Genomic DNA, 288358 nt, shown 5'->3' on the forward strand with positions numbered 1-288358 from the left:
TCCGAAATCCAGGAATAAACTCCCTGACTATTTTCAGACAAAGATAGAGGTAGGAGTCTGTAAGAAATGAGCTAGGAAGGAGTTTAAAATACCTCACATTCCAGAAACACCCTCCCTTCCCCCCAGGAGATGGCTTTATTCCCACTCCTTTCTCAGCAGAGTTGGACGAGGAGGAGCTAAAGCTTGGAGACAGCCGGCTGGCACTAGCAGGTGTGGGCTTAGACAAATGATTTCAGTTTGCTCATCTGCGAAATGGGACCGATGCCACCCGGTTCTCTAGGTTATCATGAGAATTAAGATACGTAAAACAATTAACACCAGTACCCCTACCTAGGAGTCCCTACTATTTTACCGAGGGCCTAGGGATTCATCCCAGGCTAGGAAAGGGAGAGAAGTCCTACATGTTCATCTCTTGATAAATGGCTGGGGATGGGGATGACTTTATTGCTCTGGAAGGTGATAGGAGGGAGTGAGAAAGAAGAAGGAGGAGTATCCTGGGTGCAGAGTGACCAGCACTAGAAGAGGGAATTGGGAGTTTTCAGATTCCCAGCAATGCACGTCTCTACACTAGGTTTGGTGACTGAGAGAGGTAGTGGGGATGGAGTGGAAAGCTTACCTGCCGGGAGACTGGGTTTGGGACTCTGATTTTGTTCTGGGACCTTGAGCAAAAATCTGCTCTGGTCCCCTGTGGCAGAGGTGGTGTACTTACACAGTGTGATGAGGCTCCCTCTGCCAACGTGAGGGCTTTAGGGTAGCTTTTGGACTCTACTCAGGCTCCCCGATGACAGAGGGAGAACAGGCAGGCGATACCAACCAGGTCTGAGCTGTAAGGAAGGATTGGCTGAGGCAAAGTGGCCTCCCTCCACCATGATGCTCATGGCCTTTCCCAACAGCAACTGTTGGCCTGTCCCAGTCCCGGAGGGGCCTCTCTGGCCTAACCAGGACTGACCCACCCAGCCCACAGACATGGCCCAGTGACTGGTCACGGAACATTGGCTCCACTTCATCCCAATAAGTGGCCGGCACCATGGTCCCGAGGAGGGACGATTGTAACAGGCAGTTAAGTGCTGGAATTCCATGCTTACCTCCTCCACACACCCCATGCTAACAAAACAGGCTGGCATTACTAGGCCGTGATGAAGACCTGTGGCTGTGGAGATAGGCAAAAGGGGGTTTCAATCCCAACTCATTTACTAGTGGAGTAACTTTGGGCTGTTTTGTCTTCACTCTTAGAATCTCAGTCTCGGGGCACCTGGATGGTTCAGCATCTGCCTTCGGCTCAGGGCATGATCCTGGGGTCCTGTGATGAAGCCCCATGTCAAGGTCCCTGCTCAGTAGGGAGTCTGCTTCTCCCTCTCCCCTTACCCCTCCTCACTGCTATGCTCACACTCTTTCTCTCTCTCAAATAAAGAAATAAATAAATAAAATCTAAAAAAAAAAAAAAAAAAAAAGAGGTCTACTACTTCATTAATACCTGCCAACCTCCTGTGTAGTAGTGTTTATCCCCATTTTATGACAAGGGGTCAGAGAGGTAAAGCTAAAAGGCACAGAAGAAGTTAAGTAGTGGAACTGGGATTTCAAACCTTCTGAAGTACAAATTCAGCACTCTGTGCAATTCACAAAAGAATTTCATGTTCACCAAGTACACAACCTACATTGTTTAGACATGTCTGAAATGGCATTTCAGGAACCCAAAGTGGAATGACCTGGTTGGCAACATGATTAGAAAAATGTAACCCTCTGGATCACTGGTGGTTACACTGAAATAGTTTTCCTTGGCTTAGGGGGACTTGGCATACGGTGCCCCCACTCTGACATGTTTGAGGAATCTTTTATTAGAAGTCCCAGAAGGCAACATTTTAAAATCAGGCAATTGATGATCACAACAAATTCAAAATTTCAGGTAAACTTGCCTTTCAAAATAAATCAGACTCTTGCGACACGAGAATTGCCCAAGAGTTTTTTTCTTGTACAAAAACAACACCACTTTGCAAAAGGCATACAAAAATACAGTATTAAAAAAAAAAACCCCACAAATAAAACAAACCACTGCCCCCAATCTAAGACCCAACAGCAGCTTATAAAACACAAGCTATTCGGGTGATACATCAGTAACCTACATCCCACCTGTTCTCCAAAGACAGTTCCAGAAGTCAGTTGGCTTCCAAAAACCATACTCCAGAAGGTAGAGAGGTTTTTTCCAAACTTCCGCTGGGGTTCTCTGAGGCGAGGAAGCAACCTCAGAAACAGACCATTGTGCCTAAGTTTGGAAGTAGCAGCTGGCTCTCCAGAACCCCCAAGAGTGCTCCACCATCCTCCCCTCCCCCACTTATAAAACCACAGCCAGTAGGCACCTGCTGCCCTGGGCAGAGTTCTGGAGGGGCTGATCTTTCTTCCAGGCCAGGCTTAGGGGCTGCTGAGCTTGGCCCATAGGACACCTGTTGGGTTGGATGCCTTTCCAGACTGGAGGCGGCACCTGGAATCCACTTGGAGGTACCAGGTTCACCTGGGGCAAAATCCATGGTCAGCTAAGCAGAGCTTCTGGAAGCTCCTTTAAAACCCACCAGGAAACAAGTCCACCTTCTGGAGCCCTGGACGAGTCCTAGCAACTCTCCTAGCAAGAACTCCAGTAAGGCCCAGACTCTGGGAAAGCGATCTGACTCATGTCAGGCTGGCAAGGGGCCAGAGAGTGGCTGCAAAGCCAGCAAGCAAGCTCCTTGGAGTTGCCCTAGAAGGACAGCCTGCATGGTTCTAGTAGAACTTCAAACTTACCAGTCAGGGTCTGAGATGAGAGGGAAGTGGGAAAGAGGAAGTGGTATAGTTCTCCCTTTGAGGTGCCTGACATCTGCCTGGAGAAAAGATTCCAAACTGGAAAAACACCTGGGCAGATAACAAGTTCACGGCCAGGACTCCAAGCCTTCCCCAGGCCGCAGGCTAGTAGGACCCATTTCCCAGTGTCTTGGGGAAATATTTCTGACCTTGGGAAAGGGGTGCTGGAGAGCCCATTGCATAACAAAGGCAGAAGGAAACAAAAAAGTCCCTTGTGAGGACAGAATGCTTTCTCCCTCAGAGGAAAGGGCCCAGAGGGCTTCACGAGACAAAGAATTTAGAGGTCAAGCTCTTTTAAATGTTCTCAAGGTCGCAGCATTGAGAGTGGGAGGAGGGGTGTTGGCTAACATCATTATATATATATTAAAGGTTTCCAACTCCTCAGCTACTGTAAAGTGTCTGTCAGTGAGGTAACGGTCCATGTTGATCAAGTCTGTGAGCTTGTCTTCACCCCAGATAGCTCGTGTGTCTCCTGGAAAGAAGAGCCTCAGGGAGGGCGTCCGGGCCCAGCTGTCCTAGCGTCACCCCAGAGACACCAGCGGGAGCATCCTTTCCCAGCCTCAAGCTCATCCGGAGTGTGAGATTTCATGCAGGCTGGAGCCCCCCAACAACGTCCACCACCTGTTGCATAGCATCTGTCAGGCTTTTCTTCCGAGCTAGTGAGCTAGGCCGACCCCAAGTCTCCTCGGTCAGCTGCCTGCCTGAGAAGCCAAAGGCGCCAGAGAAGACCCAGTGCTCCTGGGAGTCAGGGAGGAGGGAGAGCTGGGTTTCAGGGTTCCCAAGAACGTGAGCCCTGCCTTGGAGGGCATGCCCTGCCCCCTAAGGCCGCACCACCTTCTGGAATGTACAGTTCTGACTGTCCCTCCATAATCCAAATGTGCAAATTACTAAGGGGGAGAAGGAAGGTTAGAAAATAAACTCAGGTCTCTGTAAGACAGAGCAGTCAGGCTTTTTGGTCACCTAGTAGCCACTGAGGTAGGCAATTCTCTTCTGCAGTTGCTGCTGCCGGCATCGGAGCTGCCTTTTTTCCGTGGCCATCCTCTTCTCGGCCCCCACCAGGGCTTGCAAGTACTCCAAGGCCTTGCTCAGGATCACCACCTTGGGGGCCTTGGAGCAGCTGGCCAGCGTGGGGACCTGGTCCCTCAGGGCCAGGAACCTAGAACGGAGGTCATTCCGCCTTTTGCGCTCCAGGAAGTTGTGGTTCTTCCTCTTGGTCACATCCTCGGTGTCAGAACTGCCAGGTTTGGGGTGGCAGGACTGGGGAGCCTCACTTTCTATGGGGGGGCGACTCACAGTCTCTTCATCTGCTTCTTCTTCCTTTTCCTCTGGGGTGTCTCTCTCCAGAGCCTCTTCTTGGGGACCTCTCTCTGGAGCCTCCCCTTGAGAACAGCTTTCTGGAGGAAAGCGGGCAGCGTAGTTGTGCTGTTGCTGGTGGATGGAGATGTGGAAGTGCTTCATGCAGGGGTCCAAAGGGTCCGCCCGCACCGTGATGGTGACCGGCTTCCGTACACCCAGGGTCTGTCTCTTCTCCACTGTCACGACATCTATTTCTTCACCCTCTGTCCAAGAAGAGAGATCCAGAGAAGAAACACACCCCATGAGAAACACACACCCGCACAGGCACACGCACACACACACACCCTATGCTGGGGCTTGGGAAAGGAGATGACATTCTGCTCATTTAGATATAAACGGATCCAAGTGAGGAGCAAGACAACGGATTCATTTGTAACGGGGTAAGGGCAGCGGGAAGGAAAGAAGGGGGAAGAAGCAAGAAGGAAAATATTCTCCAATTTCCTTTTGCACAGCAAGGCTTAGATAAGAACAAAAGGCAGACCCAAGCCAACAGCCCCCAGTCCGCCCAGGCGCTCCCCTCCCCCACGGAGGGGATGGAGAGAAAGAGCTACCGGCCTGGGACAAAGTTTAGCTGTAAAGATCTTCCCCCGTCGGGCTCTTTCATGCCCCATCAGAATTGTAAATGAGGGGTCTGTGGGCAGAGCTGCCCTTTGTTCCGGCCCAGCACAGTCTGCACTTGGGGAATTGTTACTTTTCACAAGTTATAAATCCTATTATTCCCCTACCTCTCTATATTCTGCTATCCTTTCAGCTGAGGACTCCGAGAAGGGAGGGCTACAAGCCATCCCTCCTCACCCACGGGGGTGGGGGACGGGTCTCCGTCAGGAGCATTTTGCTCCTGGTTTCAATGGGTTTCTAGTCATCCATCATTTATAGGTCGCCTGCCCCACCCCCTTCCCTGGACCAGAAGGGGATTGGATTTTGCAATCGCCTGTCTGCAAAAGCTGCTGGAACTTCACAAAGATACAAGCGACCATTTCCTAGCGACCTGTGCCGGGGGAGGGGGGGGGGGCAGGGAACTGAGCAGCAACAGAACGTCCTGGTGCGAGGGCCAAGACACCAGGGGCCTGGGGACGCCTGGAAATGCCCCCCCCGTCATCCCCTGGCTCAAAGGTGTCTCAGGCTACTCAACCCCGGAGAGGGGCGGTTAGGGGAAAGCCTTCCTGCTTCGCACATATTGCAGCCCCCACATAGAAGGAGGCCACCCGAATGCATCGCGGCCTGACCACAGAAGCGCCCAGTTCTGGGCCTCTTTTGCATATCAGGATGGTTGAGCCCCTTTGTCAGGAAGGCTTCCATTGTGTGGACAATCGCATTATTTCTCCATTAATAAAACCTGACCATTCAGCCCTCCTGGCCACGAGGCCCGGGATTGGCTGGCTGAGCTGTGTTTGGAATGCTGTCTCACCCGGCCCCTGGCCCCCATTGGCTGAGCCCCGCCGTCAGTCACTCTCCCCGCCCCCCCCCTCATTGTTTGCAATCTGTTGCATTTTGTTCTGGGCCATGTGGCCTGTGAGTGAACCAGGAGCTTGCGAACAGGTTCAGGTTAAAGGGCAAGTCAGAAAATGATTCAGGAGGCTTCCCCACATCCCAAACCTTTTAATAGTTCAGTGTTAAAACCTCATAGCCCGTAAGGTTCTGCCTAAGGAAGCAATAACGGAAGATACCATTCTTTTCAGAGATGGTCTAACTCTACCCAGACAAGGAAATGGCCTCAGCTGGATAATCAAGTTCAACCCTCCCGTGTGCAGAAGGGGAAACTGAGATCCAGAACAGCCATGTCCGCATATCACCTTTGTAATGTTCTGGATCTCAAACTAAAGATCTCCAAACTCCCCCAAACAATGCTCTTTGCACTCTACCACTCCACCAAGCTTTTGTAGAGATACATCTTTATTGGTTTCTTGATCTCAAAACTCCCGTTGCAGCCATTAAACAAACACAAGCTCTTGGTGTTGAAAGCAGGCAGGTTAAAAATGACCTTAACACAGTGGACCGAAAAAATTGACTTTTAATTTCTTGTTGTCCTTATTTTTCCCCTCAAGTGTATGACAACTTCCATACCCACTCCGCAGTTCCCTCTCAAACGGTCACATAAAAGTGATTCTTAAAAGCTACGGTGAGTTTTCTAGGTCCTGATTTACCTGATGCTAGTAAGTGGCACTCTATTAAAGCACCCTCTCCGGTCTCTCTCATGGGTAGAGATTTAAGAGGCTAGGCTAAGAACGACATAGTTTGGTGGCACAGGATGCTCAAAGTCCGCCCTTAGGTTTAAATTTGCATCCAAGGGTGGAGGAGGAGGCTGGAGTTTCAGATCTGGGACCCCAGCACCTGGCTCAGAGCTTGGTACCAAGCAGGGGCCAGTGAACATTTGTTGAATGCAAGGAAGCAGCTACACAGAACCACAGGTCAAATTAGGAAGGTACTAGAGGTTGCTCTTCCTACTCGGGCCAAAGCAACAAAGCAAGATGTAGCCCTTTTCGGATAAGCTACCATGAAGACCCTGGAAACATCGAGGAAATGCCTGGTTGCAAATGGACCCTTGGGCCAAAGAAGATGGGGCTCACTTCTGGTGATTTCCTGTTTCTAAGCCTCAGTTTTTCCAGCTGTTAATGGGGAGCGTTCGTTGCTCTGCTGCCTGTCTGGTGGGTGATTGTGTGAGGCACTAGTGGTAAAGGGTGGGAGGTGCAAGTGTGTGTGTGTGGGGGGCATTATTGTCATTTTAAAGTAAAGCAGACAGGAAACTAGATTTTTCAGAGGGCGAAGGCTCTGGTTTTGCACAAAAGGCTCCTCAGCTTCCTCTCTCCCTGGGGGAGTGTGAGCTTCCCCAGAGAAAGTGGCAGCAACAAAAAACTTCAAGCTTGGAGTGACCCTTAAGGGACCCCTTCCAGCCTCCGAAGGCCAGAAATCCCCTACAGTCCAATCCTAGGATCGTCCTCTCTAAGCGCTAAGCCTCACCCCGTCTCCCTTGTCCCCTGGGGCTCCGATCATCATCCAAAGGACGCTGGCTCCCACGCCACTTCTTCAAACTGTTTACTAACACACCCACGTGCCAGACAGACACCGCTGGGGGCTACACCGGCAGCTTCAGCCAGAGAAAGGGGGAGGTGGCCGAAGGGCTTGCGAAGACCCAATGCCACACCTCAGACAGCGGCAGAGTTTTGGCCACCCTTGGGGTGCCCCCCTCTTGGATGGCCCGGGGCGGTCCTTACCCGAGTCGCTTGGGCTCTCGGACCCCGAGCAGGCCTGGGTCTTGGGCTCGCCCAGCGGGCAGGGGGCAGCGGGAGCCGGGTTGCCGGCTTCGAGGCTGGGAGCGCAGTCCGGGGCGGCGGGCGCCTTGGGCGGGTTCCCCCGGGGGGCGCCGGCGGCGAGCCGGTCGCTCACCGCTCTCTCCAGCCGCTCCCGGGCGGAGAAGCCGCTCCACATGCAGTCACGACGGATGATGGAGGCGTAGTTCCTGCCCCAAGCTTTCGAATGGCCCCGGGACTCCGCCTCTTCCCCGGCGCCCCCTCCGGGCCACGGCTCCGGGGGACCAACGCCAGGGGCTGCGTCCCCGGCGCCTGGACCCGAGCCCCAGGGCGGCGACGTGGGGGGCGACGGCACCAGCTCGAATTTCTTCCAGATGTCCTCACTGGGCGCCGTGGAGCGGTAGAAATCCTCCCCGCAGTCATAGTCGTAGAAATAGTGCTGGTACGAGTCGAAGTCCATGTCCGCTCCCTGCGGGAGGGAAGGGGGACCGGCTGACGGGGGTGCGGGCCGGCCGGGGAGGCGCCCCCGGGTACCCCGGCACGGCCAGCCGCGCTCTCGTCCCTCCCCGACCTCCCGGCGGGCAGCCCGCGCCCTTCCCTCGCGTCCGGGGCGGCGTGCCCGGGGCAGCGGCTCGCGGCGCGCGGACGGGGCTGCGGGGAGCGAGTTCAAAGCAAACTTTGCCAGCGCCGCCCGGAGCGCAGCTCCCAGGGCCCGGCCGGGCCGGGCGGGGGCGCTCGGAGCCCGGGACGCAGCCCGCAGCCCGCCCCGGGGCCGCCCGTCGCCTCACCTCGCTCCCGCCGCCCGCCACCTGGAGCGGACCGGCTCCCCGCCGGCTCGGGGTAGCCCGGCAGCCCGCACACAGGCACATGCGCGCCCCCGAGCGCGCGGCCCGCACCCAAGAGCGCGCACCCCCCGCGCGCGCCCCCGCCCTCGCCCGCGCACCGCGGCCCGGACGCTCCCGGGATCGGCGCGGGAGCGCGAGATGCAGGCGCATTGTTTCCGGCCGCCTTATATCTGGTCGTGCGCCGCGGGCTCGGGAGCGGGGGCGGGGCCTACGCGACAGGCCACGCCCCCGACACGCCCCCCGCCAGACCCGCGCCCGACAGGTGGGGGCGGTCGAGGGTCCGTCCCGCCGGCTGCTCGGTTCCCTGGACCCCCAGCCCAGAGGGGGTGCACGCTGGGTGGCGCGGGGCAGGCCGCGAGCTGACACAGTTCAGGGACGTCTAGAGAAGGCGTGACTCTTAGCTGGGCCGGGGCGGTCCCAGCATGCAACCTAAAACCGCACCCTTTGCCCACCCCGGGCTGGGGAATGGGGCTACTCCCTGCCCCGCCCCTCGAGCCCGTGGGCGGGCTTATTTCAGGTGCTCCTGAAGGGCGGTCTGCGTGAAGGTGGGGGAGCCCGGTGCACCTCCACCGCGCCACCTGGCGGCCCGCCGCCCTGAACTGGCGCTGGTCCCGGGTATCCATCCTCTTTATCACCTGTTGGCCCGTTTCTTCACTGCGGTTGGTGCAAACCCTGACCTCGGAGAAGCGAGGTAGGAAGATGCTGGACTTCGGAGCGTCAGATTTAACCTTCCTGAACTTCAGTTTCATCTATAAAATAAAGGGATGGTAATACTTACCTTATTAGGGTTGTTGTGAGCATTTCTTTAACAAGATAGCGAAGGTACTAGGCCAAGAAGAGAGGCAAGTAAAACAAACTTAGCCCCTGGTGTGCTGGTGGTAAGGAGAATTTTTCCCCGGAATCTACGTGTGGGCTACTCTCCCTTCCCTCACACCACACACACACAAAATAGCTCTGTAGGAACTGTAGTACTAGAGGAAAGAAAATGGGGTTTGGAGTCAAGAAACTTCATTGCAGCCTTCGTTTTGCTATTTGCTAGCTATAGGGCCAAGTCGCCCGAAGCCTCTGTTTGCTTATCTGTAAAATGGGACCATTGCTTGCAGTTGCATGTGTGGCCAACATAATGGACATAGAAGCCCTTTGTGTCATCCATCTTCTATGTCTTCAGTGGGAGAAGAAAAGCCAAACTATATGGTCATTCTGTTTAGGCCAAGTAAAGCAATTCGGGATAGCAGCCAATACATATAGAATGTTCTACATGGCATTGAAAGTCTGGTCGCTGTCTACAGTCAGCAACCAGATTGCCTGCTCTCTTTTCCTCCCACTCCTGTGGTCTAAGAACACCCAAGTACTCACTGTTGGCATCCAGGCATAGGGAAATGAGAAGTGCAAGCGGTTCATTGTGGTTGGAGCATCCAAAAGTGTGAGTTGAGAGAAAAGGCAGGGAGGATGACACCATCAGTCTTGAATATATTGGGTCTAAAATGCATGTGGGACATCTTTGAAGGCAGCAAGTCGTTCTCACTAGCTTGGGAACCTCAGTGCCTAGAACAGCTTCTGGCAGATATTTGTGGACTCAGTGAGTGATTCAGCCAACCAGAGTTTACTGAGACAGGCTGTGTGCTCTGCTTTGTGCTGAATGAAGGTGCAGGTCAGAAAGGTTCTAGGTTTGGTTGCAGTCCTAAAGCAGAAGGCTTGGAACTGCCTTTTGGTAACTTGCTCTCTGGTCCACAGATGTCTGAGATGGTTGCAGTACCAGTCAGGATGCTTGGTTATACATGACAGAAACCAACCCTAGATAAATTTAAGCATGAAATAACATTATTGGAAGGATTTAGGATATAGAAACCACAGGGGGCTGGGATTCTATGCTTGGAAAATGGATCTTTTTTCTCTTTTTAGATGAAAGTTCTTACTCAACAGCCCTTCCCCATGGTTCATTTTTTTTAAACTTTAAGACTTTTATTTTTTTCTAAGATGTTATCTATTTATTCATGAGAGACACAGAAGAGAGAGAGAGAGAGAGAGAGAGAGAGAGAAGCAGACACAGGCAGAGGGAGAAGCAGGCTCCATGCAAGGAGCCTGATATGGGACTCGATCCTAGATCCTGGGATCATGTCCTGAGCCAAAGGCAGATGCTCACCCACTGAGCGTCCCTCCATGATTCACTGTAGTTGGTGATATCTAGGGGCACCCACGAGGTGACCCCACCTCAAGAACTAAGATAAAGGAAATTGTCTCTGAGAGTTGGGTTGCTCCTTCACTTTGCACACTTCTTTTGTGGGGGGAGGAATCAAACCATTTTATTGAGGGGCTTTGGGGAAACGTCGAAGGGAAGGAGGACAAGGAGATCCGATGTCCCCAACCCAGCTGAGATCTTACCTTTCCAGCTTCATGGTGGCTGAAAGATGTACACTTTGGTTAATGTCTGTCTTCCTTACTAGACTTTAAGCTTAATGAGGGCAGGGACAAATGTCAGTCTTATTGGCCACTGTAACTCCAGGGCTTAGAGCCTAGCACATCATGGGTGCTTTATAAAGGTGTTGCCTGTTTGGATATAAGCTTCTAATGCTGTGAGGTAGAGATGTGCCAACCTACCTGATGGAGAGAGAGTAACTGTCAGGCCCAGTCTAGACTGTAACCTGAATAAAAGGTACTGTTTTTTAAAGATTTTATTTATTTATTTGACAGAGAGAGGGAGAGCAAGCACAAGCAGATGGAGTGGCAGACAGAGAGGGAGAAGCAGACTCCCTGCTGAGCAGGGAGCCCAACATGGGGCTTGATCCCAGGACCCTGGGATCATTGACCTGAGCCAAAGGCAGACACTTAACCGACTGAGCCACCCAGGCACCTCGAAGGTGTTTTTAAAAATATTTTATTTATTTGAAAGAGAGAGAGAGCGAGCAAGCCGGAGTGGGGGCATTGACAGAGGGAGAGGGAGAAACAGACTTTCCGCTGAGCATAGAGCCCAATATGGGGCTTGATACAGGGGGTTTCCATCCAGAACCCCAAGATCATGACGTGGGCTGAAGGCAGACTCTTAATCGATTGAGCCACCCAGGCGCCTCCTGAGTAAAGGTATTAAAGCAGCTGAAGAAAGAAGGTGCCAGTGAGGAGCAGTCTGGATAGCCAATGAAGCAGAGAGCAATTAGTTGTCAAGGCAATCACCAGAGTGTCTATCTGGGGACAAAGATGCTGGTCCAGGAACAAGGAAGATGGAGGCCTCATTCTTTGAAATCTTACCCAGTTCACCCCCCCGCCCCCCACCTCACTTGTGCTTTGGATCACCAAGCAATCTGCTAAAAATCACTTTATTCCCTATGTAGATCCGCCCACTGGGAGAGAATGCACTCACCAGTGAACAAGAAGATCTATCTAGTTGGCTTCGAAGCCCTGCTTCCCCTTATAAATTAATGAATTGGCATCTGATTTGAAATATTGGTCTCATGAGCCTGGTTAATGTGTGTCTGTTCCATAGAGATGCTGCTGCTTTTAGGACTAACAGCTTTGTTTTCTGAGGTGATATCCGGACCCGGGCTGGTGATATGAATTCTCCAAGATAACAAATGCTACCCTAGGGACATTCAGTTTTTTACTTTATTTTTCTTAAAACATTTTAAATCAGGGATCCCTGGGTGGTGCAGTGGTTTGGCGCCTGCCTTTGGCCCAGGGCGCGATCCTGGAGACCCGGGATCGAATCCCATGTCGGGCTCTCGGTGCATGGAGCCTGCTTCTCCCTCTGCCTGTGTCTCTGCCTCTCTCTCTTTCTCTGTGTGGCTATCACAAGTAAATAAAAAAAATTTTTTTTAAGTTTTAAAAAAAATTTAAATCAAACTAGTACGTGTACACGGTCTTAAAAAAATCAAATAGGTGGGTGATAAGGTTAAAAAAAAAGGCAGTCTTCTGCCCTGCCCTCACCACCCCTGATTCGCAGTCTCCAAAGGCAACTACTCTTTTAGCTGTTTTTTATTCCTAATATTTACTTCCATATTTCGACCAATATGATCTATTTTTTCCTGATTTTTAAATTCCTATTGACATTCTACAACAGAAGATGTAGCTCTTGTATTTCCCTTCCCACCTCCACATACTTGGCCTTCCCTTATTCTCCAGTTAGATTTTTAAATATTAAATATTTACAGTATTTTGACTATGTGACTATGGAGCACCTATGACTACATTTCCTTTCTTGCACATTTTTTTTCAGAGTTAAATTGTTTCATTTTTTTCTTTTGTGCAGATTTCTCTTTACATATTATGAATTCAACCCTACACATTTTTTACTTGAGCTACAAAGATCACTTCATGTGGTCAAACCCATCCAGTAATCAATCTATCAGTTCCATTTTTTTCTTGGAAACTTACCTCTTAGAACCCTTTAGCTTCCTGTTCTAATCTGAATTTACTGGTTGAGTCTAGGCCTACTTCACAATTTTTATTCAGCAACTTCCCTTCACCATTACCCTGGAAATCCCCTTTGCTTCTCTCCTGTGTTGGCTCCCCTGTTTTCTCGTACTCATTGCTTTTTCTTTTTCTTTTTTTTTTAAATTTTTATTTATTTATGATAGTCACACACACACACACACACACAGAGAGAGAGAGAGAGAGAGATGCAGAGACATAGGCAGAGGGAGAAGCAGGCTCCATGCACTGGAAGCCTGACATGGGATTCGATCCCGGGTCTCCAGGATTGTGCCCTGGGCCAAAGGCAGGTGCCAAACTGCTGCGCCACCCAGGGATCCCTGCTTTTTCTTTCTTGATTTACTTCCTCACATTGTTGGAACACACCCTACTGAAGCTGCCTGAGAAAAGGTCCTTGGGAAGTAAAATTTTTGAGACTTTGCATTTCTGAAATTGTCTTCACTATACCTTCGTCTTTGGTTTTGATAGTATGGTTGGGTATAGAATACCAAACTAGAAATAATTTTCCCTCAAAAATTTAAATGTACTGCTTTCCTGTTTCTTAGCAACCAGTGTTGCCATTGAGGTTGAGATCATTCGAAATTTATTTATTTTTACGTAATTTCTACACGCAATGTGGGGCTCGAACTCACAAACCCAAGATCAAGAATCACATACATGCTCTTCTGATTGAGCCACTAGGCACCCAAGGTTGATATCATTTGAAATGTAAACCTTTACAGATGGCTTGTTTCTCTCTCTGGAGGCTTTTAGGGTACACTCTTCGTCTCTGACAGTCTAAATTTTTTCACTGATATGCCTTGGTGTGGGTCTGTCGTATAATAAACCAGTTGATTGGCCCTTGTCTCCAGTCCCTGGAAAGTAGCCTTTAAATCCTTGGAATTTGCCAAGCAATAGGACTTTGTTTATTATTCATAATGGGCCCTGATAGTTTTTGCTAATGGAATACCCATGGTGGGCCTCCAGATAGTTTAAGATATGTTAAATTAGATAAGTTGGATAGCCAGATAGTTAAGAGACCCAAGATAGTAATTGACAAGCAAGAAAGGCCAACCATGTAATTAAAGGGTTGGGGCTTTGGGTCAAGTGATATCAGTCTGACCTCTGGGAAGGGGAAAGGGGGCTGGAGACCAAGTTCAATCACATTCAACCAGTCTTATTTACCTAATGGAAGCCCAATAAAAACTAGACACTGAAGTTCAGGTGAACTTTCCTGGTTAACAATGCTTTGTATATGTTATTACACACACATGCATTGGGAGGGTGATTCATTCTGACTCCACAGGAAGACGACATTGGAAGTTTCACGTTTGGGACCCTCCAAGACCTGTCTCTTCTTTTTGCTAGTCTTGATTTGTATCCTGTTGCTACAATAAATCTATAACCATTAGTATACCATTTTCCTAAGATCTATGAGTTGTTCTAGTGAGTTATCAAACCTGAAACGGTAGTGGGAACCCATAAATTTGTAGCCAGTTGCTCACAAGGGTTGGTGGCCTGGGAAACCCCGAGCTTGCAGCTGCTGTCTCAAATGAGGGCAGTCTTATGGAGAACCGTGCCTGTGAAGTTTGGCCTAACTCTGAAAGTTAGTGTCAGAATTGCATTGCAGGATCTTTTTGCATTTTTTGCCATAAGCTTTTTAATCTGAAAACCCATTTGCTCTGTAATTACATATATTTTTTCTATAATTATATATAACATATATAATTATATATAATTTATAGTATATATTTATATATTTTATTACATATAATATATATTTAATTATATATAGATTTAGATTTATTTATTTATTTATTTATTTATTTTTTTTTTTAAATTTTATTTATTTATGATAGTCATACAGAGAGAAAGAGAGAGAGGCAGAGACACAGGCAGAGGGAGAAGCAGGCTCCATGCGCCGGGAGCCTGATGTGGGATTCGATCCCGGGCCTCCAGGATCGCGCCCTGGGCCAAAGGCAGGCGCCAAACCGCTGCGCCACCCAGGGATCCCTATAGATTTAGATTTAGATTTCATTTATTTATTTGACAGAAAGACAGAGAGCACAAGCAGGGTGAGCAGCAGACAGAGGGAGAGGAAGAAGCAGGCTCCCTGCAGAACAGGAAGCCCTATGCAGGGCTTGATTCCAGGGCACCAGGATTAAGAACTGAGCCAAAGGCAGATGCTCAACCGACTGAGCCACCCAGGCACCTCTTTAATTATATTTTTGAAAAATTTCCCCCTTCCACTTTTTCCTTCTCTTTCTGAAACTCCTGCTAGCGTTTTTTTTTATCTTGTCTCTCATTTCTATCTCTGTGTGTTCCATTTCACCTTTTGGGAGATTTCCTAAACTTCCAATCCTTCTATTGATTAAAAAAAAAAAAAAACTTGATGTCATGCCTGGGTGGCTCAGTGGTTGAGCGTCTGCCTTTAGATCAGGGTGTGATCCTAGAGTTCCAGGATCTAGTCCCACATCGGGCTCCCTGCATGGAGCCTGCTTCTCCCTCTGCCTGTGTCTCTGCCTCTCTCTCCCTCTCTCTCTCTCTGCCTCTCATGAATAAATAAATTAAAACTTAAATAAATAAATAAAATCTTTTTAAAAATCTAAAAAAAATTTGACTATTACATATTTTTAAAATTTTTTGTTAAAGATTTATTTATTTATTTATTTATTTATTTATTTAGAGGGGCAGAGGGTGAGAATCCCAAGCAGACTCCCCTGAGCATAGAGCCCAATGCAGGGCTCCATCCCATGACCCTAAGATCATGACCTGAGCCAAAATCAAGAGTTGGACACAACCAACTGAGCCACCCAGGTGCCCCTCTTGGGCATATTCCAGTAGCAGAATTGCTGGGTCATATGGCAACTTTATGTTTAACTTTTTGAGGAATTGCCAAACTTTTCCACAGTGGCTGCACCATTTTACATTCTTATCTGGTAAAGTATAAGGTGACAATTTTTCCTCATTCTTACCAACACTTGTTATTTTCAGTTATTATTATTATAGCCATCTTCATGGGTGTGAAGTAGTATTTCATTATGGTTTTGATTTACATCCTCTAACAACTAATAATATTGAGCATCTTTTTCATGTGTTTATTGGCCATTAGTATATCTTCTTTCCAGAATGTCTATTCAAATTCTTTACCTATTTTTTCTTTTCTTTTTTTCTTTAAGATTTTATTTATTTATTCATGAGATACACACACACACACACACACAGAGAGAGAGAGAGAGAGAGAGAGAGAGAGAGAGGCACAGACACAGGCAGAGGGAGAAGCAGGCTTCACGCAGGGAGCCCGACATGGGACTTGACCCCAGGTGTCTAGGATCACATCCTGGGCTGAAGGCAGCGCTAAACCGCTGAGCCACCCGGGCTGCCCCCATTTTTTTCTTTTAAAGAGAGAGAGAGAGAGAGGATGAGGGATGGGGGACAGAGAGAATTTCAAGCAGGTTCCACACCCAAGCACAGAGCCCAACAAAGGGCTTCATCTCATGACCCTGAGATCATGACCTGAACTGAAATCAAAAGCTGGATACTTAATCAATTAAGCCACCCAGGAGCCCCCCACCCTTGGCCCATTTTTAAAATCAGGTTATCTTTTTTGTCATTCAGTGTAAGAGGTCCTTAGATAGTCTTAGATTCTAGACCATTATCAGATACATGATTTGCAAATATTTTCTCCCATTCTGTGAATTGTTTTCACTGTCTTCACAATGTCCTTTAAAGCACAAGTTTTTAATTTGATGAAATTAATCTATTTTCTCTTTTGCTGCTGTACTTTTTGGCATCATACCTAAGAATCCATTGCTAAATCCAAGGTTATGTAGATTTACTCCTGTTTTCTCCCAAGAGTTTTATAGTTTTAGCTCTTACATTTAGGTCTGTGATCCATTTGAGTTCATTTTGTTTATGGTGTGAGGCAGGGGTCCAGATTCTCCCATTTCTTTATTTCTTTTCTTTTATGTGCAACCATCACCATTAATTGTAGAACATTTTCATCATCCCCAAAGGAAACCCTGTGATCATTAAAATACAGTCATTCCCTTCCTTGGTGAGTTTATACTCCCCCCCCCCCCCCCGCCCCATCCACTTACTACCGCATTTTAATGAAGTTTCAGGACTGAGTCGAGATAAACACGTGTGATCAATCCTCATGTTTAGCCAGAAATCTCTTCCTTACAAGCTGCAACAACTCTCACTTTCATTAGGCAGATTCCTGAGCCAGATGCTCTGAGAGAGTTTTCTGGAGAAAGGAAATTGGATCTGAACCTTAGAGATGTCTAGAATTCCAGGTGAAGTTAAGGAGATAAAGGTGAGAGAGGATGAGAAGGGAGAGTTGGGGAGAAGGTAGGGGAAGGAAGGAGAGGAAAGACCTTGGCACCAGCACGAGAAGAATTTAATCAGATAAAAATCTGGTTTCTTATCCCTTGTCTGTGGCTCTATTACCTCTGCTTGAGTTTCAATGAAAAGCAGTCCTTTTCTTAGAACCCTAAGGAATGTGGCCTTATTTTGAGTGTGGTGAGAAAATGGTTCCGGAGATTTGGGACCTCACTCTGCAAGCCATCCTGGGGAGGGGGTCAGGCCTAAAATGACAAGAGCAGCTTTCAAGAAGAAAGAGAAGTAGGCTGAATATAAAATTTCTCTGTTTGCAAGCTGTGTCACACCAAGTCAGCTGGTACTGACACTCAGTTTTCTCATCCGTAAAATGCCCTATCTAGCAGCATTACTGGAGAAATAAGATACTACAAGGTATCCCTCACTTTTTGAAAGTATATTTGTATTTGTTTTTGCTAACAGAAAGAAATCAGAAGAGGATTTAGTTTTTTTTTAAGTCTCTACTGTACTAATATAAATTTTTGATAAAAGCAAAGAGTATAATGGGAACTTTCAGAACATGGGGATTATTTTCACTTTATGCTAGTTGGGCTTATGAAGGATTTCATAGCTACCCTCAACTTTCAGATAGCAGGAGAAACCTGTATTTACAGTGTTTAGCAAAGTGCATGGCCCAGAGGAGAATTTTTAGAAGATCAGCTTTCTTCTCTTTCCTTCTTTGGCAATTTAAGGTAAACAACACAGATGAGGTCTCAACCAAGGGCTTGAGTGCCTGAGCTTGGGCTGAAGATATGAGCAATGAAAATTATAGGAGATTTGTGAGTGGAAAAGTGATAGATACAGCTATGCTTTGGAAAGATCACTTCGGGAAGAAGAGAGACCAAGCATAATGCAAGAGAGGGAGTCCTGAGCCCCAGCTCTACATCTAAGTGACTCTATTTTCTCATGTGCCCAACACATATGTTTCCCTGTCGGCTATGAGTTATGTGAAAGCTTACTTCCTCATGCAAACAGAAAAAGCAGTTCGTCTCCTTAGAGATAGACCTGATGGAGGGTGTTCTCCAAACTTGAATTAAGCGCTAGTGTACTAGCTGCCACCTGGGGGATGAGCTGGGACTTCTGAAAAACTCTAGAGACTGTGATAATGGCTGAAGCCCAAAGGGCCTCCCTGTTGCTACCTCTCAGAGAAGAGGGATGCCAAGTGTCTAGTGCTTGAGGACAATTTTGAAACCATATGGACCCCCATTAGGAAACTTTTCCCATGAGGGACGATCAGCCTCATCCACACCCTCTGGGCCATGAACTCTGGATACAGGTAGGAGAGAATCACCTGGAATGACTCTTCTGTCCACTAGAGGGAAACCCAGGCTAGAGATGGGGAATCCTGTGTGTAGGAGCCCTGAGGCTGGAGGAAGGCCTGGAGCTGCTGGCGTGGGGACCTGGGTGACCTTGGCTGATGTTGCACTGGAGTCAGCAAGTATCTGCTCTTGAGATCCAATTGTTGCACTTATGGGAATCCTGTGAGCTGGTTGTTAAACACGGTCATTAAATTAAATTCTGGGCAGCCTGGGTGGCTCAGCGGTTTGGCGCCACCTTCAGCCCAGGGCGTGACCCTGGAGTCCAGGGATGGAGTCCCATGTGGGGCTTCCTGCGTGGAGCCTGCTTCTCCCTCTCCCTGTGTCTCTCATGAATAAATAAAATCTTTAAAAAAAAAAAGAATTAAAGTCTATAAATTGACACTTATATTAAAAACAAAAGTAGTAAAGACTCCAAACTCATCATTGCTTACTGGTTTTCCTATCATCTCTCTATCAGATCTGTTATGGTGTGTTACTGTCCAGTTTCAACTGCAGTAGCTTGATATTGACCATGGTGGAATATTTGCTCCATGGAAACTCGCAAATGCTACAAATTGGGGTCCCCCCCCCACCATCGTGTGCCCGTTGCTAAATATTTGCCAGGACATCACTGCCTCAGCCTCCCACACTTGTGGGGAGGAGATGGGGTTTTCCGGTGGGCTTGCCAACACAGATACACTCAGAGGTGTCCCCATGAATGAAACACCCGATTTCAGCAGGCAGAGGAAGGGGTACAGTGGCAGAAAGTTGTGTTGTGGTGGCAGCTGGGCCCGGAGCTCCTCACCCAGTCTCAGCCCAGTCTTTGTGCAGGGATCCCCCTCCACCTAAAACCTGTTTATGCTTTAGTGCTCAGGCTGGCCTTTCTGTCTGCAGAGAAACGAAGTGAGTTTCTTTCTTCTTTTTATTTTTTTTTTAAAGATTTTATTTATTTATTCACGATAGAGAGAGAGGCAGAGACACAGGTAGAGGGAGAAGCAGGCTCCATGCAGGGAGCCCGAGGTCACCTCGATCCTGGGTCTCCAGGATCATGCCCTGGGCCTGAAGGCAGGGGCTCAACGGCTGAGCCACCCAGGGATCCCAACGAAGTGAGTTTCTAGATCATCCAGCACTAGAAAGCATTCCCCATCAGATGGGAGCTGCCTGAGGGCCAGGGAAACACCCACCCTGGTTGGTGTCCCCAGGACAGGTGCAGGTCCCTGGGCCAGAACCTTGGAGCGGTTTCGCGCAGCCCCTCAGCAGCACCAAGTCTAGACCCGCTGGAGTCCAACAGATCCGGGCTCCGCTACCCCGTCGCCAGGCGGCCTGAGGACAGAGGCCTTTGACCAACCTGGTCTGCAGGCTCCTCACCTGTGAAATAGGGATGAGAGCAATCATCCCGCTGGGCTCCCGTGAAGATCGCATGAGACTATCCATGCAAAGGCCTCCGCCCCTGACTCAGTCACCTGGAAGGTGCTCCGCGGCGCAGGAGCTATTGTTCCCACCGGACTTGCAGAGGGACGGCGTGGGGGCAGGATTTAAATTGGCTCCGAGCGTGTCAAGGAGGGAGGGCGGGCCAAGGCCGGGCCAGGAGGCACCAAACCCGTGGTGGCGCCGGGGGTGGACTGGGGGCCTGCAAACCGGCCCTGCGGCCTTGGACGCCAAGCCCTGGCTGCGGGGCAAGTGGGGCAAGGGCGCCTCCTCCGTGCCCCCATCCCCCCGGCTCCCGGGCTGGGGCTTCGGGGGCGGGAGGGCCGGCAGCCGGACGGACGTCGAAGGCCGGGGCTGTGCGCAGGAAGCCGCGGCCCGGCTGTCCCGGAGCCTCAAAGCGGCGGAAGGGAGGGGGCGGCGGCACCTGCATTGTGCGAGCCCCGCTCCCCGCTGGCCCGCCCGGCCCCCCGGCGCGCGGTCCCGGTGTGGGCGCAGAGCCAGGGAGTAACCGGGCACACACGAGAGCTGCGCTTGCCTTCATGTCTCTATGCATCCTCGGTTATTAAGCTGGGGCAGCAGCTGGGGCGCAAAAACAGGCCAGGGTCCCAAGCAGCCGGAGGACTGGGCTGGAATCCTGGCTCCTTCCCTCACTAGCTGTGTAACTGGGGCAAATTACTCGACCCAGCACGGGCCTCAGCATGCAGACGGTGGCATTAAGTGAGTTGCACGTGATGCATTTGGTGCATTAAGTGTAGGATTTTTTTTTTTTTAAGATTTTACTTTTAAGTAATCTCTCTGCCCAGTGTGGGGCTTGAACTGAGCTCAAGAGTCGCATCATCTTCCTATGAAGCCAGCCAGGTGCCCCCAAGTGTAGGATTTTTTTTTTTTAAAGTTAATTTTTATTATTGCAAAAGATCATTTCAAGAGCAGTGTGGAGGACACACTTGGAGGGGCCCAGAGTTGCATGCTGGAGGCTGAACGCTGGTTTCAAAATTTTTAAAAAACTGATTGCTAACATTTAAACTTGTGAGATTTTTATCTGAAACTCAGATTTTTGGCTTCTTTAAAAAAGACTGAAGGTCTGGAGAGCTTGTGTTTCCTTCTTTCTTTTCTTTTTTTGAAACTTGTGTTTCATAAGCTGTTATTGTATTATGCTAGAGGCAGTCTCGTTTTTTTTATAGTGTATTTTTATATGCCTTTTGCAAAGTGGTGTTAATTATTGCACCAGAAGGGGGAAAAAAAAAAACCTCTTGGGCAATCCCCCTGTTGCAAAGGTCTGCAAGACAAATTTATTTTGAAAGGCAGATATTGTATTTAAGCTGTGATTATTGATTTTCAGATTTTAAAATGCTGCCTCCCGGAACATGTTCTTCTCAAAGAGTTCTCAGGGACACCTGGGTGGCTCATCGGTTGAGGGTCTGCCTTTGGCTTAGGGTGTGATCTTGGGGGTCTGGGATTGAGTCCCACATCGGGCTCCTTGTGGAGAGCCTGCTTCTCCCTCTGCCTATGTCTCTGCCTCTCTCTCTCTCTCTCTCTCTCTCTCTCACTGTGTCTCTCATGAGTAAATAAATAAATCAATCTTTAAAAAAAAATTCTCAAACATATCGGAATGAGGCAGTTTATGCCTTTGGAGTCCCCTGAAGCAAGGAAAAGATCTGACTTTCCCCAGCTGGGCTAGAGGCCAGAAGTGATGGGGTGCAAGATGTGGAGACCTCAGCAGGAAGTAGGGTATAGATGGAGAGGAGGTGCAGAAATGATGGGATGTAGGGTGCAGAGGAGAAAAAGGAGACAAAGCCTGGGCGAATGGGTAGGAGGAAGACCCATTCATTGACCTGAGGGTCCAGAGGAGGAGAATGAGCTCCTTTTAGCCATGTGGGTCTGAGAGTCTGGGTCAGTGATGAGAGTGGGATATAGGGGGTCTGGTGCTCAGGAGAAAGAGTTGCCTTCGGAGGCACAGTTGGTGACACAAGAGGCCTGTAGGTATGTATGTGGAGAGAGTGAGAGGCCCAGGATGGCCCCTGAGGACCTGTTAACATAAGGGATTCAGGATGCTTAAGGGACTAGAAGGATGTTAAAGGAAAAGGAGAGGAGCCTGGAAGACTCTGCAAATGCCTCCCCAGGTGGCCTTGGCCTCTGTCCTGCAGGACTGGCCCCCTCCTCAAGACCTCCTTGCACAGGTAGACTGAGGAATAGGTGGGGAGGGGGCTTCTGACTGGAGCCTGCGATAGGCCCCCATAGTGGGCAAGGGCGGGGGGGCAGACTCCAGTCTGGTTCAGGACATCTAAGCATCCCTCAGAAGTTCCCTCCTTCCCCCAGGGTCACTTGATGGGCCTCTGGGGCACTATTGGGAAGATTTGCTCAGAGGAGGAGGGCACCTGGGCCTCACTGGCCAGAGAATAAGCAAACAGGGCACCCAGAACATTCTCCTCAGCTACAGGGCAATTGGAAGGCAGGAGGTACCTGGAGCTGCCTGCCACATGGTAGGATACTTGCAGGTCACGCTAGGTCACCCCTTGTGACCAGCAGGTATTGTGATGGTCACTGATAGAGGCCAGCAATCTTTCTTGGGAGCCTGAGGTCTAGGCTGGGGCACATGGCTGAACTTGGAACAATGAACAGACTCTTAACATGTGCCAGATACCATCATACACATTTTGTCTAGTTTTCATAAAGACTCCATGAAGGAAATAAACATTTCCCCATTCTGCAGAAGGAAAAAAACCCGAGGCTCAGAAGGCCTCATAAATAACATGCCAGGGACACACTGCTGGTGAGAGGCCAAGTTGGGAGGACAGGCTGGAGCACGGGCTCTGTCCCTGTAGTTTCTCCGGGGGTGACCCCACCTCTGCAATGGCCTCTCAACCTCCCTGGTGTTCGAGCTCTGCCCTGGGTGTCCTCCTAGGCTTTACCCTCGCCCTCACACTCAAACAAAAAGTGATCACCAAACTCTGTCGATCATACCCCCTCTAAAGATCTGGCATCCGTCCCCTTCCCTCCAGTCCTGGGTGACTGCCCAGCATCAGCCTCACAATCTCCCGCCCTATGACATCAGCCTCCTCCTAGGTCCCCCTGACTTCCAGCTCCCCTTCCCACCCCGAGCCCCTCACCCACACCAGCAGCCCAAGGGCTTTTGTCATTGTCCTTCTTAAAACTTGCCAATGATGTCCTGTTGCCCTCTAGATAAAGTCCAAATTCCCAAGCAGGACATCAAGTCCTGTGGGCTCTGGTCACCAACCTTGCGAGCCTGATGCTTACTGTTCCCTGGTCTGTTCCAGTGAAATAAGATGCTAGCTCACTTGCCTCCAGGCCTCTGTTCCCAGTGCCAACCTGGCCTACCCCAATCTCCCTCATCTATCTCTGGATCCTGGTGCTTGAAGCCCTGGCCACCCTTGAAGGCCTAGATGCATGGAGAGTCTGTTAGCAAAGTCTAGTGTGCCTTGGATTAAAGTTCTTTGTGTCCCTGTCTCTCTTTCCTGAGCGGTGTGAGCTTCTGTGCATCCCATCTCAGGGCCCAGCAATTACCTGAGCCAGTGGGGGAGATTCTGTAAGCATGAAGTGGGAGCACCTCAGCCTCCATCTCCCGTCCCTCTGTTCTGGCTCAGGGCTGACCTGGATCCACTCCAGTGACACTAGCAGCTCCAGGTCCAGCCTCCTGGCTCAGACTCATATCTGATTCTCGTTCTGACCTGCTTCAAGCTGTAGCTCCGGCTCATGTCTAACACCAGCTTTGGCTCAATATCCAGGACTAATATGGGCTTAGTCTATGGCATTGGGTCCAAACTCACAACCCATTCATCTGTTTCCTCCCCCATCCCCTTTAAAATTTTGTTTCTTTCTTTTAAAAAAAAAAAACTATTATTTTTTAAAAAATTTTAAGTAAACTCTATCCCCAATATGGGGCTCAAACTCATGACCCTGAGATCAAGAGCTGCATGCTCTACCAACTGAGCCAGGCAGGTGCCCCATGTTTCCTATCTTCCCAATCCCCAGCTCCACTTTTCTGGGCTGAGGTCTCCTACCTCAGTTACAGGTTTGCCCTGCATTCCTATGAAACCTCTCATAAGCTGAAATGGCATAAAGAAGCAAGTGCCATTAATTTATATGGAAAAAAATATTCAGCATTCCCAGACCCTGAAAGTAGCCTCTGTTAGGTTTTTCTGATATGCTTTTCGATACTTTATGACACGTCTTGCTAATGGGTGTGCAAGATAAATCGAGAGAAAGCACAGATGCCTACAGACATAGTTCAGATCTCTGGTGGCTTGATGCTGGGATGCTGAGCGCGGTTTCCAGGGAAGGAGTTTGGCAATGCCACTCTCACTGTCAGGGGTGCGTACTCCTTCTATGACAGCTTGACGCAAAACAAGCACTGGGTGCTCTTTTTGCCATTTGCTATCTTTTTTAAAAAAGCGAACATCCTCTTCAGATTTCTTCAGTTAGCAAAATGGTACTAATATAGGTCTTTTGTAAAAGCAAAAATGGTGTTTAATGCAAACTTTTGAAAAGCAAGGGGTATCTGTACCTCCAGTGAGAAGGGAGAGAGACGGCAAAAAGACCAGAATAGAGCCCCAAGTGGCCTATCTGCTGCTGGGATCACTCCTGCGCTGGAGCTGCCTCGCTGTGGCACCCCAACCTAAGCTCGGGGCCCTGGTGCTGTAGGGACAGAGTCCCAGGTTCAAGGCAAGACCTTACCACTTACTGGCTGTGAGGCTTTGAGCACCAATGTGGGCCCCAATTCTCTTTATCTATAAACTGGGATGACAGATGATGTGCAGATGATAGGAAACAATGCTGTGGAGGTCTAGACATGGCACCTGGCACCGAGTAGATGTCAATAACCGCCAGGGCCTTTCCTCTCCACTGGTTCCCCAGGTCCACTGGATCAGCTCCCACAGGCACACTGAACATTCCACGGTGCCCATTGCATAAGGGCTGTCCTGCCACTATGACATTCGTGGGCCTGGCACAGCCTTGCTTCCAGGATTCTGGCTAGGGCTGTTGTCCCTAGGGCATCTTGGACAGTGGGGGCAGAGCCAGGGCACCATACTGGATCCCCTGCCCAGAACTCCATGTCCCTGACGTCAGGGGCAAACATGGGTCCATAGGGTACTGGGGGAAAGGCTAGTCTTCCTTCTTTGCTGTGGACTGAATATATGTATTTGGGTTGGGGAGGTAGGGGCGCTCCCTTCTCCTCTCTGATTGCCTCCTGAGCTCTGTCCATCAAAGCTCAGAAGGCAAGGGTTCCTATGGATGAAGGAACCTGGGTGGTCCTATACCTCAAACACAGGAACCAACATCAAAGGGGGTCTGGGTATGATGTGTAAATAGGTAAGTGAATGTGTAGGGATGGATGTATTTGTGGCATGCTGTATGGTAAGAATAGGTGTGTTAGCGTATCATACGTATATGTCTGTGTGTGATATGTGCAGGTCTGTAAGTGATGTGGGTAGTTGGAGGGCTGTATCTACACGTAGCACGTGTGTTGTGTGTGCATGTGACTTTTGTGTGTGAATTCCTGTATGCGGGGCAATAGATGTAGATCTGGGTACCTGGTGTGAGCAACGTGTGTTGGTGGGTCTATTTGACACGTGTGTCTTGTTTGAATGGGAACAGGAGGAGTGTGAACTGGAGAGCTCTGTTAGGGAGTGGGGGGGGTGCTGGTGCATTTAGGATTCCCTGCTGAACTCTCTGAGGTGGCCCGACCAAGGTCACTTGTCTACTTGCTGCAAGAGCAGAGAAGGGCAACAAGGTCAGCGTCAACGGGGTTGGGTCTATTCTCTAGAGAGCCAGACACTCCTCTCTCAGCTGATTATCTTGCCCTGATGTCTGCAAAAAAAAAAAAAAAGAAAAAAGCCAGAGAAATAAACACAACCTTTGGAAGTCCTGGTGATGTGTCTGGGGAGGATGCTACAGCTGGTAGTTCATGTGGCAATATCCTGCCTTTGACCAGCAGTGGAGGCTCGTGAGGCCAATGGCCTTGTGGCCACTGCCGGCTCCTAAATGATTACTTCAGTACTGCAGCCCCACTCCAGAACTTCCGGAGTCTTCCTGCCAAATCTCTGTCCATCGAAGCTTACAAGGCACAGGTTCCTAAGGCTAAGACAACCCTGCCCTCCAAACACAGGAACCACACAACCTGGGTGTGATGTGCAGGTGAGTGACCGTGTGTATCTGTGGCATGGTGTGCCACAGTTGCAAATTGGCATCTCTTGGAACTCCAGGCCTGGGAAGGAAAGTCAAAGGACTTCTAAAGCCAAGCCACACCTAGGCTGTTAATCTCTGGAGAAAACTAATTTTAACACAGGTTGGCTCCTCCCCACCACACCTCCAGGTGTGTCTCTTTCCTCAGAATGAGCCACGACTCCCCCCACCCCCCAAAAATGACTTAGATGATGTGATCTTGTCTGTATTTTTCCATTACTCCCCAAGGTGCACTCCATGCTGGAGACACCTTGAACTGCTTGCATTTCCAAGAATACACTCTGCAGCCTGGCTAACTCTGATTCATCCCCCAAAATTCAAGTGAAGTGTTGGGTCCTTTGGGTACTTTCTGAGGTTGAAACGACTAGTGGTCCCCTAATATCCATTATTCTGCTTGCCCTCAGTCATACAACCCTGATTTTCAGCTGGGCCCATGGGCTGGCTCAGAGCAAAAACCGTACTTGTCAGAATTCCTTATGGCTAGGTGTGACTCTGTGACGAAGTGCTTGGTCAATAGCTTCTGGGCAGAAGTATTTTGTGCAATTTCCAGGAACTATTTATAAAGGGAGAGTGTGCTCTTTTTCACATCTTCCTGCTTCCAACTGACTGGAACGCAAATGTGATGACCAGAGCTTCAGCAGCTATGCAGGCCAATGAGAAGCAAGCACCATGTTCAGGATGACAGGACAATGGAACGGAAAGCACCGGGCTCTGGTCTGATGATCACGGAGCTACCACACCAGCTCTGGACTGAGTATTTCCAGGTGATGTGGTCGTGATTTGTGGATTTTGTACCAACAGCCAAACCCAGACCTAACTGATCCACTTTCCTGGTATCAGCTCTCTCTGCCAACACACTCCATTCCACTCGCCTAGCTCTATCTGCTCGCCTGACTGTGAGCTCACGAGGGCAGGGTCCACATCATCTATCAAGCCCGGTGCCGAACAAACTAGAAAATATCGGTTGTGTTAAGGACTGTGTGAAATACACAGGCAGGTATTCAGACTGGGTGAAGCTGCATACCGGGAAGTTGTTGGTACAGAGTCACTGATAGGGTGGGAGAAGATGGGGTAAGGAGAACAGAAGGTCAAGGGAAGAGGTCCTCAGAGCTCTGACATCTAAGGTCATACCAAGGAGGAGAAGCCCTGGGACAAGGCTGAGAAGAGCTGACCTGGGTTGGTACCAGATGACCTGGGTCACCTCCGCCCAAAGTTAAGGGCGCTGGTGTTGTAGGGAAAGCAGTGATCAAGGGCTCAGGGTTCCAGAGTCCAGGACGTACAGGTTTCCGCCCTGGCTCTGCCATTCTCTCTGCCCTTGAGCAAGTCAACTAACTTTTCCTGGGCCTCAGTTTCCTTATCTGCAGACAGCAGGATAATAAAGAACTTCCCTCATGGGGCTGTTGTAAAGTTAAAATTAGAGAATTCACATAAACCACCCCGCACAGTGCTTGGGGTAGAGTGAGTAGCTAACAAATGTGGGTGATTATGATTTTTGTTATTATAGTCTTTCTTGCATTCATTAACTCACTTTAACAAACAAGCTTTAGGCATTCCTCCACATGTGCCCAGAGCTTCAGCCAAAATGTATTTCCTGCTATTTCCTAACACTTCGCATGTTCCCTCACCCCCTTTGGCTTCACACATGCTGTTTGCTCTGCCTCAAGTGCCCTTCACTCCTCATCTGCCTGGTAAACTTGCCCTTCGGGCCTCTGCTAATAGCTCATATCCTTAAGGGACTTGTTGAGACCGCCAACGCCGGGTTAGATGCCTCCTCTGGGCTTGCACATGACCAGGGCCATCTCGTTGCATTATCTCTAGCGAGCGACCAGTTATGACTGGCAGGCCCCTGGCGTTGTGCAACGTGGCAGCTGTGCCCGTATCACTCCTCTGTTTACCTTTAGCATAAATTTTTTTTTATCAGACTTCTACTGTAATGATTTATTTACCTGTTGATCTCTCCCTCTAGACTCTGAACTCCTCGAGGACTGCCTGACACCGAGTCAGGGCTCAGAGAATGGTCATCCTGTATCCTGGGGTTCCCAATCTGATGGGGAGACAGAATGAACAAACATGAAATGTGTCAAGAACTGAGCATGCCCCTGTGTGTTTCAGATAGAGGCTTTCCCGGGGTGGGCGAACAGAGCCCTGAGAATGCAGTGGTCAGAGTGGGGGACAGGAGCTCAGATGGAAAGCATGAGTATATACTGGGAAACCCAATGCCCCACACTTCTGGATTGTTCTTCTCGGGCATGGGAAGAATTCTAGGGCTCCCCCTCCCATGATTTGGGAGGAAAAATGTAATGTCTTACAAGGACATTATATATCCAAGAGAGACTAGGATAGGCTGATACTCTTTGCCAGGCCCTTTGTTATGCTGGGTCACAGCCCGAAGCAAGATGAGGTACCCAGAGGGTCTGACATTGCCCCAAAACACAATATGAGCTACCTCCACCATGCACAGGGACCAGATTATGGGGCTTTTAGGAAAGTGTTTCTCCTCCTCAACATGGATTTAGACTAAGTTGCTGCTGAGAAGAAACATTTGTGTTTTGTAGGAGTGTGTATGTGTTTGATCTGCATTTAACCACTCTCCTGCCGTTCCCACTCACCTCAAAAGGCCAAATCTGAACAATGAGGAGGAGGCATAGCTCGCCACTTCTCACCGGTGGCAAGATTTTAAAGAGATGGGAGACTGAGGGTCAAAATTTCCAAGCCCATCCTGGGCTGTTTGGTGAAGGCTATTTGCTTGAGCCCTTCCATGTTTCTGCTGAAATATTTTTATTTTTTTTAAAGATTTTATTTATTTGACAGAGAGAAAGAGAGTGAGAGAGAGAGAGAGAGAGAGAGAGCACAAGCAGGGGGAGCTGCAGGCAGAGGCAGAAGCAGGCTCCTAGCCGAGCAAGCTCTATACTTTATTCCCCTTCAGGGAAGGTCCTCTTCCTCCCATGACTGCTCCGGAGCCTCCCACCCTGCAGGACTCCTCCCTAGCCCCTGGGATCATGAGCAGAGCCAAAGGCAGATGCTTAACCAACTGAGCCACCCAGGTGCCCCTGTAATATTCTTTTAGACTGAATAACTCAGACTTTGGGAAGTGTTCTTGCTAAGTGTTTCTTATCCTGTTGATCCTGTCCCATGTGGCTTAGGGGGTGAGGTTTCCTGAACAGAGCCTGATGGAGATTTTGTCCAGGGGAGAATTGAAAAGGTGGTCTCTTTCAGTGGGTGTAAGGGAAGGAAGATCTGAGACAAGAGAATAAAGTTAGGAACTCAGTGTACTCACGAGGGGACATCCTGTTAACAGGTTTTGGTTGTTTTTCCCTTGGGAAGTCATGTGACATGCAGAATTTAAAATGGTATCTTCTAGTTGTATTTCCCCACAGGAATTCCTGCCCCTTCAGTGAAGTCTGTCACATGTATGTGGACCTTGCCTTCATGGCAGCCCTTGGAGTGAGCATATCCAGCAGGGGGCTAGGGAGGAGTCCTGCAGGGTGGGAGGCTCCATCATAAAGGACAAGGCAGTCAGGGTACAGGTCAGGGCTTTGAGTAAAGGCTTAGGGTGAACCCTTGGAATGACTTCTGGGGACTGAGGGAGCTTCAAGCCCAACTCCTGGCCAGGGCAGAGGGTGGGGTGAAGTCTCGGGAGTGAGGTGGGGAAAGGTGAGGGTGGAAGCCCCTCAGTCAGTCCCAGCCCCTGTCGTGGCCGGTTTTCCCACAAGGTGCTGGGAAAACAAGGTGCCTGTGTGTTGTCACTGCTCTCTGCTCCCTGGGAACGTCCTTGAGAGTGAGCAGGATGGTTTGTGGCCAGGTGAGGACACTTCCACATACCTCAGCCCCATCCTTCACCTCTCATTTCTTACTGATGGGGACAGAAGTCCTTAGAAAGCTCAGGGAAAGCCATTACCACCTTCACTTTGGCCCTATTAGAAGGAGGGAGCAAAGCTGAAAGTCTCCAGAAAGGAATGGGGTGAGGAGAGAGGCTTAAGAACTTGCTACTTTCCCTTCTAAGGTCTCTTGCTCCCACCCAACATAAACCCCAGCGCCTGGAGTTCAGAGGAGAAATCAGTTTCCTGCCTGGGGTTTAGAATACAGTCTAGGGGCACCTGGGTGGGTCAGTGGTTGAGCATCTGCCTTTGGCTCAGGGCATGATCCTGAAGTCCTGGGATTGAGTTCCGCATTGGGCTCCCCGCGGGGAGCCTGCTTCTCCCTCTGCCTGTGTCTCTGCTTCTCTCTGTATCTCTCATGAATAAATAAATAAAATCTGAAAAAAAAAAAAAAAAAAGATTACAGTCCAGCCCAGCCCCAAAGTCCAGCTCAAAGCCTAGAACCCAGAGCCCAAACAAGCCCAGCCCAGTTCCAAAGTCCCACACTAAAGCCCAGAATCCAGAACTCAGACCACAGAGATCAGAACTCCCTCGGTTCAGGACCAAAGTCTAGCCAGAGCTATAAAGACCAGAGCTCAGAACTTAGAACCAAGTCTTGGACCAGGAACCCAGTTCACAGCCTAGAACCCAGAGCCAGAGGGCTGGAAGCCCAGAGCCTAGAATTCAGACTAAAGCTAGGTCCAAAGTCTGGAGCACAGAGCAGCCCGGAGCCCAGTGAGAAGCTACCCAAAGGGGCACCTGGGTGGCTCAGTCGGTTGAGTGTCTACCTTTGACTCAGATCATGATCCCAGGATCCTGGGATGGAGCCCTGCATGGAGCTCCCTGCTCAGTGGGGGCCTTCTTCTCCCTCTCCCTAGCCCGCTCCCCCTGCTTATACTCTGTCAAATAAATTTTATTTTATTTTATTTATTTATTTTTTTTTGGTCAAATAAATTTTAAAAAAATTTAAAGAAGTAGGACACCTGGTGGCTCAGCAGTTGAGCGTCTGCCTTTGGGTCAGGGTGTGATCCCAGGATCCAGGATCGAGTCCCTCATTGGGCTCCCTGCATGGAGCCTGCTTCTCCCTCTGCCTGTGTCTCTGCCTCTCTCTCTCTCTCTCCCTCTCTCTGTGTCTCTCATGAATAAATAAATAAAATCTTAAAAAAAAAAAAAAAAAAAGGAAGCAGCAGCAGCTACCCAAAAGCCTAGAACCCAACACAGACCCATCTTAGCTCCAGGACACAGACCCCAGCCTAACGGGGGGCTTAGAACCCCACACCCAGCCCAGATCCCAGCAGACCCTGATGTTCTTCCTAGCGGCAGCACCAAAGGGAGAGATCAAGATTGCAAGGTGAGAAGGAGGAATTCTGGATTTCAGCCCTATTCCTGGCAGGAGAGGATGAGGAGCTGGTGTTGCGTGGTGACAGGTGGAGTGTTCTGTGGGCTAAGAGGCCCTGCGCTGGGAGGTCCATCCTGGGGACTCAGATACCAGGCAAAACAGGGCCCGGGGCTTTCTCGGCAAGGATAACCCCTCAGAATCCCAATGGGATAGGAAGCAGAGCCACTGCTGCTGACTTGCTGTGTGACTTTGAGCAAGTCCCTTCCCTTCTCTGATCTTACTGTCCCAGAAAGTCAGGTAGTGTTTAACTTAGACCCACAGACCCAGAAACATAGAAGAAGGGCCACTACAGATACCCTTTTCATTCATTTCATCTTTCATTCATCAAATATTTATTGAACACGTATAAAAAGTTGATGTTAAACAGGGGGATGAAATGGTCAGACTTGTTTTTATCTGTCATTGAATATTGGATTAGAGAGTGCCCATTAGGGCATTGTTGCGACAGTCCAGGAGTTGGCAAGTGACAATGCCATCCTTATAAAGTACAGACCTGGTCGTTTTACTCCTCTGCTCAGAATCCTTGTAATGGTTCCCCACTGTCTTCAGGATGAGGATCCAAGGCCTCTTCCCATCTTCTCAGTTTCAGGCCTTATCAATTTCCCATCCAGCAAATGCCCAGCCCCGGCTCATTTCTTCTACAAAGACCATCCTCCATCACTCTTCCATCTGTGGTGTTCCCTTTGCCTGGCATGCCCTTTCCTATCTCAGGAACTCTTATTTATCCTTCAGGGTTTGGCTCCATCATCACCTCCTCTGTGAAGCCTTCCCGGACTTTCATCCCTCAATCTGGTATTTTCAAGTCTGTGCCTTCTGACAGATGTCCATTAGGCCCTTGGCCCATTTTGTAACTTAGTCTGCTTATGTTTGTCCCCATGACTAGATGTGACTCCCTCAAATGACAAGATCATCCATGCCTCATCCACCTCTGTGTTGCTGGGGGTGGGGGGGCCCAGAATAGGCTCAGTGAACCACTGACAAGCCTACTCTAATACTACCTCCAAGTAGCTTTCATTTAAAAAAAAAAAAAAAAGAAAAAATTTTTTAAAAATTTTAAGTAAACTCTACACTACACATGGGGCTCTAACTCATGACCCTGAGACCAAGAGTTGCCATTCTACCAACTAACCCAGCCAGGCATCCCTAAATAATTTTTAAAATTTAAGGCCCTGGGGTGCCTGGGTGGCTCAACTGGTTGAGTGACCACTCTTGATTTTGGCTTGGACCATGATCTCAGGGTTGTGGGATAGAGCCCTGTGTTGGGCTCCATGCTCAGCATGGAGTCTTCTGGAGATTCTCTTTTTCTCCCTCTCTCTCTCTGCTCCTCTCCCTGTGCTTTCTCTCTCTCTCTCTCAAATAAATAAAGTCTTTTTAAAAAATTAAGGCCCTCGTGCTTTAAGTATTTTTATTTATTTATTTATTTATTTATTTATTTATTTATTTACATTTATATATTTATTTATTTTTTATTCATGATTGAGGGAAGGAGCAGAGGGAGAGTGATAAGTAGACTCTCTCCAATGAGTGGGGAGTCCTACCTGACTGAGGGCTCGATCCCAGGACCCTGGGATCACTACTCGAGCCGAAGTCAGTCAGACAGGTTACCATGAGTCTGAAGGTAGCCACCAAAAGCCAGTTCTCCATATGCCATAGTGAAAGCAGAAACAGCCATTACTTGGTGTTAGGTTGTCCAATCTGCTTTTTTGTGCAGATGGTAAAAGAAGGCCTAGAGGTGGGGCAGGACCTAGGGCTTCCCAAGGCAGGCTCTGCTTCTGCCGTGCTGGCCTTAGTCCGGCAAGTTACTTACTCTGAAAATCTGACTGAGAGAGTCAAAGCCAGCAAACCAAAGCAGGGCCTCCACGCAGGAACGTGGTATGAGCATAAGGAGAGCCAGAGCAGAGTCCCAACCAGCCAGGAAGGGCAAGGTATTGCTCTGACTTCAGCCCCCACCCCATCTTTGGAGGCCAGACTCTAAGCTCCTGCTCAGAGAGCACTTTGCTTGATTTGCAAATCCTGAGGTTATCTGGTAGGTGGGTCCAACCACTGGGGCCATCTCAGCACTATGCCATGGCCTCAGATGGTATAGCCCTCAGCTCAAAAAGGCTCTCTGGCCTACTCAGCTTCTTCTACTCCTTCATACCTCTCCTTGCCAGAGTCCTCTTGAAGAGTAGGGATGTCTCTCTCTTCTGGGAAGAATCTTCAACTGAGGGGAGTCCAGGATGAGAAGATCCAGGGATGCTGGCTGGTTGGTTGGGGGAGGCACTGGGGGTCCCAGGGAATCTCTGGGCCCTCTCCAGTGCCCCTCACCTTCTGACACCTGAGGCTCAGAAGTCAGACCCATCATCTAGCCTGGTCTGAAAGTGCAGGATAGGGGGCCTCCCCATGGAGTAGTCTGGAGCCTCTTGTGGTCAGATGGATTGGTCTTGGGGCCTCTCTTCTCCTACAATTGCCCAAACAACATCCAGGCAGGAACTAGCAGCCTCCCTGGTGACTTCAAGGGCCCTCAGACACTTCCTACCCAAAGGACTCTCCTGGGACTATCAAGAGTCCCTCCTTCCTACTCTCTGCCCTGTCTCCTCCCCACAAGACAAACAATAGGGGCTACATGGAGAGCGGCCTGGGACATCCCCATCAGCTGCTGTTTTAGGGAACACTTGCTCCAGGGCCCGCTCAGTCCTTACCTCTAGCTATTCCCTGGCCTCAGAGCACCACCCCCGAGAATGTAAACTTACTAGTGGCTCTTGAGCTAAGTATATTTTAAAGTCCGGGCTGATCTCTTTTTTCCAGAAGTCAGGGTGGTGAGTCTGCCGAGTAGGCACAGAAGAGATCTTCCATTGTAGAAGTAGAAGCTATCATACTTGATAACTCCTTCCCTTGGCACCACAACCTCAACAGCTCCACCTGGCAATCATGGCCTGATAGCATCCAGTAGTGGTGGAAACACCACCTTGTATAACCAGACAGAAACCTAGCCTTTAGCTACGAACGGCAAAATCTCTTCCTCTGACTGAAGTGGTCTTGCTTGGTGAGGTTTCGCCAAGGGTACTAATAAGGGTAATCACCACCACCACCACCATCACCATCCTTTTAAAAGTGCTCGCTCTGTGCCAAGCACTATTTTAAACACCCCACTTAATCCTCATTCCAACCATATAAGATAGGTACGATTATTATTCCTATTTGACAGTTGGGGAAGGTGAGGTCTAGAGATTTGGTAATTTGCCCAAGAGTAAACTGTCATGGTAGAGATACGAAGCCAGGTAACCTGTCCCTGGGATCTCTGCACTTAACTCTGCTGCTCTGCCTTCCAAGAAGCTCTGGGGACCTGCTGGCCTCCCCCAAACATTCTCAGGGGATTATGCTAGGGCATACAAGAAGCCGACTGGGCTGGACATGATGCCCATGAGGGCACAGACAGGTGGAGAGCCACAAGGAGGGGGATGCACTGAAATTCAGTTGCCCTAGCCTGTGAGGTCGGGCTAGACTCAGAAGTGGTCAAGGGCAGCTGGGAGGGTAGTCCTACCAGAATGGGGAGCTGTCTGTCTGCCCTTTAGGGAGAAGCGCTTGTCCTCACTGCTGTCCTAGATGGAAAGAATGTTGCTATGATCAATGGGCCCAGGCCTCTGCTCCAGGCTCCTGAGGCTAGTAAAGCCCTCTGCTCATCATGGACAAGAGCCTCAGCACAGCCCCTTGGACTCCAGGCCTGGTGGTGTGGGGGCAGAGGGGAAAGGAGAGTGGCCAAGAGGGCCAATGGAGACACGTGGTCAAGATTGGAGGACATCTCTAAGTGACAAGTCTATAACCACACTCCTCACCATCAGAAAGGGGCCTCACTCTGGGTTTATAAAACTAGTCCCTACTTCCCCTCTCTTGGCCTCAGGTTCATCATCTATAAAATGGGGAGGGATAAGAACTACCCCAACTACCCCCCCACCCAGTGGTGTTGTGAGGAGTAAATGAGATGGTGTTACACAAAGCACTTAGCATGGTGCTTGCCTGGCATACAGTGGGTGCTCAATAATTGGTAGCTTTTGTATTAGGGGTGCTCTGCTTCTATTGCTGGTGAATGTCTCCGGAGGAATGTTGTGGGGCTCTGTTCCCATCGACAGTATGGATGGTGGAGTTGAAGTTGCAAGGAGCAGCCTGGATCTAAACTTAGACAGGGAGAGAAAGCAGCGAGCAACAGAAACAGCATTCAAAATAATTTCTACAGGCTGGAATGAGCAAGATGACATTGTCCTTCTGGGAGCTTCAAGACATTCACACAAAGCCGAGGATGGGAGAGACCTGACTTGACCCCAGCTCTGGTGAAAAGGGTCTGAATGATTTAGTTGATCACAACCTGATGGGAACTAATCATGGGAGAGAAAGGCTCTGGAGCCCTGCAGTCTTAGGCTGCATTAACAGTGTGTCACGTCCAGACTGGGGGAAATAATAGGCCTATTGTGCTGGCGTGGTCAGGCCATATCTGGAATCTTGCATTGCTACACTGACAGGCTGGAATCAGGCCAGGAGGGGGACCAGCCCAGCTTTGGCTCCCAGGTACTAGTCCTAAGCACTTCCTGTGCATTTTTTTTGGTTTCATACCCCAAGCAACCCTACTAGGTAGTCACCATTAATATCTCCACTTTACATATGGGGAGGGCAACTGAGCTGCTCAGGATCAGCCACACAACTAGTAAATGAAGGAGCCTGGGGCTTTTCCAAATGGGCTCCTCTTGTGCTTGTACCGGAGGAAGACGGAGCATGCATCACTGAACACATATTTCTTAGGTTCCTACTAGGAGTCAGGTCCCAGCTAGTCTGTGGGGACAGCAGTGAAATAGATGTGGTTCCTGTCTTCCTGGAGTTCATGGTGGTAGGGGAGAGAGGGGGAGATGGAAATCACTGGCGTGGTGATATGGGAGTAAAGGATTTAGGGCTGGAGGGATCACAGACTAATACAGCCGACTCAAGCCCAGAGAAGGGAAGAGACAGAAGGGCAACACACCGCTTGCATGGAGCCATGGGGGCCAGTCCATACCTTTTCCACCGTATGCAGCTGCCGCACCCTGGCCTTCTCTGCTCAGCAGTGACCAAGAGCTGTGTGCCAAGATGGGAGCAGCTAGGGCACGTGAGGAGGCTTGGTGTGGCCATCCTGGGGTAGCCAGATCTCATCTCTCCTCCCTGAGATCGGAAATCTTAAGAAAGAAAAAAGGAGCTGGAAGCTGAGCAATCACAGGAACAGGGCTGAGTGGCGTTTGAGAATCCCAGCAGCCCCTTCGCTAATTAGAACAAAAGGGCCCCCACCTGGCCTCTTGAGTGTCTGGGAAGCCTGGGGTGATGCTGGCATGAGGGACTCCCGGGGTGGTAGAAAAGCATATTTTAAGGATCTGGGTCTGGCGTCTGTTCCAGACTAATGCCCACCTTCTTTCAAGGGTTAGATTGCTCAGTCCTCTCTTTTTCAAATCTTTCCTTGATTGTTGCAAACCAGAGGGCCCCCGCAGCTCTGGGTCTCCCTGGGCTTTTAGTTGGGGAGACACATATAACCCCATTTAGCCTTCTGGTCTTTTTTTTTTTTTTTTTTCTGAGAGGGGCAGAGCAGGGCTGTTAAGAGAAAGAAGGCTCTGGAAACGGGCAAAACCTGCCAGGCCTGGCTCTGCTGCATAGCAGCTGGTTCACTTCTCTTAAGTTTGCATTTCCTCAGCTATAAAATGGGGATGATGGTCCCACACTCAGGTCGTTGCCCGGAGGACCGAATGAGATCACGTCAAGCATGGAGGAAAGCATAAAGCCCCCCCATAACAGGCCACTGTGATTACCACGGTGTACAGTGGCTGTGGCCCCGTCTCCTCCCCACACCTGGGAGCCCCCCTGCCAGCAGGGGCAGCCTGCCGCGTCGGTCCCCCCATCGCCCAGAGGAGCCAGTGTTGGAAAGGGGGACAGGGGTCTCAGGGGACAACAGAGGGCTAGGGGCACTGGGAGTGCCGGCCTGTATCCTCCCTGCAGGTCTGGAGGCCAGGGGGGCTCCCGCTCCCCAAGGGGGCGTGTGGAGGGGTGGAGGGGGCGGTCAGGGCCTGGGCTGCAGGCCAGCCTCGGGGAGAACTCACTCCGGGGGACCTCGGGCAGCTCCCCTCCAGCCTTAGGCCTGAGTTTCCTCGCGCGCGTCAGATGAGCGTCCGGGTCTCCTCCCGGGGCCGCGGGGAGCAAGCTTTGCCGGATGCGGCTTTTGAGAACGTGGCCCTAGCGGCGGAGCTGCCGGGAGCTCGGCGGGCGGAGGGCAGCGCGGGGCTCAGAGATTGGCTGCGGGCGGGGCGGCGCGGGATTGGCCTGAGAGGCCCGGGCGAGCCTTTAAGAGGCGCGAGGGGGCGCGCCGGGGAGCGTGCGCCTCGCCCGCCCGCCGGGGTAGCAGCGCGCGGCCGAGCGGCGGCCACGACGGGAGCCCGGGCGGCGCGGAGGCCGGCGGAGCGGAGGAGCGACCCGGCGTCCCGGTCCCGGGCGGCGGGGCCCGCGGGTCATGGCCAAGGGAGAGGGCGCCGAGAGCGGCTCCGCGGCCGGGCTGCTGCCCACCGGCATCCTCCCAGCCGCCGAACGGCCGGCGCAGGTCAAGGTGAGCCCCCCGCGACCCCCGGGCGGAGGGCTGGGGGTGAGGGCGAGCCGAGGCGGGGACGTCTGGGGTACAGGCTCGGTTACGGGACGCCGGGGGCGGGCGGGGTGGGGGGCGGTGTCCTGGGGACGGGGGCTGATGCTGATGGAGGTTTGGGGGCCCCGCGCCCCCTTTTGCGCACCCCCTACCCGCCCCTCCGCCGGGCGGCCCAGCCAGAAGCTTCACGTGGTGTCCGGCTCTTTGAATCGTTTTTGCGTTCTTCCGTGATGAGTGGCTTAGGTTTGCTGCCCTGGAAGCCAGAAAGACCTCCGAGCCCCGGGGAAATCCCGTTAGTTCCCCAACTCGCAGCCCCTGCCTCCCCACCCCCACAGGCCCACGCTTGCGGCTCGGCTCTGCGGTGAGCCGTGAGCGCCGCTCAAGTTCATTCATAAGAACCGGAGCCACTTCCGAGGCGTTCCGAGGTGGGAGTGTGGGTGTTGGCGCTTGCGCGGGTACTTTGTGCCTCCTGACCTTAGACCCCGTCCCCAGCTCCCTTGGAACTCATGAAGGACCACACGAAGCCTGGCGGCTCCAGGGGGTGTGGGTCTCAGGCAGGAGAGAACTGCCTTTTCCTTTTGGTTTTATTAACTGATCCTTGCAAAGAGCCAGGGTGAGCAGTTAGGCTCCTACCTCATCTGAGTAATCTCCACTTTCCCTGGGCAACCTCAGTCTTCCTAGTGCCCCACTCAGATAGGGACCGGGCACCCAGAGGCCGCTCCTCCCCTCTCCAAGTTTCCCTAGGAGCTGGAGATGGGGGACAGCAAGAGGGAGGGTAGGACAGCTCCTGGGTTTGCCTGAAGCTCTGGCTGTCTACAGGGGCCACGGTGGCTCAGGGACAGATGAAGGAACAGCTGTGCCCGCAGCCAGCTGGGCTGGGCCCCTACAGCTCTCTAGAGTCCTCACCCAGTAGGCAGGTGGGTCCCGGCCTCTGAACTAGGGCGGGAGCAAGGGCTGGGCTTACGCCGCTCTTGGCAAGAGGATTTTCAGGTTGTGGCGGTTGGTGCTGGGTGGGGACTAGTCCACTGCTGGCGCATGCTCCCCCCTGCAACTTGACAGGAGCATGGCTGAGACCCTGGGGGGAGTCTTTTAGGGATGGTGGGCTGCTAAATTAACTCAGAATCTGGGAGTGGGGTGGCTTAGGGGCAACTTCCTCAGTATGGAAGTTTCCTAAGACAGAGAATACCTTTCTTTTCTTGTGGGAAGTGAGATCTCTGGGTGGGAACAGGGCAAGGCAGTCTTGTTCCTCCTGGCAGAGTTGGCTGGAGGGATGGTCCTGCCTTTAGAACATTCTAGGTTGGAAGCCAGGATCTTGGGTCTTTTTTCATCCTTTCCTCTTCTTCCCAGAAGGAACCGAAGAAGAAACAACAGTTGTCCATTTGTAACAAGCTTTGCTATGCAGTTGGAGGGGCCCCCTACCAGGTGACAGGCTGTGCCCTGGGGTTCTTCCTGCAGATCTACCTGTTGGATGTGGCTCAGGTAAGTTGGCTGAGCCTGCCAGGACTCCTCCACCATCCTGAGGTGGGAAGGACTAGGGACTTGGGGTAGGTTCATTCAGTTTTCCTCATCTGTGAAATGGGACTGGAACCCTTACTTTGCTGCCTCTCAGAGTCAGTAGTGGGTGAGAAATAAGAAGGCTTTGGAAAGTATCCAGCAGAGGAATCTGTCTGCCCCAGGAATCTTAGGTGGTGAGGTCAGGCAACTTCTCCTTGCCTGGCAGGAGCAACAGAGCCTGGAGGGGTAGGTGGTGGCGTGAGGGAGAATGGAGCCTGCTGGTGACACTGTTCTAAGAAGAGACTGGTACACCATGTCCCCATTTGGACAACAGTCAGATGGCCCAACTCAGGGGTTGCTAGATGTCACCAGGCTTAACTCACCTTCACCTAAGAAGCAGAAGCATAGCAGGGGGCAGAGGGGCCCCCCAGGGCTGGGCTCAGGCAAGGTGCACAGTACACGGGGTCTTTGACTAGGAGAGGTACTTAGGGTGAAGCAGGGCTCCTCTGTGTTTTGAGAAGCTTTGGCCAGAAGTCTAGCATCCTGAGAATTCATCTTGCTTGGATGGGAGAGAGGGAAGCTCCCCAGCCATGGATCTTAGGGCCACACGCCGCACTGGCTGGCTTTTCTGTGTAGCATCTGACTCTGCAAGCAAAGCACCTTAGTTGTATCCATTTCCAGGTGGGGAACGCTGAGCCGCAGCAACGGCAAGTAGCCTCATTCAAGCAGCTTGCTTTTGAGCAGATCCCACGGGCTGGGGTCCTAAATGGGGTACAAACACGAGGAAGCTGCAATCAAAGTGTAGAGCTGTTGTCAGGAGTGGGAGGGTAGGGAAAGTCAGATGGGGAAGCTACGGTGTGGGGAGGCCGCTAGCTTCCTGGCTTCCTGGGGCAAAAGCAGTAAGAGCTGTGATGGATATAAGGAAGAGTGTTCTCTTCCAGAGAAGCTGTCTCTTTGGGCCTAAAAGGTTTGTGGAGAAGGGGACAGTTTGAGTGGATAGTGACCGACCACTTTTTAAAAGCATCTAAAGATTCCTCTTTGCACAGCCAAGACAGACCTTAACCCGTAAGACAGGGATTTGAACTCCAGTCCTATAAGCTAGAGATCCTAACTCCCATTGTACAGATGGGGAAATTGAGGCCCACTGTGGTCACCCAGCATATGCCCATTCTGACAGCAGGTGGCTGGAGCTTGGGGCTGTGAGAGCGAAGCATGGAAAGGATTCTGGATTCATTCTAATGGGTGGGAGTGTTTTCAAGGGCAGTGGAAGGGAGGACATATGGGAGCAGATCTGGGAAAACTTCTGAGGCACACAGTGCTACTGACTGCTATCAGAGAACTGTTATTATCACTATTAACAGGCAAATGAGGATGCTTAAGGCCTGGGTGAGGGCAGCGCAGAGGCCCAAGGGCCTGGCTGAGACAGGGAGGGGGCCCCCTGCTTTTGCCTACCTTTGAGGGTTGAGATGAGTAGAAGGATGAAAGGGTCATCTTGTACCTGTTCCCCATTACAGGTGGAGCCTTTCTTTGCCTCCATCATCCTATTTGTGGGCCGAGCGTGGGATGCCTTCACGGACCCCCTGGTGGGCTTCTGCATTAGCAAATCTTCCTGGACCCGCCTGGGCCGCCTCATGCCCTGGTGAGTAGAAGAGACGCCTTCCAGATGGCAGAAGGCAGGGCTTCCAGCACGTCTACTAATTCTCGATTCTTCCATCTGGCTTGTCACGGACTGGGGGGTGAGAAGAAATGATGCAAAAACCAGTGTTGAAACCCTGGCTGAGGCCTCAGTTGCGCCAGGCCTGGGCACTGGGATGCCCTGCCAATTCATTCCCGGGCTGGCCAAACCACTCGCCCGAGCAGCCTCCCCTCCACCAGGCCCCATTGCTCCCCGAGGTCTGTTCCCTTCGGTGAAGCTGGCATTCTAACTTCTCCCGTTCAGTCATTTCCCATGGTGGCAGAGACAGTGCTGCATAGTGGTGGAGGGGTTGCCCTCTGCAGCCAGCCTGCCTCAGTCTCACCAGCCGCAGCTGTGCAACCTTGGGCAAGTCACTTAACATCTCTGAGCCTCAAGTTTCTTCATCTGCGAAATGGAGCTAATAATTATGCCTATCACATGGGTTTAAGGTGAGGATTACATTTTTTTTTTTGACACATAAAGGACTTAGAACAGTGCTTAGCATGTAGTAAGTAGTATGTAATCGGACGCTGTTTCAGAGTGGCTCCCGGTAGGACAGGGGCGGAGGGCAATGCCCAGAATGGGACAGCAGACCATAACCTCTGGCCCATCGGATGATGTAAACTACCCTTTCCCTTGATGCGGAGCCTCCGCTCCCTCTGCAGCCTCAGGCTATAGGGCAAGGTGGGGGGAGGTCGCACCACAGAAGAGACAGCCAAGGGAGACGCAGGAGCAGGCTGACAGGCTGGAACTCTGGTTCCCTCCAGGACATCCTGCTTGCTGGGGGGAGGGGGTGGACATGCCCCTTTCATCTCCAGCCCATCCAGGCTCAAGTGGGCGCCTTCCTGCCCCAGGGGTGCCCATACCTGGTCTCCGGCCTTCAAAGCTCTTCCCACAGCCCCCCTCTACCCCCACAACTTCCTTTCCCACGAGGCCCCCCTCCCACCACAATCCCGCCAGCTTCTGGCTAAGGCCCAAAGTGGGGCCTTTGATCCAGGCTTCACTGCAGGGGGGGCGGTGGGAAGGTGGCGGGCGGGGCATGGGGGGGTGTGGTGACAGGAAGGCAGGGAAGCCTGCCTTACCTGGCCAGGCTGCCCAGGTAGGAGCCAGCGGCAAGTCTCTGGCCAGGGCCTGAGGCCCTGGCAGCCGGTGGGAGGTGGGGCCAGGCTGCCACATCTCCTCATGAGGCCCAGCCAATGGGAGGCGGCTACCCTAGACAGCCCCTTGCGGTGGCGGCCGCCGCCGGGTTACTTCCAGTCACATTCAGTTTCTCAGCCCAGAGGAGAGAAGGAGTGACGAAGGCTGAGGCTGAAGGCTGACGGAAGGAGCCCTTGTTCTCTGAGGAGACACGTGGAGTCAAGAGGGAGGAGGAGGGCGGGGAGGGAGAGCGGAGGCCCTCCCCGTGGAAAGTAGGGTCTGAGGGCCTCATGCTAGGCAGGTGTGGCAGCCAGCTTGGTGCAGCTGCTGGGGGCCCTCCAGGCTGGTTTTGGACTTTGCAACAATGTCTGTGTGCATGTCCTCACCTGTCTGGGTGGTAAGTCCCACTGGTACCTCCTGACTGGTACCTCTACCCCGGTGTCTGAGTGCACGCTGGGTCTCCCGTGGATGGAGGGGCTGCCGTGTAGGGTGTGGGGCCTCCTGCCTGCACATGCCACAATAAGGGCCTAGGTCCCTCAGGCCTGGGACCCGGCACCTTCTTTGAGCATAGGAAGAGGCTGGGCCTCTCAGGGTTTATCAGCCCCCATGGCCCGCTCTCCTTCCAGGCCTCAAAGCAGCCTCTGCCCCCAGCGAGCATTTAAATCTACGCTTCAGACCAGGAAGACTTTGACAGACACTTTCCCTGGAGTTCCCAAAGCCACCTGGCGAGAGGCAGGGTGTCCCCAGGCTCCCGTGGGCAGGCAGGCGGGGATGGCGCAGGGCTGGGCCTGAGGTCTGATTCCCTGGCTGTGGACCTGTGCTCTCTTGCTGAGCTTTCCTGGCGCGATCATCACAGCAAGTACTTACTGTGTCCCAAGCACTGTTCTACACTTTAATATCAACTCAAAAGTATTTCCACTCTAGGAAATAGAACCAGAGTCCTTCCAGCGGCCAGTAAGGCCTTCCATGACCTGGTACCCTGTGTCCTCCAACCCCGGGCCCTAATCCCATCTCCTATGCTCACTCCACTCCAGCCCCAGTGGCCTCCCTGCTACTCCTCAGACCTGCCTGAGCACCTCTGTGCTGACTCTTCTTGCGCGGCACACTTCGGCTTCAGACAACTGCAAGGCCAACTGTCTCCTCTCAGTCAAGTCTTGGCACAGATGTCGGCTCCTCAGTGAGAGCTCCCCCGTCTACCCTGTTATCAATTGTAGCCTCATACTCCTAATCCCCTTGAGCCTGCTTTCTTTTCTCTGCAGCCCTTAATCACCTTCTAATGTGTTCAAGAACTTTAAAAAAAAATTGTGGTAAAACATACATAACATAAATTTTGCCATTTCAACCATTTTTTTAAAAAAGATGCTTTTGTTTATTTGAGAGAGAGTGCAGGGGAGGGACAGAGGGAGAGGCTGAGCACAGAGCCTGTTGCAGGGGCTCCATCCCAGGATCCTGAGATCATGACCTGAACCGAAATCAAGAATCGGCCACTTAACCAACTGAGCCACCCAGGCACCCTGCCATTTTTTGTAACCTTTTTTTTTAAGATTTTATTTTTATTTATGTGTGTGAGAGAGAGAGAGTACGAGTGAGGCAAGTGAGAGGTAGAGAGAGAGGGAGACCAACGCAGGGCTCCATCCCAGGATGGACAGAGATCTTGACCTGAGCCAAAGGCAGACACTCAACCGACTGAGCCACCCAGGCGCTCCGATCATTTTTAACTTACTATTTAGTCATTGAGTATATTCTCATTGTTGTGCAGCCATCACCACCATCCATCTCCACACCTTCTTCATCTTCCCAAACTGAAACTCTGTACCTGGAAAAAATACCTCCCCACACCTCCTTCCACACAGTGCCTGGAAACCACCATTCTACTCTCGGTTTCTGAATTCAACTGCTGTAGGTATCCTGTAGGTGGGATCATGTAACACTGGTCCCTCCATGACTGGCTTATTTCACTTAGCGTAATGCCTCAAGGTTCATCTGTGTTGTAAAATGTGTCAGCCTTTCATTCCTTTTTAAGGCTGAACCATTTATAGATAAATTTTTAGTTATGTCTATTTTTCATTTGCCAACTAGAATATGAGTTCCACTGGAGCGATAACTTCTGTCTGTTTCATTCACTGATCCATCCTGAGTCATAAGAATATCTTAAGAATAGTGCTTAGCACATAGTCAGCACTTGAATATTTCTTGAGTACATATTGAATATAATTAGGTGCTATTACTATTCTCTCACTCTGTTTTAAGAATCTTATTTATTTATTTGGGAGAAAGAGAAAGGGAGAGGGAGAGCACAGAGGGAGAAGCCGGCTCCCCATTGAGCAGGGAGCCCAATGTAGGGCTCGATCCCAGGACCAATCACAACCTGAGCTGAAGACAGATACCTAGGTGACTGAGCCACCCAGGCACCCCTACTATTACCCCCCCCTTTTAAGTTGTATTTATTTATTCATGAGAGATACACAGAGAGAGGCAGAGACAAGGGAAGAGGGAGAAGCAGGCTCCCTGAGGGAAGCCTGATGCAGGACTTGATCCCAGGACCCCGGGACCAAGCCCTGAGCCAAAGGCAGACGCTCAACCACGGAGCCACCCAGGTGTCCCCCTACTATTCTCTATTTATAGATGAGAAAATGAGCCTCAGAGAAGTTAAATAACTTGCTCAAGACCAAGTTATCTATAGTTATTGGTAGAGCCAGAATTGGATTCCTGAAGTATGGCTCCAAAGGCCTTTCTTTTAGCCACTACTCTCTGCTGCCTTTTTATGCTGATGACCTGAAGTCAGTCCAACCTGACGTCTAACCATGTTTGCAATGGTGTGAGATGCACCAGTGGGAAGGCAGACATTCACCCTCCCTTATGTGATTTCATTAGGCCTGGTCCTTCACCTGGAGTTGGCCTCTGCTACCCATGTGTGTGCCCACGGTGTGTGTGTGTGTGTGTGTGTGTGTGTGTGTGTACGCACATATAAGAATACCAGTGTTGGGGTTGCTCCTGCTTCCTGCCTCCCTGCCCTGCCACCTGAGGTTTAGCTGTCATCCTCCAGTCCCCCAGCCCATAGGAAGCTCCTGCCCATGGAGCCCTCTCCATGGGGGCAGACATAGGCAAGACTCAGCATCTGACCTCATGCTCCATGCTCAGGATTTCGGTCCAGGGGCCCTGTTTCTGTCTGGGCTCCAGGCTTGGCCATCAGCCTCCACCCAGAGACCCTGGGGTGGGTGTATTGGAGTGGAGGGTGGGGGGAGGAATCTCCTTCCTTGGCAGGCACCCTGTGGGAATACAGAGCAGTCCAGGCTGACCCCAGATCCTGGGGTTTGGCCTCCAGCCCCCACTCAGACCCTCCCTTTCCCCAGGATCATCTTCTCCACACCCCTGGCCATCATTGCTTACTTCCTCATCTGGTTCGTGCCTGATTTCCCACGGGGCCAGGCGCTGTGGTACCTGCTTTTCTACTGCCTGTTTGAAACACTAGTCACGGTGAGTGTGGGCCCCTCCCCTGGGTGCCAGTGGGGAGGCATGAGGGTGGTCCCAGGGCCTATAGGGTTGGTGTAGGAAGCCACATGGGCTTGTCCATCATCTGACTGGCTGAGGGCCTCTCTTCCATGCCAGTGTTTCCACGTTCCCTACTCAGCTCTCACGATGTTCATCAGCACAGAGCAGAGTGAGCGGGATTCCGCTACTGCATATCGTAAGTCTCCCTCCAGTCCCGCTGGCCCCTCCGCCAGGGACCCTGACCTTCCTGCCACATTTCTTCCCTTGCTGGGAGTGGGTTTGAAGCCATCTCAAATATAACTTGACCCCTTTATCACTCTGGTGAGAACAGGGAGGCGCAGGGATGCCAGAGGTCAGGCCAAGGTGCTGGGTGCCCCACCATGTACCACCACCATGTACCTACCCTCCTGGAGTGGCTCCCATCACCGGGGGCCACACCTGGGTATCTGTCCACCCGACCTTCCTCCCTGGAGGCCTACAAGCCACGAAGCCCCTCCAAAGGACCTCTTTACTGTTCAGGGATGACTGTGGAGGTGCTGGGCACAGTGTTGGGCACAGCGATCCAGGGGCAAATCGTGGGCCAAGCAGACACGCCTTGCCTCCAGGACCCCAGTGACTCTGCACTGGCCATGGAAGGTGCCAATCACACACAGAGCACCACATCACTCAAAGAAACGGTGAGGCCCTTGGTTGTGTGGGGATTTGGGGAGATGAGGCACAGAGGGATGGTTTGTCATCATCCTCAACCTCGTAAATGTTTATTTAATGTTGGGCAGTTGATCTACAAACTATTAATACACCCACTTTCCAGATGAGGAACCTGTAGCATAGAAAGTCTAAATAATTTGGCCAGGGTCATAAAACTAGTTATTTACAGAACCCAGATTTGGGGGAATTTGAGTGGTGGCCTCTCACACTCCACAGCCTGGCTTCTTAACATTCTGTTCCTCTGGACTTTGCCGTCGGAACAGCAGCCAGCCCAGGATGATTCTCCCGTTTCATGGGTGGAGACAGTGAGGCTCCAGAGAAGGGACTGGCCTGTGGAACTGCTGAGAGCTGGGATGAGATCACGCTGACTGTCTGTCACCTTTATCCTCTTTGTAGCAAAATGCATACCTGCTGGCGGCAGGGGTCATTGCCTCCATCTATGTCATCTGTGCTGTCATCCTAACCCTGGGTGTGCGGGAGCAGAGAGGTGAGGGGCCCCTGGGGAGTGGTGTAGGCCCTAGCACCGCATGCCTTTTCCCTCTGCCTGGGCCTCAGGCTTTGAGAGGGGCCTCTGCTCCTTCCTCACTGTCCCCTCTGGCCTCTAGAACCCTATGAGACTCAGCAGGCTGAGCCGATGTCCTTTTTTCGGGGCCTGCGGCTGGTCATGAGCCATGGCCCATACGTCAAGCTTATTGCTGGCTTCCTCTTCACCTCCCTGGCTTTTATGGTGAGTGGGGGGGGGGGGGGGGCTCCGACATGCTCAGCCTGAGAGTAGGGCGGGTACAAGAGGGGTGGGCTAAAACATGGACTCAGGATGTGACAACACCTGAGGGACAGATGGAACGGGGTTGGGGTGAGCAGAGGTCCCAGGAGCATGGGGAAACATGGGCACTGACATCACGTCTTTCCTTGCATTTCCTTCCCCCCTACCCTGCCCGTCTCCCAGCTGGTGGAGGGGAACTTCGCCTTGTTTTGCACCTACACCTTGGGCTTCCGAAATGAATTCCAGAATCTGCTCCTGGCCATCATGGTGTGTGTGGGGCCCTGAGGGTGGGTAGGCAGCCTGGGCTTCCAGATGGTTCTTTGGATAGTCAGAGGATGCTTCCCAGACTGGCTAAGGTGAGGAGGGAGGAGTCTCAGAATCACTGGTTGGATCTGACCTCCAATTGCTTAGGCAAGACTGAAAGATATTCCAGTAGGAAACATAGCAAAAGCTAAGGCATGGAGGCCAGGAACTTAGAGATTTTGTGCTCGGTCGTGCTCAGAGAAAGTAGGAGAAGCAACTGGAACTAGCTCTCAGCTCCTCTGGGGAGCCATCAAAGGTGACACTGCCTAGATGGTGTCATCTGGCGGCTCTCAGGCAAGGCTAGGGGTTTCTTTGAGGGCCTGGGAAGGGCAGCAGTGGTTCATGACTAATCCCGTTCCCTCACCCCACTGTGTATCCACAGCTCTCAGCCACATTCACCATTCCCATCTGGCAGTGGTTTCTAACCCGATTTGGCAAGAAGACGGCTGTATACGTTGGGATCTCAGTGAGTGGGGCTGAAGGGGTACGGCCCCGGCTGGGTTGCCTATCGCTGGTGGGCGTCTCCAGGCTGACTCATCTCCCGTACCCACCCCTTCCACTAGTCAGCAGTGCCATTTCTCATCTTGGTGGCCTTCATGGAGAGTAACCTGATTGTCACCTATGTGGTAGCTGTGGCAGCTGGCATCAGTGTAGCAGCGGCCTTCTTACTACCCTGGTGAGTATATAGGCCCACCTGGCTGTGTTCCCCAGCCCGCTCCCTCCTCCCTACTTCTGAAGCTCCTTGCAGGGAATTCTGCACAGGCTTCTCCTGCAGACCATTCTGTGGGTCCGTGTTGGGGGCAGGATAGGTCTTTCCTGTACGGTTCTACAGGTTGTGAACTGTGCAAAAAGACCTGATTAATCAAGGTTTGACATGGGGGGCTTAAGTCTGGTCTGTGCTCTGTTCACCAAGCTGCAAACCTAGAGTGGGGCTCCACCTCGGAGGAAGCGGCCTTCTTATTACCATGAAGTTGCCATGTCTTCACAGAGCTGTGCACCCTGGGGCTACAGAGTCCCAGAGGGCTACCTCTTCTAACTGACACAGAGATGCCACACAGGCTAGAGGGGGCCCCGGGGTGGGGGTGGGGGGTCCTCATGGCTGCCACCACTCTGCAGGTCCATGCTGCCTGATGTCATTGACGACTTCCACTTGAAGCAGCCCCAGTCTCACGGCACTGAGCCCATCTTCTTCTCCTTCTATGTCTTCTTCACCAAGTTTGCCTCTGGAGTCTCACTGGGCATCTCCACCCTGAGTCTTGAGTGAGTGGGGCAGGGGGTCCTGGGGCAGTGCGGGGCAGGGCAAGCCCCGGTTGCCCTGCCCTCACCACTCCCCTGACCACTGGGTCCCACAGCTTCGCCGGGTACCAGACCCGTGGCTGCTCACAGCCGGCACGTGTCAAGTTCACCCTGAAGTTGCTGGTGACCATAGCTCCCATAGTCCTCATCCTGCTAGGCCTGCTGCTCTTCAAGCTGTACCCCATTGACGAGGAGAAGCGGCGGCAGAACAAGAAGGCCCTGCAGGCTCTGAGGTGAGAGCGGGGAGACAGAGGAGGGGGCTCGCTCTGTCCAGCCTAAGCCCTCCACTCCTGCCTCTTGGGGCCAAGTCCTGGCTTACCTCCTGCACACCTTCCCTCGAGGGCCCCTCCTCACTCCCCTGCCCACTGCTGATCCATGGTAATGGCAGCTGACCTCTCTCAGATACTCAGCTGCATGCCAGGCAGTGTGCTGGGTGGTCTTACATTTATTCATTCAACAAACACTTACTGGAAACCTACTATGTGCCAGGCACTGCTCCAGTGAGACCAACAGAATCCCTGCCCTCATGGAATTTACATTTTGGGGAATGTGCACTCACGTTCTCTTACAGTCCTTCCACAACCCGAGGTGTCAGGAGGGTCCTACAATTCCCACTCTGCAGATAAAGAAATCGAGCCTTAGCCCGGAAGAGTGACTGGCCCAGCTGATAGGGAGGAGAACTGGGCTTTGAGCCCTGGCATTGTCACTCCAGAGCCTGTACTCTTCACAGCTCTCTTGGCATGCAGGACCTCAGGTGTGGCCTGAGTCTGCCTTTCTGGAGAACGGGAGGTACGGTGAAGTGAATCATGCCAGACCATCAGCCAGCCCAGGTCAAAGCGTAGTCTTGGGGCTTGTGGTGCAGACAGACCAACTGGCAGTTTCTGAGTTGAGAGAGGGAGTGAGCAAACTGAATACATCCTATAGGTTAGACTCCCCTGACAGCCGGCTAAGACTGTTGGGCCAGGGTCCTGTGAGGAACAAGGCAGCAGGAGACAGGGGAGGGGTAAGGATGCTTTTTCCAACCCATCTCCTCTGGTTCTTGCAGGGAAGAGGCCAGCAGCTCCGGCTGCTCTGACACAGACTCTACAGAGCTGGCCAGCATCCTCTAGGGCCTGCTGTGTTGCCCGAAGCCACCACCCACAGGGTCTGTACCAGACCACAGGAGAAATCAGGGCCTGCTTGCCTGTTTGCTGAATAGCTGGTCTTCAGGTGCCAGAAAGGGAGCCAAAGACTCCAGAGTAAGTGGCCCAGGATACCTCCTGTGCCTACCATGGGGAGGGCTGTTCATACAGCCACCTGCCTCATGTCTGCCTGCCCACGTGGCCAAGCCCAGGGGCTGCTACTGTGAATATGCCAATGACTGATGGGGCCTAGCCCAGAACACTAATGTAGAAACGTTTTATACAGAGACTAATTAATAACTTAATGACCATGTACATAGCAATGTGTGTGTATGTATGTGTCTGTGAGCTATTAATGTTATTAATTTTCATAAAAGCTGAAAACCAGAGGTGCTTGCTTCTGTCTTTGCCCTGAGAACCCTGTGTGCCAAGACAGGAACAGTAAGCGGCAGGTGCCCTGGGGAGCAAGAGTGTGTCTGGAGGCGTGATAAGAGCATCAGCTAACATTTACTAAACACCTATCTGTATCAGGCACAGTGCGGAGGCTTTATAGTTCCCTCTGCTAGTGTTCAAATTTAATCATTGAAACCATCTTGGTCTGTCAGGACTACTCCACTTTTTTTTTTTTTTTTAATTCTTCTTATTTTTTTAAGGAGGCTCCACACCTAGCACAGGGCTTGAACTCATGACCCTGAGATCAAGACCTGAGCTGAAATCATGAGTTGGGTGATCAACCCACTGAGCCCCTCCCCTCCACCCCAGGCGCCCCAGGACTATTCCACTTTAAAGTTGAGGAAACCGAGCTCCAGTGTAGAGGGGGACCTGGCTAAGGTCGCACGGCTAAGAGCTGCCGAACTGGAATCCCCACCCCAGGTCTGTGACACTCCACCCTTCTGCTCCCCTGAATCTGAGTGACCCACTGACTGGCAGATGGCCGCTCTGCCCAGGCCTGCGTGCTGTGTTTCCTGGCCCGTGCATGCTCGAGCGTGTGGAGCTGGCACATCCTCTATGTGACTGGGGCTGGGTGAGGTCCTAGAGACCTGTGATTCTTTGCCCACAGCTGTTAATGATGGTGTTGGAAGCTGAGAATGTACCTGGCTGGGTGGGTGGGTGTGGGTTGAGGAGGGAGTCTTGCCACTGGTGTGCTGGTGAAAACCCACCGCTGGTGGGGAGGAGGTTGCTGGGGAAGACCTTTGTGTATAGCACTTGTCCATCTGCATGGTGTAATTGCTTCCACTATAGCCAATTTCAAGTTACCAGTGGTTGTACTCGGGCCAAATTCCTGAAAATTTGACAGTTGGCTCTCACAAGCTGGTAGGAGCTTACCCCGGCACATTACTGGGTCTCACACACTTAGGCCAAGCTCCAAATATTGGGAAAGCAAAGCTGGCAGGATCAGGGGCTATGGGTCCAACTTCCCTATTTTACCTGGATAAATGGAGGGCAGAGAAGTGCATAGACTATTCAGGCGTGGTTTTTACTCTGGGTATAGGGCTCCATTTTCGCTCTAAAGTTCTACCAAAGTACTTTCATAAATTTATCAAGTGTCACTAACAGGCACTAGGTTATAGGCATAATTCCCCTATGAGGTAAGTACATCATCATATCTGTTTCACAGATAAAGAAACTGAGGCACAGAAAAGGAACTTGTCCAAGGTCATCAGGCAGTAAGCGGAGGAGCTGATGTTTGAACCTGAGCTGTCTGGCTACAGGACCGGTGGTCTTACCCACTACTTTAGGCCATTATGTGAACCAGTAGTCTGTCACCACCAAGCCAGGTTCTGTTGCCTTTACGGCTGCCATCTCAGGGTCAGGCTGCCTGGGCTGGGCAGGAGCCCTGGACTCTGGGCTGGCCTTTGTAGCTGGAACACTCAGGAGCTCAGATAATGTTTGCAGAGGCCCACTCTTACCTCCCCCTCCCTCTACTCCAATAACCATGCAATCCTGTCTTTAAAAAATAAAAATTTTAAATTTCCTAAGCCACTCAGTCTTGCTTCTTTCCCATCCCTATAGTCACTTACTAGGTCTCTCACCGGATGATCATACCAGCATCCTTGCTGGTCTCTATCTCTGATTTGATCTCCTGACATTCCTCTGCAAACTCTCCAAGATAACCAAAGTAGCCCTATTTAGAAACCCTTCGATGAGTCCCCATTACCTTCAGGAGGAAGTCTCAGACCCCTGCCAATCTCCCTATTCCCACAGGTCACCTGCCCAGCCCTGGAATATACCTCTGGCCCCTGGTCCATCTGGCAGACACTGCTCCAATATGCCTTGTTTCCAGAATGCCTCTCTAAAGCCATTCCTGCCTCTGTGTTCTTTGGGGATAGCTCTTGAGAGGCCATGCTTCCTCCACTGTAGTTTCCTATACTGAGCCCAGGGCCAGGCACAGTGGGCTGAGATAGGGTGGGGCTCATGCTGTGGAGTTTTTAAACATGAGCTAGAACAAGAAGGCTTTGTGAGCCACTCCCAACTGGCACTAACCCACCATGAAGCTTCTCTCTCCTCAGTTTCCCCCAACTGTACAATGGGGATTTGTAATGGAACACCCTCTCTTCAGTTTCATACTCACAGAAAATTGTTCTCCTCAAAGATCCCCTGCCTATTTCTGGGGGGAAGATATGGTAGGGGATGGGATGGGTAGGAAAACAACCTGGGATCCCAGAAACTCCTTGGGTTGCTGGTGACTCCATGTGCCTTCTGGGCAGCTCATACCTATTCCTCCTTTGGGAGAAGAGCCATCCTGACCTCCTCTATGCTTGAATCCAGCATTACTACAAAAACCCCGCCTCCCTCTTGATTCTGACCTGCTGTCCCCAGCCGCCAATCGCACCCTCCACCGGGACTCCTGCTAAGGAACAGGTGTGGCTTTGGCTCCACCTGCTGGAAGAAGGGAGCAATACCTTTCAACGTTGCAAAGAAGGAACTCCCGACCTGTCATTGACTCTAGGAGGTTGGCTATCCACTTGGGAAACAAATATTTTTTTTTTTTAATTTTTATTTATTTATGATAGTCACAGAGAGAGAGAGAGGCAGAGACACAGGCAGAGGGAGAAGCAGGCTCCATGCTCCGGGAGCCCGATGTGGGATTCGATCCCCGGTCTCCAGGATCACGCCCTGGGCCAAAGGCAGGCGCCAAACCGCTGCGCCACCCAGGGATCCCGGGAAACAAATATTTGTATTGGGCCTTCTCTATGTCATGTACTAGCTAGGCTCTGAGGATAGAGGGGTGGATAAAATAGAACTTACATGCTCAGTGAGGACCAACGACAAATATATGGGCAAATAAATAAGATAGTTTGGGATTGTAATAAGCACCATGAAAGAAGCAGGGTGATAATGTGGAGAATTGGTGTGGAGACTATTTTTTTAAAAAGATTTTAATTTATCATTTTTTAAAGATTGTATTTATTTATTTATTCGAGAGAGAAGAATGAGAGAGGGAGAGCACGAAAGGGAGGAGTCTCAGAGGGAGAAGGGCTCCATCCTGGAACTCCCGGATCATGACCTGAGTTGAAGGCAGACACTCAACTGACTGAGCTACCCAGATGCCCCTAAAGATTTTTTTTTATTTCGTTTATTTATTTTTAAAGATTTTATTTATTTATTCATGAGAGGCACAGAGAGAGAGGCAGAGACACAAGCAGAGGGAGAAGCAGGTTCCATGCAGGGAGCCGGATGTGGGACTCCATCCCAGGACTCCGGGATCACACTCAACCGCTGAGCCACCCAGGGACATTCAACCACTCCTTGTGTGGAGCCTGCTTCTCCCTCTGCCTGTGTCTCTGCCTCTCTCTCTCTCTGTCTGTCATGAATAAATAAATAAAATCTTTAAAATAAATAAATAAATAAACAAACAAACTCTGTACCCAACATAGGGCTTGAATTTATAATCCCAAGATCCAGAGTCACATGCTCTACCAACTGAGCCAGGCACCCCTGTGGAAACTATTTTAAATTGAGTGCTCAGGAAATAATATTCTGAAAAAATGCCTTTTGACTTGAATCACAAAGGAGGAGAATTAGCAGATTCAAAGAGCTTGGGGGGAAATACTGTAGATAGAGGAATCAGCTAGTACAAAGACTCCAGGTTAGGAAAGAGCTTCATGTATTTGGAATATTGAAAGGAACAATGTGTAGCGAATGAGCGGGCAGGTGGTATGGGGTGAGTTTGGAGAGGTCTACAGGAACTAAACCATCCAGGGCCCTGTAGTAGCCCACAGTAAAAGTTTGAGTTTTATTTTGAGAAAAGCCAAAAAGCCAATTGACAAGTTTTAAGTAGGGAAGCCATATGATAGATCAAGAGTTTAGAAAGACCATATCATCTGCTTTGTGGAGAAAAGACTGAAGAAAGTGAAAGTGGAAACAGGGTGACTAACATAGTGGGTGTTCTCAAAACATTTCTTTCTTTCTCCTTCCTTACTACCTTCCTACCCTCCCTCCCTCCCTTCATTTTCTTTTTCTTTCTCTTTCTTTCTTTTTTCCTTTCTTCATTTCTTTCTTTCTCTTGAGAGAGAACACATGCATGTGTGTGCATGTGTGTGCATGTGTGCACGCAGGGGAGGGACAGAGGGAGAGGGAGAAGAGAAGCAGACTTCCTGCCGACCACAGAGCCTGATCCAGTGACCCTGAGATCACGATCTGAGCTGAAATCAAGAGTCTAACACTCAACTGACTGAGCCACCCAGGCACCTCTCTTCTAATGTTTCTAGGCAATGAAAAGTACCAGATGGGTAAGTGGCAGTGGAAATGGAAAGAATATGGATTTGACAGCTGGCTGGCCTGGATAATAGAGAGAAGGAAGGAGGGAGAAGGAGAGAAAAAGGGAAGGGAGAGGAGGAGACGGAAATGAAAGTGATGCCGAGATTTCTAACTTAGAAAACAGTGGTACCTCAACTCAGTAGCACAGGGAGCAGGGGAGGAGGAGCAAGCTAGAGGGAAAGAACAATTCATTTGTTACCTGTTGGTATCATTTTTACATATATAAAGCACTTAGAAATTCCATTAAGTCAAGAACAAGAATACACACTTTCTCCAATATCATTATATAACCTTTATTTGGAGGTATTAGCTGATGGAATTAGATAAGAAAAAGAAATAAGGGGCAGCCCGGGTGGCTCAGTGGTTTAGCTCCTGCCTTTGGCCCAGGGCGTGATCCTGGAGACCCAGGATTGAGTCCCACATTGGGCTCCCTGTGCGGAGCCTGCTTCTCCCTCTGCCTGTGTCTCTGCCCCTCTCTCTCTTTCTGTGTCTCTCATGAATAAATAAATAAAATCTTTTAAAAATAATAAAAATAAAATAGCTAAAAGTATGTAAAATTTAAAATTCTCTTTCTTAATCATACTAGTCACACTTAAGTCCTTAATAGCTACATCTGATTAGTGGCTACTGTATTAGTGTTGTTATAGAACAAGTAGATCATTACAGAAAGTTCTATTGTTCAGTACTGAGTTAGAAGGTATGGTGAAAGAGAAGACCACATTTACAAGAGCAACAAAATACCTATGAATGAAGAGGAAAGAAATAATTCTTTGTCAAACCACATGAATTAGTTTGTGGTCATGAGCCCCCTGTCTGGACCTCTCGGTATTACAGGAATAGCCAAAGTAACATCTCTGCAAATCTTCCCCGACTCTTCTGAGTCAGAGTTTCCTCCAGTCTCCCGGGGGGAAAAATATAGTTGATCTTCACTATTTGAAGATTCTGTATCTGCAAATTTTCCTACTTGCTAAAATTTATTTTTAACTCCAGGGAGGGAGGCAGGACAGGGAGGGGGGAAGAAAGAAGTAGTATGCCAGAGGAGGCAGAGAGTGAGGGAAAGTTTAGGTCTGGGTGTTTTGAATTAGATTCAGACCTTCCCCTTTTCCTTCAGGGCAGATGGGCAGAGCTGAGTGTGCCTCACATCTCCAGGGCAATCAAGGAAGTCCCTGATTGCTGTGGCCTAAGGCCCTTTCCGGGGTGAGGCCCAAGCCCTAAAGAGGCCAAGCCCAGAATGAACTCTGATTGCTCATCATCCATGAAATTGCCTTCTGTCTGGCAGAGATCCTGCTGAAACTGGCCTAGAGGGGGTAGACTGGGCACCCACCTCTGGGTGATCTAACAGTGGGCTGGATGGCTTGTGGGGGAGGCTGGAATGTCCTGCAGGTGACCTAGGGCCAATGAAGCAGGGAGGGGGCAGGACTATCTGCTTTAACAGTAGTTTAAGAGATGGGGAATGAGACCTAGAATCTCTCTGACTCTTGTTTCCCACTATAGTCACAGCAGTCTCTCACGAGTACCTTCCCCTTTAGGACTCCCATGTAGCCTCAAATGAGGTCTATACTGGGGATGGGAGGGGAATTGCCTAGCCTGGCCCCCAGGCTCAGAGATGGCAAAGGAGTTGCACAAGGTCACATAGCCAGCCAGAAGCAGAAGCAAGATGGACTTATTAGAAGGGGTGGAAATTTTACTCTATCCTTTGGGGTTCTTCTGGCTGGTCTAAGAATTAAATTGACATGAGAGATTAACAGGAGAAAAACAAATATAATTCATACTTATGGGATCTCATAGAAATATGAATCTCAGAGAATTGACCAAAGCAGGCAGCTTTTATACCTTTTAGACAAAGAAACATAAACCTGTGAAGAATTGGCAAGACAAAGAAAACTTATGTTTGGGAGCTTCAGTTAGTAAGGAATTCTAAACAGAATTTGGGCTGGGTAGTAAAATAGTAAAAGTAACAAGGTGTGTTTATATAGGCTGTGGCCCTGAATTCCCATGTCTGGTGATAAGAATGTTTCTTTACTTCCTGGTAATCTTTCACATAAGAGATTTATTTCCTGCCCTTATGAGTACAAAGGAGGGTCAGAGTGTCCTTTTTGCACTGACTGTTTCTTAAATAAATTTAATTCAAAATAATCAGTATGCCAAAGTAGCATATTTTGGGGCAGGCCTGCTCAGAGTTATTTTTGTTTTCCCACCAAATTGTCAGTTTCTTGAGGACCAACACTTAAAAAAAAAAAAGATTTAATTTATTTGAGAGAGAGAGAGAAAGCGTGCTTGCAAGTGGAAGGAAGGGCAAAGGGAGAGGGAAAAGAATTTCGAACAGACCCCACTGAGCATGGAATCCTCAGTTGTGTTCAATCTCACAACCCTGAGACCATGACCTGAGCTGAAACTAAGAGCTGGGCACTTAACTGACTGTACCACCAAGGTGCCCTAACAACCAATATTCTTGCTCTGTGTCCTTGCCTGCCGTTCCATTTCCAACAGGGCCCAGACTCCAGAGCTAGTTCCCCAGCAGTCTAGGGCTGCCAGCAAACAGGCTAGGTCATCTCTAATAACAGTAGGGGCAATTCAGTGTGTGGGAGGAGCTGTTCCACTCATTGCTATTTCTTAAAGGGGCCCAGCAACAGAGGCCACAAGAGACCTAGGTTGTCTAATCCAACCCCCACCTGTTGGATGCCCTCTACAATATCCCTGCCTTGTGGCTGGCTGGCAGCCTTCTGTTTCCACACATTACCATTGGCTTACTGTTTCGAATCTGCCTGTTTCATTTCTGGAGTAAGTTGTAAAAAAGATCTTCATCTCCAATGGAAACTATGTCCCTGTGGCTTGCCCCCACAGATTCTGGATCTGCCCTTTGTCATTTGCACAAAACATGCCCTCCCTCTATTTCAACTTAGACCTGCAGGGAGTTGAAGATAGACTAGTGTCCCCAGAAATGGATTCAAGTCTTGGTTTCATTCTAGTTATATTTGATTTAATTTCCTGTAAAAAGTGTGTGTCCATTTTGTTTTTCTTTTTTTTTTTTCTATTTTGCTTTTCTAATTAAAAAAGAAACTCCTTAAATTAAAGCTTTGTATTAAAGTATAATTTCATATAGGAAAATGGACAAATTCTAATTGTATTGCTCAATTTTCCCATACACTCATATAACCTCTACCCCGTTCAAGATATAAAACATTTCTATCTCCCTGGAAGGTTCCCTCTGCCCTGTTCAATCAAAATCCAATCCCTCAGAAGTAACTGCTATTTTTATTTCTATCATCATAGATTAGTTTTGCTTATTCTTAAACTTCTTATGAAGGGAATCATATAGTATGTATTCTTTTGTTTCTGGATTCTTTGTCTTAGCACAATGTTTTTGAGATTCATCTGGGTTGTTCTGTGTATTACCTTTTTTTTTTTCATTTTGACTATTGCTGGTAAAATTCCATTTTATGAATATATCACAAATTGTTGTATTCTCTTTTTGTATATTTGGATTTTGCCCAATTGTTGGCTATTATGAATAAAGTTGCTTGTACAAGTATTCTGACCACCACTTGAACTAATCTTTCTTGGGTACATGTCTGGATTCTGGATGTAGAATTGGTAGATCACAGTATAGGTTTATATTTGAAACTGCCAAATAGCAACATGTGAGAGTTCCAATTACTCCACATCTTCAGCAATCCTTGATAATGACAGTATTTTAAAAAGTCATTCTGCTGAATATATTAACTATATTCTGGTTTTAGTTTGCATATTTTGGATGAGATACTATTTTAGGCACTCTTTCATATATTTATTGGCCACTTGAATGTGTTCTTTTGTGAAATACTTGTTTATATCTTTTGTTCATTTTTTAATTGAATGGGGTTTTTTGGTATTGGTTTGTGGGAGATCTTTGTATGTTCTGGATACTTAGTCTATACCTTTCCTAGTTGTTTTCTTTTTCTTTCTTAACATTTTATTTATTCATGAGAGACACACAGAGAGAAGCAGAGACACAGGCAGAGGGAGAAGCAGGCTCCCCGCAAGGAGCCTGATGTGGGACTTGATCCCAGGACCCCGGGATAACAACCCAAGCCAAAGGCAGCCACACAGGGATCCCCCTCCTAGTGCTTTCTTAGTGAAAGCTTTTGATGATCAGATATTTTAAATTTTTAATTAAGTAAAATTTATGAGTTTTTTAATGGTTTCATGCATTTTTGTGGTCTGATTAAGAAATCTTATCTACCCTAATTTATTTATTTATTTATTTATTTATTTACTTACTTACTTATTTATTTTAAAGATTTTATTTATTTATTCATGAGAGACACACAGAGAGAGGCAGAGACACAGGCAGAGGGAGAATCAGGCTCCACTCAGGGAGCCCGATGCAGGACTCGATCCCGGGTCTGCAGGGTCATGCCCTGGGCCAAAGGCAGGCGCTAAACTGCTGAGCCACCCAGGGATCCCCTTATCTACCCTAATTTAAAAGAAATTCTCCTATGTTTTTATTTCGAAGTTTGTTGAAGTTTTAATGTTTCAGTCTATGATCCACCTAAAATTAATTTTTGTTATAGTTTTTTTTTAGGATTTATTTATTTATTTATTCAGAGAGAGCGAAGAGAGAGGCAGAGACACAGGCAGAGGGAGAAGCAGGCTCCATGCAGGAAGCCCAATGTGGGACTCGATCCTGGGTCTCCAGGATCACACCCCTGGCTGCAGGCGGTGCTAAACCGCTGCGCCACCGGGGCTGCCCAATTTTTGTTATAGTTTTAAGTCAGGGCCCAAGTTCTTTTCTCTCCACAAAATCTAATTGTTCCAGCATTGTTTATTAAAGGATCATTCTAAAAAAAACAAAAGATCATTCTTCCCCTATTTAATTAGAGTGACACTTCTGATATATATCAAAGAGAGTATATATACTCTCTTTGTCTATTGTTGATCCCAAAATGCCTTATATTAATTAATTACTATAGCTTTATAGTAAATCTTGAAATCTGATAATGTAAGTCCTCCAACTTTCTTCATCAAGAACTGTGGATACTCTAGATCCTTTGATTATCATGTAAATCTTAGAATTAACTTACATGCACACACACACACACACACACACACACAGGCACACACACATACAGCTTGTTGGAATTTTGATTGGATTGCATTGAACCCATAGTCCAATTTTGAAAAAATTGACATCTTAACAGTACTGAGTCTTTCAATTCATGAACACGGAATATCTATTTACTGAGGTCACCTTTAATTTCTCTCAAGAAATGTTTTGTAGTGAGCAGCCCCGGTGGCCCAGTGGTTTAACACTGCCTTCAGTCCAGGGCCTGATCCTGGGGACCCAGGATCCAGTCCTGCATTGGGCTCCCTGCATGGAGCCTGCTTCTCCCTCTGCCTGTGTCTCTGCCTCTGTGTGTGTGTGTGTCTGTCATGAATAAATAAATAAAATCTTAAAAAAAAAGAATATTTTGTAGTTTTCAGTGTCTAGATCTTAAGCATCTTTCAATAGATTTATCCCTAGGTATTTGATATTTTCCATGCAGTTATACATGGTATCATTTTGTAACAATTGTCCAATTGTATCTTGCCAGTATATAGAAATACCTTTTTAAAAATATTTTATTTATTTATTCATAAGAGACACACAGAGAGAGAGGCAGAGGCACAGGCAGAGGGAGAAGCAGGCTCCACTCGGGAAGCCTGATGGGGGACTCCATCCTGGGACTCCAGGACCACGCCCTGGGCGGAAGGTAGGCACTAAACCGCTGCGCCACTCAGGGATCCCTAGAACTACATTTTTAAAAACATTTTATTTATTCATTTGAGAGAGAGAGAGGGAGAGACTGCACACATGAGCACGAGTAGGGGGAGGGGCAGAGGGAGAAGGAGAAGCAGACTCCCTGCTGAGCGGGGAGCCTGATTAGCAGCTGGATCCCAGGACCCTGACACTTAACCAACTAAGCCACCCAGGCGTCCCTAGAAATACATTTGTTTGTATGTTGACCTTGTATCCAGTAGTCTCATCAAATTCACTAATTCTATGAAACTTCTACATATGTATTTTTTTAAACCTTTTTAAAAAAAGATTTTACTAATTTATTTGAAAGAGAGAGAGAGCACGAGCAGGAGGAGGGGCAGAAAAAAAATAAAATAAAATAAAATAAAATAAAATAAAATAAAATAAAATAAAATAAAGGAGGAGGGACAGAGGGAGAAGACTCCTGCTGAGCAGAGAGCCTGATTTGGGGTTTGATCCCAGGGCTCTGAGATCATGACCTGAGCAGAAGGCAGATGCTCAAATGCCTGAGCCACCCAGGCACCCTGAAATTTCTACATATTTAACTTAAAAAACATTTTCATTGATCTTAAAGTTAAAGCTAGTATTTTGGGGCACCTGGGTGGCTCAATCAGTTAATAAGCTCTCCCATCCCCTACCCTCCCCCCCTCAAGATCTCTCTCTCTCTCAAGAAAAAGTTAAAGCTAGTATTTTGATTATTAGTAATTTTTTTTTGTAGACAGGAATGGGGAAGTGAGGTTTTATTTTTATTTATTTTTTTAAGTGGGGGAGAGGGAGAGAGAGAATGTTAAACAGGCTCCACACCCAGCACAGAGCCAGACATGAGGCTTGAGCGCACAATCCTGAGATCATAATCTGAGCCAAAATCAAAAGTCAGATGCTTAACTGACTGAGCCACCCAGGAGCCCCAGTATTTTTATTATTTTTAAGTATTCCATTCTTTGACCATTACCACTTTTCTTTGTGGCTCACTCTATTTGGTATTCTGAATCCAGTAACTTTTCAACTTCTTCAGGATCCAGCCCATTGACCCTACTACCTTTTTGTTACCCTTCACCTTGTCTATTTATCTACCTTAGGGTCCATGGTCTCATTATTATCATTTTCCTGCCCCTTTCTACTGTATAGATCTTGCCTGGATATATTCCTATTTCAATCCAAATCTCTTCTTGTCTTTACTTTCTGCTTTGGTTGATGCTCCCTATTAGACAAAATGTCCCTTTTTTAAAAATTTATTTTTAAAGATTTTATTTATTTATTTGAGAGAAAGAGAGAGCACAAGAGGAGTGAGGAGCAGAAAGAGAAGCAGACACCCAGCTGAACAGGGAGCCTGAGGTCGGGCCCAATCATGACCTGAGCTGAAGGCAGGCGTTTAACTGACTGAACCACCCAGGTGTCCCAAAATGTCCCTTTTCAATTTAATCTAATTTAGTTTTGAAATGGTTTACCATAAAGAATGTCAAACATACAAACAAATAGAGAAAACAGTACAATGCATCCCCATATATCTATTACCTGGATTCAGCATTTAATAATATTGAATTTGGTTTATCTATCCCCTTTCCCCCCAGGTGCTTTATCCCTCTTTCTCTTTTTCATTTTTCCTTGCAGGAGTATTTTATTTATCTTTTTTAAAGATCTTATTTATTTATTAAAGACAGAGAGAGAGAGAGAGAGAGACAGAGACATAGGTAGAGAGAGAAGCAGGCTCTATGCAGGGAGCCCGATATGGGACTCGATCCCAGGTCTCCAGGATCACACCCGGGGCTGAAGGCAGCGCTAAACCGCTAAGCCACCGGGGCTGCCCTCAAAAGTATTTTAAAACAAATCACAGGGGCAACCCCGGTGGCTTAGCGGTTTAGCGCCGCCTTAACCCTGGGGTGTGATCCTGGAGACCTGGAATGCTGGAATGGAGTCCCACATCGGGCTCCCTGCATGGAGCCTGCTTCTCCCTCTGCCACTCTCTCTCTCTCTCATTCTCAATCTCTGTGTCTCTAAAAAAAAAAATATATATATATATATATATATATATATATATATATATATATATTTAAAAAGAATAATCAACTGTTTAAAAATAAATAAATAAATAAAACAAATCACAGATACCGTGTCATTTCACTCCTACATACTTCAGTGCATCTCTTAAAGACATGGGCCATTTTCTCACATAATCATGATGCCGTGACCATACTTAACAAAATTTAAAATCATTGTTTGGTGTCATTTAAAATCCAGTCCATAATTAAACTTTCTCTCATGTCTCCAATATGCCTTATTACACTGGGTTGGTCCAAATTTGGATCCACACAAGGTCTACACATTACATTTTGTTGTCGTGCCCTTTCAATCTTTTTAATCTCTAGCAATCCTCCCCCTCCCTTTATTTTTCATTCTGCTGACTTATTCCAGAAACCAGCTCAATTGTCCTCAAGAATGTTTCACATTCTGGATTTACTCTCTTTTATAACAAATCTTTTGTAATTTGCCCTTTACTGTCCTGAAATGAAATTCAGAAATAATGTAACTAGTGTATTAGTTAGGGCCTGGCAGGAAACAGATGGCACACTCAAGCTGAGTCCAATTGAAGCCAGTTTAATGAAGGGATTATTGGAAAAGATGTGGACAAAGTTAAGGGAACCAACAAGGAATGAGGGGGCACTGGAGAGATCTGTCTGTTATCCATAGGTCTGAAGGGCTAAGACGAGGGAGTAGTATTTCCCTTTGGCTGAACTCAACAGGAAGCCACTGGGCAACAGAGCTGATTGATACCATTCATTAAAGTCTGCCTCCGGGATCCCTGGGTGGCGCAGCGGTTTGGCGCCTGTCTTTGGCCCAGGGCGCGATCCTGGAGACCCGGGATCGAATCCCACATCGGGCTCCCGGTGCATGGAGCCTGCTTCTCCCTCTGCCTGTGTCTCTGCCTCTCTCTCTCTCTCTCTCTCTCTCTCTGTGACTATCATAAATAAATAAAAAAAAAATAAAAAAAAAATAAAAAAAATAAAGTCTGCCTCCTGGGGCAGGATTGCTTGCTTCCAGAAGAGCAGAGAGTGGATCGGGTCTGGAGTGGCAAATGGAGAATATCCTTCACACCAATCTATACACATCATTTCAAAATAATGAATTTAATTCCCTATATTATAGGGAGAAATAATAGGAAACTGGTGCAAAAAAGTGTTATATATTTGAACATGTACAAATTATGCACAACTTCACCAGAAGCCCTAATGTAATCATCAGATGCTTGCAGCCATTCCTAGAATCACTATGCCTGCCAAAGCTGCAAATGCAGACGGATCCAAGAGAACTGGACTGGAATCTGGAATACAGAGAGCAGCTGTGTGGTTGATTTTTTTGAACAAGACAAAGCACCCTCTTCCATCAATTAATTACATGGAGGTGGTGTTCCTGGGGAACTCAGTATATATTAAAACCATACAAAAAATACTCTGGGTTTACATGGACAATAGAGTTAGGCTCTAGGTTGAGATAAATAATAAATATATTTTCCATTTGATAACTGTGTTGAATGTGGGACAATTTCTGATGTGCGGGATTGTCTTGTGCATTGCAGGATGCGTAGGGGCCCTGGTCCCATACACTAAAGCCTTGTAGTGGTTCCCACCCTAACCATCATGCCACCGGCAATTTTCCAAATTATTCTCTACTGGGTGGATCATCCCAGTGGAAAATCATTGGCTTATGTAATCTGCTCTGGTCCCTCAGATTTAAATATACTGATACCTTCCAAACTATTCATTCAGCCTCATCCTCTCGCCTGAATGCACACTTGTAAATTCAATTTCTCTTTGATGTCTCTATTTACATCAGTAACTGATATCTCAAAATTTACATGTTGAAACCAAAATCTTGAATCTACTCCCCAATACAGGTACCCCCACCTTCTTCCTCTCCCAGATTTACTTCAGTTTTGTAAGTGACAATTTAATTCTCCTAGTTGTTCGGACCCAAAATATTCAAATCATCCCTGACACTTCTTTTTTTCTCATGCTCCATCCACCAGTCAAGTCAGTTGGCTCTGCCCTCAAATTATATTCCAATCTGATCACTTTTTACCACTGCTACCAGCACCATCAACACCACCTTGGTCCAAGCCATCATCATCTCTCTGAACCATTACAACAGCCTCCAAAATGGTCTCCCTGCTTCCACCCTACTATTTTCTATCTGTAACATGGCAGCCAGTGGGATCGTTTTAAAAATATGAGTTAGATTGTCTCATGCCTCTACTCAAAACCCCGCAATATTGTTAGGGAAATTGGGATATCCAGTGTCTCTGTGTGTCCAAATTTCCTTTTATAAGGACACCAGTCACATTGGATGAAGGTCCACACTTTCCACTCATTTTAACTTAATCATCTCTTTTTTTCTCCAAATACAGTCACATTCTGAGGTACTGGGAGTTGGGCTTCAATATATGAATTTTGGAGGAATACAATTCAGCTCATAACAACATCTTTATATGAGAGATATTTGTATCATGTTAAGGGGAACAGTAATGTTATTTGAAAGTTAAATATGTGTAGAAGAATGTATATGAATTGCAAAAAGGTGGCCACTACCAGATTGTCAGCTCAGCACCATTCTCACTACCTTCTATGATTTCCTCTATATTTTGGGAACTAGAAGCCTCAAAACTACATTTCCCAGTTTCCCTTCATGGCAGGGTTCTAGGTTATGTCCTGAAAATAAAAAGTGCTCATGTGAGTTTGGAAGGCAAAAGGAAAGGAGAAGCCATTATTATCCTATCAGTGGTGAACAGTCCCAGGGCTTTGGCAGACAGAAGACAGGTTTGGGGTGCAGCTTTAGGAATCAACCACTTTGGTGTCTCTGGTAGTTGAGATCATTGATGTTGCTTCCTTGTGATTCTACATTTCCTGATTTCCTAAATATTAGCAGACATTTTCGGCTCCAGGATTCTTTGGAAAATATGTCTCAAAGTCTTACATTATCATAACTAAACTCTCCTTCTCTCCCTCAGGCACGGAGGCCCACCTGGGCAGGCCAAGTTGGAGTAGACTTGCTCCCCAACCAGAAGCAGAGGCAGGGAGCTCCTTCCTCATTAGATTTCATAATATCAAAAAAAAAAAAATTTCATAATATCCTCAGGGCTTTGGTTCTAACACATTCTCCAAGGAAACTCTGTAATAGGTGGTTGGTTGCGGGACGTTTAGGGTGATGGACCAAACATTGAACTTAGGATCAGAAGACATTAGCTCTAGGCCCAGCCTTACTGTGTAATTGCAACACGGCCTTGGGCAATACCCTTGACTTCTTGGATCTTCGTTTCCCCACATATAAAATAGGAGAAAGGAGAAGAAAACAAAGATGAATAATAGGTAATATTTACATACTGCTTTCTATGTTCCGGTCATTATTGCTGAGGATTTTTCTTAAAATCACTTGTTTAATCATCACAAAAATCATACGAGAAAGGTACTATTTCTATCTTACAATTGGGAAAACGGATATGAATAAACTTGCCCCGGTCACCCAGGAAGTCTGTGTCCTTGTTGGGGTTTTGGCCATTAAACTATTGGCCTCTTGTTACATGGAAATATGTGATAAATCATAATTGATTTATAGTTTTTGTTGTTTGAAAATGCCTGGTTTGGGATGTGGGGCCCTCTCTCCAAAGTTCTTTGGACGCCTTAAATAAAGTAGGAATTTGCTGGATCCAGGAACTAAAGACTTCAGCAATCTCTATTTCTTCTTCACATATGTCATTCGTCCTCTCTCTCAACATCATTGCTCAGCTTTCTGTTCCACATAGCAGGTAGAAGAAGGCCAGGACGCAACTCAAGCACACTTCTCCTCTGTTCAAGAGATCTTCCCGGACTGAATAGAATACCTCCTGATTCTAATTACAGATTTCCCTGAGAAAGGAGAGAGAGAGAGAGAGAGAGAGAGAGAGAGAGAGAGAGAGACCCTACTAGCCCAGCTACAATCAGGATGTGACTGTAGCACAAACTTGGTATATCGGGCTGCCCACTCAGGGGCAGGTGGCAGCACCGCAGGGGGTGGTACTTCAGCTCTCTTGACCACAGAGATATTTACATCCTATATCATATTTTTCACTGGCTGAGAGACAGTAATGTGTCTCTCTCCTATGAGAAAACCTCTTCCTACTCCAGGCTTGGCAGCCAGCCTCAACCTTCCAGGGACAGCTTGGCTGTGGTGGAAAGAGCCCTATATGCAATCGGAAGTCCTGGGACAGGATTGACTTCCAGGCCACCATTACTAGCTGTGTGACTTCAGGCAAGTTATATAACCTCCCTGAGCCTCTGTGTATTCATTTCAGAAAAATCAGAAAATGCAAACAATTGTTAACTAGAAAAAGAAAACCACACTCTTTGTCCCTTCTTTCTTTCACCAGACTCCTTTTTATGTAATGGGCACAAGCACAGACTGGAGAAGTCTAAGGGTTTAGTTTCAAAGCTTTGGCAGGGCCTTTGTGTTTTTGTGTAGAAAAGGGAGAAGCTATTAAGAGGTACCTGACTCTTCAATAGGCCTGCTCATTATTCCTAGCAGGCTTAAGAGAACACAGTTTGGAAGGCAAGGATCAAAGAAAGAAACAAAACTGTTCTGCATTGCAAATAGAAGTCCTCACTTCATTGTGAGAGAGGCAGTTTCACAAATTATGGGAGTAGAGGGAGTGAGGTAGCCAAGGCAGGAACGATTAGTGAAACCCAAGAGTGGAGAATTGTATAAACCCTCCAGGGGAAGGTAGGTGAGGAAATGTTATATAGGGCAGGTACAAGAAGGGTGGATTTCTCCTTCCTGTTCTGACACAGCTAGTGGCAGCAGGGTTGTCTCTATCCCACAGGGCCTCTTAGGGGAAGTTAAGAAATGGTGTGCCTCTCTGAGTTGATGTAGCCCTGTGCCAGTGTGCAGCGTTAGGTGAGTGGGTCATGGGCTGGGTCCCTTATGTCCTAAATGATCTCTAAGTCTACGTACGCTCAGTGGCCCTGAGTGCCAGCCCTCATTGTAGACCTGGCTGTGAGGAATAGCTACTGAGAGCAACAGACCCAAACAGAGACAGAACAAAGGTGAGTCACACCTGGTATAGGATGAGAGGAGGAAAGGCCAAGCACACAGGTTTTATATGTAGCCCAGATCCCTACCTTCTGAAATTACTTAGAATTGCCTCTAACCTCCAATTCCAAACCCTCTGGACGAAATCCACAGACTCCTTGATTTACTCCTGTGAATTCCCAGGGATTATGTTCTCATGTTATCCCTCTGTGTTCCAAGCTTCACCAAAACTACTCATACCAAGCATTTGTTTGAGTAGTAGGTGTTACAGAAGATTAGGGTGCTGGGGAGTGAGGAGAAGATGAAGGAAGTGTTTACACTGAAGTGACATACACTTAACTTTGCATAAGGAAAATTCCAATGTTGATTTTCTTTTCAGTCATTTCTTAGTGTTAAAAAGAAATCAATTTAATGACTAAAGAGGTTTCTTTCATTTACAGATTTATTTATTTATTTATTTATTTATTTATTTATTTATTTATTTATTTATGAAAGAGAGAGAGAGAGCAGGGGAGGGGCAGAGGGAGAAGGAGAGAGGATCTGAAGCTGACTCCTCTTTGAGTGAAGAGCCAGACTCAAGGCTCCATCTCAGGACCTTGAGTCTGAGATGAGATCATGAACTGAGCCAAAACCAAGAGACCAATGCTCACTAACTGAGCCACCCAGGCACCCCCAGCTTCCAAGTTTTTCATTGTTTCTGTTTAAGATATTATCTCACACAATGCTGGAATCTCTGAGACCCAATCCAGATTCCTGAGGGAGGGACCGTGTCCCAGTTCAGGTCAGATCTCCATCATTGGCTGCGGCCAGAAAAGTGAGACCACACGGTACCAACCATACCAGCCGTTCTGTAATCAGAAGGGGGGCCAAGGAAGGGTGCAGTTCTCAGACAAGGGAGAGTTAATTGAGCCACTCAGGTGCCCAGGACTAAGGAGTTTTAATTGTTTGTTTGTTTGCTTTGCTTTTAATCTTTGACCAAATATATGTTTGCAGCTACATTAAGAAATTAAAAATTAATTGGTCGATTAGTTAATTATACTACTGGATAAATATAAAGATTGCAAAGTGGAAAAAAATAAACTCATGAAAAAAATTCTTTTCAGTTAATCTGCCATTCTCACTGACATCTGTTTTTTTTTAAGATTTTATTTATTTATTCATGAGAGACACAAGCACAGGGAGAAGCAGGCTCCATGCAGGGAGCCCAACGTGGGACTTGATCCTAGGTCTCCAGGGTCACAGCCTGGGCTGAAGGTAGTGCTAAACCGCTGAGCCACCCGGGCTGTCCGGAAGCATAGAATTTTAAGTAAACTTAGAAGGAAAGTGATTTTTTAGTCAGACTGAAAACTTGAGTTGTTACCTTGACAACCACATTGCTGGGAAGTGTGGAATATTCTCATATCTAGTAGTCAGGAATATATTGATCTTAAATTAACTTGATCTTTATTTTTCTTAAGTTTTTTTTTTTTTAAATTTATTCATGAGAGACACAGAGAGAGAGAGAGACAGAGACACAAAGACACAAAGACACAGGCAGAGGGAGAAGCCAGCTCCTTGCAGGGAGCCCGATGTGGAACTCGATCCCTGGACTCCAGGATCACATCCTGGGCCAACAGAGGTGCTAAACCACTGAGCATCCCTAACTTGATCTTTAAATAGAAAGTAATGAGGGACGCCTGGAGGGCTCAGTCAGTTAAGTGTCTGCCTTCAGCTCAGGTCGTGATCCCAGGGCTCTGAGATCAAGCCCGGAGTGAAGGAGTTCCCTGCTCAGCAGGAGTCTACCCCTCCCTCCCCCTTCATGCTCTCTCTCTCTCTCACACACACACACATTCTCTCTCTCTCAAATAAATAAATAAAATCTTTAAAAATAAATAAATAAATAGAAAGTAATGAAATTTTTTATTTGCCATTCCCTGAAGTATGGAAGAGAGACAGTTGGGATTTGTAGGGTCTGAGGATCATATAGTTCTATGGGGTGCTTTTTTATGGGGTGCTTTTTAAATGGTGGTTCTTACACACTTAAAAATTATTATTATTAAAGATGTAACTCAGTAAGACTTCACTGTCCTGCTTTGGAGATGATGAAGCAGAAAAGTGCAACACATGAGAAGTACTAACACTCTTTTAGTTACTTTCTGCAATTTTGTCTCAAGATACAGCTACCTAAGTCAATGCATATCCAGAGTGTTTTGATCATCCATGACTTGCAGGCAGAGAGCAAAGCAAAGGGTCTCACTTTTAGTTCAGTTTATTTAGTAAGAGAGAGAGTCTCTCTCTTACTAGAGTCAGAGAGTGAGTCTCTCTCTGACTAGAGTCAGAGAGTGTACTATGTTCCAAGAAGTTCAAATACATCCTGCCAGTACTTTTGTGAATCTCAGTTCTTATGTTCTTACATTAGATGGTAAAGAGGCTGGCCAAGTAGAGCTAACTTCTACAAACTGGTCTGTTGCTGTTCTGTGGAGAAGAGATGATTAGGCTGATATATAATAGTTTCATAGTTAAGATATTTTAGGATTACCTTTTTGGGTGGGATCTCATGGAGGTCCACACAGATGGCAATTTCCAGGATTCTTCAGTAGGGCAAAAAGCAGTTAAAGCTAAGTTAAAGGTGTGGATGTTGAGTGACTTAGAATGAGTAGGAGAAGGTTTCTCAGGGGGTAAGCAAAAGAGGTCCTAAGGACACAGCATTTATTGCTCTTTTCTCCCAGCTCCTCATGTTACATCTCCTACATCTCCTTTTTTGGGAGCTGTCACAAAGCTTGGGAAAAGGGGTCATAACCTTGTTTGCAAAAGGTGTGGTTCCTTTTAAGAAAAAGAGTATGTAAGTATGAATACAAAATTAGACCCTTGGAAGGGTCTCATGAAAGGAAGGGGGTCCTAAATCTTAAGCTTTATTAGCTTCATGGTAAGTGTGCCTCTCTACCTGAGATTTAGAAAATCTTTTTCTGCCCACTCTATTTCTAGCCATTGGTCTGTCTGAAAGGCATCATTGAAAAGGATCAAAATCCACCATATTCATTCCTGCTTCATGATGGTGTAGCATCAGGGCAGCAACCCTGGGTCATCACAGGTACCAGCCTTTCACTTGTAGCTCATCAAAGGTCAGGTTTGTAATGAGAGAAGCAAGTAGAACAGCAGGAATCTATCTGGAAAACATCAGATTATTATGACTATTTTTCCAATATTATCATGCTGATTGCTCAGAGGTTGTTTTTACTGGCTGCTCAATGAAGTATAAGCAAGAGCCAAGATGATTAGGCCAAACTTTGCTATTTATAACTTCCTGTAGCAGCAACACCTCCCCCCCTTTTTTTTTTTAATTTGTTAGGAATGGAACATCACATCATTTTTATGAAATGGGCCCTGGCTTTCTACAGTGTGGCCAGGGATGACACAAGAGGCTAAGTTTTCCAGATATCTTTTACATTAGCCCATAACTATATATCTAATGGGATCCAATCTATATTTTGGAAAATTTCCCTCTGGCTATTGAGTGGAGAACTGATAATGGGGGCAAGAGTGAAAACAGGCAGATGAGTTAGGGGGATATTACAGTAGGCTAGGTAACAGATGATGGGAAGTTTAGACTTGGTAGGTAGGGCTTCAGTGAAGAGGTTGGATTCTTGAAAAAAAAATTTTTTTAAAGTAGGCTCCACAGGCATGTGGCTCAACGAGGGGCTTGAACTCACAACCCTGAGATGAAGACCTGCAGTGAGATCAAGAGTTGGATACTTAACCGACTAAGCTACCGGGGCTCCCCTTGAAATGTTTTGAAAGTAGAGTCAACAAGACTGCTAATGAATTGGAGTGGGATGAGGGCTGGGGGAAGGGAAGAAAAAGAGGATTTACAGTTGTTTCTTAAGGTTTTGGCCTGAATACTAGATAAAATTTCAGAAAAGGGAAAGATGGGGTAAGTGCAGGTTTCGAAAAAAAAAAGAATCAAGAATTCTCTTTTGATCATGAAATTGACCAAATCAAACTCCATAGACCAGGGGATACATATTCTAAACAATGCAAATTTTCAATCACTGAAATATCCATCCATTAAAACACAACTCTACAAATACCAATGCAAAATTTATATTTATATAAATAATTGTTGTTTCTTTTAGCCTGACATGGAGAAGTCAGTATTATCGCCAGGTCAGCATAACCAAATTTCACTTCCTCTAGGGACTTTCAAGATTTAAAAAAAATAAATATAAGAAGTAAAACTCAAATGACAACCATGTTTGCAGGGCAAACACTGGTAATCTAAAAGGCAAGTCTCAAGGTCTAATTATCAGCAACAAATACTTCTGAAAGAGAATCTTGTTAAAGGAGGAAAGTCTTCTATGTGCCTTCTCATTAATTAATTAACTAGTTAATGAATGTAATAATCTCACGTGCAAATAAAAAATGCACACAACTTCTTCCAAAAGGAGAAACCCATGTCCAGTTATGGCATTCATTCCTTCCCTGCTTGCATTCATGCATTTAACAAACATATAATAAATGTCTATTATATACCAGGTACAGTGCTAGGTTGTGGGAACATAATTATGAACAAAAACATCCTCCCTGTCCCTATGGAGTTTGCAGTCTAGTGAAGAGATGGAAAAGTAAACACACAGGGACTCCCAACTTCAGCAATTTGAAACATTACAAAAACTGAAAGCATTCGTGTAATGAACACCTAGAAACCTGACTAAAATTTAAGGAAACTCATAACTGAATTGGTAAGATGAAAGAGAAATCTCCAGGGTCCAAAGTAGAAAGAGAGCTGAAAACCAGAGTGGTAAGCAGAAGAGCAGATGATGTAGCTACCCTAGGGGAGGAGTTAATCCCAGTAATCAAAAGTAGTCTAGGATTTATTCAGTGTGGCAGGGCACTATACAAGGGCATGAACACCTGGAGTTGAGAATCGCTGGGTGATACCTTGAAGGCTGCCTACCACAACACACCTAGCAAAGCACTAGATCAACTGACTGCTGTCCAATGACAAAAGAATGTGGATAGGTAGGGGAGGAGAGAAGTCATAAATGTCATAATCGGCTCCATAAGTGAGGACTGTTGTCTCTATTTGTATTTCCTTCCTTGCTGTGTCATGTATATTTTTTCTCTTTATTGAGGTATAACTTTGTGAGATAACAGAATATATGTATATATATTTATTCATATTTATATATATTCATATAACCCTGGTTCCTGGCACAGAGCTCTTAAAACCCTCCTAATTTCCTCAGTGATAAGAACACTAGGAACATCTTTTGTTCTAGCACTTTGTCTTTAACCCAAGTCCTGACACAAAGTTCCCAAATCCCCTGGAATTTCCTGGGTAATAGCAGTGTATTTTGTTCCAGTGAGGTAACTCTGATGGGCTCCTGGCTGGCAGCTGGTCATCAGAAAAACCAAGTCATGATTAGAAGCTTGGAATTTTCACCAGTAAGGAGAGAGGGACTAGGAATGGAGTTTCTAATTGATCATGCCTATGCCAGAAAGCCTCCATAAAAATCCCAATAGTTTAGGGTTCAGAGAGCTTCCAGGTTGGTGAACTTGTGGAGGTGTGGGAAGAATGGTGTGCCCAGAGAGGGCATGGAAGCTCCATACTCCTTCCCATATAACTTACCCCACACATCTCTTCCATCTGGATGTTCATCTGTGTCCTTTACCATGCATTTTATAATAAACTATTGCACACTAAGAAATACTTTTCCCTGAGGCCTGTGAGCCGCTCTAGGAAAAAATTTTAAAGATTTTATTTGTATATTCTGAGAGACACAGAGAGAGAAAGAAGCAGAGACATAGAGGGAGAAGCAAGCTCCCTACAGGGAGCCTGATGGAGGACTCCATCCCAGGATCCCGGGATCATGACTCCAGCCAAAGGCAGACCCTCAACAGCTGAGCTCCACAGGTTCCTGAACTGCTCTAAAAAATTAATCGGACCTGAGGATAGGGTCATGGGAACCTTTGATTTACAGCGAGTTGATTAGAAGCACAAGTGACAGCCTGGGTTTTGCAACTGGCATCTGAAATAAGGGTGTGAGAGGTCGTGCTATAGGACTGAGCCCTTTATCTGTGGGACCTGACACTATTTTCAGGTAGAGAGCATCAAAATGGAGTTAAATTGTAGGATGCTCAGCTAGTGTTGCAAACAACAACAACAACAACAAAAACAACAACAACAAAAACCCATCTGGTGTCAGAAGTGCTATGAGTGTGCTAATCATGTGAGAGTAAAGGGGAAACACAGGAGGAAGATGGGGTTTTTCCTTCTTTAACTTACATACAGTAATATACAGAACGTCGGATATATTTAAAAGTAGTTATCCTTCTCTTCCCTATTCCCTTCCTCTAGAATTATGTATGGTGTTGGTTGGCAATGTTTAAATCTGTCATTTTGTCCACAAGTTTCAAAGTACAGAGGGGGATCTTGATGGAACCAGGGAAGGAATGGATGCCATAACTGGACATGGGTTGTATCCTTTTGGAAGGAGTTGAGTGTGTTTTTTTGCTTACATGTGAGATAATTATATTATGTTAGGCAGAAGCATTTAAAAAATTGTGTACGGTATGAAAAAAAGTGGGAGGACGTTACTTGGCAACCCACGGTTGGAATGCAAGGACATCTGTTGTTTTTCTCTATCAGCATTCTAGCTCCTTCTTTTGGAGAGTGTCTCCTCCCCCACTACTTGCTGGCTTGGTGGGCTGTCAGTCATGGTTCTCTACCCTTCCCTAGTCAGAGGATGGCATCAAATCCCAACTAGGCCACTGGGAAGTCTTTCTCTGGAAGAATATTTTAGTGAGAGGCAGGAGGACAGAAAACTCTTAGAGCTGATTCCTTCTGGGGCAGCACCTTCAATAGGCTATTACCTACATATCCAGAACTGACCTGATTCCTGAATATCTTGATACTTGGTTCCCCAGATTGTCTTTTGATTTTGTGAATTTTCATATCTTCTTTCAATAAGTTCCTTTATGTTCCCCCTTAAGTTAACTAGAGTTAGTCTCTGTTGTTTGTAGACAAATAACTTTAATTAGAAGTTGATCCCTTAGCATTAAGTTCAATTAGGAGGGACCCATAGCAAAAGGACACTAAACTCTAAAAGAATCGTATAGATTGCAAAGAGAACCCCCAACTGAGATATTTAGTGATCTTTTTCAACACACACAAAGAGCAATTTTCTCCTCAGACTACCTCCATAATATCTGGATAGGAATGGCTCCAGGGAGGGTACCAGTAGTTACTGATACATTGTATTCAGAACCACTACCTAGGGAACAGCCTGATAGGTTTTGCACTACAAAAATCTGCAGGGAGTGCCATTCACATAGACTATGAAATGAATGGTGCCCTTGGTGCAGTGACCTGGTACTCCCCTCTCATGGTCCTTGTTGTTGGACTTGGCTTTTGTGCCAGCCTCATGCTGGCCCCTTCTCGAATTTTCCCTCAAGTGCACAACTGAGCTTCCTTGCAATCAGTCGGGCCCTACCAATCCATCGGATGGCATTCAGATGTGTCTGAATCAAATAGTGGACAGAATTCAACACCTTGTTTCTCAGCAGGTTCCTAAGAAATCAATGGATATACTGAATATTCGAGTCCCCTCCCCCTTACTCATATATTGAAGCCCTAACCCTCCTCACTCCACCCCGCCCCGCCCCCCCATGGCTGTATTTGGACATAGAGCCTTTAAGAAAGTAATTAAGGTTAAATGAGGTCAGGAGGATGGGTTTCTGACCTGTTAGGATTAGTGTCCTTATCAGAAGAGACCCCGGAGTACTAGCATTCTCTCTCTCTCTTCCTCTCTAAGAGCGTGCACTGAGGAAAGGCCATGTGAGGACGTAGCAAAAAGGTGGCTGTCTGCAAGCCAAGAAGAGAGTCTCAACGGAAACCGAATCAGTTGGCACCTTCAACTTACACATTTCAGCCTCCAGAACTGTGAGAAAATTAATTTGTTTTTCAAGCCACCCGATCTATGGTATTTTGTTAAGGCAGCCTGAGTTGACTAAGCTTTAAATAGATATGTGGAGGAGCACCTGGGTGGCTCAGTGGTTGAGTGTCTGCCTTAGGCACTGGTCATGGACCCAGAGTCCTGGGATCAAGTCCCACATCAGGCTCCCTGTGGGGAGCCTGCTTCTCCCTCTGCCTGTGTCTCTGCCTCTGTGTGTGTGTGTTGTCTCTCACGAATAAATAAATAAAATCTTTAAAAAAATAAATAAGTAGATATGTGGAGGTGGAGAGAAGAGCATTAATGAACTTCACTCATGAGAAGCACTGACTCACAAACTGTATCCCACCTAGCCACCTTGCTATATAAAGAAGTTAAAATAAATTGTCTTTTTTGTTGTTATGGGGGAGAACAGATGAATGAAAACCATGGGAGAGAATAAATAGAACTAACTCTTTCTACATTTTATGTTTTCTTCAACATATCCATAAATGCCTTATCACTTATAGAAAAGTAATTTCTCATCACCATCATCAACATACACACACGCGCGTGTGCATTAAAATAGAACTAAATTAATGATTAGGGAAATACAAATTGAAACCACAATGAAATACCACTTCATACCTACTAGGATTGCCATAATAAAAAAAGACAGATAGTAACAAGCATTAGAGAGAATGTTGGAAATTGGAACCCTGATACATTGTTGGTAGGACTACAAAATGATACAGCTTCTGCTGAAAATAGTTTAGCAGTTGCTCAAAAAGTTAAATATAGAGTTGCCATATGACCCAGAAATTTTACTCACAGGTATATACCCAGAAAATTGAAAACGTACATTCATGCAAAAACTTGTACACAAATGTTCTTAGTAGCACTATTCATAGTAGTCAGAAAGTGGAAACAACTCAAATTTCCATCACCTGATGAATACATAAAACACGGTATATCCATAAATGAAATGGTATTCATGTATAAAATGAGTGAAGTAATGATATATGATGCAACATGGATAAATCTTAAAAACATTGTGCTTAGTGAAAGAAGCCAGACACAAAAGGCCATGTACTGTAGATTGTAGATTCCATTTATACGAAATGCACAGAACAGAAAAATCTATAGAGACAGAGAATAAATAGATCAATGGCTGTCAGCTGCTGAGTGGGGGCCATGGGGAATAATAACTGCTAAAGGGTATGGAGCTTCTTTTTGAGGTGATGGAAATGTTCTGGAATTAATGGTGAAGGTTGCAAGACCTGATAAATATATTTAAAACTACTGAATTGTGTATATTTAGAAGAGTGAATTTTATAGCATGTGAATTATATCTTAATTAAGAAAATGAAAAAGAGGGGCACATGGGTGATACAGTCAGTTGAGCATCCAACTATTGGTTTCGGCTTGGGTTGTGATTTCAGGGATGTGGGATCCAGCCCTGACCGGAGCTGGGCTCCAGGCTCAGCATGGAGTCTGCTTGGGATTCTCTCTCCCTCGCTCTCTGCCCCTCCCCCTATGTGCTCACTTGCTCTCTCTCAAATAAATAAATAAGTCATTAAAAAAAAAGAATGAAAGAAAACCAAAAGGGATAGCAAGTTGACTTCTATGGTATACCTTAGACAATCAGCCATCTGGTAACACCATTCAACTTTGCATTTCCTACAAAAATGTTAAGAAGGAATTAGGGAACAAGGAAAAAGAGTTGATTATAAATTATGAAACATTAATTTAAAAAATCTATATTGGGGATCCCTGGGTGGTGCAGCGGTTTAGCGCCTGCCTTTGGCCCAGGGCGCGATCCTGGAGACCCGGGATCGAATCCCATGTCGGGCTCCCAGTGCATGGAGCCTGCTTCTACCTCTGCCTATGTCTCTGCCTCTCTCTCTCTCTCTCTCTGTGTGACTATCATAAATAAATAAAATTTTAAAAAAAATTTAAAAAAATCTATATTGGATAGAAGGCTAATTGTAAATGCAATATATGAAGCTGCCTATGATTTTTACTGTAGCTTTCTTGTCCTGGATTGCAATTCTCTTCTATTCCCAAATAAATCCTCATTGATACTGGTTAAAAAAAAGAAAGAGAAAGAAAGAAAGAAAAGAAAAGAAAAGAAAAGAAAAGAAAAGAAAAGAAAAGAAAAGAAAAGAAAAGAAAAGAAAAAAAGAGAAAGCTTTACAAAATGCAAACCATACCTAAATGTATAATACAGAAAGTTAAAGATTCCTAAATCCTGCTGTATGAGTTAATGTATGCTAGCCTTTTTTTTTTAGCCTTTTTAAAAAAATATTTTATTTATTTATTCATAGAGACAGAGAGAGGGGCAGAGACACAGGCAGAGGGAGAAGCAGGCATCATACAGAGAGCCCAACATAGGACCCGATCCCGGGTCTCCAGGATCATGCCCTGGGCTGTAGGCGGCGCTAAACCGCTGCACCACCGGGGCTGCCCTATGCTAGCCTTTTGACAAACCCTGACATCTCAGATGCCTAATAAAATAAGTTATTTTTTCCTTCTGATCACTAAACTGCTCTCTTCTAAACAATGATTCAGGGCCCCAAACTCTTATCATCTTGAGTCTCCATGTTGAACACAGACCTTTCAAAGTTGCCATAGAAGGAGAAAGAGCATGGAGAATTGCCAATTCTATTGGCCAGATCTTAGGCATATGGCCATTCCTTTCTGCAAGGGTGGCTGAATGATGTAAGCTAATGAATGCCCACGAGGAAGAGGAAAGATATTTGTTGAATTATTGACCAATCTCTGACACATGCCCCCATGGATACCTCTGTCAACAGTTTAGAGCAAAGTCCTCCAATTTCTTTTGTATGTATGTATATAGGTATTAATATACAATAGTAGTTTTTTTAAAAAGATTTTATTCTTTTAAATAATCTCTACCCCCAATGCGGGGCTTGACTTGTAACCCTGAGATAAAGAGTCTCATGCTCTACTGACTGAGCCAACCAGATGCCCCTATAATGGTACTTCTAAATGAAAATGGAATCATACTATGCATATTGGATATTATGTATGGGTAGGTGCATTCAGATATAACTTACACTTACTTCACTGCCATCCATATACATTCAGAATTTGAATACACAGATTCAAATGTTGGTAACCTCAAGCAGACATCACACACTATTATTCAGATGTTTTTCAAGTTGGCTCAGATGCTACCTGGCATACTCTTTCAACATGCTAGCCTGTGTGGATGGCTAATCCCAAGTAAGACTTGAATGAGGGGTTCACAGTTTTTATTGAGGTTCATTTCCTATGCAATTGCCTTATTTACTGCTTTAAAAGAAAACTAGCATGCTGGTTTTTTATATTATCTGTTATTTTTATTTTAACCTCAGATGCAGTTTATCATTTTCCTCATTTCATGGCACATTATCATCATTGGTCCATGCAATGTTCCTCATATATATTAATATCCCCTTTCATTCCACAATCCACACTTCCTTTCCTACTCCATAGACAACCACTATAATATGTTTGATACATATCTTCGTGTTTGTGTTCTCACAAAAAAGATACTGTTTTGTGCCCATATATTTTACATTTGAATAAGTGGTTTGTATTTATAACTTATTCTGACTTGCTAAAACCAAAACTGTATATCTGATCCATTGCTCCCAACTGCTATGTAGTACTCTTTGGTGTACATTCACTACATTTTATGTATTTACTTTTCAGATGACAGAAATTCAGATTGTCTCCACTCCTCTGCACCACAAATAATGCTTCAATGAATATTCTAGTTCATGATCCCTTATGGACCTGTGTGGGAATCTCATTGAGATACAGACTTGGGAGCAGATTTGCTGGGTCAACATACACTATTGAACTATGTGCCACCATATTACACTCTAGAATAGTTGCATTTTTCTTTATTTTCATCATAAAGAGTCCCTATTTCGTCAACAAACCTCACCATTATGTCCCTAATTTTTGCTATCTGATTAAATGTAAAGCAATATCTCATTATTAATTTATATTTCTCTGATTATAATTTAGTGGGTTTTTTTTAAAGATTTTATCTATTTATTCACAAGAGAGAGAGAGAGAGAGAGGCAGAGACACAGGCAGAGGGAGAAGCAGGCTCCACGCAGGGACCTTGACGTGGGACCCGATCCCAGGTCTCCAGGAGCACGCCCTGAGCCGAAGGCAGGCACCAAACTATTGAGCCACCCAGGGATCCCCTATAATTTAGTTTAAATGTCTCTTCACATGCTTATTACCCTTTTGAATTTCTTCTTCTGTGTATTGCCTACTTACATATCCCTTTCTATTTTTAAAAGAAAAAGAAATAGATAAAAATATCTTATTGGCATTAGACATTGATAGTACCTTTTCTCATTCTGTCGTCTGTCTTTTCACTTGCCCACATAGTCCTTCAGTAAACCAAAGGTTTTAATTTTAATATAATGTAATGCATTCAAGTTATACTTTTTGGAGTAAAATTTTTTCTCCCTGCCCTTAGGTTACAAAAATATCTTCCCACTTCTTTCCTATTAAATTCATAATTTTACCTTTTATGTTTAGGTCTTTTTAAAAAAGATTTTATTTATTTATTCATGAGAGACACAGAGAGAGAGAGGCAGAGACATAGACAGAGGGAGAAGTTGGCTCCCTATAGGGAGCCCAATGTGGGACTTGATCCTGGGACTCCAGGATCACACCCTAGGCCAAAGGCCGAGCTAAACCACTGAGCCACCCAGGTGTCCCTTACATTTAGGTCTTTAACCCATTGGGAGCTCAACGTTTTATGTAGTAGTATTTTCTCTGCATAAGGAGCCGATTTATCAAACACTATCTACTAAACAATCCAATTAGTCTTTGAGCCAATTTTGATGTATTGCCTCACGGTTCCAAGTATATCCTTTATTGCCTGCTCAACTAAAATTAAGATGATCCCTTTAAATATTTCTCCCTTGCCACCTGGCATGATGTTAAGCTTTGTCATTAGAGGATGCTGGAGGGACTTTGGAGGAAATGGAGGTTTTTCTTCTTTCTGATTCATCCTCTTGACAGGCTCCTGCAGTATGCAGTCTCTGTGGTGCTGGGCTTGCAGGACATGGTTCCTACAGTGTGCAGTGGTCTGCAGTATCCAATATCTAGCAGCTTCCCCTGGCAACCTCTTGGGTACATTTCTAGCAAATTTCACTTGTGTGGCACCTTAGCATCCAGTAAAGAGGCCACTCCCTCTTCAACCTATTCTGGGTCTCAGGCTGGAGGGTAAGGAAGACTTCTTTGGTCATCCTCTCTTGCCCTAGAGGTAATAGCTGCTCCTTGCATCTGAGATTCTTGTATTCTTTAGAGCTCTCTTTATTTCTTATTATTCAATGTCCTGTTACTTTCGTCCCCTGTTATAGTTAATAGTTCTTTACACTAAATTTTTCCTGTTTGTGCTCATTTCAGCAGCACATATACTAAACTTTTCCAGTTCAAATTATTATGTGGTTTCTGTCCCTTGGTTGGACTGATACAGTCATCTCATTGATTTGTGCTATATTTTTGTCATATATTCAATTTCTATATTTATACATGGGTCTATCTCTGAGATCTCTCTCTCTTTTTTTTTTTCTTCTCTTTTTCTTTTCTCTCTTTTGTTATATTGGCTTATTGGTCTAACTTAATCTTAAATGAGATAATAGTTGCAAAGTACCTGGCCATTACCTAGCACATAGTAGGTATTCATTAAATAGTAGCTTTATTGATCATGGTAGAGACTGTCCATCTTTGCTCTCAGAGAGTACCTGCTTAAGATCAATAATCTGCTGTTAGTTTAATTGTATGGGCTGGATAAGGGAGGCAATCCTAGTAGGGGAGAAGAGCCTGTTTCTTAGTTCAATCAATTTATGAATGAATAAAAATCCAGAAACCACTGAATTTTTCTAACTTTAAGCCACTGCTTTAGTCACCATCCATAGCTTACATTCACGCAAGCATGCATTCTTGGTTAGGTTTACCCTATAATTTAAAAAAAAAATTGGACATAATTGGGGCACCTGGCTGGCTCAGTCTGCAGAGCACATGACTCTTGATGTTTGGGTTATAAGTTCAAGTCCCATGTTGGGTGTAGAAATTAATTAAAAATAAAATCTTAGGGCACCTGATGGTTCAGTCAGTTAAATATCTGCCTTTGGTTCAGGTCCTGGGATTGAGCCCTGAGTTGGACTCCTTGCTCAGTAGGGTATCTGCTTCTTCCTCTGCCTCTCCTGCTCATGCTCACTCACTCTCTCTCTCTCAAATAAATAAATAAAACTTTTAAAAAATTGTACATATATTAATATTACATATAAACTTATTTTTGAAAAAAAAAACTTATTTTTGAAAAATAAAATAAAATCTTTGAATTTTTATGGACATAATTAATAAGCATAAACCTGTACAATGCAGCCTTATATAGGAATTCTAGTAAACGTTCCAAGTATACACATCACTTTTTTTTATTTTATTTTTTATTTTTAAATTAATTTTATTTATTTATGATAGGCACACAGTAAGAGAGAGAGAAAGGCAGAGACATAGGCAGAGGGAGAAGCAGGCTCCATGCACCGGGAGCCTGACGTGGGATTCGATCCCGACTCTCCAGGATCGCGCCCTGGGCCAAAGGCAGGCGCCAAACCGCTGCGCCACCCAGGGATCCCTCACTTTTTTTTTAAAACAGGCTCCGTGCCCAGTTGCAGCCCAGTGTGGGGCTTGAACTCAAAACCCTGATATTAAGACCTGAGCTGAGATCAAGAGTCAGATGTTTAACCAACTGAGCCGCTCAGGCACCCCAGTACTTTGTTTCTTTTATATTTTTGTTTCAAAAGGGATGGTTCTCTCACCAATTAAATATAACTGAGTTATAAAAAAATCTAGACAACAGAAAAACATCTCCTATTCTTGGAAGGGAATACTTAAAATGTCCAGTCTCCCAAAACAAATACATTTTTTAAAAGATTTTATTTATTTATTCGTGAGAGACACAGAGAGAGGCAGACATAGGCAAAGGGGGAAGCAGGCTCCCCACAAGAAGCCTGATATGGGACTTGATCCCAGACCCCGAGATCATACCCTGAGCCAAAGGCAGATGCTCAACGCTATGCCACCCAGGCATCCCAAGATAAATGCATTTAGTACAATTTTAATTATAAGCTTAATAACTTTTTAAAAAGATTTTATTCTTAAATAATCTTTACACTCAACATGGGGCTCAAACTTACAACCCTGAGATCAAGAGTCACCCGCTCCACCAATTGAGCCAATCAGGAGCCCCAGTAACTTTTTTTAAATGCACAAATAATCTTTAAGTTGATTTTGTAGATAGTCTCTAGGGATGGACATGATTAATTCCTTCTCTCTCTAGTGTTATCCTTCCCCTTGAATCTAGAATGGATTTAATGACTCACTTAATCAACATAAAGCTGACTTGATTAATCAGTAGAATGCAGAGGAAATATTGTTCTGGGACTTCCTCCTATCATAAGAAACATTGTAGCTTTCATTTGGGATCTTAGAATGTTTTTTCCTAAGATAGTCCCTCTCAGAACCCCAGACATCATAGTGTGAGAATCCCAAGCCCTGTGTATGGGCTAACTGTAGGCACTCTGATTGACAGTCTCAACTAAGCTCCCAGCAGAGAGCCAGCAATCATTTCCAGTTAAGGTGAATTAATCAGGTTGGATATCCAGCCCAGTCAAGACTTCATATGGCTCCGGTCTCAGCTACCGTCTGATAGTAATCATATGAGACACCTCAAGTGAGGACTGCACAGCTAAGCCCAGTTAGCCCACCAAAGTATAAAAGATAATAAATTACTGTCTTAATTAATAAGTTTTGGTGTGGTTTCCTATTAATTAATAGATAACTAGAACAGAAACTGATACCAGAAGTATTAAGCTACTGTGACAAAAACCTAAGCCACGTGGCAGTGGTTTGGGACTAGAAGTGGAAGGACTTCAAGGAGGCTGTTAGTGACAATTGGAAGGAAAGAAAGGAAACTGTCACTGAAGGCCGGAAAAAGGCAACTCCCCTTATGCAGTAGTAAAGTATTCAGAAGAATGTCACTTGGGGGCTCCTGGGTGGCTCAGTAGGTTAAGCACCTGACTCAGTTTCAGCTCTAATTATATCAGGGTTGTGAGATCAAGGTCTACATACAGTTCTGCACTGAGCGTGGAGCCTGCCTGAGATTCTCTCTCTCCCTCTCCCTCTCCCCCTCTGCTCATCCCCCACCCTGCTCTCAGACGTGCTCACTCTCTCACTCTCAAAATAAATAAGTAGATAAATAAATAAGAATGTCACCTGTGATAAAACACAAAATAGAAAACACATTTAATGTGTGGGTGAATTTGGCTAAGGAGATCTCTAGGTAGAATGTTCTAAGTGCTAACTGCTTTCTTTTAGCTGTTTATGATAAGGTACAGGAAGAGAGAAGCTAAAAAGGGAACTGTTTATAGCTTTGAAGAATTCAGAGGGTATGTGAAAAGCTCAGGACAGCCTTTCTAGTCATCAAAAGTTTCTCAAAGGAAGAATATTTTTAAGATAAAGATGGAGTTGGGACGCCTGGGTGGCTCAGTGGTTGAGCACCTGCCTTTGGCCCAGGGTGTGATCCTGGAGTCCCAGGATCGAGTCCCACATTGGGCTCCCTGTGTGGAGCCTGCTTCTCTCTCTGCTTCTCTCTCTGTGTCTCTCATTAATAAATAAAGAAAATCTTAAAAAAAAAAAGATAGAGTTGAGAGTGTAGTTTTAAGACTTTTTGTTAAGACTTTAGAAAGTTTTAAGATTCTCTCAAGAATCTCATAGATTCTCTCAAGTAAATGAAGTGGCTTCTAAGAATGGTAAAATACCTCTTACTGGGGCACGTGGCTGGCTCGGTCAGGAGCACACAATTCTTGGTCTTGAAGTTGTGAGTTTGAGTCTCACATTGGGCATAGAGATAACTTAAATAAATATTAAATTAAAAAAATCAATCAATCAATCAAATGCCCCTTACTCTTTTTCTTACCAGACAAGAGAACTTTTAAGAATCTCAAGGTTGTTGAGGCACCTGGGTGGTTCAATTGGTTGAAAGTCTGACTCTTGATTTCAGCTCAGGTCATGATCTCCAGGTCATGGGATCTGGCCCCCAATGGTCTCTGAGCTCATTGCAGTCTGCTTGAGATCCTCTCCCTCTACCCCACCTACAGAGTGCACACGCACTCTCTCTAAAATAAATAAAATAAATCCTAAAAAAAAAAATCTCAAGGGTGTTTTTCTTCTAGTATACTGAATCTCAGACCAAGGCAGAAAAGGGCCTTTCTTTCTTTCTTTTAAAAATTCTATTTATTTATTTGACAGAGAGAAAGAGAAAGAGAAAGAGAGAGAGAGCACAAGCAAGGGGAGCAGGAGAGGGAGACACAGGCTCCCCCCTGAGCAGGGAGCCCAATGCAGGTCTCCATCCCAGGCTACAGGATCATGACCGGAGCCAAAGGCAGACACCTAACTGACTGAGCCACCCAGAAGCCCCAGAAAGGGGCCTTTCTTGAAGAAATCTTAAGTGTGGCTTTTGAGAACCCAAATAAAATTCACAGAAAACATAAAAAATTAAGACAACTACACTGTAGAAGCACCATCAGCTTCAAGAGAAAAAGACAATTCAACTGAAAAGAGCCCGGGAAACTTCCAACTTTCTATGGGCAACAAGCAGTCTGTGAAGGCTACACAGCAGCAAATATGAGTCACTTCCTTTTTAAAATTTTGATTCCAGTATAGTTAGCATACAGTGTTATATTAATGTCAGGTATACAATATAGTGATTCAATAATTCCATATATCACCCAGTAGAATATGAGCCACTGCTTATGAGAAAGTAAGATGAGAGGTGCCTGGGTGGCTCAGTCAGTTAAGTATCTACCTTTGGTTCAGTTCATGATCCTAGGATCCTGGGATTGAGCCTTGAGTCAGCTCCCTGTTTAGCTGGGAGTCTGTTTCTCCCTCTTCCTCTGCCCTTTCCCACTGCTCACACTCCCTCTCTCTTTCAAATGAAGAAGAAGAAGAAGAAGAAGAAGAAGAAGAAGAAGAAGAAGAAGAAGAAGGAGGAGGAGGAGGAGGAGGAGGAGGAGGAGGAGGGGGAGGAGGAGGAGGAGGAGGAGGAGGAGAAGGAGGAGGAGGGAGGAGGAGGAGGAGGAGAAGAAGGAGGAGGGAGGAGGAGGAGGAGGAGGAGAAAAATAAGGAGGAGAAGGAGAAGGAGGAGGAGAAGAAAGAAGAAGGAGAAGAAAGAAGGAGAAGGAGAAGGAGAAGGAGAAGAAAGAAGAAGGAGAAGAAAGAAGAAGAGGAGGAGAAGAGGAGGAGAAGGAGGAGGAGAAGGAGGAGGAGAAGGAGGAGGAGAAGGAGAAGAAAGAAGAAGAAAGAAGAAGAAGAAAGAAGAAGAAAGAAGAAAGAAGAAAGAAAAAAGAAGAAAGAAGAAAGAAGAAAGAAGAAAGAAGAAAGAAGAAAGAAGAAAGAAGAAGAAGAAGAAGAAGAAGAAGAAAGGAAGGATGACCCAAAGTAAAGAATCACGAGTCCACAAAGCAGAGCTCAGAGCCACAAAGAATCATTCCAGGGAGCAAGACTGGGTCACAATCAAGGACATAGAAACATGCTCATGGCTGGGGTTTTAGAATTGCTATGAAACACTGACTGTATACTATCCACCCCCCCACCTCTTTTAACCAGGAATGTTTATTGCAATTATCCTAACCCCATAACACTAATGTATACTGTTTGTATTGCAGGCAACCAGATTATTCATTTCACAGGTCTCCAGATCAAAAGGAACCACATCCAAGGAGCCACATCTAAAGAGTCTCATCTATAACTAGACCTCATTTAGATGATGAAGTCCTGTACTTTAAACTGACACTCATAATGTGATGAGACTGTGGGAGTCCTGGCAAGAGGTTGGATATATTTTGCATACTCGATGGATGTGAATTATGTTGCTAGAGGAGGAGCTGTGGTAAATAGTCTTTACATATGTTACATCATCAGTTTCTGTTGTATCTGTAGTATGTCTTCTTTTTTCTTCAAAATTATTTGTGCCTTTTCTTCATCATTTCACCAGAGTTTTTTCTATTTTATTACTTTTCTCAAAGAATCAACTTTTGGCTATGCCAATCTTTTTTAAATCACATGTATTTTTTTTCTGCTTTACATTTAGTTTCTCCTCTTATTTTTATATTCCATTATTTCTACTTCTTTGGATCAGTTCTGTCATTCTTTGTCTAACTTCTTGAATTTAACACTTAGCTTTTTATTTATTTATTTAAAAAATTAGGGGGACACTTGGGTGGCTCAGCGGTTGAACGCGTCTGCCTTTGGCTCAGGTCATGATCCCGGGGCCCAGAGATCAAGTCCCGCATCGGGCTCCCCATAGGGAACCTGCTTCTTCCTCAGCCTGTCTCTGCTTTTCTCTGTGTCTCTCACGAATAAATAAATAAAACCTTAGAGCTCAGAGCTCAAACCTTAGAGTTTTATTTATTTATTCGTGAGAGACACAGAGAGGCAGAGACATAGGCAGAGGGAGAAGCAGGCTCCATGCAGGGAGCCTGACGTGGGACTTGATCCCGGGACTCCAGGGTCACGCCCTGAGCCAAAGGCAGATGCTCAATCGCTGAGCCACCCAGGTGTCCCTAAAAAAACTTTTTAAAGATATTTTATTTTTAAGCAATCTCTACACCCCGTATGGGGCTTGAGCTCACGACCCCAAGATCAAGAGTCAGTTGTGTGTTCTACAGACTGAGCCAGCCAAGCACCCCAACACTGTTTTTTAAATAATTGATTTATCTTCTAATATGAGCACTCAAGGTTATGCATTAAGCACATCTCACAAGTTTTAATATATCATATTTTTAAGTCAGTTCTAAGTATTTTCTGATTTCCTACATGCTGCCTTATTTGACCAGTTTAGTAGTATGTTTTATATTTCCAAACATACAGAATATTTTAAGGTGTTGCTATTATCGTCCTCCAATTATGAGGTAGACACACAATATGGTAAGTAAAATACTGATTCTTTGGTATTTGAGATTTGTCTTCAACAAAGGTAGAGAGCATGGTCTAGGGTATGGACAATATTTATAAAAGCTCCATGGAAATGCTTGATGAGGGAACCCTGGGTGGCGCAGCGGTTTGGCGCCTGCCTTTGGCCCAGGGCACGATCCTGGAGACCCGGGATCGAATCCCACGTCGGGCTCCTGGTGCATGGAGCCTGCTTCTCCCTCTGCCTATGTCTCTGCCTTTCTCCCTCTCTCTCTCTCTGTGACTATCATAAATAAATAAAAAAATTTAAAAAAAAAGAAATGCTTGATGAAAACATATACTCTCTAATATTGTGTAAATATTCCTAAATAAAAATGTACTAAATAAAACCTTAAAAAAACCCAAACTACTGTTTCTTAGTCTGGGATCCCTGTCATAATTATATGCCATTTGTGATGTCTCTTGCACAGTGTAATCTAGTTTTTTTTATTCTTTGTTAATAGGATTTGAAGTATTTGCAAATTTTATGGAATAGACAGTATGCTTGATTTTTAACTGTAAATCTATGGAGTTTTACACCTAATAGTTCATCAGTATTTTAAGATGCTGGCATTTGATATCCTCTTTTTTTTTTATATCCTCTTTATATGCACAAATTGGTTACAATTTTTTAAGCTAGAAAGTCATTGCAAAGTTGTTCAGAAAATTATTACAGCCATAAAATTATTATAGCCATGTAACTTTTAGAGATTTTCAAAACTTAGAATTATATACAAATTGTTCATAGTGTCTATGTTCTGATTATCAAAAAATAATAAAATTCTAATTATGAAAAAGTAAATGTTAGCATAAAAACAGACTGAGTTCAGACATGTGTACATGAAGATTTTGGGAATGACAAATTGGTATTTTATTTTATTTTTTAAAAGGTTTTATTTATTTATTCATGAGACACACACACACACACACACACACACACACACACACACACACAGAGGCAGAGACACAGGCAGAGGGAGAAGCAGGCTCCATGCAGGGAGCCCAATGTGGGACTCGATCCCGGGTCTCCAGGATCAGGCCCTGGGCTGAAGGCAGCGCTAAACTGCTAAGCCACCTGGGCTGCCCACAAATTGGTATTTTAATTCAGTGGGGAAGGTGTGGTTTATTTAATAAATGGGCAGAAGACATGAACAGACATTTCTCCAAAGACATACACATGGCCAACAATCACATGAAAAAAATGCTCCACATCACTTGGCATTGGGGAAATACAAATCAAAACCACAATGAGATACCACCTCACACCAGTGAGAATGGCTAAAATGAACAAGACAGGAAACAACAAAATGTTAGAGAGGATGTAGAGAAAGGGGAACCCTCTTGCACTGTTGATAGGAATGCAAGCTGGTACAGCCACTCTGGAAAACAGTGTGGAAGTTCTTCAAGAAGTTAAAAATAGAGATACCCTATGACCCAGCAATTGCACTACTGGATATTTACCCCAAAGATACTCATGTACTGGGCAGCCCGGGTGGCTCAGCGGTTTAGTGCTGCCTTCAGCGCAGGGCGTGACCTGGAGACCCGGGATCGAGTCCCACGTCAGGCTCCCTGCATGGAGCCTGCTTCTCCCTCTGCCTGTGTCTCTGCCTCTGTCTCTCATGAATAAATAATAAAATTTAAAAAAAAGATACTGATGTACTGAAATGCTGGGACACCTGCACCCCTATGTTCATAGCAGCAATGTCCACAATAGCCCAACTATGGAAGAAGCTACAATGTCCTTTGACAGATGAATGAATAAAGATGTGGTGTGGGCAGCCCGGGTGGCTCAGCGGTTTAGCGCCGCCTTCAGCCTAGGGTCTGATCCTGGAGACCTGGATCAAGTCCCATGTCAGGTTCCCTGCATGGAGCCTGCTTCTGCCTGTGTCTCTGCCTCTCTGTGTCTCTCATGAATAAATAAATAAAATCTTAAAAAAAGAAAAATGTGATGTATATACACAATGAAATGTTACTCAGCCATCAGAAAAGATGAATACCCACCATTTGCTTTAATGTGGATGGACTGGAGGGTATTATGCTGAGTGAAATAAGTCAGTTGGAGAAGGACAATCGTCATATGGCTTAATGCATATGTGGAACATAAATAGTTTAAGGGATTATAAGGGAAAGGAGAGAAACTGAATGGGAAAAATTAGAGATGGAGACAAACCATGAGATACTCCTAACTCTGGGAAACAAAGGGTTGCGGAAGGGGAGGTAGGTGAGGGGATGCAATAATGGGTGATGGGCACTGAGGAGGGCACATGATGGGATGAGCACTGGGTGTTACACTATATGTCGGCAAATTGAATTTAAATTAAAAAAAAAGAGAAATTGACCTAGCTACCTCAAATACTTTGGAAAAAAATAAAAGGCAAATAAAAACCTTCACATTAAAAAAAGGAAAAAAATAAATTTAATAAATGGCACTAACACAATTAACTATCCACCAGAAAGTAAATAAGATGGGACTCCCAAACTCACTACCGTCAGAAATAAATTCTGGGTGCATTAAAGTTTAAAGGTTAAAAAGTTAAAATTTTAAAATAATATTTTGGAGTCTAAACATATAATTTAAGATTTAGAAAGACCTTTTAAATAAGAAAAAAACTCAGAAGATCAAGGAAAAGTTAGGTTTATTTGACCTCATAAAAATCCATTTTTTTAAAAAAAATCCATTTTTTTATAAGGAAAAAGACAATGAACTCAAAGAATGAATTGGAAAAATGTTTGCAATGCATGGAATTGAAAAGGGATTAATACCTGTAATATACAACAAGAGTCTCTAACTTTTAAAAAAGACAATTCAACCATCTGCAGCAATGGGGGCTATAGTTCATCCCATTCACCTTTCTCTTCTAAGTTTTCCTTTAATAAGAGAGGCCTGGAAGAACCATAGAAGAGGAGCTGCTTTCCAAGATGTGTGGAAGATTGGGTCCTGAGCAGTCCAAGGGATGGACTGTGTGCATGATCTCTTAGATTTACCTTCAGAAAAGAATTGCTGTGAAGAGTATAGGTGCTGACATCTGCCAACTGTCATACCGTTGGGATTTGCTACAGCATTCATGCCAAGGCACACTCTCCCTGGATCAGTCCAGGCTGATGACTAAGCCCAGAGAGCATACTGAAGCTGGTCTATTTCTCCCTCATGTGGGGCTGTAATGGGAAATTAGCCTGACAAGTCTTTGTCAGAGCTGCCCTGCACTCTGAAGCATTTTCTTCCCAATTTTTCTGTTATACTTCTCAGTCCTCCATCATGGTCTGAAGATTCTCCCTATCTATTCCTGCTTCCTCTCATCTTTATCTTTCACAGGAATTGCCTCCTTGAACTTCTGATTCCATCCTTGGCTTGTGAGAGGACTCAAATTTATACTGCTCCTAAATTTGGGGGTGATTCACTATGTAGCAATAGATAATGAAACAGCTTGGTATGGGTGTTGCCATAACAAAAGCTTAAAACATTGGCATTAGCTTTGGAACTGCATGGCAGAGGGCTAGAAGGGCCTTGAGGCTACCCGGTTGCTAACTAAATTTTCTTATGAGAAAAGAAGGATGATTCAGAGGGTGGAACCAAGAGCCCAGATACTGGAGCCAAAAACCACAGTGAACAAGAATGTGTCTCAGGCAATTGGACTACTAAGCTTTAATCAACATATATCAACATATGCTTATTGGATGAAATCCATTTTCCCTCTTTTTTTTTTTTTTTTGAGAGAGTGTGTGTGTGCTCACACATGAGCAAGGATGGGAAGAAGGAGAAGGAAAGAGAGAATCTTAAGCAGTTTCCACCCTCAGTGTGAAGCTGGACATGGAACTGAATCTCACAACCCTGAGATCATGACCAGAGCCAAAATTATGAGTTGGCTGCTTAACCAACTGAGCTATCCAGGCGCCCTCTGGCTTCTCTTCCAACTGACTAAGAATGTAGCTCCTCAGGAGCTCTGGCTAACTCTTTTCTTGTCTCATTCTATATTTCTTCAATCCTAACATTCCTAAATCTACACCTTCTGGCCAGAATTGGGTCTTCTAAACTCTAGTTCTGTGTGTCTAGTTGCATATTCAGGAAATCCAAGATCCCTCAAACTAAGCATGTCCAAAACAGAATTCATCACTTTTCCCCATCAAATTTACTCTTCACCAGTGTTCCCAGTCTCTATTGGGAAATACCATCTACTCAACTGCTCAAGCTTGAAAACCAACAGCAGCCTACTTGGCTACTCATTCTCTCTTACAGACACTCCCATAGACAATCAATCAGTAGCTTCTGTAATTTCTACCTTTTAGATCACTTACTTTCAAATATGCTCATTTCTTTCCTTTTTAAAGATTTTATTTGAGAGAGAGAGAGGGAGCATGAGCAGGGAGGAGAGGCAGAAGCAGTCTCCCTGCTGAGCAGGGAACCCAACGTGCAGCTCAATCCCAGGACTGTGATCATGACCAGAGCCAAAGGCAGACGCTTAACCGACTGAGCCACCCAGGTGCACCTGTCCGTTTCTTTTCATCTACTGCTGCCATTGTGGTCTAAGTCATCATTATCCCCTTGCCTGGATTTCTGTATCAGTCCCCCACCTCTATCTCACTAGCCTCCTTGCATCTGCTTTGGTTCTCCATGCTATGGCCAGCATGTTCCTGTTCAAAACCAAATAGGACCACACACTTCCGTAGTTTAAAGGCTTTCAATGATCTCCTGTGCTCTTGGAAGATATTACAAAACCCTTAATTTAGCTCGTATGACTTTGCATGATCTGGACCCTGCTATCTCTTTCACCTCAATCTCATATCACTTCCCTTTATTTTCTGTGGTCAGTCACACTATCTTTTCTCCATTATTTGAACCTGCCAAGATTATCCCACCTTTGGGCCTTCACACTTTCTCTCTGCTCAAACAGGTCTTCTCTATTCTCTTTGTCTGGCTAACTCTTACTCATCCTTCAAGTCTCAGATTAAACATTTCCTCAGGGCAGCCTGCCCTAATACGCCCAGATTAGGTCAGCTCACAGTCTTGTACATTTCCTTAACCTTCTGAACTTCTCTTATGCAGCACTTTGCTTCTGATTCTTGTAATTATTTAGTAGATTGTTTCATGTCGGTCTTCCCTACTAGGCTCCATGATGACAGACTGTACCTGTTTTATTCACCATTGTGTCCACAGTGCTCAGTAGCACCTGGCACGTAGTTAGATGTGCACTAAATATCTCTGGACTGGCTGACAATCAAGGAAGGCCGAAGTAGCCCTGGCCTTTGGGGACAGGCTAATATTGCCTAAGGCTACGCTCCCTACCCCTTTCCTCTCTTAAAGGAAATTGTAAGGGCTAGGAGAAATGAAGTTCTAGGTGGCTTCATGCACTGTCTAGTACAAATATGAAATTGTGATACACATCACAATTTTACTTACTAGAGGGGAAAATTAGGAAAAATTCAACAGCCGTAAACATCCAACAATATGGGGCAGCCCGGGTGGCTCAGCGGTATAGCGCCACCTTCAGCCCACGGTGTGTGTGATCCTGGAGTCCAGGGATTGAATCCCAAATCAGGCTCCCTGCATGGAGCCTGCTTCTCCCTATGCCTGTCTCTGAGCCTCTCTCTCTCTCTCTGTGTCTCTCATGCATAAATAAATAAAATCTTTAAAAAAATATATGGGAATGGCTTCGTACATTACACCAGTGTTTTCAAAGTATTGTCTAATATACCTAATCCTTATTTTTCAAATAGAACCTGACATGGGGGGGGTCCCAATATGTAAAATGCATTAAAAAATGAGACTATTCTAGTTGAATGGGGAACAGGGCAGAGTTTAATTACTCTCTTAGGCCACCCTAGCTTTCCCTGTCTCTTCCCCTCCCCCATTTTTGTCCTTCCTCCCCTAAGTCTTGAAGGCTTTCCAATTCCTGGTTCTATTCTCTTTTAAAGCCAGGACATCTTTTCCTTTTAGGCTTCCATGAGGCACTCCCAAATGCTTTATTGTGTTGTTGTTAGGCTGGCTCAAGTTGGTTCTCAGTTACTTGTAATTAAAACAAAAACAAAAATAAAAACCCTTAAATAATACTGTTTCAGCTTGAGATTCACTTATGTAATGGAAAGAATTGGATTTGGAGTCATAAACGTTTCAAATCTAGGTCCTGACCTTGAGCAAGTTAGCCATATTCAATTTAGTTTTATCATCTGCAAAGGGGAGTATACTTAACTTTTGCAAACTGTTTTTAAAACCCAATACTAATATATTAAAAGATCATTCGTTGAGCAGACTTTCAACAAATGTTAAATAAATAAGATTAAAGTCTTTAGAAGTCGCTCCTACTCTGTCCAGCTTGAAGGAGTGGTAACTATTCAATGCAGCCTAAATTAGCAAGGCTGCCATCTTGTGGCGATTTGCTGACACACTGTCCGATGTTATTTAGCACACTTGAAGCAAAATGTTCAAGAACCTAAAGCTAAATAAAAGGATGGCAGACACACCAGAGAGACACTGAAATGAAGATAATAATTAAAGACATGAGACAAGGGTAATTTGTCAGTGGAAAGAACAAGAAATAAAGAACCTAAGAATGGGGATCCCTGGGTGGCGCAGCGGTTTGGCGCCTGCCTTTGGCCCAGGGCGTGATCCTGGAGACCCGGGATCGAATCCCACGTCAGGCTCCCGGTACATGGAGCCTGCTTCTCCCTCTGCCTATGTCTCTGCCTCTCTCTCTCTCTCTCTGTATGACTATCATAAATAAATTTAAAAAAAATAAAGAACCTAAGGATGAACTTTAAGGAACTGTCACACGCAGCAGAGAAGTTAGAGAAAGGGACAGAAAGAAATGATTGATGAAGGAAAAGAAGTAAGTTTAGTTCCATGTAACACTCAAGCTAGGGTTGAAAGACATAGATATATATCTATAGATATGGATATTTATGTTGATATCTAACCTGTTATCTTTTTTCCCCCAAACTTCAAAAGCCATTAACCAAAGCCAGCTGACACCATAATTTTTTTTGACACCGTAATTTTTATAATACCATTACCGCAGGCCATACAAATGTTACCTCTGTCTCTTAAGTCAATGCTTCACATTTCTTATACACCTTATTACAGTATGCTACTAATAAAAGTTTTAAAAAATTTTTAGAAATTATGAGGCTATTGCATTGTTAGGGGTTATCACTACTGCACATATCACCAGGAATGTGGTGCTCTTTGAGCCCTGATCCAATTCCAGAATCCTATGCTGAGAATCTGCTTTCTAGGGTCACTTCTACTACCAAATCTTTTAGATTTAATTTCCTCCCAAAAAGCGAAGTCTGAGACAAGGGCTTGCAAACAGGTAGTTTATTTTCAGGGGTGATCCCAAGGAACAGGAGTCAGAGACTAGGAAGGGTAAAACAGGCAAAAGAGGAAAGCCAAGCCAAGAATGATTGATCCAGAAGGTTGTTGCTTGGTTCTACTAGAGATATTCTGAGGCACTATAGAACGTGTCTCATAATTGTCCAACCAGGGAGGGAAGAGGGAATATTTATTCACCAGCTCCTGTCCTTCATTGATCAAAGGTCTCCCAATTGCTGGTTAACTTCTTTGCACTCTCAAGTTGGCACTTTCAGGTTGATGCATGTATCTAAATAACTGTGCAAGTTCCCACGGACGTCCCATGAGGTCAATTCCATGAAAGAAGCCCTGGGGCAGAAAGTGAGATACCTGGAGAAAGCAGTGGAAGCTGTGGATTGTCAGGTCACACCTGCAAGCACTTGGCAGCCACAGTAGTGGCTGGAGTAGAGATACAACATTGGGCACAAAAGGTGCCCAATACATGGCATGGCCATAAGTGAGAGACAATACCTTGTGAGATTGAAGCTCTATAGGAAGCACTGTAAATTGTAAACTGGTAAGCAAGCATGCAATAGCATTTTACTTAGAACCAAAATAGATGGAACCCAAGAAGAAAGGGTAAACATGGAGTGGTAATTCTGTTCTACCTAACTGACTATTAAATGTTGATCTTCATGTCTCTGTAATTTTGAGCATGGCTCTTCACAAGTTCTATTACCCAAGGGAGGAATGCTTCCACCAGAGGACATAAAAATAGTTCCACTGGATTGTAAACTAAGGCTGCCATTTGCCAATTTGGGCTTGGCTAGGTAAGAGATTACCCCCAAAATGTTAATTCAATAGTGTTCTAGAGCCAGTTCATACAGGTTTTCAGGAGTTGACCGTGTAGATGTGTTAGTTTCCTCCTATTGCTATAACAAATTACCACAAGTTTAGTGGCTTAACACAAATTTATCATAGTTCTGAAGATCAAAAATCTGAAGTGGGTCTTATAGGGCTAAAATCAAGGTATTAGCACAGATGTGTTCCTACCAGAAGCTCTGAGAAAAATTGATTGCACACCTTTTCCAGCTTCTAGAGGTTGCCTATATTCCTTGGTTGTATCACTAAGACTGCTTTCATTCATTTCATTCACATCTCTTTTTCTAATGCTGACATCCTACTTCCTTCTTTCCTTATAAGGTTCCATGTTGATTGTATTGGGCCTACCGGGATAATCTCCCTATCTGAATATCCTTAATTTCATCACATCTGCAAATCCCTTTGTCATATAAGATAGTATATTCACAGATTCAGAGATTAGGATGTGGTGATCTTTGGACAGCCATTATTCCATATACCACAGTGCCTTTTCCTCAACTCTACATTCAGTGACATTGTTAGTTTAAAATTGGCCACAGTGGGATTATTTACACTACAGAAATTGGCAAATGCTACAAATCAGGGCTCGGAGAGTCTATTGTTAAACTTTATCTGCAGATCTTGGATTATGATGGTTGGCTGGGGTGAATAAGCCTATTATCAAGGCAAAAGAGAACTGTCACTATGCAATAGGAAGACAGGATTATGGATATAACCCAAGGAGTACTTGGAGGTCCTCCTACTCCTGCCATGTTTAGCACAGAAAGTTATGGTAATATTTTACAAGCAGGGCAGGTAAGATCTCCCATCCCTCAAGGGAAAAGTTTTGGTCACTTACAGAAAACTCATAGTCCTAGTGCACCTGGGTGGCTCAGTTGGTTAAGCATGTGACTCTTTTTTTTTTTTTTAATTTTATTTATTTATTCATGAGAATACACAGAGAGGAGAGAGAAGCAGAGACACAGGCAGAGGGAGACGCAGGCTCCATGCAGGGAGCCCGACGTGGGATTCGATCCCGGGTCTCCAGGATCGCACCCTGGGCCAAAGGCAGGCGCCAAACCGCTGCGCCACCCGGGGATCCCAGCATGTGACTCTTGATTGCAGCTCAGGTCTTGATATCAGAGTAATGAATTCAACCCCTGTAGTGGGTTTAACTAAAAAAAAGAAAGAAAGGGACACCTGTGTGGCTCAGCAGTTGACCATCTACCTTTGGCTCAGGGCATGAACCTGGGATCTGGGATCGAGTCCCATATCTGGCTCCCTGCATGGAGCCTGCTTCTCCCTCTGCTTGTGTCTCTGTTTCTGTGTGTGTGTCACAAATAAATAAAATCTTTTTAAAAAAAAAGAAAGAAAAATTCAGCCCCAACTACAAGCTATATAATTATATTCTAGTTCATGCAATGTAGTAGAAGTGATACATATCACTTCTTGATCAGATCCTTTTTTTTTTTTTTTTATCATCATATCTGCATGTGGGCCGAAGGCAGTCACTCAACCACTGAGCTACCCAGGGATCCCTGATCAGATCCTTTTAAGACAGTAGCATGCTTCCTTCATGCCTTCTTTCTTTTCCAATCACTGTGACCCTGATGAACTGAGGTGCTGGTTGAAGACAGATAATATGTAATGGATATGTAGTCATGAAGTCAAAAGTATCAATTAAGGCCTTGTGATTAGTATAGGAAGATTCCTTGCCATGTCAGTTCAATAGTTACACATTGTTTTTTTGTTTTTTAAAGATTTTATTTATTTATTCATGAGAGACACACACAGAGAGAGAGGCAGAGACACAGGCAGAGGGAGAAGCAGGATCCATGCAGGAAGCCCAATGTGGGACTCCATCCCGGGACTCGATCCTGAGACTCCAGCATCATGCCCTGGGCCAAAGGCAGGTGCTAAACCAATAGTTACATATTGTATCTAATTTTCTTCTCCTTCCCCCGCAACATATACAGGATGTGGTATGTTGTGTTGGTTGGCTTTAAAGATCAGCCCAGGCTGAGGAATACTGAGGAAGCATCATTATGGAACTGGTAGAGACATTATTTGGAAATCTTGGACTTGGATGAAGTAACTGATGAGAGTTTTGTCGATTCCTTTTTCTGGGTAGGGGGGTGAGTACAGTGATGACAATTTAGGTTATTAGAGGGGTTTTAGTTTTGTTTTAGTGAGGAGTTTTGTTTTGTTTCATTTTTTGAAGTGTAAGCATAGAAAGAAGGGTATAGGGATGCCTGGGTGGCTCTGCGGTTGAGGGCCTGCCTTTGGCTCAGAGCGTGATCCCAGAGTCCCTGGATTGAGTCCTGCATCAGGCTCCCTGCATGGAGCCTGCTTCTCCCTCTACCTGTGTCCCTGCCTCTCTCTGTGTCTCTCATGAATAAATGAAAAGAAAGAAAAGAAAGAAAAGAAAGAAAAGAAAGAAAGAAAGAAAGAAAGAAAGAAAGAAAGAAAGAAAGGTATATGTTGATATTGAGCCATTCCAGGGATTATTATGGATTATTATCTATCATTCCTATTGGACACTCAGCATCTGCAACCCCTTTACATATTTGGGTAACATCCTAAACAAAGAGAGAGTGCACCATACAGTAGATTACATCAAATCCGACAATGCTCACTATCATTTTCCTAGGGTTGCAGATCCAGCCGATCCCACTCTCTTTAGTTTGGATTACCTGAGATAGGTGACTTGGGGTAGGGAGAAAAGCCAGTAAAGTGTTCATTAATGAGTGGGTTACTGCTGTGTGCAACTGGGGTTTGGCCCTTCTGGGGACCCTCAGAAATACTGTGAAATGTGCACCTTGAAAATGTCCCTTTGAGGGACAAGGAGGCTGAAATACTTGTTGATCATTAGTTCTGGCTATGAAACAGAAAGCTGGGTATCCTCAGAAAACTAGCTTTCCAATTTCAGATGCAGTACCTCCTCTTCCTCTTTCCTTAAACATGACGTGATGGCTTGGACTACAACAGCCAACTTGCAACTCTAAAGATAAGTCTAATAACTGAATCACAGAGATATCAGCTGATTTTACTGAGCCAGGAAAACTGCCTACCTCCATTCCTCTTGGGAAAAATATGCTCTATCTAGTCTTACTTGCACCGAAGGGCACAGACCCAGACTTTGAATCAAAAGGTAGCAACGTAAAGAAGCAAACACTGCGGGCAGTAGCAGCAGTGGCTTGGTAGAACCATCCAATATGATGACACTTCAGACCTTATTTTGCTTTCTGGTAGCCTTCACCAGTAACAAAGACAATAGACTCTATGTATTGAATAATAATTGTTACTACTCAATTGTATGACCTGTTTTACAAATTCTCTCCTAATCTTCATATGGGATATGCATCTTCAAGATGGGTGTTAATATCCTTCTTTGAGGTTAACTGACTTGACTCCGGTCACACAGTAAGTGGCAGAATGTGACTCAAGTTCAAGTCCAAGTGACATCAAAACCAGATGTGAAGCACTATGTTATATTGTCAATATTTCCTTTGCTGACTTGTAATTTTTGGACTGAGACCCTAGATCAGGCTGGAGCCTGCGGCCCTACTGTAGGAGAAGAAGAAATATGGGCTCACAGAGATTGTTGTGTCATCAGCCCCTTCTGGCAGGGGGATACAGGATCTGCTCAAATGCAGACAGGCTTTGAGCCAGGCTGCACAGATACAGGCGATCCTCTGAGCCAGCTGGGAAACGCTCCAGATGAATCGCCAGACTTCTGTGTCTGAAACTCAGAGAGATAAGGAAGAATTTTAGGTGGCACCCTCAGAGACAAAGCGATTCTGCAGGTTTAGAATGTGCTGAAATCCAGGCAAAATACAAAAGTGGCAAAATACAAGAAGGGAATTGTGTGAGAATCAATCAACTCTCTGTTGGTGATTCTGGTTGCAAAATGATTCACTGCACTCCTTTTTCTTCCCAGGCTGGATTCTGAAGTCCAAGGTGCAAAATCCCCAAACCCTGACCCCGTCTTCTTGTCACCTTCCACAGACCCATGCTCCAAGTCTCAGAGCCATCTTGGCCCCTCTTACTCTTTTCATTTAGTCACATTTTCCCATAAATATCTACTGAGGATAAATTTTGTGCCAGAGAGGCAAAGACTCTAACCTCAAGTTACTTACAGGGAAAGAAAACATTAAGACATGTGTACAGATGATTATTTAATTAGGACTGTGATACCTGCCACAAAGGGAAAAGTAGTATTCAGTGGGAGTGTATAATTGGGGAACTAGATCTAATCTGAAAGATCATATTCAGATCATCCCTCTGCCATTTGTCTTTCTCCTTGTCATCTTCCTCTTTATAACAATGGCATCTCTGCTGCATCCTCATGTTATAGACTTGATTCAGACCCTTGCTACCTCTGTACCCGTTTTCTAAGAGAGCCCCCTGCCTCTTTCCCCCCGACCCCACTCAAACCCATGCTCTACCCTGCAGTTAGAGTTATATTTCTAAAATGTAATCTGACCAGCTCCTCCTTGATTTCACATTAAGGTTTTACGTCTCTTGTCTGGCACTGCTTACTCAACCTCTTTCTCTTCAGCCTTATCTCCTATTCTTCTCCTATAGGATCCTCTCACCACAGTTAGTCACAGATTGTACCTCCACTACTGTTTACTCATGTTTGCCTTTCAAAGTTCTCCCTACCCATCACAGCCCAGGAAATGACTATTCTGAATTCAAGGTACTCATTGGGCATGTGTCTGATGAGAGCTCACCACGGATGAGAAACTGGGCAAGATCAGAGGAAAAGGGTGGGAGCCAAGAGTCAGAGTTCCAATGACTGCCCCAGATGGCAACACCTGTTTCCATGACAGATTGTAAGCTCCATGAGGACATTGACAGAGTTTGACTTGTCCACTCATATACTATTTGTACAAAGTAGAATGGGGCCTAGCACAGAGGAAGAACTCAGTATTTTTTTCTCAGTGTATAAATAAATGAATGAAAAATAAAAAGGAATAAGTAAAAGGCTCTTAAACTGCCTCCCACTGGAGTTAGATTCCTTAAGAGATCAGAAGTTCCTTAGGGGTGGGGACTGTGACTTACTCATATGTGCACTCTATAAAGAAGCACTTTAGGGGATCCCTGGGTGGCTCAGCGGTTTAGCGCCTGCCTTTGGCCCAGGGAGTGATCCTGGAGTCCCGGGATCGAGTCCCACGTTGGGCTCCTGGCATGGAGCCTGCTTCTCCCTCCTCCTGTGTCTCTGCCTCTCTTTCTATGTCTATCATAAATAAATTAATTAATTAATTAAAAAAAAGAAGCACTTTACAATGTGGCTTCATATAGGTTACTGCTTCTGTTTCTCAGTCCAACCCCACAAGTTATTTTTTTTTAAAGATTTTATTTATTTATTCATGAAAGACACAGAAAGAGACAGGCAGAGACACAGGCAGAGGGAGAAGCAGGCTCCCTGCAGGGAGCCTGATGTGGGACTCAATCCCAGGTCTCCAGGATCACGCCCTGGGCCAAAGGCAGGCATTAAACTGCTGAGCCACCCAGGGATCCCCTAGCCCCACAAGTCTTATCCCTATTTTCTTCCTTTCTTTCTTCTCTTTCCTATTTCCTCCTCTCTTTCCCCTTTCTCTGGGATACATGTCTAGGCACTTCCTGTCTCTAAATTCTTTTTTTTTTTTTTTAAAGATTTTATTTATATATTCATGAGACACACACAGAGAGAGAGAAGCAGAGACACAGGCAGAAGAAGAAGCAGGCTCCATGCAGGGAGTCTGACGTGGGACTCGATCCCAGAACGCCAGGATCACACCCTGGGCTGAAGGCAGGTGCTCAACCGCTGAGCCACACAGAGATTCCCCCTTGTCTCTAAATTCAAAAAGATACTTAGGACTAAATGTACAACTGATTACAGTGAGGGTCAAGAAGGACACCTTGCCATAGGCTTCACATACATGAAGCACTCAAATATAACCATTTGATGTTATGTGTGAACGAAGTTAAAGTTTTTGTGCTGCACATGTGTGTGAGAGACACAGAGTTTTTGTTAAATGTAAATATTTAAAATATACATTTTTTGTACCATATTTTATTGCGGTCATTTTTCTTTTAACACGAAAGCCATAACATTAAAAAGTGGCCCAGGTTCAGCCAAGTTAGGTAACCTGGCCAGTCTAACCCCCAGTAAAGTGCCCAAGGCAGGAATGGAACCCAGGATGTCTCCCCATCCAGAGGCATCACTGTGCACAAAGTGTAGCAAACGTTATTTTGGTATGGCCTACGGCAGGGGTTAAATTCATGGGGTTTCATCAGGCAGATGTGTTCCCTTCAAAGTCCCAAGTTGCTCTGTAACTTTGGCAAGTAATTCAGCTTCCTCGTTTGAAAACTGGAGGCCCCACTGGTACCTACCACAGAGAGTTCCTATTAAGGATCACATGAACATGTTCTTGAAGCGTAAGCACAGGCCTGGCACGTTGTCAACACGCAGTAAATGGTAGCTGTCATTATAAGAACCGTATTTGTTGAACGAGTGACTTTGGCACATAACGCCTGCATTCAACGCGAAGCTTGGAGCTGTCACAGACGCTCAGCTGAAGGAGTGGGAACACTGGCACTCGCCAATTTTTTTCTGGAAATAAATCTTTGTGGGAGGATAATCGCCGGTTGGAAAGTGTGAGCCTTGAGGGAACAAAGCTCTGATCCGAGGCCCGGGCGGCACGGAAGCGAAGTCTCTCTCCCCCGCGGGCCGGACTGAGTGCCAGGCGGCAGGGCACCCCCCCTTCCCGCGCCCCCCCAGCCCTCCGCCTCGGCGAGGAGGCCCCACAAACTGGGTTTTAGCGGAGTGGAGGTGGAGCGGGATCTTCTCTAATTCCGCTCATCTTATTCTCGGGGACCACACCCAGGGCGCGGGGAGGAAGGGCTCCGAAACCGCGGGGCGGAGGCTTCCGAGCCGCCCCAGACCTGACCATCTATGGTCACAGCGCGCACGGAACAAACAGGAAGTGGGGCGAGCCTCCACCTTCCCGACCCGGGGGGCCCGGCGCGCGGCGCAAAGGCGGCCACGCCCGGAAACCCAGGGCTGGGCCCCCACGCCAGCCTCGGCAGGTACCGCCAGAACACGGTCCGGAACAATGGCCGCCCCAGGTCCCAACCGGGAAACCGAGGCACGCACGCCCAAAGAGGCGGAGCTGCGCCCCGATCTCCTCGGCGAGCAGACGACTGCCCGGGATCCCCGCCCCCCGGGAATCGGCCTCCTCGTCCCTCCAATACCCCTTCCAATCGCCTGGGCGAAGGCACCCGCCCCGGCCACGGCCACCGCGACCACACCGATAGGAGCGCTAATTAGCCACTCACCTGTCCTCCCTCTGCGGAGGTGGAGCCTCGCCGGCGACTCCGGCCCTTCATTGGCCCGAGCGACTGGGCCCCCAGGCGGCGGAGAGGCGTGGCCTATCCTGGAGCGCGCTCCCCGGCCGCTCGCGCCCTGGGGGCGGGGCTCTCCGCCAAGGGCCCCCGAGCGGGCGAGGATTCTCCCTTCCGGGCGTGGAGAATAGGGGGCGGAGCCGCGAGCGGGGCGGCCAGACTTCCTCCCGGGTCTCTCCTCCACCTCAGCGACTCGGCGGCCGTCCGTTTCCGGTGGGGGCGCCGCGCCCAGTGAGGGCCCGGAAGTGGGTCGCGCGAAGATTGCTGGGCGGTTCTTGCCGGAAGTGGAGAGCGGCTCCTCGCAGTCGGGAGGTGAGGCGGAACTCTGAGGTGAGGGGACGCGGCCGGGTGGGGACTGGGGTCCGCTCCGCGGCCCACCGGGCCGTGGCTTTGTTGACGGCCCGTCCGGCCTGTGCGCGTGTGGTGGGCCCTACTGAAGGGGCCGGAGAGGAGGCCCTCGGGCCGACCCGGGATCCTGGGCGCGGTCTCTTGAGGTGGGGCCGGGGTGACCAACTGAGCCGGGCTCTTCTGGGGAGGCTCCTCTGCTGTGAAATCCTGTCAGCCTCGGCGGGGCCTGATTCCTAACGTGCCCAGACGTAGGCATTCCTGAGGAACCGGCGATACCTTAGAGTCTTCCCTGTACCCCCCCCCATCTCGTCCCCATTGCTCGGAGGGGTAAATTGATCCCCCGGAGCGTAGAAACTGGTCTGGGATCTTAACAGCGAGTGAGGGACACAGTTGGAATCCAGACCTCAATTCCTTAGATCATTAGTTCCAGATCCTCCCCACGACTATTTCCCAGGAACCTCTCTCCACCTCTGAGTGGTCTTCCGGTCGGTGTTGTCTCGCCGGCAGCTGCAGGTTAAAGACCTCCCGCTGCGTGGTTTGAGGGGGCTGGTGGTGGTGTTTGTTTTGTTTTTTGTTTACTGCAACCTGTTTGGGATCCCTGGGGAGTTTTTCAAAAGAGAGTGGGACAGGTCTTTGTATTTGCAGCCAGGTAGCCTCTCCTTCCTCCAGGTCTGTCGCTCCAGTTCGGAAAGGCTTAGTTAACTTTTTGGAAGGTGTTGTTGCTGCGTGCTTCTGGACCTGAAATCCGCTGGCTCAGGTTTGGGCTGGCCCCACTGCTAAGTACCTGTAGCCCTAGATGCATTATTTAGCTTCCTTGAGCCTCATTTTTTTCCTCCTCTTTTAGGCGGAGATCTCTGCTTACCCCCCGCAGGATTAAATTCAGTGTAACAAATTCTGTTTATTCCGTCAGGCGCCGCCATACCCAGGGAATGCAGTTTTGAAACCAAAAAGGCCAGCCCCTGCCCCCATGGAGCTAACAGTTGTTGCAGGGCCGTTTAAGAAGTAATGATAAATGTGATGAGTGTTCGGAAGAACAGGGTACTATGGAAATATATGACGGGGGGCGGGGGTGGGGTGGGGCGGAAACCTCAGGAAAATCCCTTCTGCGGAGCAGAATTTAAGATGGATTTTGAAGGATAAATAACAATAAGCTTGATGAGAGGAGGAGAAGCTTTTAAGGCAGAGGTTAGTATCAGAACTTAGTAGGGAAGCTCTTTGTAGGGTTCCTTGTTCAAGTGAAAAACGGGACAGCTCAGCACATTCTTTCCTCATTCACCCACTCGTTCCCAGAGCCCTTCATATGTTTGAGGCACATATTGAATGAGGCACTTGGCCCTGGTGGCAAGGAATACAGTTGTTACCGTGGCAGGGAATGGGGGGTAGACAAGTGAATCAGGGACAGCTAACCCTGTCACAATGCCCTGTATGAGCCCCGGGCTGTGTGAGAAGAGAGGATAAGCACCTGAGCCAGGTGTCTAAGCTTTGAGGAGGAAATGGAGGATAAGTCTTGCAGGACTGACTTAACCATACGGTGAATCTGGAAAAGGTATTTACAGGCAAAGAGTGCAAGGGCCTGGGGACCTGGTGGTGGGGAAGCCCATGGCTAGCTCAGCGTGTGACTGAAATTCCAGTAATGCGTGGAGAAGTGGAGGAAGTGGCAAGTGGTGGGTCAAATATGAAGGCCCTTGTAAATCATGCTCAGTAATGCGGCTCTTATGCGGAACGCTATGAGGGTGCTTTGAAGGGTTTTATGTAGGAACATGATGTGGTCAGATGTATGTGTTAGAACGTTCAGTTTGTCGATTGAGAAGCGACGTGATGGTGAAGTGGACCAGGGTTGGGAAGCTTTTGTTGCAGTCGTGGCTTGAACTAAGACCATGATAGTGGGGAGGAGAGGAGGGATCAGATTTGAACAGTATTTAAAAGATGGAATAAAAAAAAAATTCTATGGATGGAATCCATAGAATTGGGAGGCTAATTATTTGTGGAAATGAAGAAATAGGAGTAGTCTAGGATGAATGCCTGGTTTTCTGGCTTAGGGAACTGGGTGGTACCATTCACTAAGGTAGGTAATGTGAGAGGAGAGGGGTAAGTTGGAGAGGTGGCATGGAAAGAAAATGAATTTGGGGCATATTTAATATGAGGTGTTTTGCAGCACACCCAGGCGAAGATGTCTGGTAAGGTATCCCAGCTAGAGGAAACAGCAAGAGCAAAGGTGTGGAGGCCGGAAAGGGCTTATATTCAGTGAAGTACCTGGAGTATTATTAGAGTTTGCCTGGAGTTTGCAGCAGAAGTTAAGACCAGAAAAAAAGATAGATGGCTGCCAACTTGGGAAGGGCTTTTGATACCTTGTTTGAATGTGTTTGGATTTTATTCTGTGTTTGGCAGTTTGCTTATTGTTTGAGTTGTGTTGGTCTAGCTCAAAGAAATTTCTGGGGATGCCTAGGTGGCTCAGCGGTTGAGCATCTGCCTTTGGCTCAGGGCGTGATCCCAGAGTCCCTGGATCGAGTCCCACCTCGGGCTCCCTGCATGGAGCCTGCTTCTCCCTCTGCCTATGTCTCTGCCTCCCTCTCTCTCTCTATCTCTCTCTCTCTGTCTCTCTCATGAATAAATAAATAAAATCTTTAAAAAAAGAAAAAGAAATTTCTGTGGAACTTCCCACCTTTTTTCTTCTCAAGAGATACTTCATCAATCAGGTGGACATAATTTATGTCTGAGAATAGTTTTAATAAAACGGTAGCAGTGAAAGTACTTTGTCAAGTACAGCCTGTCATGCAAACCAAAACTGGTGGTACTGTTAAATTTCAGTGAGTGTATTTTTGCTCTGAGAAGGTTAGCTGTGTGTGTTTGTTTGTTTGTTTTTAAGTATTTATTTATTCATGAGAGGGGTGGGGCAGAGGGAGAAGCAGGCTCCATGCAGGAAGCTCAATGTGGGACTTTATCCCGGGACTCCCGGGATCACGCCCTGAGCAGATGCCCAACTGCTGGCTGAGCCAACCAGGTGTCCGGAAGGTTAGCTGTTAATTTGTAAAGTGCTTTGTTTCCAATTTGAGGAGTGATTTTTTTTTCTCACCCCTTTTCTTCATTATACATACATATGTTTAGTTGCAATTATTTTTTTTAACCAGGGACTAAGCCTTCAAAAGGGACTTTCTCCTTTCAGTTTTCTCTGAAGAATTGTGAGTCAAAGATGCATTTTACTTAAGTGAGCAAATGAAAAGTGTTATTGGAGGTTGAACCCTCAGGTTGGAAATTTAATCCTGAGATTTGAAATTGGAGGATCCTCAAGCCATATCTTACCCAGTCCTTTTTTTTTTTTTTTTCTATTAACCTGGCTTTCATACTTAAACTTCACTTTCTCTACCATAACCAGGCTAATCTTTTAAAGAGAACCATTTTTGTCTTCTTATCCTAATCTGGCTTCGTATTCCCAAAGAATCAAGTCTAAACTCCATTGTCCAGTTTACAAAACTCTCCACAATCGGACTCTTAACCTTAATTTTCATTAGATGATGCAGAGTGACATTCTAATTTAGACAGTCTTAAACTATTACATTAGCATTTTATTTATACCTCATGCACTTCCCTTTTGTTCCGTATTATACTAGAACACGGTTTCTTAACCTTGGCACAACTAACATTTAGGCTGGATGATTCTTCACTGTAGCGTTGTCCTACCTGTACATTGTAGGATTTTAGCAGTATCCCTGGCCTCTTACCCATCAGATGTCAGTAGTACTCGCTCAGTTGTACCTACCAAAAATGTCTGCAGACATTGCCCAGTGTGTCTCCTGGAGGACAAAATTGCCCCTGATTAAGAACCACTGCATTAGAAAGTATTGTAACTATGATTGTGCAGTGTCTTCTCTCTCCAATGAAATTTTTTAGGGGAGGCTTCATGGCCATGCTTAGCACACGGTATGCACATGATAAGCACTGGGTATCCTGTAGTGAGTGAATCATTTTTTATTGAGGCATCATGAATGATCGTTTATTCAAGGAACTTCTGGGTGGTACTTGAAGGACTTGCCTTTTTGGTTTTCCTCAGAGGATGTGATCTTGATAGAGAAATGCCTCTGATAGGCACTCACTACAAGAAAGCTTTGGGTTAGTTAACAGTGCAAGTCAGCAGATATATATCCCTTATACTGGGGATATAGAAATTCCTATTATGTTCATGTTGCCTGCATTTAGACAGCTTGGTTTAATGAATAGGAGTTACCATTTATTTCAAATTGCTTATAGTTTATGATGTTGGTACTCAGGGTTCATTTTTATTAAGTTGTTAGAGTTGAATCATCTTCAAATTAATGCAACTACAACATTCACCACAAAATTATTTTTTTTGATATACCATTATGTAAACTCAATAAAGAGAATCCGAACTCTCAAAATATTTCTTAGCTATAATAAAGCTTTGTTTGCCTGTATTACCAGACCTGTAGTGTTAAACTTTTCCATTTGACTGGAAAATATAGTTGAGAGGTTTCATGGAAGGAGTGAGCTTGTTTTTTTGTTTGTTTGTTTGTTCTTGGGGTTTTTTTGGATTTTGTTTATTTTGTTTTGTTTTGTTTTTTGTTTTTTTCCTGCAGAGGTCATTTAAAATTCGTATACTTAAGTTTAATTATAGACCCACAGTCACATATCTTTTCATATCTCTAGCTGTAGCTGAATCATGGATAGGGACAACCAGCATCCTTGGATCTATCTTTATGCAGCTACCCAGCTGAAATCATCCAGTGCACTTTTTCCTTATACAATGTAAAAGGTGCCTGCTTTTATGCAGTTAATCTTCATAACATTCCTTAAATATGAGAGGAGAACTCATGGTCACGCAAAGTTGTTTACTTGCCCCGACCATTGAAACAGCTAGTTCCTGAGTCTGACTTCAGTTTACAAACCCTAACTAGCTTTACTCACTCCTGGAATTTCAGATAGGAGACAGAACCGGAGACAAGTGCTGATATTGGATTGGATTCTCTCTACAAGATAGGCCTTTCTCTTTTAATCTAAACCTCAGATGGCAGTGACTCAGACACTAAATGTCCTTGGTTCCCTCAGTGAAACCAAATGCTTGGGGAAGAACAGTGGCTCCTGATTTGGGTTAGATTTAGATGACATCTTTACTGAGGCAAAGTGGTATCTATTCTTTGGTTTCTGGGTTAAAACAGCCTATTCGTGTCTCCTGTTAGCATGCCTAGGTTTTGTTTTGTGGCATATTAGAGCCTTGTGATGAGAACTTGGCTCTAATTCTATATTGTTAGGAGTAGAACTAAGCAATGCCTTATAACTTAGTGGTGCCTTAGGAGAGAGATCCAAGTCAAGCTGTTTTTTGTTTTGTTTTATTAGAAAGAAACTATGTTAAAGAAAATTTGGAAAATGGGTCAATTGTCCAAAACCCCATGTGACAAATACTGTAAATCTTGTGTTCTCTTCAAGTCTTTTTCCATGGTGCATTTAGCTATTCCCCTATACGTAGATGTCTAAGTTTGTTTTGTTGTTTGTTAAGTAGGCCCCACTGGGCACCTGCGTGGCTCAGTCAGTTGGGCATCTATCTGACTCTTGATTTCAGCTCAGGTCATGATCTCTAGCTAATGAGAGGGAGCCCTATGTCGGGTTCCACGCTCAGCAGAGTCTGCTTAAGATTCTCTCTCCCTTTCCCTCTGCCCCTTGTCCAGTGTGTGTTCTCAAATAAGTAAATAAATAAAATATTTTAAAAAATAAAGTAGGCTCCACACCCACCATGGAGCCCAACAACAAAGGGCTTGAACTCAAGACCTCAGCTGAAATCAGGAGTCGGACGCTTAACTGAACCACCCAGGAGCCCCAGAAGAAGTCTAAGTTAACATTGCAGTGAACCTCTGCCTATCACTTTCCCCACATTTTATTATTTTCTTAGGATAACATCTCAGGAACTGAATTACAAAGTCAAGGCCAAATAAAGTATTCTGAAGCAGACCAGTTGGGCTATCATAGTTTCACTATCATAGTGTATGAGCTGACTTGTATAGCTGCTTTTCAGTTTTAGTTAAGTATATGACTTAGAGGAAAAACTACCAGACAAAGTAGAAAACATTTTAAGCATAGCAACTTCCAACTCAAGTAGACACTCATACTCCTGGCTTCAGTGCCTGGTGAGATGAGACAAGAACTGCAGGAGTAACCTGGTTCCATTTACTTCTGAACAACTTCCTTGAATAAGCAGAAGGAATTGGATTGTATAAATTGTTAGAATGATGAGACTTTGATGCAACTTCGGCAGGAATCACTAGCCATTTCTTGATTTTTCTTGGTTTCAGACCACAAAAAAATTGGTGGGGAATCAACCTCATAGTTTTTTTTGCTCTGTGTGATATCCCTCCAAGAAGCCTCTCCATTCTTATGACTTGATATATTTCTTTGCCAGTAACTTGCAGACATTGAGCTCCAGCCTTGCTCTTTCCCCAAGCTTTATTTCTAAATACTTAGAAGTTTCATCTCCTCTTCAGACTCTGCTTATCCAAAACTGACCTCATCCTCTTGTCTTAATACGTGCCAGAAACCTGTTTCTGCCTATAGTGTCATCATTCTGTAACACCCCTGGGTTTGCATTTCGAGTCATCTTTGACTCCCTTCTCTGAGTGCCACAGTACTCAATAGTCAGTACCACACAGTTAGTACTTGTTCTATGTTTAATGCACACTTGTTTTGTATGACCTCCAAGGGCAGTACCAGGATCAGTGGGTGGAAGTTGCAGGGAAGCAGATTTTGCCTCCATATAAGGAAGAACTTTTAAATACTTAGAGCTGTCTGAATGGAATGGGCTGCCTCCAGAAGTCTCTGGTTCTCTACACTGAAGGTGTTTGAACAGCGGTTACCTGACTAATTGCTGAGAATGTTGAAAAGATTGTTCTGGCATCAGATGGTGTTTTTACAAGGTGATTTCTAGAATCCTCTTAATCCTGAGAGCCAGTGATTCGATGAAAAGTAGCTTTGTTTTTCCTACTAGATTCCCCTGGGACAGGAAAATTATTTTACCATTCTTTTATATTCCTACTTAATTCAGGTGCTGGTCACTTAGTTACTTAAAACTGATTATTTGTAGGTTAATTGATTCTTTTCCTTTGGTTTCTTCATCTGGCTGAACACTAAATGTTGTGGATTTTTTTTCCTTTGAAATATAAAAGATATTTTTTCAGCAGCCCTCTTATTTTATAGCTGAACAGCAGCATTTCAGCCTTAGACCCTAATAGCTTCCTACTTCATGTTCTGTTTATCAGATAGTACCTGTAAAAATTTTGCTTTCATCATATTATTCGTTTACTCAGAATGCTTAAACGGCTTCACATTTATCATAACATCAGATTCTAATACTGCCTGGCCTTCAGTGCCTTTAATAACCTAGTCTGGCTTGCTTATCCAACCTTATTTTCATGATACTCGATGCTCTCTGCAGATTAATTTACAGTTTATGTACGTAGCCTCCTTATTCTCTCCTCCTTGCTTCTGATTGCTCTGGAGTATCTTCCCTTTTTTCTTTACTTTCCCATCAAGATGCCCCACGTTCCTCCTAAAACCAGACTGTCTCAACTGATTTCTTCTCAACCCTCAGAGCATATAGTCATTTATATTGTATCATTCAGAACCATACAACATTCTGCAAAGAAAAGGCTCCAGGATATAGGCTGATACTATAACTTTTCCTAATCTAAGTGGAATTAGGAAAAGTTCTCTTCCGAATCTCTAACAGAACTTTTAAAAAATGTAGTCATTGGTGTTTTTACTCCATTGACATTTTCATTTGTTTTGGCCTTCCCAATAAGAATGAAAATTTCGGGATCCCTGGGTGGCGCAGCGGTTTGGCGCCTGCCTTTGGCCCAGGGCGCGATCCTGGAGACCCGGGATCGAATCCCACATCAGGCTCCCGGTGCATGGAGCCTGCTTCTCCCTCCGCCTGTGTCTCTGCCTCTCTCTCTCTCTCTGTGACTATCATAAATAAATAAAAATTAAAAAAAAAAAAAAAAGAATGAAAATTTCTGGAGGGCAGGAGCCATGTGTATCTATGTCTTCAGTAGCTGCTAAGTATAATGGTTAAGCACTTTGATTTTATGAGCATCTTCTGTGTGCCAGCTTGTTCTAGGTGCTGTGAATTGGTGGGGCTGGATGTGGGGAGAAGAATGGATAAATTCCCATCCTCTTGGAGCCTGTCTTCTAGCACATCACAGGCAGTGATAACATTTTACACTTGAACTGCATGTTAAGGCACCCAGAGTAACTCATCTCCTTTGATCCTTCCACCTCTGTGTGCTAGAAGGAGAGGCTTTTTAAAGGTCCTGAGTTAATAACAGTGAATACACGGCAGAGTTGAGACTCAAAGTGTGGCCTCCTAAATCCTTGTTTTTTCCTTAGACTTCTGTAGTTAGGACTGACTCTCTTTCTGAAAGGTTTATGATGAATGCTTAAATAGTTAGGAATCTGTACATACATTTATGAAGGCTTACCCTTGGTTCTTGGTTATTGTCAATCAGAAATGACAAAGAACAAGTTCAAGCAGAGTTACAGTTTTCTACTCCGGCATTCTAAATTCTTGTGGAAAAGCCTTACTTTAAACATTTGGCTTCCAAATATGTGTCATCTAGCCTATGAAAAAATATTGGCCTCCAAGGACGAAATTGAAAGCAGGGAAATTAAAAGCTGCTGAAAATGTAACTAAAGACACCATGAAGAGGCCTTGAACCCACAGCACTATGCTCAGCAAGTAGTCAGGGCTAGATGCTGTGATGAACCACATAGTCACTTAATTGCTTAAAACTAAGACATGTGGAGTGGTGGGAAGAGCCTCAGTCCAGGATTCAGAAAATTTGTGCCTGTAGCCTAGTTTCTCCACTCAGTGGTTGTTCCATATCTGGCAGGCTTTTTAACTTCTGTGAGTTTCTTCATTTTAAGATGGGGATCGGTATCTTCATAGATCCCATAGAATTATTATATTATATAATCTAGTAAGCCAAGGCTATTTTCTTTATGGTACTTGGTTTGAAGATCTCTATATCAGTGTGTGTTGTGCCCAAAAAGGTAGCATTTATTTGACCGGGGAGGGGGGGGGGATATTTTTAAGATCCTGCAGACAGGCAAAGAGGAAAAAAAGAAAGAAAGGAAAAAAAATCTCCCCAGATTTGTCAGGGAGAGGAGACAGCCAGACTTGAGGAGAGAGAGGGCAATAGATCCTTACTAGCCTACTGTATTTATAGTACCTACTACATTTATAGTACTAGAAATTCAAAGACAAGAAAGAGTCTGTCCCCTTAGGACGTCTGGTTGCCTATTAACTATTAAATAAATTATTTTTTAAGCCGTTATATTAAATGTGTGGTAGAGATAAGTGCACAGTGTTGTGGGAGCACAAACCAGAAATGCTTCTTGGGGAGGTGGTACCCTAGCTGAGCCTTAAAAGGCAGTAAGAGTTCTAGAGAGGGAGCAGATTGGGAAGGAAACGCATACCAAACTGGACAAGCTTCCTATAGAAAGTAACACTTTAGCTGAGTCTTAAAAAGTAGGAGTTATGAGACAGAACAACCACCAAGCGGAATAGATAGCATGAAGGCTCAGAAGTGAGAGAAAACGTGATTCTTTCTGGAAAATGCAGGTAGTCCTGGGTTGCTGTAGTGTGTTTAGGAAGGGTGTGGCAAGAGGTAAAACTGGAGCAGAGTGATAGGAGATAGCACAGCACCAGATTATAGAAACCTTCCTTTGGACTTTACCCTGAATACCCTGGGGTAGGGGAGTACTGAATGATATTTAATAAAAGACTATCATAATTACATTTGCATTTGAAAAAGATTGTGGTGGTAATAGGAGAATGAATAAACAAGGTGTATTACTATAATTAGGGGAGACTAGCAAGGAAGTTATTGCAGTAATCTAGGCAAAGTCATGAAGACCTGATTTTTGACAATCAGGATGAAGCAAGGGGGCATCTATTCATGAGATAAGCAGGTAGAGCCTATATATTTTGATGACTGGCTAGATTTGGGGGAGTAAGGAAGAAGATAGTTTAGTTAACGCTTACGGAATCCTTGCTGTTTTTCACTACCAAGTCTGGTACTGCTACATGTATAGTTGACCCTTGAACAACATGGGGGTCAGGAGTGCTAAGCCCTCCAGTGCAGTTGAAAATCTGCATTTTACTTTTGACTCCCCCCAAATTTACTAATAATGTACTGTTGACTGAAAACTTACTGATAACAAACAGTTGATTAACACATATTTTGTGTATGTATTATATACTGTATTCTTAAAATAAGCTAGAGAAAAGAAGATGTTATTAAGAAAATCAAAGGAAGGGACACTTGCATTGCTCAGTTGCTTAAGCGTCTGCCCTTGGCTTGGGTCATGATCTCAGGGTCCTGGGTTCAAGTCCCACTTCAGGCTCCTTGCTCAGTGGGGAGCCTGCTTCTCCCTCTGCCTGCCACTCACCCCTGCTTGTTCTCTCCGTCTCTCTGTCTCTCTCTCTCAAAGAAATGAATAAAATCTTTAAAAAAAATCAAAAGAGAAAATATATTTATAATACTGTATTGTACAAAATTCATATGTAAATGGATCTGCACAGTTCAAACTTGTGTTGTTCAAGGGTCGAATGTATTTCCCCTTTATTCTGACTTAGGCCCTTTGGATTTTGTACTGTTGTTTCCATTATACCGATAAGGAAGCTGAGGCTCAGAAAGTTCGATAACGCTCATAGTCACAGTGCCAATGAGTACTGTTATTCAAACCCCTAAACTCCCTGACTTCTCTTAAGACCATGCTCTTAACCACTATACTTTTTTTTAAAGATGTTATTATTTTATAAGCAGAAGGAGAGGCAGGCTCCCCCTGGAGAGCTCGATAGGAGACTCGATCCTGGGACCCCAGGATCATGCCCTGAGCCAAAGGCAGATGCTCAACCACTGAGCCACCCAGGTGGCCTTAATACTATCCTTTGCTGCCTAATAGTTCCTGTGTTACTATCGTGGTCTATCAGGTGATTGATAGTGCTAGATTACTGAGACACCAAGGGAGGTGTGGGAAGATGAGTTCTGTTTTGGACACTTTAGTTTGAGATGCTTTTGGAATATCCAGGTAGGGATGTGTAGGAGGAAGCTGGTTCTAAAATTATAAATTCCAGAAGCATGGCTTGAGTTGGATATGCTACTCTGGGAGTCATTAGTCTCTAGGTGATTGTGCCACTCCAGAAGCAAGCAGGATGGTACGGCGATAATGGTAGCTGAAGGCTTGGGAGTGGACACAACCACCTGGAGAATGGGAATATGTGTATAGGGATGGAGAATAAGACAAGGTGTGTCTTTTGGTCCCTTCAGTTCTGGATATTCTTTTCCAAAACATCTCAAGTGTCACCCTGCCTCTACTTAAAAACAAAAAAACTAAGTACTGTTCTCCTGTTTGGTTAATGGTAGATTGAGATTACTGTAAATGATAGCCATATTATCCTTTTATATTCTGTTTAAGTTAGACAGCAGAACTGTAGCTTGCTTAGCAATTTAAAGCTTACAAGTACAAGTGAAATACAGGGGGGAAGGATGCAAAATCTCATAACCTCTATTACTAAGCTTTTAAGATAGGTAAGTATTCACCAACCCTGGCAGCCATTAGAGACACTTGTACTCATATTTTCCATGTTAACACTGGCCAACCTATAGTATCCATTGCATATGAAGGAATGTGTTTTATAACAGAATGGGTGGTATCTTTTCTTTTTTTTTTTTTTAATTTTTATTTATTTATGATAGTCACAGAGAGAGAGAGAGAGAGAGAGGCAGAGACATAGGCAGAGGGAGAAGCAGGCTCCATGCACCGGGAGCCCGACATGGGATTCGATCCCGGGTCTCCAGGATCGCGCCCTGGGCCAAAGGCAGGCGCTAAACCGCTGCGCCACCCAGGGAGCCCTCTTTTCTTTTTTTTTTAAGATTTTATTTTTAACAGGGCACCTAGGTGCCTTAGTTGTTTAGATGTCTGACTCTTGATTTTGGCTCAGGGTCATGAGATCAAACCCTGTATCAGGCTCTACACTGAGCATGGAGCCTACCTGGGATTCTCTGTGTCCCTCTGCTTCCTGCTCCTACCCCACCCCCTGCTGCTTGGGAACATTCTCTCTCTCTCTCTCTCTCTCTCTCTTATTTTATTTTATTTTATTTTTTAAAGATTTTATTTATTTATTCATAGAGACAGAGAGAGAGAGGCAGAGACACAGGCAGAGGGAGAAGCAGGCATCATAGAGAGAGCCTGACGTGGGACTCGATCCAGGGTCTCCAGGATCACACCCTGGGCTGCAGGCGGTGGTAAACTGCTGCGCCACCAGGGCTACCCTCTCTCTCTCTTTAAAGGAAGGGGGAAAAAATATTTTATTTTTAAGTAATCTCTATACCCAGTGTGGAGCTTGAACTCACAATCCTGAATTAAGAGTTGTACACCCTGGAATGGGTGGTATCTATTAATGGAAGATAGTTTAGGAGTTTATTGCATTTCTTGTCTTTTCCCCTGGATTTATAGACTGTGGTGAATTGTATATGAGTATCTTCCTGGGCAGTTTCCAGAATGGTCAGTAATTTGGGTACTTGGGTGATGATGGTATAATGTAAGGGAGAATATATTGGTTGCTTCTAGTCTGCTCCATTTGTGAGCAGAGCAGAGACTTGGAGGCTTCTGCTACTTCACCAGGCCAGACAATGAAAAGGTTTATTTGGTTCACATTTTCACCTTTTTCTCTGATTCTCTTTTAAATGACATTCTTGGGGTGCCTAGCTGACTCAGTCAGAAGAGTATCCGACTCTTGATCCTCAGGGTTGTGAGTTTGAGCCCCACATTAGGTGTAGAGATTACTTAAATAACTTTAAAAAGAACTCTCTTGTAAGTCACTGGGCCCAGAGAGACCAGAGCCTATACACAGAAAAGCATGAACAGGGAGGGCACCTGGGCGGCTCAGTCAGTTAAACAACTGCCTTAGGTTTGGGTCATTATCTCAAGGTCCTAGGATCAAGTTCCACATGGGTCTCCCTGCTGAGCAGGGAGTCTGCTTCTCCCTCTCCCTCTGCTACTCCCCCTGCTGTGCTCTCTCAAATAATCTTAAAAATCTCCCTCTGCCCCTCCCCCATCCCCTCTCATGCTCTCTCTCTCTCAAATAAATAAATATTTTTTAAAATATATATTTTCAGGGACACCTGGGTGGCTCAGTGGTTAAGCGTCTGCCTTCAGCTCAGGGCATGATCCTTGGGTCCCAGACTCGATCCGGGATCATGCCCAGAGCCGAAGGCAGACACTCAACCACTGAGCCACCCAGACGTCCCTCATTGAGTGATTTTTTTTTTTTTTAATCACTTATGGTCTCAAATGTTTCATGTGGATATATTGAAAACATGATTATTTACGTGTATACTATAGACAACTTTCAGAACACTTTTTCTTTGGAGTTTTGGGATGCTGTGCTTCAGGTTCTTTAACTTCATAAATATTTACTTTTTTTTTTTTTTTTCATAAATATTTACTGAATACCTTCTTGCCAAGTAGTGGTCTAAATGGTAGAGTATAATAGGAAGCAAGCCAGAGAAGTTCCTTTCTCTGGTAGAGCTTGCTTTCTTTAGGATTTAGACAGTGAGTGAGACTAATTTGAGATAAATTAATACTTGTAAAAGATCTGAAAGAAAGCTCTTCTGGATGCATCTATCTTCCGTACTACAAGTCCAAATCATACCCATCCTCATTTGTGAAGCCTGGTTCGAATGGCAGCATGTCCATGCTATCCTTATCTGACTCTTTCAGCTGATACACTCTTCTTCCTGAAATTGTTACTCTGTCTGCAACTTTATTACCTTAACATTTTTTTTCTGTTTGTAGTTGTTGGTGTACATGTCCAGGACCCACTATTAGACTAAGTTTTTGAGGGCAGAGTAAATATCCTAGGGACGCCTGGGTGGCTCAGAGGTTGAGGGTCTGCCTTCAGCCCAGGGCATGATCCCTTGGGTCCTGGGATCGAGTTTCACATCGGGCTCTCCCCGCAGGGAACCTGCTTCTCCCTTGGTCTGTGTCTCTGCCTCTCTCTCTCTTTGTCTCTTATGAATAAATAAATAAAATCTTAAAAAAAAAAAAAAGAATATCCTATTCATCTTGGTTTGGAGCATTCCATATGTAGGCAGCAGGATGTAGGAAAAAACACTGAACTTAGAGCCAGAAGATTGAACTTGAGTGCTGGCTTTCTTGTTAATTAATTAGGTGTGTGACTGTAGGCAAGTCATTTAACTTCACTGTAATTAAGTTTCCTCTCTCTGCAGACTGTAGTAATTAACCTTCCATTCCTGAATAGTTGTTGGGAGGCACAAATTGAGATCATATATGTGACTGTACTTTGTAAATTCTAAATTCTAGCACAGATATTTGGTGATGTCATAGTAGATATCCAGTAAGAATTTGAATGAGTAAAAGTTTGCTTTCAGTGAACACTTTTTTCTGGGTAGCTCTCTTGTTTAATGAGGTCTTCATGATTTTGCAAATATGTTAGTCTGTTTTTCATCTTGTTTTATTTGTTAACTGATTCTGTTCTTCAAAATTAGCATCCTCCTCTCCCCATGAGTATTCTGTTATTTCTTAAGTGCTATGTACTATTAAAATAACAAGTGACATACGATCTCTTTCAGCAGGTGGTACATTATGGCTGACATGCAAAAGCTGGTGGAAAGATTGGAGAGGGCAGTGGGCCGCCTGGAGGCAGTATCCCATGCTTCTGACATGCACTGTGGGTATGGAGACAGCGCTCCAAAAGGTAAGCGGTATCTAGCACAGCAGAATACTCTGAAGACTCAGTGTCTTGGTCTGAAATCGTTCTACCACAGCGTATTCTCTCCTTTGGAGTTAACTTCCCAAAATGCTTAATCTGCTAAGTTCATCGCCTGTGAACAGATCAGGGAGGAAGTGACTTATGCAGGGAGGCCTGTGGTTATTTTAACATAAGAACTTCCTGCTTGTGTGATACTTCCTGTTCTTTAGCAAAACGACTCTAGCATAAGTTGAGTGACAAGTGATACTAAAATTTCCTCTGGCCAAATGATTGGCAAATTAGCCATTTTGCATACGCGCTAAATGAATTGTAGGATGTTAGAGCTAACCTCAGGGGTTTTTTTTTTTTTCCATTTTCATTTTATAGATTAAAGGAAATTAAGCTCAGAGAGGAAAAGGAACCTAGTCAGGGTCACACAACCAGTTAATGGTGGTACTGGAACTAGCACCCAGCTTTCTGGACTCATGTTCCAGTATTCTGTTTACTGTATTACCTTTCTTTTCTGCTTTCATGTGGAAGTGCTTTTTAACAGATCATCTTACTGCATGACTGATTCTCTGTGGTATGTCTTTCTTTAGCAGGAGCAGCTCCATATGTGCAAGCATTTGACTCACTCCTTGCTGGTCCTGTGGCAGAGTACCTGAAGATCAGTAAAGAGATTGGGGGAGATGTGCAAAAACATGTAAGGATGTTTTGGCCCTTTTTCCCCCTCTTTTAAGGACTGGTGGCTGTCTTCAAATCCTACTCCTTCTGATTTAAGAGCCCCTTGAGAGGCTTCTGGCTCCTTCTCTGTTACCTTAACTGAGGGGCTCACTCCAGGCACTGGAGCAGTTCCTCAAATTTTTCCAGGCCCTCTGCTTTTTGTCATATTTTCTGTGTGGACTTTTATACTGATAACTGTTTGGTGCATAAACTATGGCTTGGAGGTCATCTAGATGGTTCGGTTAAGCATCCAACTCCTTTTTTTTTTTTTTTTTTTAAAGATTTATTTATTTATTTATTTATGATAGACATAAAGAGAAAGAGAGGCAGAGACGCAGGAGGAGGGAGAAGCAGGCTCCATGCCGGGAGCCTGACGTGGGACTTGATCCCAGGACTCCAGGATCGTGCCCTGGGCCAAAGGCAGGTGCCAAACCACTGAGCCACCCAGGGATCCCCCTAAGCATCCAACTCTTGATTTCGGCTCAGGTCATGATCTCAGGGTCTCGTGATCAAGCCCTGCATCAGGCTCCATGTTCAGCAAGGAGTCTGTTGGAGAGTCTTCCTCTCCCCCGCCCCCTGTATGCACACTCTAAGTAAATAATCAACTTAAAAAAAATTATATATATATATATATATATATATATATATATATATATGTATATAATATGGCTTGGTTCATCTTTATAGTGAGAACATTCTACCATTCTGATTCCAACATGTTATATAACCAAGCCTAGGGTGGCTTATTCAAAGGAGTCATAGTCATGACTTAGCATTTATAAAACTAGGCATGATAGTTATTAGTTATGCTAATATGAGTTATTTTCACACTTAGCTCACAGCAAGAATGTGAAGTAGGCAGTGACAGGTGCCTCTCCACCCACCTCACTTCATGTGCTGCCACCTATATTGTCACCACCCCCACACTCAAATATATATTCTGAATTTCTCTTTAGGATCCAAAATCTTCCTGCTGGTTCTCTGAGTGGTCCTCTGTAAGCAGTAACCATGTTTAGGATCTTCTTGACCCTTCAGCAAGACTGGTTGCTTGATCTTTGGAATATCTATTTTGAGCTTTCATATGCCATCTGTTGGCAGTGGTGTTAGCTCTAGTGAGTGGGACTGGGACTTAGATACAAGAGTGAGGGCTTGCATTTTTACTTTATACAGGGTGTAACATTTGCAAAAATTTAAAAACATGTATCACTTTGTATGTTCTCAAAATGCAAATCTAGAAAAAAATAGGTTACCTTATTTGAATTTTTGTATTAGAGAGTACTTATAGCCTTATGTTTCTTAAACTCTGTTGACTATGACTGTCAGTAAGAAATATGTATTTGTAACTGTCATAAGTTTCACAAAGCAATGCTTAACCTACTTGCACTGCACTCTTTTTTTTTTTTTTTTAAATCTGTGAATGGGTTATGACCCAAACTTGGAGAAATAGCTTTAACCTAAAGGAGTAAATACCTTGAGAATTTAGGCATAAATTTGGCCTTTGCCTTTACTTCTGCCTCAGGTTTTTTTGGGAGGAAAAAAAGAGCTTTTTTGGTAATGAGAGATGGGGGGTTTTTTAGTGCACTTTGTATGATACTGCATGTACATTTACTAACTGATTTCATCTAAGGCTAACCCTGATTATCTTCATTTCCTGGATATATATCCCTGATTAGTTGCAACAGGAACAGTGGTATATGTCATTCTGCTGTCACTCCCTGGAATCTGGAGTACCTGAGGAAAGCAGCATGAAGTGCCTGGGTTGCTACCAGAGTACGTGGAAGTGGAGGTTTCAGGTTATTCTTATCAGGACCCTCTCTGACTGTAATGTGTTGCTGATAAGCGATTCTTCTCCTTTCTGGCAGGCGGAGATGGTCCACACAGGTCTGAAGTTGGAGCGAGCTCTCTTGGTTACAGCATCTCAGTGTCAGCAGCCAGCAGGCGTAAGTTCACCACTAATCGGTTTCCTTGTGGTTTGAATTGAGAGGTTTCTGCTCAGGACAAGTTGAGAGGTTTATGCTAAGTATCACAACATACTAAAACAGACCTTCCAGGCTCATGTACGTTCACACCAAGTCCCAGAAATAGACATAAAGTGCATGAGAACGTGCCAGTGAGTATTTATTGGACTCTGCTGGTTTGGGGTTTTTCGTTGTTCTTCTTTTTTTTTTTTTTTTTTTTTTTTTTTTTTGCTTTTTTTCTTTTGTCATTTTACTTAGGACCATGGTTACTCCTGGACTTGGTGCTTCTCTCAGTAGACAGCCTTTTTTAACCTCTTGGCTGAGGCCAAATTCATCATGGCCCTTTAGGTCATAAAGAATGGTTCTCTTGCTTCACTGTGACTGGGCTTTAGTAGTGCAGCTGTGGAGATCCTAAAACCCCTAAGGTATTGCTTCTCCCCTTGTCCTTCTGTGGTTGGGATCTCCCTTATGTTTACTTCTACTTAAAAATTTTATGCTGTATAGGTATGGAAATCAATTAGAGAAAACAGGTTTCTCCTGGAGATTTTAGTTTTGTTCTGTTTGTTCTTTCTGCATTTGGTTTTCCTAGGCAGAGTTAATAAAATGCTGTGAATGCTGTTTTAAAACCTCTGGACCCTCAGCATGCCTAAATAATGTAAAAATATAATGTTAAATATATTAGACTCTAATTCTTAATCGGTCTTGAATGGTTAGAGCATTTTGTCTAAATCTTTTCTCCAAAACCACACTTTCCATAAAAATCAGGCAGCTGAGACAGTTAATATTTCCTGTGCTTTAGACTAAGGGTTGATAAACTACAGTCTCCAGGCCAGATCTGGTCTGCCGTCTATTTTGTAAATGAAAGATTTTTGGAACACGGCCATGCCCATTCTTTCAAGTATTGTCTACTGCTGCTTCATGAACTATAATGGCAGAGTTGAGAAATTGCAGCAGACTGAAATATTTACTGCGTGGCTCTTTAGAGAAAGTTTGCCGACTCCTGCTTTAGACTGTTTTCATGCTAAGGTCTGAGAATTGAGATGTTCAGGAAACTGAGCCGGAAGGACAAAGCATGGAAACACAAGATTTGTCCATTTTGCTGAGCTGCCTGTTCAAATGCCAAGCCCCCTAATTGCATTTGATTCAGCAGATCTCTATTCAGCAGCTGCTACATACTAGCAATGTATTGAGGGCTGTAAGGATTATAAAAGAGGGCTGAGACAAAGCTCTTGTCTTTGAAAAATTAATGAGAAATTTAAAAAAACCTACTCACATGGGTCCATTAATAGTTTGTGCTAATGTGTGATAAGGTGCCAGAATTGGTTATGCAGACAGTAGACACTGTAAGAGGCCAGTGGGGCTGGAGCTGGAGGGCTGTTCCTCATGGGAAGAGAAGAGACCATCCTGAGTTAAGGCTCAGAAATGAGCTAGTATCTCTTATTAGTGGGACAGAAGACAAGTGGCTGAAATGGTAGAATTTTATGGTGTAGCTGGAGGGTGGGTCCTGATCATGAAGAGCCACTAAATCTACCCTCAGGAGAGTGAGATGATGAACAATAGTTTAGCCATAGGAATCTGTGCAGGATTGAATACAGAGTTTATTTGGGTGTTCATTATAGCCCATAAAGAATTCTTGCCCATAGGATCAGAATTGATCAACACATAAAGTTTTTGGAGAAAGACTAACCTGAATCTTTTCCTGCATCTTTCCCTAGAATAAACTTTCTGACTTGTTGGCACCCATCTCAGAGCAGATCCAAGAAGTGATAACCTTCCGGGAGAAGAACCGAGGCAGCAAGTTGTTCAATCACCTGTCAGCTGTCAGCGAAAGTATCCAGGCCCTGGGTTGGGTAGCTATGGTGAGCAATGCAGCTTCTATGGAAGGGAAGGGATGGAATGAAAGAGGTCAGGAGATAAGGCAGGAGAGGCTCTGAGTCACTAAAGGTTTCTATTTTCTCTAGGCTCCCAAGCCTGGTCCCTATGTGAAAGAAATGAATGATGCTGCCATGTTTTACACAAACCGAGTCCTCAAGGAGTACAAAGATGTGTAAGTCCAGCTTTTTCTCAAGGGGTAAAGGACAAGCCAGCTGGTTACTTGCTGGAGTAGCACTTTGGGGTTAAGGCTGTTGCGTTGGTTCTGTACCCTAGGGCTGCTTTCTGGAAAGTTTGATTGATACTGGTGCATAGAGGCTGCGTTTGTAAGCAGGAAGTGTTTCAGCTTTCACTTCTGCTTTTTCTCCAGGGTTTGTAGAGTCCCTTTTAGTCTTCTAATCCTTACCCTTGCTGGTTAAGGAGGTTTTACAAATGCCCTTTAATTTGCCTGTTTGAACACGGTGGATTTTGTTCCTTTGTTGAGAATTTCTAAGTGGCTCCTTGACAAAAGGTTCAGTAATATTTACTAGGAAATTACCCTGACTATTCATATAGTCAGGTAAAGTGAGAGGAAGGCTATGTTGGCAAAGCACAGGTATCAAGTAAGCAGGGGGACACGGGGGTGGGTCATTGTATGTCTAACCACATATGTTGGCCAGTCCTAACTGACTTCTCCATTGTTAGTTTTGAGCTGGAATGACTGTAGGCAGCTATCACTCAGCTGCATAATTACCCACACCCTTCCTTTCTTCCATCAATCAGTAGTCAACCAACATTTGTTGAGTAACTACTTTGAAGGAATAGCCTTCATGTCTGTGATATATGTCTCAGAACACCAGGCATTTCCTTGATCCTTCCTGCAACCTAGAGTTAAGCATTGCAGTGTTTATATATATGTTAGAGGAGAGACTTGAACCATAGTGCAGTACTCTCTCTATAACCAAATAATGATTATTTCTTCCACAGAAGTTTTAAATTTTTTTTTTTTTTTTTTTTTTTTTTTTTTATTTATGTAGTCATACAGAGAGAGAGAGAGAGAGAGGGGCAGAGACATAGGCAGAGGGAGAAGCAGGCTCCATGCACCGGGAGCCTGACGTGGGATTCGATCCCGGGTCTCCAGGATCGCGCCCTGGGCCAAAGGCAGGCGCCAAACCGCTGCGCCACCCAGGGATCCCCCACAGAAGTTTTAAATTTTTGGTGGGAGGGGCATATTTTGACATAAGGCATTGTGCTATAAGGCAGTTGTTTCTTAAAGTCCTGGAGTTCCACAGTGATGTCCGAGGGACCTTCTCCAGCATAGCTTCATGCACAGAATTTTATTAGTTTTAGTTTTATTAGTTTTAATTTTACTAGTTTTGTATATTATGTTCTGCCTAAGGTCTATGTAGAAAAAATGATTTTGCTATACTACAAAAAGTTTGAGGAATACTGCTATAAGAAATAGAAAGAGGAGTGCCTGGGTGGTTCAGTCATTTAAGCATCTGCCTTCGGCTCAGGTCCTGATCCCAAGGTCCTGGGATCGAGCCTCGCATTGGGCTCTCTGCTCAGTGGGGAGCCTGCTTCTCCCTCTTCGTCTGCCTACTTGTGTGTACTCTCTCTGTCAAATAAAGTCTTTTTTTAAGAAAGAGATATAATCTGCAGTCCTTGTCCTAATGTATTTTAGTCTAATTAGGTTAACAGAATAGGTTAAAAAGAATAGTAAAGCACAATTATGATAGGAAAGCTAGCATTGAGCAGAGCCATACCACAGCCAGGAGGGTACAAGCTCACAGATAGGAGGGGTTCTGAAATCCCTATTGTAATATACCCTGGCTGTCTGTGATGCGTTCTTCTTTAATTCTCCCAGCGATAAGAAGCATGTGGATTGGGTCAAAGCTTACTTGAGTATATGGACAGAGCTACAGGCTTACATTAAGGAGTTCCATACCACCGGACTGGCCTGGAGCAAAACGGTTAGTAAGTCTTCCCTCCCTCTTTCTATCCCTCCAAGACAGGGTCCACAAGTTTCTTAGACTTCATTGCTACCAAGGTCCAAGAAAGAATGCTTGTCTTTTCAGTGAAGAGTAGAAAGAGGAGAGAGTATAGAAAGCAAGGGTCAGAGAAATATTCAGTTTTAGTACACATGGGTCAAAGACCAAAGACTTCTGAGGGGAGTCAGAAGAATGAGTTACATTATCCCAACCCTCCGGAAGATTAAAAATAGGAATATAAGACCCCTGAGTACAAATCACCAAACTAAATGCTATGCTTAAGATATAGATTACAGAGTAAAAGGGAGAGTGAGTCTCACTGGAAGAGATTGTACTTTTAACAGGTGTACTCTGCTCTGAGACTTTTTTCAAGAATAGAACAGTGAGAAGTGAGAGAAATAGGGATGCTAGCAAACAGCAAAGCTTAAACAGAGTACGTGTAATGTGTAGAATAAATGTAGAGATTGGTCAGCTCTGGCTTCAGTAAGGAGAAAGATTTTTTGGAGAAAAAGCTGGAAGGGAAGGTTGATTGCAACTTTTAGACAATGATAAGTGATAAAAACCAGTCATAGGTATTTGAGCAAGAGTAATAATGATCAGACTTGTCCTTAAGAGAGTTCTCAGTTTATAGGTTAGGGATAAGGACTCATGGTCAGACAATGGAAGTGCTCTTGTGCTGGGGGCTGGTACAAAAGCATTTGCAGAAGCAAGGAGTTTGATGAAATTGAGGGGTTGGAAGACTTAAGATTGAACAGTCAAGCTGGGATGGCGACATCTTTTACTGAAATAGGAAGAAGGGGGTGATTGTACAGGTAGACAAGCAGGCAGGAGAGGACATCAGTCTTGGACTCGTTGAGGCTGAGGTACTAATGGCACACTAAGTCAATTTACAGAACTGTGGGTTAGAGCTGGAGTTGGGTAGACGCCATAGGAATGATACAAAAGCCGAAAAATGGAACTGGGTAGGATCCTTGGGAAAGGATGAGAGGGAATAAAGCCAAGTTGGATGTGGATAAGGAGCATGAATCATAGCATCAAAGGCTACGATGGGTACCCCATGTCCCTGAATACATGTAGGGCTCTATTGGGAATGGTACAGAGGGGAGAAGAGGATGGCTGTTACCTGCGCTTTATTGTTCCAGGGGCCTGTGGCACAAGAATTGAGTGGATTGCCATCTGGACCCTCTGCTGGATCGGGTCCTCCTCCTCCCCCACCAGGCCCCCCTCCCCCACCAGTCCCCACCAGTTCAGGCTCAGATGAGTCTGCTTCCCGCTCAGCACTGTTTGCGCAGATTAATCAGGGGGAGAGCATCACACATGGTAAGTGAATACTTTGGCAAGAAGAGTTGGTACAAAAAGTTGTTTGGGCCAGATCTTATCAACTAGAGCCCTGACGGTCTGAACCAGAACCCTGGTATGTATATGGGAGAATTCATTTGGGGTGTCTCTGTCCTTCAGGTTTGCCCAAAGGGACATCAAATCTGGCTTAAATGGAAATTGAAATGGGTGATTATAGTTGGGGGAAGCCCTCTGCCCCATAGGAAAGTTATTTAGTATTAAGTGGCATATGTAGAGTACCCTGTTGAACCAAGGCGTGATGCCGGCAGTTTACCCTAGAGCCTTTTCTGTTACCACACGGTCTCTTTGGGAAGTCTTTTTGGTGTGGAGGGTTGGGGGGGTGGGGACGGTTCACTACCTCAGAGGATGTCCGTTAGTCATGGACATTTTGCATAAGATTCACCAATGTTGGCTTATAGAAAGTAGACATCCTTGTACACAGCAAGTAGGACATTTAAGTGATACAGCTCTCTTCCAGGAATCTACCTGTAAACACATCTAAAATAAAGACCAAGTGTTACATAGTATTACTTGTGGTAGCTAAAAAATGGTATAACAACCTATATATATCCAGCAGCCTAGATAACCAGTAAGAGAAATGGCTAACTGTGGTATATCCTCCTAGTGAGATACACTATGCAGCCATGAAGTCTTTCTACAGTGAATCATGCGGTGTTTAAGAAGAAATCTAGTATTTATACTACAGCCACAAGGAGTGGTGGAGCTGAAAGGGCCAGTCAGTATTGGTTATACAGATTGGGCCATAATCAAAAGCAAGAAGTGTATCAGCCTGCAGCGGGTGATTATGGAATCTTTTCCTTAAAAAGGAAAAAAAAAAAAAACCTTTTTAGAAACTGTAGATTAACATGAGAAAATTTTAAAATATTAACTGGTTTAAACCAAACTTGTTAACAGTGTGTATGGTTAAACCAAATACAAAACTCTATCAGTAGGAAAACTCATGGAATGCGATTTCAAATGCAAACACTGTCTAGGGGTCATGGTAGGTCAGCTGTGGGTGAGGTTTCTTTCCTTTTATCAAATTTTCTTTACTATCACGTATTACTTTTTCTTCTGTTGCTTTAAAAACTGTACATATTTTGTGAATATATATTTGGTATGTGTTTTTCAAGATTTTTTTCTGTGCATTCACATACCATTCCTTTCATACACACACATTCCATTTTTTTTTTTAATGGAACTGTTTAAATGAACCTTGAGTTGGAGGGAGTATTGAGTTGAGTATTACTTGTGGTAGCTAAAAAATGGTATAACAACCTATATATATCCAGCAGCCTAGATACCCAGTAAGAGAAATGGCTAACTGTGGTATATCCTCCTAGTGAGATACACTATGCAGCCATGAAGTCTTTCTACAGTGAATCATGCGGTGTTTAAGAAGAAATCTAGTATTTATACTACAGCCACAAGGAGTATTGAGTTTTGGAGAAAGTTAGACTTTCTCCAAAAACTGCTCATGAAAGAACACCTTAAAAGGCCTTAGCTTTTGGCTTGAAAGTTTTAAGGCAGTTTAACTTCTGAGAACAGAAGTTAGTTACTGCTTCAGCCTAAAGCCGTGGTATGAAGGAGAGGCACAAGGTAGCTGTTGTTCCTACAGCCCTGAAACATGTATCTGATGACATGAAGACTCACAAGAACCCCGCACTGAAGGCCCAGAGTGGTCCAGTACGAAGTGGCCCCAAACCGTTCTCTGCACCTAAACCAGGAGTCAGCCCATCCCCCAAGCCAACCGCAAAGAAGGAGCCAGCTGTACTTGAACTAGAGGGCAAGAAGTGGAGAGTGGTGAGTTAAAAATACCAGGACTGAGGGAACAAGAAGTGGGGACAGGGGCTTTAAACAGCACAGCCAAATGAGTGCAGGGTTCTGACTTAGATTATAGGAACGAAAGATTGGGACAATTTGTGTTGGGGGATAGTGTGTAGATTCCATGAGATTCCTTAAAAGGGGTATCTCTTTAACAGGAAAATCAGGAAAATGTTTCCAACCTCGTGATTGATGACACAGAGCTGAAGCAGGTGGCTTACATATACAAATGTGTCAACACAACATTGCAAATCAAGGGCAAAATAAACTCCATTACAGTAGGTGAGTTTTTATCACTGTCTTGGCAGGCTTTGTCCTAGAGTCTGAGAGGGCTGGAACTTACCTACCTATTCCTAAAGATTCTTAAATTTATTATAGTAGTTTCCTTTAAAGTTACACTGTTGATAGGGCGCCTGGGTGGCTCAGTTAAACATCTGACTCTTGATTTCAGCTAGGACCTGATCTCGAGAGTGGCAAGTTCAAGCTTCGTGAAAAAGTTATACTGTTGATCTGCTCCCTTTCTCCTAGATAACTGTAAGAAACTCGGTCTGGTGTTCGATGACGTGGTGGGCATTGTGGAGATAATCAATAGTAGGGATGTCAAAGTTCAGGTAACTTGATATCTTGGCTCCTTCCTTTGGTCCCTGAGGAATTAATTGAAAGACACGGCTGACCCACAGATGTTGCTGTGGTGGGAATCTGATTCTACTGAGTCTGTAAGCTGAGCTGCTTTGGTGGCAGGAAAGGAGTTGGCTCTTACATTGAGGCCTTTCCAGCACCCATCCCAGCTCACCTCTAGTATCTAGTATCTGCCGTATACCTGTGAGCTTTTCATGTAGTTGCTGAATCACATGAAACAGTGAATGCTTGTTCCTGAAGCTTACTGTTGCTCTCCTCTGCTGCTGGGACTCAGGTGCTTGTTTTCTCTGCAGGTAATGGGTAAAGTGCCAACCATTTCCATCAACAAAACAGATGGCTGCCATGTTTACCTGAGCAAGAATTCCCTGGATTGCGAGATAGTCAGTGCCAAATCTTCTGAGATGAATGTCCTCATTCCTACTGAAGGCGGTGACTATGTAAGTCCCTTGATCTCTTTGGTGGTGTGATCTAAAAACAGGAGGGACTAAGATTTCTCGTTATGGCCATTCTGCCCTGAGTCAGTCCAGCCTCACATCTCACGCACCCATGAATGTGAGACAGCCTCATGAAGGAGCGCTCCAAAGGAAGCTTTTCCTTTCTTAGGTTGAGCAGATGCTCAGGGTAGTCAAAAAGACTGGGGTTGAGTCATAGCCCCCTGTTGGACTGGTGCGTGAAGCCATATCATTCTCATCTGTGCCTCACAGGTTTGTCCAAGATCACTGATCCTGGAACAATAGGAAACAGATTCAAACCTGTCCCTCTGGCTTTGGGGCCTTTGTTCTCATTCCTACACCACACTGCTCCTTTGTTAGGTCAGTGGCAGGGGAGGTGGGTAGTACGAGATGTTGGGTTTTGCTCTCACTACATCCTCCTTGCTCTAAGAGTTTAGTGGAAGCAGGCATTGGGAGGAAAGTGTAAGATTGAACCCCGACTTGTTTTTGTACCTTCGATTTAAATGTGTTTTTTTATTTGCAGAATGAATTCCCAGTCCCTGAGCAGTTCAAGACCCTATGGAATGGGCAGAAGTTGGTCACCACAGTGACAGAAATTGCTGGATAAGCGAAGTGCCACTGGGTTCTTTGCCCTCCCCCTCACACCATGGGATAAATCTGTATCAGGACGGTTCTTTTCTAGATTTCCTTTACCTTTCTGCTCTTAAACTGCTTCTCTGCTCTGAGAAGCCCAGCTACCTGCCTTCACTGAAATATACCTCAGGCTGAGATTTGGGGCGGGAGAGCAGGTCAGCTGATCTTCTGTAGGAAGGTACGGCTTTTCCCTATCACCCCAACCACACCGCCAGTCCATTCTTAGGGAACCGCACACCAGGACTGGTGTGTTTTAGCTTTCAGCCTTTGGAGTTATTTGACCAACAGTCTTTCCGGAAGAATAAAGCAGTCCCCAGGGATTAACAGATCAGAATGTTCACACAACTTCATCTTTTTCTAACACTGAGCATGAAGGTAGCAGAGGCTGGTGTGATTCTAGCCAGTTCTTCTAACCAAACTGATTTTTCACTGCTGACCAGTGAGGCAGGGGTTGCACTGGACCAAAGGCTGAAGCTTGGCCATCTAGCATTCCAAGCAACATGGTTTCCTCTAAGCATTCCTTTTATTCTGCATTCCACCCTGGGTGGGCCTGAACCTGAGAGTGCAGGTTCTCCTGTATCAGCTGCTGGCAGTGCCCTGCACCCAGGCCAGTTAAAGGAGTCTTGGCCCCTTCCTTTCACTGGGGTCCCTGCCCAGCACCTTCCTATAGAGACAACTTAAAAAAAAAAAAAGAGAGAGGAAAACCCACCATTCCGAGGAATCTGGAATTCCTTCCTCCTTCCGTGCTAGGTGCCTGTCCACCTTCATTGCCTCCTTTGCCCTGTCATGCTCAACTGCTTTTGGTTTCTGTCCGGGCACCTGATCAAAGGAGTAGTCTCCACTGCAGCCTGGTCTTAGGTCTTACGTAAGAATCTTGCACAGCACTGCTGATGTAAATTACAGTTTTTCTCTCTAGGACACTTACCAAAATATGCAACTCTTTTGGTGGGAAGAGAGATTGTCCTGTTGACTTCTACCCATTTCCTGAAGCCTGTGGAAATAAACCTTTATGTACTTAAAGTTATACAGAAAATAGAATAAAATTAATACCAAAATTGCTTAGTATTTACCTATGATGTTTACTGTATAGAGATGTTAAGAATTTTTTCTTTTTAAAGTAAACTCTACTTCTAACTTGGGGCTCAGAACTTACAGCCAACCCCGGGATCAAGAGTCGCATGCTCTACCGACCGAGCCGGCCCGGTGCCGAGAGGTGTATTGATTGAAAAGAAAAAGGCCACCAGGGATAAGAAACTATTCTTTATTTTAGACAACATCATAAAATTTTTTTCACATCCCCCCACTTATTAGCCTTAATCCTCATCTTTTCGTTGAGAAATAAAGCTTGAGGAGGTGAGGGAAAATCATAAAGGGTAAACTTAGCAGCACTAACAAGATGCTTCCCTCCAGCACAGCAGTGGGCCCACACTGGCATTCCGCAGAACAGTCTTCCAGAAAGTGCTGATAGGTTTTCTCAGGTGGGGGAGTAGAGGCTAAGATTTCCATGCTCTAATAGTGTCAGCAAACAGTAGATAAAGTTTGGTTAGTTTTCTTTATTGTAACTGGAATTCTCAATCTTTAGTATCCTAATGTGAATTGACTTCCAACAGGAGAAAAGGAATGTGCAATACTCCGAAGCTTTTTGAACAAATAATCTTTTTTTTTTTTTTTCATTAAATACATCAGAAATAGTTTAGAGTGTACTATAAATACAGTCTTTGGAGATGGGAGTTAGAAAGCCTGATCTCTTCCCATCGTCTGCTAAAACCAGCAGCAGAGTGATTCTAGAATGCAGACCACTGGCCACACTGAGAAGGGGACAGGTTAATCAAGGATGGAGTGGAAGGGACCAGCTGCGTCCTCACTTTCCATTTCTGCTTGTACACTGTTTGCTCAACTGAAGTATAGCTGACATACAGTTGTATATTTTTCTTCACTCCCCTAAGTTAAGCAAGATATACCCCCCATCCCCCATGCCCCTACTTTAAGTAATCCAATTGGGCACTACTTCCCCTCTTTTGTGACAGAGCAACTAAGTCATCACTACCTGAAGAGACCAAAAGAGTGCTGCTGAGACAAAGATGATGGCCCAGCAGGACGGGCCAAATGCTGCACACCACAGAAGACCACGTATTGTGCAAAGGGCAACGTCAAATACTGCAGAAACACTCTCTAAGCAATACTTTCACAAACACTGGTTCTATCTCTACCAGCAAAACCGAGAAAGCATTTATGGTCACAACCCTGGATACTGGCCGCCTCTTGGGTTTGAAATGTGGCAAGGCTTTCCTGGAAAAGGTGTCTTCCCCTAGACTCTAACTGCTTCAGTTTCAGCCTCATCTGGGCATAGTTCTGACACTGATCTGCAGCAGACTCGGTTTCCTAAGACAGCCTGACCACATCGAGGGGTTGTAAAAAAATCTCCATGCATGGTTATTAACTAATTAAACTTGCATTCAACACCATATGCTGATAGGATGAAGCAAAGGATAAGATTTGAATCTTAGATCTTTCTGAGCAGGGCATGTTAGGTGATAACTAGAGGGAAGGATTAGTTGCAAGCTGGATGGGAGCTCAGGCTTAGGCATGAGGGGAATGGTCTCCTACTGGTTTAGAAGCACTCGGGGCTCCCTGAGCTCTGGTGTAGACTACAAGGGTTTCACTCAAGGAAGGGTATGATGTGGGCATAAAACCATTCCTGAGACAGTTGAAGATGGTCCCCTTCTACAGCCAGGAACACTAGCTGTCCTGCATTATCCATTTCCTTTAGCCCCAGGCGGTCCTGCAGAGACAAAGACCATAATTAATCAAGAGCCTTAATGAAAAGTTTCATAGTTAAAAAAGTAAAGAAACAGGATGTTCATTTGGGATACGTGCTCAAAAGTGTAGTCTTTCCCTCAGTAGTAAAATTGAGGTGTATTGTTGAAAGTGCCAAAAAGGATGCCTCCCAGTTTGCTTCCTGAGCATTCAAAACATATATTTAATTGAGATTGTTGTCTACAGAGTTCTATATTCTGCTTTCTGGAAAGTTTCCTAAAGCTTCTGGAGAACCACTTATGTGGGTGGGCCAGCCACCAACAAAACTGGCTCAAAATGTCAGTCAAGTGAGACTGAGCCAAAGACAGGAAAGCGTTAGCTTAAAATGTACCCAGCCCTTCGGTAACTCAGACGCTTTTCGCATCCTGCAGTTGAAAAAGGCCTTCCAGGCAGTGCCACACGACAAATACAGCTGGGAGGACGTGCAGTGACGGCCCCGGAGCGCTGCTTCTGCTGCAGCTACTGATGGTTTGACTTTCACGATAGGGATGTTCTTAGTTGTAATTTCCCAAACTCAAAAGACCCCCCCAGCTTCCCTATCCTTTGATCTCACCCAAGCTGGGGCACCAAGAGAGGAGACACTCGGCCTGCAAAGTTAATCGGAGGAATTCCAGTAGAAGGCAAGTGGTGCAGAGAGCACTCGCGCCCTTGGGGACCAGGGTCCACCTCCAGTATATATTCCTTAGCGTGTGGAAGGCCCCAGAACTAGAGGTAGGGGAATGGTGCACCCTCTGCTTGAGAAACAGAGCCTGCTGTGCTTCCTCTTCAGGCTCCTGCAGGGGGAGCTCCCCTCCTCAGTGCTCTGATTTAAAAACAGGACCTCACGTCCACTCGTGTTTTAAAGTTAATACCTCGGGCAGCCCCGGTGGCGCAGCGTTTTAGCACCACCTGCGGCCCGAGGTGTGATCCTGGAAACTTGGGATTGAGTCCAGCGTCGGGCTCCCTGCATGGAGCCCACTTCTCCCTCTGCCGTGTCTCTGCCTCTCTCTCTGTCTCTCATGGATAAATGAATAAAATAAATAATAATAATAATAATAATAATAATAATAATAATAATAAAGTTAACACCTCTCCCATGTTCTCACGATGCGCAGGGGCTGCTTGGACTTGCAGTCTGCACATCAGCAAAGGAAGCCAGTTCGAACCCTTTCTATCAGGAGGAGGAAACTGGAGATGATGCGACCTTTGTACATACTTGGAAACCATGAGGTACAGGTCCTGCGTCCTTCAGGGTGTACGTTTCTGTAAACCAGCGCTGGCCTAATAGCACCCTCACCAGCCTCACCCGTCGCAGGCACAAGCCAGACACCTCTGCGCCTACTGCTCGGGGGTGCACAGGACGGGCAGCTGCAGGAACCTGGAGCTGAGTAAGACAGCACCTCGCTCCCCTCCGGTTACCTGTGTGTACAGAGCGGTCTCCTGCAAGGGAATGGTTTCCTTGGCTTGGCCACTTCTGTAGAATCCGAACCACTGCAGGAGAGGAACAAGAAGGAAGATGATCACACATACCACACGCACGCAGTGTTAAGCTAGGACCAGCCGGCACCTAAGACTACCACCCAAAGTATCACAAAGCTGCAGCAAAGAGTAAAAATAGAGTTAGGTCTTGAGTCATGTTTTTTGAAGGGTGGATCCTGATGGGATGAGTTAATCTTTCCAAAGAGCTTTCCAATTCCCCGGAATTCCGGTTTCCTACAATTATCGAGCACCTACGCTGTGAAAACTCTTGTGCTAAATTTGACATTTGAAGGTGAATATATATATGGGTCCCTGTTTTCTACAGCTCTGGTCTAGTGAGGCACGGAAACAACCGTTGGGCACAGGATCAGCCAACTTTTCTGTAAAGGCCAGATACAAAATATTTTAGCCTTTAAGGGCCACATGGGTGCCACCATTCCAAACAAAAGCAGCCATGGAACAAGATTTTAAAAATGGACATGGCTTAAAAAAAAAAAAAGTAAAAATGAATATGGCTGTTTTGCCAAGAAATTCTGTTTATGGACATTGAAATTTGGATGTATATAATTTTTATGTCAACAGATATTCTTCTGATTTTTTTTCCTAACCATGAAAAAAATGGTTCACAGGCCATGCAAAGGCAGATGGCAGGGTGGATCTGGCCGGCAGGCTGCAGTCCCTGCAGTCCCTTTGCTAGTCCCTGGTGGCCGGACATAAAAGAGGGAGCAAACTCCGCTTGGGACAGGGATGGCATCCTGAATGGAAGAAGTGACTGTGGTGCTTGGCCTTGCGAGATGAGCAGGAGCTTGTCAGGTGGAGCCAATGGAAGGGCACTCCAGAGGCTGAGAAGCATGAACAAAGACACGTAAGAAAAAATTTGTGCTAAGCCCAGGGCATTTCAACAAGTACAACATGGCTTTGGGTGCAGTGTATGGAGTCGGTAATGAAGGAAGCTTAGGTTGGAAAGACAGGTCAAGGCAGGCCTTGAATGCCAACCTCAGGGATTTCCAGACTTTGGGCTCCTGGTCTGGGTCCCAGGTCCCCTTGGAAAATGTGGTAAAAGTTACAGACCCTTCCTCAGAGAATGCAACTACATACTCTTGCAAATAATTTCGGGTGGTGGGGGAATAATACCCCCAGTGTCTCATTTGTAGACCTCGGGTGAAGAAGCCCTACTCTACACAAAGGTGGTGGAAGGGACTGAAGGATTTTCCCCAGCAGGTGGCTCTATCTTAATGCCATCTACTCCTTGGGTCTCTGGGCGTGGCCCGCCGACGCAGCATCTCACCTCAGAGTCCACAGGATCCACAATGGAATCGTTGAGAAATTTCACCATCACAAACTTCTTCAAGGCCATCAGGTTTCTCTTGTAGGACTCATTGACGCCCTGGGGGAAAGGCCAGGTTCCAGCAGGGATGCTAAAGCCTGCCCAGCGCTCCGGCCTCCCCAGCCCTGGGCCACCGGATTTCCTCCCTGTGATCAAGGGCCGCTCTTCCAGCTTCCGGCCCAGAATATACCTTGTACAGGCCTTTCTCACCGTCCTAGCTGACTGGCAATGCCCCCACCTACCACAGCACTCAGATGCCACCATAAGTCTGTCACCGCACTCCCTGGGCATCCATCACAAAGGTTAAAGGCCACCGAGAAAGCCAAGGCACGAGGAGAAACTATACATTCTCGGTGGTTCTGCGAGGCTGTTCTGTTTCTTCCCCGCTAGCCCTCAAATTTTGTTTTAAAGAACAAAAACCCGGGCAGCCCCGATGGCTTAACAGTTTAGTGCTGCCTTCAGCCCAGGGTGTGATACTGGAGACCCGGGATCGAGTCCCAAGTCAGGCTCCCTGCATGGAGCCTGATTCTCCCTCTGCCTCTCTCTCTCTCTCTCTCTCTCTGTCTCTAATAAATAATTTAAAATAAATTAATTAATTAAAAAAATAAAAAAACAAAAACCTCTAGGCAGGCACAGTACAAATTGAGCCACGGAGTTTACTAGAATCTCCCAAACCAAGTTCGTGCCTGGGCCATACTCAGTGCCCTCTGCAGTCTCTCTTCTAAGTAAATCTCACTTCTGAGAAAATCGGACGCCCAAGGGACCCACTAGGAAGGCCTCCCTCAGTGAGGACAGCAGCAGTGCTGGTCCACCGAGGCCAGCGGCACCCGACTGAGCTTCCCTGCTGCTTCACAAGGAAAGGAAAAGGACCCGAGGGGGGAGAGCCAGATGAATGGCAGCTTTCCTGAAAGAACTGCCGCTCAGAAGCACGGCCTCCCGAGAGCAGACCTTGTGCCTCCCAGGGTCTGTCCAAGGCGTTCTGGGCGAATGCTCACGGCCCACCTGTCTAATGCCCCCAAAGCGAACTGAATGCAGCGCCGAGGCGCCGGGGCTGGGTGCTTACCCGCTCCTGATTAATATCGGCCAGGAAGATGCTGTGGTTGCGGTACATGTCCTCCTTTATGGGGTCGTGCCAGTACTCTGCTTGCACCAGGCTGCGGGGAGGAGGAGGAACGAGTGAAGGCAGCCCAGCTTGCGGCAGGCAGAACACAACACAGGGGTGGGGGGTGCATGGCCAACTGTGTACCCGGTGACTTCAGAAGGACGGAGAGCAGGGCGCTGGGGCACAGGCGCTGCCCCGAAATATAGCAGAGGGGACTTCCACTCATGAAGTGGTTCAGTAACACACACCCGAGGTGTGGAAGTGCTACTTAGCTCTGGACCCGGGCCCACCGGTTTGGGAAAAGGACTGATTTTTTTAAAATGTGATGAACCCTTTTTTTTTTTTTTTTAAGATTTTATCTATTTATTTGAGAGAGAGAGAGAGAGAGGGCATGTGCACAGTGACAGGGGGAGGGGCAGAGGCAGAAGCACACACACCCCACACCCCACACCCCCGGGGCAGGGGCCCGATGTGGGGCTCGATCCCAGGACCCCAGGATCATGACCTGAGCCGAAGAACACGGGTGCTAACCGGCTGAGTCAGCCGGGCGCCCCTGAACTGCCCGTTTGTAAAATACTGACAGTGGCCCTGCTCTGGTCCTTGCGTCGTAGTGCTGTGGCTCCCCGGTCTCCCTCAGCAGCAACCCGCAGGACCTGCCTGCACACGGCAGATGCGCAGTGGGAGGCCTCCGCCGGGTGCCAGGGGCCAAGCCAGGGATGCCTGGCAAGCTGGGAAGTCGGCGGGCACTGAGGAAGGGGCGGGACTTCAGCTGTGAGCAGAAGGGAGGGCAGCACGGTTAGGCGACCACAGGAAGATGCTTTGGGAGTGGGTGGCCAACAGTGTCACCTGCTCAGAAGGGGGAGCTCGGGGCGCCCACGCACTCACACGGGAGGCCCATCGAAGTTCCTCCAAAAAATGTTAAGTGCGGGCAGCCTGGGTGGCTCAGTGGTTTAGCACCTGCCTTTGGCCCAGGGCGTGATCCTGGGGTCCTGGGATCGAGTCCTGCATTGGGCTCCCTGCGTGGAGCCTGCTTCTCCCTCTGCCTGTGTCTCTGCCTCTCTCTCTCTCTGTGTCTCTCATGAGTAAATAAAATACCTGGAGGAAAAAAAAAATGTTAAGTGAATAAATACAAAGGTCTCTGGATATTGCCGGCGGGCCCGGGTTCCGGAGCCCGGGGGCTGACAAAAGCAGGCAGTCGTCACCAGTCACTCTTCTGCGTGAAAGGGAACCAGCTGAGAAGGGGCACTGGGCAGAAGCCCGGGGCGCAGGGCGGCCAAGGGACCTGGGGATGAGCAGTAGCCGCACGTGCTGCACAAGGCGGAGGAGCTGGGGAGACCCAGAGAGCAATCCTGGGCCTGGGCTGTTCTTCTCTCCTTGTCGCCCTGGGAAGGGCCAAGGTCAGAGGTCAAGTGACCCTCGCAAAACCACATAGGCGTATGAGGGGGGGGGCCTAGGGGGCTCAGCTGGTTAAGCAGCAGACTCTTGGCTTTGACTCAGGCGGTGATCTCAGGGTCGTGGGATCGAGCCCCGTGTCGGGCTCCAGGCTCAGCAGAGTCAGCCTGAGGATTCTCTCTTGGACCCCCCACCCTGCTCGCTCACGTGCGCATGCACTCTCTAAATAACTTAAAAAAATCTTTTTTAAAAAAACCTACATAGTCATAGACAAGGTGGGATGGGAGCCTAAATCTGCCCAAGTCCACATTCTTTCCAACGCAGCCCACTCAAGAGGCAGTCACCCCCCAGACACGGAGCCGTTGCCCGAGGCCTGCTCTAGACACTGTGGGGTGGAGAGGGGCACTTATCAGACCCTGGGCCTATCCTATGCACTGACATACAGTAGCCTATTTAATCCTGACAAGAATTCCATGGGGCGGCACTATTACCAGCCTCCTGTTTACAAACAAGGCAGCGATACCCAGAGGGCTTATGCAGCTTGCCCTGGGTCTACGGTGGGGAGGTAACAGAGCCAGAAGGGCCTGCATGCAGCCCACAGATACGCACAACACCACTTGGTACCGCACAGACCTGGCCTCCAATCACCGGTCTTCGCCTCTTGGAGCCGGACTCTTTACAGGGTTGTCATGAAAATTAAATAACTGTAAAGCTTGGGTGCCTGGGCAGCTCAGCTGGTTAAGCGTCTGCCTTCAGCTCAGGTCATGGTCCCAGGGTCCTGGGATGGAGCCTCGTGTGGGGCTCCCTGCTCAGCGAGGAGTCCGCCTCTCCCTCTGCCTCCCCTGCTCGTGCTGTCAAATAAATAAAATCTTAAAAAAAAAAAAATCACAGAACTGTAAAGCTCACTAAGGTGTCCACTCATGGCACAAATTCCACAAAAGGTGGTGCTCTCAGACCTGCCACCTGCTCTATTCAGTGTCCCCCCACCTCCACCCCCGCTCTAAGTCCAGCAGCCAGGACCGTCTGCACGGGGAGATGCTGGTCCAAGTCCTGACGCCAGAGGAACAAGAGAGAAGCAGAGGAAAGGAAAGCAGAAGCAGAGGTGTTGAGGAGATGGCCAAGCCCTAAGGAATTCTAATCTAAATCACAAGACGATTTTTGGTAGAATCTGACAACCTGATTTGATTTTATTTTATTTGACAAACTAATTTTAAACTCCAGATGAAACAATAAAAGTCCAATACCAGCCAAGACTTAAAGAAGAGCTGGGTACAAGTTGCTATAGTAACTAAAGCAGTGTGCGTGCAGGGTGGAGATAGACAGATAAATGAGTGGAACAGAACAACAGCCCAGAAAGAGACTCAAGCATAGAAAACCCCAGGTAGATGAAAACATGAGAATCAAAACAAAACCTTAAAAAAAAAAAAATCAGACGAAAATATGGGATAGGAATAGCTTTGTGCTTCAGTCCAAAGGATGATGAAGTGGCCTGAATCCAAATTAGAAGCTGCTGCATCTGATGCTGGTGATAAGACACTGTGAATGTACTTAAGGCCCCTGAACTGCACACTTAAAACAAAATGGCAAATTTTGTTTTATATATAACATATATATGTTTTACCGCAACATAAAAAAATTAATAATGTAGAATGCCCAAACCAATGAATTATATGCTCTAAGTGACAGAACTATATGGCATATGAATTAGATCTCAATAGAACCATCTAAAAAAAAAAAAAAATCTGCTGTACCAAATGAAGACACCATAGGGCATCTTGGTGGCTCAGTGGTTGAGGGTCTGCCTTTGGCTCAGGGTGTGATCCCGGAGTCCTGGGATCAAGTCCTGCATCGGGCTCCCCACAGGGAGCCTGCTTCTCCGTCTGCCTGTGTCTCTGCTTCTCTCTCTGTGTCTCATGAATAAATAAAATCTTCAGGAAAAAAAAAGACGACACCATAAATAAAACTAAAAGATAAGCCACAGGCTAAGAGAAGTGTAACAAATGTAACAAAGAAAAGGCTTAATAATAATATATATGCATGTGTGTGTATACAATACTTAAAATCAGTAAGAAAGGGGGAGACTCAGTGGCTCAGTGGTTGCTCAGTGGGTGGCTCAGTGGTTTAGCGCCTGCCTTTGGCCCAGGGTGTGATCCTGGAGTCCTGGGATCGAGTCCCACATCGGGCTCCCTGCATGGAGCCTGCTTCTCCCTCTGCCTGTGTCTCTGCCTCTCTCTCTATGTCTCCCGTGAATAAATAAATAAAATCTTAAAAAAAAAAAAATCAGTAAGAAAAAGACAGCATCCAGCAGAAAAACAGGCGAAGACTAGAATAGGCAATTCACAGAGAAGAGAGACCTGAGTAGCCAACAAACAGGAACAGATGTTCAAGCTGCCTAAGAGGACGCGCGGGTTGGAATGTGGAACCTTCCCACATGCATCTCTGACTGGCAGACGTGCAACAGGCACAGGATTAAAAGACTGGGGAAAACAGGAACGCTCGCACTCTGTTGGTGGGAACAGAAACCAGCACATCCACCTTGGCAATCCGGAGTCAAGTCTAAAGTGCACACGCTCATCACTGTAATCACAGCAGTTAACACGCACCGTCTCCGAAGTACTGTTCTCAGCGCTCTACACTTATTGACTCATTTAACCTTCTCTACAAGCCAGGACATAGAATTTGTCCTATTTTACAGATGATGAAACTAAGGCACTGAGGTTAAGGAGCATTCCCCAAATTACCCCATAAATAACTGCGAGTCCACAGTCGTGAATTCCACTAGTAGATAAATTCTTGTTTCTTGGGATTGTTAGGCAATAGAAAATACGTATTATGAGGGGTGCCTGGGGGTCTCAGCAGTTGAGTGTCTGCCTTTGGCTCAGGGCGTGATCCCGGGGTCCCGAAACCGAGTCCTGCATCAGGCTCCTTGCAGGGAGCCTGCTTCTGCCTCTGCCTGTATCTCTGCTTCTGTGTCTCATGAATAAATAAGATATTTTAAAGAGAAAAGAAAATACATATAATGAATGGTCTCCAGCCCTGGTTCCTGGCACAGAGCTCCTAAAACCCTTGTAATTTCCTAAGTGATAAGAATATGAGGAACAGGGCAGCCCAGGTGGCTCAGCGGTTTAGTACCGCCTCCAGCCCAGGGCCTGATCCTGGAGACCCTGGATTGAGTCCCACGTCGGGCTCCCTGCGTGGAGCCTGCTCCTCCCTCTGCCTGTGTCTCTCTTTCTGTGTCTCTAATACATAAATAAAATCTTTAAAAAATAAAAAAAAAGAATATGAGGAACATCTTTTGTTCTGTGGAGGTGGCCGCGGGTGGGCTCCTGGGTGGCTCCTGAATGGAGCTGCTCACCAGAAAGATCAAGCCTCCACCTGAAGCTCGGAATTTTCTGCCCTGCTTCCTATGCTCCAGAGAGTGGTGGGGGGCTAGAAGTGGAGTTAGTGACTGATCATGGTTACGTGAAGAAGCCTCCATAAAATCCCAATAGTAGGGGTTCAGAGAGCTTCCAGGTTGGCAGACATACTCACATCAGAAGGGTGTGCACCCCACCTCCTGCACTCGGGACCCTCCCAGACCTCACCAATGTATCTCTTCAATCTGGCTGTTCGTCTATGTCTTTAAAAAAAAAAAAAATTATTTATTTACTTGAGAGAAACAGCAACAGTGAGAGGGGGAGGAGCAGAGGGAGAGGGAGAAGCAGGTTCCCCACTGAGCAGAGCCTGATGGGGGGGCTCCATCCCAGGACTCTGAGATCATAACCTGAGCCGATGCTTAATGGGCTGAACCACGGAGGAGGTGCCCTTCATCTGTGCCCTTTATCACACCCTTCAACAAACTGGTAAACATGTTTCCTTGAGTTCGGTGAGCCGCTGCAGCAAATCAGTCATCAGAGGTTGTGGGGTAACGTGGACACACACCACTGGCGACGGGCATGTGGGGAGAGGGCAGGCTTGCAGGACTGAGCACTTAATCTGTGGGATCTGACGCCCTCTCCAGGTACGCAGTGTTAGACTGAGAAATTGCAGGACACCCAGCTGGTGTCACAGAGAATTCCTTGGTGTGGGGAAAACCTCCACACATTTGGAGTGTCCTCTGTGAGTACGGTAGCAGCGTAAGAGTAAAGCTGACATGCGGGAACACAGACTGGGCTTTCCAACACAAGGATGCTCCCTCGGGGCACCTGGGGGGCTCAGTCAGGTAGGCATCCACCTTCGGCTTAGGTCATGATCCCAGGGTCCTGGGATGGAGCCCCACATCGAGCTCCCTGCCTGGCAGGGAGCCGGCTTCTCCCTCTGCTCCTCCCCCCTGCTCATGCACTTGCACGCTCTCTAATAAATAAATAAAATCTTAAAAAGAAAAGGATGTTCCCTCAAAGTTGTTTGTTACAATGAGAAACTAGAAATGCCAAAATGTTTGCAATACGAAAATCAATACACTGTGATGAAGTCAGAATACAGGATGCCACGTAGCAGTCAAGAGGAATGAACTAGATGTATATATAACGTTATTAAACAAATATTATTGAGTGAAAAACTCATGTGTAGAATGAAGTGCCCACGATATCTGTTACATAACATTTAAAAAAAGATTTTATTTATTTATTCATGAGAGACACACAGAGAGAGGCAGAGACACAGGCAGAGGGAAAAGCAGGCTCCCTGCGGGGACCCTGATGGGGGACTCGACCCTAGAGCCCCGGGGTTACGTGCTCAACCACTGAGCCACCCAGGTGCCCCTATTATATAATATTTTAAATATACAAAATCAGGCTATGTATGAAGAATATATATGTATTTATAATTTTTTTTCTTAATGGGCAGAAAGGATCTAATACTCTAATTTCTTGACAGTGGTTGTCACTATGGAGGGAGGGCAGGGAATGGAACCTGGCAGAGATATGTAGAATTCAGTATTATCTGAAATGTTTCTGTTCTTAAAATATTGGAGGCAAATATGGCAAAATATTAATTTCAGGTCTTAGATGATGTCACTCTCTAGACTTTTCTGAACCGCTGAAACGTGCCTAAGTGGATGCCTCAGTATTTCCAGAAAGGGAAGTGGCAAGTTGAGGGCGGAGGTGTGATGAGAGTGGGACACCTGTGGATAAGCACACGGTGGGAGCCCCGGGGCCGCAGGGCTGAGGGCCACCTGGGAGGGCAGGGCTGGCACAGGGGAAGAGGAGAGGCCAAGGCCAGGGCGACACTGCAGCACCCACCGCAGCCCGCATGGGTGCCATGGGCAGGGTTATGAAGGAGGAAACCGAAGGGAGGAGAAACCCAGGAAGGGCCACCAGCAGCTCAAAGCAGAACCAGAGGGCAGATTTCACATCCACAAAGCGAGAGATAACGGTCCCACTCACCATCCTCATTGCTGCCCCCACCGAGCCAGGGGCGGGGGCTCAAGGAGACCCTCTTCACAGGCTTCCCATGGACTAGATCAAACTTGCTTTGTTAAGGTTGAATGATCTGAACAGGGCAGAAGACTTCGGGCGTCTCTGCTGAAATCAAAATTAACTCTCCCCTGGCTGGAAACCACACCCTTCCGGGGCCCCCCTTCTGGTGACAGGGGCGGGCACAGTTGTACCATGTGGTCTCACTTTTATGGCCGCAGCCAGTGATGGAGATCTGACCTGAGCTGGGACACGGTCCCTCCCCCAGGAATCTGGATCAAGCCTTAGAGATTCCAGCACCCCACCCCCCAGATAATATCCTAAGCAGAGATCATGAAAAACTTGGAAGCTGGGGGTACCTGAGTGGCTCAGTTGGTTGAGTGTCAGACTCTAGGTTTCGGTTCAGGTCATGATCTCGGGGGTCATGGGATGGACCCCAAGGTGGGCTCTATGCTCAGCAGGGAGTCTGCTTGAGGAGTCTCTCTTCCCTCTGCCCCTCCTCTGCTCCTGCAGGTGCGTGCACTCTCTCTTCAAAATAAGTAAATAAATCTTTAAAAACAGAACAACAACAACAACAACAACAACAACAAAAACAAATTTGGAAGCTGGGCAAGGCCACCTTTCACCACATGGGTGGCCAGAGAGGCTGGTGTGCACAGACACAGAGGCAGCAGCAGAGCCAGCTGGAGAGACGGACCCAGCTCTCGGTGGCTCCCATTTCTTGATTCCCTCTGAAACCTTGGGCACCAAAAGACTATGAATTTCTTTAAAATTTTACTCAGGGGACAGCCCCAGTGGCTCAGCAGTTTAACACCGCCTTCAGTCCAGGGCATGATCCTGGAGACCCAGGATTGAGTCCCACGTCGGGCTCCCTGCATGGAGCCTGCTTCTCCCTCTGCCTGTGTCTCTGCCTCTCTTTCTATATATATCTCTCTGTGTCTCTCATGAATAAATAAATAAAATCTTTAGAAAAATAAAATAAAATAAAATAAAATTTTACTTTGGTTTGCTTTGGTTATTGTCCTGCAGCCAGAACCCTCCCTGGTACAAAGGACAGCCGAGGACCATCCTGCCGGAACGCGGTCTCCTTCTGTCCCTTTCTGCCCTCACCACCCCCTTCCCGCCTCTGCTGGGGCCACCCACCTCTTTAAGTCTCATGTTGGCCATCTGCTAAAAAGAGATATACATAGAAATACAAAGAAATTTCAAAAAAGAAAAAGGAACTCCATGAAATTAGAAAAGTATCAATCTGTAATTGAGCCACTGGGAACTCAGACAGCATTTCCCAGGGAAACCGTGGTATAAATGCTGAGCTGTATCCTGGGTCGTTCAGCTACGATGTTCTGAAAAGTATCTCAGGGCGCCAAACGTCTGCCTTCGGCTCAGGTCATGATCCCGAGGTCCTGGGATCGAGCCCTGCATCGGGCCCCCTGCTCTGTGGGGAGCCTGCCTCTCCCTCTCCCTCTTCCCTGCTCAGGTTCTATCTCTGTCTCTCAAATAAATAAAATCTTTAAAAAGGGGGGAAAAAAGTATCTCAGCTCTTCCAGTTCCTTCCACCTCACTGTGGCCACCCCGGTGTCCACGCCATCATCACCTCTTACCAAGACACTGCAGCAGCCTGTGCTTTTCCTCGACCCGCTTTCCACTCCCCCTCCACAAGGCAGTGGAGACCTTCCAAACACAGAAATCAGGCCGTATTATTCCCTGGCTTCAAACCTCCCGAACTACCGATGTGACCTGCACGTTCTTGCGGGTGGAGCCCCTGTCAACTCCCATCTATCACTCAACCTGTCATCAGAGCCTAGAACAAGCCAAACGTGTCTGAGGATCAGGCCTTGGGGCCTACTGTTCCCTCGGCTTGATGGCTCTCTCCTTAGTCCTCCTACCTCTTCATCCTTCAGACCCCTGCGTGAAGACCACTTCTCCGAAGGCCATTCTGTCCAGAAGAGGCACCTCCTCCTCTCCTCAGCGTGCTGCTCACTCCCACCACGGTCTAGCACCATGAGGTGACCCAGGGCCTCTGTTTACTTGGCAACCTCTTTCCCCACTGCTACGTTCCTTCAGGAGCGCAGGGAGCCGTCTTCTTCTCCGCTGCATCCGTAACACATGATGAAATTATGAATGAAGGGGTGCCTGGGTGGCTCAGTGGTTAAGTGCCTGCCTTGGGCTCAGGGAGTGATCCTGGGGTCCCGGGATCGAGTCCCACGTCAGGCTCCCCACAGGGAGCCTGCCTCTCTGTGTGTCTCTCGTGAATAAATAAATAAAATCTTTTAAAAAATTATGAATGAAATACTTTAGAGCTGCAACTAAAAATAGCAAACAAGGGGATCCCTGGATGGCTCAGCGGTTTAGCGCCTGCTTTTGGCCCAGAGCGCGATCCTGGAGTCCCGGGATCGAGTCCCACGTCGGGCTCCCGGCATGGAGCCTGCTTCTCCCTCCTCCTGTGTCTCTGCCTCTCTCTCTCTCTTTCTCTATCATAAATAAATAAATAAATCTTAAAAAAAAAAAATAGCAAACAAAACCCCTGCAATGCTTATAAACAAAGGAAACAGGAAGCTCAAGTTGAATAAATATTTTAAACACAGCACCACTAGTGGCTGACAGCCCGACCTGCCTACTTAGTAAGAACTGAGGATGCTGGGGATGAGGACGAGGCTCAAAGCCACATCGGGCCACACGGTGGGCCCACAGCCCACACCTGTCCAGAAAGAGGGTCATTCTCTGCGTGTGTGTGTGTGTGTGTGTGTGTGTCCACGCGCCTGAAGAGGCCTTTATTTTGCCTTCACGTGTGGCTGCTACTTATAGGTTTGGCGCAGAATTCTAGGATGGAAATCACTTTCCCTCCTTCCGTGGCTGTTAGGAACAGACCTGTGGGCGGCCTCCCTGGGGTCTACTCTCTAGGGTGCTGCTCCAAAGGCTCCCAGGAGTGTGCCCCAGGGTGAGGCTTTTCTCATTCCCTGCCCTGACCACTCAGTGAGCCCTTTCAATCTGGAAACACGTCCTGTCCTGTCGTTCTGAGAAACTTCCTTGCGTTGGCTTCTCAGCCAACTCCAATCCAGCCTTCTCCTCTGGGCTCTTTTCGGAGCTCCTCTCCGGCAGATCTGGGGCTTCCAAAGGGGATCCTTTAATTTTATCAGTTCTCTCCCCTTTTATAAACCTCTGAGTTTTTGTTCTAATTTCTAGTAGGAGATTTCCTCAAGTTTATATTCCCATATTGCTCACCTGTTTTTTACTTTGGTCATCTTATTTTTAATTGCCAGGAGCTCTCTTACTCTCCGATTGTTGGTTTTATTCACATTCTTTTCTGGTGTGACAGATGCAATTGCTCATCTCTAAAGATAATTTAAATGTAGGCTTTTTCTTTTTTTCTTTTTTTAAGGTTTTCTTTGGCTCCTTGAATTGTCGTCCTTTCCTTCCAAGTGGCTTTTGACTTTTTATTGGTTTCAGTCTGTTTTTCATGCTAGAAGCTTCCCTCAGACGTCTGGCTGGGCATGCCTGTCCCATAGTTCATATGGAAGCGAGGTGCTACAAAGCTGACGGGAGGCTCCTCATGCGACAACAGAGCTTACCTCCTGGGGGCGTCACCTCACAGTGGTCCACAGGAATCCTGATTTCTTGGAGGACTCTGAAACATCAACCTGTAGATCTTTTCTCTGGGGCCAGTCAGGTTTTCCAGAGACGGCTCCACCAAATATCAGCCTAGCAGGTACTAGGCCTCATTGCTCTCATTCTGGGAGCTGAGTGGGAGGAAAGTAGAGTGGGAGGGAACGGGGTTTCAAAGTGGTGTCTCACCACAATCCTGTGCTTGGTATCTCAGAGTCTGCTACTTCTCTAGTTAAATTGCTCCGGAGAATAAATTTTGTTTCTCTTGTCACAGTGAGGAGCAGTCATTTGGATGTGCACTTACGGGAACTGGGAGTTTGATCATTCCTTATATAGAAATGATTCTTTTTTTTTTTTCCAACAAAAAGTCCTCTTTTTAGCTCCATGCACTTATTTCTACCTTCCAAAGGATCTTATGCATCTAATTCCTGACCCTCTCTGGAGCTATAAAAAGTGAATCTGCTTCCTTCTTGTCAGTGCATCCTTCTACAGACATAAAGGTTTCAGCTTTTTCTGCTCTGCTGAAAGTTATCACTTATTCATCCACTTTCTATCTTTCAAAGACATGTTGACGTCTTTTATTGTCTCCTCTCTCTACTGTTCTCTTGGCCCTTATGGGTTTATCACTTCTTATTCTTTTGCTACCAGGTTATTGCTACAGTTTAAGGAGGAAGTGAAGATAAACACGTCAACCTACCACTTTTAATCAGTACTTAGATGTTACCGTCTCCCTCCCACCCACAACTGCTCATTTATAGTCACTAATAATTCTGAGGGCCAGGGGCTGTGTTTGGTTCACAAAAGAAACACAAAGAAAGAAAAGGATGAATTTTTCTGAAGCATCTGGAAAGATAAGAATACTGAGTAAAGAATAAAGAAAAATGGAGGTGCCTGGGTGTCTCAGTCAGTAGAGCATGCAAATTTTGATCTTGGGGTCCTAAGTTCAAACCCCACACTAGGTATAGAGCTTACTTAAAAAAATAAAATTCTTAGTTTCCTTCACTGACCATCAAGTGGCTCTACTGACCTAACACAGCTTTGTGGCCCTGCGCATGGCCAATGGGTAAGAAAGGAAGAAAGTTCCAGCTGCAGGTTGCTTCCATGTATGAGTCACTGGCAAGACTGAACCTAGGAACATGGCTTCAAGGAAGTGCTGTGATGAAGAACTGTTATTAGACAGGAACGATATGCTTGGAAAACCCATAGGCTAGCTGCTGTAGCCATACTAGTGGATCCCAAATCTCAGTAATCATCTACTCCAGACCCACGGAATCCAAATCAAATCTCTGAGCCCAGGGATAGAGCACCAGGATCCATTTCCAATGAATTTCCCAGAGGTTCTGATGTAGAATTTAAGTTTGGAAACAACTAAAAAGAACACACGCCAAAAGTAATACTGTACATGTGTGTGTTTGGATATTTTTAGAGGAAGGTCAAGAGGGGCAAAGGGAGAGAGAGAATCTTAAACCCAGAGATTCCAATGAGGGGCTCAATCTCACGACCTGAGCCAAAATCAAAAGTCGGATGCTTTAACCAACTGAGCCACCAAAGCGCCCTGTGATTCTGTATATTTTTAAATATCTGAACACATCTGAATGTTGGGACTAATGATGTAGGAGGGTAACCTCTCGCTGGTAACAACCCAAAGAATCTGGCCTCCATATATGCACAGTAATTCCTTAGGCTTGGTACTTTCTAAAGGCTCTTTTGTTTGTTTGTTTTTTTAAAGATGGAAATTTATTCTGTTGTAATTATATTCTGTATTTTTTTTAAAGTACCCTCAAAACCAAAACAAAACCTTCTAGGGGCACCTGGGTGGCTTAGTCAGTTACGCATCTGCCTTTGGCTCAGGTCATAATCTCATGGTCCTGGGACAGCGGAGCCCCACATCAGGTTCTCAGATCAGCGGGGAGCCTGCTTCTCCTTCTCCCTCAGCAGCCCCCCCACCCCGCTCATGCTTTCTCTCTCTCTCTCTCTCTCTCTTTCACATTCTCTCTCTCATAAATAAATAAAATCTTAAAAAAAAAAAAAAACCCTCCCTGTCTTTTTAAAATTAGTATTACAACAGTTCTAGGCTTCTCTAGACAGCACAGAGGTATTTACAAAAAGCCTCTCATGTGAGTAACCGTGGCCACTACTCCTGGAATCACTGCTGGAGAGAAAGTCAGCATATTTTCACACAGTGACAGTTCTGCATCCTTTTCAGCCAACCATACGTACCGTTCTTGAATAGCTTTGTTGTAAGCCCCAGCATTCAGTGTTTTTCTGATCAAGTCACAGATGTGAGAGCTCTCCCCTGGGCACCGAGGGAGTCCATAAACACCTAGAGCAGCAGAAGACAAAATCCATTCATCCCTTCAATAGTTGTGCATCAAATACCTACTATGTACAAGGCACTGTGAGGAACAAAACACACCAGAGCTGCCTCTGGTCTTATTCATTTATTCTTCAAGAAAATAATGGGCTGAGAAGCCACACCATGCCCGGTTTCCCCCTGGTGCTCCTACACTCTTTTCTGCCCAAGGCCTTGGCACCAGCTCTTCCCTGGGAGATGTGCTTCTCTCACTGCTTCAGTGGTTGCACTCATTTCAGCTCTCAGGTCTTAGCCTAGGGAGGTCACATCTGACAACCCTAATTCAAGTGGTATCCACCCCCCTTCCCTCCCCTCCCTCAGTTACACCTTCCATCCTATCCTCATCATCCTCAGCAATATTTTCAGGGGTACCAGGCATAGTTCAAAGCATATATTGGCAGTAATTCATTTAATCCTCACAGCCACCAAGTGGAGTAGAAATCAGTATTTGCTCCATATTGCAGATAAGAAATTTCAAAACAGAGAGGTTAAATACTTTGTCCAAGATTCAACAGTAAGTATAGAGCCATGATATGAACATAGGTAGTTTGGCTCCAGAGCACACATCTTTCTTTTTCTTTTTTTTAAAGTAGGCTCCACTCCCAGTGTGGAGCCCAACAGGGGACTTGAACTCACAACCCTAAGATCAAGAACCTGAGAGAGAACAAGAGTCAGATGCTCAACGAACTGAGCCACTAAGGCACCCCCAGAGTCCATATCTATTCTGTCCTTCAAGTATTATCCTGTTTTTTTCTTTAAATATGCTCCAGGCCCAGCGTGGAGCCCAATGCAGGGCTTAAACTCACCACCCTGAGTTCATCTTGAGCTGAGATCAAGAGTCGGATGCTTAGCCAACTGAGCCCCCCAGGTGCCTCATACCCTATTTTTTTCTTGATCATAGTTCCCACTATCTGTATTTATTAACTTGCTTCATCGTCTATTTCCTAAATCCCCTCACTAGAATGGAAGTTTCCTGAAGACAGGGATCTTGTCTGTCTTATTTACAGATTTTCAGTAAATATTTGTTGATTGAATGAGTGAATGATAAAGTTCTTTTTATCAACTTGCATTTGAATAATACTTGTGTTTTTAAAAAAGTATTTTTCTACTTATTATCTCACTTCATCCTCTGAAAAATTCCCACAAGATGGGCAGGGGCTTCTATCACTTTCCCTTAGCTGCAAAAGGGACCTAAGGGGGACACCTGGGTGGCTCAGTGGTTGAGTGTCTGCCTTCGGCTCAGGTCGTGATCCCGGGGTCTGGAATGGAGTCCCACATCGGGCTCCCCATGGGGAGCCTGCTTCTCCCTCTGCCTATGTCTCTGCCTCCCTCTCTGTGTGTCTCTCATGAATAAATAAAATCTTTTTACAAAAAGAAAAATAAAATAAAAAGGACCTAAGGTACTAAATTACTTGCCCATCAGCAACAGTTAGCTGAGTGGATCAATTTCTTGATTATCAGGAGAACCCTTCTGCCCCTACCCCATGCCAGCTGATAGCTATATCCATGAAAACAGAGATAAAGTTCTATCCCAAGACACATCCTTCCCCAAAAGTGTATTATTCCGCCTAAAGAGAAGACCTACTATTTCAAAGGATTTAATTTCCACTTTTACTTTACAAACAAAAAAGCTTACATGCTATCATTTGCCTGAGTATAGATTCAATAGGACATCACCAATGTCAGAAAACAGGAAAGGTGGGATCCCTGGGTGGCGCAGCGGTTTGGCGCCTGCCTTTGGCCCAGGGCGCGATCCTGGAAACCCGGGATAGATTCCCACGTCGGGCTCCCAGTGCATGGAGCCTGCTTCTCCCTCTGCCTGTGTCTCTGCCTCTCTCTCTCTCTCTCTGTGTGACTATCATAAATAATAAATAAAAATTTAAAAAAGAAAGAAAGAAAGAAAGAAAGAAAGAAAGAAAGAAAGAAAGAAAGAAAGAAAGAAAGAAAGAAAGAAAGAAAGAAAGAAAGAAAGAAAGAAAGAAAGAAAGAAAACAGGAAAAAAACAGGAAAGGCAGGGCACCTGGGTGGCTCACTCAGTTAAGCATCTGCCTTCAGCTCAGGTCATGATCCCAGAGTCCTGGGATCAAGCCCTGTGTGGGGCTCCCTGCTGAGCGGGGACTATGCCTCTCCTTCTCCCTCTGCCCCGCCCCCACTCATGCAAGCTTTCTTTCTCTCTCTTTCAAATAAATAAATAAAAATCTTAAAAGAAAAAAGAAAAGAAAGAGAATAGGAAAGGCTGTTGGCCTTCCCTGACTCAACCCCTACCTGCCACGAAGCTGCAACCATCTCACCTCACCTCCACATCAAGCTGGAGAGAAGCAGATAGCAACCTACTGATTTCACCTGTGTTCTTGGCAGCAGCCAAGAACTAGATAGTCTTCTAGTCCAGAGACTCTAGAATCTGGAGTCTCTTCCTATTTCTTTAATTCTGGCTACTTTGTTATAAGCTGGGAAAACAGGATTTTCCAAGGATCACTGGCTTTTTGTACAACAGAGCTACTGGAATGTTTTTAAATCAAGTTATGTGGATTAGAACAGAGAAAAAAGGAGGCAAGGAGGCCAAAGTTACCTTGATGTTGTCCCCCAATCGAGATCAGATTGATCATGGGAGGTGATGGGCATCTCTGAGCCACTGCCCTCCTGTGGGAAAAAAATTATCAGCTGACTGTCAGATAAAAATGTATCATCAACAACCAACTTCCCAGATTAAGCTACTTCATCCTCTGTGATTCCCCAAAGCCATGGGATGTCAGGATTTCCCCCAATATGGCCAAACACAAATCCTTCTTCTTTCATAGAAAATAAATTAAGTTCTGGGCAGCCGAGGTGGCTCAGTGGTTTAGCGCCGCCTTCAGTCCAGGGCCTGATCCTGGAGATCCAGGATCGAGTCCCACATTGGGCTCCCTGCATGGAGCCTGCTTCTCCCTCTGCCTGTGTCTCTGCCTCTCTCCCTCTCTCTCTCTCTCTCTCTGTGTGTGTGTCTCTCATGAATAAATAAAATCTTAAAAAAAAAAAGAAAGAAATTAAGTTCCATAAAGCTTTTCACACGGAGACATTTTAGAATAGTTTTCCTTCCAAGATAGATGAAGAGCTCAAAAGAATTCGAGTGGATCTATCTGAATAAAAGAAAAAAATGAATTCCATGTAAGTGATACAACAAGAAAGGGACTTACAGAAATTGGCCTCCCTGAGAGAATCCCATAGCATTGTAGCCTTGCTGCAATTTAGGATCCTTAGCAAGAATCTGACACACAGTTGTTACTTGGGAATTGACATTCAAGAAGAAGCTGTTCTCCACATCCTAAAAGAGAAGCCACAGAGAAAGGACGGGATGAAAACCATGCATCTTCTCTAAGAGGCCAAACCTGGTTAGGTTGGAATTCCCACATGAACTACTCAAGAGCTAAAGTATCATTGTATGATCCGCTGCTAAAAATGCAAGGCAAAGCATTTGAATAGTACATTCTATGGGGCGCCTGGGTGGTTAAGTGTCTGCCTTCAGCTCAGGCCATGATCTCAGGTGCTGGGCTCCCTGCTCAGCGGGCAGTCTGCTTCTTCTTCTCCCTCTGCCCCTCCCACTATTTATGCACGCACACGCTCTCTGTCTCTCTCTTAAATAAATAAATAAAATCTTTTTAAAAAATAGTACATTGTATGAAATCAGTCAGCAAACCTTCAAAGGGTCAAAACTGTGAAAGGCCTTACCTCCATCAGGGTCTTCCCAATCTCTAAAGATAAGACGTAAATTCCAGGTATTTTCTCCTCAACCATTTTTTTAATAGCTCCCATGCTTAAGGGATTACAACAGCTGTCTCCTAGACAACAAAGACAACAGTGGATACTCGTGAACCAAAATATTACACATTTTTTTAAAGTTCTATACTTCAGGGGCACCTGGGTGGCTCAATGGTTGAGCATCTGCCTTTGGCTCAGGTCGTGATCCCAGAGCCCTGGGATCAAGTCCTGCACCAGACTCCACACAGAGAGCCTGCTTCTCCCTCTGCCTATGTTTCTGCCTCTTTCTCTCCCTGTGTCTCTCATGAATAAATAAATAAAATCTTTAAAAATAAAGTGAAAGTTCTATGTTCCAAAGGCCATTATTAAGAACATGAAACATACATAATGGGAAAAAATATTTGCAAAATACATATCCAATATGGGTAAACCCATATTAATACCGAGGATATACAAAGAACTCTTACAACACGACAAGAAGTTAATCTAATTAAAAAATGGAAAAAGAATTTCAACAGACCTTTCTCCAGAAAAGATACACAGATGGCCAACAAGCACATGAAAACATGCCCAACATCGCTGGTCATTAAGAAAATGAAAATCAAAACTTAAATGAGAGACTATTTCATACTTACTAGGATGGCTTTAATAAAAAAAATTTTTTTAATTAAAAAATGGAAAGTAACATGTATTAGTAGGGATGTAGAGAAACAGGAACCCTTGTACATTGCTGGTGGGAGTGTAATATGATGCAACCACTGTGAAAAGTTTGGTGGTTCCTCAAAAAAAGGTAAACCTAACAATTACCATATGACATAGCAATTTCACCTCTAGATACCTACCCCACATAAATTAAAACATGCCCAACAAAAACTTGTACATTAATGTTTATGGCAGCATTATTCATAAGAGCTAAAGGGTGGAAATGACCCAAATGTCCATCAAGGAGTAAGTGGATAAACTGTGGTATATACATAGTGGAATATTATTCAGCCATAAAAAAGGAATGAAACACTCAGGTGCTACAGTATGGATGAACTTAAGAAACATTATTGTAAGTGAAATATGCCAAACACACAAAAAAATCACATAATGTATGATTACCTTCATCCAGAATAGGCAAACCTATAGAGGCAGAAAGCAGATTGGACATTTCTACAGGGTATTGGGAGTGTGGAATAGAGTGATTACTTAAGGAGTATCCCAAGGATCCCTGGGTGGCACAGCGGTTTGGTGCCTGCGCTTTGGCCCAGGGCGGGATCCTGGAGATCCAGGATCGAGTCCCACGTTGGGCTCCCGGTGCATGGAGCCTGCTTCTCCCTCTGCCTGTGTGTGTGTGTGTCTCTCTCTCTCTCTCTCTCTGTGACTATCATAAATAAATAAAAATTTTTTTAAAAAAAAGGAGTATCCCAGGTGTTTCCTGGGGTAATGAAAAAGTTCTGAAATTGGAGAGAATTGGTGGTTGTACAACACTGTGAATACACTAAATCCCACTAATTATATATTTTAATATGGCTAACCAATCATATGTTGAGTTCCACCCCAATTTAAAAAAAGAACATATTTTGCTTGGCTCATGTTTATCAAGTAATAACAAACTTCAAAAGCCCACACAATATAATTGGGACACCAGATTCACAATTGAAAAATGAGCAGAGGTGCACATTATGCTCCCTTATCATCTGGAGCACTTGGGGTTAACAGACTCAAAAGCACTTAAGAGTCAGACTCAAAAAAAAAAAAAAAAAAAAAGTCAGACTCAAGGCTAGGACCAGAGAAAGGCAAGTGAAGCACCCGGGACACCAAAATTGAGGTCCGTGCAAGCGCTGACCCTAAACTTCTACAAACTGGAGAGTGAATGCCGTCTTAAATTTTGTGCCATGGGCATGGGGGCCTCCTTGCCTCATCCCACTCCCAGCCCTGCTTCCTGTTCCATGGAACCAAACTTAAAAACAGGAAGCAAAGAGAAATAGGCTGAGGTCATTTCCCATTCTGAGCTTAATCATCACATTTCGAACCCAAGGGGAACCTGAAGAATTCATTTTTGAAAGAAAAGCTAAGGCTTAGAGCATCTTCTTATTTCTCCTGTAGTGACTTAACTCTGCTGCAATAGCCCCAGGGCCCAGCACAGAGCTCTGTCTAGATTTGTGGACTCAAGTATCTCTCTCTTTTTTTTTTTCTAATTTCTCTTTGAACAGTGTTCTTTAACAAAACTGTCATCCTCTTCATGGTCCACAAACTGCCTTTAATAGGGTCATTAGTGGTCTTCACATTGCTAAACCCAATGACCCGTTCTAAGCTGACCCGCTGATAAAACTCTATATAACTGATTACTCCTTCTGCATGGACTGGCCTTCCTGGACGTTACACTCTCCAGATGTCCCTCCACCATCACTGTCTCCTCAGCTAGCTCCCCTCATCTCCTCAACCTCCACATGTTGGAGGGCTCAATCTTCAGATCTCTTCCCTCCTGTGTACACTCAAGCCCATGATCCTGCTCAGTCTTGGGGCTTTAAACGCCAGCCATATGCTGAAGGCCCCCAACCTAAATCTCCAACCTGTATATCTGTCCTGGACTCTGAACTCCAAACGCCCCTCCAATGTCTCCTGGATGTCTTAACAGGCATCTCACATCTACAGAGTTCCAAAGCAGACTCTTGATCTCCCCACCCCAAATTTGCTGACCCTGCAGGCTTCCCCATTTGGGTATAATGACAACTTCAACCTTCTACTTGTCCAGCCCTAAACCCATGGGAATCATCCTTGGCTTTCTCTCTCTCTCTCATCCTGAATCTAATGCATTAACAAATTCCGTTCGTTCTGCCTTCAGAAGATACTCACACTTTGGCCACTTCTCAGCATCTCCTCTGTTACTATACTATTTAATGCCACCACCATCTCTTCTTTAAATTGCTAGAATAGCTTCCTAACCTGTCTTCCTGCAAATGTCTGAAACCCACTATAGTCTTTTTTTTTTTTTTAAAGTAGGCTCCACACTGGGCTTGGAGCCCAATGTGGGGCTTGATCTCACTACCCTGAGATGAAGACCAGAGCTGATATCAAGAGTCAGATGCTTAAGGGACTGAGCCACCCAGGTTTCCCCAATCCATTCTTAATATAGCAACCAGACGGGGATTCCCTGGGTGGCTCAGTGGTTTGGGACTGCCTTTGGTCCAGGGCATGATCCTGGAGTCCCCGGATCTAGTCCCGCATCGGTCTCCTGGCATGGAGCCTGCTTCTCCCTCTGCCTCTCTTTCTCTCTGTGTCTATCATGAATAAATAAATAAAATCTTTTAAAATATATATATAGCAACCAGACTGGTGCTTTTAAAATGTAAGTTATATCAGGTCACTCATGTGCTCAAAACACCTCAAGGACTACCCACCCATCTCTTTGTAGCCAACTCCCTTGGCAGGGCCAACGTTGGCCACCCCCTAAACTAAACCCTTATTTTCTTCTCCTTGCTCATTCAGTTCCAGCCCCACGGACCTAAATGTTGTTCCTTCAACTTATCAGACATATTTCCACCTCCCAGCCTTTGCATTTACTGTTACTTCTACCAACTATCCACATGGCATCTTCCCTCACCCACTTCACATCTCCGCACAGATGTCACTTTCTCAATGAATCCTTTCCTGACCTTGCTTATAAAACTGCAAGCCCCCACCTCCCATATGTAGCCCCCTCCCTGCTTTATTTTTCTCCATTGCACTTATCACCATTTTACTTTAAGACCTGTCATTTTGGGGATCCCTGGGTGGCTCAGCGGTTGAGCGCCGCCTTCAGCCCAGGGAGTGATCCTGGAGTCCCGGGATCGAGTCCCACATCAGGCTCCCTGCATGGAGCCTGCTTCTCCCTCTGTGTCTTTCAAGAATAAATAAATAAAGTCTTAAAAAAAAAAAAAAAAAACAGAGACCCGCCATTTTTTTAATAGTCTGTCTCCACCCCTCCCCCCTCTACCCCCACCCCGGCCTCCACCCCCCGGGGGGAGTAAGTTCCGAAAGAGCAAAAAATTTGCTCTGTTGGTTGTCGTACCATCTCGTAGGTCCTCAATAACGACGCGTTAAATGTAAAAAAAAAAAAAGGAAATGAACCCTAGGTGCCTAACAAATCTCCGTTCAAGGTGTGAATGAATAGGAGGATGTCCGTCCGGGTCCCGCAGCCTCCGCCGCCGCCGCACCCGGACGCCCCGGCCCTGAGGATTCCCCGCGAACAGCCCGAACCCCCCAGCGCGACGCACGGCTCCCGGCGAGCCCTCCCCGAAAGCCAGTCCCCGCTCCCGTCTCCCCCTTCCACCAGAGCAGCCCCCCCAAATCCTGCAGACGTCGGGCCAGCCGGGGGCCGCGCGACCACGGCCCTCGCCCGGCACGCCCGCGCCCTGCAGACGCGAACCCAGGTCGGGGCGAGCGGGACAGGCGCCAGGCCCCTCCGACCCCGCCGCTCTCGCTCACCCATCCCATGCCAGATCACCAGCGGCAGCGGCGCGGCCGGGTCCAGACGCCAGGGCGCCCGGGCAGCGCCGGACCCCAGCAAGAGGGCGACGGCCAGGAGCCACAGGCAACAGGGCGACGCCATCTTGGCCCGATCACGTGACCGCCCGCCCGCCCCCGGCCTGGCCTGGCCTCGGCTCCCGCGGAGGCGGCCCGTCCGCGCCTCGCCTCCCGCCGCGCTCCCGTCCCACGGAAAAGCGGGTTGCGTCGGCGCATCCTCCGCCGCGGGCCTCCGGCCTCCTGACAGCGCTGGACGCCCTTCTCCCCACTTTACAGGTCTGGACACTGAGGCAGCCGAGAATGTGAGACAGGTGCAAAGTTGGCAGGGCTAGCAAGTTGCTGACAGGTGTTGCTCAGCCCCTGCGCTGTAGCGCGTTGGAGAGAAACATGCTCCGTGCAAGGAAGGTAGGAAGGGGGCATCCGGCCCCCTATTAGAAAATGAAGGGGGCAGCCTGAGTGGGGCAGCGGGTTAGCGCCTGCTTCCGGCCCAGGGCGTGATCCTGGGGACCGGGGGTCGAGTCCCCCCATCGGGCTCCCTGCATGGAGCCTGCTTCTCCCTCTGCCTGTGTCTCTGCCTCTCTCTCTGTGTGTCTCATGAATAAATAAAATCTTTAAAAAGACAAAAAATAAATAAATGCCTAGACACACGTGGGGCACCTGAGTGGCTCAGTAAGTGAGGATCTGTCTTTGGCTCAGGGCGTGACCCCAGGGTCCTGGGATCGAGTTCCACTTTGGGCTCCCTGCTTGGAGCCGCTTCTCCCTCTGCCTGTGTCTCTGCCCCGCCCCCCCGTGTCTATCATGAATAAATAAATAAAATATTTAAAAAGAAAAGAAAATGGAAGGAGACAGGTCATTTCCAGCCAGCGCTACGAATGACCTGGTGTGGGGTATTTGTCTTGGATCGTGAAGGAAATGTGGGATTTCTACAGGCAGAGATGAAATGCAGGAGGAATGGAATGAGCCAAGACGGAGAGGTGGAAAGGAATGGGGTGTTTTGCAAGAAAGGGCAGGGCTTTTAGACTGACACGAATATCTGTTGGATTTTTATTATTTTTTTAAGTTTTTATTTATTTATTCATGAGACACAGAAAAGGATATATAAAGGATAAGATAAAAAAAAAAGATAAAAAAAAATAAAAAAATAAAGGATAAGATAGACTTTTATATAGCTACATGAAAAAGTCCTCTGTATAGGGTAAAGGAAAAAGTGGTTGTACACCCACCTGAAGCCCTTTTTATCTGATGCTGTTGGGCCTGGTGGTTGGTTGTTACTTGAAAAAAATCAATAGAAATGCAGAATTGTAAAGCATTATACAGTATACAGTTGTGTTTATTTTTTTTAAAGTAAGTTTAAAAAAAAGTAACTTTAGGGATCCCTGGGTGGCGCAGCGGTTTGGCGCCTGCCTTTGGCCCAGGGCGCGATCCTGGAGACCGGGGATCGAATCCCACGTTGGGCTCCCGGTGCATGGAGCCTGCTTCTCCCTCTGCCTGTGTCTCTGCCTCTCTCTCTCTCTCTGTATGACTATCATAAATAAAATAAAAAATAAAAAAAAGTAACTTTATAAGCCACTCTGTTTTCCTTAAATTTAAGACTTGTGGGGGGGAAAAAAAAGACTTGTGAATGTAAATTGCTTCATCAATCTTTTGAAATAACCTCAGGCTTTTTCTGTGATTATGGGGCCACTGGCTGAAGTGTTTCTTAGATGATTTGTACTTCTTGCCTTTAACAAATCACCCATCATTTTTTTCAATGTTTCTTTAAAGTGGGGCATTAAGTGGAGGGCACTGGTAAAGCAATCTGAATGCAAAGTTTTTCTAGACGTGTGTAGTTCTTACAATCACAGAATTCTCATCAATACCTAACTTAGAAGTTTTCACCACTTTGCTTTCTTTTTTTTTAAGATTTTATTTATTCATGAGAGACACAAACACACACACACAGAGGCAGAGACACAGGCAGAGGGAGAAGCAGGCTCCATGCAGGGAGCCCGACATAGGATTTGATCCCTGGACTCCAGGATCACGCCCTGGGCCAAAAGCAGGTGCTAAACCTCTGAGCCACCCAGGAGTCCCTCATCATTTTGCTTTTAACTAGTCTTTCCAAAGCATTCAACTTAGTTTTCATAGAAACATCTTTTTATGCTTACATTTTCAAAAATTTAATTAAATTACAATAGCAAATTTCACTGATATAAAAAAGTGGAATAAACCCAGCCGAAATTTGGAAGTCAGGTAGCTCAACTGGCAAGAACAGATCTACCCCAAAGCTCTCAACAATAGCCTCCCTGAGCACCTGTGTGGCTCATTCAGTTAAGCATATGCCTTCAGCTCAGGTCATGATCCCAGGGTTCTGGGATCAAAGCCCTGCATTGGGCTCTCACCCTGGTTAAGCAAAAAGTCTGCTTCTCCCTCTGCCTGCACCTCCCCCTGCTTGTGTTTTCTCTCTCTCTCTCTGTCAAATAAATAAATAAAATCTACAAATTGAAAAAGTAGCCTCCTAAAAAAAATAAATAAAAAATAAAAACATAAAAAAGTAGCCTCCTAACCCTGTTTAGCATCCTGGGGGCATTGGTAAGTACGTTTTAAAGTTTTTTGTTTTTGTTTTTGTTTTTTTTTCCTTAAGTAATCTACACCCAATGTGGGGCTTGAACTCATGACCCTGAGATCAAGAGTCAAATGCTTCACCAGCTGAGCCAACCAGGTGCCCCTTTATTAGATTGGGAGAATAGATTAGGAACAAAGAAAGTTACTATTTATTTTTGCAAAAAGTATATATGTTACAGTGATGGTTGCATTTGTACCACTCTATGTTTATTAAAAATCATTGGATCAGTGATGCCTGAGTGGCTCAGCGGTTGCGCGTCTACCTTCCACTCAGGTCCTGATCCCGGGTCTGAGGATTGAGTCCCACATTGGGCTCCCTTCAAGGTGCCTGCTTCTTCCTCTGCCTATGTCTCTGCTTCTCTCTATGTCTCTCATGAATAAATAAATAAAATCTTTTTAAAAGATCATTGGATCATACACATGAAATGGGTGAATTTTATTGTATGTAAAACCTACCATAATAAAGCTGTTCTTAAAACATCTACTCACGTATTTCTAGATTTTTCACTGAATTTCTAATTTTCACTGAATTGCTAAAGCGCTGGCAAGGCAACAGAGTTTTCTTTTTTTTTTTAATTTTTTTATTTATTTATGATAGTCACAGAGAGAGAGAGAGAGGCAGAGACACAGGTGGAAGGAGAAGCAGGCTCCATGCACCGGGAGCCCGATGTGGGATTCGATCCCAGGTCTCCAGGATCACGCCCTGGGCCAAAGGCAGGCGCCAAACCGCTGCGCCACCCAGGGATCCCGGCAACAGAGTTTTCACTATTCACTTTTGGGAGGGGAGGAACGCTTCACCAATTCGTAAGTCATTGTGCAGGGGCCATGCTAATCTCCGTATTGTTCCAATTTTAGCATATGTGCTACAGAAGTAAGCACCACATTTTACCTTTTTTTTTTTTTAATGTGTATTTATTTATTTATTTATTTGAGAGAGAGGGAGAGAACACACGTGCATGCTAGCAGGGGAAGAGGAAGGAGAGAAGCAGACTCTGTGCTGAGCATGGAACCTGACTCGGGACTTGATCTCACAATTGAGATCATGAACTGAGCTGAAACCAAGAGTCAGCCGCTTCACTGAGCAATCCAGGTGCCCCACCACTTTTTACTTTTTATACGTAAGTATGGCTTGAATTTTTACAACAAAAGATACATAACTTTTATTTTCTCCCCCCCCCCGCCCCGGTTTTATTGATATAATTGACATACGACACAGTATTAGCTTAAGGTGTACATCATAATGGTTTGATAGAGATACCTTAACTTTTATAGTCAGAAAAAAATTAAGATGTACATACATCAAATATATAATGAAAAAGTGTATAATGTATATATACATCAAAAATTATTATACTGTTTGGGACGCCTGGGTGGCTCAGCGGTTGAGTGTCTGCCTTTGGGTCAGGACATGGTCCCAGGATCGAGTCCCACATTGAGCTCCCTGCATGGAGCCTGCTTCTCCCTCTATGTCTCTGCCTCTCTCCCTGTGTCTCTCATGAATAAATAAATAAATAAAATCTCTTTAAAAATTATTATACTTTTTGATTAAGATAACGAAATAAAACTTTCTCATAGGCTCTGTTTCCGCCAATACCTAAGAAAGTTAAAATTTCATCCACAGGGAACAAAGGGCCACAACTCAGTATCTTAAATGTCAACAGTGAAAGAAAGAAATAGAATATTCTGGTCTGGAGTAAATTAAGGCTTCCAGTCCTGCCTCCATTCCATCAAAATCCGTATTGCTAGGTTCACAAAATCTTCGGAATCAATGCATACATATGCACGTCTATTCCAAGAGAGAAGAGAATTAAGTAGTGTCTTTATCTTCAACCTCTTCTCTCCAGAGAAGTGAAAATGACTATCCGGGAGAAGGTGCAATGAGAAGTGGAGAGCAGGCTAGGTGTTTTAGGTGGCTGTGATGAGTCCAGGAGAGCTAATACTTAATTGAGAGAGAGGGTTCCAAGGACTGAGGCCCTTTTCGGTTGGAATGGGATACAACAACCCCTAGTAGAGTGAACTCTGAAACAGACTCCTAAAATTTCAGAAAACATGGAAGACATAGAGGAATGTAGGTATTCTAATAAAGGGTGCCTACCGTTGCCCCTGAGTTCTGCCCTCCTCTCTTTCAGACAAGCTTATAAATAATAGAAAAAGTGCAGGGCAGCCCCGGTGGCGCAGCGGTTTAGTGCCGCCTGCAGCCCAGGGCGTGATCCTGAAGCCCCGGGATTGAGTCCCACATCAGGCTCTCTGCATGGAGCCTGCTTCTCCCTCTGCCTGTGTCTCTGCCTCCTCTCTCTCTCTCTCTCTCTCTGCATCTCTATGAATAAATAAATAAAAAAAGAAAGAAAGAAAAAGTGCATACGGCATAAAATTACAGCCCTCAAGCTGCAGTTCATTAGGAAAACCAAGTTGGTTTCAGATAAAGTGGCAAGGAATTTAGGAGGCAAGGAGAGAAATCAAAGGCGTTCACCCCAAGTGCTTTGAATTCTAGGATAACCTACAAAGAAAATGAGCTCGATTAAGAACTCAAAAATGAAAATAATAATAATAATAATAAATAAATAATTTTAAAAACTCAAAAATGAGATAATTAAACAACTGAAAGAGATGAATAGAGAAATTGCACATCCAACAAAGCCAGACTGAAACAATATCATTATAGAGCTAATAAATACATCAAAAAAGCAAGGAGTAGAGTAGACATGGCTGGAAATGGAATTATTAATGTGGAAAGATGTCTTGAAATAATCACAATAAAGGCAAATGAAAACCACAAAGAGATTAAAACAATCATCCCCGACCCAAACACTTTTTAATCAAATAGTTCAAAGTATCCGTGTAGAAAGGCACCAATAGAGTTCTTACTTCCTCTGGATTTGGTTTTAGGAGGAACCATTCAGTAAGAGACAAGTAGAGTTCTTCCAATTTAAGTCAACACCAAATTGTTATTTTAATAAACAGCCTCTGAAGCTTATTAATATTGTAACAGTAAGTGAGAACTTACAGAGCCTGAAATTCAGTGTGACCTCAAAGAGTACTGAAAGTTAGTAAGATACATATCCATTCCCTGAACAGACAAGGAACAGTGGGAACATGGAATAGAATCTGAATTGCTCATAGGTTTCAGTTGTGTGTTGTTATTATTATTATTGCATACAAGAAATGAAACTGCTTTATGTAAATGAAAAATTTTTAATTAGGTTTCTTGCTATTATCTTAAAGATTTTACTTATTTACCTGACAGAGAAAGAGAAAGAGCACAAGAAGGGGGAGCGGCAGGCAGAGGGAGAAGGAGAAGCAGGCTCCCCACAGATCAGGGAGCCCGATGCAGGGCTCGATCTCAGGCCCCTGGGGTCATGACTTGAGCCAAAGGACTCAAAGCATTTAGCTGAATGAGCCACTCAGGCACCCCAAGTTGCCTGCTATTAAAAACACATCATACGTATTAATAATCCAGATTTAGAACGTACTGGCTTTTCAATAAAATGAACAGAGAATTTACCAAGTGGCCACTTACAGTGAATTCTCTCAGACTGAGAAATAACCTATTTCCATTATCTGAGCCATGAAAAAAGATCACGATACCATTACCTGATGGCAGCAATGGATAAAAGTAATACCGAGATTTCTTGGTTTGGGGACACCTGCCTGGCTCAGCCCATAAAGCATGCAACTCTTGAGGGATCTTGGGGTTGTGAGTTCAAGCCCCATGTCGGGTGAAGAGATTACTTAAAAAAAAAAAAGAGGGGCACCTGGGTGGCTCAGTTGGGCATCTGCCTTTGGCTCAGGCTCCCTGCTCAGTGGGGAGTCTGGCTCTCCCTTGCCCTTTGCCCCTCCTCACCCCTTGTGTTTGTTCTCTCAGATGAATAAATGAAATCTTAAAAAAAATGTATTGGTCTATTAACTATTGGGAGCTACAAAAATGATTCATAAAAATGAAAAAGTTTTATTAGACATGCTGTCTACGTTAGAAAACTTTTGAGAAAAATGCTTTCTTCTTGCCCAATGGAAAGGAATATCATCCCTTTCTTTTTTCTTTGTAACATTGAGACAACTTTTAAAGCTTTTGATATTTCTTATCAGATACAGACACACACACAATGTTGAATTTCTAAGAAAGGCATGAAAAAGAAAATAAGGCCTTTCTTCCTCCCCATTTATTAGATTTTACTCCCTAGAGGCAATTCTGTTAGCATTTTCTGCTGTTTCATTTTCCTGATATTTATCATGATTTCTTCAGTTTAATTTATTGGTTTGTTGATTTTAAACTGTATCTCTCCACAGTAAAAGATAAAGAAATTAACAAATTTCCCCTTCTTTTACTTCTCTCCACCTCTAAATTTTTATTACTTATTGTAAATATAACATTTATATTATTTTTGTTACTAAATTAAATACTAAATTAATTTGTATATAGATTGACTAAAAATAAAACACCAAAACCCAACACTTACCATATTATAATTCTACAAATATTAACAGGAGAACCAAGTAGTGTGATTAGACCTTTCGTGATGAAAATATATTCCCAGGTCATTAAAATTTTGCAACTCACAAGGGAGCCTTCCATGTATCAGGACCTTATGGATCTTTTATTTTTTCTCCAAGTTTTTTTTTTCCTCCCAAACTTTTTAAATTAGCCTGGTCTTACACTTCTACTACTTAAATCCTACGTGGTCCTCTTTGTTAGATGGTATCTAACAAAGGGGTATATCTATTGATGTGAAGTGTTGGTGGGTTCAGGAGTAAACAGTTAAGAAAAAATTCTTGAGACATCTTCAGTGCAAAAAAGGTGGTTTTATTGAAGCATGGGGACAGGACCTCTGGGCAGAAGAGAGTTGCACTGGGATTTATGAAGAGTGACTGATTATGTCCTTTTAAGTTGGGAGTGCCTTAGGGATAGCCTAAGTCTCTAAGGAATTTGTTGTTTTAAGATTTTATTTATTTATTCATTAGAGACACAGAGATAGGCAGAGACACAGGCAGATGGAGAAGCAGGTTCCCTGTGGGGAACCCGATGCGGGACTCAATCTCAGGGCCCTGGGATTATGACCTGAGCCAAAGGCAGACACTCAACCACTGAGCCACCCAGGAGTCCCCTATCTGTAATTTTTAAGGGGTTTCTGACATCCTACTGAGTTCTGAATGGCCATTTTTGTCACTGTTTTTGAACATGACAGTCCCACCTAGGACGAGTACTAGGGCCCAAATGCATGTGTTTTAACACAACTTTGGAAATACAACCTATGCAATTATTTGCCTCATTCTTAGGATCTGTCCTCAGCCTGTACAGTCCAGTTTTAGCAAGAATCCTGATAAATCAGTTTGGCAAGAATTCCATTGATATCTTTAAAAAAAATTCCATTGATATCTGATCACCATTGATACTTAATCAAGCTCCTCATTCCACACCCTTGATGTCTAAGTTCTTGGCCTACTTTTAGCTAGAATCCTGTTAGACAAGTTTATAAAGGAGTCCCAGGTGCCATGGCTGGCTCAGTCAGAGACTCTTGATCTCAGGATAAAGTTTGAGCCCCATGTTGGATATAGAGATTACTCAAAAATAAAAATTTTTAAAAGATTTTATTTACTTATTCATGAGAGACAGAGAGAGAGGCAGAGATACAGGCAGAAGGAGAAGCAGGTTCCATGCAGGAAACCCAACGTGGGACTCGATCCTAGGACCCCGGGTTCACACCCTGAGCCAAAAGCAGGTGCTCAACTGCTGAGCTACTTAGGCATCCCTCAAAAATAAAATCTTAAGAAAATAAAAAGAATAAAGAATCTCCTTATTCCTGAGTTCTCTTAATAATTTTCACTCCATTGACTCTGTTCCCACTTTCCCCCACCCCACTTTGCTCATTGCTTTTAAATCACCAGCTGTCTTTCTTGTATTTGGAGTTCAGCTCAGTTTTACTGAAGCCTTTCTGCTCTATTGCAATAGTACTGAATCAAATCTGCCTTTACTGATTTTAACTAATGTCTGGCTCTATTGCTCCTTAACAATTCTGGGTTAGGGATCCCTGGGTGGCGCAGCGGTTTAGCGCTTGCCTTTGGCCCAGGGCGCGATCCTGGAGACCTGGGATTGAATCCCGCATCAGGCTCCCAGTGCATGGAGCCTGCTTCTCCCTCTGCCTATGTCTCTGCCCCTCTCTCTCTCTGTGTGTGACCATCATAAATAATAAATTAAAAAATTAAAAAAAAAACCAATTCTGGGTTAAATAATTATTCCCTCAAAACTTTGAAGACATTCATTACTTATGATGACAAGCCTCATTCCTTTATGGAGAAATTGCTTTGTTTGCTTGCTTTTTTTTATTTTGTGGATGCCTGGTTGCCCACTCATATTCCTATAGGGAGAGCTAGCCCGAGTTTCCTCTGCCTGTGTGTTTTTTCAATAGACCTATCCTTTAACCTTGAATTCTATGTGAACAGGAGGTATGCATCATTATCATCAGGCAGGCTTCCTTAGAAGTTTCCTGGGGAGTAGGCAGGCCGTCCAAGGACCTCTATAACTAACTCCATCATGAAGGTGGAGTACACAACATGAATCATCCGAGAATAAAGCTGTTGTTCCCCACCCACACTACCTTTTATGCAGATCTGATCTGCTTTTTTTTTGAGGCTAAACATCCCCTCCAGGAGCCTGCTCCAGGCAAATCCTCAATGTCTTCAGAAAACATCTAGGCTGTGATTAGCAGATAGACCTTTAAAAGGAAGCAGTTAGGTTCCTCCTTTTGTGGATTGTCTTCTTTTGCCAGATTGTCTATTGGAAATTCACCCTCCTCTGTGTTATCCCATATCACAAGGACTGGAAATTTGGGATCTATATTTTCCAAAATCCCTTCCCAGTGAAGTTCAGGTTAGTGCCAGCCAATCATTCAGAAGATATGGATAGAAGCAAAACAAAAAACAAAAAACAAAAAACAAACAAACAAACAAACAAACAAAAAAACAAGAAGCAGCAGCCATACATTATTGTTGCTCAGGCAGCAACAAGAAGGTAAGAGGTTTTGCAGTGGCTTCCAGGTATTTTCCCACAAACTGCCCACTTCTGACTCTGGAATCTAGTGGGGAATCTGAGAGCAAAGGATGACTTTTCCTGACTTTCAATCCTCCAGCTCTTCTAATGGTTTGGTAAAACAGCTATTTTCCTGAAATAAACTCCTTCCTGCTTAAAATATCTAGAGTAGTTTCTGTTACTCTGATTGATCCCCAACTGACACAGTGACAAAAACAAGGAAAACTGGGAAGATAAGCCTACTTTGAGACAAAATTGGCTGGAAAAAGTCCCATGCGGTGAAGGCGGGAGGTGGTAGCTGTAGGAAGAGAGAAGAGCTGATCACTAGAGCTCACACTAAGAACTAAGGGCCAAAGCTCTTCAAGGAAAAGGTAGCTGGGAGGGTTAGGGTTTTCAGACTGTGAGGACACAATTTTCTTTGTTTACTACTGTATCCCTAGTGCATGGCACACAAAACTGTAATATGAACATGTTTGTGCTTGCTTCAGCAGCACATCTACTAAAACTGAACATGTTTAATAAGTGAATAACCCAGTAAGGAACTGTGCCTTTCTTTGTGCTTCAGTTGGAATGCTTTTGGTTGCAAGTAATGAAAAATCCAACTTGAATTGGCTTAAGCAATAAAGAAAATTTATTATTCCACATATCTAGATTTTTAGAGCTATGCTGACAGCTTTTTGCAACAACTCAACGAGGATCTAATTTCATTTAATCCCTTAGTCCCTGCCTTCTAAAATGCCGACTTCATTAAAACTACCTTCTTTTTGGGGCGCCTGGCTGGCTCCCTCAGCAGAGCATGCAATTCTTGATCTCAGGGTCATGAGTTCATGCCCCATGTTGGGTGTAGAGATTACTTTAAAAAAAAAAAAGAAGAAGAAGAAGAAGGAGGAGAAGGAGAAAGAAGAAAGGAGAAAGAGAAGGAGAAGGAGAATAATTTTGGGCAGCCCGGGTGGCTCAGTGGTTTAGTGCCACCTTCAGCCCAAGGCGTGATCCTGGACACCCGGGATCGAATCCCATATCAGGCTCCCTACATGGAGCCTGCTTTTCCCTCTGCCTGTGTCTGTTCTCTCTCTCTCTCTCTCTCTCTCTCTCTCTCTCTCTCTCTCTGTCTCTCATGAATAAATAAAATCTTAAAAAAAAAAAAAGAATCGGGATCCCTGGGTGGCGCAGCGGTTTGGCGCCTGCCTTTGGCCCAGGGCGCGATCCTGGAGACCCGGGATCGAATCCCACGTCAGGCTCCCGGTGCATGGAGCCTGCTTCTCCCTCTGCCTGTGTCTCTGCCTCTCTCTCTCTCTCTGTGACTATCATAAATAAATTAAAAAAAAAAAAAAAAAAAGAATCTTTAAAAACAACAACAAAACCCACAATTTCTTTTGTTACCCCAAGATTGATGTCCATACTTTCAGGGTTACACACTTTATCTTTCACGTCTTACAGAAAACAGGGAGTCTTTGATCCCAGCATTCCTAAAAATCATTCCCAGCATGGTTGTATTAGATTGCATGCCCACCCCTGGACTATCACTGTGGCCAAATAACCTGTGATTTACAGTCAGCTTCCTTGGACAAAATGAATGCTATAAAGGGAGACAAAAATACTTTCTATTCTTAATATGTGATCTGTATTGCCAATTCTTGGGGAGACCTTCATCTCTGGCTAGCTGAGGCTGGGCACAGGAACTATTTACACAAGGAGTCACTAGATAGATGTAGATTCTACAATGGATAAGACATAGCCAAATGACTCCAGTTAGTGGGAGAAGATCCTGTCTATCTCAACAATAAGCCCCAGACATTTTCTGGGTGAAGATGTTCTTTCCTCAGAACCAGTGTTGATAAGAAAGAAGGTATGCCTCTGTCTCGGACCCACCCGGCCACAAGAGTCAAGGCCTGGGGTCTTTAGAATTTCCTTTAGCTATTGAATTGAGTGGTCTAAAACCCTAGATCCCACTTCTCTTATCTACTCCATGACTTAGCTCATTAATTTATTCCCTCTCACTTGCTTATCATCAGAATGTCCCTCCCTACTTGAGTGTTTCCATGAGCATATAAATAATGCTGTAATTTCCCCTATCATAAAAACATACCTCCTTGGCACTTTGTACCTTCCTCTGGTGATTGCCCTATTTCCCAGCTCCTCTTTGCAGAAAAAAGATCCCTTGTAAAGTTGTATTTACTTCAAGTCTCTGTTGCCTCTCCTCTCATTTGCTCTTGAACACATTTTAATCAAGCTCATATTCCTAGAACTCCCTAGAGTGCTCTCCTCAAGGTCACTGATAATTGCCACTTTGCTGAAATCCAAGGGTTACCTCTCAGTCCTCATGTCTCTCGGCTTTTCAACAGCATTTGGCACAATTGATCAGACCCTTCTTCTTAAAACCCATTTTTCACTAGGCTTCTAAGACCTCACACTCCTAACACTTTCCCTGCACCTCACCTGCTGCTACTCAGTTCCCTTAGCTTGTTCTTTCTAACTTCTAAAGGCAGAGTGTCATGAGTTGGTCTTCATAACTCTTTTCTATGCATGTTCCCTGGGTAATATCATCTGGCCCCATGACTTCAAAAATGGTCTATTACCTACTGAAGTATTTACGGGAAGAACAGGAAATATCCAGAATTTGCTTTAAAATATTCCAGGCTTGGGGGCACCTGGCTGGCTTGTTAGGTGGGTGTGTGTGACTCTTGATCTCAGGGTCATGAATTAGATAGAGCCCAACACTGGGGTTAGAGATTACTTAAATAAATAAATAAAAATAAAATAAAATAAAATAATAAAATAAAATAAAATAAAATAAAATAAAATAAAATACTCCAGCCTAGGGAGGAATGAGGAAAGATGGGACAAGACTAATAAAATATTAATCATTGATAAAGCTAAGTGATGGTACACAGATATCCATCATATTATTCTCTCTACTTTTGTATATGCTTAAAAATTTTCCATAATATAATAAATAAAATCTGTATACTGAACACTTATATATTTATATAATATATATATATTATTAAAAAGGCTTTCAAGCCTTTTTTTCCTAAACTCCAAACATGTATTTGCAACTGCCTCCTCAACATTTCTACTCGATTGTTCAACAGTCATTGCAAATTTAACATGTCTAAAATGAACCACCTACCAAACCCTCCTTGCCCCACAAAAAAAAAAAAAAAAAAAAAAAAAACTGCATCTCCCAGGGTTTCCTGTCTCTGTAAATGACATTACATTTACCCAATTGTTCAGACCAAAAACTTTGGAGTCATCGTTCCCTCCTCTCTTTCACTTATAATCCACATCCAATCCCATTGCCAAAACACACTCAGTTTCTGACAATTCACTACCTTCCGTGTTACCATCTTTTCTGTTTGTTGGTATACCCAGCCTCCAGCCTCCAGCCTCACTCACGTCCAGGGTTGAGGCTCTCCTGCTCTCTCTGTCTTTACTACAGTCTAGTGAACTGGCCTCCTGCTGTTTCATGAGCGCAAAAAGCAGACTCTCACCTCCAGAGACCTGCTGTTCCTTCTGCCTGGAATGCTTTTCCCCCAAGCATTTGCCTGGCTTAAACTCTCTCTTCATTCCAAGCTCCAATCAGTCATTAACTTAGGTAGAGCTTTCCTCAAACAATTTATGTAAAACCAATGCTGCTTTCACTGTCTATCTCCCTTCCTGTTTGATTTTCCTATTATTTTATATATCCATTAGTACTTGCTTTGTAAGCTAGGTAAGAACAAGAACTTTGTCTTGTTTACTGCTATAACCCTAATACCCAAAATAATTCATAGCACAAGTAGTGTAAGTAATTTGTTGAGATAATAGATGATTGGATGAACGGGTCTCAGATAAGGGTAGAAGATAGCCCTGCATTTGGATGCTCCAGGTTGAGGGGATATGACTCTTCCCTTCCCTACTCCCAGCTTCTGTGCTCACCTGAACCGTGCTCAGACCCTTTAACATCCAAAAGGTTTTTTCCGTAAGGTGGAACTAAGCAGGTATAACACCAGAAATTAGAACAGTTAAATAGTCCTGAGTAAGATATTCCTTAGAAAATGAATTCTTTTTATTTTTTATTTTCTTTTTAAATATGGAATACTTCACGGATTTGCGTGTCATTCTTGTGCGGGGGCATGCTAATCTTCTCTGTATCGTTTCAATTTTAGTATATGTGCTACCAAAGCGAGCATTGAATTCTTAAAAAAAAAAAAAAAAAAAAAAGATTTGGGGATCCCTGGGTGGCTTAGCGGTTTAGCGCCTGCCTTTGGCCCAGGATGTGGTCCTGGAGTCCCAGGATTGAGTCCCACATTGGAGCCTGCTTCTCCCTCTGCCTGTGTCTCCGCCTCTCTCTCTCTCTAATGAAGTAATAAATAAATAAATAATCTTTAAAAAACAATAAATAATAAAAAGATTTTATTTATTTATCCATGAGAAACACAGAGGCAGAGGGAGAAGCAGGCTCCCCGCAGGGAGCCCGATGTGGGACTTGAATCTGGACCCCGGGATCATGCCCTGAGCTGAAGGTAGACGCTCAAACCAAGCGTCCCTGATTGGATTTTTGTCTTAAGAACATCAAGACGAAGGTCAAGATCCCCTTTCTTAAAAACAAAATGTTGCTGAAAAGTCAGTATAACAATATGGAAAAAAAATTTTTTTAAACAAGTAACTATAATTCTCCCAACAAACATTGCAACTATTTATATTTTTGCATCCCATCTGCCAAGTTTTGTCTACATGCAGGTGTCTTTTCAATCTTTTGCATACACAGAAGACGCCATCAAAATTTTGTGGGGACCAACTCCACGGCCAAGGCTCCCGGCTCAGATGGAGCCTGATTCCAGAGTCACTTGCCTATGGCTCACCCAGGGAGGAGGAGCCTTCACTTCCCACAGGCATTGGGCAAGCCCTGTGAGTGGAGACATGGGGCGTGGCCCTGGGTATACAACAACTGATGATCATTTGGGGCCAGAAATGGACTACGGCAGGGGCTGGTTTATTCATTCATCCAATAGCCACTACAAGAATCTCCTATTTTCTTTGATTCTACGGGCTCTACTTTTTTTCCTTATTGTGGCTGGCTAGTGGACCTACCACAATTTATTAAACTTATTATGTATTCCTTTTTGGACCTTACAGAACTTTGCAGTTGATTCTTCCTACATGGAGCTTTTTTACATTAATTGTACCATTGCCTTATAGTGTTGTAGTTAAAAGTGCAGGTTCTGGAAAGAGAATGTCGTTTTTTAACACTAGTTTTATGACTGTCTGTGGTACGTTGGGCAAATTTCTTCTCTGTCTCAATATTTCCTTTATAAAATAAGGTCACTAATACTACCTTCCTCATAGGATTGTTAAGAGAATTGTGAGATACTTCACTTGAAAAATGCTTGGTCCAGGGCACCTGAGTGTCTGCCTTCGGCTCAGGTGATGATCCTGGGATCCTGGAATCCAGCCCAACATCAGGTTCCCTGCTGAGCAGGAAGTCCGCTTTTCTCCCTTTCTCTCTGCTGCTCTCCCTGCTTGTGCACTGTCTCTCTCTCTCTCTGTCGAATGAATAAATAAATAAAATCTTTAAAAAAAGAAAAATGCTTGGTCCTGAGTTAGAACTCAAGAGTTGGGATCCCTGGGTGGCGCAGCGGTTTGGCGCCTGCCTTTGGCCCAGGGCGCGATCCTGGAGACCCAGGATCGAATCCCACGTCGGGCTCCCGGTGCGTGGAGCCTGCTTCTCCCTCTGCCTGTGTCTCTGCCTTTCTCTCTCTCTCTCTGTGTGACTATCATAAATAAATAAAAATTAAAAAAAAAACATTTGAATTAAAAAAAAAAAAGAACTCAAGAGTTATAACTACTAGTACTATTACTTATTGACACAGGAATAACTTCAAGGATATTAATATCTTCCAGACTTTCAAGATTGTTGCAATGGTTATACAAAATAAATATGTTAAATACACAGTGAATATATTAAAAGCCATTGAATTGTATACTAAAGGAAAGATTATGGCTAGTTATGACCATTCTGCTTTTCCAAATGGTATTTTTTTTTAAAGATTTATTTATTTTGAGGGGAGAGTGAGAGGAGAGGGGCAGAGGGAGAGCAAGAGAGAAAATCCCAAGCAGGCTTCAAGCTCAGCACAGAACCCAATGTGGAGCTCAATCCCACGACCCAGAGATCATGACCTGAACTGAAATCAAGAGTCAGACACTCAACCAACTAAACTACCCAGGTGTCCTTCCAAATGGTATTCTTGTTTTCATCTGTATTCTCACCTCAATTTTATCACAATCACATCAGTAATAGAGGATATTATTTTTTGCTTGCTTTTTTTGAGAAGGGTCAAACAGAATCCTGAAGGCACTTTCTTTGGAATTTTTTCCCCCTGATTACTAGCAAGGAGGAATATTGTCATACATATTTGTTCTTCTTCAAACTCTTTGCCCATGTAATTACTGCAACTGAACCCTTTTTTTAAACAATCTATTCCTTAATACCTCTAATTCAGTCCCAGGAGTGGGTTGGTCTCTAACAAGGGGCGCTTCAAAGAGGCCCATTGTTTCTCTGCAGAGGACCCCTCAGTGCTCCCCTGGACCCATTTTCCTCATTAACCAAGGATCTTCCTATTAACTAGAGCTTCTCCCAGCATAGTCCTACTATCATGAATGGCCCACAGCATTTTATCTGGGGCATGTACTCTAAAGACAGAACAAGAAAATTCTTTGAATACATCCTTTCTTCTTGATTTTTGCAACTGCTGATTGGGCCTGGGAATTCTGTATGTAAAAGCAAACATCTCCTCCTTTCAGGGAAGAGCAAGGTTTTTTTGTTTTTGTTTTTGTTTGTTTGTTTGTTTGTTTTTAAGAGCAAGGTTCTTAACCATCTTTGAGAGGCCTACTCCAGGTAACAGTTCCAACAGCATGCTCCCCGGAGAGCTTCAGGTTGACATGACCCCCACTTTAGAGACAATAAAGCTCCAACTAGAAAGAAACCATTACCACCTCTTCCTAGCAGGACGGTGTTTATTAAAATATATGGAATGTTGTTGTAATTGTCATGGTTGCATCTAAATAAACTGAGGGTGACATGCAGAGGAGTTGGTTACATGCCCCAACAGGGGCCTCCTAGTCCAGAGTCTGAGCTTGGTCGGTGTACCCAAGAGGATCAGGATCAGAGAGTTGACTCAAAATAACCAAATTCACAAGAGTCTAAGCCTTCATAAAGGAATTCTGAAAGTTCTTGTTTGTGACAGTCATGCCCTCAGAGATGAGAAGGGGAAGACAGGTGTTAGCTTATTTATATGGAAAAGGGAGATGGCTCAGTGGCAGAGGAGACTGGGTGCTCCGGGGGTGGGCGCCTGTTGGTGCATCCTGCTTGTTAGATGATATCCTGAAACCATAGATAACTCAGTGGCTTTGTTCCTTTTAAAAATAGGCCAGGAATAGTCTGTAGTTCAGGAGGGACTCCTGTCAGTACTTCTAGTCACCACCCCCTCTCCCCTCCTGAGGGAGAACACTGTTGGGCGAAGCATAAGCAATTAGGGAGAATGAGGAATTGATGCTCTTCTTTATTCCTTTGTCTACTGGTACCCAGTAAATAAGCACCCTTCCCCCTCGTATTAATAACCTCATGTTGGGAGGGATCCATTCTATTGTCCCTTGTGGTGAATCAGAAAGAATCGGAAGTTCTTCTATCTTTAATTCTCTCGGCTCAGTCGGGAGCCATTTAGAACAATACAAATGCCAATTTATTAATAAATATTCTCTTTGATGAGATAATCTTGTCTGCTGAGAAGCCAAATAAAAGACTAGCCTCTTAGTTCTGAAAAGCACCGGGATACTTCAGGCTCAGCTGTATTGGAGATCAGCCAGGAGCGCTAGGCCATCAGAGTAAACTCAGTCTACTGGAGTGGACATAGCGCTTTCCTGAGAACAAATTAAAATTGTTATTTCTGGGCAGCCCGGGTGGCTCGGTGGTTTAGCACTGCCTTCAGCCCAGGGCGTGACCCTAGAGACCTGGGATGGAGTCCCACGTCAGGCTCCCTGCATGGGGCCTGCTTCTCCCTCTGCCTGTGTCCCTGTCTCTCTCTCTCTCTCTCTCTCTCTGTGTGTGTGTGTGTTTCTCTCATGAATAAATAAATAAATAAATAAATAAATAAATAATAAATAAAATCTTTAAAAAATTGTTATTTTAAGTGAAATAGAAAATGCACACAAGCTTATTTTATCTTAAGAGCAGTTACCATAATTTCACAGACTATACAGAGGTCAGCAATCCCTGATTGCCTACTGGTTGCCCTCAGAGTTATCCCGGCAGGAAGCGTGGAGAATGTAGCTTGTCTCAAATATAATTTCTATTTGGGACTCATTATTTTTAAGGTCAGTGCTACCAACAAATCAGAAGGTCAGAGTACTAGGATTTTACCAAGCTTCAACTCTAGGCTGCCAACACACATTAACTCTATTGTAATAAGTGTAAAGCATATTTTTCTTTTCTTTTTTTTTTAAGATTTTATGTATTTATTCATGAGAGACAGAGAGAGAAAGTGGGAGGCAGAGACACAGGCAGAGGGATAAGCAGGCTTCACGCAGGGAGCCTGATGCGGGACTTGATCCCGGGACTCCAGGATCATGCCCTGTGGGAAGGCAGGTGCTAAACCGCTGAGCCACCCAGGGATCCCAAGCATAATTTTCAACTACAATTTTTTTTTAAATATTAAAGTCCAACAAAAAGAACTTATATTTATAGATAATTCCAGGAGTGATATTTATCTTCAAAACATTTTTTAAATTCCTACTATATGTGAGGCACTATGCTAGATCCTGGAGACACAAAGGTGAGCAAAAAAAAAGTAGTAGGGCCTTCCCCTCTTGGGACCCGCAATTTTGTGGGAAAGCAGATTCAAACGAAATAACTATGTAAAAAGGTATAAAATTACACTCTGGCCAGTTCTATAAAGAAAAGATGTAGGAAGGAGATTTGACCTAGACTAGGAAATCAATGACTTTTCTTACCAAAGGCACCCTTGAACTGTGATCTCAGATATGCTTACTTTGCAAAACTTGAGTTGGAGATAAACAAGGGAGCATCTTAGACAGGAGGAAGCCCTGTGGAGGGAGGAAGTGTAGTATCTACCCCTCACTGTTTGTATTTTAACACCATCTATAAGTCACATCAAAACTATCTGAAGGCTATATATTTGGGGGTTTTTTGTTTTGTTTTGTCTTCTTTGTTTTTAAAGATTTTATTTATTTATTCATGAGAGACACACAGAGAGAGGCAGAGACACAGGCAGAGGAAGAAACAGGCTCCATGCAGGGAACCCAATGTGGGGACTCATCCCAGGACCCGGGGATCACAACTTAAGCCAAAGGCAGGTGCTCAACCACAGAGCCTCCAAGGCATCCCAGCTCTCTATTTGTTAATAGCCATGGCTCCCCTGAGGCCCAGGGGTAAGATAAAGCCCAGTGATTAACACTGACATTTATTGAGCACTTAACCATGAGCCATGAACTTTGTCAGACACCGTAAAGGAAAATAGACTCTCCTCTGTATCTTCTCCTTTCCTCTCACACAGCAACTTTACTTCTGACACCAGATGTATGGGTTTCCACACATCAAGCAATTCTCTGACACTAGCTGGATGCCCTACAATTTAACTCAATTCTGACCCTGTAGCATCAGATCCCACAAGATAAGGGCTTGGTCCCACACACTGTATCCACCTTCAGATGCTAATCATAAGTTCCAGGTTGTCACCTATGCTCTGACCAACCCACTACAAGTCTAGGTTCTCATGATCCCCTGCTTGGGTTCAGTAATTTCCGAGAATGACTTACAGAATTCAGGGAAACATTTTTTTTTTTTAAGATTTATTTATTCATGAGAGAGGCAGAGATACAGGCAGAGGGAGAAGCAGGCTCCCTGTGGTGAGACTGACTCAGGACTGATCTCAGGATCTCGACCTGAACCAAAGGCAGATGCTTAACCACTGAGCCACCCAGGTGCCCTCAGGGAAACACTTATGTTTAATGGTTGATTATAAAGGTTTACTAAAGTTACATAATAAAGAATCACCAGCCAGATAGAGAGACATAGGGCAAGACATAGGGCATGGATTTGGGATGCACCACCATTCTGGTTCATAAATGTGTTCACTAACCCAGAAGCTTTCTGAACCCTATACTTTTAGGATTTTTAGGAGGCTTCATTGCAGAGACATGATTTTTAAAAATATTTTTATTTATTTATTTATTTATTTATTTATTTATTTATTTATTTATTTGACAGAGAGAGAGAAAGCACAAGCAAGAGGAGCAGCAGAGGGAGAGGGCTCCCTTCACTCAGCAGGGAGCCCTACTTGGGGCTCAATCCCAGGACACTGAGATCATGATGTGAGCTGAAGGCAGTTACTTCACTGACTGAGCCACTCAGGTGCCCCCAAGACATGATCAATCATTAGCTCAATTTCCAGCCCCTTTAGCCTTCCCAAAGGATGTGGCATGGAGCTGGAACTTCCAAAGTACCTAATCATGGCTTGGTCTTTCTGGTGACCAGCCCCATCCTGAAGCTGTCTAGAAATCTACCAAAAGTCACCTCCTTAGAACAAAAGACATTCCTTCTGCCTGGGGGAGTTCTAAGAGATTTAGGAGCTCTGTGTTAGGGACCAGAATCAAAAATGACCTCATTTAAGCCAACAACAACAACCCAATGAAGTGAGCTCAATCAACCCCAACTTGCAGATGAAGAAACTGAGACATGAAGTTAGGGCCAACGTGAGACAGCATGTAAGAAATAGAATTTGAAGCTAGCAATTCTAACTGCAGAGCCCTAATATTTAACCTCACTGCCACCTAGAATTTGCAAGTTCTCAGGAGATTTATTGAACTCACAAGGCAGGGATGCCTGGGTGGCTCAGGGGTTGAGCATCAACCTTCAGTTTAGGGCGTGATCCTGGAATCCTGGGATTGAGTCCTACATCTGCCTATGTCTGAGCCTCTTTCTGTGTCTCTCATGAATAAATAAAATCTTAAAACAAAACAAAACAAAAACCCGAAGGACAGCCCAGGTGGCTCAGTTGTTTAGCGCCACCTTCAGCCCAGGGAGTGATCCTGGAGACCCAGGATTGAGTCCCACGTTGGGCTCCCTGCTTAGAGCCTGCTTCTCCCTCTGTGTCTGTCTGTATGTCTCTCTCTCTCTCTCTCTCTCTCTCTCTGTGTGTGTGTGTCTCTCATGAATAAATAAAAAAAATAAAATAACAAAAAAAAGAACTCTCAAGGCACAGTGGCATCCTGGAGTCAGTTCTAAGGAACCAAGTTTTACGAAGAGTTGTATGATCTAACTCTACACATGCTAAACCATTCTCTGTAGTCCAGCTCCCATCCTATGTCACCAGCAAGCCCTATATACCAGTAGCATATAAACAGTGGTGGGTGGAAGATATTTTTGAACAGGAGAGATAGAAAAAAGAAGCCATTTGTCCCAGATTAAGAAATGTTTTCCTGGGGAGATATCTGGTTTTTCTTGTAGTATCTTGGAATATTGTAACATATAGCCCCTTCCGATATAAGCCTTAGTAAAGTTCTCACATGTACCCCCTAAGAATGCCTGATACTGGGCGCCTGGGTGGCTCAGTTGGTTAGGCTCTGCCTTAGGGTCAGGTCATGATCCCAGGGTGCTAAGATCAAGTCCAGCCTTGGGCTTCCTGCTCAGCAGGGAGTCTGCTTCTCCCTCTCCCTTCTCCCTCCCCCCTGCTCATTCCCTCTCTCTCTCTCAAATAAATAAATAAAATCTTTTTAAAAATGTCTGATACTTTTGCAACAGGTCTATTCCTTCCCCAGTGTCCAGCAATACACCAAGAAAAGGTAAATTCTGAGAACATTTTCTAACTATTCTCCATACAAAGACATTTGTAAAATACACTATTGAAAGAGAAACAAACAAAAGGAAGAGAAATCAGGTTCAGGGTGTCCAAGAACTGCAGGCCTCTACACCCAAAGTTGGGTGCTTGGTAGGATGAATATGGTGCTCCATTTCAATTTCTAGTTTATTTCATGAGTTCTTGCTGTAAGTTGCTTCAAATATTTTTATTTTTTATGAGTTTGGACACAAATCTGTTTAATAAGCCATTCAGTGTTGATACAGAAACTTCTGATCACTTATGAGAAATAGACGTGGTACCATGAGAGCAAGAGCGGGAGCCAGACCATTATCAGACTGTTTTCATTATAAAACTGGACTAAATTATCTTTAATTCTTTCAACCCCAAGATTCTGTGCTTCTATGGTGTTAGATTTATCAGTAAAGCTTAATTTAATAGTTCCCTATTTCATTTTTTTAAGGAGAACCGATAAAGAGGAAGGCAAAGAAAATTGTACCGCATCTAAGAATTGAAGTCAAATTCTGTTGTAAGCAACAGCTCCATATTTAAATACTGAAAATAAAATACTCTTAAATATAAGTTCAACACAATACAACTGTATTAAGCTAGGTTATGAGCCATGTACTAAGCAAAGCAGAATAAAATAATCTTAAATATCTTAAAATACCCATGCTAGAGATCAATATTTAGCACATTTTTAAGATTCTTTAATCTCTTTCAATGTAATCCATACTCTTGTGAACCACCTGAGTAATCAATTCATCAACTTTGTACATATGGTAATAAAGTGAGTTTTAGTAAAGCATATTTTATTTTAGGTAAGTGTATTTTTTTAAGATTTTATTTTTTCAAAAATTTATTCAATATTTCTTTTTCTTTTTTATTTTTTTTAGAATTTTTATTTATTTATTCATGAGAGACACACACACACAGAGGCAGAGACACAGGCAGAGAGAGGAGAAGGCTCCATGCAGGGAGCCTGACATGGGACTTGATCCTGGGTCTCCAGGATCACACCCTGGGCTGAAGGTGGCGCTAAACCACTGAGCCACCCCGGCTGCCCTAAGATTTTATTTTTAAGTAATCTCTATACCCGATGTGGGGCTCAAATTTATAACCCTGAGATGGAGAGTCACACATACTGTACCAACTTGGCCAGCTAGGTACCCAGCTAAGGGTATTTCTAAATATGCTATTATAAAGTTCATTTTTTTTTTGTTTTATAAAGTTCATTTTCAATGCAATCCTTGATTACATTTATAATATGGAAAGATAAATTTAGACTTTTTCCAATTTGACAACTTAAGTGGTTAAAAAATTCATAATTTTCAACATAAATTTCAGAATGATATGTTATGTTTGTGGACCAAAGATATCACAAAGTGAAAAATAAATAAAAGTTGACTTTCTGACCAATTTTTAAGTTACTATGGTTAAAGATTAAGAATTGCCTGATTGTATGTGGCGGGGTTGTTGATTGCCAAGTAAGAGCTGCCTGACTCACGGGAATAATTTGGAGTTTTTCTAAATTCTAATTTCGGACATTTTACAAAATGAACATTTAACATTTAACAAAAATATTGTTTTTAGATAAATTATTGCTGTAATTTGTGCACATGGGTATGTATGTTTGCACGGGGGGAGTGTTTTCTGTGTCTGCAGTTATTTGGAAAATTTGGGGGCAAAACAAAAAATGAACAGAGATTGATTTAATTAATTTTCTTAATATCTTAAATGCAACATGTTGTTAGAATGCAATGGATAGAACTCAAGTAAATAGGCTGGCCCAGAATGTAATTTTGTCTTGAATCCTCAATATGGAGGCAGTGAGATTCTGGGAACACAGTAAAAGTTTAATTTATGTAGTTTTTATTTCCTGCAGACCAGCATAGTGAAGTAAGAGAATAGTCTATGGACTTTTAGAAAATTTTGTCTGCAGTGAAAGTTTATTGTTGCATATAATTTGTGATATGTAACTGGATTTTTAGAACAATTCTTGAGTTTTATTTATTTATTTATTTATTTATTTATTTATTTATTTATTTTAATTCTTGAGTTTTAAAAGTCTTTTGGAAATTGGGGATGGGTAATAAGTAGAAAATATCTGTTTTAGGGATGCCTGGGTGGCTCAGTGGTTGAATGCCTGCCTTCAGCCCAGGGCATGATCCTAGAGTCCAGGGACTGAGTCCCACATCGGGCTCCCTGCATGGAGCCTGCTTCTCCCCCTACCTGTATCTCTGCCTCTTTGTGTGTGTGTCTTTCATGAATAAATAAGCAAAATTTTTTTAAAAAAGGAAAGTATCAGTTTTAAAAGGCTTTCAGGACACCTGGGTGGCCCAGTCAGTTAAATGTCCAACTTTTGATTTTGGCTCAGGTCATGATCTCAGGGTTGTAAGATCAAGCCCTGCCAGGGGCTCCCCTCTGGGTGTGAAGCTTGCTTAAGGTTCCCTCTTGGGGTACCTGGGTGGTTCAGTCAGTTAAGCATTGGACTCTTGGTTTCCAGTCGAGTCATGATCTCAGGGTCATGAGATCCAGCCCAGTGGTGGTTCTGCCGTCAGCACAGGAGTCAGCTTGAGATCCTCTCTCTCCCTCTGCCCCTCTCCTGCTGCTTCTGTGTGTGCACATGGACACACACTTTCTCTCATAAATAAATAAATAAATAAATAAATAAATAAATAAATCTTAAAAAAAAAGATTTTCTTTCTCTCCTTCGGCCCCCCCTCCTCTTGTTCTTTCTCTTTCTAAAAAAAAAGGGGGGGGTGGGCTTTGGAAATTATCCAGTTCGTCCTTGTAATCCATTCCACTAATATTCAACTAATATTTATTGACAGCTATTATATGTCAGGCATTATTCCAGGCACTTGGAATAGGTCAGTGAGCACACAGGACAAAGATTCTTGTGGTGCTTCTAGTAGGGGAAATGGACAACAGCAATCAATATAATAAATAAGCAAATTCAATAGTATGTTGGAGGCTGATAAGTAAAATGGAATTTTAAAAAATAGAATGGGAGAGGGGCGCCTGGGTGACTCAGTTGGGTAAGCGTCTATCTTCAGCTCAGATCATGGTCTCAGGGTCCTGGATCAAGCCCTTCATTGGGCGCCCTGCTCAGCAGGGAGTCTGCTTTACCCTCTCCCTCTGCCACTCACCCTGCTTGTTTGCTCTCTCTCTCAAATCAATAAATAAAATCTTTAAGATAAATAAAAATAAAATAGAAAAGGGTAGGAAAGATTGCTAGGCTCTGCAAGGGTGTCATAATTTTATCTTTTTTTTTTTTTGTAAGATTTTATTTATTCATTCATAAGAGACAGTGAGAGAGAGAGAGAGAGAGAGAGAGAGGCAGAGACAGAGACAGAAGCAGGCTCCACGCAGGAAGCCCGACACGGGACCTGATCCTGGGTCTCCAGGATCACACCCCGGGCTGAAGGCAATGCTAAACCGCAGAGCCACCTGGGTTCCCTGAGTGTCATAATTTTAAATAGGATGGTCAAGGTAGGTCTTGTTAAGAAGGGACATTTTTTCAAAGACTTTATAAGGAGGGGAATTTAGCCATATGATTCTCAGGGGAACAGTCTCTTAAGCAAAAGACCTAATTTGTGTGAAGCCTGCAAGGCAGAAGTGTGCTCACTAGAGTTTGAGAAACAGTGAATAGGCCAGTGTGTCTGAAGGAACAGGGAGCTGACAATAGCGGCATCCAGGACCAGATCAAGGAGAGCTTCATAGGCCATTGTAAGGACTTCGCCTTTTTCACTCTAGATCCAAGTGGCTCAGTCTTAGCACTGTTGACACTTTGGGCTGGACAATTCTTTGTTGTGGAGGACTAGCCTGTGCATTCTAAGATATTAAGCAGCACCCTTGGCTTCTCCCCACTAGATGCCAGCAGTACCCTGACAATGAGACAACCAAAAAGGTCTTCAGACAATGTCAAATGTCCCCTGGAACAAAAACCTTCTTTCTCTCCCTGGTCAAGAACCACTATTGTAGATGCTATGGGAAGCCACTGGAGGATTGTAAGCAAAGGAGTTGACGTCTTACATATTTTTAAATAGCTTTATTGTCATATAGTTACATATCATAAAATTCACCTATTTAAAATGTACATTTCAACACTTTAGTATATAGTTATATAGTCAAACCACTTCTCGAAGAGACCATTCTTTCTGATTTGTTTTCACACCCTTGTTGAAATCAATTGATTATAAATGTAAGAGCTTATTTCTGAGCTCTCACTTCAATTCCATTGATCTCCATGTCCAGCCTCATGTCACTACCACAGTGTTTTCATTACAGTAGCTTTGTAGTAAGTTTTGAAATCAGAGGGAGGCCTGGTGGCTCAGTGGTTGAGCTTCTGCCTTCAGCTTAGAGCATGATCCTGGAGTCCCAGGATCGAGTCCCACATCAGGCTCCCTGCATGGAGCCTGCTTCTCACTCTGCCTCTCTCTGTGTGTCTCTCATAAATAAACAAATAAAATCTTTTAAAAATTAAAAAAAAAGTTTTGAAATCAAAAAGTGTGAGTCTTCCAACTTTGTTCTCCCTTTTCAAGATTGTCTTGGCTATTCTAGATTGCTTGCATTTTTAAAAAATATTTATTTATTTATTTATTTATTTATTTGAGAGAAAGAGTGCGAGTGGGGGAGGGGCAGAAGGAGAGGGAGAGAATCTGAAGCAGATTCCTCAGAGTGCAGAGCCTGATGGGGGCTTGATCTCACAATGCTTAGATCATGACCTGAGCCAAAACCAAGAGTCAGACACTCAAATGACTGAGCCACCCAGGCGCTCTGAGATCTCTTGCATTTTCATATGAATTTTAAGATGAGTTTATCAATTTCTGCAAAGACTCTGGCTGAGATTTTTTTAAAGATTTTATTTATTCATGAAAGACACACAGAGAGAGGCAGAGACACAGGCAGAGGGAGAAGCAAGCTCTCTGTGGGGAGCCCCATGTGGGACTCCATCCCAGGACCCTAGGATCATGACCTGAGCTAAAGGCAAACACTCAACCACTAAACCACCCAGGTACCCCTGTGTCACTATTTCTTGATTTATTATCTATTTTTGGCTTCCTGCTATGATAGATAGGGGTTTAGCTTACTTAAACACATCCCATCTCCTGCTATCTTCTTAATTAGTAATTCTAATTAATATTTTACATATATGTTTTATGTATAGGCAACAATAGAAACATCTCTAGACTCCACATTTTTGTAAAACACAAATATCAGCTATCTTCCCTTTCCTTCAGTGTTCTTCTCCACATTCATCTCCCAACTTCTATCATTTGTATGTCTACTTTTATGTGACCAAGATGGAAAATGTTTATATTCGGGCAGTCCCAGTGGCCCAGTGGTTTGGTGCCACCTTTGGCCCAGGGTGTGATCCTGGAGATCCGGGATCGGGTCCCATGTCAGGCTCCCTGTATGGGGCCTGCTTCTCCTTCTGCCTGTGTCTCTGCCTCTCTCTCTCTTGAATAAATAAATAAAATCTTAAAAAAAAAAGAAAATGTTTATATTCAATCTTCTGTGGCTTGTCTAGAAGTTAACTCCCAAAGTCAGTCAACTACATATTTCTACTGTTTTAACTGTGTATTTTTCATTCATAGCAAAGCCAAATCATAACTTGTAATTTATATAACTTAATTGTATTTCCCTTATTTTTTCTTTTGTGTTTTTTCAAATTAAATTATTGACAAAGCTGTTTATGATGAGCAAAGGAACTCATTTTCCACCATTGACAGGAAATAGCCACATTGGGTTGGTTTTTGTTTTTTTTTTGACATGATCTCTTGATGTGAAAATTCAAAAAAAGAGGTGAAAATAAATGAAAGATTTTATTCACATAGTAAAAATAACAATTAAGGTATATGGTAAATTATGGGACATCTCAATTTGTGTTTTAACACCATGGTAGTGACCTAGTCTAGTTTATAGGCAGCTATTTGTTGTGATATAGATTTTATGCAATGTTTCAATGTTTCCTTTTCTACGTGGTAATTTTTTGAACTGAGTATATATTGTTTGTCAAGAGACCCTACGCCACAGTTCAAATGTCGAAAAATTATGCTGGGCAGCCTGGGTGGCTCAGCAGGTTAGCACCGCCTTTGGCTCAGGGTGTGATCTTGGAGACCTGGGATTGAGTCCCACATTGGGCTCCCTGCATGAAGCCTGCTTCTCCCTCTGCCTGTGTCTCTGACTCTCTCTCTCTCTGTGTGTGTCTCTCATGAATAAATAAATAAAATCTTTAAAAAAATGAAAAAAAAATTAAAATTATCCTATTGAATCCTATGTACCTGCCCCTGAATGTTTTATATAATGTCCTTAGATAAGATCAATTTCAGTGATTTTGATATTGGTATTAGTATCTTAAACCCATTACCTATGAATATATTGAGTAAATGAGCTGAGTAAATTAGAAAAGTTAAATTAGAAGTCTTATGACAGTAGGCCTCTGGCCAAAGGAAATTAATAGTCATAGCATAAATTTAATGGGAATAAGCTGCCATATTGAAAATGGAATATAAATGTTTCTGAAGTTTTGGGTTGCATTGTAAATTAAATATATGATCTGGTGTGACCATATGTGGCATGGGTCAATGTCTGTCAGTGGGAGACCAGAAGGTACACACCTATAGCCAATCAAAGTAGGGTTATTTAATATATTTTTTAAAGATTTTATTTATTTAAAGAGAGACACAAGGAGAGGAGAGAGAGAGAGAGAAAGAGAGAGAGGCAGAGACACAGGCAGAGGGAGGAGCAGGCTCCATGCAGGGAGCCCAACTTGGGACTCCATCCCAGGGCTCCAGGATCATGCCCTGGGCTGAAGGGGGCGCTAAACCACTGAGCCACCCAGGCTGCCCTCAAAGTAGGGTTTATTGGCTCATTGCAGTCTGAAAGATAGTAAGCCATGGGGTGTCTCCTTAAGAAGATGTCATAAAGGACTTACAAAATGTGTGCTTGGGCTGGATGATTTGGGAAAGGGTTTAAGGAAGTGTGGCTCTGGTTTGTATTGGATACTTTCAAGAAGCAGGACAAATTCTATGATAGAGTAGCTTAATAATTTTTATCCAGAAGTCAGAAAGATCAACGTAAAGTTAAGGCTGTATTGGCAAACGAGCAGTAGTCAGTCATATTATTCAGGAAAAAGGCATGTCTTCAGTGGCTTTTGTGATTTAGAGGACATTATTGTTTTTGTCTACTCAGACTTGATCAGGGAGTGGTCTTGTTCTGTCTGCCTCTATCATACAGTGGCCTTATCTGATGTTTGTGTTCTGCAAAATGTTTCATGTTCTGCCGGAGAACACCATGCTGAGTTAGGAGTACCAGGCCAGCTCCCAGCTAGGCCAAGGCCCAGGTGTGAGCACCAGGACAGTCCAGATGAAAGGGGCTACATTTCTCTTTCTCCTGATATTAAGAATGTGTATGGTATGGGAGTGTCTGGCTGGCTCAGTGAGAAATACTCTTGATCTCGGGGTTGTGATTTAGAGCCCCACTCTGGGTGTAGAGATTACCTAAATAAATAAATACTTTATTTATTTATTTTTATTTATTTTACTTTATTTATTGAAACTTCTAACTACCATGGTAAAAATAGAGCAGGAAAAAAAGGAATGTTAGAGAGTGGAATTGCCCTGTTAAATGATTCAAATTTTTGTGTAGAATTTTAACTTCTATTTATGTATTTATTTTAAAAGATTTTATTGATTTACTTATGAGAGACACACACAGAGAGGCAGAGACATAGGCAGAGGGAGAAGCAGGCTCCCTGAAGGGAGCCGGATGTGGAACTTGATCCAGGGACCCCAGGATCATGACCTGAACCAAAGGCAGATGCTCAACCACTGAGCCATCCAGGTGCCCCTTAACCTCTATTTAAGCTGTTTGTATTAAACTAAGATAAAAATAATGAGGTGAGGGTTAAAGGGAACTCATGAATGAAAGCCTTCCACTCAGTTAATAAGATGGTTAATGTTTGCTTTGTTCTGGGCCAGCTGACACCCAACAGTTACTGAGAATGATACAAATGCAGCCTTAGGTCCTAAATCTCTCACACTCTCCTTAGCGAAAAGAAACCAGGGCTTCTTGGAGCGCAGCCAGTGCCAAATCTCCAGGCAGAAAAACTCCTGGTACATTTTGTTACTGATGGGAAACAGCAATTCTTTGGGGATTGCATGTATGGGCGTTGGAGGAGGCAAAGAGGGCAGTTCGAGAAAATGTTCACACTCAGGGACAGTTACCCCCTGGCAAGCTGAATATTGAAATCAATGACTGTGATCAAATGAACTCAGTGAAATCTATAATAATGCCTTAAATCTAGGATAATATGGAGAAAAGAGATGTTAACATATAGTAGGTGTGTTTTTTTATTTCAATGTTTTTTAACATGAAGTAGGTTTAAAATAGAATTACAATGTAGAAGTAAATGATTGATATATGTTGATGAACATTTGGTTAATATTGTTTACTGATTAAGCCAAGTTATGAGAAGTCTACATTAAAGCTGTGGTCATGACTTGTGTAAATAATCACAAATTAATACCCTACAAGACAGCACTACCCAATAGAAATAAAATGTGAGCCACATATGTAACCTTAAATTTTATAGAAGTCCCATTTAAAAAGTAAAAAGAAACAGGTAAAATTAACTTAAGTAATATTTTTATTTAATCCAGCATACTCAAAATATTATAATTTACACATGATCAATGTAAAAATCATTGAGATTTTCTTTCATTTTTTTTTTCATGCTAAGACTTTGAAATCTGGAGTGTATTCTATAAGAGTTCATCTCAATTTGTACTAGCCACATTTCAAATGCTCAATAGGCAATATATCCACAGGCTACCATGTTGAACAACACAGCCATAGGCCAAAACACCAAATTGCTTGGCTGAAGAATAACTGTGAAAAAAAACAAACAAAAACAATGCTTGGGACAGCCCAGGTGGCTCAGCTGTTTAGTGCCACCTTCAGTCCAGGGTATGATCACCTGGAGACCCAGGATCAAGTCCCACGTCGGGTTCCCTTCATGGAGCCTGCTTCTCCCTCTGCCTGTGTCTCTGCCTCTCTCTCTCTTTCTCTCTGTGTCTCTCATGAGTAAATAAAGAAAATCTTTTAAAAAAAAATTATTTAAAAAAAAACAATGCTTATTATTTTTTTTAAATTTTTATTTATTTATGATAGTCACACACAGAGAGAGAGAGGCAGAGACATAGGCAGAGGGAGAAGCAGGCTCCATGCACCAGGAGCCTGACATGGGATTCAATCCCGGGTCTCCAGGATCGTGCCCTGGGCCAAAGGCAGGCGCCAAACCGCTGCGCCACCCAGGGATCCCCAATGCTTGCTATGATAACAAATTCCTCATATGTCCAAACTGTGAAAATGTACCTAATAAAAGGGTAGGCTTCATAGAAAATCATAAAAACATCTGTTTATAATGATAACCAACCCTTATTTAGCACTTTCCTTGTGCCAGACCTGTACCAAGACCTTCACAAGGGTTATCTCATCCATCTTAATCCTCACAACACCTGATAAAGTAATTACTGACATTGATAGAACATTGTTCTAAACATTTTGCATCTATGAATGCATTTGATCTTAGGCAACCTGATGATGTAGTTTCTATTAATATTCCATTTTGAAGACCTAAGATGAAGAGATTAAGAGCCTTATCAAGTAAGTGCAGAACTAGAATCTGTGTAAGCCTATTTGTAAAATATACATTATTTATTATTTTTCTTGTCTTAGAAAGAAAAAGGTCACGGTGAATGCATATCAAATGCATTGTTTGCACAAATTAATCTGAGATCACTTTATACTGCTAAGTGATACTAGGCCACAAAAGATGTGATTTTGTAGTAGGAGTTAAAAGTTTTCTCAAAAAAAAAAAAGTTTTCTCCAGAGGCAAGATAAAAGCAGTCCTATCAAGAACCACTAAATTCCTCATAGCTCTTAAAAGGTCTTTGAAACAAATAAACCAATGAGAGGTAAGCTGTCTTTTCTGTTCTAATAGCCTTAGGAAAATAGACCCAAAGTGTTACTGAGCCTGCTTTCTTATGGGTGGAAAACAGGGAAGGGAGATCTCATAAAATGCTTGGGCTTTTCAACTTTTCCTATACAGGGATCCAGTGCCATTATGACATGTCTCAAAAGGGTCCCTAATTTCACATCTATGGTCAGTTCACAATACTTTTTTTTAAAGATTTTATTTTTGTGTAATCTCTACATCCGATGTGGAGCTCAAATTTACCACCCCTAGATCAAGAGTCACATGCTCTACTGACTGAGCCAGCCAGTCATGACCATTTTAGGGAAAACTTTGAATTATAAGAATGTGTAGCATTTCTTCCATAGAGAAATATTTTTCGGGCAGCCTGGGTGGGTCAGAGGTTTAGCGCCGCCTTCAGCCCAGGGCATGATCCTGGAGACCTGGGATTGAGTCCCCTGTCCGGCTCCCTGCGTGGAGCCTGCTTCTCCCTCTGCCTGTGTTTCTCTGTCTCTCTCTGTCTCTGTCTCTCTCTCTCTCTCTCTCTCCTGTGTGTGTGTCTCATGAATAAGTAAATAAAATCTTAACAAAAAAAAAGAAAAATATTTTTCAACCTATTCGGTTTTATAGAAAAATCCATCCTAAAATTCATATTGAATCGCAAGGGACCCCAAATAGCCAAAACAATTTTAAAAAGAACAATATTGTATGTCTCACAATTCCTAATTTCAAAACTTTTTTTTTCAAGATTTATTTATTTATTAATGAGACACACACAGAGAGAGAGGCAGAGACATAAGCAGAGGGAGAAGCAGGCTCCCACAGGGAACCAGATGCAAGACTTGATCCCAGATCCCAGGATCACAACCTAAGCCAAAGGTGGACACTCAACCGCTGAGCCACCCAGGCATCCCAGCTAATTTCAAAACTTAATCCTACCCTGCAGAAGTCAAAACAGTTTGGTCCTGGCACAAACACAGACATAGCCTAAAAGCCTGGAAAAAAAAAAAAAAAACTCTTGCATATACAATCAAATTATTTTTTTGACCTTTGTTTTAATTGAAATATAATTGACACAAATTTTATATTACTTTCAGGTGTACCAGTGTTTATATACATTACCGATAATAAGTGTAGTTACCATTTGTCACCATACAAAGTTGTTACAATATCATTGAATGTCCCTGTGCTGTACTTTTATCCCTATGACTTATTAATTTGATAACTGGAAGCCTGTACTTCTGAATCCCCTTCACCTATTTTGCCCATCTCCACAATCCCTTCCCTCCCAAACTGGCAACCACCAGTTTGTGTTTATGAGTCTGTTTCTGTTTATTTTGCTTGTTCATTTCTTTTAGTTTTTAGATGTCACATATTCTTGCAGGTCCTTTCAGTAGAACTAGAAAATAGGACATCAGCTAGGAAATAGACTTATGGACACATATCCACACAAACATAGATATTGTGTGGATTCTGAAGTGTTGGGCTGCAGTCAGCTCATATGGGCTTGCAAAAGCCCAATGTTGAATATTCAGAAATTCTGCAAGCAGCTGTTACACTGGTGGTGGTTTGAAATTGGCTATAGTAGGAGTATTTATACCATGGAAATCAGCAAATGCTAAATATCAATGTGGGTTTTTTAAATCAGAAAGCCACTTTACCAGCACACCACTACATATATATCACACACATGCATCTTCTCTTCTCTTTCTTTATATATGATAGTTAATATTAACTCTACCTACACACACACACACACACACACACACACACACACACCCCATGGCTCATGCTTCTATCTTTAATTCTATATTAACATCAGAGTTTGTTCTAGTTTTTTCCATTTCCATATTTGTAACTGTCTTCTTCAACAGTGAGAAACTTGGCTCCCATTATTCTTGATATATTCACTTTTTACTCAACCTCCTAACCCCAGGAGCCATCTGCTTGGCCCCATTCCCACTGATTCTGACTAAGAGAGCTGGATCCTTTGCCTTGAGGGCCTCCTATTCCTGATATTTCCAAGCCGCACTTCAGCCCTAGCCCTGCCAGCCCAGACCACCAGAGTTGCTTTCTTAGCCTGGGCCCGTCAGCCATAAACTCATCAGCTAGGGGATCCCTGGGTGGCTCAGCGGTTTGGTGCCTGCCTTTGGCCCAGGGCACGATCCTGGAGACCCGGGATCGAGTCCCACGTTGGGCTCCCGGCATGGAGCCTGCTTCTCCCTCCTCCTGTGTCTCTGCCTCTCTCTCTCTCTCTATGTCTATCATGAATAAATAAATAAATCTTTAAAAAAAAATAAACTCATCAGCTAAATCTTGACTTTAGCTTTTCACATTTTCTTTTTTTGGGGTATCCCTTTCCATTAAACATGCTTGTTTCCCTATTGTTTTTGAGCTCATGGTTTTGAGTAGTTAATTTAATTCATTCATAAGGGTTGCCAGATAAAATACAGGAAGCCCAGTTATGTTTGAATCTGGGACATACTTATACTAAAAAAGTATTTGTTATTTATCTAAATTGGAAATTCAACTAGATGTACTGCATCTTAATTTGCTGAATCTGGCAATCCTAGTTAGAGAGAACTACAAATAAACGTCCTTTAATCCTAATCAGCCCCTGGGTCAACTGAATATGATCTGTAACTCCAGTGTGTCCCTGCACACACTGGGCTTCTAGCTTTTCCTGTACCAAGTACCATCCAACTCATACCCCTGCTTGAAGGGCACAGGTAAGTCCCCCCTCCCCAGTCTCACTTTCTGAACAGCATCTTTTCTCCATCCTTGGTCTGCACATACTGCTTTTGCTCCCTGCCAAACAAATATCAGAGTTGCAGAGAGAAGCACACAGTTTAGTACACAACTAGAGGGTTTGGTTTACTAATTAGTTTGTGTTTTTTTATCCTGGAATACACATAAAAGAGATGAGACTGCCCCATTAATCTCCAGGAAGCTTTACCTAAGCTAGCTAGAAGTCTGTAGTATTCCACAGAACCCACTGCATTCTTTTTTCTTTTTTTTTTAAGATTTTATCTATTTATTTGAGAGAGAGAGCACAAATGAGAGAGAGAATGAGTGGGGGAGGGGCAGAGGGAGAAGCAGACTCCCTGCGGGACTGGGTCCCAGGATCCTGGGATCATAACCTGAGCTGAAGGCAGAGGCTTAGCCGACTGAGTCACCCAGGCACCCAATCCACTGCATTCTTTTTATCCCTCTACCATGATTTTTACCTCATTATATATTGAAAACTGTTTACAGTAGGTGGGAGAGGGGGGGAAAAGTATCTGTTTGATATGTTTTGTTATGGAATTATCTCCAGAGTAGAAGTGTTAAGTTAAAAAAAAAGAAAGAAAGAAAAAAAAAAAGGCAAGGAGAAGAACCAGAATAAAGAAAGGGCAAAGCTACTATATACAAAGCTACTGTATACAAATACCATATTGAAAGGGGGGATGGAGATAGGGATCACAGGGAGACTTATTTTTACTATGTATTCTTCTGTGCAGATTTTTTTAAAAATCAAAAGCATATTTTAATTCTTAAAAAATATTCACTTTTTTAAAAGAGAAATGATCTGTTTATGTGTGGGTCCCTCACTACACAGTAAGCTGCTGCTTGAGGTGAGGGATCCTGTCTATTTCAATTTGAATGCCAAGAGCCCAACATTGTCTCCAGGGCAGGGTCATTATCTGGGCTGTTCATATGTATAATAAAAACAGCATTTCTTCTCACTGATTCATTTCCATTACTATCACTGACAGCATATTATCGTGATATTAAGATAAATTAATATTTATTAAATTATTTAATGTCAAGTGTAGGTTAGTGAATAATAAAAACAATTTCAAATTCAATTGCTACTTGAATTTAAATAAAAGAATATTAAAATAATAAAACCTATGAAAAGATTAGATTTTTAGAAATTCCTTTTAAATAAAAAGAATTAGCTCGGGGCACCTGGTGGCTCAGTCAGTTAGCATCTGCCTATGGCTCAGGTCAAGATCCCAGGGTCCTGGGATCAAGTCCAGCATTGGGCTCCCTATTCAGCAGGGAGTCTGATTCTCCCTCTCCTCCCTACTTCTCCCTCTCCTCACTGCTCATGCTTTCTCTTGCTATCTCTGTCTCTCTCAAATAAATAAATAAAATCTTAAAAAGAAATTAGCTCTATTGAGGTATAACATACAGTAAAATACCCACATAAATGTACAGTTCAATGAACCTTGGCAAATGTATATACACATGTAACAATGATCACAATCAAGATATAAAACATTTTTGTTATCCCAAAAGGTTCTGTTTGTCGCTTTCAATCAATTTCTATTCCCTATCCCTGGCCACTGACAACAACTTAATAATTATATTATATTTATTAATGGATTTTAAGTATATTCAATTACACATAATTAACAGAATGCCTGTTTCCTTATTAAACTAAAAAGCAAAGTACTACCTACAAAAAAAGTACCTAGTTTGACCATATTCTTGTTTTAATTTTTTTCTGATTTTCTCTTTATTTTTAGAGAATAAATTTGTCATTTGGCATAAGAAAGAAAAGTGGAAAGGCTGCCTAATTTTCAAAAACAATAGTACCAGTTGCCAATTATTGAGCATCTATTGTGTACCAGGCACCATATTCACACTTCACACAAATCCATCTTCTCATTTGATCCTCACAACAACCCTGAAAGGTGGGTATTTATTAATATCCTCATTTAATGTATAGCTCAGAAATATCCCTAACCTCACCCAATCGTGGTTAACAAATGTACCACACATTTAGCAATAACCCAAATTTCTAAGCTCTAAGCAACCCACCCAGTGCTTAACTGGCAGTAAATCTGGTCTTTCAACCAGGTCCCCTGCCCAGTTCTCAAGAATAACTAGAATGACCACTCTTACTCTGCTACCCAAGGACTGCTGCCCTCTTCCAGGCTGCTGAACTTTTCATCTGTTGCCAGCCCGCTCTCCTCTCCAGGGGGTCAGAGTAGCTGGCAAAGACCTTCAAACGTTCCTGGGCTTGAGTCCAGTAGTCCAGAAACAAAAGCCCTCTAGGGGGCAGTGTAGATTAACACCTTGGCCCAACCTAACCAAGGTAACCTCTGACCGCTTAAAATTCTGTTCTATATGAAGGACAAAGCTTCAGACTCAAAGAAGTAAAATGGTCAAGCTTGCCTGATCAGTCAGCAGCAAGTCAGCATGTCTTCTGACTTCAAGACAGTAAAGGCTCTCTCCCCTCTTGTTAGACTATCTTTCCTGACCATCCATCAGACTGAAGAGAAAAGCACACAGCAAGAAGCAATTAAATAAATATGTGTGTGGCAACCATCCGTGCCAGGCCCCAACCCATGAATTGAGCAAAAGAGGAAGGACAGCAGATGAAGGAAGAAATGTTCTTTGGGGAGAGCCAGGTGTAAGTTAAAGCAGAGAAGAGACTGCGAATCTAGGTGGTTTTGCTGATGATAGACCATGAGTTCCATGCATTGTAACCTATTCAGTCACTCAGGCATCCAGCAAAATGTTCATGCTTGCTGTGGCCTCTGAGTTAGGCACTGAAATAGAGTGGAGAACAAAACAGGCCTGCGTGTTTATGATCTAGTGAGGTGGTGGTAGGGGATGTTAAACAAATATGCTAATACTTACATACATAATCACAGATTTTGCTAAGTACTAGGAAGAAAAAAAGTACAGGCTGCTAGAAGAGAGAAAAGCAAGGGACCTACTTTAAGAGAAGAACCTTGAGGATTGAGGAGCTGGATAGGTAGAAAACAAAGCCCTTGAGGTAAGAAAAAGATTTGAAGGGCTGAAGGAAGGGCCAGTCCACCATGAATGGTTAATACTATCTCTTCATGCCATCTAGGTTTTTTTTTTGTTGTTGTTGTTGTTGTTTTTAAAGATTTTATTTATTTATTCATGAGAGACACACAGAGAGGCAGAGACACAGCAGAGGGAGAAGAAGGCTCCATGCAGGAAGCCCGATATGGGACTTGATCCCAGGACCCCAGGATCATGCCCTGGGCCAAAGGCAGAGAAGCTCAACCACTGAGCCACCCAGACATTCCTCTTCATGCCGTTTAGTATAAATGGCTGGGCATTCCAGGAAGAGGTGACAAATTGGGCAAAGACACAAAGGTAGGAAAACTGTATAAGGGAGGGTGGTGGTAGTGACATGTTTGGGGAGCTGGCAAAGAACTCCGTGCTCTTAGGAACTGCAGGTGGTAAGTGGTTGGATTTATTTTATTTTTTAAAAATTTTAAAAAGATTTTTATTTATTTATTCATGAAAGACACATAGAGAGGCAGAGACACAGGCAGAGGGAGAAACAGGCTCCATTTGGGGAGCGCGACAAGGACTCAATCCCGGGTCTCTAGGATCACACCCTGGGCTGAAGGTGGCGCTAAACCACTGAGCCACCGGGGCTGCCCAAGTGGTTGGATTTTTATTCTATTTGAAGCAAGAAGGGGCTGAGCATGTTTCAGCAATGTTGGTGAATTTAGGGAGATGAATTTCAGGGAGCAAGGGGGATGACCTAGAAGCAGGGATTACTGTTCAGACCCTCTTGCAATAGCCCACGCAAGAGAAAAGTAGGACTTTGTCTAATGGTGGTGGTACAGAAAAGGAACCAATGTAAAATCCTCCAAAAGGAAGAGCAAAAAATTCTCTTGCAAAGAGCAAAGGTTCTCTCCCTGGGAGATCCTCTGGCAGGAAGACTGAAGCAGCATCTGTGAGGTTTTCTAGTTTGCATCTCCTCTGAGGGTTCTCTGCCTTTGGGACCCCCGACCCTTCATCAAAACACAGCAACAAAGCCTCCTAGAACGGAACACTAGGCTCCTGGGAGCCCAGGGCGGTGAGGAGTCCAAAGGAGAGAGATTGGAAAGATGTGGTGACAGTCCTGGGAGCTCAGCATTTAAAGGAGGTTGTGGAGTATAGACCTTGCTTCCTCACCTTGCAGCTACTCTTCCCCTCCCTGCTCTTCTCAGACTTTTAGAGGACATTACGCTGTGTTCTATACATGTTCCCAATCCCAGAGCATGGATAAGTGGGAATCGGCCACAGAAAAGACAGATGGAAGAAAGTTTCCTGAGGACAAATGGATAGGATTTGGAATCAAACCTGATTAGATCTTGAGGAAATGAAAGAGAGAATAGAAGATAATTATAAAGAAGGCTGAGTGTGGAATGGAGTGATTTAAGATCCTCTAGCTCCCTTTACACTGATCCCACCTGCCCTAAGCAACCTTTTGATGCTAATTTTGTTTCCCAAGTTGACTTTTCTGTAGGGATGCCATTATATTTCTTAGGGTGAATTAATAAATTGGGCTCTTGTGACTTAATCACCACCTCGGTGAAATGATAGAGTTGAGTTCTTGAACTTGCGAATCGGAAATTCTAGCCAATCAACACCTTTAATGATCCACAATATAGGTCTGTCCTCTGATCATTTTGTGTCTCACACAATAGTCATGAAAATAGACTGCTTCCATAGTCACTACGTGTGGGAGTCTACAATAAGGGAAGCTAAAGTTATTCTCTGAGACTCAACCTCATATAAACGGTAATAAAATTTATTGAGCACTTAGTATGTGCCCAGCCCTCTTCTGGGCACTTTAACAATCCCCCTCTCTCTTTTTAAATTTTGTTTTATTTTTATCCTTTAAGAGGTGGGGAGGGGAGGGTGAAGGAGAATATTAAGAAGGCTCCACATCCAGTGCAGAGCCCAACACGGGTTCAATCTCACAACCCTGAGATCATGACCTGAGCCAAAATCAAGAGTTGGATGTTTAACCACCTGAGCCACTCAGGTACCCCTAATGATAGGTCTTTATTTATTTTTTTTAAGAATTTATTTATTTATTTATTCATGAGAGACACAGAGAGAGGCAGAGAGACAGGCAGAAGGAGAAGCAGGCTCCCTATGAGGAGCCCGATGTGGGACTTGATCCTAGGACCCTGGGATCATGACCCAAGCTGAAGGCAGATGCTCGACCACTGAGCCACTCAGGCATCCCCCCCCTGTTTTTTTTTTAATGGTATCTCTTTAGATACATTCTAATATTATGTCTATCCTAAGATAAATAACCTGAGACTCAAAGAAATTAAATGATCTAAAGGCATACAACTAATATGCAGTGGGGCTGGGATCCAAACTCGGCAAACTTAACTCCAGAACCCTCTGCTTTTCACCTATTTGGAAAAGAAGTTACCACTACTGTGGTAGATGTTCACATGTTTTTTGAATCTGAAAAGATGAATCTGCAAAATGAAACTACCTTAAATCATCACTTGTAAATGTATTGCTGATGGTGTATTGAGAAATACCCAGCTTCAAAATCTTAAAAAAAAAAAAAAAAAGCATTAAGGATGCCTGGGTGGCTCAGCAGTTGAGCCTCTGCCTTTGGCTCAGGGCGTGATCCTGGAGTTCCAGAATTGGATCGAGTCCCACATCAGGCTCCCTGCAGGGAACCTGCTTCTCCCTCTGCCTGTGTCTGCCTTTCTCTGTGTCTTTCATGAATAAATTAATAAAATCTTAAAAAAAAAAAGATAGAGAAATACCAGCTTCATCAAGGAGAACTGAGAGTATCTGTAGAACTAGAATATGACTCTCGAAAGTTGAAGGTAAGTTAACTGTAGTGTAACTTCTGGGAAGAAAACAATACAAAACACAGGGACATCCTTTATTCATGACTTTTTGTTTTGTTTTCAGTAGGCTCCACAACCAATATGGGCCTTGAGCTCATGACCCTGAGATCAGGAGTCACATGCTTTACTGGCTGAGCCAGCCAGGCACCCCCATTTAATGACCTATTTCTGCACTTAGAACAGTACCTGAAACATAGCAGACCGGCCACGAGTATTTGTTAAACAAATGAAGAATGCCACTCAACACTGCCCTCAGTCTTCGCACACACATATGGTAAGTATTCTTTTCTTTCTCACTCTGAAACAACTCTATCTCTAAAGTTTCTTCTCTCTTCCAATGTTCAACACTGCCTCTCCCCACCTCCTTCCTTACTGTCATGTCAGCTCAACACTTTATCTCATACTTCATGGAGGAAGAAGCACTCAGGAAGCGACTCCAGAGTCTCTCGTTGCCACATTTACACACTTCCCCGCATCGACACCCATATTCAGCAGCTTCCCTCCTGTCAAAGTAGAAATGTGTCTCTAATTTCTACCCTAGACCAAACCTTTCCCTGTTATCTGGATGCCATCTCTTCTTGCCTTCTCAAGGACTTTTCTCTTGCAGTTTGTCCTCTTTTCTACATCACACTTTTTTTCCTGTTTTCTTGTACCATTTCCATATGCATACAACCATTCTGCTTTGAAGTAAGATAAGAATATCCTTATCTTCAAGAATTCCTTCCAAAATCTCACATCCCCTTATAGCACAGCCCCATTTTTATGTTCTTTCACAACCCCCCCCCAAAAAAAACCAAAAAAAAACCTTCTCCAAAGTATAAACTTCCTCCCCTTCCCATCCTACCTTTTTTACTTCCTTACCTCCAGTTAATTCTTCAACTCTCTCCAACAAGCTTCCATACCAGAGATCCACAGACACTTCTCTAGTCAAGGCTATTGACAATACCTATGACGTCATATCAAATGGTCACTTTTCTGTCCTCATCTTACCCAAACTCTTGTTAGCAGCCTGCATAACTAACTGCTCTCTTCCTGCCACTTTCTTCTTTTGTCTTCAGGAATATTCCACCTTTCTGATTTACCCTCCACCTCTTTGGTAGCTCCTTCTCAACATTTTTACTAGTTAGATACTAGTCTTGTGTGTCAATATTGAGTGATCCTGGACCCTCCTCCTTTTTTATGTTTGAGGATTAGAAGATCTAACAAAATACGATCTACATTCCCCCATAGCAATAATTGGCTGGAGCTGAGTACCTGCTGCCTGGGTCATTTTTTTTTTTAAGATTTTATTTATTTATTCATGAGAATACACAGAGAGGAGAGAGAGAGAGAGGCAGAGACACAGGCAGAGGGAGAAGCAGGCTCCACGCAGGGAGCCCGACGTGGGACTCGATCCCAGGTCTCCAGGATCATGCCCTGGGCTGAAGGTGGCACTAAACCTCTGACCCACCCGGGCTGCCCTGCCTGGGTCATTTCTTAATCAGTTTGCTATTTCAAACATCTGATATCCAGCCTGTTTCACTCATTTAGGTTATTTGCCAAAGGTTTATAGGAATATGAGTTTTGTGACCCTTGATTCCCACTTTCCCTAGGAGAGATCCTCCAATTCCATTTATTTTTTAAAAGATTTTATTTATTTATTCATGAGGGAAACACAGAGAGAGGCAGAGACATAGGCAGAGGGAAAAGCAGGCTCCCTGAAGGGATCCCAACACAGGACTTGATCCTGGGACCCTTGGATCAGGCCCTGAGCCAAAGGCAGGTGCTCAAACGCTGAGCCACCCAGGTGTCCCTCCTTCAATTCCATTTAAACACTATAAGCTTTTAAAGCTTCTTCTTTCATTTAACAAGTTGATTGCCCACAATATGCCAGGACCTAATTGTACCAGAGACACTAGGGTTACAGCACTGATAAAGCAAGTCATCCTACTTTCAAAGACCCTACCTACTGTTATACATCAGTTTTATTTCAATCAGGAAAAAAAAAAAAAACTTGGGGCATCTGGGTGGCTCAGTGTTTGAGCATCTGCCTTTGGCTCAGGTCAGGGTCTCAGGGTCCTGGGATAGAGCCCCATCTTGGGCTTTCTGCTCATCAGGGAGCCTGCTTCTCCCTCTCCCTCAGCCTGCCACTCTGTCTGCTTGTTCTCTCTCTCTCTCTCTCTGTCAAATAAATAAATAATAATCTTGAAAAAAGAAAAGAAAAATAATAAGGTAAAGCCAATTAATATGAAAATATTACAGAAGAGCAAGGGGATAGAGAAAGCTATTTCAGATAGGGTCATGAGAAAATGTCTCTGAGGTGATACTTGAACTTGAATAAAATGAGAAAAGAAAGCTTTGCGCAGTGGCAGTATCGTAGCCAATGAGGTTTATCCGAGGCGTGATTATTGCTAATTGAAAATGAGAAAAGTAAAAGTACATCAGAGAAAGGAAACAGTAGGTATGAAAGTCATGGGCCTTATTTAAGCATGCTAAGGCCACTGTGTTTAGAGCCACAATGGAGCAAATGAGATGAAGTGATGGGGAAGTGAATGTGGAGAGGTAGCAGGGCCCAATAAGGTAGGACTTTGTGGGCTCTGGTAAGGATGATGGGAAGCCCCTGGAATATTTTGAGCACAGGGATGCAATATGAATTATGCCTTACAAGTATTAATGTGGCTATGATATAGAGAATTGACTGTAGAAGGACAAGAATAGAAACAGCTAGCTTACCAGAAGGTTTATTACCTATATTTAGATGGGGTGGGGGGACACGATATTAGTGAAGAGGCCTAGGGGGTATTGCTGAGGAGGTAAGAATGGATTAGATTTGAGAATATATTTTCAGTTTATTTTTTTAAAAGATTTTATTTATTCATGAGAGACACACACAGAGAGAGAGGCAGAGACACAGGCAGAGGGAGAAGCAGGCTCCGTGCAGGGAGCCCGACGTGGGACTCGATCCCAAGTCTCCAGGATCAGGCCCTAGGCTGAAGGCCAGCATTGAACTGCTGAGCCACCTGGGCTGCCCATATTTTCAGTTTAGAGCTTGGATTAGACATGGAGTGTGAGATAGAGAATGGAGATGAGCATGACTCCAAAGTCTTTGGCTTAATTAGCTGAATGAATACACGGTGGTTTACTGGGAAAGGGAAAGTTTGGGGGGCATATTTTGTGTGAGATGCCTGCTAGATATGCAGAGGAGGCAGGAGGCAGAGTCTGGATGTCAGGACAGTGGTGATAGTTAGGTTCATTCTTATTATTTGTAGGGTCAATAGATTTATTGATATCTATTGATGATATAAAGAATCTCTCAACCCATGTTATGAGTAGACAAATATACATATGACCATAAAATTTAGGGGTCAAAAGAATTGTTTAGTATTGCAAAAATTTTCTTCAGTCACTATGGGAAATTGTGCTAATTCATTAATTGTTTCCAAACTATGAATTAGAATGTGAAAGGCAATTTTAAAAAAGGGACATTCACTACTACTGGGAAATAATACTTGGTTATGCAAGAATATGTTGCATTTGTGCTATCTAAGAGGAAGACTATGACAAGTTAATCTGTGTTTTCTTATCTAAGTACTTCTGCTGTTCAAATTCTCTTAGCACTGCAAAGCAGTGCCTGTTTCTCTTAAGTGGCTCCACCTAAAACTGTAAAACTTAGGATGCAGTTGCCTTTCAGTTTTTTGTTTTTTTTTTTTAAAGATTGTATTTATTTGAGAGGGAGAGAGGGAGAGAGCACGAGTGGAGGGAGGAGCAGAGGGAGAGGGAGAAGCCAACTCACTGCTGAGCAAGGAGCCCAACCTTAGGACCCTGGGCTTATGACCTGAGTCGAAGGCAAACGCTTAACCTACTGAGTCACTGAGGAGCTCCTCAGTTTTTTATATCATGAAAAAATACACATAAAATTCACTATTTAACCTTTTTTTTTTTTTTAAAGATTTTATTTATTTATTCATGAGAGACATACAGAGAGAGAGGCAGACACAGGCAGAGGGAGAAGCAGGCTCCATGCAGGGAGCCCGACATAGGACTCGATCCTGTGTCTCCAGGATCAGGCCCTGGGCCGAAGTCAGCGCTAAACCGCTGAGCCCCCGGGCTGCCCTATTTAACCATTTTTTAAAAAGATCTATTTCTTTATTTGATGGGGGGAGGGGCAGAGGGAGAGAGAAACCCAACCCAACTCCACACTGAGCACTGAGCCGGATGCAGGGCTTGATCTCATGACCCTGATCTCAGGACCTGAGAGGAAATCAAGAGTCAGATGCTTAATGGACTATACCACCCAGGCACCCACCATTCAATCATTTTAAATATATGGTTCTGTGGCATTAAGTATACTCACATTGGGGATGCCTTGGTGGCTCAGGGGTTGAGCATCTGTCTTCAGCCTAGGTGTGGTTCTGGGGGCCTGGGATCGAGTTCCACATTGAGCTCCTTGATGGGGAGCCTGCTTCTCCCTCTGCCAATGTCTCTGTCTCTCATGAATAAATAAATCTTAAAAAGAAAAGTATACTTACATTGTTGTACCACCATCACCACCATCTATCTCCAGAGCTTTTTTATCTTCCTAAATTGAAACTCAGTACCTATTAAATACCAACTCCCTATTGTTATTTCCCCCAGCCCCTTGCAACCACTGTTATTTTTGTCTCTGATTTTAAATCCTTTAGGTACCTCACACAGGTAGTAGCACAGTGTAGTTGTCTCTGATTTACATATTTCACTTAGTATAATGTATTCGAGATTCATCTATTGTGTAGCATGTGTCCTAATTTCTTTCCTTTTTAAGGCAAAGTAATCTTCCATTATATGTATATACCACATTTTGCTGATCCATTCATCTCTCAACGAATGCTTGGGTTGCTTCCACCTTTTGGTGATTATAAATAATACTGTTTTTATTTAAGATTTTATTTATTTATTCATGAAAGACACAGAAAGAGAGAGGCAAAGACATAGGCAGAGGGAGAAGCAGGCACCATGCAGGGAGCCCGATGTGGGACTTGATCCCAGGACTCCAGGATCAGGCCCTGAGCCAAAGGCAGACACTCAACTGCTGAGCCACCCAGGCGTCCCTAAATAATACTGTTGTAAACATGGGTATACAAATATCTGCTCAAGTCCTTGCTTTCAATTCTTTTGGTGCCTTTTAGTTAAGGAGGACATAGAGCAAAAGATATGGGAAAGAGGTTCTTGAGTTTGAATAGTGGTAGTTACAAAAGCAAATATTTAGGGTTGTTCTTTGTGGTGAGTGCTAGATCTTGAAAGAAACTTGTGTTATTTAATATAGCTATAGTGTGTGTGTGTGTGTGTGTGTGTGTGTGTGTACAGAGAGAGATTTTTGCCAGGACAGGGTATCTTTGCATTGTATTAATGGGATTAATGGGCATAAGTACGTAAATGGTATTAGAACTGGGTGAGTATAGCAGTAAGTGTAGATAGAAAAGAGGTTGGGGCACCTGGGGAGCTCAGTCAGTTAGTGTGTGACTCAATTTCAGCTCAGATCATGATCTCAGGGTTGTGGGATCGAGCCCCGAGTTGAGCTCTGTGCTCAGCATGGAGTCTGGTTGTCCCTGTCCCTCTGCTCTTCTCCCTGCTCATGTTCTCTCTCTCTCTCTCTCTCTCTCTCTCACAAATAAATAAAATCTTAAAAAAAAAAAGAAAGGTTGAAGGGCTGTGCTTGAGACGTTTAGAAGTCAGAAAAAGAAGGGAGAGCAAGAAAATAAACCAAGAAGAAACACCAGGAGAGTATGGAGAGTTGGAAGCCAAGTGATATCCAATGTTGAGGAATGATCCACAAGCTAGAACACTGTCAAGGGACTAGATAAAGGACTGATAATTTGACATTTGATACAACAAAAGTGGAAATTACTGGCAACATTAAAAAAAAAAAAGCAGTTTCAGTTAGAAGCGAGGATGAAAGCCTGGCTGAAAAGTGTTCAAGACAGAATGAGAAGAAAGTGCAAACAGAGGGTTTGGCCAGCTCTTATAGGAGTTTTTCTATAAGAAAGAGCAGAGAAACAGGGCGGAAACTAGAGGAGGATGTGGGGAGTCAAAGAAGTGTTGTGGTTTTTCTCCCTTGTTGTTGTCTTATAGCAGGGATATCACAACTGATGGCTCTGCATCTAGAGCCCTGCCCTCCCTGAAGTTCCAAAGACATACTTCCAAGTGCATCCATTTGGATGTCTCATAGGAAAATTAAAATTAACCTGTCCCAAGCAGAACTCTTGGTTCTCTCTCCCCTTCTTCCCAATCTGTTCTTTCCTAAGTCTTCATTTTTCTCAGCATCATTGCCAACCATTCATCCCAAAAGCCATGCAGTGATTTCAGATTCCTCTCTTTCCCTCACTCCTCATAACCAGTGCACCAGCCTGTTGGTTCTGCCCCCAAAATATATCCTTAATCTATTTACTATTGGGACTGCTACAATAGCTTCATTCTTGCCTCCTACCACCTAATTCTGTGTGTGGTGGCATCAAGAGTGTAAATCAGATGATATCATATGACCACTTAACACTTTCCAGGGGTTACCTGTCACACTTTAAAAGATTTACTTATTTGAGGGAAAGAGAGCATGAGTTGGGGGTAGGGCAGAGGGAGAGGGAGAGGGAGACAGAGAACCTCCAGCAGATTTCCTGCTGAGCGTGGGGCCAGAGGTGACGCTAGATCTCACAACCTGAGATCATGACCTGAACCAAAATCTAGAGTCAGATGCTTAACTGACTGAGCCACTGAGGCACCCCTACCTATCCTATCACCCCTAAAATCCCCACTGCCTACCTTGAACTATAAAATCCTATATTATCTTGTCCCTTTCTCCTCCAACCTCATCTCTACCACCTTCCCTGTCTCTCATTACATTACAGATACATTGACCCTCTCCCCACCCTACTCAATCCTGCCTTTTTTATTTTTTATTTTTTTATTTTTTTTTTAAATTTTTTTAATTTTTTATTTATTTATGATAGTCACAGAGAGAGAGAGAGAGGCAGAGACACAGGCGGAGGGAGAAGCAGGCTCCATGCACCGGGAGCCTGATGTGGGATTCGATCCCGGGTCTCCAGGATCGCGCCCTGGGCCAAAGGCAGGCGCCAAACAGCTGCGCCACCCAGGGATCCCTCCTGCCTTTTTTAAAACCTAATTATTTATATTCTAAAGATACAAAAAAAGTACAGAGAATATTATAGAAAATCATGTGTCCACTACTTGGATCTAACACATTAATATCTAGTCACATTTGTCCATTAAAATACCATTGTTCTCGGGGATCCCTGGGTGGCTCAGCAGTTTGGCGCCTGCCTTTGGCCCAGGGCGCGATCCTGGAGTCCCCGGGTGGAGTCCCGTGTTGGGCTCCTGGCATGGAGCCTGCTTCTCCCTCCCCCTGTGTCTCTGCCTCTCTGTCTATCATAAATAAATAAATAAATAAATAAATAAATAAATAAACAAATCTTAAAAAAAATAAAATACCATTGTTCTCTTAATCTCTATTACCTGGGAAAATGCTCAGCACAAAATAGGTGCTAATCAATCAATGTTGACGTTCACTATGCTAATCAATGTTCACTATGCTAATATCTGAAATTTTCATTCATTCATTTACTGGCTATATACCTCCGTGTGTGAATATACCATAATTTATTTATCCATCTCTCCACTTTTGAACATTTAGGCTGTTTCTGATATTTTATCCTTATAATAGTATTGCAATGAACATCAGCAACATAGTGGTTAAGAGGTCAGATACTTTTTTTTAAAGATTTTATCTATTTATTTATTCATGGAGACAGAGAGAGGCAGAGACACAAGTAGAGGGAGAAGCAGGCTGCATGCAGGGAGTCCGATGCGGGACTCGATTCCGGGACTCCGGGATCACACCCTGAGCCGAAGTCAGGAGCTAAACTACTGAGCCACCCAGTGATACCCAAGAGGTCGGATTTTGGGGGTGTCTGGGTGACTTAGTCGGTTTAATGTTAGACTCTTGATTTCAGTTCAGGTCATGATCTCGTGGTTGTGAGATCAATCTAGTCTGGCTTAGCGCCAGAGAGATTCTCTCTCTTCCTCTGACCCTGCCCCAATCTATTAAAAAAAAAAAGAGGTCAGATTTTGGAGTAGACTATTTGGGATTGAATTCTGGACACCATAATTTATTAGTTCTGTTACTTTGGTCAAGTTATTTAAATTCTCTGTGTCTGTTTCCTGAATTATAAAATGAAAGTAATAACAGTAACTTCCATAGTATTGTTAGTAGGATTAAATGAGTTGAAATATGTAAGGAACCTTAAAAAGTGCCTGACACATATCAAATTTCAACAAACATCAACTCTTATTATTAGGAATTGCTGAGTCACAGGACATAAGTATCTTCAATTTTATTAAATATTATACATTCTTCTAGGTGATGTACCAATAAACGCCTCTACCGGCAATATATAAATTCCATATTCCTAAATCCTAAAACATGGCACTAATTTAAAACTTCTGCCAATCGAATGAGTATTAAATTATATCTACATATATCTCAAGTTTACTTATTTAATTTCTACACCCAACATGGGGCTGGAACTGGCCACCCCCTACATCAAACACCACATGCTTTTCTGACTAAGCCAGCCAGGTGCCCCATTGTTTTTTGTTTTTTTTTTTTTTTTTTTTAATTTTTTTTTTTAATTTTTATTTATTTATGATAGTCACAGAGAGAGAGAGAGAGAGAGGCATAGACACAGGCAGAGGGAGAAGCAGGCTCCATGCACCGGGAGCCTGACGTGGGATTCGATCCTGGGTCTCCAGGATCGCGCCCTGGGCCAAAGGCAGGCGCCAAACCGCGGCGCCACTCAGGGATCCCTGCCCCATTGTTTTAATTTGTACTTTGATAGTTACAGCGAAGCTAAACATCTTTTCATGGGTTTATTGGCCGTTCGTGTTTTTTTGTGGAGTTGGTTGTTTTTGGTGATTTTTTTTTTTTTTTTTTTTTTTTTTGGTGAGCTAGCTCTGCATATCCTTTATTTACTTTTATACTGTATTGAACGCTTTTATCCTTTCGATTTTGGTTCGGAATGTGTTCGGAAACATATATTTTGATGGTTTTGTTTATCTGAATACCACCTAGTTTTTGGCTGGTCTTTGTGTTGCACCTTTTAAAATATATCTTGGTAGACAATCAACACATTTTGGTGCAGTCAAATCTAACAGTATTTTCCCACATGGTTTGTGCTTTCTGGATCCTATTTAAGAAATTCTTCCTTATTCTAGTACCAGAAAGCTATCTTCCCCGAAAAAAAAATATTTCGAGCCTTTCATCCATCTGGGATTTATCTTGGGATATGGTTTAAAGTAGAAATCTAATTTTTATTTGTTTCCTATCGGGAGAAAAAAAAATTTCAGCACCACTTCTTGAAGAGTTCATCCTTGCCCTACCGATTCGTAATGCCCACCGTTACAAAGCACCTTCCCACGGAGCAGGTCTTCATTTCCGCTTCCCAACCTGTGCTTCTGTTCTTTCTACTGGGGGATGCGTTCCTGTCGCGCTTCCGATCGCAGCTCAAGCGTCAGCCCCCTCATACCTAGGTTTTGTCTACAGGTACGTCAGGCTCCTGTAGTCCGCGACTCCAGAGTCCGGGAGGCTGAGGCAGGTAGGAGCACAGGGGCAGGTATCCTCCAGGCTGTTGCCAGGGCGGCCGTCGGGAAGGCCGCCGAGAGGAGGAGCGCCCTGAGCCTCAATGACGCAATCGGGCCGGCGCCCGCGTCGCCAAGGACTGCGTCACTACGTGCGGTCGGCCGGGGGCGGGGCCAGGGCTGAATCACGTGGCTTGGTTGCCTACGCGCTGCTGGGCCGTGGGAAGATGGCGGACGGAAAGGGAGACGCCGCCGTCGCCGCCGGGGCCGGGGCTGAGGCTCCGGCGGGAAAGGGAGTCGCAGACGGACCCGAGACTGAGTCCATGGCTCGGGGTCATCGCCCTGCTTCTCCGGCGCCGGGAGCCCCGGGACTGCGACCGTGTCTGTGGCAGCTGGAGACAGAGCTGAGGGAGCAGGAGGTGTCGGAGGTCTCATCTTTGAACTACTGCCGGAGCTTCTGCCAGGTGAGGGGCTGACTGGGGGGCTGAGGGCGGCGGGGCGGGGAGGCCTGGGGGAGAGGCCCCGGATCCGTTGCCGCAGCCGGGGCCGGACTGAAAGGCGCCACCTCCGTGTCTCGCCGCGCCCCCGGGGCCGGGCAGGCCCAGCTCGGGAAGCTCGACCGCTGGCCCCCCTTCTCTACTGCCCGACTTTGGCCACCGCCTGGGCGGGTTGCGCTGGGCCAGACTGAGAGCCTGGAGGGCGCCGGCGGCTCCCGGGAAGGGCCGTGCCCTGTCGCCGTTGCCTGTCCCCCTGCCGGGTGGCTGGATCGCCATTGCCTTCTGAGAGATTGATTGCTCGTTCCTGCTGGGAGAGCCTTTTTTTTCTTTTTCTTTTTCTTTTTCTTTTCTTTTCTTTTCTTTTTTCTTTTCTTTCTTTCTTTATTTTCTTTCTTTCTTTCTTTTTTTCTTTTTTCTTTTTTCTTTTTTCTTTTCTTTTTCTTGAGTGCAGATCCCCAAACTGGAAAACCTGGGTTTTCCTGAAAAAATCCGGAGATATGCGTTGGGGCCAGAGACTTCTCTTTGGAGTCAACGTCATCTGGGCCCCTAAAAGGTCTGACAGTTGGCTTTGAAAGGCGTCTAGGGCTTTCTCACTAGGGATTGCGTAGCCCATTGGTTGTTTGGTTTTGTCTTTTTTCTTATTTTATTTTATTTTTTCGAGGGCGGGGGGAAGACTGTTAAGCTGTTCTTTTTGCCTCTTCTGTATTCCTCTGAGGATTGTGCTACCAGGAATGAGGCTAGCGAGCCTTGTAGTGGCTATTAACGGTCTTTGAGTAGAAGAGGATTGAGGAAGATGTGGAGTGTGGTCTCAGTGGTCCCTCTTGGCAGTGGTGTCACCATTTCCATGCTACGGTGGGTTCCTAACCTGTGGTTACATATTTATTGGTATGTTTAGTTTAGTCTCCATGGTTACCTCGAGATTTTTTTTTTCTCTCTCTCTGAATTTAAAGATATGCCATTATTGCTTATACTTCGACTGTTCGTTCTATCAGGTTTCAGGGCCAACCCTCTGCTCCTCACCTGGTGTATCTTAGAGAATGCAAAATAATAGTAGTATGTTGGTACTTGGACTCTTGATGAGTAGTTGTGTGCGCCGAATAAATTGCAGTGTTCCAAAGTTGTAATTTTAGGGGACAATTTGCTCTGTTGGTCCAGTGGAAAATAAAAAAGTAGACCTGCTTGATTGCTTTTCTTCCTCTCCTTGCTGAGCCAGAGACACCTCATCTCTTCAAATGGAATTTTGTCCATGCTAATCTTTTCTACACATTGTATTATTACAGTTTTTGTGTCTACACCCCGCAGCATTTCCCTACTAGGAAGCGTTGAGGTGTAATTATCCTTTGCTTCTTGGCTCTTAAAGAACATTTGTACTTAGTGCACACGTTTATTCTACAAACTTCTATTGACTGCATTGGATGGTGCCAGGCACTTTATCAAGTGCTAAGGAAATAAGACGCCCTTACCTGTGATGAGCTTACAGTTTGGAGGACATGGTAGACATAACAGTATCTCCAAAAACAGTTTTGGTAATGACTGAGATGGAGGTGTTGTAGAGACATTGGGGAGGGGAAAGCCATCATGGGACATCCTAATGGGAACAGCAATTACTAGTAAAAATAAATTAAAACTTTAACTGTGGATTGTACCTAGAAGTAACTAACTAGGAGAGGCTACTTTAGATAGGGTGGTCTAGCAAGGCCCTATGGCTGAAAGGTTAAAAATGAGTCATGGGAATGTTGGGGGAGGAGAGGGGAGCATTTCAGTGCCAAGGGTAGAGATGATGAGAAGGATTCAAGCTTTGGGAGAATGGGGAGCTAATTGGACGAGGAGGAGGAGTGAGGAGGAGGACAGGAGAAGAAATGTGGGTTTGGTGGAAGCCTTCTAAGCTTGTGTTTTCATCTTAGATAAAAGAATGGCTGTAACTAGTCAGATTGAAGCTTCTTAGAGGGTACTATATATATATATATATATATATATATATATATATATATATATATATATATTTATGCCTAGTGCTTGCACTTCTCATCTCATTTTAACTGAATGTTTTAATGTCTTGAGTCTTGGTGACACCTAGAAATGTAAGGACAAAGAAGAATTTAAAAAGGAAAGTACTTTTTGTAATCTGTCTTTTCTGTGAGATTTTCTTTTCGCCTGAATTTTTTTCAAAAATATTTTTTTTGGACTAGTAAATGAAATAAGATGTTCCTGTGATGACAATATGTTATAATAGGAAGCACATTGGATTGGGAGCAAGTTGCCCCAGTTGTGACTCTACTACTTATTAGCTAATAACCTTGGGTAAATTGTGCTTGTAGAATTTATTTTGTTTTCTGGCTTTTATTTCCTTATAATGCTTTATATAAACAGTAGAATAGAAAGTTTATATACAATTCTTCACAGTATTTTTGTCACTTTTTTTCCAGTAGCCCAGATAAAATCAGGGTATCCTGTTCACCAAATACAGAAAAAAATTCCTAATTTTATGATGGAGGAACAACTTCGCCATTCAAATTTGGTTGAATAGCTCTTGGTTTCACATTTGAAAGGCAGAATAAGATTTATTCATCCACTCACTATATGCCTGACATTGCACTAAGCGCTGGTGATGGAACATGCCCTCTAGGAACACTTAATATGTAAAGATAAGTAACCTGACTTGTACTCTCTGGGATATTGAACTGCCACAGAAGTGTTTTTATCAGGTATTTAGTTTTTTTGTTTTTAGATTTTGTTTATTTATTTGAAAGAGAGAGGGAGTGCGAGCACAAGCAGGTGGAGGGGCAAAGAGAGAGTGATAAACAGACTCCCTGCTGAGCAGGGAGCCTGACTTGGGGCTCCATCCCAGAACCCAAGGATCATGCCCAGAGCCAAAGGCAGATGCTTAACCAACTGAGCCACCCAGGCGCCCCATCAGGTATTTAGTTAAGAAGTGTTGTTCTAGAGACTTAGATTATACCAAGTAGACAGGCTGGGACCATATTCTCTCCAGCTCTTGCAGTATGGCTCTATCTTTGGAATTGCACCAAGTCAAGAAATAAACTAACATATGAAAGGATAGAGAAGCTTGTCTCATTCTGGGCATGTTTTCAATTTTGAGAAGTTTGTGAAGATGATAAAAATGAAACTTCAGAAGTAATAGTTACTAAGAAAATGATACTTAGATCAACTTGTATTCAGTGAACATTTGTATTCAGTATTCAGTGACTATGGGATGTGGCTTTTCCCTCCTTTCCCTCAATTCCTCTTCTGAAAACATTGTCTTCCAAACCGTGTGGATAAGATTAACTCCAGAAGACATTTCTTCTTTGTTTTTTTGAAAAATTGATGGTATCCTCTCAAGTTTTTGCTATATTTTGGGAATCATGATTTCTGAAGTTTTACAACTGGTAGTTTTCTTTGCAATACAAATTTTGAAGGCTTTTATTTTATTTTTATTTTTATTTTTTGAAGGCTTTTAAAGTAACATTAACAAACTTTAAATTATTGGGTAATGATTATACTTTGAGAATACCAAAGTAGTTTTATGAGTAAAACTTGTTTATATGAAACACTTTTAGGTTCTAGACTAATAGTGCCTTTAGATTTTTCAATGGTAAAATAAATAATTATGGCATATATTTAAGTTTCTCCTAGATTAGTGATTGAATACAAAGGATCTAAGCAGATGGGCATACTGGCTTCATCATTTAAACTAGAAATATAACTTTGGAATGTACTTTCCTTTAACCCTTAGTTTTCTCATTGGCAAATGGAATACTAATAGTACTTACTATTTCCATGTGAATGTATTATTGTATGGACTAAATAATCTGTAAAAAAAAAAAAAAAAAAGTGTTCCCAGAATTGTCTGAGTTACCCAAATTTCTTAGCCTTAGAATAAAAAGTCTTCACCACCTTACCGCTAGTTTACTTATCAGCTCCTACCTTAGCCAATCCTGTCACATAATCCTACTCTTATTTAGGAGTACTATACTTGGAGTTCTTGAACCAAATGTGATCTCAGTTACCCCTGTGATTAAATTTTTGCCTGTACATTTCCAAGCGCATTATTTTGGGTAAGGTGATCTTAATTTTCACTTAATTCTTCAAGATCCAAGACACATATTAAGCTATCAGTAAATATTTACCAAATGATTGATCTCCAAAAGGATAGAATTCCTACTTTTACGAGATCTCAGGTCATTAAGCATTATTTCCCTTTCATTGTCCTTTTCTCTCATTTTCATTTATGTATGTACGTATGTATGCATGTATATATGTGAGAGAGAGCAAGCGAGGGAGCACGCCGGTGCACAAGCACAGAGTGAGAGGGAGAAGCAGACTCCCTGCTGAGCAGAGAGCCTGATGCAAGGGTTCAGTCCCAGGATCTTGGGGTCACGACCTGACCTGAGCTGAAGGCAGACACTCAACTGACTGAGTCACCTAGGCTCCCCTCTCAATTTCTCTATGGCAAATTTTCCTTGTCTAGGGCCCACTGCAAACACCGCCTCCCCTGTGAAGCCTTCTCTGAATTCACTAGATAGATTTCCTCCTAAATGTTTGTATTCTTTTGACACTTTGAACATACCTATGCTTTTAATTCTTGTTTTTCTTGCTGTCACTGTTTTAGTTCAGGCTTCATAATGTCCTATTGCAGCAATGTCTTCACTAATCTCTTGCTCTCTGACTGGATTTATCTACAGTCCATTTTGGTATTCTAAATTATAAATATAATCTCATTAGTCATTTTATTTCTTAAAATTCTTAAATGATTTCTTACCCCAAAGACAAGATAAAATTCAGACTTATTAACCTAGCCTGGGAGACAAAGCCTCTTAGAATCTGGATACTGCCTCCCCTTTTCCCAGCTCCTAGCTCCCAGCTTTCCAGCTTCTTTTTTGATAGGTGAGTGTGTGGGGGTCTACCTTCATTACAGTATCCATCTCAGTCTGCTTGATTAACCTCAGGGTCCTTCCTTCTCCATCTGCCTGTTTACCCTTTAAGACCAGGTTCACATATTAGAGTATTTCTTTTTTTTTTTTTTTTTTTAATTTACTTATGATAGTCACAGAGAGAGAGAGAGAGAGAGAGGCAGAGACACAGGCAGAGGGAGAAGCAGGCCCCATGCACCGGGAGCCCGATGTGGGATTCGATCCCGGGTCTCCAGGATCGCGCTCCGGGCCAAAGGCAGGCGCCAAACCGCTGCACCACCCAGGGATCCCTATTAGAGTATTTCAGAAGTGTTTTCTGATGTTAGCAGACAGAATGAGGTGATTCTTTCACTTAAGGTCCTCTAGTAGCATCTTTTACGCAAGTTTGGTACTTGAAGAGTTGTTTCTATGTTTGTCTCTTGTATTGACTAGTAAACCAACATGAGCAGGGGTCTTGTTTAGTCTTTTTTGTATGCTTGGTACCTAGCAATTAATATAATGCCTGGCAAACAAAACTAATTTGTTGAATGAATTATAATGTAGAACTTCATGATACTCTCAAGAGGTGAGTACTTCAAAAGGAACACTTGTTGTAAAATCTGATATGTTAAAAAGCAACTTTATCATAAGAAATAACTGTAAAGGAATAGGATAGGACACTGCTAATTTTTTTAGAGATATAACATGTCAACTTAGCCTAAATTAATATAATATTGTACAGATTTACATGTGTGGAATGAGGAGTAATGTTGTTGAAGGGAGAAAATTGGAGGCATTATATTATTGAGGAAGAGTTAGCAGCCTAATAAGACAACAGTTTGGGGATGCCTGGATGTCTCAGCGATTGAGTATCTGCCTTCGGCTCAGGATGTGATCCTCAGGTCCGGGGATCAACTCCTGCATCGGGCTCCCTGAGGAGAGCCTACTTCTCCCTTTGCTTATGTCTCTGCCTCTGTGTCTCTGAGGAATAAATAAATAAAATCTTAAAAAAAAAAAAAAGACAGTAGTTTGAAGATGTTGAGATGGAGAGGATCGGTCTTCCTGACTCCTTGAGATTGGTGGCCATGAAACCTCTTGAGCTCTTGAATTCTTTATTTTATTTTATTTTATTTTATTTTATTTTATTTTATTTTATTTGAATTCTTTATTTTAAAGGATTTTTAATACTTTATCTTTTCTTTTTTGTGATTCCTTCTCTTGGGGAGATATCTAAATAGAAACTAGATGACAGGCAGTTATAATGGCAAAAGCTAGCATTGCACTACATATGATCAAAATGTAATTATAAATGTGACTTGTGAAGCAATGGGAACTTTGGATGCTGTCATTTAGTTGGTACCAGCCAGTCTCTTTTATATTAGTAGTTTCTTTTTTTTTTTTTTTAAGATATTATTTATTTATTCATGAGAGAGAGAGAGAGAGAGGCAGAGACACAGGCAAAGGGAGAAGCAGGCTCCACGCAGGGAGCCTGACGTGGGGGACTCGATCCTGGGTCTCCAGGATCAGGCCCTGAGCTGAAGGCGGTGCTAAACCGCTGAGCCACCCGGGCTGCCCTATATTAGTAGTTTCTGTGTCTACCTATGGATCACACTCTTCCCAACAATGTTAATAAGTCTAATAGAAAACATTTATTTCAAGCCTACAGAGGCATTGGTAAACTAAAGTGTGCTTTTGTTTTCACTTAGTTCCAAACACCTGTTACCTCTCCAGGAGGCCTTCCCTTGACTGTCTTTATTTAAAACAACGCTTCTTCATCTTCCATCTCCTTAACACTGCTTTCCATTTCTTTAAGTCACCGACTATTATCTGATGTCTATGAGAAATATATCTATTTGTCTCTATCTGCATCTGTAATGTAAGTATCATGAGAGTGTTGACTATTTTGTTTACCCAGTGCCTAGAAATGTCCCTGTCACTTAATGGGTACTCAGTCAATATTTGTTGATCTTTTATCTCCTCCCTTTCTTAAATCACAGACTAGACCTTGAGAGTAGCAATTCTTACCTATGTTTATTAAGAAATAGTGACATTTTTTGGTCAGCGAGTTTGCTGCTTCCCAGCAGGGATCCGGTCTTATTGTTCTTTGTATCTTGATTACTAAAGAGTAGAACTTAATTTTATTTATGCTTTTTAAGAATTTCTTTGGTTGTCCATATTCCACAATATTTAAAGTAAAGATTTTTTTATAACAGGGTTTGCTTAGCCAGATTGAAACATTTATTTTGGATATGATTGACATCAAACTGGAAAAGTTGAACATAGATAAGGGATTGAGCAAGATGGTGTAAAATATACAGATTCCTAAAATTTTCATTACTCACTAAAGCCAACATAAATTGTTATATGAAAATTAGAGGGACTATTTATTTACTTAGCAATCCTTTTTTATGTGCCAAGCACTCAGGTAGATGGTGTTATTTTCATTTAACAGCTAGAAAACTGAGGCTCAGGGAAATTAAGTAACTTTCCCAGGGTCACACAACTAGCAAGCTGTGGGTCTTCAGACTCCTAAGTCCATGCTCTTTTTCCTATATCAGCATTCCTAAACTGTTTTGTTCCATGAGTTATATGTATTAGTAAGTACTTCTTGAACTAAGGATTCTATGCTCCTGTAAATTAGGATAATGTTGGGATAAATTTTTTTTAAATGTGTCTTCTTGTATATTTTGAGATGCATTGTGAGTCTCCTAGAGAGACATTAAGTGTTGTGCAACATTTGCCAAACAGCAGGTCCAGAACCTTTCGCCATGTTCTAAACCTGGTATCACCCCCAAATCACATGTTTGTTTGTTTTTTCATTCTAGTAAAGCGAATCACTGGGGAAGAGTGGATTGCTTTGTGTCTGCATACTACTGAATTTTGATTCCCCAGTTTCAGCCTAAAACATGACTGTGAGCTTTTTATGAAAAGAATTCCCCTCCAAAGTTTTTGCAGGTTTTGAATTATACTTACTGTCCCATATGAAAAATATTTCAATGTATTGTGATTTTTTTTGGAAATTGAGATTGAATTCTATTTCAGACATATCTTGAGTTCAAGGTTATTCACTTAGTTTTACCTGTATTTTTGCAATATAGCTAGCTTGGGAACTACGAATATTTGTCTGTTTCTTCTCACTTTTGGGCCGTCTGAATTCTTTAATATTTTTTTAATGCCTTGTCCTTTTTGGGGAACTCTATTAGCTTATGTGCTCACATTTGATTACATAGTATTTTTACTCCCAAGGAAATAGACTGAGTGTCACATTAGCCAACCAATAATGCCTCTTTAATATGGACACATGTAGGAATTATTACCAGATATGATAGATTAAATGGCCTAGCTTAGAAATTGCATTTTTTTGATATATGGTTGTATAAAATAGGCGTATTTTTAATTTTGGTTTCATTTTCTTTAATTGCTTTTTAAATATATGTACTTGAAATACATAAGGTATCTTAAAATAATAAAACTAAATATATACATTTAAAAATTTTTGTGACTCGTACCTAATATGTACTCATTCTAAAAGCTTACAACAAGATGTATAGATGCAGAAAGTGAAACCACCATGTATTCCCACTGTTAATAGCTTGGTGTATAACTGTGATATTTGGAAAAATATGTATACAGTATGTGTGTATAATATAAGTATTACATAAATTTAAAAATTTAAAAATTTGAGTATAGTTGACACAAAATGTTACGTTAGTTTCAGATGTACAACATAGTGATTCAGTTTCTCTGTATGTTATGCTATGCTCACCACAATTGTAGCTACCATTTGTCACCATACAAGCTATTACAGTGTCACTGACTATATTCCCTGTGTTGTGCCTTTTATTCTTGTGACTTACCGTTCTGTAACTGGAAGCCTGTATCTTCTACTCACCCTCACCCGTTTTTTCCATCATGCTATCCCCCCTTCCCTCTGGCAGCCATCTGCTTGTTCTTTGTATTTATGGATCTGATTCTGCTTTTTATTTGTTTTGTTTTTTAGAATCCACATATGAGTGAAATCCTATGGTATTTGTGTTTCTCAGTCTCTATTTCACTTATTAGCATAGTACCTTCTAGGTCCAACCATGTTGTTGCAGATAGCAAGCGCTTATCTCTTTTTATAGCTGTGTAATATTCCATTATATGGATAGATATGCATTTGTCTGTTAATGGACACTTTTTTATATAAAATCTTTTTTTTTAAGATTTTATTTATTCATGAGAGACACACAGAGAGAAGCAGAGACACAGGCAGAGGGAGAAGCAGGCTCCATGCAGGGAGCCCAATGTGGGATCCCGGAACTCCAGGATCACACTCTGAGCCAAAGGCAGACACTCAACTGCTGAGCCACCCAGGCGTCCCTGTTAATGGACACTTAAGTTGCTTCTATATATTGGTTATTGTAAATAATGCTGCAATAAGCATAGGGGTGTGTTTATCTTTTTGAGTTTGTGTTTTTGTTCTCTTTGGGTAAATACCCAGAAGTGGAATTATTGGGTGTTACGTATTTCTCTTTTTACTTTTTTTCCCCCTATTTTCCTCCATACTGTTTTCTACAATATGGGAAAAAATTGGTTGTGCCAATTTGCATTATCACTGTGTACAAGTGTTTCTGTTTTTCCACATCCTCACCAACACTTATTTCTTGTCTTTTTTATTTTAGCCATTTTAATAGATGTAAAGTGATACCTCCTTGTGATTTCGATTTGTTTTCCTTGATTAGAGCTGTTGAGCAATTTTTCATGTGTCTGACCATCTGTATGTTTTCTTTGGAGAAATGTCTCTTCAGGTCCTCTACCCATTTTTTAATTACATCGTTTGTTTTTTTGATGTTGAGTTGTCTAAGTTCTTTATATATTTGGAATATTAACCCCGTATCAGATCATCATTTGCATATATCTTCTCCCATTCAGTAGGTTGTCTTTTTATTTTGTTGATTTTTTCCTTTGCAGTGTAAAAGGATGTAGTACCAGTAGTTGATTTTTGCTTTCATTTCCCTTGCCGTAAGAGATATATGTAGAAAAATGTTGGTATGGCAGGTGTTAGAGAAATTAACGCCTGTGTTTTTTTCTAGGATTGTTATGGTTTCAGGCCTCATATTTAGGTCCTTAATCCATTTTGAGTTTATTTTTGTGTATAATGTTAAAGAGTGATCCGTTTTCATTCTTTTATATACAGCTGTCCAGTTTTCCCAGCACCGTTTATTGAAGAGACTGTCTGGGGATCCCTGGGTGGCTCAGCGGTTTAGCACCTGCCTTTGGCCCAGGTGATCCTGGAGTCCCGGGATCGAGTCCTGCGTCAGGCTCCCGGCATGGAGCCTGCTTCTCCCTCCTTCTGTGTCTCTGCCTCTCTCTCACTCTCTATCATCAATCAATCAATCAGTCTTTAAAAAAAAAAAAAAGAGACTGTCTTTTCCCTATTGCATATTCCTGCCCCCCTTCATCATAGATTACTTGGCCACGTAAATGTGGGTTTATTTCTGGGCTCTTTATTCTGTTCCATTCATCTACATGTCTATATTTGTGCCAGCAGCATACTGTTTTGATTACTACAGCTTTGTAGTATATCTTGAAATCTGGAATTACAGTATCTCCAGCTTTGTTTTTCTTTCTCAAGATTGCTTAAATATTGGAATTTTTAATAATCCAAGCAATTCATGAATACATTCTAATTTTAAAAATTAGAACAATGTAAAAGAAGAGAGAATAAAAGATGAAAACTGTCACATATACCCTTATACTTCAGTTCTGTATAATTATTTAGGTTATTTAGGTTAATGGTTTTCTTAGGTTAACAGTTTGGGAATGTATACTTACAGAATTTTTCTATGTATGTACATGTTTTTAGAAAAATAGGGTCACTTATATATTAAAGCTTAATATACCAAAGATATCTTTCTTGTGGAAAACACATGTTTACTACTTTGAAAAAATAACTGCATAGTATTTCATTGAAAATTGCTTTTATTTTAAATTCTGCAGGTAGCACAACCTTCAACACTGAACTAAAAATTTTTAACTCGTAAAAGCCGTGCTCAATATGTATAATGTTATAGGAAGGCTTACGGAAAAAAGTAAAAGCTCTCTTTTGCCCTCAGTCCCTCCAGTCAGTCCCCAGAAGGGTTAAGTAAATCTTTTGTGTATTCTTAAAAACTCAGTTCTGAAATTTGATTTTAATTTATTGAGAACTGTTTTCTATATGAAAACATGTTGAGCATGTACCATAATTAAACCACCGTCTTCTTCATTATCATAAGTAAAGTTGTAGTGAGTGTCCTTAAACATTAAGAACTGGTTATTTATACCTATAGCATAAATTCTTGGAATTGAAGTTACTGTATTAAATAGAATGTTTATTTTAAATTTTGCTGGATACTGGCCTATAAAATGTTTGTTTGTTTTTAAAAACTATTTATTTATTTATTTATTTATTTATTTATTTAATTTATTTATTTATGATAGACATGGGGGGGGGGCAGAGACACAGGAGGAGGGAGAAGCAGGCTCCATGCTGGGAGCCCAATGTGGGACTCGATCCTGGGACTCCAGGATCACGCCCTGGGCCAAAGGCAGGCGCTAAACCGCTGAGCCCACCCAGGGATGCCCTATAAAAAGTTTAATATGTACTTCCTTCAGTAGTGTTTGTTCGTTGGGTTGTTTTTTAAAGATTTTATTTATTTATTCATGAAAGACACATAGAGAGAGGCAGAGACACAAGCAGAGAAGCAGGTTCCATGCAGGGAGCCTGATGTGGGACTCGGTCTGGGGACCGTGGGATCACACCCTGGGCCGAAGGCAGGCAATTAACCGCTAAGCCACCCAGGCATCCCTGGGAGTTCCTGTTTGACTATATTTTGCTAACCTTGATGTTATTAAACTTTTTAATATTGGTGTGTCTGATAGTGGCAAATAATTACCCTTATACCATTTTTACTAATTTTCATTTTAACAGCATTTGCAGGTTTTTTCATGCATATTAGATATTTGATTTTTTTTTCCTGTGAGGTTTGTCTTTACTTTTTCTTTAACATACCTATATTTTATTATTAATTAATTAATTTTTAACATACCTATATTTTAAAATGTTATTACTTGAAGGTCATTAAAACTCGATTGTGTCTGATCATGGAGTATGATCATTTAATCCTAAGACTGCATGCTGCTTTGAGGTTCTCAAGAAGCATAGTTAGTTGCAGCCTAACCTGAAGCCATTGGAATATATGATACAAATTCATGATTGATTGTTGCTGTGAGAAATGTCAGTGTACTCAATTCCAACAAACATTCATGATGTTTTGCATATCAGTGCTACTAGACCTTAGGAAGACTAAGTCATAACTGGAAAGACCCTAGATAACGTCTTCTTATATTGTTATTTTTATATGTTTTCAAATAAGGTGCTACTGAATGGATGTATGACCTTGAGCCAGATCAGTTTTTTTTAGGGGCTTTAAGTGTGATTCTCCTTCAAAATTATATAATTACATTGAAAAACATTTGCTAAGGATTATTTTCTAAGTCCCCAAACATTTGTCTTGTGTATCCTTATTGAAATAAATGAATAATAAATGTTTTATTTATGCAGTACCTATGTCATAAGCAATCTCAGAAAAATATAGAAGTGAGTGAAATTTTTGAAAATCATTTAAATAAAAGTGTTGATGTTATAGTTCTGCCTATAATGGGTTATTACTTACCCCTCTAGGGTAAATGCCCATCCCAGTGGAAACCACTCTACTATTTTGAACTGAAGTTATTTGTTACATTAGTTATGTTTATTATCCTTATTTGACTTTTTCCTTAAGAGTGAAATCTTTATTTCAGTGTTTAAGGGATTTTGTAAATGAAAATGTTAAATCTAGAACAAATTATCCCATAAAGTTCTCACAGTAAATGTGAATACCCCATCAAATTCGGTCAGTCTTGTGTTTTGAAATGGATAACATATCCAATAGGAAGTAGATTTGATGTTAGGAGATTTTACTCTAAATCCTCATTCTAGCATTCTTGGGACCTTACATTCTGCCTTGGATCTCTATTCTTGTCTATAAAATTGGGGATAATAGCTCCCCAGTAGGTGGTTGTGAATATCAAGTGGGACAGTATAACATTGCCATTAGCATAGCTTTTGGTATCAGATACTATGCAGTGTGTCCATTTCTTTATTTCCTCTCCATTCTGAATACTGTTTTAAAGAAGTATGTCATGTAGAGCAGCTTTCCACCATTTTCCTGTCAGTATGTACAGCCCATTAAGAGAAAAAAGTTTCCTAGATCTTTATAGAGGATTTGTAATATGGTTTTAGATTCAGAGAGCCTGTGATGAACTATTAGATTGGAAGTGTAATTTACAGTAAATTTTTTTTTACATTGAAACAATATAGATGTTCTTTGGGATCCATATATGGTAGATATACTAAATTTGACCTGTCCCAACTAACCGATCATTCTATATAAAGGTTTTATTTCTTTTTAGATTTTTTTTTTTTTTTAAATTCATGAGAGACCCAAAGAAAGAGAGAGAGGCAGAGACACATGCAGAGGGAGAAGCAGGCTACATGCAGGGAGCCCGATGTGGGACTCGATCGCGGGTCTTCAGGATCATGCCCTGGGCCAAAGGCAGTGCTAAACCGCCACCCACCCTGGCTGCCCTATAAAGTTTTTTTAATTCATTTGACCATTGGTTTTAACTTGGTTTATTGTTTGGCACTTAAATTATGTATTTCATTTTATTGAAATCTGAACATATCAAAAGTAATTTGAATTTGTAATACAGGGATCCCTGGGTGGCGCAGCGGTTTGGCTAAATACTAAGGTTCTAAAAAATAGAACCTTAGTATTTCCTTTAAAAAATTCCCAGAAGTTCAGTTTGGTCAACATTATGCTGCTCTCCTTTACAGAATTTGAAAGAAGCAGTGAGAATTTGGAACCAAATCTACTTGGTTGAATTTTTTAATTTTTATTTATTTGCTTGGAATTTTTAAAAGTATTTGAGAGAGAATGAACAGAGAAGGACAGAGGGGAGAGAGGGAGAAGCAGACTTCCTGCTCAGCAGGGAGCCTGACACGGGGCTCAATGCCAGGACCCTGGGATATGACCTGAAGGCAGAAGCTTAACCTACTGAACCATGGAGATGCCCCTGAATTTTAGTATTCATATTGTACTCACATCAAAGATACATATCTGAAAAATTATCTTTTTTTTTTTTTTTAAGATTTTATTTATTCATGAGAGAGAGAGAGAGAGAGAGAGAGAGAGGCAGAGACACAGACAGAGGGAGAAGCAGGCTCCATGCAGGGATCCCGACGTGGGACTCCATCCTGGGTCTCCAGAATCACGCCGAGCCAAAGGCAGGCGCTTAACCGCTGAGCCACCCAGGGATCTCCCTGAAAAATTATCTTAAACTTCAAAAATAAGTTAGTGAATCCTTTAATAATAGTACAAAGCATCAAAAATAAGTAATTACAGAATACCTGGTACATTCTATGTATTATGCAGGATTCTGGTCTATAGTGATGAAAAAAACAGATTTGATTCTTGCCCTCCTTGTTTATTGTCTAGTAGAGAAGGTAAATATTAAACAATTTTTATGTTAGTTTGCTTATTGATATAATAGAATAGTAGTCAGTATTTGATGATCTTCTGTTTTTATCCACCTTCCAATTAGTTTGTCCTTAGGTAAGAGGAGTGTAAGAAAAACAATTCCATGCTTAATTATTACATAATTATTTTTAGGTCTAATATGAATGGTTTTGAATAAACATTATTGTTTTTTTCCAACTTGTGTAGGTTATAAGGAATGATTTTCTTTTCATTATTGAGATTTTTAATTATTCGTGAGAGATAGACAGGCAGAGACACAGGCAGAGGGAGAACCATTCTCCCACAGGGAAGCCTGATGTGGGACTCAATCCCAGGACCCTGAGATCATGACCTGAGCCAAAGGTAGACACTCAACCATTGAGCCAACCAGGTGCCCCAAGAAATGATTTTCCATGCCACTTATCTGTAGTCAGCTTCATTGATATTGGTTGTCAAACTAAAAAATTGAGGCAAGTGTATGGTTAAGAAGGGAAGACCTTACTAATATGAGGGAGAGTAGGATTGGCAGAAATCTATATTTTAGGTTTGGAAATGCCAAAAATAAGTACCCCTTTGAACATCCCAAAACCATAAGACATTTGAGCCCTGGAGATTATTACAAAGAATTAGAAAGCTTGTACGAAATTACTTATAGGAATTATTTGGAGGTGGGGAATGGGACTGGAATTAGATGGAATACAAGTATGATTTTTTCCCTTCTTTATTGCATGCAAAATTTTAAAGTGGTGGGATTGTAGGTCGATTTTACTTTTTTGTTGTGTTTTAGTAGTTTTTGGAATAAAACTTAAGCAGATGATAAGTTAGGGCTATATGTTTTAGTATGAAACAATATCCAAGATGGTTTTTTTTCCCTAAGAAAAGAATCATCCTCTTTTATAAAGAAGTGATGTATGAAGAAGTTTTGAAAGAATTACTAAAATGTTATGTGTTGCATGAATTAGTGGGACATTCACTTTGTTTCTTGTGTTTTTAAATGATTTGTACTTAATGTTACCCTTTTATTTTTATTTTATTTTTTAAAATACTTCATTTTTAAGTAATCTCTACATCCACCATGGGGCGTAGACTTAACCCAAGATCAAGAGTTGCATTCTCCACCAACTGAGCCAGCCAGGTGCTCCACCTGTTACCCTTTTAAATTAGTTTTCATTTTATCAGCTGTTGTTTCAGTTCTTGTCTTTGCTTTTCTCCATTCTCTCTGTGTCCTAGCCCCCTTGTGTCTTTTTTTCCTTTTACTCCCTTACTTGAGATCTGAAGGAATACCCTCTGGTAGCTTCCTGAGATCTTTCCTGTCTCTTGTTTGTCTTAGGTTGCGTGTAAGAATCTAGGTTTAAAATCAGTTTTGCTCAGAACTTTGAAGCATATGTTACAAGTCAGATATCTCCAACATACAAAGCAGTAAAGAATGTATAAAATAAACATGACCTGGGGATCCCTGGGTGGCTCAGCGGTTTAGCACCTGCCTTTGGCCCAGGGCGCGATCCTGGAGTCCCGGGATTGAGTCCCATGTCAGGCTCCTGGCATGGAGCCTGCTTCTCCCTCCTCCTGTGTCTCTGCCTCTCTCTCTCTCTCTATATCAGGAATAAATAAATAAATAAATCTTAAAAAAAAATAAACATGACCTAACAAATAAGATGATTGAATGAACCCTTTCACAAATTCTTTTACCTCCCACCACCATCCTGATTTTGGTATTTAATCATTCTCCTGCATCACTTTACTTAATATTTGTGCATTTTAATACAGTCTGTAGTATTATTATATGTGTTTTTAGCTTTACTTAAATAGTGTACTATATGTATTCTTCTGAAGCTTTTTAAATTCAATGTAATGGAAAAATAAATTCAACATAACATTTCTAAGATTTGTCTATATTGCTATGAATAGCTTTGGTACATTCATTTTCAGTGACATGTAGTGTTTTATGTGCATATGTTATAATTCATTTGTTATTGTTAATGGATTTAGAAGCATTTATTAACTGTTTAGAAGTTTAATAGTTAATGTATATTAATATATTAATATTTATTAGCAGTTAAATTATTAATATATATGCTTAGAAGCATATATTAACTGTTGGAATAGACATCTTTCCAGTATATCTTGATACATGGGTACAAGAATTTCTTGAGGATGTATACTTAAAGTGGAGCTGCTGGGTTCATATATAGGCCTGCCTTCAACTATAATAAATACTGCCAGGTTACTCTCCAAAGTATCTATAGCAGTTTATGTCAGTTTTCAGCGTATGGAAGTTAATGTTGTTGCACATTCTTGCCAATACTCCATGTACTTAAATTTTAGCTATTCTCATTGGACGTGGTATCTCATTTTGGTTTTAATTTGTTTTTGTTTTCATATTTCCTCTTCTGTGAATTGCTTTTTCTTATTTTTTGCTCATTTTTTAGTTGGGTTATTTGTCATTTCATTTTATTTTTAATTTAGATTTAGATTATTATTTATTTTTATTTTGGATTTTATTTATAAGTAATCTCCATACCCAACATGGATCTTGAACTCACAACTCTACGATCAAGTTTTGCATATTCTACTGACTGACCTGGCCAGGCACCCCTTATTTGTCTTTTTCTTTTTTTTCCTAAGATTTTATTTATTTATTTGTGATAGACACAGAGAGAGGGGCAGAGACACCTGCAGAGGGAGAAGCAGGCTCCATCCCGGGAGCCTGACATGGGACTCGATCCCAGGACCCCAGGATTGCGCCCTGGGCCAAAGGCAGGCACTAAACCGCTGAGCCACCCAGGGATCCCCTGTCTTTTTCTTTATAGTTTTTTTTGTTTGTTTTGTTTTCTTGGGGTTTTTTAAGATTTTATTTATTTATTTGAGAGAGAGAAGACACATGAGCACTGGAAGGAGGGGGTCAAGCAGACTCCATGCTGAGCACACAGCCCAATGCAGGGCTTGATCTCACAACCCTGAGATCATGATCTAAGCTGAAATCAGTCAGCCACTTAACCAACTGAGCCACCCAGGCTCTGCAACTTTTTTTACAGTTTTTTATGAAATTATGTATGCTAGACATGAATCTTTGCAGGTCATGTATCTTAGAATTTTCTTCTCTCCAGCTTATCTTTCATTTTTTGTGTTATCTTTCTGCACAGAAGTTTTATTTTTTGCAATGTAAATTATAAATCTGGCAATTGAAACATGATGTGTACTTTTGACCCATGTGTCTTTTTTTTTTTTTTTTTGGTGTGCCTGATTGCCTCAGTTGATTGAGCATCCCACTCTTGATCTCAGGGTTGTGAGTTCAAAGCCCCACTTAAGCTTCCTTTAAAAAAAAGCTTCACGCCCAACATGGGGCTTGAACTCACAACCCTAGATCAAAAGTCACACATTCCACTGAGCCAGCCAGGTGCCCCAACCCAAGGCTGATATATTTTTTTAAAACAGCTTTATTGAAGTATAATTGACTTATAGTAAACTGTTTCTAGTGTTAAAATGTGAGATTTGATAAGCTTTGGCACATCCAAACACCCATGAAATCATCACCATAATCAAGATAATGAATATATCCATCACTCCTAGAAGTTCCTTCTCACTTCATTGTGTTTCCTCTTTCTTTCCCTGCCATCTTTCCACCTTCACTCAACTATTGATATACTTGTTGTCTATATAGATTAGATTGCGTTTTAAAGAATTTTATATAAATAAAACTCTGCAGTGTCTTTGGCTTCTTTCACTCAGTATAATTATTTTGAAATTCATGTTGTATATATTACTAGTTAATATGCTTTGTTGCTGGTTATTCGTTATATGGTTCTATCATGATTTGCTCATTCACCTATTGATAGACATTTGGCTTATTGCTAGTTTTTGACTATTGCAAGTAAAGTTGCTTTGAACATTTGTGTATAAATCTTTGTATGGATGGATGCTCTCCCGGGTAAATACCTAGGTAGAATGGCTGGGTCACATGACAGGCTTTTCACAATAGTTGTATCATTTTACATTACTACTAACAATGTATGAGAGTTCTAGTTTTCCACCTCCTGATCAACACTAGGTATGGCTATTCTTTTTCATCTTAGCCATTTTAAAATTCGTGGTAGTTATTTGTGGCTCTAATTTGCAGTTTATTTTATTTAATATATATATATTTTTTAATTTTTCATTTATTTACGATAGTCACACAGAGAGAGAGAGAGGCAGAGACATAGGCAGAGGGAGAAACAGGCTCCATGCACCGGGAGCCCGACGTGGGATTCTATCCCGGGTCTCCAGGATCGCGCCCTGGGCCAAAGGCAGGCGCCAAACCGCTGCGCCACCCAGGGATCCCGCAGTTTATTTTATTTAAAGATTTATTTATTCATTTGAGAGAGGGGCTGAGTAGGGTGGCAGGAAGGGCAGAGGGAGAGAATCTCAAGCAGATTCCTGCTGAGCTTGGCAAAGCCCAACTCAAGGCTGATCTCATTACCCCAAGACTTTGACTTGAGCCAGAACCAAAGCTGGATGCTTAACTAAGTGTGCCGCCTAGGTGCCCTTTATTTATTTTTTTTAAAAAGTTTTATCTATTTATGAGAGAGTGAGAGAGCGTGTGCATGTGTGCATGCGTGAGTGGGGGGAGAGAGAGAGGGAATGGGAGAGAGAATCTTTCATCAGACTCCCTGCTGAATGTGGAACCTGATACGGCTTGATCTCACGACCCCGAGATTGTGACCTGAACTGAAATCAAGAGTTGGATGCTTCACCAACTGAGCTAGCCAGATGCCCCACTAATGACTTAACTATGTTGAATACCTTTTCATGTGCTTGTTTGCCATCCTTACATCTTTTTTGGTGAAATGCCTTATCAGATCTTTTGCCCATAAGAGAAAACGGATTGTCTTTTTATAGTTGAATTTTGAGAGGGATTGTGTGTCTGTGTCTTTGCCTGATTCTGGACATAAGCCTTTCATCAGGTAGGTTTTCTTTTCTTTTCTTTTTTTTTTTTTAAACTTTATTTATGATAGTCACACACACAGAGAGAGAGAGAGAGAGAGAGAGGCAGAGACATAGGCAGAGGGAGAAGCAGGCTCCATGCACCGGGAGCCCAATGTGGGATTCGATCCCGGGTCTCCAGGATCGTGCCCTGGGCCAAAGGCAGGCGCCAAACCGCTGCGCCACCCAGGGATACCCTCTTTTCTTCTTTTTCTTTTCTTTTCTTTTCTTTCTTTTCTTTTCTTTTCTTTTCTTTTCTTTTCTTTTCTTTTCTTTTCTTTCTTTTCTTCTTTTTCTTCTTTCTTTCGAGGCTTAGTTGGCAAAGAATGGGCAGAATGGCAATGGTGATTTGTATCACTTCTAAGGTTATACATGTTCTGACTCTGGTTCACTTGGGACTCTCTGGAGGGAACACTCTTGGTCATGACACAGATTCCATTGTGGTGATGTGGCCATGGGGAAAGCCTGAGGTGCTTCTGCTGTTTATAGGGAGCAAATTACAAGGATGAACTTAGGCAGAACAGTATGGTGGACGTCACACATTCTGGAAAGAACTGTTGGTGAACTCGTGAGATACCATTAAGAACTACTAGAAAATACTGGGTAAGACAGGAAAGAAAGTCCTACATAACTAGATGGGCACATGAGCAGCAAGCACATGGTTTATTTCATTAAATTGATCCCTTCTATAACCACAGAGTTGATGGAGTCAGGGGGAAAAAAACTGAATCAAATATATTCTCCACAAAGATCATCTCCTAGGCTGTGGCTTTTCTTTTTATTCTCTTAACAGTATCTCCTGAAGAACACAAGTTCTTAATTTTGATAAAGTTCAGTTTATCAACTTTCTCTTTTATGTAAGAAATCTGCCTAATTCAAGACCACAAAGATTTTCTGCAGGGTTCCCTTCTAGAAATTTGTTTGAGGTTTTACATTGAGATCTGTGATCCATTTGGAGTTAATTTTTGTATTATATGAGTAAGGGTGGATGGAAATTTTTTGTTTTTTGTTTTTAATTTTTTGTGTTTTTTTAAAATGAATAGCTAAATGTTCCACATCATTTGTTGAAAAGACTGCTTTCTCACTGAATTAAGAAATTGCCTTTGCACCTTGTTGAAAATCAATTAGGCATATGTATGTAGGTGTATTTCTGGACTCTTCTGTTCATTGAGCTATTTGTCTCCTCTGATGCCATTATCATACTCTTGTGTTGCTTTTTCAAACAAAATATAGTTTGAAAGCAGTATCGCACATAGAGGCAGGAAGTAGAATAGTGGTTGCCAGGGGACTGAAATGAGGGAGTAATAGGGAGTTATTGTTTAATAGGCTCAGTTTCAGTTTTGCAAGGTGAGAATTCTATGGATGGATGTTGGTGATGGTAGCACAGTAACTTAATAAATATACTTAATGCCACGGAACTGTACTTTTAAAAATGGTTAAGATGATAAATTTTGTTGTGTGGGTTTTTTTATTATAATCTTTTATTAAGAGTTATATTGTACAATGTCTGGGGCAAAATGAGTACTCAGTTTCAGTTGATTGTTTTTTTTTAAAAAAAAAAAAACCACAAAAAACAAAACCCAAAGAGGTTAACAAATGATGAGGGTAAGACGTTTGAATCCACAGCCACAAGGCATATTATTTCACTCTATTACACAGCTACACTTGAATTTTAATACTTTTCCCCAGTGTGATAAAGCTTGGATTTTAAAGTCTCTAAACTTAGTATTCTAGATCAATCCTTTTAGTAATAATGACTCACTAAAGCAGAAATGGGGGATATTTGAATTTATCTTCTCCCCATCTTCCTGTTGCACACTCACCCACCTATGCTTCTTGAAAGTTGGTAATCTGAAATCTCAAGGCATAAAGTTGACTCTCTTTTTGAGGTGTTTCTAAAATCGTAGTGAAGTTAATATAAAATTTACCATTTTAAGCATTTTTTAAAAATTTATTTATTAATGAGAGATAGAGAGAGAGAGAGAGGCAGAGACACAGGCAGAGGGAGAAGCAGGCCCCATGCAGGAAGCCCGACATGGGACTTGATCCCGGGTCTCCAGGATCAGGCCCTGGGCTGAAGGCAGTGCTAAACTGCTGAGCCACCGGGGCTGCCCCATTTCAAGCATTTTTAAGTATACATTTGCTAGTGTTAAGTATATTCCATTGATATGAAACCATCACCACTATTGATATTCAGAACATTTTCATCTCAAGCCAAAACTCTGAACCCATTAGACACTAATTCCCCATTCCTCCCTCTTTCCAGTCTCTGACAACTACACTTCTACTTTTAGTCTCTAAGAATTTGACCATGGTACCACGTGTGAGTGGAAACATACATTATTTGTCTCTTTGTGATTTGCTAATTTTACTTAGCATAATGGCTTCAAGATTGATCCATGTAGCATGTGTCAAATATCCTTTTTCTTAAAGATTTATTTATTTATTTCAGAGAGAGAGCAAGAGAGCATGAGTGTGCGAACATGTAAGTTGGGGGAGGGGCAGAGGGAGGGAACTTAAGCAGATTTCACACTGAGCACAGAGCCTAACATGCGGACCTCAGATCTCACAACTGTGAGATCATAACCTGAGCCTAAACCAAGAGTTGGACACTTAACTGACTGAGCCAAACAGGCCCCCGAAATTTCTGTTCTCTTTTAAGGCGGAATAATATTCAATTGTGTGTTTATATTACAATTTGTTTGTTCATTCATACATTGATGGGTTCTTGGGTTGCTTCAACCTTTTGGCTATTGTAAATAATGCTGCCATGAACATGGGTGCAAAGCACAAATACCTTATTAGGTCCTGCTTTTGATTGTTTTGGGTGTATGTCCAGAAGTGGTAGTGTTTAATTTTTGGAGGAACCACCGTGACATTTTCCACAGTGGCTGCACCATTTTTACATTTCCACCACCTATACATAGGGGTTCCACATCTCCATATCCTTGTCAGTGCTTGTTATTTTCTGATTTTGGTTTGTTTTGTTGCTTGAGAATAGCCATCCTAATGGGTATGAAGTGATTATCTCATTGTGATTTTGATTTGCATTTTTTTAAAGATTTTATTTAGAGAGCTCAAGTAGGGGGAAGAGCAGAGGGAGAAAGAGCATCTCAAGGAGACTTGGCATTGAACATGGAGCTCCTGATGCAGAGCTCAGTCTCATGACCCTGAGATCATGACCTGAACCAAAACCAAGAGCAGGTGCCTAACCAACTGAGCCACCCGGATGCCTCTGATTTGCATTTCTTCTTTTTTTGGAAAAAAAAAATTATTTATTTGAGAGAGAGAGGGAAGGGCAGAGAGGGAGAGGGAAAGAATCTCAAGCAGATTCTTCCACTGAGTGTGAATCCCGATGTGGGGCTTGGTCTCAAAAATGAGATGATGACCTGAATCAAAATCATGAGTCAGGTGTTCAACCAACTGAGCCACCCAGGTGCCCTCCTTCCCCAATTGGCGTTTCTTAATTAATGATGTTAAGCATGTTTTTAATGTGCTTTTTTGCTGTTTGTGTATCTTCTTTGGAGAAATGCCTATTTAAGTCCTTTGCCAATTTTTAGTTGGGTGGTTTCGTTTTTTGTTGATGAATTTCAAGACTTCTTTATATATTCTGGCTGTCAGTTCCTTAACAGATATATGATGTACAAATATTTTCTCCTGTTCTTTGGATGTCTTTTTATCATGCTGATTGTGTCCTTTGGTGTGCAAAAGTTTTAAATTTTGATATAGTTCAGTTTGTCTATTTTTACTTTTGTCACCCATGGTTTTGGATCTTATTCAAGAATATCATTGTCAAATCCAGCTTTTCCCCTGTGTTTTCTTCTAAGAAGTTTTAACACTTATATCTGTATTGAGTTTATTTTTGTCTGTGGTATAGGGTAAGAGTCTAATTCTTTTGCATATGGATACCTAGTTTTCCCAGCACTGTTTATTGAGAAAACTGCTCTTTCTCTCACTGAATGATCTTTGCACTCTTGTGGAAATTCATTGACCATACATGTAAGGTTTATTTCTGGGCTCTATTCCATTGGTCTGTATGTCTGCCTTCATGCCAGTTTGATTATTGTGCCTCTGTAGTAAATTTTGAAATCAGGAAATGTGAGATCTACAGCTTTGTTCTTCCTTTCAAGACTGTTTTTGGCAATTCAGGGTCCCTTGAGATTCCCTAACAATTTTAAGATGAATTTTTCTAATTCTGCAAAATAAGTAATTGGGATTTTGCTAAGGATTGCATTGTATCTTTAGACTGCTTTGGATAGTATTGACATCTTAACAATAGAAGTCTTCCAGTCTGTGAACATTTCCATGTCATGTCTTTGATTTGTGTCTTCTTTCATTTCTTTCAGCAAAGGTCTGTAGTTTTCAGTGTGTAAGTCTAGTCTTTCACTCCTTTTTTTTTTTTAATTTTTATTTATTTATGATAGTCACAGAGAGATAGAGAGAGGCAGAGACACAGGCAGAGGGAGAAGCAGGCTCCATGCACCGGGAGCCCGACGTGGGATTCGATCTCGGGTCTCCAGGATCGCGCCCTGAGCCAAAGGCAGGCGCCAAACTGCTGCGCCACCCAGGGATCCCTCCCTTTTTTTTTTTTTTTTTTAAGATTTTATTTATTTATTTGAGAGAGAAAGAGAGAAGAGAAAGCACAGGCAGGGGCAGGGAGAAGAAGAAGCAGATTCTGCTGAGCAGGGAGCACTGTGTGGGACTCCACCCCAGGACCCTGAAATCCTGACCTGAGGTGAAGGCAGACACTTAACTGAGCCACCCAGCACCTCTGATTAAGTTTATTCCCAACTATATTTCTGATGTTACTACAAATGGAATAGTTAACTTCCTTTTCAGATTATTCATTTGTTAGTATATAAAATCAGCTGATTTTGTGTGTTAATTTTGTGTCCTGCAAGTTCAGTGAATTTGTTTAATTCTGCTTGTTTATTTTAAATGTGGAGTCTTTATCATTTTCTACATACACAATCATATTATTTGCAAACAGTGATATTTTTATTTTCTCTCAAATTTGGATAGCTTCTATTTCTTTTTCTTGCCTAATTGCTCTCACTAGGACTTCCAGTATTGTGTTGATTAGAAGTGGTGAAAGTTGGCATCTTTTTTCTGATGGTAAAGGAAAAGCTTTCAGTCTTACCATTGAGTATAATATTAGTTATGGGTTTTTCATCCATGAATCTATATTATGTTCAGATAGTTTTCTTCTTTAATAGTTTTTATTTATTTATTCATGAGAGACACACAGAGAGGCAGAGACCTAGGCAGAGGGGAAGCAGGCTTCCCTGCAGGAAGCCCTATGCAGGACTCGATCCTGGGATCCCGACCTGAACCAAAGGCAGATGATCAACCACTGAGCCACCCAGGTGCCCCAAGATAGTTTTCTTCTATTCCTTGTTTGTTGACTGTTTATCATGAAAAGTTGTTAAATTTTTTAAATGCCCTTTCTGCATTAGTTGATATGTTCTTGTGAGGGTGTTTCCCTTTATTGTTATTGTAATTATTACATTATATGATTTTCTTTTTTACATTATATGATTTTCATACACTGAACCATCTTTGCATTCCAGGAATAAATCCCACTTGGTTGTTGTATCTGATCCATTTTACTATGCCATTGATACTAGTTTACTAGTAATTTGTTGATTTTTAAAAAATCAATGCTTATAAATGATAATATGTAGTTTACTTGTAATCTTTGTCTGGCTTTGATATCAATAATATTGGCATTATAGGATGAATTAGAGTGTATTTCCTCCTCTTTGATTTTTTGGAAGATTAAAGTTAACTGTTGGAGTTATCCTCATCCAAGCTCTCTGCCTTACTGTTATTGATAACTCAGATGAAGATACCTTACAGATGCTGTGGTGATTTTTAAGATTATTTCATAAAAGAAATATATGAAGATTTTATTCAACTTCACCAGTAATGAAAGGATTATAAATTGAATAAACATGATAATTATATTTCCCCTATCCAGTTGACCCTCAAAAATTGTATTTAGGAAAAAAAATTGTATTTAGGTTGTAATATACAATAACTTTGACAGCTCCCAATCTGTCACTGTCTTAACACTAATAATAGGAATGTAAATTGGAACACATTTTCTGGAGCAGAATTTGAGTCTATGTAAAGCCTTAAAAATAATGCATCCTTTGACCCAGCAATTCCATTTATAGTATATTATCCTGAGAAAATTGTCATGGATACATGAAAGAAGTTAGCAGTGCTTTCATCATTATAATAATGCAAAGTTAAAAACCATAATATCCAGAAACAGAATTCAGTAATAAATTGTGGTATACACACACAGCTGTACAGCTATAACATACTGATGTTGGAGAAAATTTTACAAAACATTGTGTAGTATAATCCCATTAATATACTTCTATTGATGCATTATGAAAACCTCTCAGTATTACCTGTTAACAGTGGTCTCTTTCTGGATAGTGGTAGTGTGTATTTTTGACATTTTTATTTCTACTACTTCTCTCTGTTTTTTAAACAGTAAATGATACTACTTTTATGATAAAATAGGAAAAGGTATTCTATTAGAATTGAAAATGAAATGATGCAAGAAAGTGTAGTTAAATCTTATGGCAGAATCAGTATCTAAAAATAATCTTGGTAGGCTGGGATGATGGACTGAATCCAGTGAAATTTAATCAGGATGGGTGAATTAGATGAGATAGAGTAATAAGCAACTCATATTTCTGAGTTTAAAAAACCAACTATAACAAGTATGCAAAGTGTGAGGTGGGTCCTAATAGCAGCATATATAAAAAACTTAAAGGTTTTAGTGGATGCTAAACACCTTCTCTATGTGAGCAGCTAGCAGTTTTCCTACTCTTCTATTTCATTGCACACCCAGCTTAGTCTCTTCATGGGAAACCTCCAGTGTTTCTCACTGAGTGATATTCAGTCTTGTCACCATTTGCCCCCATTTGTTTTAGTCATTTCTGACTTTGTTCAACGTTGCTGTCTATTTGGAGTCCTCCTGTTCCTCTCACTTTTGCTTTTTCAAACTTGACCTGTACTTCAGAAATCAGACTTAGGCTTGCTAGAAGCCTTTTTGTCATAGTGCAATCACATTTTACTCAGATTTATTTAATTCTGGGAATTCCATGTGTCGAGATATACAAATCAATAAGGTTTCTCACTTTATGTGCAAAATCTGAAATAATGCAAATCCCCTTCTATTATTAAAAGTGACATAAAAAAAGTGACATAATTTCCTTTTGCCATGGGACATGCAGATTTAATGATAACTACCAGATACCTTTTACCATGTCTTTGTGAACCACCAGCATTCTAAAGTGTGGGTTGTCAGCACCATTGCCTCAAAAACCTTCCCAGAAGCAGTCTTTTAATGACACTACTTGCAACAAAATATTAAAGATGGTGTATAGGTGAAAAAAGCAGAATTTAAAAGTACGCTTAAAATAGTTGTAGAATTGTGCATTCTGAGAAGACATGAAGCAAAGCAATGAAGTGTGGGCTCTGGAGCCTGATGACCCTGAATTCAAATTTAAATCCTGAATCCAGCACTTACCTACTGGATGATTTAGGGTGAATAACTTAATCTCTCTGTGTCTGTTTCCTCATTTTTTTTTTTTTATGATAGTCACACACACACACACAGAGAGAGAGAGAGAGAGAGAGAGAGAGAGGCAGAGACACAGGCAGAGGGAGAAGCAGGCTCCATGCACCGGGAGCCCGACGTGGGATTCGATCCCGGGTCTCCAGGATCGTGCCCTGGGCCAAAGGCAGGCGCCAAACCGCTGCGCCACCCAGGGATCCCTGTTTCCTCATTTAAAAAAAAAAAGAAAAGATTTTATTAAGTATTGTCTACACTCAATGTGGGGCTTGAATTTACAACCCCGAGATCAAGACTTGCATGCTCTACCAACTGAGCCAGCCAGGCACCCCTCTGTTTCCTCTATTTTAAAATGGGCTGATGATAAATCACCTACTTCACAGGGTTGTTGTAAATTGTGTTAGTAGCATGTAAAACTCCTAGGAGAATGCCTAGCTTATACTATGTGTTCAAAAATACTATGAGTATTCCTTTGGGAATATTAGTCTAGAACCACTTTTTTAAAATTTTTTATTTATTTATGACGGAGAGAGAGAGAGAGAGAGAGAGAGAGAGAGAGAGGCAGAGACATAGGCAGAGGGAGAAGCAGGTTCCATGCACTGGGAGCCCGATGTGGGATTCGATCCCGGGTCTCCAGGATCGTGCCCTGGGCCAAAGCCAGGCGCCAAACCGCTGTGCTACCCAGGGATCCCCTAGTCTAGAACCATTTGAAATTGATTGATTAAGATTTTATTTATTTATCTGACAGAGGGAGCGGTGGGCAGAAAGAAAGGAAGAAGCAGGCTCCCCTCAGAGCAGGGAGCCCAATGCAGGGCTTGATCTTAGGATTCTGAGATCAGGACCTGAACCAAAGGCAGACACTTACTGACTGAGCCACCTAGACGCCCCAAAGATTTATTTATTTGAGAGAGAGTGCATGCACACACAGCCATGAGAGCAGGGGGAGGAGCAGAGGGAGAGGGAGAGAGAATCTCATACAGATTCCCTGCTGAGTATGGAGCCTGAAGAATCCCACAACCTCAAGATCATGATCTGAATTGAAATCAAGAGTTGGACACTGCTTAACCTACTGAGCCACCCAAGCACCCCATCATTTGAGTTTTAAATTGTAATACATCTCTGCATAAAATATGGCCATTCTGTAAGAAATGCTCCCTTTTTGGGGTACCTGGCTGGCTCAATTGGAAGAACACACAACTCTTGATCTTGAGGTCGTGAGTTCGAGCATGTTGGGTGTAGAAGTTACTTTAAATAAATAAATAAACTTAAAAAAAAAAAAAAGAAAAAAAATCCCTCTTTGGTAGTTTCAGAAAATAGGATGCTTCCAATCTCTTTGGAACCATGTAGTGAGGAGTGTAGGTAGAATTCAGATGAGGGTAGATTTTTTTTTTTTTCTCCTTCATCAAAAACATGGTAATGTTCATTAAAATTTGGGAAATTTAGGGGCACCTGGGTGGCTCAGTGGTTGAGCGTCTGCCTTTTGGCTCTGGTCATGGGATTGAGTCCTGCATTGGGCTCCCCGAGGGAGCTTGCTTCTCCTTCTACCTATGCCTCTGTCTCTGTCTCTCATGAATAAATAAAATCTTTAAAAAAAATTGGAGAAGTTTAGAAAAATATAAAGACAACACAAACTTGTTCATAATGCTACTACTGTCCCTGTGATAGCCACATTAGCATTTTAGTTGAGTTCCTTCTGTTTTTTTTTCTCTGTACATTACCTTTTTTTATGTACAAATACATTGTGATTATACCACATATATAGAACTGGAGAGTATTTAGCCTAGAGAAGAAACTATTGTAGAAATCCAGGTGAGTCCATAGTAAACTATGTTGGAGGCCTGGTTAGGGTCACGGTCTATAGAAATAAGTAAAGTGTAGGGGCAGGAAACAGGTATTTCTGAGGTTGATCAATTTGAATCAACAAACTTTGGGGCAATGGTGTCAAAGATAGGTTTTTTTAGCTCTAGCTCTTGAAAAAAGAGGCAGATGGAACATGGGAGGAAGAGCATATTTGCTCGGGAAGATGTTTTGGACATGTTGAGTTTGAGAATTGAGTAGGACATTCAGATGGAAATGTCTAATAGGCAGTTGTCTAATATAACAAAGACTTGAGAAGTAATCTGCCAGGGATGCGAATGAGAGCACCCAGGCATGCCATAAAAATGGCATTAAAATGTTGAAAATTATCAAAGATAGCGCCTATAGAGATACAGATGTATTTGATCTTTCAGTATACCTTGCTTTTTAAGGGCAGGTAGTTAGCCATAGTATTGCCCACATAGTAGGCGTTTGTGGAATAAAGGAGTTAACTGAAACAAAGAGAGGGGCCATTAATTTGGTCTCTGTCGAATCCTAATGAACTTGAGGGAGTCATATTTATTATTTATCTTCCCTTTCTCTTTCAGTTTTGTTGGTGTCTAAAATTTAAATTTCTAAGGAGAAGTAAGAACTCTATTTTTCTTTACTGCTTCTGATGGAATTTTGTTTACATGAGATACTTAAAATGTTATTTGGATGGCTATAATTCATTCAACTTAATCTTGAATTTTTAAAAAGATTTTATTTATTTAGAGAAAGCATGAGCAGGGGGAGGAGCAGAGGAAAAAGCAGGCTCCCTGCTGAGCCTGATGTGGGGCTAAATCCCAGGACCCTGGGATTATGAACTGAGCTGAAGGCAGATGCTCAACTGACTGAGCCACTTAGGCACTCCATTCTTGGATTTCTAAAAAACAGGTGATAGTGAGGAAGATTATTCCAGTGATTGTTCAGATGCTCAGGGTATGTCATAATGGATATGTTAAAGAGACCTATTTATTTTTTAATTTAATGTAATTTAATTTTTATTTTTTAAAATTTTATTTATTCATGAGAGACGCGGGGGGGGGGCGCAGAAACACAGGCAGAGGGAGGAGCAGGCTTCATGCAGGGAGCCCGACGTGGGACTCGATCCCGGGTCGCCAGGATCACGCCCTGAGCTGATGGCGGCGCTAAACTGCTGAGCCACCCAGGCTGTCCTAAAGAGACCTATTTAATTGGACTAACACATGAGGGTGAAGATTCAGGAATATAAAAATGTATAAATCAGTATAGGGCACGCTGTAAACATAAATACCCATGGGGTATTGAATATTTGAAATTGTGTTACTTGTGGAAGTCTTAATGGAATGTCAGTGTCAGAAAGTACTAGATTGGTGTCAGGAGCATTCTGAGTGGGAAGGTGGACTGAAAAGACCTACTTCACCTATATGCACTCTGCCCTTCTCTTTGTATATACTTCAGGCAACAGTTGGTTAATTTGCATGTGTGGTTTCAACTGTCACACTGTGTTGACTCATTCTGAAAGCTCCATGAGGATAGGCCCCCCCATGTCTTTTTCCCCAGCACCTTGCAGTCTAGGTTAGAGTAAGCTATCCGTAAATATTTGTCCAGTGGATAAAATGGTGAATGAATCAGCAAACATTTAGTGAGACTTGAGAATGTCCTGTGGCAGTGGAAGTGAGTAAATTGTTAAGCCTGTAAAGATTGATAACATAATATCTGACCTTAGGGAGCATAAAATCTGGTATTGAGTATAAATTTGTCAAGCTCTCTGGATTTAGATTAACCAGTGCAGACAATAATTAATTTGCTGACCTGAAACAGACTTTGTTTGTAACAAAGATTTTAATAAATTTCTTGAGAGATTGTGTGAACTCTTATTTACATAACAGATAAGTACATATTCTGCATTCCTTCTCTGTACTCATTCAGCTGCAGAAAAAGGATTGTTATGGGGTTGGTTTTATGAGCCTCTGGGTTTTGGGTTTTTCTTTTTTAAGATTTTATTTATTTATTTGAGAGAGAGAGAGAGGGAGAGAGCAAGAGAGAGAATGAACAGAGGGAGAGGCAGATGGGGAGGGAGAGGTGGACACCCTGCTGACCAGGGAGGCCAGATGCAGGGCTCTATCCCAGGACTTTGGGAACATGACCTGAGCTCAAGGTGCTCAACGGACTGAGCCACCCAGGCGCCCTTGATCCTCTGTTACTAAGTTTTTGCTTTTATTAAAATTTGGGACTTGATTAAATAAGGACAAAATACTCTTCCGAAAATACAGAAGGAACTCACATTTCTAAAGTGTGGTACAGCAGCAAGACACTTATTTGAATTGATATACTAAAATAAATGGCTTGATCATTCAGATATGCAAAGACCAGATAATCTGTTAGCTAAGAGAGTTTTTACTGTATATGGTATGATTGTTTATCATGTATTTCCTTTAAGGTATTTTTTTTTTAAGTAATCCAGATTATTCAGTACTTAATTATCAGAATAGATATAGATAGGGACTGTTACTTTGGGAACTAAAACTGCAGAAAATCCAGTGGAATCCTGCCATGCTACTACAGCTACTTGTGGTTCTTCAGGCAGAAAAATAAAAGACAGGAAGTCACAACTTTTTGAAGAAATTATTGGAGGGATAATAAATTCAAATCATATGTAATTCACTCAGGATAAAGCTACCCTCTGAAAATAAGACTTTACTATAGAAGTAGCCCCAACCAAGGAATTAGGACTAGCTCAGTCAGAATATGTATTCTAGAGGAAAAAACTTGTATCCTGCCTATGCATAATTCAAGTGGTAACCTAACTTGATAATATCAATTGACCATAAGCAAAACCTAATCAATTGTTAGAAGAAGGTATCTCTATATAATAGAAGAGAGTACAACTCTGAGGAACTTAAGAGTGTCCCCAAACAAGAATTTAGTAGTCATTTTGTAGAATTGTCCAAAGAGAACATAAGCCAGCTTTCCACCATCATTTAAACAAATTATTGTGTTGAACACATGTAGTTTATCAGGCTTGATTGTATTTAATTTTCCTTTGTTTTAGATTTCATACTCACCAGATACCCTCTTAGAAAATCATAGTATGGGTAACAGGGTACTCTGGGTGGTAGTATGACTATACTCTATTATAAACATAAATTAGTATTTGGTCTATATGTTAATTTTTAAAAACAGACTTAGTTAAAAATATATAACATCATTCTTTCACAAATTGGTTAGTGAGTGTAAATCAAGCCTAATCAGTTCTATGGGTGCAGGAAAAACTGAATTTGATGGAGCTATAGAGCTGAGGATCCATACTCAGGAATAAGTCTCTTTTTGTAGAAGGAGGGGGATCATAGGCTTATTCTTGGATACCCAGTGCTTGGCACATGGTTAGTGCTTAGTTTAATGTATTAATGAAACTCATTATTGAATTTCAGAGATCAAAACTCCAGACCAACTGTCTGTGAGAACAACTACAGACATTTTATGGCTCTAAGATTTATTCTCATGTCAAAAGAGCAGTTCTGGCTTTTCTGTAACTCAGCAGAAACAATTCAGTAAGTGATGAAAATAGAATCCTCTAAATAAACCAGAGCCTAAAAAGGCAAATAAAAGGTGTATGCATTTATTCGAAAAAAGAAGAGGGACCATGCATTTAAGAACGAAATTTGCTTCATTATTTTTATTTTTTAATTGATACTTTAATTTTATTTTTTTTAGACATTATTGCAATATGCAAACAACAAGAATGCCTCAGAACATATGGTGTATCTTCTGGAGGTGTATCGACTTGCCATCCAAAGCTTTGCCAGTGCACGCCCATATTTAACTACTGAATGTGAAGATGTCCTGTTAGTGCTTGGCAGATTAGTACTGTAAGTTTAAGTACTTAAGTCGCTGATAAAGTTGAGTACTTTTGGTTGCGATGTTTGCCTGACTTCTCTTTACTGTGATATCACGTTATTCATAGCACCATTAAAGTCATACCTTTGAATGAAATTTCCTTTGCTTTGAGACTTCATACTCTGGTTCCCAGGAGATAAAGTACAAGTGAAGTTCCAGCCAAACAACATAATCTTTAATTGCCTCCAGAATCTCTTCCTCAGGCTTAGCATCCAAGAATGATACATTTTCTTCCTGTCCTTAGGTATAGATCAATATGAGTGACAGAGTGCCTGGAAACTGTGGTGGTCTTTGAGGATCATTTTGGGGGGGAAATACTGTGACATTGTGCCATTCAGTTATATTATTTGAACTAAGAATAATTTTACTAGCAGAAAATAACAGGGTATATATAAGATTACGACCCTGAGTCCATGATAATCTAGCTGCTGTTTTAATATTTGACGGCCTAGTGGCAGATAAAATTATAGCTTTCATTTAATTTTCATCTGCAAACTGAAAAGGTACAACAGCTATTCAGCTTTTAGATTGGGTTAACTTACAGATTGTTTGGGAGGGTAACTTCTAGTCTAGGTGGTCTTGATTTGTTAGAGGTAAAGATTTGGCCTTGCTAGTCTTTCTGTTTCCTCTGCAAATGACAAGAACCTACATAGATGACAGTTACATATATTTATCTTTATCAACTGAATTAACAATAGCATGAGCTCCTGATTTTGTCTTCTGGACTCAGAATGGTTCCTATTTGAGTATCCTCCTACATCCTAATAAACTAAATAAAACTGCTTTGAATGTGATTTCTAAAAGGAATATATTACCAGATGTTTTAAAGCCCAATGTAATTATAAAGCCTCCTGGTTTTTCTTTTTTCTCTTTTTTAAAGTTGAAAAGCCAATATAACAATGTTGAGGAAAAATTTAAAGAATAAGAAACAAATTTCAAATAGTCTAAACAAATGTAAAATGTGTATTCAGTATTCCTGTCATACTATATTTTATTATGCTTATAACCACATTTATATACTGACTTCATTATTTTACATTATAGGAGTTGTTTTGAATTACTGCTTTCAGTGTCTGAAAGTGAACTGCCATGTGAAGTCTGGGTACTCTTCCTTCAGTCTCTACAGGTGAGTTGATTTGGTCTCAAAAAAGATCTGTTTAGATACCCAAGATACCTGGTTAATTTCTCCTAGCAAACTGAAATTGAAAGCTTGGAAGAAAAACAAGTGTATTGTATATTTGTATTAAGTTCATGAGATTTTGAGAAAGAGGTCTTCCAAATGAAAGAGGTGTGTTAAAAAATTGTTTTGGTGTTTCATTTGGTTTTGTTAGCCTTTATATAGCTTAGAAATCAGTGCATATTTTCATTATTCACAAACAAAGTTTTAGACAGAGAATAAAGCTATTTAAAAATGTAAAATTATATTTGGTTACAAATTAGCCATATTTGGATCATTCTTAGTATACTTGTCTAGTAATTTCCCCTAACATTTCAGGGATTATGTCTAGCATTTTAAGTCTCTCAGACAACCAGAATAGTCATCATAGATTCTGTTCATGCATTTTACTTGCAGGAGAGCTACATTGGCTCTCATATTGACTTGATTATCAGCTTGCTTATAGGTGAGCACATCAGAAAGTAGCAAGTTACGGAGGGTAGAATAGGATAGGAGGAAAATTTGCTTGTTACTGATAGAGACAGTAAAACTATTCCAAAAAATAGACGCAATAGTAATAACTATCATCATTTGTTACCACTGTATACTAAATACTGCTTTACTGTTTTATATCTTTTTTTTTTTTAAGATTTTATTTATTTATTCATGAGAGACACAGAGAGAAAGGCAGAGGGGGAAGCAGGCTCCCTGCAGGGATCCTAATGCAGGACTCGATCCCAGGATCACGCCCTGAGCCAAAGGCAGACACTCAACCACTGAGCCACCCAGACGTCCATGTTTTGTGTCTTTTAATCAAGTTACAAACTTTACAATGTAGGGATCATTTGAATCTCCATCTACAAATGGGGAGACAGGCATAGAGTGTTAATTAGCTGCCCAAAGTTATACTTAGATTTATAACCACAGCTTGCTTTTTGCTAGCTGCTCCTCAAGAACACAAACTCTGTGGTAGCCTGGATGTGTTTCATGTAGGCACAAGTAAAGATCTGCGTATTAACAGACATACTTCATTATCTGGAAATTTCTTTCCTTTGGGATATATAACCCAAAATGAGATGATAATAATGTTAATCTTTCTCTTTTGGGGGAGAAGAGGATTTTTTGGGTCATGTCTTTGGCCTATTTTAATCCCTGCAATGCAATCCTAATTTCACATATTCATACAGCTGCTAAAATCATCTTTCATACATAACACACTGATTTTGTCATACTATGTTTTGAAGCTTGCTAGTAGTTTTGTCCCGGCATATGACAGTCTAGAAGGGCAAATCTCATTACTCTTCTTAGAACTGTTACTGTTATTTATAGTAGTATCCTTTGTAGAGAGAATACTGTCCTATTTCTTTATTATTTTCTTAGAGTGTATGCCTGCATAAAATCGTTGCCTTTTCCCTCTACCTGCATAACTTTTTCCACAGGATATATTTTTGAATATGTGTTCAATAAAATCAATGCAGTAGAGGTACAGATAAATATAAGACGTGGTCCTTATTAAAATCTGAAAGGTAAAACCCTGAAGTTTCCTTATTTCAGTGTTAAATGGACAAGGCAGCAGATAGTTTTGAAGAAAGTTTTGGTAAAAGAATAGTTTTATCAGAGCAGGCCACAAACATAACAGACTCATTTCACTGTTTTCAGCTTGTAGAACCCTTCCAGATGTTTTGCCTACGGATATGAAAATATACCCTGAAATAAGTCTTCTAATAAAAATGAGATCTCATTTTTTGCAACTTTTTTAAACCTAATTTTATCATGGTTGTATGTCTAGGTTTGTATATATAGGTCTCCCTTATTTTATGATTGCCTGTGATTCTGTTAGGTGATTACACCATAAATTATTTGGCCACATCTCTGTTATTATAAATCATGCTAGAGTGAACTTCTTGTGCTAGTACTTCTGTATTGTAGATTTTAAACTGTGGACTAGTATATTTTTTACCTTAACAAATTTAAGTTTTAAAATGATTTTTAAATTCTGCCATAGTTTTTTAAAGACTTTAATATTACTTTTTTAAAAAAGATTTTATTTATTTAGTCATGAGAGACAGAGACAGAGAGAAAGAGAGAGAGAGAGAGAGAGGCAGAGACACAGGCAGAGTGAGAAGCAGGCTCCATGCAGGGAGCTCAGTGTGGGACTCGATCCTGGGTCTCCAGGATCACGCCCTGGGCTGAAGGCGGTGCTAAACCGCTGAGTCACCCAGGCTGCCCCCTAATATTACTTTTTAAAAGTAACTTTGCTATAATATATACCTTTTGGTAACAGAGGATTATACACATCATTCTTATGCAGAATACACTGTAGTTTGAACAGATGAAAAATAGAAAGCTGTTTTTATTTTTTTAACCCAGGCTATGGCATTTTATTTTAGTTGCTGTGTATCATGGTAGATGGTATTATTTTCTGCCAAAGTGTGATGATATAGGTCTGTTAGATATTGTATATAAGGTGACCAGACCCTGCAAATTCTGAAATTTGTATATGGAATCTTATTCTTCACTGTAGGATAAGTGTCTCTTATGCTAAGTTAAGGAGAAAGAAGCCTGAGTACAGTTCAAGCCCTTAAAGGAAAAATTGCAGCATTGATTAAATATTGCTATTAGTAAACTGTTATTTAGAAATATCACTTTCTGTGTCAATTCTAGATTTTAAACCCTTTCTCTACAGAAAGTAACTCAGCATATTGGGAATGCATGTATTAAAAACCTATCATTTTGACATTAGGAGACAAATTAATTTTATTTCTTATATTTCACTTACATGAATATAAGATTGTATACTTAGGTCTGTGAACATCATTAACTTATATTTCCAAAGAATATTGCTATAAATGGAAGCTTAAGTTTTTTGAGAATTTCGGCAGTCTAAAATAGAGAAACCATTAAAATTTTAGAATGTGGGAATAACCAATAACATTCACTAGTAATAGAGGACAGTGACATATACTTAAATCATTTATGTCAAGTTGTATTTCTGACCCCTTTCTCCTGATCCTTTGTGTACATAAATATTTTAAAGAACAAATTATTGGCAATATATTTTGTTTTCTGAGGAGATAGAATGATAGCTACTAACCTAGACTTTCCATGATATTTTATGTATAGCCACTTTTCATTTAAAAAGTCATTTGTGGGACGCCTGGGTAGCTCAGTGGTTTGAGTATCTACCTTTGGCCCAGGGCATGATCCCGGAGTTCACATTGGGCTCCCTGCATGGAGCCTGCTTCTCCCTCTGCCCATCTCTCTCTCTCTCTCTCTCTCGAATAAATAAATAAAATCCTTTTTTAAAAAAGTCCTTTGTTAGAATTTAAACAAAAAATATATCAATTGGCATCATTACATAATATTCCTATTAGAAGGAATAGCTTGCCTTTGTGACTACTTCAGAATCCTTTAAAAGAAAGTTGAACAGTGGGCTTAAAATAGTCTAGTAATGTGAAATTGTAAATTGAATTGTGATAATTTTACCTAAGGAGAATTAGGGAAACATTTTAAAGGTGCCCTTTAATTTAGTGGAATCACTCTAGTTTCATTTTTTTTTAAGAAAAAGCTAACAATTCACAAAGCTTTGAGGATAGTTTTTTTTTTTTTTTTAACCCTTATTTCTTCTTAGAAAATCCAAAGTAATGGTCCTTTTTGTGGACGTTCAGATACATTGAAAAGGCAAAACTATTTTATATATTGCTTACTAGCCTGTTTGTGGATGTGCTATTTTTGTTTTAGGAGTCACATGATGCATTATTGGAATTTGGGAATAATAACCTACAAATATTGGTTCACGTTACCAAGGAAGGGGTGTGGAAAAACCCAGTTCTTCTTAAAATTCTGTCTCAACAGCCAGTAGAAACAGAAGAAGGTAAGCCTCAAAACTTGACTGACTATATTGAAGGAAGGTTTAGCTCTTAGAGAGTTAGAATTGATTAATGGAATAAAAATTTGTGAATATCACCTGTGTATCTATACCCCTCTCCTTTAAATAGTAAAAACTAACCTTAAGCATTTAATGTTTTGCCTAAGGATTCTTGCATTTTTAGGTAGTGTTTTAAATATCCCTTGTACTTACTTTAAAATGTTGCATTGAGTAACAATGTTCAAAGTTCCTGAGATACGAATGAGTAATCTGTTTCTAGTCTTCCTTATATGGTAGAACTTTACTGCCCATATGTTGTTCACTGGTTACTACAACTAAGGACCATGAAAAAAATTGCTTTTTGATTTAAACTTATGAAATATTGGAATTTAGCATTTTGTAAAGAAATGCAAAGAATGGAAACTTTCATTTGCAAAATTGTCAGTTTAAGACCAGAAGATTTGTGGGTTTGAATTGATACTTGCATTTTAGACACAAAAAATTATCTCATTTGATACCACCAATTATGATTTCATTTGCTTTAAGGTAGTAGAAACTTAAAAGGATCACATTCTGTTAAATATATATTTCTGGAATAAAAATGAGATTGAGAAGAGTTTTTATACTTTTGGTATGTCTTTAATTTAGGTCTTAAACAGACCATTTAAATATTGATGCCTTAAAATACCCTAGTTAGCTTATTCATTCATCAGGTTTGACAGCCTACTGTATTCACACTGTTTGGTTTTTCTGTATAGTTAGAAGATTGGCAATAAGAGTACTTATTCTTGGTTCCTTCTCTCTGCTATCTACTGCTTATTAGTCACACTGACAAAAGGGAAAGAAGAATAAGAGAAAGAGCTATTTAATAGAAAACGATTGATTTTATTGTTTTCTGTTGAGGCTCCAGTAAATGTCATCCCTTCGTAGATATAAGCAGATGGAGGCTAAAACCACCTTTCTTACTAATAAAAGTTGCTTAGAGGATAGAGCCAAATAGTTTCAGAAGAATCCCAGAATTAGGCAGATCCCAGTCCAGATAGGGCTTGACTAGGGCCAAGAAGAACACTTAACTCTCATACTTTCTAGAGGCAGGCCTAAACTCAAAACAAAAAAGGATAGAGTGGCATTAAAGGTCCACACTTTATTTTCTCATGATGTACAAATCAAATACATCACCCTACCTCAGGAGTAAACCGCAATTTCTTTTTATATAGAAAAATATCAAGAGATGAGGAGAAGCACCCTTCACCTGATAACCTTGTGGTATTCTGTCTATTTAGAGATTAATTAAGGCCCCACTATCTATAAGATTCTGAATGGGTACAGAACACCTACATATCTAAGGGATTATTCTGTGAACTATCATATAAGTGATGGGTAGCCTATATAGTCTGCCTACTTTCTCAGTTACTTTCTCAGTTACCCTAATTTCAGGTCAGGAGATTAGGAAACTTCCTTTATGGCTCCACTGCCCTTATAGCCCAGGTTTTAACATATATTTGAAACTAGAAAGCAGTGACCATCGTCTTATTGATGAGTGTTTTGGGGCATTTCTGCTGGGCATAGTCAGCAGGGAAATAGTAGGTTCTCTCACCCAGGTTTTAGCCCAGATACTGGGCTATCTGTGTATACTACATTGTGTAAAAAATGGTAACATTTAAGGTCCAGTTAAAAACAGCCCTTTTGGAGCCTTTCCACCTCAGGCCACCCCAGCATCCTATCACAGAAGATGGGGATGGTGAGACCAAGCCCAGCTAAGGCTACATTGGTGGTTCCCATCCTGACCCCCATGACTCACGGAACCACTCCTCCCCACAGTAGTGATGGCAGTAGCCACCTGGATCCAGGCAGCTCACAGACCAGGAGACTTCAGCCCACTGACAACAGTGGGGACCCTCCCCACATGCCATAATAGAGTGATTCTAACTCCAACTCAAAAACACCCAGAGCTACCATTTGGTATCTGCTAGTTTTTCCAATTGACCTCTACCCCTTCCAGCACCCTTCTCCCCTTACTTTGCCATAACTTGTGACATCAAAACAATGGCTTTTCCCCCTTTTTCTTGAGACTCAGGAGGACCAAAGCCATAGCCTTTTTGTGTGTGTGTGTGTGTGTGTGTGTGTGTGCGCGCTTTTTTTTCTCCCCTCTCCCCTACCAATGGTCGTAAGAGAGTTCCATCCTTGTTTAGAGTCACTAACTCCTTTCCCTAAATGAGGCTGACAAGGAACCAGCTCCTATACCTCCTTCCAGTTGTTTTTATTTCCCACTCCAGTTTATTTTTTGTGTCCCTTAAACCATCTACCTCTGCAGCCATTTTGTGGATTGTCATGTGCCACTTGACCCTCTAGTAAAAACAAAAATGGGCTTTCCTCTTAAAAAAGAAAGAAAAAGGGCTTTTTTTTTTTTTTTAAGATTTTATTTATTTATTCAGGAGAGACATGGAGAGAGAGAGAGGCAGAGACACAGACAGAGGGAGAAGCAGGCCCCATGGAGGGAGCCCAGTGGGGGACTCGATCCCGGGTCTCCAGGATCATGCCCCGGGCCAAAGGTGGGCACCAAACCGCTGAGCCACCAGGGATCCCCAAAAGGGCTGTTTTTAACTGGACCTTAAATGTTACCATTTTTTACACAATGTAGTATACACAAGGTAAACTGTCATGATGTTTGCAATTTATTTTTAAATAGCTCAGGAAAAGAAAAGCTAAGTAAAGACAAAAACGGTTCAATTGTTGAATCTAGATGGAAGAAAGAATATATAATTAAAAATTATTTTGTAGTGGGGTGCCTGGGTGGCACAGTCAGTTGAGCATCTGACTCTTGGTTTTGGCTCAGGTGGTGATCTTGGGGTCATGGAATTGAGCCCTGCATAGGGCCCCATGCTTAGCAGCATGGGCTTGGGCTTCTCTCTCTCTCCCTCTGCCCCTCCCACTTGTACACACTCTTTCTCTCTAAAATAAATAAATGAAAAAAAAATTTAAAGTACTAAATTGACAGGATACAGGATTTCCTGCCCAGGATTTCCTTTTTAAAAACAAAGTTGAGGGGCACCTGAGTGTCACAGTCAGTTAAGTTAAACAAGAGTTAATCTCACTCTTGTTTTCAACTCAGGTTGTGGTCTCAGAGTTGTGAGATGAACCCACATTGAGTTCCATGCTTAATGCAGAGTACTTGAGATTTTTCTCTCCCTCTTCCTCTGCCCCTTCTGCTTGCGCTTCTTTATTTCTCTCTAAAATAAATAAAATAAATCTTTCAAAAATTGAATAAATAAAAAACAAAGTTAAGATACATAACTTGAAATGAATTTTAAAATTCAAGATTAGGGGCAGCCCAGGTGGCTCAGTGGTTTAGTGCCTCCTTCAGCCCAGGGTGTGATCCTGGAGACCCAGAATCGATTCCCATGTCAGGCTCCCTGAGTGGAGCCTACTTCTCCCTCTGCCTCTCTCTCTCTCTGCTTCTGTGTCTCTCATGAATAAATAAATACAATCTATAAAAAAATAAAATAAAATGCAAGATTGGGGCGCCTGGTGGCACAGTTAGTTAAGTGTCCAACTCTTGTTTCAGCTGAGGTCTTGACCTCAGGGTCATGATATTGAGCCCTGCATTGGGCTCTGTGCTCAGCGAGGAGTCTGCTTGAGACTCTTTCTTCCCCTGCCCCTCCCTCTATGTGCAGTCTTTCTCGTCCTCTCTCAAATAAATCTTAAAAAATAAATGAAATGCAAGATTGGTTTGTGTGTTAAAAGTTGATACAGGGACACCAGGGTGGCTCAGTGGTTGGGCACCTGCCTTCGGCTCAGGTCGTGATCCTGGGATCCAGGATCGAGTCCCATATCGGGCTCCCTGCGAGGAGCCTGCTTCTCCCTCTGCCTGTGTCTGCATCTCTCTCAGTCTGTGTCTCATGAATAAATAAATAAATATTTTAAAAAATAATAATAATTAAAAAAAATAAAAGTTGATAGAGTTGTGTAACTTGTTCTAGTATATTGGGTAAAGTAGAAATAATAGCTACAATTTAGAATTCATTATGTTGTAACCACCATGTTAATGCTTTTCATATCTCATTTAGTCCATAAACCAGGAAGAGATTACACATGCCCAAGGCCACATAGTTAAAATAGGGAGGCAGAATTTGAGCCCAGGTGAAGAGGTATTAAAAGTTTTTTTTTTAAGCTTTTATTTATTTATTCATGAGAGACACAGAGAAAGAGGCAGAGGGAGAAGCAGGCTCCATGCAGGGAGCCCGATGTGGGACCCAATCCTGGGACTCCAGGATTATGCCCTGAGCTGAAGGCAGAGCTCAACTGCTGAGCCACCTAAGTGTCCTGAGATACTAAAAATTTTTGACTGAAGAGTGCTAAAGTTGCTAAATATATGGTTTTGTTAAACCCTTCTAATATGTAAGGCATCGTGCTTACTGCTGTAGGGAACACAGAAGTTAACAAGATGTGGTATTTGTTTACAAATTGTTGATGGTGTAGTAAGGGAGATGACAGAAACAAATAGCAGCAGCTAGTATTGAGCATTTACTCTGTGCCTGGCTCTGTACTAAGTATCTTATCTGCATTACTGGTATTTCATTTATGATTCCTTCAGCTCTGTGAGGTGGATATTACTAACTTTTTTTTTTTTTATAGATAAAGAAACTTGAAGCTCAGAGAGGTCAGTTAATTTGCCCAAGGGTCTCACAGCTAGTATGTGCCAGTCATAATTCAGCCTCATATTAGTGATTCCAAAACTTGAGATCTTAACCTCTTTAAACTGTAATCCTTTATTCCTATGGTTAAAGAGAAAAATAAGTGTGGTGAAAGAAGTAAAATGCTGTGAAAATTTAGAAGAGAGTGGCTTGTATAGATACATACCTGTACTTATGGTGGGATTTGTGACTCAGCTTAACCTGGTAGGACAGATAAACAGAGCAGAATCTGATGTTGGGTAGGATAGGATATTGGGGTGACAGATGTGGCAGGAAGTAGGATGGAAGAATTAGATTGGAGAGTTTAAAGAATTGCTAGGATACAATAAGGATATAATAGTAATTGAAGGACAGAGTTGGCAAGGAAGTATAATGCCAAAATTTCATTTCTGTATGATTAAGAGAATACCATTACTGAAAATAGAAGTAAGGAATAAGGAGCTGTTTGAGTGGGAGATATGATTATGAGTTCATTTTGTGGAATTTAGTGTCTATGGGACTAAAATAGAAAAATCTAAGTGAAAGTGATCTGTTTTCTGTACATACTTTTTTTTTTTTTTTTAATTTTTTATTTATTTATGATAGTCACAGAGAGAGAGAGAGAGGCAGAGACACAGGCGGAGGGAGAAGCAGGCTCCATGCACCGGGAGCCTGATGTGGGATTTGATCCCGGGTCTCCAGGATCGCGCCCTGGGCCAAAGGCAGGCGCCAAACCGCTGCGCCACCCAGGGATCCCCCTGTACATACTTTTTGACCTTGACTAGATATTAGAGTACCTATGGAATTTATTTTATTTTTTAAAAGATTTTATTTATTCATTTGAGATACATGCGCATGCACACACACACAGCATTAGCAGGGAAGAGAGGCAGAGAGAGAAGCAGACTCCCTGCTGAGCCAGGAGCCCAACATGGGGATCGATTCCAGGACGTGGAGATCCGACCTAAGCCGAAGGCAGACACTTAACCATCTGAGCTACCCAGGCACCCCTAGAGTATCTATGGAACTTAAAACCAACACACATTCACTCCCTCCCCCCATTCCAGCTCCACGCTTCACCTGCTAAACCAAAATCTGCAGAGTTGGAGCTCTAGAATCTAGACCTTTTGAAGTACCACAGGAAATGAGCACCTTCTTGCCTATATAGAATGAATTATATTTAGTGGGAGAAAAAATAGGTCCTCTGTACTCAAAATATTTCTGGAATGATAAATAAGAAATTGGAAAGTTACTGTTTTTTAAGAGGAAGACTGGAAGAATGGAGTTAGGGCAGAAAGGAGACAATAATTGTACACCTTTTTGGGCTTTTTGCATTTTGTGTCATGAGCATATGCAGTATTACCCGTTTTTGAAAAAATTTTAAAAGCTTTATAAACAATAGCCAAACTATGGAATGAGCCCAGCTGTCCACCGACTGAAGAATGGATAAAGAAGATGGTGTGTGTGTGTGTGTAAAATGAAATATTACTCAGCCATCAAAAAGATTGAAATCTTGCCATTTGCAACAATGTGGATGGAACTAACGTACTCTGCTAAGCAAAATAAGTCAGAGAAGACAAATACCATTCATTCATGTGTGAAATTTAAGAAACAAAACATATAAATCTGGGGGTGGGGGGCAAAGGGGGCTAGCAAACCATAAGAGACTTAACCATAGAGAACAAAATGAGGGTTGATGGAGGGAGGTGGGTGGAAGATGGGCTAAATGGGTGATGAGTTTTAAGGAGGGCACTTATGAGGAGCACTGGGTGTTGTATGTAAGTGATGAACCACTGAATTCTCTTGAAATCAATATTGCACTGTATGTTAACTACCTAGAATTTAAATTTTTTGAAAAAATGAAAAACTACAGTTTTGCTGTAATTAAGACTGAGCCAATGGTTTATCCTCCCTGAGTTCAATGGTTTATTATTAATACTAATGATTTCTACTCCATGTATAGCCTGTAGACATACCAGCGTGAGCATCATCTGAGAGGCTTGTTAGAAAAGCAAAATCTCAGGTCCCATTTCATACCTACTGAATTAGAACCTGCATTTTAAAAGGATACTTGCGGTTATTTAGAAGGCACTTTCAAGTTTGAGAAACACTCTTTTAGATGAAACACTTAAAGCAGTTTGTTTGCTCATGACTTGTCTTAGCATACAGTATTCTCACCTCTGTTTTTTAAATAATGGTATATAATGATGTCACATATTTGTTGAGTATCTGTTATTCGTAAATCTAGGGATTGTCTGGAACACTGTAAAAGTCACTGCTTGGGTGCTTAATATTTAGTAGTGCTCAGAGCAGCATTTTCCAAAGTGTGTACTGAACCAGGAACATATATTTTACATTGTACTAATAATATGTGTAAAAGGGTTCTCTGGTCAAATCAGTTTGGGAGACATTGGGTTAAATAAAAGTGAACAGTTTTCTTTATTGCAGGACTGTTCAGAGATTTGACCAAGGAATCCTTTTTTTTTCTAGGACTATCTCTCAGGTCTTTTGGTCGGTGGAACACACTTTGAGAAATTCCTGGTTTAGAGGAAAGAACACCACTGGCTTTGGAATCCTTGGCAAGTTACCTAATTTCTCTGAATATTAATTTTCCTAACCTTAAAGTGGGGATAATAATACTTGCCTTGGTGGTGGTGTGAAGAATAAATGAAAGGTATATTAGAAACACTCAGCCTAAAGCTTGGTACCTCATAAAAGTGTTCAAGTGGTAGTTGTTAATATTACATAGGTTACGTCTTTTTCTTGCACTTACACTTACGGTTGATTTCTGTATTCCTTAATATCCTTATCAGAAAGTGAGGGAAGAGAAAGTCAATTAATTTTGATAAAATGTTAGTAGTTTTATGAAGAGGTTTGGTGTTCAGAATAAAACTACTAAGTAATGTGGGAATCATTAGCAAATTTAGTTTATTTTGCTCTCTGCTCTATTAGATGAATATTGAGATCAGAATAAACTTCCCAGGTTATATCAACTGAATGTTTATTCACTAAAAACAAACCAACAACAAAAGATACCAAACTTGCATCTTAACCTTGACATGTTATGAGGTATGTTACCAGATTTTTATTTTTCCTCTTTTCTAGTCAATAAATTGATTGCACAAGAAGGACCTTCCTTTCTACAAATGCGAATAAAACATTTGTTGAAATCTAACTGCATTCCTCAGGCCACTGCTTTATCAAAACTATGTGCAGAATCTAAAGAAATTTCAAATGTGTCGTCTTTTCAGCAAGCCTATATCACATGCTTATGTTCCATTCTCCCTAATGAAGATGCTATTAAGGAGGTGAGTAAAGCAAATTACTATGAATTTAATAGATTTTTATAAATGTCATATGGCAGGATGAAAACCAAGACTTTTTTTTTCTGACTACTGAAAAGTACCATTTTAATTGCATATAGCTGTTCAACAGATTGAGTATAAAGTTGTCCTGTAGGTGGATTTGAAAAGTAGATAATTAAAAAATATACAGATGGGTATTTATGTGTTTGGGCAATGGTTTGCTTTGAAATCTTCAAATATGAAAGTTTTTGTTTTTAAGTAATGCTTTCTTGTATTTGGGAAATGCAGAAATTATTAATACTGACATCAAGAGATAAACTAAAGAGAATGGCACTTAGCTTAAGTTACTTCATACATGTAACTGTAAGCAGAGAAGTACAGAGCTTTAGAACCCAGAAATACATTTTGAACTCTTATTAAGTGGATAAGCTGGACACCCTGGAAAATAATAAAGCAGTTGAGTTTTTTTTAAAAACTATTTTATGAAAAAAAAAAAACTATTTTATGAGTCAAAAATGTGTTTTTTCTTTAAAAAAGTTGGAACTTGCTTTCTCTAATAGTTTTTGATAAATTATACAGAGAAAGATGAGGAATTCCTAGTATATTCCATCATCTACCTGTAATCTCTAAGATCTGGTACATGGATTTTCATTTTACCTCTACACTGACCTTTTCTTATGAAGGTAAGAATCCCAAGGATTTGGTTTTATGCTGTAATAATTCTTAAACTTTAATGACAATTTCAATTTACAGTTTTATTTATAGTTTCCTACTCCAAATGCAACTCTGTCTTTCTACCTCTCTCACTGCAGGACCAAGAATCTGTTGATCCTATCACCTTTTCACTCTCCCTCATCCTTCTCATGTATTCATTTCCCTCCTTACTTTGCTTTTCCATAATCAATATTATCACTTCTTTAGTTTCTCTACTGTCTCTCCCTTAATTGTACTTACTTGACTAACCAGCATCCTGATTATCCCTGAATCTTTACCTACTCCATATCTTTACCTGCACCAGTAGGGTCAAACTTGGGTGGAGGAAAGGAAACCAGCCTACCGATTTCACTTGAAATCAGTCACGCTAAATTTTTTTAGGCCTTTCACTTTCCACTTTTGTAGATTACTATTTCATAGTTTGTCTTTTCTCTTCAAACTTACAATGTCTTGTGCCCTATTGCCCTATCTACTGATGAACTTTCTATTTCTCTGAGAAAATTCAGGCAGTTAGGAGAGAATTTCTGTAAGCTGCTTCCATGACATCTATTCATCTATTTGTATCAGTATCAGTGCATGCACTCTTTTGCTTCCCTTACTAAGGATAATGGTATCTGTTCTCCCACCTAAGCAATCCCCTTGACTTCACTATCACATTCCATCTGCTCTCGCCCTCTCAGAGGAAATGCTACAGTACTTCTTTTCTCTACTGCTTCATAAGTTGCCCCTCTGCTGTAACCATCCTGTCAGCATTTATGCTGTTATTTCTTTCATCTTTAAAAAGGAAATTTTTAGATTCCACTTCCCTTCCAGTGATTCCTCCCCCTCCCTGCATTTTTCTCCTGGCCTTTCAGCCTAATTTCTTAAATGAATGGTGTGAATTTACTGTTCTAACATTTTTCTCTTTGAACACATTGTTTTAAAGATTGTTTTTTAAAGATCTTATTTATTCATGAGAGACACAGAAAGAGAGGCAGAGATGTAGGCAGAGGGAGAAGCAGGCTTCCTGCAGGGGTCCTGACTCAAGACTCAATCCAAGGACCCCAGGATCATGACCTGAGCCAAAGGCAGACACTCAACTACTGAGCCACCCAAGTGTCCCCCCTTTTCCTGAGCACATTGTACATTGCAATATGGCATTCACCCCTGTCAGTCCACCACATCACTAAATCCAATGATTTCTCAGTTTTCATCTAACTCAATCTGACGTTGTCTTTTAAACTTTAACAGTTTTCCCACTTGGATTCTAGGTATCGCGCTCTCTTGGTTTTCTGTGCACTTGACTGATTAGTCTTTCTTAGTTCTACCTTGCTCTTCCTCCTCAGTACCCTAGGACTCTGTCCTTCCTTGAGTGTCCTTTATTTTCTACCTATACATATCCCCTCAGTGACCTCTTTTTGATTCATGGCTTTAAATACCAACTGTAATCTGAATCCAAAATATTTTATCTCCAGCCCAAACCTCTCCTCTGGTAGGGCTTGATCCAACTGCTTGATCACTGTCTCTACTGGTATGGCTAATAGCAGCTTAGACTTCACATGTCCATAACTAAGCTCCTGATCTTCCTGACATTAGGGCTTTGTTTTTATGAGCTTTCTTCTGAATGAAGTCTGTTGCTGTCCAGACTCAATGTTTGAGTCCTTACTATATGTTAAGCACTATGCCAAATGCTTTATACAGATTGTTCACATTCACTTCTCACAATGACTCATGAGTAGCTCCATTTTATTGGTGAGGAAACTGAGGCTCAGATCAAATAATGAAAGTGGTTAAGCTGAGATTCAAACCTGAGTTTGGGGGCAGCCCCGGTGGTCGACGATTTAGCACTGCCTTCGTCCCAGGGCCTGATTTGGAGACCCAGGATCAAGTCCCACGTTGGACTCCCTGCATAGAGCCTGCTTCTCCCTCTGCCTGTGCGTCTCTCTCTCATAAATAAACAAACAAACAAATAAATACCTTAAAAACAAACAAACCTGAGTTTGGTATACTATCACGAATACTATATTAAAGATACAGAATAATAAATATCCTAGGTGATATATATGAGATATATAGGGTTTATATGACAAATGCTGCCTTAGGTATTGGGATTGCAAAGATGAATCTATAAGCCTCTGAACTGGCCTACTTGTTTTCACTCTTGCCCTCTACATTCTTCTCAAAAGTAACTAGAATAATCTCTTTAAAACTTAAATGGAGCCATTACATCCCTTCGATCAAAACCATTCAATAGCTTTCTGTCTTCTTCAGAATAAATCAGAAGTCTTTATTCTGTGTGTTATGGCCCCTGGCTATTTCTTTTTTTTTTTTTTTTAATTTTTTTTTTATTTATTTATGATAGTCACAGAGAGGGAGAGAGAGAGGCAGAGACACAGGCAGAGGGAGAAGCAGGCTCCATGCACCGGGAGCCTGATGTGGGATTCGATCCCGGGTCTCCAGGATCGCGCCCTGGGCCAAAGGCAGGCGCCAAACCGCTGCGCCACCCAGGGATCCCTCCCCTGGCTATTTCTATAAATATCTCTGATAGTATCTTATACAACTTAATGGTCACTGCTCTCTAGCTGCCTTATCTTTGCTGTTGTTTGAACAAACTAATTATATTCCTAACTTAGAGCTTTGTAATTGCCATTTCCTCTACATGGAATGCCTTTCTGCAAGATCTTCTGGATGGCTTGTTCCCCTTAACATCATTCACAACCTTCCTCAATATTGCCATATCAGAGAGACCTTCCTCCTTGTCCCATCTAAAATAGTATCCCGGAATACCAGGGTGGCTCAGCAATGGAGCATCTGCCTTCGGCTCATGTCATGATCCTGGGGTCCTGGGATCAAGTTCTGCATCAGGCTCACTGCAGGGAGCCTGCTTCTTCCTCTACCTATGTCACTACCTCTTTCTCTGTGTCTCTCGTGAATAAATGAATAAAATATTAAAAAAAAAAAATCCCATCCCTCTACTCTGCCCTATTTTTCTTCAAGTAATACCTGTTGTCATTATTATAAACAAATACGGATACATCTAAAATGGCCCCCTTCATATTCCGTTCCCTTACCTACCTGTTTTTTCTTTATGTTTATATTACTACTTCCACTAGACATCATATTTGCTGCTTCTCCTTCCACCCACTAGATTGAAAATTTTGGAAGGATGAGGACAGGTTTGTTTAGGTGTATCTCTACATTCTAGAATACTTAGCAGCATAATAGTCATTCATGAGGGACTGACTTTAAGCCTGTTTGCTAATATTTATTTGCATTATTGGGAAGGGTAAGGAAGACAGGAGAGTGCTTACCTCTAGTAACAGCTGGGAACTGTGTTTGGGAAAATTGATTAGAGTTTTTAAATTATAGTAATGGTTATATTCAGCACCTGATATATACCAGAAGAATTCATTCAGAAGAAGCAGAAAAGCTAGACTATGAATTTGATTCCTTTTCATTCTATAAGTTAACAGTTTTTCCTTTAATGTCTCAGTCTTTGTTTATTTAAAACTTATTTTGTTTGTAGCATTGTATGAAGCATCGGCAAAAACAGAAGAGTATATATTGCCTAGTTTGGTTGCTAGAAACAATTATAGGGAGATAAGTACTAAGGTGTATACTGCTGCCCCTAAACTATAATATAAAGCTTTATAAAAATTGATCCTTGAAAAAAAAATTGATCCTTGAGTTGGACCTTGAAACGATGGTAGTGTTTGGATGGGTAGAAAGAAATGGTTTTGGGATAACTGCCTATGATAGTAAAGGCAGAAAAATGAACGTGTATGTTATAGGGCCCCACTAGAGCACACCTTGCTGTGGCAGAGTAGATGCAGTAGAAATTAGGAAGGTTTTAAAGGTAGAAAGGGAAATGACTGAAACTGTTTTAGGAAGCTTAGACAGAAGGAGAATGTATTAGGTTTAGAAGAGGTTAGAGTTAGCAAGAGGAGAAAGAACAGGACTTGCTGACAGGACAGAAATAGAGGATAATGTGCAGAGATGCTGTCAAGAGACTCCTAAGGCCTGGGAGACCAGAAGAATGGCGGCGTTCTGCTAACTGACTAGACTGTTGGAGAAGGTATGGACAACAGAGAGAGATTGGGAGAATAATTGGCCTTGTTTGTATTCATGACCTTCTCTGGTTTATTAGTAACAAGGCAACAAAACAGAATTTTTTCCTAAAGTTACATAATTAATTCCTTTCAACAAATTTGTTGAGTTTGTAAGGAACGGAATTAGAGGAAATATGATTTGATTCTCTACAACAGTGGTTATCAAACCATGGCCTGTGGACCAAATCCACCCAACTGCATGTTTTTGTAAGTAAAGTTTAACTGGAACACAGTCATACTCATTTCTTTATGTTTATGGCTGTTTTTACTTTACAATAGGAGAGTTGAATAGCTGTAAGAGAAACTACCTGGCCTTAGAAGCTGACAGTATTTTATATCTGGCACTTTATAAAAGAGTGTTGGCGTGTTGGCTAGCCTTTGCTTTACAAGAATCAGATATTCCAGTGTATAGCAAACATTAAATATCATTTAGTCTAACCCTCCATGTTTTACCAGTGATGAAACTAAGGCCAAGATCATAATGTTTCCAAGGTCCAGCCTGCATTAAATTAGAGAGTTCAAGCTCAGGCTTGAACACAGATCTTGCTTCCTGGCAGTGTAGTATAACTTATCTCCATTTGGTAAACATGATGAGCCATATAAAAATAGGAAACATCTTAGTGGTAATTCATTTTGTTCATATTTATATACTTATGTATAGGTGTGATTTAAAACAGTATTATGATTATTGGAATTAAATAAATCTATGCAAAAACATGTAGCACACATCATAAACTTATTTTGAAAGGAACACTGCTAACCAGCACTATTAGTCTCTTCTCCAGTGATGCTTTCTTTTGCAACTGACAACAGAATTAAAGAGAATCTTTGAATTTAACTTTGGAAAAGTACTAATGAATCACTAGATGTTCATTAATTGGAGTTTAAAATCAGCATATGATGTAAGGTAACAGGGCTCTATACTTGCCATCTACTTGAGCAGAATTCAGGAGAAGAGTCAAATTAACTTGAGCAACAGCTGGGAATAAAACTACTTGTATGTTGGCTCCTGTGGGTATCACCACAGTGGATGTGTGTAACAGGATACCTCTGCTGGGGAAGATTTAGCCAGACACATACAATTAAGATTAATTGAGGGGATCATCTTGAAAGTCAAAATTCAGAACCCCACATTCAGAACTCAGTGGATCCTTAAGTTCTAGTTTCATTTACAATTGAATGAGATAATATTGCTATTAATTTTAAGTAAGAAGGGTTTTAAAAAAATTTTTTTTTTGGAGTTCAATTTGCCAACATATAGCATATCACCTAGTGCTCATCCCGTCAGATGCCCCCCTCAAAGCATATGAAAGGTTTTTAATGAGTCACAGATTCAGCCATGGCCTAGTGTGTCCCAAGTGGATGTCTCCTCTATTTTTTTATTACTGAAAGAGGAAATCTTTGCAAAGATCAAGTTTTCCACACATATGAGGATAATGATGTTTTAAACACAAAACATTTCTATTGTTATGAAGAGGCAAGGAATCTGTCAGTAGAATTCTTGGCACAGTTAAGATAGGAGTCCATTTCAGTTTTAATCCCTGAATGAACTATATCTTTGGTGTCCGATGTTAATAGATACAGCAGGAGAGGCTTGTTTCTTCTCTTGATGGGGAAATGAAAAGACAAACAGGACTTAATTTACTCACTAGTCTAACACTGGTGGGAATTGACATAGTCACTAGGTGTAGATGATAAACAGAGCAAATACATTTAAACAGGATCCATTGGGAGTTCTGTTTGGGAGTAGAAGAAAAAGTAAACAGGAGCATAGAAATTTCAGGTGTAGTTTAAATAAAAATCAAGATTAAGATGGATCCTGAACAAGGAATAATAACAGAGTGCATGATTAAATTAAAAATTAAAATCTAAATAATTTTACTGCATTATATGGGAAATGAATGGTACACTCAACAAAATAGATTAAAGGTCAAAAGGCTGTATGAAGAATTGAGGATTTGCCTAATAAATATTTTCTCTCTTGAGACAGAGTTCTTGTAAGTAGTTTTGAAGAGATACCTTTCCAGGTGACCCAGTTTTAAAAGTCTGTTATGAGGAACAGATTATTTGCATTATGCCTCAGAACTGATCAGGAAAATACTAGATTGAAAACTGCTAGTCTAGAGGAAAAAAATGATAAAATATTTCTTTTCTTTTTTTTTTTTTTTTTTTTAAATTATGATAGTCACAGAGAGAGAGAGAGAGAGAGAGAGAGGCAGAGACATAGGCAGAGGGAGAAGCAGGCTCCATGCACCGGGAGCCTGATGTGGGATTCGATCCTGGGTCTCCAGGATCGCGCCCTGGGCCAAAGGCAGGCGCCAAACCGCTGCGCCACCCAGGGATCCCTGATAAAATATTTCAACAATGGCACTGACCAGAATACTAGTTCACCTTGGTAGCCTAATTGTGAAAATGAGCCACATATGCTGCCTCTGCTCACCTTCTCTTATGCCATTTGGCTACCGGTTATATATACCGTTGGTGTTTAATTGGCTGTTTATTATGAAAGTCTTCTAATTGCATCTGCTCTTGTCCCCACAGTTCATTTCCTACAATATCCAAGGTTATCTTTTTTCTTTTCTTTTTAAGATACAAGTAGATATTGGGGCACCTGGGTGGCACAGTTGATTAAACATCCAACTCTTGGTTTCGGCTCAGGTCGTGATATCAGGGTCATGAGATTGAGCCCTGAGTCTGGGTCCATGCTCAGCACAGAGTTTGTTTAAGATTCTCTGTCCCTCTGCCCCTCCCCACCCATACTTGTGCATGCTCACACTCTCTCAAATAAGTAAATCTTTAAAAAAAAAAAAGTAGGCTTTTTTTTTTAAAAAAGATTGTATTTATTTATTCATGAGAGACACACACAGGCAGAAACATAGGCAGAGGGAGAAGCTGACTCCCCACAGGGAGCCCAATGCAGCACTCGATCCCAGGACCCAGGATCACGCCCTGAGCTGAAAGCAGATGCTCAACCACTGAGCTACCCAGGCATCCCGACATTTTGTTTTAAGATCATTTTAGATTCGCGTATTATTGTAAGAAATAGTATAGGCATATTTTCCAGTCATTTAACTGTTTTCATTGGAAGACTCTGTTAGGCACTAGGGATACAAAGATGAACAAGACACAAGGGAGAGGAACAGCAAACAGAATTCACACACTGTGAGACTGAAGGAGAGAGATCTGAGTTGGAAATTTAGAGATCCAAGTTATCAGCATTTATAACCAGAGAGTGAATAAGATTAAATTTTTCAGAACCCCAGAAGTTAATAAAGGCTTAGTACAACTCAAGAAGGTTTTATTCAGGCAAAACAGATGAGTCTCACTAAGAACAGTGAAGTCGGTGGCATTCAGCTTGCACTACTTCCCAGCTTCTCCCCGGCTTCACAGTAACCTTGAAAACAGCCTAAAAACTACATTTGTGGATCCCTGGGTGGCGCAGCAGTTTGGCGCCTGCCTTTGGCCCAGGGCACGATCCTGGAGACCCGGGATTGAATCCCACGTCGGGCTCCCGGTGCATGGAGCCTGCTTCTCCCTCTGCCTGTGTCTCTGCCTCTCTCTCTCTCTCTCTCTCTCTCTCTCTCTCTCTCTCTCTGTGACTATCATAAATTTTTTTAAAAAATTCAAAACAAAACAAAACAAAACTACAGTCGTGAAAACCAGCAGCCTAGCAGCCAACTGAGGAAGCAGAATGGATTTTGGAATTCTGCAAAAGCCTATCCCCAGAGAATTGTCACTATTTGATTTTTCTGGCAACTTTTCTGAAAAGCTCCATTCTCAAGATTTGTCGTCTTCTCTCTTCTTCTTTAAGATTTTATTTATTCGTTCATGAGAGACACAGAGAGAGACAGGCAGACACAGGCAGAGGGTGAAGGAGGCTCCATGCAGGAGACCAAATGTGGGACTCGATCCTGGGACTCTGGGATTGCACCCTGAGCCAAAGGCAGACACTCAGCTGCTGAACTTCCCAGGCGTCCCCCTCAAGACTTGTCTTTATTTGACTCACAGCTCACAATGCCAAAAGCTCTATCCTCAGTGTATTTGTCAGAAACAATCAGTGGTAATTGTTTAACGTGACAATTGAGGAGGCATTACCAGTCAGGCTAATAAGAACTTGGCCAAAAAGATTAAAAAAGAGAAAAACTGGGATATGGGATGTCCATAGGGGATTTTGAAAAGCTCTGATACATTCCTAGAATTCTGTAAAGTAACATGCATGTACAGGGCTGTGTGTCTGATGAGGATTGACCCAGGATAGCCCTAATCCCTCACTTTTTATATACCTTTAGGCTCTGCACAAGTAGGAAATGAAAAGCAAGGGAGAATTTTAAGCTGCTTCCTGAAATAGTGAAAGTATGCCCCAACACACAGAGCCACTTGGCAAAAGCAGAGAATTATTCAGGCATTTAAGTAGATCTCTTGAATATGTTGAACTTGTAAGCTGACCATTAAGCTAACCAAGCCGAGACTCCGGTGGCCACACATGACAAAGAATACAGATTTTATTTACAGAATTATTCTCAGAAAGTCAATAACCAAATAGTATTAATAACAAACCCTAAAAAGGTGGAGGACTCTGATATCCATAGTTGCCACAACATATTACTTAAAATATCCACTTACCATGTAAAGAAACATGATAGGCCATACAAAGGGAAAATAGTAGCCAGTAGAAACTTTTCCTAAGTACACCCAAGTATTGGATTTACTAGACAAAAAATTATAAATCAGCTATTACAAATATAGTCAATTTTGCCACTTGTGGTAGTTATGTTCTACATAGTGATTGCAAACACCAAATTACCAAATACTGAAACCATTCCTATAAGGGGAAATATGTGGTTAGGTTCCTGCAAGGCTCTGGTCATGACATTTTTGTCAACTGAACAATACATAACTTTATTCTATGTGTGCTTCTGTTAGACACCTTATTTTAGGATATATTGTTGATTTCTTAACATTGAACTCACAACCAGCAGCATGGTAACTCAAGCCTGAATGAAGCTTATCTAATACATGCATTTTCTCCATGAGGCACATCAAAGCCTCTTGCACTTAGCACTAAACAGCACTTCATGACACTGATGGGCTATTTTAAACAGCAAAATCCCAATGAAAAGCACAAAAATGTAAAAAAGTGCCACTATATAGTGTGTACACCAAAGGACTCCAATTTTTCACCACTCTTTGCATGTTTATGAATGACTATGAAAGCATCATGACTTTGAGAGTCAAAAATAAATTTAAGCACATAGTCAAATTTGTGATTGTAGAATCTGTGAATAATGAAGATCAACTATGTATTCAAAAAACCAAAGGAACCATGTCTAAAAAATTAAGAGAAGGGTGCCCAAGTGGCTCAGTCAGTTAACCATCTGCCTTCAGCTCAGGTCATGATTCCAGGGTCCTGGGATCAAGCCCAAAAGTGGGCTCCCTGCTCAGCAGAGTCTGCTTCTCTCTCTGCCCTTGTTCTTGCTCTCTCTCTCAAATAAATAAAATATTTTTAAAAATAGAGAATTAAGGGAGAATATGAGAACAGTAGTGAATAAATAAATAAATTCAAATTATAAAAACCAAAAAAAGATCTAGAGTGGGAAAGTACAATAATTGCTAGAAAAATTAATTTGTTAAAGAGGTTCAGCATCACATTTGAATTAGCAGAAGAAGGAATCCACAAACTTTGAGTGAAAGAGGTTAATTGAGATTATCCAATCTGAGGAACAACCAAGCCCAAAAATATATATGAGCTGACAAAATTGAAAGGGGAAATAGACAATTCAAATATAATAGTTGGAGACTTTAATACCCTACTTTTAATTAATGGACAAACCAACTAGGCAACAAAGAAATGGAGGCTTGAACAACACTGTAAACCAACCAAGCCTAGCAGACATCTATAGAATACCCAACAGCAGCAGATTATACATTTTTCTCAAATCACAGGGATGATTCTCTGGGAAAGAATATATATTACACCACATAGAAAATCTTGAAAAATTTAAAAGAACTGAAATAATACACTATGTTCTTCAGTCACAGTGGAATGAAATCAGAAATCAGGGAGGAGGGCGGGGGTGGGGGTGAATGGGTGATGGGCAGTGAGGGGGGCACTTGATGGGATGAGCACTGGGTGTTATTCTGTATGTTGGCAAATTGAACACCAATAAAAAATAAATTTATTATTAAAAAAAAAAAAGGAAATTTGGGAGGGCAGCGCCAGTGGCCCAGCGGTTTAGGTTCAGCCTGGGGCGTGATCCTGGAGACCTGGGATCAAGTCCCACGTCAGGCTCCCTGCACGGAGTCTGCTTCTCCCTCTGCCTGTGTCTCTGTCTCTCTGTGCCTCTCATGAATAAATAAAATAAAAAATCTTAAAAAAAATTTTTGGGAAATTCACAAACATGTAAAAATTAAACATCTTCCCAAATAAGCCACGGATCAAGTAGGTTTTATCACAGGAATGCAAAGTTGGCTTAAATCCGTCAATGTAATACACCACGTTAATAGAATAAAGGACAAAAGCCACATGTTCATCAAAGAGAGGCAGAAAAAGCATTTAACAAGGTCCTACACCATTCACGTTAAAAACACTAAACAAATTAGGAATAGCAAGGAACTTCCTCAGCCTGATAAAGGGTATCTGAAAATCCATGGGTGACATATTTAATGATAAAAAATTCAGTGGTTTTCCCCTAAGAGGAGAGACAAGACAAGAATGTATGCTTTTGCCGCTTCTATTCACTATTGTACTGGAAGTTTTAGCCAGGACAATTAGGCAAGAAAAGGGGGGAAAGAAAAGCATCCAGATTGGAACTGTCTCTGTTCCAGCATCCAGATTGGAACTGTCTCTGTTTTCACGAACATACTATCATGTATGTAAATAATCCTAGTAAGACCAGTATACGAAAGTTACTTATTTATATACATATGACAGTAAACAACATGAAAATGAAGTTAAGGAAACAATTTCATGGACAATAGCATTATAAAGAATAAAATGTTTAGGAACAAGTTTTTAGAAAGTGTAAGACATATCCACTGAAGACATAAAATGTTGTTGAAAGAAAGTAAATAAATGGATCAACATCCTGTGTTCTTGGATCAGAAGACTTAGTATTGTTAAGATGGAAATATTCTCTAAATTGATCTACAGATTCAATGCTATCTCTGTCAAAATTCTACCTTCCTCTTTTGGAATAATTGAGAGACTGATCCTAAAATTCCTGTGGAAAATTAAGGGACCCAGGATAGCAAAAACAATCTTGTAAAAGAACTGAGTTGGAAGGGCACTTGAATGGCTCAGTTGGTTAAGCATCCAACTCTTGATTTTGGCTCACGTCATGATTTTAGGATGGTGAGATCAATCCCCACATTGGGCTCCACACTGGATCCTGCTTAAGATTCTTTTTCCTTCTCCCTTTGCCCCCTACCCCCACCCCACTCATGCCCCTTTTCTCTCTCTCAAAAAAAAAAAAAAAAAGTTGAAGGACTCACACTTCATTAAAAGGTAGCAGTAATCAAGTCAGTGTGGTACTGGCAAAAAATAGGCAGAAAGATCAGTGGACTAGAATCCGGAAATAAGCCATTACACTTATGGTCAAATGATACATTTATGTGAATTCCAAGATAATTCACTGGGGGGAAGAATAATCTTTTCAATTAAGGAGTCTTGGACAACTGGATATCCACTTGCAAAAGAATAAAGTTTGACCTCTAATACTATATATAACAATTAACTCTAAATGAATCATAGACTTTATAAATATAATAGCTAAAAATGTACCATCTTAGGAGGAAATATAGGAACAAGTATTTAAGGCCTTGGATTAAGTAATTGTTTTTTTATATTTGACACCGAAACACAAGTGACAAAAGAAAAATAAAATTTCATCCAGCTTTGTTAAAGAACATCAAGAAACTGAAAAATTAATGCACAGAGTGGGAGAAAATATTTGTAAACTTATAAGGCTTTTTATAAAGCCTTTCGTCTAGAATATATGAAGAACTCTTACAAATCAACAATAAAAAGAAGCCAGTTTTAGGGCAGCCCTGGTGGTGCAGTGATTTAGCGCCGCCTGCTGCCTTGGTGGTACAGTGATTTAGCGCCGCCTTGATCCTGGAGACCTGGGATCAAGTCCCGAGTCGGGCTGCCTGAGTGGAGCCTGCTTCTCCCTCTGCCTGTGTCTCTGCCTCTCTCTCTGTGTGTCTCATGAATAAATAAATAAAATCTTAAAAAAAAGAATCCAGTTTTTAAAATGTTTAAAGGTTTTTTTTGTTAAATGAATAGACTTTTTTTTAAAAAAACAGAAACAGCAGAGGACAAACATATGGTTTCATTCATTCGGGGAATATAAAAAATAGTGAAAGAGAATAAAGGGGAAAGGAGAGAAAATGATTGGGAAAGGTCAGAGAGGGAGACAGACCCTCAGAGACTCCTAACTCTGGGAAACGAACAAGGGGTGGTAGAAGGGGAGGTGGGCGAGGGGATGAGGTGACTGGGTGACAGGCACTGAGGGGGGCACTTGACGGGATGACCACTGGGTGTTATGCTATATATTGGCAAATCAAACTCCAATTAAAAATGGCATTAGGGGGATCCCTGGGTGGCGCAGCGGTTTAGGGCCTGCCTTTGGCCCAGGGCGTGATCCTGGAGACCCGGGATCGAATCCCACGTTGGGCTCCTGGTGCATGGAGCCTGCTTCTCCCTCTGCCTATGTCTGTGCCTCTCTCTCTCTCTCTCTCTCTCTCTCTCTGTGACTATCATAAATAAATAAAAAATTTTTAAAAATGGCATTAGGTAAACCAAAAATAATAAATAAATAAAAAGCAGAAGCAGTTTAAGAAAAATAAATAAAAAGCAGAAGCAGTTTAAGAAAAATTGAGTGGAAAGTATAGAGTTCCCAGTTTTGTCTATTAACATCTTGCCATTAGTGTGTTATATTCGTTATAATTGGTGAACTATAAAATCTATAGTTTCCATTAAGGTTCAGTCTTGGTTATGTTAAACATTCTGTGGGTTTTGACAGACGTATAATGACATGTGTCTAGTATCACAGTATCATACCGAATAGTTTTACTGCCCTAAAAATGTCTTGTGCTCCACCTCTTCATCGTTTACCCTCTCCCCTCAAGCCCCTGGCATTCTCTAATCTTTTTACTGCCTCTACAGTTTTGCCTTTTCCAGAATGTCGTAGGGTTGGAATTATGTAGTATGTAGCCTTTCCAGATTGACTTCTTTCATTTAGCAATATGCACTTCAGGTTCCTCCGCATCATTTTGTGATTTTATGCCTCCTTCCTCCTTCCCTTCCTCCCTTTCCTCCCTCCCTCCCTTCATTACTCATGTTGCTCTCCGCCTTTCTTTTTTCTTTTCTCTCTCTCTCTCTCTCAAAAAGAGAGAGTGAGTATGCACTGAGGGGACAGGCAGAAGGAGAGGGAGAGAAAATCCCAAGCAGGCTCTATGCTCATGCAGAGCTCGAAGCTAGGCTTGATCCCAGGACCCTGAAATCCTGAACTGAGCTGAAATTAAGCTGTCTGATGTTTAACCGACAGAGCCACCCAGGCACCCCTCTGCCTTTTTTTTTTTTAATTCCACGTTTAGGGTTCAGTCTTCGTGTTGTGTTGTAATTCTATTATCTCAAGTTCTTGGGAGTCTAGTTCTGCTGCTTGTTGTGTATGTTGCACTTTCTGGAATGACTGGCGTATTTATACTTTTTATAGTTTGGGATTGTGAACTCAGTTTCGGGTGGGTGGGTAGGAATAAGGAATGCTTTATTTCTAAGAATTCTAATAGGCCTTAGCATGTGTCTCTATAAATCTGTTTTATGTTTGCTTCTGCCAGGTGATTCAGAGGTTACCAGCCAGGACCTTATTTTTATTTTCTTTCTTTTTTCTCAGTTTGGAGATTTTAGACAACAGAGTAGTGTTATAGCCAAGGACAGGTTATAAATTCTCAAATACTTTTTTATCCCAGCAGAATCCAGGTTGAGATTGCCATCTACCTTTCTCAGAGTTTTTAGTTCTTTAGGAGTTATAACTTTATGCAGAAGGTCTCACTACCAACTTCCTATGCCTCAGTCCAAGCTTTACCATCTCCCATCCAGGAGTTGTAAAACATAAGCTTCTTAGCGAAATTAACAATGATCCAGCAAGTTGTCCAGTCACATTTAATAAACACTTTTTCCCTTTAGCGATTTATTTTATTTCTTGAATGTTTGGCTGTGCATTCTATAAAAAGCATTTCTAGGGCAGCCCCGGTGGCTCAGCGGTTTAGCGCTGCCTACGGCCGGGGACGTGATCCTGGAGACCCGGGATCGAGTCCCATATCAGGCTCCCTGCATGTAGCCTGCTTCTTCCTCTGCCTGTGTCTCTACCTCTCTCTCTCTCTCTCCTCTCCGTGTATTCTCATGAATAAATAAATAAAATCTTTAAAAAATAAAAAAATAAATTTAAAAAAAAAGGCATATCTATTTTACCTGGATTTCTAAGTGCTTTGCCGCCAGAGAACTTTCAGGCTTTACTCTTGTCAGGTCTGACTCTTTATTCCTTATTCAGCACCAGGACTGGCAGGAAGGTATGTAAATATATATTTGGTTTTTATACATATAAAACTGAGAAAAAAGCAATAAAAAGAAGGTCCTGGCTAGTAACCTCTGAATCCCCTGGCTGAAGCAAACATAAAACTGATTTGTAGAGACACAATGCTAAGGCCTATTAGAATTCTCAGAGATAAAGCACTCCTTATTCCTATATATACATATATATATATGGTTTTTTAGATATAAAATTCATGGGGTAAGGTGGTACATTTTCATCTTTGCCCCCAGAGTTTTCCAGCATTAGGCACTTTATTCCTTATGCTGAAAGTTTTGATACTTCCAATTACAAATGCAATTAACAATGCTTAAGCATGATTTATGTTTTTGTATCATTAAGTTTATCAGACTTTGTTAGGGAGTAGATTCTGATAAGGAAGAATATGAGGAGCTAGTTACGATCTTGAGGAGGCTTAATGTGTAGGATGAAGGTTCCTAACTAGTCTTTCAGGTGCTTTTAAGTTCTTGACTGGCTCTGCTTTCTGTCCTTCAGTTCAGTAAATGTTTATTGACTATCCTTAGAAACAAAACAATCACATGTCCTCCAGTCTCCCGCTATTGTTAGCCTATATGGTACCTTTATGGGAATTGGCAGAAAGTACCTTCTCTTTCACATGGTTGCCTTCCATAGGTCTCCCTTCTGTAAGGAAGAGCCTCATGCCAAAACTTAGGGCTTGGCAAGCTGACTGAATTTCAGCCTCCGTTAACTTCCTTAGCTTTGTGTAGTATGAAACTACACAACTCTAGGGTATGGCCTTATTTAGGATGTCTTCTGATGTCAGATTGAGCTCTGTCCAGAGTCTCTAACTTTTTTAAATCCAACCTTTCATTCACTGAATGCTAGCTTTAATGGTAGATATCATTCTTTACAGTTCTGTCTTGTAACCTTTTCCCTCCTCCTAAGCCATAGTTACTCTCACATTTATCAGCTTCCTCATTCTGGCATCGTTTTTTTTTTCCCCATTTTTTAATTTGCATAATATTTTTATTATTTTTTTTATAAATTTATTTTTTATTGGTGTTCAATTTGCCAACATATAGAATAACACCCCGTGCTCATCCCGTCAAGTGCCCACCTCAGTGCCCGTCACCCAGTCACCCCCACCCCTCGCCCACCTCCCCTTCCACCACCCCTAGTTCATTTCCCAGAGTTAGGAGTCTTTAATGTTCTGTCTCTCTTTCTGGTATTTCCCACTTATTCTTTCTCCTTTCCCCTTTATTCCCTTTCACTATTTTTTATATTCCCCAAATGAATGAGACCATATGTTTGTCCTTCTCTGATTGACTTATTTCACTCAGCATCGTTTTTTTTAAACCATCCCCACCCAAATGTATCTAGACCCTGATACTCCCCCCCAAGACCTATTTCCTTAAAGCCTCCTTTGCTTACTCTAGTCCATGTTATTTTTGTCTTAAGGTAGTTTTAAAATACTCCTTACTTATTTATCCTGTGGCCACTATGTTATTTATCTTGTGGTTATCTTTTATTCTAACAAGCCTGGGACCATTGTAGGCACTGAAGATACAGTGGTGAATAAAAACAAATTCTTGCCCTGATGGAACATATATTCTACTAGGCAAGATGGAAAGTAAACAAAGAATCATTTGATGCATGTTATCCGACTCATCTTAATTATAGAATGTAAGCCACAGGGATATGAATCATTTTTAAGAACAAAAAAATTCTTTCAGTACCTAATGCAGGTATTTCCTGGATACTGATTGAAATTCTCAGAAGCAGGGCACCTGCATAGCTTAGTTAAGCATCAGCCTTCAGCTCAGGTCATGATCCTGGGGTCCTCAGATTGAGCCCCACATCAGGCTCCCTGCTGAGCAGGGGCCTGCTTCTCCCTCTCCCTCTGCCTGTAGTTTCCCCTGCTTGTGCTCTCAGGTTCACTCACTCTCTGTCAATAAATAAAATCTTAAAGAAAAATTCTCAGAAACTTGTTAGTAATCTCATTTTAATTTATGGTTAACTGAAAAGTATTTTATGGCATATATGGTTTTTAGTGTGTGGTCTTAAGGTATTTTTTAGAAAAGGTTGGGGACCAATAGTATACCATACTTATTAATGAAGCATTTTAAAAGTATATCATTTTAATTTACCTGGATTTTTCTATTTTTTTATCTTATTTTATTTCTTTATCATAATTCTTTTTTCCTCTGTTTCAAGAAAATACAGGTGTTTGGGGCAAAATACTGATAATTTTTTTGACTAAAAATGTTAACTGAATGCTTACTTGTCACATACAGATCCTAAAGTAGGCACTAAGTGAGATAAAAGCATGAAATGAGATTGGTATCAGCTTTTAAAGGATTTAGAATCAGGGAGAGTAGGTAACAGACTGAAGAATTCTGTTTCTTCGTTGTTTTTTTTTTTAATAAATTTTATTTTATTATATTTTAAAAGATTTTATTTATTTATTCAAGAGAGACACACAGAGAGGCAGAGACACATGGCAGAGGGAGAAGCAGGCTCCATGCAGGGAGCTCAATGTGGGACTTGATCCCAGAAGTCCGGGATCAAGCCCTGAGCCAAAGGCAGACACTCAACCGCTGAGCCACCCAGGCATCCCCAGTTTCTTCGTTTGTAAGAATGATCAGATTTTTTTCATTACTTAAAGGAAAGTGAAAAAGTATTGAAGGATGCCCCTGGATTAGTAGCATCAGTAAGTATGTGTGAGGCAAATGAGTTCTTGAACTGGAAGGTTGTACAAAAACCCCACTGTATGCTAATCCTGTTTTCTCAATAGTAACTTAGATAGAAGTAAAACAGTCAAGGTAATGGATAATAAAAATGTATGTATGTTACCATGCTTAAATGTTACGGACCTCTCAGAAACTTCATGATCAGACATATAATTGAGTTCTAAAATGTCAGGTAAACTGTAATATTAAACATGAACTAAAAGGATGCTAGTATTTGAAATTTGCTAGAAAATGTATAACATTGGAGAGAGTTGAGGATAGAAGTTGGTAGAGGTTAGGTTGGTGCAGGAGCATGCATGGTTACCAGCATTCACTGTGGTAGTGTCAGAAGACAGATACCAGAAGAGCAGAAAGTGTCTACTCTTTAAGAACTCACTAGATATGATGCTCCAACACTAGTGCTGTATTACCTTTAGCTATACAGAAATAATTTATTTCTATTTCTCCAATATCATACTCATTTTTACCCTTTGGCTCTTGCAATGTGTTTTTCTTCCTTCCTGGAACAATTTTATTTCATTTTACCCTTTCCCATAGCTTATTTCTACTCATTCTTTAATTCTCATCTTATTTGTGACTTCATCGAGGAAGTTGTTTTTGAGCTCCCAGGTTTGGGTTAGATTTTTCTTGCCAAAGGTAGTTTGTTTTATTTTTAGGATTTTATTTATTTGAGAGAGGGAGCATGAGCAAGGGTGGGGGTGGGGGCAGAGGGAGAGGGCCAAGCAGACTCCCTATTGAACAGGGAGCCTGATGCAGAGCTCCATCCCAGGACCCTGAGATCATGACCTGAGCCAAAGGCAGATGCTTAACTTACTGAACCACTTGGGTGCCCCCAAAGGTAGTTTTAAAATACTCCTTACATCCCCATTGTAGCAGTTAACATACATTGTAATTCTCAGCAATTACCTGCTTCCTCATTTATTATCTGTAACTCAACTGTGAGTTCCATGAAGGCAAAAATCAGGTTGGCTTGTATCCCCGCCACTGATTTTGAAAGATAAGTACATTTTAATTTTAACGTGGCTTTTTTTTTCCTGTGGATTTTTTGCACAGAGGATTTTGGATATCATTTATAAGACCGTGCTCTTGTCTTCAAAGAATTCATAGTCTAGTTGAAGAGCATAAGTTAAAACCTCAAAACAGGAAAGTAATAAAAAGGCCAGTATGAGTTACTAGTTCAGAAGTTGACCCAAGGTGAAATAAAAGCCCAATTAAACATTGATAAGAGGGCAGCCCCGGTGGCGCAGTGGTTTAGCGCCGCCTGCAGCCCAGGGTGTAATCCTGGAGACCCGGGATCGAGTCCCACGTCGGGCTCCCTGCATGGAGCCTGCTTCTCCCTCTGCCTGTGTCTCTGCCTCTCTCTCTTTCTCTGAATAAATAAATAAATCTTAAAAAAAAAAATGTTGATAAGATGTTGTGAATTCACAGCAAGACAGGAGATCTTGGACATTAGAATAATCTATAAAGAAGACTTCATGATGAAAGAAGTTTCCACTGAATGTTGAAGGATGGGGAGGATCGGCTCAGCATGCAAGGGGAGGAGGGCTGTTTGTTTAGGTTTATAATACACTAGCAGTGTTCATCTGTAGAATATTTGTAATAAGTGGAAATAATATATATATATGCCTTATAAACTACTAATCTGGATTTTTCATATCATTTCCTCCTCCCCCCATCATTTTAGGTTAGGAAATTTTGGCTTGAAATCTCTATTTCTAGTTTACTTCACTTTTGTCCCGTTTTTCTTGACACTGGTTCCAAGGTGAAAGCTCCTATACCTCTGAATTATACCCCTTTAAAATGTAAGGGCTTCCCTGTAGGAATAAAATGAAGTGAGATTCAGTTTTCATTTAGTTTACTGTTACTTCTGATTATTAGCCACAGTTGACTGGAGACGAGAAACAGTCTCTTCTTAGGCTCATCTTTTACTTGTGAATAGAAATATTGCCTGCCTTGTCGATCTACTATTTATCATGCTGATAAAATGAGATAATACAATGATCTCATTCAAGTTATTTGAAACAGATAAAAAATGTTCTAGAAATGCAAGTTGACAGGGAACCCTGGTGGCTCAGCTGTTTAGCGCCTGCCTTCGGCCCAGGGCATAAATGTTGAAGGATGGGGAGGATCGGCTCAGCATGCAAGGGAGGAGGGCTGTTTGTTTAGGTTTATAATACACTAGCAGTGTTCATCTGTAGAATATTTGTAATAAGTGGAAATAATATATATATATGCCTTATAAACTACTAATCTGGATTTTTCATATCATTTCCTCCTCCCCCCATCATTTTAGGTTAGGAAATTTTGGCTTGAAATCTCTATTTCTAGTTTACTTCACTTTTGTCCCGTTTTTCTGACACTGGTTCCAAGGTGAAAGCTCCTATACCTCTGAATTATACCCCTTTAAAATGTAAGGGCTTCCCTGTAGGAATAAAATGAAGTGAGATTCAGTTTTCATTAGTTTACTGTTACTTCTGATTATTAGCCACAGTTGACTGGAGACGAGAAACAGTCTCTTCTTAGGCTCATCTTTTACTTGTGAATAGAAATATTGCCTGCCTTGTCGATCTTACTATTTATCATGCTGAAAAAATGAGATAATACAATGATCTCATTCAAGTTATTTGAAACAGATAAAAAATGTTCTAGAAATGCAAGTTGACAGGGAACCCTGGGTGGCTCAGCTGTTTAGCGCCTGCCTTCGGCCCAGGGCATGATCCTGGAGTCCCAGGATCGAGTCCCACATCGGGCTTCCTGCGTGGAGCCTGCTTCTCTGCCTGTGTCTCTGCCGCTCTCTTTCTGTGTGTCTCTCGTGAATAATTCTTGGTTTTAGACAGGAGCTTGAACACACCTGGATAGTGGCTGCTCTGGAACAGCTGTTTTCACTTGCTGTAGAATTCTCATTTTGGTCCCTTAGTCACTTAGATTTTATTTTATTTTATTTTTTTATTTTTATTTATTTATGATAGTCATACAGAGAGAGAGAGAGAAGAGAGAGAGAGAGAGAGGCAGAGACACAGGCAGAGGGAGAAGCAGGCTCCATGCAGGGAGCCCGACGTGGGATTCGATCAGGGTCTCCAGGACCGCGCCCTGGGCCAAAGGCAGGCGCTAAACCGCTGCTGTGCCACCCAGGGATCCCAGTCACTTAGATTTAAATGCCCTATGGCTTTTGTCTCTGGATGACCCTTCTGATTCATTGAGCTATGAATGAGGACATGATTGTTTAGGGCATCAGTAAAATTCCATCTTCATTAAATTCGATGAGGTCTTTTTTCTCTTAGCTGAAAATTGATTTTAATTATGTTTTAGGTTCTAACAACTTAACTTTACCTCCCAGTACTCCTTAAATATAAATTTGCATCAAGTGTGGTCTCGCATCTGAGAGTGATCTTTTGGAATGACTTTTCTTATTTCCTATTTTTAAAATTTACATATTTCATAAAAACAGTTTTCTTTAAATATTTTATTTATTTATTCATGAGGGACATAGAGAGAGGCAGAAACCTAGGCAAAGGGAGAAGAGGCTCCCTGCGAGGAGCTTGATATGGGACTCGATCCCTGCACCAGGATCGTGGCCTGAGCCAAAGGCAGACACTCAACCGCTGAGCCACCCAGGCATCCCCAGTTTCTTCGTTTGTAAGAATGATCAGATTTTTTTCATTACTTAAAGGAAAGTGAAAAAGTATTGAAGGATGCCCCTGGATTAGTAGCATCAGTAAGTATGTGTGAGGCAAATGAGTTCTTGAACTGGAAGGTTGTACAAAAACCCCACTGTATGCTAATCCTGTTTTCTCAATAGTAACTTAGATAGAAGTAAAACAGTCAAGGTAATGGATAATAAAAATGTATGTATGTTACCATGCTTAAATGTTACGGACCTCTCAGAAACTTCATGATCAGACATATAATTGAGTTCTAAAATGTCAGGTAAACTGTAATATTAAACATGAACTAAAAGGATGCTAGTATTTGAAATTTGCTAGAAAATGTATAACATTGGAGAGAGTTGAGGATAGAAGTTGGTAGAGGTTAGGTTGGTGCAGGAGCATGCATGGTTACCAGCATTCACTGTGGTAGTGTCAGAAGACAGATACCAGAAGAGCAGAAAGTGTCTACTCTTTAAGAACTCACTAGATATGATGCTCCAACACTAGTGCTGTATTACCTTTAGCTATACAGAAATAATTTATTTCTATTTCTCCAATATCATACTCATTTTTACCCTTTGGCTCTTGCAATGTGTTTTTCTTCCTTCCTGGAACAATTTTATTTCATTTTACCCTTTCCCATAGCTTATTTCTACTCATTCTTTAATTCTCATCTTATTTGTGACTTCATCGAGGAAGTTGTTTTTGAGCTCCCAGGTTTGGGTTAGATTTTTCTTGCCAAAGGTAGTTTGTTTTATTTTTAGGATTTTATTTATTTGAGAGAGGGAGCATGAGCAAGGGTGGGGGTGGGGGCAGAGGGAGAGGGCCAAGCAGACTCCCTATTGAACAGGGAGCCTGATGCAGAGCTCCATCCCAGGACCCTGAGATCATGACCTGAGCCAAAGGCAGATGCTTAACTTACTGAACCACTTGGGTGCCCCCAAAGGTAGTTTTAAAATACTCCTTACATCCCCATTGTAGCAGTTAACATACATTGTAATTCTCAGCAATTACCTGCTTCCTCATTTATTATCTGTAACTCAACTGTGAGTTCCATGAAGGCAAAAATCAGGTTGGCTTGTATCCCCGCCACTGATTTTGAAAGATAAGTACATTTTAATTTTAACGTGGCTTTTTTTTTCCTGTGGATTTTTTGCACAGAGGATTTTGGATATCATTTATAAGACCGTGCTCTTGTCTTCAAAGAATTCATAGTCTAGTTGAAGAGCATAAGTTAAAACCTCAAAACAGGAAAGTAATAAAAAGGCCAGTATGAGTTACTAGTTCAGAAGTTGACCCAAGGTGAAATAAAAGCCCAATTAAACATTGATAAGAGGGCAGCCCCGGTGGCGCAGTGGTTTAGCGCCGCCTGCAGCCCAGGGTGTAATCCTGGAGACCCGGGATCGAGTCCCACGTCGGGCTCCCTGCATGGAGCCTGCTTCTCCCTCTGCCTGTGTCTCTGCCTCTCTCTCTTTCTCTGAATAAATAAATAAATCTTAAAAAAAAAAATGTTGATAAGATGTTGTGAATTCACAGCAAGACAGGAGATCTTGGACATTAGAATAATCTATAAAGAAGACTTCATGATGAAAGAAGTTTCCACTGAATGTTGAAGGATGGGGAGGATCGGCTCAGCATGCAAGGGGAGGAGGGCTGTTTGTTTAGGTTTATAATACACTAGCAGTGTTCATCTGTAGAATATTTGTAATAAGTGGAAATAATATATATATATGCCTTATAAACTACTAATCTGGATTTTTCATATCATTTCCTCCTCCCCCCATCATTTTAGGTTAGGAAATTTTGGCTTGAAATCTCTATTTCTAGTTTACTTCACTTTTGTCCCGTTTTTCTTGACACTGGTTCCAAGGTGAAAGCTCCTATACCTCTGAATTATACCCCTTTAAAATGTAAGGGCTTCCCTGTAGGAATAAAATGAAGTGAGATTCAGTTTTCATTTAGTTTACTGTTACTTCTGATTATTAGCCACAGTTGACTGGAGACGAGAAACAGTCTCTTCTTAGGCTCATCTTTTACTTGTGAATAGAAATATTGCCTGCCTTGTCGATCTTACTATTTATCATGCTGATAAAATGAGATAATACAATGATCTCATTCAAGTTATTTGAAACAGATAAAAAATGTTCTAGAAATGCAAGTTGACAGGGAACCCTGGGTGGCTCAGCTGTTTAGCGCCTGCCTTCGGCCCAGGGCATGATCCTGGAGTCCCAGGATCGAGTCCCACATCGGGCTTCCTGCGTGGAGCCTGCTTCTCTGCCTGTGTCTCTGCCGCTCTCTTTCTGTGTGTCTCTCGTGAATAATTCTTGGTTTTAGACAGGAGCTTGAACACACCTGGATAGTAGCTGCTCTGGAACAGCTGTTTTCACTTGCTGTAGAATTCTCATTTTGGTCCCTTAGTCACTTAGATTTTATTTTATTTTATTTTTTTATTTTTATTTATTTATGATAGTCATACAGAGAGAGAGAGAGAGAGAGAGAGAGAGGCAGAGACACAGGCAGAGGGAGAAGCAGGCTCCATGCAGGGAGCCCGACGTGGGATTCGATCCCGGGTCTCCAGGACCGCGCCCTGGGCCAAAGGCAGGCGCTAAACCGCTGCTGTGCCACCCAGGGATCCCAGTCACTTAGATTTTAAATGCCCTATGGCTTTTGTCTCTGGATGACCCTTCTGATTCACTGAGCTATGAATGAGGACATGATTGTTTAGGGCATCAGTAAAATTCCATCTTCATTAAATTCGATGAGGTCTTTTTTCTCTTAGCTGAAAATTGATTTTAATTATGTTTTAGGTTCTAACAACTTAACTTTACCTCCCAGTACTCCTTAAATATAAATTTGCATCAAGTGTGGTCTCGCATCTGAGAGTGATCTTTTGGAATGACTTTTCTTATTTCCTATTTTTAAAATTTACATATTTCATAAAAACAGTTTTCTTTAAATATTTTATTTATTTATTCATGAGGGACATAGAGAGAGGCAGAAACCTAGGCAAAGGGAGAAGAGGCTCCCTGCGAGGAGCTTGATATGGGACTCGATCCCTGCACCAGGATCGTGGCCTGAGCCAAAGGAAGATGCTCAACCACTGAGCCACCCTGGTGTCCCCATGAAAACAGTTTTTTCTTTTTTAAAGATTTTATTTATTTATTTATTTATTTATTTATTTATTTATTTATTTATTTATTTATTTATTTATTTATGAAAGACAGGGAGAGAGAGAGAGAGAGAGAGAGAGAGGGGCAGAGACATAGGCAGAGGGAGAAGCAGGCTTCACACAGGGAGCCCGATGCGGGACTCAACCCCAGGTCCCCCGGATCAGGCCCTGGGCCAAAGGTGGTGCTAAACCGCTGAGACACGTGGGCTGTCCTGAAAACAGTTTTTAATAGCTCTTCTAACTTGATCCCTATTAGCCAATCCCTGTTAGAACTTATTTTTTAAGACTTAACTCTAATAGGCACAGATACCACATTTTTTATTGATGTATAATTGACATATTAACATTATATTATTTCAGGTGTACAACATAAAATTTGATTTTTTATATGTTGTCTAATGGTAACGAAAATAATTCTAGTTGATGTCTGTCATCATACATGGTCACAAATTTTTTTTCTTTTCATGAGAACTTTTATGATGTACTCTTGTAACAGCTTTCAGATTACTAACTAGAGTCACCATGATGTACTAAAATATAGTAACTTCTTATAATAACTCCATGAGGGAGGTTCTACTATTTCCATTTTATAGATAGGAAACTGATACATTGAGTTACTGAGAAGTTATGTGATGTATCCAGGGTCACACAGCTAGCAGCTATAGAGCTGGGAAGAGAATATATACAATCTGGTTTTAAAATAATTACTTAAAAAATAAAATAAAATAATTAGTTTTAGGGACTCCTGGGCTTAGTGGTTGGGTGTCTGCCTTCTGCTCAGGGCATGATCCCAGAATGCGGATCGAGTCCCACATCGGGCCCTCTGCATGGGGTCTGCTTCTCCCTCTGCCTGTGTTGTGTCTCTGCCTCTCTCTCACTCTCTCTCTCTCTTGCTCCCCCCCACCCCCGTCTCTCATGAATAAATAAATAAAATATTTTAAAAAATAAAATATTTACTTTTAATCACTGTACCACACTGCTTATTATTTCATTGCATTGTCTTTGAAAACATTAGAAAACACAATTGTATGCGTTTCACTTTGTAAACACGAACATTTTACCCTGATTAAATTTGATTCATTTACTCCATTTATCAGCATTTACTTTTTTTATGTGTTGCAGACACTGTTAGGTGCTGAGTTTTGAACAAGGTATATACATAGCCCGACCTCATTCATTTTACATTCTAGTAGAGAAGACAGATCCTAGTAAGTTCTTCATCTAATGATTGAATAGCAATTGTGATGGATGTTACAAAGGAAGAATTAAGAGTACAGTTTTTGTATGTGGGTTTGTCCTTTTTCAAAATTGAAGTATAGTTGACTTTTGGAGGAGTTGTTTTTTAGTTTTTTAATTGATGGGAATAGAGTTTTTGATGGATATTCATTTTTTTTTTATTTGATGGATATTCTGACATGATCTTAGAAGTAAAATGATTCTATGAGAAAATGGTATTTGATCTAAACTTTGAAAGAAGCCTTTCTGAGGGTCTGACTAAAATTAGAGACTTAGAAACCACCTATTGGAACTGTATAGCACTTTGGAAGAGATGAGCTCTTATATACCTTATTTGCCCTGACATATGCTTCATTTATCCTGAAATTTAACATTGTTTTATACTTTTAGTGTCTGGCATAATTAAGATTTATAATGCTAACACATAGACAAATGACAAAGATTATTCTTCATCTTCTTTATTAAGGTAAGGAATGATAAAACACAGTTGAGAAAGGATCTTTTGAGGTCTTTTCGCCGTTTTATTAGTATGTAAAATAATGAAGCCCCAGAAAATTCTTGATTTGCCCAGAAGTAGTTTTAAGATTTCTATAAATAGTATAAATAAAAAAGATATATATCTAAATGTTTTAGTTGTTTGAAAACTCACTTATACCAAAGATTTTTTTTTTCCTTAACTCTATGAAAAAGTGATGTTACTACAGTATTTGAATTTAACAGTTTTTCATCCCGCCTCCTTTAGCTTTACTGGCAGTGAGGATAAACTTTGTGTTTTTCTATCTGTAACTAGAGTGACTTGAATAAAATTGAAAAAGAAATAGGAGTACCTGTTGGCTCAGTTGGAGGAGTATGCAACTCTTGATTTTGGAATCATGAGTTTGAGCCCTATGTTGAATGTGGAGATTACTTAAAAACAAAATCTTAAAAAAAAAAAAAAAAAAAGATGGTGCTTCAGGTGAAAATAATCTGAAGTTATTTCATTTATATGGTGGCAGTATTCATGAATAATTTTTTAAAATTAGATTCCACACCCAATGTGGGGCTTGAACTCACAACACTGAGATCAAGTTGGAATGCTGTACCGACTGAGCCAGCCAGGTGCCCATGAATAATTTTTTTTTAACTGTACAAAAATGTTTTTATCTGCCTTGGGACTAGAGGGGGACTTCCTTACAGTGTCTACTCTCTTCTCTTTAATATTTTCTTATATAAAATATTCCAGAACACTTGGCCATGAGTTAATAGAAAAAAATTAAATCCTCTAATTGCTTCATCAGTTATCAAAAGAGAAAATGTTAGGGACACCTGGGTGGCTCACCGGTTGAGTGTGATCCTGGAGTTCCAGGATTGAGTCCCACATTGGGCTCCCCGTGGGAGGCCTCCTTCTCTGCCTATGTCTCTGCCTCACTCTCTCTCTCTCTCTCTCTTTCTCTCATGAATGCATGCATAAATGAATAAATAAATACCCAAAAAGCTAAAAGAAGCTTCATATTACATAACAAAATATGTAGGAAAGTCACCATTTTCTTTTTGACTCCATCTTCTCATTTTTGATAGATTGCAAAGGTCGACTGCAAGGAAATACTAGACATCATATGTAATCTGGAATCTGAGGGTCAGGATAACACAGCGTTTGTTCTTTGTACGACTTACCTTACCCAACAACTCCAAACTGCAAGTGTATATTGTTCTTGGTAAGTATATTTACTTTTTATTCTCCTTATTTGTTTAGTACAGAGTATGGCATTTAGAGTTTATGTAAACATTGGTTTGTTTCAAATTTAAAGCCTGATGACATGTGAATTAAATCTTGCTTAGAAGCTAAACCATTTAATTAAAAATATTGGTGGGATCCCTGGGTGGCTCAGCGGTTTAGCGCCTGCCTTTGGCCCAGGGCGCGATCCTGGAGACCCGGGATTGAATCCCACATCGGGCTCCCGGTGCATGGAGCCTGCTTCTCCCTCTGCCTGTGTCTCTGCCTCTCTCTCTCTCTGTGTGTGACTATCATAAATAAATAAAAATTAAAAAAAATATATTATTGGTTTGATATTTTCCAGAAGAGTCCAGAAATAAAGAGAAGGTAAAAAGTTTGAGCTCTTCTTGATCATCCTATAGAGGATTGTCTGTTAAATTTAAGATATATCTTTGAGGATAAAATTATAGCAACATGAAACAAATTGGTGTTAGGTCGTTTTCTTTTACACTTAATGTATCCTCTGATAGTTTTTTCCCCTCTTGTTTGGAAACCCACTAATTATGTAGGTTTCTAGGTCAACTTTGCCCTAGAGAAGGATATCCATTTGAATAAGCATCTCTTGCAACTTTGGTACTATATAGCAGAATTACACAATTTGGTTTTAATTCAGTTTATATCTTGTTTGCCTCCAGAGTACTTAGTTGCTAAAAAAGGAAACAGTAAGTGTAACCCACTGTTCTTTCATTCTAACTGTATGGAATCTTTTTAGTACAAAGAGGCAGACTTGGTACACAGGAAACCCAGAATGTAAGACTGTAAATGAGTATCAGATTAGTAATACGGATAATGCTATAGGATGGATATTAAAGAAAGGTGCTCTCACTGTATGTTTAAGAAAAGTTTCAAGGAGGAGGTAAATCTCTGATGAGCTTTAATTCAAAGAAAAAGTTGGATTTGCATGATCTTGATAAGAGGAACCTTGAGCATTTTAGAACCTTAGGATGGTTTAAAGTTGAAAATGAGCATTTTAAAACCCAGTATAGCCCTTTGTTTACTTTAACCTTCATCAATCTCTTTTTGGAGGATCTGTGTGTATTAGTACAATTTTATTATTATTAGCATTATATACCACTATATTTCTTTTTATTATTTTATATAGAAATATTATTTATGTACTATCAATCATCTCACCCAACTCTCATAATTGTCATTGTGCAGTTGAGGCAGTGGAGGTCCAGAGGAAGTTTTGTGATTGTCCAGGATCTTAAGGCTAAAGTGATAGAACTGGATTCACATCCAGGGTTTTGGACTGCTAATCCAGTGCTTTTCTTCTCCTGTGGTGGTTTTCTTGGCACAGGCACCAGAATTCAGATTGTAGCCTTCTACCACTGGGTCCACTAGTCCAGAGTTATATCTCCTATAAGAAAGTAGATAGTGGAATAGAGAGTTAAATATATTTTGTAATACTCATTATGGGCGTTTTATAAGGAAAATAAAAAATAGGTGATATAAATAAAAAGAATTATGTAGCAATGAGGGTTTTGATCATTAAATTGAGGGTTTTTTTCATACATTACAGATTAGAGATTTTAGCTTTAGAAAAACAGATGTGTTTCTTGAGAAGCAAACCCCAATTTTAATTTTTCTTGTGACCGTTAATTTCTTTGCTTATAATGAAAAAGTATCTGCTAGTGATAGCTAGATTTTCAGGACTAAGAAATGTATTAAATCACATATGGGATGTGTGTAGATTACAGAGGTAGGTTTTTTGTTTTGTTTCAGATGTACAACATATGATTCAACATTTCTGTACATTACTCAGTGCTCATCACAATAAGTGTGCTTTTAATCCCCTTCACCTATTTCACGTATCTCCCCACCCACCTCCCCTCTAGTAACCACCGGTTTGTCGTTTGTCCTGTTTTTAAGAGTTTTTTCATTTGTCTCTCTTTTTTATTTGCTTTGTTTCTTAAATTCCACAAATGAATTAAATCATATGGTATTTGTCTTTCTCTGCCTGACTTATTTCACTTAATATGGTACCCTCTAGATCCATCCATGTTTGTTACAAATGGCAAAATCTCTTTTTATGACTAGGGTGTGTGTGTGTGTGTAGTAGTATCTTTTTATCCATTCATCTATTGATTATGTTGATACTTGGGCTGCCTCCATATCTTGGCTCTTGTAAATAATGCTGTAATAAACATAGGGGTGCATATATCTTTTTGATATGGTAATTCTATTTTTAATTTTTTGAGGAACCTCCATATTGTTTTCCAGAGTGGTTGCACCAGCCTGCATTCCTACCAACAGTGCATGAGGTTTCCTTTTTCTCTACATCCTGGCTCATGCTGGTTATTTCTTTTATTTTTTTATATTGGCCATTCTGACAAGCGTGAGGTGGTATCTTATTGTGGTTTTTTGGGTTTTTTGTTACTGGTTTTGTTTTGTTTTTAAGGGGGGCACCTGGCTGGCTCAGTTGGTTAAGCATCTGCCTCCGCTCAGGTCATGATCCCAGGATCCTGGGATCGAGCCCTGCGTCAGGCTCTCTGCTTAGCAAGGAGTCTGCTTCTTCCTCTCCCTCTGCCCCTGCCCTGTCATTATTTCTCTCTTTCTCTCTCTCTCTCTTCCCCCTCCCCCACAAATAAATAAATAAATAAAATCTGTGAAAGTTTGTTTTAGAGAGAATGAATTGGGGGAGGGGCAGAGGGGGGGAAAGAGAGAGAATCTTAAGCAGGCTCACACCCAGTGCATTGCCTGATAGAGGGCTCCATCTCAGGACCTGAGCCAAAATCAAGAGTCCAAAGCTCCGGATGCCTGAGTGGCTCAGCAGTTGAGCATCTGCCTTTGGCTCAGGGCCTAATCCTGGATTCCCTGGATCGAGTCCCACATCTGGCTCCTTGCATGGAGCCTGCTTCTCCTCCCTCTGCCTGTGTCTCTGCCTCTCTGTGTGTGTCTCTCATCAATAAATAAATAAAATCTTGAAAAAAAAAAAAGAGTCCAAAGCTCAACTGAGCCAATGAGGATCCCCTCATTGCAGTTTTGATTTGCATTTCCCTAATGATTATTGATGTTGAACATTTTTTCATATGTCTGTTGGTCATCTGTATATCTTTGGGAAAATGTCTTTTTGTGTCCTCTGCCCATTTTTAAATTGAATTGTTTGTTTTTGTGTCTATTCCATTGTATAATTTTTTTTATATGTTTTTGGGTATTAACCCCTTGTGAGATACATCATTTACAAATATCTCTCCCATCGGTAGCTTGTCTTTTCATTTTGTTGATGGTTTCTTTTACTATGCAAAAGCTTTTTACTTTGGTATAGTTTGAATAGTTTTAATTTTGCTTTTTTGCTTTTGTTTTCCTTGCCAAAGGAGACATATCTAGAAAAATGTTTTTATGACTGATATCAAAGAGATTACTGCCTTTGTTTGCTTCTAGGAATTTTATGGTTTCAGGTTTCACATTTAGGTCTTTTAATATAATTCTGAGTTTATTTTTGTGTATGGTCCAAGAAAGTGGTCCTGTCTGGTTTTCTCAACACCCTTTGTTGAAGAGATTGTCTTTTTCCGATTGTATATATTCTTGTCTCCTTCACTGTAGATTAATTGACCATAAAAGTATGGGATTATTTCTGGATTCTTTATTGTGTTCATTGAATTGATCTGTGTGTCGGTTTTTGTGCCAGTATTATACAGTTTTGATTACCTCTAGCTTTGTTCTTTTTCAAGACTGCTTTAGCTATATCTGGGGTCTTTTGTGGTTTCATGCAAATCTTAGGATTGTTTGTTCTAGTTCTGTGAAAAATGCTGTCGGTATTTTGATAGGGATTGCATTGAATGTGTGGATTGCTTTGGGTAGTGTGGACTTTTTTTTTTTTTTTTTTTAAGAGAGTGGGAGGGGAATGGGGAGTGCAGAGGGAGAAGGACAAAGAGAATCCAAAACAGGCTGCACGCCAAGCATGGAGCTCAACACAGAGCTCAGTCTCAGAACCCTGAGATCCTGGGATCCCTGGGTGGCGCAGCGGTTTGGCGCCTGCCTTTGGCCCAGGGCGCGATCCTGGAGACCCGGGATCGAATCCCACGTCAGGCTCCCGGTGCATGGAGCCTGCTTCTCCCTCTACCTATGTCTCTGCCTCTCTCTCTCTCTCTCTGTATGACTCTCATAAATAAATAATAAAAAAAAAAAAATTAAAAAAAAAAAAAAAAAAAAGAACCCTGAGATCCTGACCTGAGTGAGCCAACATCAAGAGTCAGGCATTGACTGAGCCACCAACGTGCCCCAGGTAGTGTAGATATTTTTTTTTTAATTTTTTTTTTTAATTTTTTTTTTATTATTATTATTTTTTATTTATGATAGTCACAGAGAGAGAGAGAGAGGCAGAGACACAGGCAGAGGGAGAAGCAGGCTCCATGCACCGGGAGCCTGATGTGGGATTCGATCCCGGGTCTCCAGGATCGCGCCCTGGGCCAAAGGCAGGCGCCAAACCGCTGCGCCACCCAGGGATCCCTTAACAAGAGTAATGGTCTTTCACTTCCTTGGTTAAGTTTATTCCTAGTTATTTTATTATTTTTGGTGCATGAGTTAAATGGGATTGTTTTCTTAATTTTTCTTTCCACTACTTTATTTTTTTTTTTTAGGATTTTATTTATTTTTTTGAGAGAGAGAGCACAAATAGGGGAGAGAGGGAGAGAGAATCTGAAGCAGACTCCGTGCTGAGCACAGAGCCCAATGTGGGGCTTGATCTCTTAACTGCGAGATCATGACCTGAGCTGAAACCAAGAGTTGGACGTTTAACTGACTGAGCCAACCAGCCAACCCCCTTCCACTGCTTTATTAATGCATAGAAATGCAACAGATTGCTGTATATTAATTTTGTGTCCTGTGAATTTACTGAATTCATTGCTCAGTTCTAGTAGTTTTTTAGTGGCATTTTTAGGGTTTTCTATATATAGTATCATGTCATCTGTAAATAGTGAAAGTTTCACTTCTTCCTTAATGATTTGACACCTTTTATTTCTTTTGTTGTCTGATTGCTGTGGCTAGAACTCCCAGTACTGTGTTGAATAAAAGTGGTGAGAGTTAAAAAAAAAAAAAAAAAGTGGTGAGAGTGGGGGATCCCTGGGTGGCTCAGCGGTTTGGTGCCTGCCTTTGGCCCAGGGGGCAATCCTGAAGTCCCGGGATTGAGTTCTGCGTCAGGCTCCCGGCATGGAGCCTGCTTCTCCCTCTGCCTGTGTCTCTGCCCCTCTCTCCCTCTCTATGTCTATCATAAATAAATAAATAAATAAATAAATAAATAAATAAATAAATAAAAATCTATCTATCTATCTTAAAAAAAAAAAGTGGTGAGAGTGGACATCCTTGTCTTGCTCCTGATCTTAGAGGAAAAGTTGTTTTTCACCATCGAGTATGATGTTCACTCTGGGTTTTTCATATATGGTCTTTATTATGTTGAGGTATATTCCCACAAAACCTACTTCCTTGAGAATGTTTATCATGAATGGATGTTGTACTTTGTCACATCCTTTTTCTGCTTCTGCTTTGAGAGGATTGTATGGTTTATCCTTCCACTTGTTTATGTGACATACCACGTTGATCGATTTGTGACTGCATCCCTGGAATAAATACCACTTGATCATGATGAGTAATTTTTTTAATATATTGTTAGATTTGGCTTGCTAATATTTTATTGAGGATGTTTGCATCTGTGTTCATAAGAGATACTGTCTTAAATTTTCCCTTTTGTGTAGTGTCTTTTTTTTTAAATACTTTTTTAAATTATTTATGATAGTCACACAGAGAGAGAGAGGCAGAGACACAGGCAGAGGGAGAAGCAGGCTCCATGCACCAGGAGCCCGACGTGGGACTCGATCCCGGGTCTCCAGGATCGCGCCCTGGGCCAAAGGCAGGCGCCAAACCACTGCGCCACCCAGGGGTCCCCTTGTGTAGTGTCTTTACCTGGCTTTGGTATTGGGGTGATGCTGGCCTTGTACAATGGATTTGTAATCTTTCCATCCTCTTCTATTTTTTGGAATAGTTTGAGAATAGATATTAACTATTCTCTAAATGTTTGTCAGAATTCACTTGTTAAATCATCTGGTCTTGGACTTTTGGGACTTTTTTGATTACTGATTCAGTTTCACTGCTACCAACTAATGTTGGTCTATTCAAACTCTCTATTTCTTCCTGATTCAGTTTTAGAAGGTTATATGTTTCTAGGAATTTATCCATTTCTTCCAGGTTGTCAAATTTACTGACATATAATTTTCATAATACTCTTTTATAATCCTTTGTATATCTGTGATGTCAGTTATTTCTCCTCTTTAAATTCGGATTTATTTATTTGCACTTTTTTTTTTCTTAGTCTGGCTAAAGGTTTATCAGTTTTGTTATCTTTTTAAAGAACCAGCTCCTGGTTTCGTTGATCTGTTTTCTTTAGTTTCTATTTCATTTATTTCTTCTCTAATCGTTTTTATTTTCTTCTGTCTTATGGCTTTGGGCTCTGTTGTTCTTTTTCTAGCTCCTTTAGGTATAAGTTTAGGTTGTTTGAGATTTTTCTTGATTACAAAGTAATTTTAAAACTATAGTTAGACAGTTCTTTTAATATTCCTGATAACGCTTCCCTTTTAGAATGACCTATAACTTTTTTTTCTTTCTTTGTTCACTCAGCCACATTATAGCCCTTCCAAGGATATTAGTGGCTCTGGGATTAATGCTGCTCCCCTGCAACAGGAAGGGATTAAGAGGGATTTCCCTCTTGTTGGCCTCCTGAGGAGCTATAATGAGTAGACGAAAGAAAATATTAAGTCACATCACACTTTGTTAAAAGTGAGCTACTTCCAGGCAATTCATAGAGAAACAGGATCTACAATTTTCAGATTTGGAAACTTTTTTTTTTTTTACCCTTTTGTTTTCATAGGTGTTTGCTTACTTGTTTTGCTATTTGGATATTGAAATTAGAATAACTATAATGTAAAACAGTGAATTTAAGGAAAATTAAACTCAGGAATTCTTTTCAAATAGGTAGGATAGATTCTTTTGTTGTGCTAGAAATTTCCTGTGTTGAAAATAGTGGGCTATATTGAATATTTGTGGAGAAGAGAAAAAAAAATTTAAGTGGTATTTTTTGTAACATATTTGTAAAACTGTGACAGGTTGGAATCTGAAAAAAAGCAGTCACTTTTTTTTTTTTAAGATTTTATTTATTTATTCATGAGAGACACAGAGAGAGAGAGAGAGAGGCAGAGACACAGACAGAGGGAGAGGCAGGCAGGCTCCTTACAGGGAGCCTAACGTGGGACTCTATCCCAGGACTCCAGGATCATGCCCTGGGCCAAAGGCAGTCACTCAACCGTGGAGCCACCCAGGTGTCCCAGAAGTCCCATTCTTGAATGTGATCACTACAGAAGATA

At 42.8% G+C, this 288358-nt stretch overlaps 5 protein-coding genes, 2 non-coding genes and 1 pseudogene across 20 annotated transcripts in view; 4 read left to right on the forward strand and 4 right to left on the reverse strand.

Annotated features, from left to right (window-relative positions):
- Positions 1–1375: 1375 nt before the first annotated feature.
- Positions 1376–103027, reverse strand: MYCL (MYCL proto-oncogene, bHLH transcription factor). Of its 8 annotated transcripts, none has more exons than XM_041738901.1 (9): positions 102880–103027; positions 40857–41087; positions 39742–40120; positions 36266–36422; positions 27933–28030; positions 9635–10072; positions 8377–9027; positions 7398–7902; positions 1376–4388 (listed from the first exon to the last, which is right to left on the reverse strand). In XM_041738901.1, exons 8-9 carry the CDS (start codon positions 7891–7893, stop codon positions 3790–3792), a joined length of 1095 nt encoding a protein of 364 aa, XP_041594835.1. In that variant the 5' UTR covers positions 7894–7902; positions 8377–9027; positions 9635–10072; positions 27933–28030; positions 36266–36422; positions 39742–40120; positions 40857–41087; positions 102880–103027; the 3' UTR covers positions 1376–3789. The 8 variants fall into 8 exon arrangements, with proteins under 8 accessions (XP_041594835.1, XP_041594836.1, XP_041594833.1 ...); XM_041738902.1 differs by having other exon boundaries at positions 39742–40146; XM_041738899.1 differs by having other exon boundaries at positions 40811–41087.
- Positions 37598–50240, forward strand: MFSD2A (major facilitator superfamily domain containing 2A). Of its 2 annotated transcripts, none has more exons than XM_041738888.1 (14): positions 37598–37831; positions 39212–39343; positions 40873–40997; positions 45524–45647; positions 45780–45858; positions 46182–46339; positions 46767–46857; positions 46976–47097; positions 47317–47400; positions 47819–47902; positions 48000–48112; positions 48553–48696; positions 48789–48965; positions 49778–50240. In XM_041738888.1, the coding sequence occupies exons 1-14, from the start codon at positions 37739–37741 to the stop codon at positions 49839–49841; spliced, it is 1590 nt and encodes a 529-aa protein (XP_041594822.1). In that variant the 5' UTR covers positions 37598–37738; the 3' UTR covers positions 49842–50240. The 2 variants fall into 2 exon arrangements, with proteins under 2 accessions (XP_041594822.1, XP_041594823.1); XM_041738889.1 differs by having other exon boundaries at positions 39215–39343.
- Positions 103028–103069: 42 nt separating the features above from the next.
- Positions 103070–130536, forward strand: CAP1 (cyclase associated actin cytoskeleton regulatory protein 1). 6 transcript variants are annotated; one of them, XM_041738890.1, is made up of 13 exons: positions 103070–103275; positions 117954–118078; positions 118672–118775; positions 120658–120735; positions 122469–122612; positions 122715–122800; positions 124472–124577; positions 125738–125915; positions 127552–127736; positions 127916–128039; positions 128286–128368; positions 128690–128833; positions 129372–130536. In XM_041738890.1, the coding sequence occupies exons 2-13, from the start codon at positions 117967–117969 to the stop codon at positions 129453–129455; spliced, it is 1428 nt and encodes a 475-aa protein (XP_041594824.1). In that variant the 5' UTR covers positions 103070–103275; positions 117954–117966; the 3' UTR covers positions 129456–130536. The 6 variants fall into 6 exon arrangements, with proteins under 6 accessions (XP_041594824.1, XP_041594828.1, XP_041594826.1 ...); XM_041738894.1 differs by having other exon boundaries at positions 118675–118775; XM_041738892.1 differs by having other exon boundaries at positions 117957–118078.
- A 192-nt stretch (positions 130537–130728) lies between these two features.
- On the reverse strand, positions 130729–157268 carry PPT1 (palmitoyl-protein thioesterase 1). The gene is made up of 9 exons (XM_041738905.1): positions 157114–157268; positions 152632–152741; positions 152100–152227; positions 151496–151566; positions 148794–148896; positions 136147–136237; positions 135045–135143; positions 133697–133768; positions 130729–132263 (listed from the first exon to the last, which is right to left on the reverse strand). Exons 1-9 carry the CDS (start codon positions 157235–157237, stop codon positions 132141–132143), a joined length of 921 nt encoding a protein of 306 aa, XP_041594839.1. The 5' UTR covers positions 157238–157268; the 3' UTR covers positions 130729–132140.
- Positions 157269–160534: 3266 nt separating this feature from the next.
- Positions 160535–160635, reverse strand: LOC121481751 (annotated as a pseudogene).
- Positions 160636–170843: 10208 nt separating this feature from the next.
- LOC121481731 lies at positions 170844–170949 on the reverse strand. Its single transcript, XR_005985389.1, has one exon. It is a non-coding gene; the product is annotated as a U6 spliceosomal RNA (small nuclear RNA).
- A 28628-nt stretch (positions 170950–199577) lies between these two features.
- On the forward strand, positions 199578–199711 carry LOC121481719. The gene has a single exon (XR_005985381.1). It is a non-coding gene; the product is annotated as a U4 spliceosomal RNA (small nuclear RNA).
- Positions 199712–207027: 7316 nt separating this feature from the next.
- RLF (RLF zinc finger) overlaps positions 207028–288358 on the forward strand; it is a 95299-nt gene continuing 13968 nt past the window's right edge. Inside the window, exons 1-6 of the mRNA XM_041738445.1 lie at positions 207028–207311; positions 239912–240066; positions 241139–241220; positions 244992–245124; positions 252897–253099; positions 280808–280944. Coding sequence (XP_041594379.1) covers positions 207075–207311; positions 239912–240066; positions 241139–241220; positions 244992–245124; positions 252897–253099; positions 280808–280944 — 947 coding nt within the window. The 5' untranslated portion in view covers positions 207028–207074. The remainder of the gene's footprint in view (positions 207312–239911; positions 240067–241138; positions 241221–244991; positions 245125–252896; positions 253100–280807; positions 280945–288358) is intronic.

This window comes from Vulpes lagopus, chromosome 23, assembly GCF_018345385.1.
Source record: "Vulpes lagopus strain Blue_001 chromosome 23, ASM1834538v1, whole genome shotgun sequence".
Classification (NCBI taxonomy): domain Eukaryota; kingdom Metazoa; phylum Chordata; class Mammalia; order Carnivora; family Canidae; genus Vulpes; species Vulpes lagopus.

Bases quoted from the DNA above. Each gene is read 5' to 3' on its own strand.
- MYCL (XM_041738896.1), bottom strand. From the start codon at position 8,302: ATGTGCCTGTGTGCGGGCTGCCGGGCTACCCCGAGCCGGCGGGGAGCC. The intron at 7,903-8,221 runs GTGAGGCGACGG...TCCCTCCCGCAG, and splicing joins TGGCGGGCGGCGGGAGCGAG to GGAGCGGACATGGACTTCGA. The intron at 4,389-7,397 runs GTAAGGACCGCC...CTTCTTGGACAG, and splicing joins CGAGAGCCCAAGCGACTCGG to AGGGTGAAGAAATAGATGTC.
- MFSD2A (XM_041738888.1), top strand. From the start codon at position 37,739: ATGGCCAAGGGAGAGGGCGCCGAGAGCGGCTCCGCGGCCGGGCTGCTG. The intron at 45,859-46,181 runs GTAAGTCTCCCT...TTTACTGTTCAG, and splicing joins GGATTCCGCTACTGCATATC to GGATGACTGTGGAGGTGCTG. The intron at 46,858-46,975 runs GTGAGGGGCCCC...TCTGGCCTCTAG, and splicing joins GGGTGTGCGGGAGCAGAGAG to AACCCTATGAGACTCAGCAG.
- CAP1 (XM_041738890.1), top strand. From the start codon at position 117,967: ATGGCTGACATGCAAAAGCTGGTGGAAAGATTGGAGAGGGCAGTGGGC. The intron at 122,801-124,471 runs GTAAGTCCAGCT...TAATTCTCCCAG, and splicing joins CTCAAGGAGTACAAAGATGT to CGATAAGAAGCATGTGGATT. The intron at 128,834-129,371 runs GTAAGTCCCTTG...TTTTATTTGCAG, and splicing joins CTACTGAAGGCGGTGACTAT to AATGAATTCCCAGTCCCTGA.
- PPT1 (XM_041738905.1), bottom strand. From the start codon at position 157,237: ATGGCGTCGCCCTGTTGCCTGTGGCTCCTGGCCGTCGCCCTCTTGCTG. The intron at 151,567-152,099 runs GTAAGTCCCTTT...TTTTTCCCACAG, and splicing joins TCTCAGGGAGGCCAATTTCT to GAGGGCAGTGGCTCAGAGAT. The intron at 136,238-148,793 runs GTACGTATGGTT...TCCTCCCCGCAG, and splicing joins AACAAAGCTATTCAAGAACG to CCTGGTGCAAGCAGAGTACT.